Source organism: Delphinapterus leucas, chromosome 8, assembly GCF_059928025.1.
Source record: "Delphinapterus leucas isolate spDelLeu-1000000601 "Yukka" chromosome 8, BTC_Dleu_Yukka2, whole genome shotgun sequence".
Classification (NCBI taxonomy): domain Eukaryota; kingdom Metazoa; phylum Chordata; class Mammalia; order Artiodactyla; family Monodontidae; genus Delphinapterus; species Delphinapterus leucas.
The window spans coordinates 63,239,607-63,471,098 of NC_143136.1; the positions used below are offsets into that span (position 1 = coordinate 63,239,607).

Here is a 231,492-nt window from a genome sequence, read left to right on the forward strand (position 1 = left end):
TATTTATTTAGGCTGCATTGGGTCTTCGTTGCTGTGCACAGGCTTTCTCTAGTTGTGGTGAGCGGGGGCTACTCTTCGTTGCGGTGCGCGGGCTTTTCATTGCGGTAGCTTCTCTTGTTGTGGAGCACGGGCTCTAGGTGCAGGCTTCAGTAGTTGTGGCACGCAGGCTCAGTAATTGTGGCTCACAGGCTCTAGAGTGCACGCTCACTAGTTGTGGCGCATGGGCTTAGTTGCTCCGAGGCATGTGGGATCTTCCCAGACCAGGGCTCGAACCTGTGTCCCCTGCACTGGCAGACGGATTCTTAACCACTGTGCCACTAGGGAAGTCCCCCAGACAAAATTTCTTAAATTCTGACTTAGAGGGAAATACCATAACTTAGAATATGATACATTGTGAGTTTTGTTTCTGCTTGCCATGCATGTGCACACACACCCATATACACACATTCATTTATATTAAAAATAAAGGCATATACAACAGTCCAGAGGAAGAACAAGAACTAGTGACTGTCCTTAGAATATGCCCATAAGGGGACTTCCCTGGTGGCACAATGGTTAAGAATCCTTCTGCCAGTGCAGGGGACACGGGTTTGAGCCCTGGTCTGGGAAGATCCTACATGCCACAGAGCAACTAAGCCCGTGTGCCACAACTACTGAGCCTGAGCTCTAGAGTCCACGCACCACAACTACTGAAGCCCGCGCCTAGAGCCCGTGCTCGGCAACAAAGAGAAGCCACCGCGATGAGAAGCCTGCGCACCGCCATGAAGAGTAGCCCCCCTCGCTGCAACTAGAGAAAGTCCACATGCAGCAACAAACACCCAACGCAGCCAAAATAAATACATAAATTTAAAAAAAAGAAAGAAAGAATATGCCCATAAGGACCATGTGAGATCCTGAAATGAATTCCTGAGAATGCAAGCAACCACCCTTCCATACCCTATAAAGAAGTGAGGATGTGGCAAACCAGCTAGTGTGGGATGGGCTGTAGTCTAAAGGGAAGGATGCCTGACTGCATCCCGGGAGAGAGGAGGATGGACTCTGACACGAGGTCTGCTGAAACCCCTGGGCTAAATGGGAAGAGAGTCTCTAGTATTAGGACAGCTGCCTCTACTCCTCCGTCAGAGTTGCATGCAAGTTGAACTTGGCTGCAAGTCCTCTATTTTGCTGTATGTCAGTTTGAGGTTTGATGCTCATGATCAGGGGCCCCTATTTAATCACTCTTAATCATTGCTATTTAAAATTTTGACATTCTCAAACATGCGCCTGGACAAGTGTCAGCGAGAAGCCATGAATGAGTGAATGAGGTCTAGATAGCTCACAGCTTTACAGCACTGTTTCACAAGCTAAGTTCCCTGGTGTCGTAAGCCATTGCCTAGAGTTAGTAAGAGTGGCAATGAGGAGCCCTCAACAGCCATTTGCAACATAGCAATAAAAATAATGTGTCTGTCTTCCCTCTTTCTCCCCAAAGCTAAAAGTACTAGTTTACCAACATCCACCTGGATTGACAAGCTTATGTAGAGAACTGGATCTTGGTCACATGTGGCTATTGGATTGCTGGCCAAAGGCATGACGGACTGATTTGGTAAGACGGGTTCCTTGTTGCCAATGTATGTTGAGTTAAGAATAGATTGCCTTGCTTTAAGCTAGGGAGCAGTAGATAACCTCTCACACCCTATTTATAACCACATGGCATGGATTACTGTGAACTTGTGACTGATGATGAACAACCACCCACGTCTTACCGCCTCCTCTTCCACCCCAGCAAAAGAATGTTTCCAGGACTGATAGATCACTTTAAGAATGGAGGTGTCCCACGTGAAGCTGAGACAAGCAAAGCCAATCCATCCAAGGCCTCAGGCAGGCCTGCCCCTCTCCAGTGAGAAATGCATTCATTTGACAGTTCAAATGATGACTCAGCTACAAAGACACAACCACCTGTTAATGAATTTTATTCTGTATCAGGAGTCTCTTTGATTTTCTTCTTCTTTATTAATTTCACCTATTCCTCTCCCTTCTCCAATTATTGATGTTCCCTCATAATTTTTATAACTGTGTGTGCAATGATGTATAAAAATGTGTATAATTTTTATAACTGTGTGTGCAACTGTGTGTATATTTTTGTGCTGGTTTTCCTCATCAGAGAGGAAAACAAAAATAGAAATTCTGACCAAGTACTGAGTGCTGAAGAAGATAAGTAGCTGTGGAGTTCAAAATATTTCATTCAGATAATTGTAAGCTACAACTTGCTAAGAGTGTGATTAAACAGTCTTATTTGGTATTGTTAATTCTAAAGGGGGAGCATAAAGCATCTAAAAATATGTTGAGGCTACTCAACTCACTACTTTTTTTTTTTTTTTTTTTTTGCGGTACGCGGGCCTCTCACTGCTGTGGCCCCTCCTGTTGCGGAGCACAGGCTCCGGACGCGCAGGCCCAGCGGCCATGGCTCACGGGCCCAGCCGCTCCGCGGCATGTGGGATCTTCCCGGAGCGGGGCACGAACCCGTGTCCCCTGCACCGGCAGGCGGACTCTCAACCACTGCGCCACCTGGGAAGCCCTCAACTCACTACTTTTAACTTTGGTTCCCACGATCATCTTAAAGGAAGCATGATTTGAAGCCCATCATGAAGGGTTGTATGTGTCACGTCTTTTACTCTAAATGGTCAAACAGGTAGGGCCTGGAGGAGTTCCAGGAGCCAAGGCCATTCATGGCACGAGGTTGGGACAGACTGTCCACGGGGCCAAAGGGGATCGCAAGGGCTGTTCAGATTAGAACCAGCTTGTGGGAGAAGTGGGGTCAGGGGCAGAGGTCTGGAGGGAGTTGGGGCTACCTCCACGTTCGGGACCATTGGGCCATACCACTGATTAGGAGCTTCAAACACCACCACACTGGCTGGTCTACGTTAGGATAAACCAACATTGCAATGAAGACAAAGACCTAGAATCCACAGAAACCTTGCCTGTGATGTCCAGATGAAGGCCCTATCTTTTCTGCAGAGGGTAAAGTCTTTAGGGAAGCAAAGCAAAGACTGAACTGCAGCTAGTATTTGGAGAGTGCCCAGAGTCTCTAGATATATTAAAAAAAATCCTTATTAGTATAAATTTTATGAAGCATCCTTTTAGGCATTACCGTTTGTCATGAACTTTATTCTTTTTATGTAATAACCTGCATATTACAGAAAGAGATCGTTTTCTCTTATTGTATCCAATTTAGCAGACACAGAAAAGCACAAGGCAGAAAATAAAACTCACCCACCTTCACATTTTTATAACCTACAGATAATCACTTATATTTTCATGTATTTTCTTCTAGTCTTTTTTACACATCTATAAAACAAAATTAGGAATATACTAATTTAGATAGATAGAAGTTTCACCTCCCTTCCTGCCTGGGGGTGAGTCACCGGATAAAAGAAAGTAGAAGAGGAAAAATCCATGGATTACTGGTTCACAGTGTTATCCTACCACACTGATCTCCAATAATCCCCACACAGCCATAGATCTCATTGACTTCTTGGGAAGGGCTTCTACTTCACGACTATTGATACCTCATCATGGGCACCCTTGACTAGACAAAATGGGATCGAGAAACTTCATTAAAAATTTTTTTTAAACGTATATTTTTCATGGCAGAGCCAGCTGTAGGATGTGATTAAGGAGGATGTCTAATCGGTGGCTTGGGGGATGTTGGTGTGTACATCCACGTGCCATCCAGATAGACTAAAATCTTAGACTCTAAACAAAAATTTCCTAATCTTAGGGCATTGTCTCTAGGAGTCAGATCAACTTGGTGATACCCATGCTGGAGGAGAAACTACTCTGCCTCCAGATCCAAAACACTTTCTTTCCCACGTGCAGCATATTTGCTCAGGATCTATGGCACAGGGAAGTTCAGACAGGCTTCATCACCCTATACATCACTCCCATTTTACAGATGAAGAAACTAAGGCCAATGGAGATTAAATAACCTGCCCAAAGTCACTTGGCTAGTGTGTGAACTCAAATCATTGTGATTCCAAAGCCCATCTCTTGAGATTGGCTAGCTTTTAACCAAATCTCCTGTGCTCACAGCTAGACCTCATCTCCCAGTCTCTCTGACAGGTAGATGTGACCATGTGACAGAGTCCTGGCTAGTGGAATGCAGTGGAAGTGATGGATGTTATTTTCAGCTTTGGCTGTGAAACTGTCCACACATAATGTTCCATATTTTCTCTTCCCTTGTGTGATGGCTAGATGCCAATGTACAAGGAGACCTTGAAAGCCACATGTTGAGGATATCAGCACCTCTGTCAGCCTGGGCCCCTGAGTGACTTGTGGAGCAGAGCACCTTCCCCTGCCACCAATTTTCCTTCACTCAAGACCCATTGGACTTCATAGGAGTCCAAGTATCATTAACAAGTCTCATTACCTTAACTAAATCACATCGCAAGTAAGTGGCAGAACCAGAATACCAGCCCAGTTCTTGTGGCTCCATAAACCTGTGCTTTTTTCACAGTACCATTCTGCCTCCCTCTGTAATGAACTAAACTACAGAAATTTTACCCTTCCGGGGAATTACCTGGCGGTCCAGTGGTCAGGACTCCACACTTCCCCTGCATGGGGCACATGTTCGATGCCTGGTCGGGGAACCAAGGTCCTGCAAGCTGCATGGCACAGCCAAAAAAAAGAAAAAAGAAAAAACAGAAATTGTACACTTCCACACAGTTGGCTTTAAAAACACAGAGCTACCCAAGGGTGCCCTAATCTAGCCATTTTTCTCTCTATTAATCTCCATACCACAAAAATATAGCCAGTTATGTGTTAACTGATTCAAGTTGGCTTTTTGCAATTTATATTGATTTTCAAAGTGGTAATAACCAAACAAAAGAGCCCATCATTGTTGTACATGTGCAAGTTTCCCTGGACTGAAGTTCCAGTCTTAGACTGGCTGCAATGCATCCTGCTGGAATCAAAATCCTTCTTTGCCAGTCTTTCCCTATTTAAGCAAACTAGATGGCACTGTTGCCAAGAAACAAAACACCGTTTTCTAGTCTCTCCTCTCAGGAGACATCTGGTCCTTCTCAATGCTGCCTGCATGTGTTCTATAACCTTGCTCACGCTTTATTTCTGACCTGGTCCTTCTCCTACTTTGAGACATAACTCAAATTTCCCCTCTTCTGACACTCTTTCTCTGATGATTCCTGTCCCCACTGATGTGTCACATTTTAAATACTTGAGACGCTTTGAACATTTTGACATTTGATGTTGTTGCGTCTTTTTTTGTTTTCCTTAATTGCTTTTTATGTGGAGCCTTATCTTCCCTTTAAGATTTGAACATTCTCAGGGACACTAACTTAATGTTTACAAGTTGGAAATCAGCATAACACCTGACATGGTGTCTTGCAAATAGATGTTCAGTAATTTGTTCTTAAATGGTTCAAGGAATGAAAGTAATGGTAACTTCTTTTCTTTCTTCCACAGTGAGTGCCCACAATGATCCTCAATATAATTTTTTAAACTGTTGGTTGAATTCTGTCTTCATGGTTTGGGGCCTTCCCTGAGGCATTTTGGTGTATGATTTTGAAACATGGTCCAAATTGGTCTACAGTGACCTCCAAGGCTCTACAATAGAGGTTCTCAAGCTTCAGCATGCTGGGGGCTGTCCGCAGAGTTTCTGATTCGGTCGGTCTGGGTAGGACCCAGATTTTCCAGTTCCAAAAGGTGATGCTGCTGCCGCTAGTCTAGTGGCCACAGCCTGAGAACCACTGCCCTCCTTCCACCATACTGATACCACCTGCTACTGCTCTGCCCGCTTATTCTACTCTAGCTACACGGACTTCTTGTGGTTCCTTAAACTTACCAGGTGTGCCCCTGCTTCAGGGATTTTGCATTTGCTGTTTTCCCAGATACTCACGTACTTTCTTCCTTATCCCAGGTCATTCCTTACATGTCATCTTCTCCAACCACCTGATTTAAAATGGCAACACTCTCTGTCCCCTCCCCTGTCTGCCACACGCACACATACACACATTCACACATACTCATGCTCCCTATCACATCCCTTTCCTGCAATGTTTTCCTCCATAGCATTTATCACCATCTGACATATATGTTTTATTTTTTTACTGTCTAGCTCCTCCCCCCACCAGAATATAAGGTTCCTGAGGACAGGGATTCTCATCTGTTTTGCTCATTCCTGTAACTCAGAGGATAGAACAGTGTTTGGCAAATAGTAAGCACTCAAACAGTAGTTGATGTTTTAACTGGAGGACAGCAGGGAACACGACCTTACCTGCTTTCAGACTATAAACCATAAAGAAAACACACCTACTACTGGAACAAAATAGGAATGATTAACACGGTATTCACTCTGCCTGGGCCAACCCTGTCAAGGGGCCAGAGTTGAAGGAGCAAAGGAAGATGCCATTAGCCTCTGGAGGGGTCACTGTTCTGTCCTCACTTCTCATCTATAAGCTGAGGGGTGGATGAAGTATCTGCAATGTTGTTTCCTGCTCTAAAACTCCAGGCTCTATCTTCCTCCTGGTCTATATGCCCCACAAAGGCAGGTCTTAGGACAGTAGGACCAGTGAGAAGCTCTGCTCAGTTTTCTCCTGAGCATTTTCAGCCTTTGGCTATTGTCAACAATTTCACCACAACAAAGTTAGCAAAATCCTATTGAGAATCTTCCCCCAATCAAAGGTACAATCCCACAGCTGTGCTGCCTTTTTGGTTTTTGTGTCGAGTTTTTTCTCCTGGGTCCTAATTGGTGCCAAACCCAATATTATTATATTTGCATTGTCTCAGAAGTCAACCTACCCCAGGGATTCTCAAACCAGTTTAGATAGGGGAACATCAAGAAATCTTTCTTGCCTTTGCTGACCTTGATATATTGAGATTTTAACATCTAAATATAATAACACAAAATTTGGGGCTAAATCACAAACTATCGAAATCTTGTATATAGATTCCAGTAGAGACAAACAGTAGTGGAAGCTGAATTTCAAAGAGAAACTTATGGCCAAAAAATTTTAAGTTGAGAAAATGTGATCTTATCATTTAATTTGATCTTGCTTTCTGCAAACTGGGAAGCATTGGTCCGTCCACGGCATTTCAGAGCATGGGGTGGAAGAGGGTTAGCTTAGAGTGGTCAGGAGCACAGGTTCTCGACCTACTAGTTGTAAGACCTTGGGTGGATTATTTCACCTCTCTGAGCTTCAGTTTCCTCTACTATAAAATGGGAAGAACAATGACAGCACCTAACTCCTACGGTTACTGAGAAGTCCAAATAAGGTGGTACAAGTTAAACTCTTCAACTGAGTCAGGTACCCAATAAAGTGATGACCAATGTTGGGTATTTACTATTCATTGCTGAAGGCCATAGCGAGGAGTGTTTAGGAAAGGGTTCACTCAGGTAGGGAGAGAAAGAAGAAATAAGAGCATTTGAGAAGATGGAAGGACCAACAAGAAGAGAGAGGAATGGATGTGGGTGGCAGCACAAAGCTGTTGGAGAAGCTATATGTGTTGATTTGACTTGGTTTTCTGTTCATTTGGACCTTTTAAAAAAATCATTAATCTTTACTTACACAGGGCTTCATCTGGTGGGTAGAGCCTGAGGTTATTGACTGTTCAGACCAGGGTGCAAGGGTCATCTGAGCACTCAGAGTTTTGAGCAAAAGGCTGTTTCAGGTGTGCTTTGAGGTTATCTGTCTCCATGAAACTCTGGGGCTGGGGCAGGAATATCAGCGCCTGCAACCTAAAGATTTTCCAAGAGTGATCTTTTAAATTGAGGAGGAAAAGCTTTAAGGTATTTTTTTCTGCCTTGTTATGTTTTCAAGCAACTCTTCAAAAATAATGGCCTATAAACAGAAGAGTTAGTTGGACATGGCCAGAATCACAGTGTTCTTGCTGGGCACCCCCTGCTGGCGTCTCACCTCTCCTTCGAAGCTGAATCAACACTTTGCAAAGCCTGTTGACACCCTCAGAGGGATTCCCAAGTGCACTCTGTGTTTGGGGTTATTATTTTGAGGGTGTTCAACCTTTCCTCAGATGTCACTGAACTCTGCTTAGGCTGGCCTTCAGGGCATTGACCCTTAAGCAAATAGATAGTGTTCTCGAAAAAGCTTGAATTCTGTTCAGTGCTTTACAATGATGAAAACTGAAGTTGGAATGGGTTAGAAAACTTTTTGACTCTCCACAGTGGAGTCCATTGTTTCTTCTGGCTTCTTCAATTTCATGTTCACAGGTAAGTGACGTATACCGTCTAGAGCATGTGAAGACTATGTTCTGCAAATTCATTTCCTCTAAGTCTTACTTTGTGGCGTGTTGTGTTTCTGATTCATTAAAGGCTGGCCTCTTGTTATGCAATAAACAATGCTACAGGGCTTGGCTAGGAACTTGCAGAATACATTAATGATTTCATAATATTGTATATAATACAGATAAATCTTTGTTGCTATCTCATTTATAGTAATACTTTTTTTATGCATCAATTGTCTTGAGAATGTGTGTGCGTGTGTGTGGTATGTGGGTGTGTGTGGTGCAAATGGGCAAATAGATTGAATAATCAGCGCAAAGTAAAAATGTTACTGAACTTCTTAAACTTGGCTTTATGAAAGCACAATTCTGTATGCACTGACCACCACAAATCTTACCCCAGAAAGCTGGTGCTGGTTTCATACAGAACTATACCGACTCCATTCTCCTAGTTTTCAATAATTCAGATGCTAGAAAATATAAGCTCTGGATTCATGGCTAGAAGGGGAAAAATTGGATTCTAGAATCTTATTTCCATTTTTCGGTTTCCTTAGACAGTAGAAATCACATGTTGCTGATGATTTGCACACGTTGATCAAATATCATTCACATTTAAGCCTGGGAATAAAGTGCGTTTTTTCTAACGTTTTGAAGGGGAGAATAGCTTTCTAGACATTTTAGAGGCAAATTATAATGATTGTACTTAGAACTCAATATTGGGATCTAATAGTGGTTATTACTGAACTTTTAAGGTATTAACTTATTTACAGGCTAATTTTTAAAAATACATTTATTTATTTTTGGCTGCGTTGGGTCTTCGCTGCTGTGTGCAGGCTTTCTCTAGTTGCAGCAAGCGGGCGTTGCTCTTGGTTGCGGTGCGCGGGCTTCTCACTGCAGTGGCTTCTCTTGTTGCACAGCACGGGCTCTAGGCACGTGGGCTCAGGAGTTGTGGCTCATGGGCTCTAGAGTGCAGGCTCAGTAGTTGTGGTGCACGGGTTTAGTTGCTCTGCAGTATGTGGGATCTTCCCGGACCAGGGCTCGAACCCGTGTCCCCTGTATTGGCAGGTGGATTCTTTTTTTTTTTTTAACATCTTTATTGGAGTATAATTGCTTTAAAATGGTGTGTTAGTTTCTACTTTATAGCAAAGGGAATCAGTTATACGTATACATATATCCCCATATCTCTTCCCTCTTGTGTCTCCCTCCCTCCCACCCTGCCTATCCCACCCCTCTAGGTGGTCACAAAGCACCAAGCTGATCTCCCTGTGCTATGCGGCTGGCAGGCGGATTCTTAACCACTGTGCCACCAGGGAAGCCCCTACTGGCTATTTCTTAATAGAGGTTCTTTCTGTGTGCAGTCAACCCTCACCTTATGCCCCCTCCCCCAGACTTAGTTACCCTCCTACTCTGCCTGTACCACTCTTGTCATTATCTGTTTGAAACCTCCATCTCCCTGCCTAGCGGTTTACATGCCCTTCCCCCCACTAGATTGTTGAGCCCTTGAATAATTTGTGTGTCCTGCTACTAAGAGTAACGGTGACAAATATTTGCCGATGAATGCTGGAAGTGGATTTGGAAGTAATTTAGGAAAAAAACACTGCTCTCTCTGTGGTTTTAAAAGACACTGAAATTGCTAGAAAATGCCGAGTTCCTTAGCAGGAATCAAGTATTAGGTTTACTTTGCTTTATGAAGGTGAAAGAACTACACCTATAGAGACCAAGAAGAAGAGCAGGGAGGAACTTTGGTGTTAAATCCTGTTTTCTTCAAGAGCAATTCCTTAGTTCTCTGTCTCATTTGCGATCCTGTGAAGCAGGCCTACCAGTCTGCCCCTTGAGGATCACTGTGTATTTCTTTCCCTTCTCAGTCAGCTGTAGCCCCCATGGCTAAAGGGCCTCTGTTTCATCTTATCCCGGGACAGTGTCTCCACACTGTTGACACACACCTGCTTATCTGCAAGGCAGTATTTTTCTATTTTTCTTGCTTCTTGGTATAAATCAATATTTCTTTTCTCCTTTAATGATCCTTTGGAGAAAGAAATCATTTGCTGGGTTTGATCATAATCAGGGTGCCCTTCCTACATACCTAAATGTCAGCAGTGAAAGACTTGTTAAGGGCTTTTTTTAAAAAAATCGGAATTTGTGGCTTCAAAAGGGACTTCCAAATTCACCAGGAGCAGGTGCAGTTCTCTCTGAGCAGCTCAGGGAAGGGGAGAGTGTGGTGCTGGCGGCCTTGAATGGTTTTACAGAGGGGAAGACTTCATGAGAGAAAAGTTAAAGCCAATATTCACAGTGTGATGTGAGGTCCGGAGGCTGTTCCAGCCCCAAGACTGGCCTCCCGCCCCTCAGTGGCTGCTACACCATTTAGATCCTCCTTACCATCGAGGCCTAAACATGGAAAAATCTCAGCCTCTTCCTCTTGAATTCAGTCTAGGCAAGATCAACGTGTTTCAAAAATATCATTTGGAAGAAAATGAACCGGAATGCAGAACAGATCTCCACAGAGGAAATTCAAAGCCGAGAACACTGGTAGAGTTGAGAAGCTGTGTCCTAAAGTGACAAGAGCCTGGGCACCGTTGGCCTGGCTGTCTTGCATCATACAGCCTGTTTCCTTTGGTCACCTGAGGCCTGTCTGCCCAGGAGTGAAATGAACTGCATATGCCCCTGACCTTGGTAAACGAGGGGGCACCGCTGCTGGGCCTGGGAGATTTCTGTCCTTCCCAGCCCGATCTCCCTGTCACTCTGGGTGTGGGCTTATCAGAGTGCTGTGTTTTTTGAAAGTATAAATACGATCATATCTTTTTCTTGCCTAAAAGCCCTTACTAGTTCCCGTTGCCCTGGGGATAAGGACCTAAGTCCTCAGCATTAAGGATTATGAGGCCCTGAGGAATGAAGCAGCCACATCCTCCAGAGCTGCCCCATCCACGTTCCCTCAGACTCACTGGACACCCTTGGGTCCTTGAACCTATGTATTGTCTTTTGAGTCTGGGCCTTTGCGTGAGCCTGGAACGGCCTTCTCTCTCCTGTTCCCTTGGCTAACTTTCCCTATGTTCAAGGTCCCATGCTAACTGTGCTGGTTCCAGAGCCTTCCCTTACTCTCTAGACAAGGGCAGGGCCCTGCTTGAGGGTCTAGGGGATGCCTGTACTTCTCTTTTACTCACAGTCACAGTACTTACTTCTTACGTGTCATCTGTCTGCCCTGTCACAATGTAAGCTCCATGAGGACAGGCAGGTTGGAGGGCTGGTGTGCCGTAAGATTTTTAGGTTGGGTAAATCCACTCTCCAAAGATTTCTCCCCGGGCTTCAGGCTGTCCTGAACTGACTTCATAATGCAGGGGTCTGCAAACATATCTGTGAAGAACTAGACAGTGAAGGTTGAGGCATTGGCGGGAAGGTGGGAATGGTCTCTGTCACAGCAACTTAACTCTGCCATTGTAGCCCCAAAGCAGCCAAGGGCAAAATGAAAACAGATGGGCATGACTGTGTCCCAAGAAAACGCGATGTACAAAAACAGGCAGTGGGCTGAATGTCCTGATTATTCTCATATCCTTCAGCCTGGAAGGATTCCAGCTACTGGGAGAACTGTTTTTACCCCAACCTGTTCTTTCCTTCCTTCCTTCCTTCCTTCCTTCTTCCCTCCCTCCCTTCCTTTCTTTCCCAATTGTTCTGCAGTATCAAGACAGTTGCTAGCATTGACCCAGCTTTTGGTGAAGGTCAGCCCACTCATCCGTTGCTCCAGGCTGGTGTCTTGAGGTCACACTAGCAGCCTTGGTGTGATGGCCCATGATGGGCTCTGACATGTCGTGTTGTCCCCAGGATCTTTTTTTTTTTTTTTTTTTTTTGCGGTACACGGGCCTCTCACTGTTGTGGCCTCTCCCGTTGCGGAGCACAGGCTCCGGACGCGCAGGCTCAGCGGCCATGGCTCACGGGCCCAGCTGCTCCGCGGCATGTGGGATCTTCCCGGACCGGGGCACGAACCCGCGTCCCCTGCGTCGGCAGGCGGACTCTCAACCACTGCACCACCAGGGAAGCCCTCCTCAGGATCTTTGATTTGCTCCTGGCACGGCCTATAGAACGTGTATCTCCTCCAGCTTTGACAGCCTCAACCCCCTGTGCCGCTGCTCCCTTAGCCCCTTCTCTGAGGTCTCTCACTGTCCCAGGTTCTCTCGGGCGACCATCCAGGTGCTGCTCTCTGTCTCCTCTCTCTCCTCCCCAGCAGTTGTCTTCCAGAACGCTGTTGCTAATGTTCTAAGGTAGAAAAATCCTTGCTATTACTACCAATAAAGGTCAGGAGACTGTTCTCTAATGTAGATTTCTGTGTTGATAAGATTACACATTTTATCAAAGAAAAAGAAACTTTGACCCTGGAGAGTTTAACAGAAGTGCAGGTAGTACTCAGGGTATAGACCACGTACCATTTGGCAGAGGGGGAAACTGGTGTTGGCGATTCAGAATTCTTGGGGGATTCCATGATTAGGTGGCCAAAATCTGCTGGTCAGTGCTTAGAAAGCTTGATTTCCTACTTTTAACTCCTAGATTCTCTTAAGTTTATTGAAAGACAATTTTTCTGGGAGACCTTGAAAATTCTCAATCTGTTCCCAAAGAGAGTTTTTAGAGATTAAAATAATTTACTATATAAAAAGACAGAGTGAAAAGGAAATAGTTTGGTAAGTTATTTTCAAATCTGAGTTCTTTTGTGTGGGTTAAAGTACAATTTTGTTATTGTAAATTGTTAAGAAACCCTAATTAAAGCTTCTTGCAATGCATGATACCCAAGTACCTTTCACGTGCTTCAGGAAGCTCAAGAACAAATTGTTAGCTTAAATGCTATAGATAATAGCTGAGAGAGTAGAATTAGATGACATGACATCTGCTTGCACTCTTAAATCATAAATGTACCAAGTGAGGAAGAGACATGCTCTCACCACCCTGTACAACAAATGTGCTTGTCACTGAAATCTAGATTCCCACTGTTTCCAGGGTTTCAGAGACTAACAGAGATGTTCTCCAGCATCTGCTCTAAGAATTTCCCAGGATCTCATCTAATAAAAAGGGAATTAACCAGTGGGGAAAACATGGTCTAATGATACATCAGGGTACACTTATAATGGCATGAGGCCATTCATCTAACATCTAATTTTGGAAACATCGTTTTTTTCTGGAAAATACCACAAGCAAAGTCTTCGTTTATTCTTTCTAGTAATTTTAATATCTCACTGCACTTCTCCAAATGTAGTGTTATAAAATTGCTACTATCTTTGTGGGTGCACACAAGTAATTACCATTTTCAACACAATGGCCTTTAAAAGTCATCACGGAATTGACCAGAGATAAGGCAACTAGCTTCCATTTCTTTTTTTTCTCTTTTTGTTATTTATTTATCTATTTATCTATCTATCTATTTATTTATTTATTTTTGGCTGCGTTGGGTCTTCGTTGGAGCACGCTGGCTTTCTCTAGTTGCGGCCAGAGGGGGCTACTCTTCATTGCAGTGCCTGGGCTTCTCACTGCGGTGGCTTCTCTTGTTGTGGAGCATGGGCTCTAGGTGCACGGGCTTCAGTAGTTGTGGCATGTGGGCTTCGGTAGTTGTGGCTTGTGGGCTCTAAAGTGCAGGCTCAGTAGTTGTGGCGCACAGGCTTAGTTGCTCCGTGGCATGTGGGATCTTCCCGGACCAGGGCTAGAACCCGTGTCCCCTGCATTGGCAGGCTGATTCTTAACCACTACAGCACCAGGGAAGTCCCCTAGCTTCCGTTTCTGACTGAGCAACCGATGCATGTCCTGTAGCACTGGAGAGAGTGTGTCTTTTAAAACATAGCTCCTTGGAATGGACTACTGAAGTCCAGAGTGATGCTTTGAATGTTGAGAAAGAAAACAAACAAAAGAACAGTCCCAGATATTTGGTTGCTGGCCTGGCACTCACAGCTAAGCTGTGTTATTCTCCTATAAGAAATAAACAATCTCATAGAATACTAACTGAATTAGTCAGCGTTCTGCAAAGGAACAGAAAGAATAGGATTATATATAGATACATAGAAAGAGATTTATTATGAGTCATGTGATTATACAGGCTGAGAAGTCCTACAATCTGCCATCTGCAAACTGGAGACCCAGGGAAGCCAGTGGTGTAGTTCCAGTTGGAATCTGAAGGCCCAAGAACCAGAAGTGCAGATGTCTGAGGGCAGGAAAAGATGATGTCCCAGCTAAAGCAAAAGGGCAAATTCACCCTTCAAAAAAATTAATTAGTTAATTTTTTAATTGATACATAGTTGACATATAACATTGTGTCAGTTTAAGGTATACAACATGTTGATTTGATACATTTACTTATTGCAATATGATCACCACTGTAGCTTCAGCTAGTACCTTTATCACATCACATAATTATTATTTCTTTTTTGTGGTGAGGACATTTAAGATCTAGTCTCTTAGCAGTTTTGAAGTACACAATACAGTATTGTTGACTGTCATCACTGTGCTGTGTATTAGATCTCCAGAACTTACTAATCTTCTAGTTGCAAGTTCGTACCCTTTAACAACATCTCCCCGACTCCTCCCAACTCCCTGGGCCCTGGTAACCACCATCCTACTCTCTGTTTCTACAAGTTCAGCTTTTTTAGATTCCACATAAAAGTGAGATCATCAATATTTGTCTTTCTTTGTCTGGCTTATCTCACTAAGCATAATGTCCTCAAGTTCCATCCATGTTGTTGCAAACGGTAGGATTTCCTTCTTTCTCATGGCTGAGTAGTATTCCCTTGACTTAAAACATGGAGAAATCGGGGCCTGGAGAAAGGTTAAAAAACATATCCAACAACATAGAGTGAAGCCGTAGGCAGTACTGGGATCTGTGGAACTCCAAAGTTCACAGGCAAGACACTGCCAATGGCCTCTAAACACTGCCAACTATTTGCACACCAGTGGAAAGAAACCTTTTTAAATGAAGAACTAAGCCAGGAAAAAAAATAATTGGAGACTGGAATTTTTAAAAATGTCTCATTTTGGGCTTCCCTGGTGGCACAGTGGTTGAGAGTCCATCTGCCGATGCAGGGGACACGGGTTCATGCCCTGGTCCGGGAAGATCCCACATGCCGCGGAGTGGCTAGGCCCGCAAGCCATGGCCACTGAGCCTGCGCGTCCGGAGCCTATGCTCCGCAACAGCAGAGGCCACAACAGTGAGAGGCCCGCGTACCACACACACACAAAAAAAAGTCTCATTTTAAAATTAGGAAATGCAATATTACAACTATGGTTCATGTTGTTTTATTATTTTCTCATTTTCAAAGAGTTTCTTTCTTTGCTTTTTGAAAAAAAAATTTTGGTCAAAATTTCAAAAATGTTATAACCAGCAAACATTGCAGCCTGAATGTAATATTGCTATGTTAAAGAAATTTTGTTGTTGGATTAAAGAATTCTGAATTTGTTTTTTTTAGTATTTTTTTAACTGACCTGATAAGCTACATAGTTAATGTTTCACACTCTGCATTTTTTTTTTTTTTTGGCTGTGCTGGGTCTTCATTGCTGCGCATGGGCTCTCTCTAGTTGCGGCGAGCGGGGGCTACTCTTTGTTGTGGTGTGCAGACTTCTCATTGTGGTGGCTTCTCTTGTTGTGGAGCACTGACTCTAGGCCCATGGGCTTCAGTAGTTGCGGTGCATGAGCTCAGTAATTGTGGCACACGGGCTTAGGTGCCCCATGGCATGTGGCATCTTCCCAGACCAGGGATTGAACCTGTGTCCCCTGCATTGGCAGGTGGATTCTTAACCACTGGACCACCAGGGAGGTCCCTCTCACTCTGCTTCTTAATAATGAGTTTATTTTTTAAAACTTATTTTGTATAAATCATGTTGATAGATACCATTATCTTGATAGTACATTTGCTATGACGTAATGAGAAGGGTACTTTATCTCTGTGGTCTTCCTCCCCAAAACACACAACTCCTGTCTAATCATGAGAAAAACAGCAGATAAATCCCAATTTCAGGAACATTCTGTAAAATAACTGTTCAGTACTTCTCAAAACTGTCAAGATCATCAGAAAGAAGAAATTTATAAGAAATTGTCATGGCTAAGAGAAGCTTAAGGAGATTTGACAACTTAGTGTAATGTCTTTATATCGTCACAACACTTTGCACTATTGGATATTTAATCTTTGCCAGTATTTCAATGAATGGTTTTAGTATTTGTCACTGATCAGTACCCAAATTCATTCATTGGGTTGCAACGTAATGATTTTTCTAATTTTATGGGCTTTTAAACATCTGGAATGGATATTAATTTTTACTGAATACTTTTTCTCCATCTATCAGGATGATCCAATTTTTTTACATTAGACAATCATTGCATTTCTGGGATCAACGTTGCTCACTATGTTTTTTTCATAAACTGCTAGATTATATTGAACATATTTAGCATTCTAAACTCTACTTTCAAAAATAATTATAATTCTATTTTTTTTCTTATAACATTTTTATTTGTTTTGAAGTCAAGGTTATCCTTGTGTTATAAAATGAATTAGGTAGCAGTTCTCCTGGTCCATGCTGGACTTTCCATATTCTGGATCTAGGGGCTGCATTTACAAAGGAGCACTGAAACCTACCCACCAGTATTTGGTTGTTGTTGGTCAACTCTACCGACCCAAGAATGTCACCAGTTGGCTGTGCCCTTCTAGTGGTTTTTATTTTTACTCATTAAAAAAAAATCAATCAAACAAGCAAGCACAGATAAGCAGAAAGAACAAATAAATAAAAAGCAACTATCCATCCAGCAACCAGAGAAAGTCATAATCAATGGTTTGGGTTCATCTTTCCTAATAATTAGACTCTTTCACGGGGTTATTAACCAATTAAAAAAATCTACTTTTGTCTGAGATTGTTAATGAAGATAATTTCTTGAACCAAATTATTCTTTCACTTGGCTACTTTGGTTAAGGAGGAGAAAATAAATAATAATCACAATGATTCTTTTATTTTATTTTCTAGAGTTGTTGGCTGTGGACTGCAATTACCATGTCTGACTCAGTAATTCTTCGCAGCGTGAAGAAATCTGGAGAGGACAATCATGGTTTTGAGTCAGATAGATCATGTAAGTGGCTTTTTTCTCTTACTGTCTCTTGTACAAAGAGAGGTGAGAACAAAAGTGGAACAAGCTAGTGAAGGTTTAAGGAGAAGAGAAAAATCAATGGCAATAAGTAGAACTGTTACTGGATGGTCTTCTAACATACTCTAGGTGTTTCTCCCTAGAATCCATCTAGTGGAATGGCTGAGAGTGCTAGGTAAGAACGCACAAATCCTGGGTGAGTGAAAGCATCTCACCTATAAATATCTCTTCCCTGGGTAGAGTAGGGTTGTTCTAGCACTGGCTATTATTATTACCTTTATTCGTATATTGTTATAATTGATTATAGTAGTAAATGTTTAGTGAGCGTTGCTCCCTGAGAGGAACAGTACAAAGACTCTGCTGGCCAGAGTGAGGTAACGTGTGTAGCACTAGTACATGGTGTGTAGTGAGGGCAGATGATTCTAAGCTATTATTATTATTTTTTTTAATCCTATTATTTTACATTTCATAGAAGAGGAAACAGAGAGTTGGATACATTTTTGAAAACTTGGCAAAGATCGTGTGACTAATAATTAACGGAGCCGTAATCCTAATCTGGTTCTGATTCCCAAACCTAAGAGGTTAATCTCTATCTACACTGTAATGCGTCTTTACTTTTTTTTTTTTTTTTTTTTTTTTTGCGGTACGCGGGCCTCTCACTGTTGTAGCCTCTCCCGTTGCGGAGCACAGGCTCCAGACGTGCAGGCTCAGCGGCCATGGCTCACGGGTCCAGCCACTCCGCTGCTTGTGGGATCCTCCTGTACCGGGACACGAATCCGTGTCCCCTGCGTCAGCAGGCGGACTCTCAACCCCTGCGCCACCAGGGAAGCCCCGCATCTTTACTCTTGATGAAATGAAATGACATGAAATTTAAATGCCAGGGGAACCAGGATGTGCTGTCCTATGACAATGGTTGGCATTAGCACCTCGGGTTCCTTTCCTTGTGGTTTCCCTACACTCAGGACCCTGAGCGCCCACTTTCACCTCCTCCCCTCTGTCTGCTCTGACCTATGCTGGGGAAAATAGTATGTGGCTCAATCCTATGGCTTCTACTGGCATGGGGATGTCAATGATATCTTATTGTTTAGTTGATTTGTGGTCCGCATTTTAAGTAGACAAATTCTGATGTTTATAAAGAACCAAACAAGAAATAAATATTCATTTTATTTGGTAGTTCAAAAAATAGCTTCCTTTAGCTAATTTAGAAATGTTGGTCTTTAGTTGACATCCAGAAGGTAAAAAGATTTCATTTTCTGGAGAAAAGTCAAGAAACGTAGTCAAGGCAGCAGTCCTGAATGTGAAAAAAATGTCTTCTATAATATGGAAAGAGAGAGAGAGAAAGAGAGAGAGAGAGAGAGAGAGAGATGAAAAAGCAAATAATTATTTTGCATTATTCCATGAATAAAAGTAATTATAGAAATGGTTTTCCAGAGCAAAATTGTTAATGACTATGTTTCATTTTGTCATTATTATTAACTGCTTTATGTATTGTTTTTATCCTGACAGATGACAACGATAAGAAATCAAAGTAAGTGACTACTCAACAATGCATCACATCTTCAAAATAATTTCCTAATATTCCCATAAAAGGCACAAAGCAGAAGCAATATTTTTACACACATTGCACTGCCTACAAAATGGTATATATAATCTATGCTTTTTCTCTTTAAAACATTACTATAATTTAATTTCAAAAACCTTTGGGAATATTCCTTCTGGATTAGGCCCAAATCTCCCTTGTATGTCCAGGAACACCACAGAATTTCTGACCTAAATGAGCAGAGGAAATATTGGACAAGTATGATTTCATGGGCACAGAGAAGAAAGCCCAATGCTTCCCAAAAGCAAATAGTAGAAACCTAAAATGTAATTATTAGATGTTTCTCTTTAAGAGTTTAAATTCTCTTATAAAACAAATGCCACTTAATCATACTCGGTATGAGGGCAGGATTAAAGGAGTCTAATTTAGAAAACAAGGAGGTACCAGCTAAGTTTCTGAAATAGAGGTGGTGGAAAGGGAGAGGTTGAAGGTATTTAAGACATTTTAAGTAATTCATGGCAGAGGGAGGTGGTAGTTGTGGTAACATTAGCTTTGGACTTGGAAGGTAGGGTCAGCTGGGTGCAGAATAACCATTCTTTCTCACGGGGTGGGAAAGAGATGGAAGAGGGCATGGATGCTGATGAATGAGCTGCAATGAGGATGAGCAGGAAAGCTGAGTGAGTGCTTTGGTTTTTAGAGGATACGAACCTTTCTCCTGATAAGTGTGGTAACGTAGGATGAGAAGATGACAGTGAAAATTTGATAAAGCTGCTGAGGGGAATGGGAGCAATCTGTAGAGGGATGAAGTACAGTGCTGTGGGTTGAGCTGAGGTTGGAGACCATACTCATTCATTCATTCATTCATTCATTTCACAAATATTAATTGAGGACATACTGGGCTTAGGTGCTGAGGATATAGAAAAGAACAAAGTAGGCAAAAATCTCTGTCCTTGAGGAACTCACATGCCCTTGAAGAGCTCCCTCCCTTAATGAAGGATACATAATAAACACTATAAATAAATAAAATATATAGCATGGGAGCTAGTGATAATTTATCACTCCCTTTCTAAGAAGAAACAAGTAAACACGGAAATGGAGATTTGAAATGATGTAGGGGAGAGTTGAAACTTTAAAGACTTTGGCCATGGAAGGTTCCATTGAGAAGGTGACTTTGGAGAGAAGGTATGAAGGAGGTGAGGGAGTTGGCCATGCAGATATCTGAAGAAAGAGCATTTTGGTGAGAGGAAGTAGCAAGTGCAAACACCCAGAGGTGGGAACAAATTTGGCATGGACAAAAGTCAGCAAAGAGGCCAGGTGGCTCAGGTGGTGAAAATTGGAGTGAAGTAGGAGAAAACAAGGTCAGAGAGTCAACTGGCCAGACCACGGAGGGCTGTGGATGTGTCAGCAAGGAACTGTGATTCTACTCTGAGCTAGAAGGGAAGCTTAGGGCAGCCAAGTGCTAAGCACAGCATGTGCAGCACCTTTCAGATGGTGGAGAGGTTGTCTCCAGCAGGCCCAGCAGCCTGGCTTCAGGAGGAGAAGGGGGAACAGCTGGCTGAATGCAGAGATGGGGTTTCCAAGGATGGATTTGGGGAAAAGGATTGAGGATGATGGTGAAAGCGTGGTCCAAATGGCCAGCAGTGGCACTTAGGATGCCTGAGTAAGGAAGCAACATCTTGACGGGGTTTAGTGATTGTAAGTAAATGGAGAGTTTAAAGGACTGCGGGTCTCAACTGAGATGACAAATAGGTATAGAAGGAGGAAGGAAATGAGAAAACAAGATGCATGCTCAGTCCCAAAGAGCCGATAGAGTAGACTAGTTCCTGGTGAAAACAAGACCTGGGGTATATTCATGAATGGATGACTCAGGTGAAGTGGAGATCCCTGGAGTTGAAAAGTTCAAGGATGGGTTGAGTACAATTTTATGAGCAATAAAATGAATAAGAAATAATAAGTAAATATGAGTTTATGGGAAGTATGGGAGTTTTTTTGAATTTTTTGTCATATTTAATGTAGTTGTAAAATTTTTAAGTGCGAGAAGGAAGCTATAAATCAGATAATCCAACCACCTCAATTTATAGGGAAATGTAGGTAGAAAGAGGCCGAGGTTCAAAGCTGAGGTCCAATAGTTATTTGCTACTGTAACAGGGAGTACAGAGTACTTTTAATTTTCTCTTAGCACCTCTCAGAAAGACCTCAGTGAATCTCTACTGAACAAGAGATACAGCTATACTGAAATCTCCAGAAGAGGTAAATCTGAAAGTAATAGCCAGTTTAAAAATTTTTTTTTAAACAATGCTGTGCTAGTTTCACAACAAAGTGATTCAGCTATACTTATAAATGTATCTATTCCTTTTCAAATTCTTTTCCCATTTAGGCCATTACAGAATATTGAGCAGAATTCCCTGTGCTATACAGTAGGTCATTGTTGGTAGTTTTTGTTTTAGTTTTCTAAAAATAAACTTATTTAATTCATTTTTGGCGCGTTGGGTCTTCGTTGCAGTGCACGGGCTTCTCATTATGGTCGCTTCTCTTGTTGCGGAGCATAGGGTCTCAGCTCGCGGGCTTCAGTAGCTGTGGCTCGAAGGCTCTAGAGTGCAGGCTCAGTAGTTGTGGCACGTGGGCTCAGTAGTTGTGGCTCACAGGCTCTAGAGCGCAGGCTCAGTAGTTGTGGTGCATGGGCTTAGTTGCTCCGCGCCATGTGGAATCTTCCCGGACCAGAGCTCGAACCCATGTCTCCCACATTGGCAGGCGGATTCTTAACCACTGGGCCACCAGGGAAGCCCCCTGGTTAGTTTTTAAGATACCAGTTTTGGAAAGAATTTCACAGCTAGTGGGGGCTTTCTTTCTTACTAAAGAATGACTCATAAAATCACCATCTAGGAAGAATTTCTCATTGTTTTGCAAAGGATGGTCTTTAAACCCCTGTGTTTTCCTCCTCAGGTTAGAAGATAAGAAGAAGAAAGGTGGCAGCAGTCAAGTTGGCTTCTTTCAATTGGTAATAAAGCTGTGCTGATTTATGGCACAGGTTTTGCCACTGTGAGTTGTTCAAGTGGCGGAGGAAATGTTATAGTCACATTGGCAGGTTTTTTAACTACAATGATCACTTTTTCAGTCATAAACTGTCTACGTGATAACATGTTGAATAGCAATTAGAAATTTATTGCTGATTAAACACACAAATTCTATCTGGTATATCATAAAAGTGTTGTAGAAGATAATCTCTAAGCCCCTAATTATCATTTTAGTAAGGAAAATTATCATAGTAATCATGTCATGTATACTTATTCTTATGACGTCTTTAGAAATTCCATAGTGTAGGTATTTTTCTCAAATTTGCAGAGTGGAGGCATTTCTGGGCACAAATAGGCACTCTTCATTGTCAGTATCAGTTCTGGGAGCCAATTTATACAATTGCTGAATAACCCACACAGATTATCTACATGGCAATAGCATCTGTGCCAGTGATTGTTTCCCCCTTAAGCTGGGAATGAATATCTAAGAACTAAAGTCAGCTCCTGAGATAAAGAGAATGAATTAAGAGACTAGGAAAGAGATAACATGAACTAACAATGTAAGAGTCTAATGATTTAGATAATCGACGTACCGTTTATTTCAATATTAGTGAGAACTCTACCTTTCAATTAAGATGATTCCCTTAAGACTTGGTGTTGAATACTATTTATCAGAATCTAGTAACTAAAATTAAATAGTCCTCCTACCTCTCCTGCTTTTCACCCATAGATGATCTCTGAATCCTTTGTTTTTCAAGTTTCGATTTTCTTCAAAGACTGACATTTGGCTGATGTCTGTGGGAAGTTTATGTGCATTTCTCCATGGAGTAGCCTATCCAGGCGTGCTACTGATTTTTGGCACAATGACAGATGTTTCTATTGAGTATGACATGGAATTACAAGAACTCAAGATCCCTGGAAAAGCATGTGTGAATAACACGATAGTATGGACCAACAGCTCCCTCTACCAGAATGTGACAAATGGAACGCGCTGTGGGTAGGCTGCTATTTTTTACTTTTCACTGTTTTGGCTTGTATCTTAGATTGTAATTCAAAATGTGTGAAGAGAACCTGATGGACTGAGCTGGAGTGGTGTCTAACACAGAGCAAAAAGAAACATAAATTTACCCTTATTTCTATAAATTACTCTGCCCTGAAGTTCTTCCTGTCCTACCGGATTTTTAAAGCTTAATAACAACAGCAAAACCCAGAACTGGAAATTGCTCATTAAATACATCACCCAGATTTCACCACTTTGTAGACCACAGGCTTGAGGATGACACTACCAATACTTGATGCAGTTGGAGGATGACCCATGAATTTTACTTGAGTCCTTGTCATGTCTCATATCCAAGACTTCCTTTTTCCTCTTTCCTGTTTCCTCCTCCCTCCCTCCCTCCCTCCCTCTTTTCTTCCTTCCTTCCTTCCTTCCTTCCTTCCTTTCTTTCTTTCTTTCTTTCTTTCTTTCTTTCTTTCTTTCTTTCTTTCTTTCTTTCTCTCTTTCTCTCTTTCTTTCTGTCTTTCTTTCTTTCTTTCTTTCTTTCTTTCTTCCTCTCCTCCCTTCTGTTCCTCAGCTGCTGTGGCCACGCCAGATGACTCACTTGATCCCCAGCCTTCTCTCTACAATGGGAATTTCATCATTCCTGTGCTCTAGGACTTGGAATAGGGGCCGTTGGTCTCAGTTAGCAGTTGAGTTTCTGTGGAAGAGTGATGTGGTGCTATGAATAGAAGACAGCCATGCAGAATTAACCAGAGCTCACCATGCTTCTGTTCTGTCTGTGATAAGCCCGACAGGCTGCCTTGTAATCAGTGAGTCTGTAGTGTACACAGAGTTGATTCACTGTCATAGCATGGAATTTGCAGCCTGCCTCATGCTGCCTCAGGGCCAGAACAAGCTCATTTGCACGTATGAACCCACTCAGGTTCAAGAACCAAGGGCAGGGTACATCCTAGCTAGAAAGACACTTGGAATGGCGCCCCCAAGTGAATTTATATTCTTCTCCTTCATTTAAAAATTTTTCTACAGACTTGATTCCAGATTATGATAAATACTTCTAAATCACTGATGTTCTTCCATAATATTATTTGTTGTTAGCGTCTTTCATTCATTTACTAATTTAACCAAAATTTTTGGAACACCAATTATGTACCAGGAAAATGTGTAAGCATCATGGATACAGTGGTACCTTATGAATCATGGTCCTTGTATTTGTGGAGCTTGGGTCTAGTTGGTGAGACCAATGACCATGCAAATAAGTACGTAGTTATAAACTGGTTAGCACTTGACAGGAAAGTACAGGATAACATACAATGTGCAGAATTAGACTTAACAAATAATAAGCCTACTCATAAGAAATAAATTTCCAATGTCTAAATATGTATATTTCTCTTCTAAATTTGGAAGTAACACTCAGAACAATTTGCGTAAAAGAGAGACTGTCTTCAATGACAGTATTATTATTATTATTATTATTTTGGCTGTACCACGTGGCTTGCAGGATCTTAGTTCCCCAACCAGGGATCGAACCCGAGCCCTCAGCAGTGAAAGCACAGAGTTCTAACCACTGGACAGCCAGGGAATTCCCAATGACAGTCTTTTAAGTCTTTCATTTATGTTGGGGAACAGAATTGAACGATTTTTACAGAGTGGTATGACTACAAAATGTAAGCTAATCCATTTTCCCCCTTTGAAAAAAATCCATTCAGACTTATGTATGATGTAAATTGACCCCAATCATTAATAACGCATGAAGATAAATTCTTCAAGGGAAAATTCCTGAAAGTATATCCTGTTATGTCTTAAAAATTGGAAATAAATGTTAGAGGGACTAAAATTTGAGACATATTTTGTCTCAAATGCTCATAAATATTTATTAGATGAACTAAAGAATGAATCTGCCTTTAACGTCTGCATCACTGGCATCCATTAGAAAGGAATTCACCATGGCTACCCATTACTTTATTCATTTTTACTGGGTCCTATACTTGAGAGTGAGCAAATAATTCAGAGCAAATAGGGGTTTTCAGAAATTCCTTGGCTTTGGCTGAATTCACATGATACCAAACATGTAAATAGATATTTGATTGTGTAGACCACACCTTTCTCAGGCCTTTCCTTTACCAGGAACTCCATCGACGAGTTAAATATTTTAATCGTGAGCTATTATGGTCATTGACATGAATACTGTTTGTGCACTTCTGAATAAATGTTTAGATTTCGTGTGGTAAGATCACTGTGAAAATGGACTTGGGTGGGACAGAAGAGAGGGAGGGGACATTTTCTTACCTGTAAGTAGTAAACATGCCTCCAAAATTACCCAACTCTTTCACAACTTTCTTTCTTGGAAAAAGTATATCATTAAAAGTACAATGTCTCCACCTATTATAATTGGTGTGTTGGTCTTGAACTATACAAGGCAACTCAATGATTTTATCAACATAAGCATGCATGTATAATGTAGGAGCTGGATTTTCTCTTTCATTGTATTGGTTTCCACATATCAATTGTAATCCATTGGATGGAATTTTAGGCTGGAGCCTCCTTCCAAATGGCTCTTGGTGAATAAGGCTAAAAAGGATTACAGAACGTTAGGCCTCCTGATTAGCTTCTCAGAATTTATTTGCTCAGAATAGTCAAATAATAAGGTAACAGAATGAAAGAAGAAGAAAGAAGGAAATTCTTTCTTTCTTTCTTTCTGGCTGTGTTGGGTCTTTGTTGCTGTGCGCGGGCTTTCTCTGGTTGCAGCGAGCCAGGGGCCACTCTTCGTTGCGGTGTGTGGGTTTCTCATTGCAGTGGCTTCTCTTGTTGTGGAGCATGGGCCCTAGGCACATCGGCTTCCGTAGTCGTGGCACGTGGGCTCAGTAGTTGTGGCACACAAGCTCTAGAGCACAGGCTCAGTAGTTGTGGTTGCACGGGCTTAGTTGCTCCATGGCATGTGAGATCTTCCCACGCCAGGGCTCAAACCTGTGTCCCCTGCATTGGCAGGCAGATTCTTAACCACTGCGCCACCAGGGAAGCCCCATATTTTTCTTTTTTTTTATCCAGTTAAAGTGTAGACGCTCAAATGGAGGCTACAATGTCTTGTAACTTAATTGTGGAAGTGACATACTATCATTTCTGCCATTTTCTGTTGGTCACACAGACCAGCCCTGGTATAATTTTGGTGAGGATTACACAAGAGTGTGAATACCAGGAGACAAAAACAATCAAGGGCTCCTTGGAGGCTCACTACCACAGCCATTGGGAAGTTTGTGTCCTTACCTGCCCCACATATGGATGCATCGATGCAAAAATCCAAGTCTGTACTTTCTCTTGGATTTCAGTCTATTTTCTTAGCAATGTACATTTAGCTTATGCACTCAAGTACTATTTTGAAGTTAGACACTGTAAGACAATGTACTTTGAAAAACAGCTTTATTGAGATACAATTCACATACCATAAAATTCATCCACTTAAAGTATAAAACTCAATAGTTTTTAGTATATCCATAGAGCTGTGCATTCATCACCACAATCAATTTTAGAACATTTTTATTAGCACACAACCCCCCTACCCCATATCCCTTAAATTTCACTCCCCAATTCCCCATCCCCCCTCAGGCCTAGACAACCACTAATCTACTTTCTGTCTCTGTAGATTTGCCTATTTTGGACATTTCATGAAAATGGAATCATATAATATGTGGTCCTTTGTGACTAGCTTCTTTAACTTAGCCTAATGTTTCCAAGGTTCATCCACGTTGTAGCATGAATCATACTTCATTTCTTTTTATTGATGAATAATATTTCATTGTATGGATATAATACATTTATAGTGTGGATATAATGAGTGGATTTATCCATTCATCAGTTGATGGACATTTGAGTTGCTTCCTCTTTTTGGTTATTACAAATGATGCTGCTATGGACATTTATGTACAAGGTTTCCTTTGGACATATGTTTTCAATTCTCTTGAGTATATACCTAGGAGTGGAATTTCTGGGTCATATGATAAAAAAATGTTTAACCATTTGCAGAACTTCCAGACTGTTTTCAAAGTGGCTGTACCATTTTACATTCCCACTAACATGTGTGAGGCTTCCAATTTCTTCACATTCTTACCAACAATTAATAGTATCTATATTTTTAAAAATTAATTAATTAATTAATTTTTGATTGCATTGGGTCTTCGTTACTGCGTGCGGGCTTTCTCTAGTTGTGTTGAGCGGGGGGCTACTCTTCGTTGCGGTGCCCAGGTTTCTCATTGCGGTGGCTTCTCTTGTTGCGGAGCATGGGCTCTAGGCGCAGTGGGCTTCGGTAGCTGTGGCACGCAGGCTCTAGAGTGCAGGCTCAGTAGTTGTGGCGCATGGGCTTAGTTGCTCCGCGGCATGTGAGATCTTCCCGGACCAGGGCTCAAACCTGTGTACCCTGCACTGGCAGGCGGATTCTTAACCACTGTTCCACCAGGGAAGCCCCAGTATCTATATTTTGACTGTAGCTCCAGTAGGCTGAATAATGGCCCCCCAAAATATGTAGGATATCCCTGGAATCTGCAAATGTTAGTTACCTTGTATGGAAAAAAGAGTCTATGCAGGTGTGATTAACTTAAAGATCTTGGGTTGGGGGAGATTATACTGGATTACCCAGGTGGGCCCTAAATGCAATCACTAGTATTTTTTAAAGGGACAGTTACTAAAAAGAGGCAGAGGGAGATTTGACTATAGAGAGAAAAAAAGAGGCAAGGTGACTATCAAGGAGGAGTTTGAAGTGATGTCCCAAGCTCAGGAATGCCAGTAGCTACCAGAAGCTGGAAGAGGGAAGAAACAATTCTTCCCTAGAGCCTTTGGAGAAAGTACAACCCCGTCAGCACCTGAATTTCAACCCAGTGAAGCTGATTTCAGACTTCTGGCCTCCAGAAATGTGAGAAAGATGGAAGTATGTGTATATATCAAAGGGCAACAAGAGGAATCTTTGAATGATGAGAATATTCTGCTCTTCATTGTATCGGTGTCAACATCCTGGTTGTGATATTGTCCTATAGTTTTGCAAGATGTTACCATTGGGGGAAAACTAGATAAAGGGCATATATAATGTCTCTGTAATATTTCTCACAATTGCATTAGCCATTCTGGCAATATGCTATCCTAGTGTGTGGGTATTCTATAAAGCAACTTTACCCAATGATAAACCATTTGTCCATAGGTCAATGTCCCATGCATTAATGAACATGGACCTTTCAACATTTTGGAAGTAGGATATGGACACATTTCTGCCAGTTTGGGTTGACACTGATATGCACTCTAAGGTTTCAATGCTACTGGGTCTACAGGGCATCAGAACCATTGAAAGGAGTGCTCCTGGTGAGGCAATGCACCTTGTCATAAAGACCTCATATCGTTGTTAAATATCTTTTACCTTTTCCCTCTAATTGTCATTTCTCTCCCCTCTTCTCTCTTCAACAAATGCGTCAGGGGAATCTTAATTTATCCAACTAGGCATGTATCAATTTTGTTTTGTTTTTCTTTTTGTTGAAAAGAAAGACAGTCTATGGTCCACATCACCTGTAAACTTTACAGAATCCTTACTAGGATTTTATAGTCACAAGAGCTTTCCACCATACAGATGATGAAGTCTGATGTGCAGTCAAAGGAACCAAGTTGACGTCCCCTTTTCCTTCCTATCAGTTTTTCTGATAGGTTTGCTCTGTTGTCCCAGAAATAGTCCTAAGTAGTCTTTAAAACTCTAATGACTCTAATGACTTCTTCCCAGAATCAAATAGAAGTGAGTTAACCATTCATCTCTGGGGTGCCTCAGGAGTGAAAACAATCACAAACTACACATGTCCTATCCACACCCCCCGACAGTGATGTAATGCTCCTGAACTTTGCTCCAGTAAATCCCACAGCTGGGTCAGTGCTCAGAGCTCTTAGTCGAGTACATTCATTCATGACTGGAAGCTGCGTTTTTCACGACAGGCGCTCTCACCTCTGCTTACAGTGTCTGTAGAATAAACGCACCACAGGGAATCTAAGGAAAACTTTTTGACAAATGCTCATAGTTTTCTGTTTTTGGACGCCCAAATTTTATTTCACAAACAGAAACCAAGAGTATGCACTCATTTATTTATTTTAAAAAAATTTATTGGGCTATAGTTGCTTTATAATGTTGTGTCAGTTTCTACTGTACAGGAAAGTGAATCAGCTATACGTATACGTATATCCCCTCTTTTTAGGATTTCCTTCCCATTTAGGTCACCGCAAAGCACTGAGTGGAGTTCCCCGTGCTATACAGTAGGTTCTCGTCAGTTATCTATTTTATACATAGTATCAATAGCATATATATTATGCACCCATTTATACATTAGAAGTCTACTCATAAATACTGCATTATACACTCTATACAAAGATACTTAGCTTTTGTAAGGGCCTCTGATCATGGATACTTGTATACAAGTTTATGACTTTCTAGATCTTTTTCATTCTGCGGGTTCCCTTAAATCATCATGAAAGACTGGGAATGTGTTGAACACAGACATATTAACTGGTTTGGAGATTGTCAGAGGGGTTGACCAAGGCAGTTGTTTCCCTTACTCATTAGTATTTTGCAAGTGAAAGAAAAGTCAAGAAACATTCACTGAGTACCTACTTAATGTGTAAGGTATTGTACCAGGCTTCGGGAGTGAGAGCAAGCAGCTTACCTAGTCTTTGCTGTCCAGTAGCTTGCAATTTACTAGCAAGAGAAACATGAATATACTCAATATAAATATATTCAATAAAAATATTGAATAATAGTGCAAGATGGCAATAAAATCTGCCATGGAATAATAGTTCGTTCTGAATTAAATAAATTATACTTAAATACTTGGTCTGAGTTCAGTAGAGGGAGAGACAATTCAAGCTTGGGTCACAAAAGGAAGGCCTGATAGAAAGCAGAAAGCTGGTAGGCTGAGAGCATCTAGGCTAAAGATGCTACTTTCTGATTCTCTAAAGAAATGGACATCATCTAGCTTATCCCTGAGGATCGGGTATATCAACAACAAATATGTTAATTTTTTAATGATAAAATTTCTTATTTCCCGAAAGCGATTTCAGAATCATTTTTTCTCCCCTCCCTGCCCCTGCCAATTCCAAACCCTGTGTCGCAGTGTGATACTTGTAATGGGAAAATACTGTGTAGTTTTCTTGCTTTCCCACAAGTTCTTTGACTTCAGCCTTAGAAATTGTCCTGGGGAGCGAGGATTCCTGGGCTGTGGTCAGCACAAAGACTGGGTTAATAAAATGTTTTTCTCTCTCTATGGGAAGATGGCACACACATTTCTCCTAGTGTTACTCTGAGAGAGGAAGGAGTTGAAAAGCTGGCTTAAGATTGCTGGACAGGTAACAGTAAGCCTCCTGATTTACAGCACACATCTCTCTACCTGTGCCTTTCCAGGCACTTGTCTGGCTTTTTAGAACATTTCTCTAGCTGTGATTGCACTACCACTAATGATGAGCATGAGTGAAAGGGGCCTCAGTGGATAGAGCTCTGGGCTGCCATCTAGGGTCCCCTGTCTTCCAACAAATGCCCATGAATTATTTCACAACCCTCGCATCTCTACCTGTAAAAATGAAGGAGGTAGGCATCTTTGCTATGATGGATACCATGAGGTCTGTTTGGGGATTTGGATTGATTGCAATTCTACACAGGTAAAACGCCTTACCCATATTTAATAGAAACATACAATATGTATATTTTAAATTCCTCTGTACTCACAAATGCAATCTTTGTTAGCTAGATCCTACCTGTGAGTCTTACCATTTTTTTCCCCTCTTTTGAAGGTTTCTGGACATTGAAAGTGAAATGGTCAAGTTTGCCAGTTACTATGCTGGCATCGCTGTCGCGGTACTTGTCACAGGATATATTCAAGTTAGTGACGCCTCCATTTTATTTATAGATCAGCAGCTGGGTTCAAAGACGTGACAATGAAATGCAAAGTGTGTTCTTTAAAGCTATTCAGAAGCCCCAAGGACTACAGCTTTATTTCAGACAGACAATAGACGGTGGGGAAGGATTCTTCCTCTCAGTTGGGGAGGAACGCTTGTCCAGAGAAATGGAGAATAGACTTTTAGCTCCAGTGTCTTGTTCTCCCCTGCCCTCCCTGCTTCATCCTCTCGTCTAAACTCAGAAATAGACAGCTGTGGGTGTGTTCGTACACGGAGAGCAAGTACGAACCTTCTTCGTACCTGGAAAAAGCTGGGAGTGGGGAGTTGGAGGAAAGCAAGCTTGACTTTCTTTTTCTCTGTTTTTGCTAAAGTCACACCAAACTGCAGTCCAACCCAAGTTCTGTAAACTGAATCCATATTCTAGATTTCAGTTATGGGAGGGCTTGGAGTTAACTCTTATTAAGGAAGAAAAGTATTTCATCTTTTTCCTACTAACGTAGGAAAAATAATAAATCCCCCCTACTCTCCATTCACTTAAGAATTCCAGGAAGTTAGTGTTAGTTGTAAAGAGAAATGAGTCAATTTTCACCATTCTGGCACTGGAGTTTTAATGACAGTCTTATTTTGCTTGCATGGGGGAAACTGTCAGCAAGATTCCCTGCTTATGTCATAATGTTTGTCTTCCTTTCTCTGAAAGTCATTGTCCAACAGCTGGAAAACAATGTATGAATGCTTATTGGAAGGCTTCTCAGGGGAAAAATTCATCAGAAGTGGCATGCAAAAGTAGTGATTTAAGAGCAATAATTTATTTTTGGTGTGATAAGCCTTCTTTTACACATGAGGGAAGTGAAGCTTAATACGGTTAACCCTGCAAGTGGCCGAGCTGGATTCAAACCCAAGCCTCTGGCTTCCCTGTTTACAGTGGATCGGCTCAGCCCCACTTTCAGCAGATGTCAGACCTCACAACTTAATTCCCAACAAGAGGCATGTTGTGAATTACTTTTGTCCTTTTCTCAACTGTCATAGTGAAAATATTTTCTTCTGAAAAGAGAAGGAATTAATGACTATTTTTATCACAATGCTAAACATTTCTTGCTCCATTTACAGATATGCTTTTGGGTAATTGCTGCAGCTCGCCAGATACAGAAAATAAGAAAACTGTACTTTAGGAGAATAATGAGAATGGAAATAGGATGGTTCGACTGCAATTCAGTGGGAGAGCTGAATACAAGATTTTCTGAGTAAGTGGCTGGTAGGACATTTTAATGAATGTGTGATTTTTCGCTAATGAAACACTTGTTTCCAAATTAAATAACAATTGGAAACACATTTTCAGTTCTTTTGATGCATTTTGTCTCTTAAGTTGCGCTTTTATAGGGAGCATGGCTTTTTTCATAGGTTTCATGGCTTCAACAAAATGACTTTTTTTTTTTTTAACATCTTTATTGGAGTATAATCGCTTTACAATGGTGTGTTAGTTTCTGCTTTATAGCAAAGTGAATCAGCTATACATATACATATATCCCATATCTCCTCCCTCTTGCGTCTCCCTTCCACCCTCCCTATCCCACCCCTCTAGGTGGTCACAAAGCACCGAGCTGATCTCCCTGTGCTATGCGGCTGCTTCCCACTAGCTATCTACCTTACGTTTGGTAGTGTATATATGTCCATGCAACTCTCTCACTTTGTCCCAGCTTATACTTCCCCCTTCCTGTATTCTCAAGTCCATTCTCTAGTGGATCTGAGTCTTTATTTCATTCCTGAGCCTAGGTTCTTCATGACGATTATTTTTTTGTTGTTTTTTAGATTCCATATATATGTGTTAGCATACGGTATTTGTTTTTCTCTTTCTGACATACTTCACTCTGTATGACAGACTCTAGGTTCATCCACCTCAGTATGAAAAACTCAATTTCGTTTCTTTTTATGGCTGAGTAGTATTCCATTGTACGTATGTGCCACATCTTCTTTATCCATTCATCTGTCGATGGACACTTAGGTTGCTTCCATGTCCTGGCTATTGTAAATAGAGCTGCAATGAACATTTTGGTACATGACACTTTTTGAATTATGGCTTTCTCAGAGTATATGCCCAGTAGTGGGATAGCTGGGTCGTATGATAATTCTATATTAAGTTGTAAAGGACCCTCCATACTGTTCTCCATAGTGGCTCTATCAATTTACATTCCCACCAACAGTGCAAGAGGGTTCCCTTTTCTCCACACCCTCTCTAGCATTTATTGTTTGTAGATATTTTCATGATGGCCATTCTGGCTGGTGTGAGATGATATCTCATTGTAGTTTTGATTTGAATTTCTCTAATGATTAATGATGTTGAGCATTCTTTCATGTGTTTGTTGGCCATCTGTATATCTTCTTTGGAGAAATGTCTATTTAGATCTTCTGACCATTTTTGGATTGTGTTGTTTGTTTTTTGATATTGAGCTGCATGAGCTGCTTGGAGATGAATCCTTTGTCAGTTGCTTCCTTTGCAAATATTTTCTGCCATTCTGAGGGTTGTCTTTTCGTCTGGTTTATGGTTTTCTTTGCTCTGCAAAAGCTTTTAAGTTTCATTAGATCCCATTTGCTTATTTTTGTTTTTATTTCCATTAATCTAGGAGGTGGGTCAAAAAGGATCTTGCTGTGATTTATGTCATAGAGTGTTCTGCCTCTGTTTTCCTCTAAGAGTTTGATAGTGTCTGGCCTTACATTTAGGTCTTTAATCCATTTTGAGTTTATTTTTGTGTATGGTGTTAGGGAGTGCTAAATTTCATTCTTTTACATGTAGCTGTCCAGTTTTCCCAGCACCACTTTTTGAAGAGGCTGTCTTTTCTCCACTGTATATTCTTGCCTCCTTTGTCATAGATTAGTTGACCATAGGTGCGTGGGTTTATCTCTGGGCTTTCTATCCTGTTCCATTGATCTATATTTCTGTTTTTGTGCCAGTACCATACTGTCTTGATTACTGTAGCTTTGTAGTATAGTCTGAAGTCAGGGAGCCTGATTCCTCCAACTCTGTTTTTCTTTCTCAAGATTGCTTTGGCTATTCGGGGTCTTTTGTGTTTCCATACAAATTGTGAAATTTTTTATTCTAGTTCTGTGAAAAATACCAGTGGTAGTTTGATAGGGATCGCATTGAATCTGTAGATTGCTTTGGGTAGTATAGTCATTTTCACAATATTGATTCTTCCAATCCAAGAACATGGTATATCTCTCCATCTATTTGTATCATCTTTAATTTCTTTCATCAGTGTCTTATCATTTTCTGCATACAGGTCTTTTGTCTCCTTAGGTAGGTTTATTCCTAGATATTTTATTCTCTTTGTTGCAATGGTAAATGGGAGTGTTTTCTTAATTTCACTTTCAGATTTTTCATCATTAGTGTATAGGAATGCAAGAGATTTCTGTGCATTAATTTTGTATCCTGCTACTTTACCAAATTCATGGATTAGCTCTAGTAGTTTTCTGGTAGCATCTTTAGGATTCTCTATGTATAGTATCATGTCATCTGCAAACAGTGACAGCTTTACTTCTTCTTTTCTGATTTGGATTCCTTTTCTTTATTTTCTCTGATTGCTGTGGCTAAAACTTCCAAAACTATGTTGAATAGTAGTGGTGAGAATGGGCAACCTTGTCTTGTTCCTGATCTTAGTGGAAATGGTTTCAGGTTTTCACCATTGAGGATGATGTTGGCTGTGGGTTTGTCATGTATGGCCTTTATTATATTGAGGTAAGAAGTTCCCTCTATACCTACTTTCTGGAGAGTTTTTATCATAAATTGGTGTTGAATTTTGTCGAAAGCTTTCTCTGCATCTGTTGAGATGATCCTATGGTTTTTCTCCTTCAGCTTGTTAGTATGGTGTATCACATTGATTGATTTGCATACATTGAAGAATCCTTGTATTACTGGGATAAACCCCACTTGATCATGGTGTATGATCCTTTTAATGTGCTGTTGGATTCTGTTTGCTAGTATTTTGTTGAGGATTTTTACATCTATGTTCATCAGTGATATTGGCCTGTAGTTTCCTTTCTTTGTGACCTCTTTGTCTGGTTTTGGCATCAGAGTGATGGTGGCCTCGTAGAATGAGTTTGGGAGTGTTCCTCCCTTTGCTATATTTTGGAAGAGTTTGAGAAGGATAGGTGTTAGCTCTTCTCTAAATGTTTGATAGAATTCCCCTGTGGAGCCATCTGGTCCTGGGCTTTTGTTTGTTGGAAGATTTTTAATCACAGTTTCAATTACAGTGCTTGTCATTGGTCTGTTCATATTTTCTATTTCTTCCTGGTTCAGTCTCGGAAGGTTGTGCATTTCTAAGAATTTGTCCATTTCTTCCAGGTTGTCCATTTTATTGGCATAGAGTTGCTTGTAGTAATCTGTCATGATCCTTTGTATTTCTGCAGTGTCAGTTGTTGCTTCTCCTTTTTCATTTCTAATTCTATTCATTTGAGTCTTCTCCCTTTTTTCTTGATGAGTCTGGCTAATGGTTTATCAATTTTGTTTATCTTCTCAAAGAACCAACTTTTAGTTTTATTGATCTTTGCTATTGTTTCCTTCATTTCTTTTTCATTTATTTCTGATCTGATCTTCATGATCTCTTTCCTCCTGCTAACTTTGGGGTATTTTTGTTCTTCTTTCTCTAATTGCTTTAGGTGTAAGGTTAGGTTGTTTATTTGAGATGTTTCTTGTTTCCTAAGGTAGGACTGTATTGCTATAAACTTCCCTCATAGAACTGCTTTTGCTGCATCCCATAGGTTGTGGGTCGTCATGTTTTCATTGTCATTTGTTTCTAGGTATTTTTTGATTTCCTCTTTGATTTCTTCAGTGATCTGTTGGTTATTAAGTAGTGTATTGTTTAGCCTCCATTTGTATTTTTACAGATTTTTTCCTGTAATTGATATCTAGTCTCACAGCATTATGGTCGGAAAAGATACTTGATACGATTTCAATTTTCTTAAATTTACCAAGGCTTGATTTGTGACCCAAGATATGATCTATCCTGGAGAATGTTCCATGAGCACTTGAGCAGAATGTGTATTCTGTTGTTTTTGGATGTAATATCCTATAAATATCAATTAAGTCCATCTTGTTTAATGTATCATTTAAAGCTTGTGTTTCCTTATTTATTTCCATTTTGGATGATCTGTCCATTGATGAAAGTGGGGTGTTAAATTCCCCTACTATGATTGTGTTACTGTGGATTTCCCCTTTTATGGCTGTTAGTATTTGTCTTATATATTGAGGTGCTCCTATGTTGGGTGCATAAATATTTACAATTGTTATAACTTCTTCTTGGATTGATCCCTTGATGATTATGTAGTGTCCTTCTTTGTCTCTTGTAATAGTCTTTATTTAAAGTCTATTTTGTCTGCTATGAGAATTGCTACTCCAGCTTTCTTTTGATTTCCATTTGCATGGAATATCTTTCTCCATACCCTCACTTTCAGTCTGTATATGTCCCTAGGTTTGAACTGGGTCTCTTGTAGACAGCATATATATGGGTCTTGTTTTTGTATCCATTCAGCCAATCTAAGTCTTTTGGTTGGAGCATTTAATCCATTGACATTTAAGGTAATTATCGATATGTATGTTCCTATTCCCATTTTCTTAATTGTTCTGGGTTTGTTATTGTAGGTCTTTTCCTTCTCTTGTGTTTCCTGTCTAGAGAAGTTCCTTCAGCATTTGTTGTAAAGCTGGTTTGGTGGTGCTGAGTTCTCTTAGCTTTTGCTTGTCTGTAAAGGTTTTAATTTCTCCATCGAATCTGAATGAGATCCTTGCCGGGTAGAGTTATCTTGGTTGTAGGTTTTTTTCCTTCATCACTTTAAATATGTCCTGCCACACCCTTCTGGCTTGCAGGGTTTCTGCTGAAACATCAGCTGTTCACCTTATGGGGATTCCCTTGTGTGTTATTTGTTGTTTTTCCCTTGCTGCTTTTAATACTTTTTCTTTGTATTTAATTTTTGATAGTTTGATTAATATGTGTCTTGGCATGTTTCTCCTTTGATTTATCCTGTATGGGACTCTCTGTGCTTCCTGGACTTGATTAACTATTTCCTTTCCCATATTGGGGAAGTTTTCAACTATAATCTCTTCAAATATTTTCTCAGTTCCTTTCTTTTTCTCTTCCTCTTCTGGGACCCCTATAATTTGAATGTTGGTGCGTTTAATGTTGTCCCAGAGGTCTCTGAGACTGTCCTCAGCTCTTTTCATTCTTGTTTCTTTATTCTGCTCTGAGGTAGTTATTTCCACTATTTTCTCTTCCAGGTTACTTATCTGTTCTTCTGCCTCAGTTATTCTGCTATTGATCCCATTTAGAGTATTTTTAATTTCATTTATTGTGTTGTTCATCACTGTTTCTTTGCTCTTTATTTCTTCTAGTTCCTTGTTAAACGTTTCTTGTATTTTCTCCATTCTGTTTCCAAGATTTTGGATCATCTTTCCTATCATTGTTCTGAATTCTTTTTCAGGTAGACTGCCTATTTCCTCTTCATTTGTTAGGTCTGGTGTGTTTTTGCCTTACTCCTTCATCTGCTGTGTGTTTTTCTGTCTTCTCATTTTGCTTAACTTATTGTGTTTGGAATCTCCTTTTCACAGGCTGCAGGTTCGTAGTTCCCCTTATTTTTGGTGTCTGTCCCCAGTGGCTAAGGTTGGTTCAGTGGGTTGTGTAGGCTTCCTGGTGGAGGGGACTAGTGCCTGTGTTCTGGTGGATGAGGCTGGATCTTGTCTTTCTGGTGGGCAGGTCCACGTCTGGTGGTGTGTTTTGGGGTGTCTGTGGCCTTATTATGATATTAGGCAGCCTCTGTGCTAATGGATGGTGTTGTTTTCCTGTCTTGCTAGTTGTTTGGCATAGGGTGTCCAGCACTGTAGCTTGCTGGTCGTTGAGTGAAGCTGGGTCTTGGTGTTGAGATGGAGATCTCTGGGAGATTTTGGCCGTTTGATATTATGTGGAGTTGGAAGGTCTCTTGTGGACCAGCGTCCTGAACTTGGCTCTCCCACCTCAGAGGCACAGCCCTGACACCTGGCTAGAGCACCAAGAGCCTGTCATCCACACGAAAAAAGAGAAAAAGGGGGGGAAAAAAAGTATATATATATATATAGTTGCTGCCAAAGTCCACCTCCTCAATTTGGGATGATTCGTTGTCTATTCAGGTATTCCAGAGATGCAGGGTACATCAAGTTGATGTGGAGATTTAATCCGCTGCTCCTGGGGCTGCTGGAAGAGATTTCCCTTTCTCTTCTTTGTTCGCACAGCTCCTGGGTTTCAGCTTTGGATTTGGCCCCACCTCTGCGTGTAGGTCGCCTGAGGGCGTTTGTTCTTCCCTCAGACAGGACGGGGTTAAAGGAGCCGCTGATTCGCGGGCTCTAGGTCACTCAGGCTGGGGGGAGGGAGGGGCACGGATGCTGGGTGAGCCTGCGGCGGCAGAGGCCAGCGTGACGTTGCGCCGGCGTGATGTTGCGCCGGCGTGACATTGCACCAGCCTTAGACGTGCCGTGCGTTCTTCCGGGGAAGTTGTCCCTCGATCCTGGGACCCTGGCAGTGTCGGGCTGCACTGGCTCCCCGGAAGGGAGGTGTGGAGAGTGACCTGTGCTCGCACACAGGCTTCTTGGTGGCAGCAGCAGCAGCCTTAGCGTCTCATGCCCGTCTCTGGGGTCCGCACTTTTAGCCGCGGCTCGCGCCCGTCTCTGGAGCTCCTTTAAGCAGCGCTCTTAATCCCCTCTCCTCGCGCACTAGGAAACAAAGAGGCAAGAAAAAGTCTCTTGCCTCTTCGGCAGGTCCAGACTTTTTCCCGGACTCCCTCCCGGCTAGCCGTGGCGCACTGGCCCCTTCAGGCTGTGTTCACGCCGCCAGTCCTCTCCCTGCGCTCCGACCGAAGCCCGAGCCTCAGCTCCCAGCCCCGCCCGCCCCGGCGGTGAGCAGACAAGCCTCTCGGGCTGGTGAGTGCCGGTCAGCACTGATCCTCTGTGCGGGTATCTCTCCGCTTTGCCCTCCGCACCTGTTGCTGTGCTCTCCTCCTCCACTCCGAAGCTTCCCCCCTCCGCCACCCGCAGTCTCCACCCACGAAGCGGCTTCCTAGTGTGTGGAAACTTTTCCTCCTTCACGGTTCCCTCCCACTGGTGCAGGCCCCGTCCCTATCCTTTTGTCTCTGGTTTTTCTTTTGCCCTACCCAGGTACGTGAGGAGTTTCTTGCCTTTCGGGAGGTCTGAGGTCTTCTTCCAGCGTTCAGCGGGTGTTCTGTAGGAGTTGTTCCACATGTAGATGTATTTCTGATGTATTTGTGGGGAGGAAGGTGATCTCCGCATCTTACTCTTCCGCCATCTTGAAGCTCCTCCAAAATGACTTAAAAATTGAAAGTCGGGATACTATAATTTGGTTTGTAGGTCCTGGACTAAAGTACTAGAAATGAAGTATTATAGAAGAGAGTTTAAAGGATGTAGGGTTATTTGATCTCGAAAGAGGAAATTGAGGGATGTCACAATCTGTGTACCCATAAGGAAAACAATATGATTAGAAAGAATTATCTTGCTTTGCCTGTTGACATAATTTCCACATATAATGACAAAAAAAAATTCAAAATAGTTTGAGAAAGATTCAAACTGAAAAACTAGATTTAAATCCAGTTTACACCTAAATACTAGTTTGGGTCTTTAATAGTGCCCCCCCCCCGCCATAATTTTTGAATGAGCTCTGAGTACCGTTGAACCGTGTTGAATTTAAGTTTGAGGTCCAATGAAAGACAGTTAGTGTGTAGTGTAGTGAAGATAAAAGCAGACTGAATGTTGGGGCCCCTACCGTCCAGCACTCATTCTGCCCTTTACTTACTTTGACCTTGAACAGATACTTAAGCTTGCTAGAATACAATTATGTAATCTCTCTGTAATGTCTAAGGTCCTTTTTTGCTATCAAGTCCTGAGCCTTGTTTGCTCCATCTGGACCAGAGATTATGGGAATGTTTCCAGGAATATGAATTTAATGTAATGATAGTCAACCAATACTCTGGAGCACTTACCCTATGCAAGGCATAAAGATATACCACAGAGCTCCTGATCTCAAGGAACTTACAGCCTAGTAGGAGGGATAACGGGTTCAAGCAAATAATCAGAGCTAACATACATTGATTGTTTACTATATGCTAGGCACTGGTCTACATATTGGGTTGGCCAAAATGTTCGTTCGGATTTTCCATATGTTACAGAAAAACCCGAACGAACTTTTGGGCCAACCCAATACTTTACGTGTATTAACTAATCCTCACTGCTACCGACTGAGGTAGGTTCTGTTTTTATCCGCATTTTATAGATGAGGAAACTGAGACACAGAAAGGCCAAGTAACTTGCCCAAGAACAGCTTGTGTTTAAATTCAGAGTCTGGCTCCAGAGTCTGTGCTGTTAACCACAATTCTATGCTGCGTATAAGCAGAAAGCAATAATTACATACACATACATATACACATGTATACAGATTAATTACATTGCTATGGTAACACAGGAAAGAAGTTATTACTTCTCCCTGGGGGATTATATAAATTTTTATGAAATAGGTGGTATGTGAGTAGAACCTTGAGGCTGAAAAGATTTAGCAGGTATAAAGGAAAGAAGGGCTGTTTAGGACAAACCAAGGATATTAGCTTTAAGAAAGAAAGGGACAAATAAGAGGGTTTCCAAAAGTCTTTGCCTATGTTGAATGAACACCAGTCAGGAAAACTGGATTAAGGACACACTCCCTTGGCTATGAGGAGAGAGGCTTGCTGCCCTCCCAAGCTGCAGCAAAATTTCCAAGATGTGAGAAGCTATTAAGTTTCCCAAGGGCAATGGGGTACAGAAATAGGAGTGTTTAGAAAGGAAAGATTGTACTTTCTCAGCAAGATATTGAATTGACCAAATTCAGTTTTAGTGACCAAAGCCTCTCTTGTTTCTAGTGATATTAACAAAATCAATGATGCCATTGCCGACCAAATGGCCATTTTCATTCAGCGCATGACCACCAGCGTCTGTGGGTTCCTGCTGGGATTTTACCGGGGTTGGAAACTGACCTTGGTTATTATCTCTGTCAGCCCTCTCATTGGGATTGGAGCAGCCGTCATTGGTCTGGTAAGAATGTCTTCTCACTTCTCTCCATGGGAAGACTTTTGCACTGAGAAACAGCCAAAAATGTGAAGCTTGATTCCCTTCTCCTGAGTATGTTTAGTCAACATCATTATCACCATTTTGATTTATTTTGTTTGATTATTACTCAGTATCAAATAACATTCCATTATTAGATTAGGGATTAATAATGTTTTAATAACACAAATATTATTGTATTAATAACAATAACAACTACGTTAATTGAATATTTACTATTTTGCCAGGCAGTATTAGGAGCCTCAAGGACATGATCTCTAATTTTACAACAATCTTATAAAGTATTAATGCCATTTTAAATATAAGAAATGGAGGTTCAGAGAGGTAAAGGGACTTGTCTGGAACTGCACAGCCAGTGAATGACAGAATAGGATTCAAATTCAAGGAAGCCTGATTCTAAATCCCCACTCACTCTGCAGTGTGCCTGTGGCTTCCCGTGGTCTCCCAAGTTCAGATGCTTCCCTCAGAAAGGCCCAACAAATAAAAGAGATTTCTGCAATTACACTGTGTTCTCCATTCCATCTGATCAGTTTCAGAGAGAGGGTTATCTGACCCATTCAGAGAAGTATCCCAGTCACAGTTTCCATTCCCCAGATATGCAGGCCAAGAAAAAGTATAGGAGTAGGAATTTGGGGTCATCCCAGTTAAAAAACACTCCCAAGGATTGAGAAATTTTTCTATTTTACTTTTAGAGTAGCCACATTAGATAACAGGTCATGGGGTCAGGCACACTAATAATTTGCTGTAAATGAGAATAGAATTTAAGTGAAAAGCTGCACATACATTCACATCATTGAGCAACAGGTACGGATCTCCATGACTGTATTTTCTAGCAAAATACTCTCTACACTTCACTGGCTGTATTACTCAAATGTTTCCCAGGTAATACAGAGTGACAATAGCAAAGAGCTCATTCTACTTAACTAGGCCACCACCTGGCTCTACCACCTGGCTCAAGAAAGATATGTTCAACTCGTCAAAATGTCAGTTTCCTCATCTTTAAAATAAGGTTAGTACCTCCCGAAGTCATTGTGATGACTCAAGGCATTATCCTTGTTATGCACTTAGCATAGCATCTGGCACAGAATTAATTACTAAAGAGATATTAGCTTTTGTTTTTTTCCCAATCCACCAAATCATGCAAGTTTTACAACAGTCTTTCCTACCAAATGCTTTTCAGCTGCACTCCAGGGAAGCCTCAACTTCCACAGAGGGTCACTGGGGAGTCTGCAAACATTTGATTCAGCATTTTTTTCCCTCCAAAAAAATTTAATCTCTTTCTTCAAACCCACAAAAGATTAATATTCACACTCAAATGGATCATATGTCACGTTTTAACATGTTGGAGACCAACAACATAAACTGGTTAACTTGATTTCAAATAGGCTCAAAGCACAGTTTCTCTTGTCTCAGTGTCCATATTTCAACTTCTTGTAAATGTGTCACCGATTTGGAATGTTGTAGCTCTGCACTTGTTTCTTCTTGAATTCAGGTGTGTGCATGTTTGTGTAAAATGATACGAGCAATTTCACTAAGCTCAATTCAAAAGCAGGACAAAAAAAGGTGGAGGGGGCAATATATGACATATTAGAATGTGACATATTAGAACTGATCATAGGTTTTGTATGCCTTTGTATGACTTTTATATACCTACAGTGGGAAACATGAACAACTGTTAGATATTTCCCAATATACATCTTTTAAGTTCCTATATCAGTTTAATTGAAGTATCAAGAGATTCTTTAATGTACCATTACAATAAAAACTGATAACATTCGCAACTACTTAATTTTCTCATTACTATGCTCATTACATATTTCAGAAGTAAATTAGAAGAGGATTGTGGTAAAAACTGCCATACCATCCAAAGTCAAATTTTAATGTTGATTAAAATAGCCTTACTATCCTTTATTGTTGCCTTTCAATTCACAAGATTTATAAAATGTGGACTTGTGAAATAAATATATTGTAATAAAATACCACTTTTACTTATATGTTAAAATTCTGTCTAAGATTTTGTTTGATAAGGGTTTTGCTGCTAAAAGTTTGGAAAAACTTGGAAGATAAACTTCCTTAGTCTGGGTACTATATATATTTTTAGGTTTCTGAGCCAGTTAATCTTTCACAACATTTGCTTTTTCCCCTTCTTGTTTCTTAATCTGTGCCAGGGAAGTCTTTGGTGGTTGATTCTAACTAGGACTCAATCCAGGTCCAATTTTAGAAAAACTTAACTTGTTTAATATTAAGTGCAATGTCTTTTTCTTTCCTTTTGTAAAAAGCAAAACTAGTTAGTTGAGTCCCTACAGTTGAGTCAAGTGGTGTAATATTTATCTGAAGCTTTCTCCTATGGAATTACCTCTGCTGCATATGCCTTTGCATGCTCAGAACCTCTCCCTTATTCTATATTCTAATGATATGACAACACCTGCATGGGCCTCTGGTCTTTGCATGTGGTATTTGTCTGTAAACTGTGACATGGCCTTTGGACAATAGCAATGAACTCTGACATGGTTTGACTTGAAAACGTCATTAATATGTTGACTGAAACACTGTGGTCACATAGAATGCCCTATTTAGTACATACTCTGTGAGAAGTTTCGTTGAGGCTGACTTTTAATGGAGTCATTTTGATATGTCAACAACCAAACACCCATGGATGAGGCTTAACATGGCTCAAACTTGGACCAAATTCTTTCCTCGGTGAACGCTGTTCCAGTGGGAATCTAGTCTTGTATTAAACTGTGCTACATGTTTGCTCTGCTAGATGAATCAATGAATGGCGGAGTGACTTACCTAATTATCTGGTCTTTACATTTTATTTTTTTCGTTTGGACTTCAGAGTGTGTCCAAGTTTACAGACCGTGAATTGAGGGCCTATGCCAAAGCAGGGGCAGTGGCTGATGAAGTCATCTCATCTATTCCAACAGTGGCTGCTTATGGTGGTGAGAAAAAAGAGGTTGAAAGGTTAGTTAATTGAAATGTCTGCCACTTTCCTGAACTTTGTTGATCTGCATACTACCCTGAATCTTCCCCATTTTGTATAAAGTCTCAGATTCACCTTGCTATGGTACCCTGAGGGAGCTTTTGTTCAAGAGGTGGCTAAGCTAAGCAATTAGATTGGTCAAAGCACCTGCAAAAGACTCCCAAGACTTTAGCTCTGTGTTCTTGAAGATGGTGCAGTTGGTGGCTTTTAGAAAGCCATCTTAGGTTGGATATTTGTTTCAAACTCTGATGGTGTGTGTGTACATACACCATACTTCATGCCAGCCTAAAACACTGTCTTCTGACATTAAGGAAAAGCCTACCTGATCTAAAATGCAATTTTGCACTTTTTTATTGAGCACTTTTTTTTTTTTTTTTCCGCGGTATGCGGGCCTCTCAGTGCTGTGGCCCCTCCCGTTGCGGAGCACAGGCTCCGGACGCGCAGGCTCAGCAGCCATGGCTCACGGGCCCAGCCGCTCCGCGACATGTGGGATCTTCCCGGACCGGGGCACGAACCCGCGCCCCCTGCATCGGCAGGCGGACTCTCAACCACTGCGCCACCAGGGAAGCCCAATTGAGCACTTTTTTATTCAATGTGTTTTATTCAGCTACTGTACTATATGCTCTTTCTAAGTCTAAGATTTCCATTTAATCAAATAACATTTAGCATTGATATATTATAGACCATCATTCTAGGAGATTAACTGTTAATGGAAATCAAAACCTAAATGACCAAAACAACACAGTTGTCAAAACTTTGATTTTATTTATTCTTCCATTTATCTAGTATTTGTTGAGTGCTTATCAGGTGCCAGGTACTGATTTTATAAAACAGCCACCAACTTAACTAAACTTTTATTGCGTATGTTGTAGATCTAGTATGATCACATTCTCAGTTGCTACCAAATTCACCAAATGAAAAAGAGAATAGGATTTACAACCTCTGATTATCCTCTTTTCATTTTTTTTTCTTTTGCTTCTTTTGTTTGTGAAGTGATTACCTTACTTCTCATAAAACATTGCATTAGTATATTTCCTCCACTATGGAAGATATTATCTTTCATGTCATGTGACTTAATGAGAGAATTCAAACACAAATAATACTAGACCCCTCATGGTCAAACATTAGTGTTGAAAATTCTTTTCTGTTGGGGCAAAGCTTACCCCACTGTACTCATCCAAGAGGTAATCAACTATGAGGCTTTGTTAGGCATCATCCTTTCAACACATTGTCACTGCCAGGTTGAAGCAACTTTTAAGGAACTATACAGGCGTTATTGTATAGCTGCTATACAGGAACTATACAGGCGTTATTGTATAGCTGCTCTGTGTTTGGAATGATTTTATAAGCATTGATTAAAACCACTGCATTGTGGCCTGTTCTAAACATTTTAACTTGAACTGCTGCTGCTGCTGTTGCTGTTGCTGAAATAGACTCAAATGTTTTCTGTTCACAGGTATGAGAAAAATCTTGTGTTTGCCCAGCGTTGGGGAATTAGAAAAGGGATAGTGATGGGATTCTTTACTGGATTCATGTGGTGTCTCATCTTCTTGTGTTACGCTCTGGCCTTCTGGTACGGTTCCAGACTCGTCCTGGATGATGGAGAATATACAGCAGGAACCCTTGTCCAGGTACTTCCGTCTTGATGACCTAGACAGAACATTTCCTGCCGGTATCTCAGAAAAGTCCACAGTGAAGGCATTCTGTTTATCCCGTTAGTGTCTGAAGGAGGAAAGCCTCAACGATTTGATGGAGTCCATCTGTTGAAACAGCAATACTTGTGCCTTTTATAGTAAAGGGATGCTGAGCATTTGAGTTCATGAGCCTCGTGATTTCATGCTTTCCAATCAACAGAAGATATTATAGCTGTAAAACAATGATTTTTCTGATTGAGTCCAAAAGATGAAAATGGAAAGTCAGGGATCTCCTAGCTAAAAATTAACAGCTTATGTGGTTGAGCTTAATAATGGCATAAGATATGTGCTAATGGACATAGTTGTTAAATACACTCACTCATAGTTACTAAAATACAAAGCCAATAATATCCTCAACTGAACAGGTAATACAAGTATATTTTATTTCTCACTTGCACTGTAGCCATGCTATAGCTAACGCCTTGGCTACTTTAATTTCCAGTATCTTTTCAGTTGTCCTTTCAAGAATTAATTATTGAGCATCTACTATATGCCAGACTCACACAAAGTGTAGAGAATTCGGTAGTGAGCAAAAAAAATGTGATATTTGCCTTGATGGAATTTACAGTTTAGTGGGGAAGCTAAACAATAAATAATCACATAATGCGTAATGACGATGGTATTATATGCTGCAGAGGACAGGGACCTCGACAGTGAATAGCAGGTGTGGATGGGGTCAGGGAAAGCTCTTTCTTCCGCTCACCTTTCCCTTCTTAGCTTACAGCACCTCTCTTTACAGTTAGACTGTTGTCATTGTTCAAATTCCCAACTGGATGGCACTTCCCCAGTTAGGTCTTCCATGCTCATCCAATCTTTTATTCTCCTGCATGGTTTGCTGAACTTTTCCTTTAGAGTCCTTGAATGAATCTGAACACTTGCATTTATTTACATTTGTTCCTGTCCCTTCCCACCCTCACACAGTAAGCTCCATGAGGTCAGGGAGGTAAAACATGAAATATATGTTCCATTTGGTCTGTTAATTATTCAATAAATTATATTAATTTAAAAAGCATGGAAGTGGTTTCATATAAGAGTCTTAAAAAAATATATTTTGGCTCCAGATTCTAGGTAGGACAGGCATCAATTAAATAATGCAAAATACCAAAATTTTGTGCACCAGAAATTTGCTAGCCAGAAGCCTGCAATTTAAGACCTACTGCTTTCATATAAATACATATCTAGGGAAAGTTGAATAGAAATTCCACTTGCAAATAGAAATGATTATTAGAGGTCAGACCATAATCACTCTAAGGCACTGACTTTATTTCATTAAGAGCATGGTAATACACGAAGAATGACTTTTTAAAATTCAGTTTTTCTTTGAAAGATAAACAGCTGGCATCATTTGAAGTTTGTTTAAAAAAATTAAATATGACAAGTCATGTTAAAATGTCTTGTAAACCTTAAAGGGATAGCATAGATGGAAAGTGTTACTATTATCGTAATTTAACCACTTTCTTAATAACTTTAATATAGCTTTGCACATTTGAAAAGCCAGTGAAAGTACTGCAGGTCTAAAATCTGACTGTAAAGTCCTTTGTCTTTATTGACCTAATGATTCTTAAGAACTTTCAGCTTTACCAAACTAGAAATACCAGTAGTTGACTTTAGTCTCAGCAGCTTGTATCTGCTCGCTCTGCAGAAAGATATGCACTGAGAAAAGACATTCTTCTTTTGATTCCTTGCCTGCAAGGAGGGGACAGAAGTGTGTACAAATAACGGTTCAGAGGGCAAAATGAAAAAATGGTATTGAAAATACACAATTCCAGTTGGAATCACTGAATTACCACTGAGTTACCCTTGGTAACTCTCTTCAGCGAAGATCCAATTTTATGGTTCTGTTAAAAGATAAACTGAGGCATATTAAAATTTTTAGAAGTTTGTTTGAGAAAAAATAATTCCTGTTGGGCACACCAAACCAGAAGTGGTTAGAGGGGGTCTATTAATAAAAGCTAGGGGAAACACTTTTATAGAGAAGAGGAGGAAGCAAAGCAAAGGAATCATTTGATTAACTGTAGCTTAAGTAGTTGCCTTACTGGGGAAAGCCTAATTAGCTGATTGGTTGTCCTTAGGTTTTGATTTCTTAGCCTTGAGGCATGCAGGCTTAGGTTCTGGTCGCTTATGTAGGCTGCCACATTAGGTGGCATTAAAGCCACCTCGGTCTAACGGTGTCCTTGTTTAACTCATTTAACAAGTTCTTACCTTCAAGTTTCCTGCCCGTTGGATTATAGGCTACTCTATACCTTCTGTAAAGAATTCCTTCTCTCAACTGATATTTCTTGAGTACTTACTATGTGCAGACATGGCACACTATGTGTCTCTAACATTTTAATCATCAATAACTAACCTCACCTCCTTTTCCTAAACTTTTCCTTGCAAGCCTCCACTTACATCTTAAGAAACTTTTCTTTGGGAAGATGAGAGACATTCTTTAACAGTATAATCATTGGTAAGCATTCCCTTTGTGGTTCTCTCTCTCCCTCTCTTTCTCTCTTTCTCTTGAGCGTGCATGCACTTTTTTGGCCATGCTCTGAGCAACAAACTATAAAGGCTGAGTTTGCATAAGCTGAGTTGAGTGTTTTTAATGCATTAAACTAATTAACAATTAGGTTAATCTAACACATTTTGTGATGCACAAAATCATTATTGGCTGCACGGTAATTGGGCATAAATGGTAAGTATTTCACATAAATGACTGTAATTAGTATCACTTGTACATGGACAAAAAACAGACTCTATGATCTATTACGAAAAAAAGATGAAAGGGAACTGAATGGTGCTGATGGCTGCTCTTTCATGCCCCTCTTAAGTTTTAGGACTTGATAATGAAAAACTAACAGCAGTAATAGAAAGGAGCATTATTCAGTGTATACAAGGTGTCAAGCACTGAGTGAAGTATTTAATATAATTACCATGTGTAATACTCACAACTTCATTCTGTGATTGATGCCATTATGCTACCAGTTAAAAATGAAATGGAGCCATGAGGTTGAGAAATATATGCCAGATAGCACAGGGTGGGATTTGAGCTCAGATCCCTGTGACTCTGAGGCTTGACCCATTAACTACTGTTTTCCTGTTTCTGAATCTCTTCCAAGGGGCCACAGATCCCTTTTAATTTAATTTATTTATTTACTTATTTAATTGAACTCTAGTTGATTTACAATGTTGTGATAGTTTCAGATGTAGAGCAAAGTGATTCCGTTTTTTATATATGTATATGTATATATATATTTTTTCAGATTCTTTTCCATTATAGGTTATTACAAGATATTGAATATAATTCCCTGTGATATACAGTAGGACCTTGTTTATCTATTTTATATATAGTAATGTGTATCCATTAATCCCAAACTCCTAATTTATCCCTCCCCCACTCTCCCATTTGGTGACCATAAGTTTATTTTCTATGAACAGATCCCCTTTTCTCCAGCACAGCACACCCACAGATAAATTATTCCCCAGAGGTCTCTTTTGCCCTCCCTCTTCCCACACCACAGTCCACAGGGCTGAAGAGTGAGATATTTGGGGTGAGAAATGATGTGTGCTAGCTACTGCGATGGTATTAGGATGTGTACCTCTGTCTGTCTCACTCCCTCTTTCCCTGAGGACCCCGAGAGAGATGTTTGCTTGAGGTAGTGCTTGCAAAGCCAGGCTGAGCAAGGGTTTGACTCTAAACTTCAGTTCAGGCCACTAGTGAGTTGGTCTAGAATCAGCAAACCGTGGCCCACAAGTTAAATCCAGCCTGTGGCCCGTTTTTATAAATAAAGTTTTATTGGAACATAGCCACAGTCATTCATTTCCTACCATCTATGACTGCTTTTGTACTACATAGTCGAGGAATTGAGTTGAATAATAGCTTCAGCCCATATGGCCTAAAAAGTCTAAACTCTTTACTAACTGGCCCTTTATAGAAAGTGTTTACTGACCCCTGAACTAGGACATGTGGAAGGCTTCTTTTGCTCAGTTAGAAAGACCTCTGATGAGGGTGGTCTTAACACAAATTAGACCACAAGTACTGCTCTGTCTGTTCATCTTCTCACTTCCTAAGTGTGGAATCTCACTTCTTTCATCATCATCACCACTATTATTTATGTGGCTGACATTGGATTAATCACCTTTACACACATTATCATTTACTTCTCATAACAATCCCTTGAGGTATATGCGATCATTATCCCCTGTGTTACAGATAATGAACTACTGGGGCTTGAGAGAGTAAGTAATCTGCCAATGGGAGGAAGTACCTGCCATAATTAAGGAAAAGAACAGATGGACAGATGAAGGACAGTTGAAGAGAGAATGTTTGTCCCCATGCATAGAGTAGAGAATTCAGGGAGAAGGCAAGAAGGAGCTGGCCCACAGCATCTGGATATATGGAATAGAGAGGTTACTGAGAGGGAGGAGATGCCTGACTGGCTTTGAGAAGCCCCATGGTCCAGCCATAAGGGAGAAAGAGAATGGGGAGGGACTCAGGTATTTTGCCCTGATGTGCTATAACCCATGGGAAGAATCCAGCTCATGAAACCACTACAGACTAGGTTCATTTGATTACCCGAAAAAGACTACATTCATGCAGGTGCCAACCTTTATTTTAGCTCAGAAAATAACTCCAGTCCTCAATACATGGTGGCCAACGAAACAGCCTCCATGTGAGTCACATGACTAAAGCTCATTCTTTGGTTGAGAGGGTGAAGTCTTGTGCTTCTCCTAGAGGCCAACATGAGGAATTGCCTCTTTGCTTCTTTATAAACAGCACTGATTAAAAACAGAGTGCTGACCTACTAGAGAATGGACTTGAGGATATGGGGAGGGGGAAGGGTAAGCTGGGACAAAGTGAGAGAGTGGCGTGGACATATATACACTACCAAATGTAAAATAGATAGCTAGTGGGAAGCAGCCGCATAGCACAGGGAGATCAGCTCGGTGCTCTGTGACCAGATAGGGAGGGTGGGAGGGAGGGAGACGCAAGAGGGAGGAGATATGGGGATATATATATATATATAACTGATTCACTGTGTTATAAAGCAGAAACTAACACATCCTTGTAAAGCAATTATACTCCAATAAAGATGTTAAAAACAAAACAAAACGCAAAACAGAGTGCTGTTGGGTAGGAACATCTGATCATGATCAGGTAGCCTTCCCCTAACTTAATGAGATGGCCAGGTTGGTGAGTCAAAGAAGAGCTTCACCAGCTCTGCACAGGAACCTGGCCACTCCACTTGTGTGCAGCAGCAGTAGATGAGCCTGGGAGCTGGACAAAATGTCAATCAAGAGCCTGGATTCAAATAATGCTCTACCCCTTAATACACGTTGAGACACTGGGTAAGTTAGGCAGCCTCCATACACCTCTGTTTCCTCTTCTGTTGTAAGGATTAAATGAAGTAATACGAGTAGAGCACTTAAACACATACCTTACTATTATTGTTATTATTGCTAGTAGTAGTATAGCAGTAGTTATCCTAAAAACTAGTTCACTAGTAGCAGGAATATAGCAGTAGTAGTAGGCATATTTTGCATGTACCAGTCTCTAGGACAATCAAGCTAATCACAGTGTCTTTATCATTTCAACAACCCTTTAACCAGAAGTCTTTAACATTATAAGGCTGTTTATATAATGAATCAATTATCGTATCACTACTCTAACCCACTCAGTGTCTATGTGCTGCCTTGTTTAGACCTCTTACTGATCTAAAAACATGTTCTTCTTTGTAGAATAGTGATGTTCAGTCAAAAATAATGTAGTCTTTTAAATCAAAACAGCAGAAAAATTGGAGATACTTTGCAGAACAAAAACTGTTCCTAGTGTTTCCAAAGAGCTATTTAGCTTTCAAACTCCCACAGAAGAATATTTCTGAGAAATCTTTGAGTTCACTTGGGCAGCCCAAATGACAGTGAAGACTATTTACAAATTGATGGAAACTATGTTTGTCTCTTTTTATTACAGATTTTCCTCAGTGTCATAGTAGGAGCTTTAAATCTTGGCAACGCCTCTTCCTGTTTGGAAGCCTTTGCAGCTGGCCGTGCGGCAGCCACCAGCATTTTTGAGACAATGGACCGGGTATGTAAAAGCCAAAAGTAAAGGCCATTAGCAGGTTGGGGCTGGGGGGAGGAATGAACTCACGAGGAATTTATCCTCAATGTTAAAAACTATGAGAAACTATAACAATGCCCTTAATTCAGCAGTACTTAAATAAGTGCTGTCATGAGCCAGACCCCATTCTGAGCTGGCAGTGCAAGAGTGAAATAGAACAAATAAGGCCCCTGCTCTCATATCATATGGGAAATAGGCAATACCGAAGTAGGCACATTCAAAGATAAGATAATATTAGATGGTGATAAGTAAAAGCAAGGAAATAAAATAGGTCAGTGTGATAGTGGTTGGGATAGGGGATGGATTTAGTGACAATCCATCACTCAATAAATTGAGTGACAGTGACAGTGACACCGTTTCTGAGCTGAGAACCGAAGGAGGTGAGTCAGCCATGCAAAAGGGGACTCGTGGGAGGGGAGATGCCTGAGAGGTGAGAGCAGGGAGGTATCCATGGAAGAGATCTCCAGGTTGGAAAAGGGCTTGGTGAGTGCAAGGAACTAAAAGTCAGTGTGACTGAACAGAGTGAGCAAGAGACAGAGGCTGGAGGAATGGGAAGGGGCCAGATCATGCAGGACTTTAAGACCAAGTTCGTAAGATTAGATTAACTTCTAAATGTGACAGAAAGTCTACAGGCTTGTAAAGGACCCTGGCAGCCTGGCTAGGATTTCCCTGGCTAAGTTATTGAAGGACATCAGTGGTCAGGCTAGAGAGGTAAAAATTCAAGAACAGAAGAGGGGAGGTGGCAATATGTTGTTTTATATTTTGGGGTTTCATTTATTGGGGTATAAAAAGATTGTTGAAAACCACATAGAGCTATCCAAAGTCTACCTCATTCTTAGGGTTGTTGCATGCTCAAGTAAGATGACGAGTCTGAGAGGCCCCTGAAACGATTACAAAAAATTAAGGCATTTAAAAATTATTTTATTATTTTTACTAGAGACCAAAGAAGAAGAAATAGATGACACTGTAGCCCCAAATAGAGATATGATGATGAATTTCTCTCACTAGTGAGGGAGAGGGACCCTGGAATGTTCTGGTAGATGGAGATGACCCTCACTCTTGTCTGATGACCTAACAACATGGTTAAGTTCTGAATTAGGCTCACCACTAACAACAACAGAGGTGGAATTCAGCATGTCAGTTGGAAGTTGGTATATTTGAAGACACCACTTGAGAACGTTAGTTTTAATCATCATCTACAATAGATACTTAAATGTTGGGTACTACTGGACCCTGGCCTCTTGAGATGCCTCTGCTTCCTCAAGTGAACAAATGGGCGTATCACCTGTCTAGTTAGGTTACAGTGATGATTACATAAATGAAAACAGCATATTAAAACACCTTGTACATTGTCTTCTGTGGTATCTCAATGTACAATACTCCATAATAATATCAATATATTATATACTAATATATTAATTATACATCAATACTATATATTTCCATAACATCTATGGAAAAACCCAAACGAACTTTTTGGCCAACCTATTATATTATTTTATTGTCATTATGTAATAATATATCATAGTAGTATACAGTAAATACTAATTAATTAAATTAATGTGATAATATTTTATACCAATTATATGATCATTGACATTTTATATTAATTATAATTAATTGTATATTAATTATTTATGTAAGTTATTTATTAATTATTTATGTAAGTATATTAATTATTTATGTATGTAATAATTAAGTAAGTTAATTATTATGTAAGTTGTATATTAATTATTTATGTAAGTTATTTATATTAATTAGTTATGTAAGTTTATTTATGTAAGTTTAATTATTTATGTAAGTTATATATAAATATATGTAATATATTAATACTACTATATAGTAATAGTAATTACAATAGTAATAATCTCACATTAATTTCTCGGCGAATGGTAGTGAATATTATTACTATCATTAGTGCATATTTAATGTGGAAGCAACTTATCTTTGGCATATCACTGCAGTGTTTAACCTGGTTGTTGTTCTGTTTTATGAATCAGTTCAAAGTGAGATGGACAGTAAATGGATATAATACATGCTGTTGCTATATTCCTTTTATATTCTACTCCAGAAACCCCTCATTGACTGCATGTCAGAAGATGGTTACAAGTTGGATCGAATTAAGGGTGAAATTGAATTCCATAATGTGACCTTCCACTATCCTTCCAGACCAGAGGTGAAGGTAAGTGCCAATTTCTTCTTTGATGATTCATTTCCAGAGCCACAGAATAATTGTTTTCATGAAGCGTGACTTATTTTCCAGGAACAAGGCAGGGAGACACGTTTCTCTGGAAGTGACCTCAGGTGTCTTGTCATTCCTCAGGCCACAAACCATATTCCTTGTGATAATAATATATGCAAATCTCTCTGGTGGGAACACAGTCTGGTAGCACATTCAGGTTAAGTCAACTGAGTGATGCTCTGTTAAGATGAGTAGCAGATCCTGTCACTGTGAGTACAAGCTAAACAAACTGCAAAACGATCAGAACAATCCAGAAGGATGGCTTATCAACCACCTCCTTAAAGCCTGCAGGAGGCGGGACACTGAGTGGGTAGGGTATGAAGTGGCAAAGGAAAGCTGCTGTCTTTGACGTTTTTTATTTCCTATCCATAAGTTCACAAGGATCTCTAGATCCGTCCCTGAAGGAAAGGCAATCTTGTGATATTATGGTCACATGTCTTGTACTAGGTGATTGTCCAGGGCACATGGTGAAGAAAATTTACAGTTTTCCCGCACCTACTGAGCAAATATCTTTAAAGCCAATTTACCCCACAGGAAAACTAGGATCTACTCCCCAAATGAACTGGCTTCGGGAGGAGACTTATCCCTCATTTTTAAAGAGTATCTTTAGCCACCCTTTCTTTTTATTTTTTTATTTGAAATGTAGTTGATGTACAATATTGTGCTGGTTTCACGTATACTACATAGCAATTTGACATTTGCATACATTATGAAATGATCACCATGATAAGTCTAGTAACCATCTGTCCCCATACAAAGTTATTACAATATTATTGACCATATTCCTTATGCTGTATATTATATCCACGTGCCTTTGTTTTATAGCTGCAGGCTTGTACTTCTTTATCCCCTTCACTTATTTTCCCCTCTGGGAACCACTCCTTTGTTCTCTGTATCTCTGAGTCTATTTTCATTTTGTTTTGCTTGTTTGCTTATTTTGTTTTTTAGATTCCACATGTAAGATCATACAGTATTTGTCTTTCTCTGTCTGACTTATTTCACTTAGCATAGTACCTTCTAGATTTATCCATGTTGTCACAAATGGAGAGCTGAGTAATATTCCATTTTGTGTGTGTGTGTGTGTGTGTGTGTGTTTATATGTGTATACCACATTTTCTTCATTCATTTATCGATGGATACTTGGGTTGCTTCCATATCTTGGCTATTGTAAATAATACTGCAATGAACACTGGTATGCATGTATCTTTTCAAATTATTGTTTCTGTTTTCTTCCAGTAAATACACAGAAGTGAAATTGCTGGATCATATGGCAGTTCCATTTTTAATATTTTGAGGAAACTTTGTACTGTTTTCCATAGTTAGCTACCCTTTCTTAATACTATTTCTATTACCCCCACAGAACTCAATCCCATGCAACTTAATTCTAATACTACATACTTATATTGTAGGTGTATATATATATATATATATATATATATATACACACACACACACACACACACCTCATACATATCTGTATATAAAACATAGTTACATATATTCTGATAACATTTCTGAAGTATATTTTTGATTACTGTAATGTAGCACTATATATATATATATATAAACATTAAATGTCAACATATGTAAAAGTGCTTTGTGAAATATAGATCACAAGGTAGTACTTACTCAGTAAAGATTTTTGAACAGATGACTGAAAGCTTCATTTATAATATCTGTTCGGAGCTAGTTCATAATAGCTGTTCAGCAAATACCGGTTGAATTGAAATACATTTATGTCATTTCTGTTTTATCTTCTATCCCCAATGCCAGTAGTTTGTTTTAATAAAGTCTTCTACTGCTAAGTGGCTTTCTCCCCTAAGCTAATTGGGACAGTCTCCTTGAGGTATCCTGACGTGTCAGAAACATTTTAAATTAGATTCTAGAACATACTTTTCAAATTCGGCCTGGCTTATTTACTTCAACAGTGTTTTATTTGTTAGTTACAGCTATCAGTTTATTACTAAGTAATGTGCTAAATGCTAAAACCACATCCTAGGCATTATTTACTAATTTTTCTGGTTATTGAGGGAAATCAGTGGATATTGCTGTGAGGGCATAAGTAAACACATACACAGTGTCCTCACAAAGCATTCTAACTTGTAGCCTAATTGACAGCAATCTGAACATTGGTCTTTTCCTTTCTCTGCAGATTTTAAATAACTTAAGCATGGTCATTAAATCAGGGGAAATGACAGCTATGGTAGGATCCAGTGGAGCTGGGAAAAGCACGGCACTGCAGCTCATTCAGCGATTCTATGACCCCAGTGAAGGCATGGTGGGTATTTTCTAGAAACTTCTTAATCCACGGGGATAGGAAATTGCAAATGGTTATACATTGGTCAGACACAAAGGCCTAGCATACACAGAGACCGTCCTGACATCTGCATAGTTGACAATGATTTTTGACGGAACCAACTGGACTAATTCCCTCCATGGTGGTTGTGTTCGATAAATAACCGGCCCATATGCTCAGTGATGCAACTGAATGTGCAGATACATTCAAAATGGTATTGCTGCCTCTTCAGTGAGGGAACATTTCCATTTCTTTCTTCTTATTGTAACAAAATTATTATTGTTCCCTAAGGTTCTCCAAACGCTAAGTATAAGAAAGCTTACATGACCAGAATTAACAGAGAACAGCTCTTGATTATTGCTTTGAGAAGTTAGGTTAAAAAACTACTGTTTCTTTCTCCTTGTGTTTGTCTGACTATCAACATAGATTGAAACTAAAAAAAAATATTAATAGTTGCTATTTATCAATATTATATGTCAAGTGCTTTATGAAAATCATCACTTATTTTCACAGTGACCTCCAAAGATAAATATGCCCGTTTTGCAAATGAGGAAGGAGAGAGATTGAGATCTGAACCCAGATCTGTTGGATGCCAAAGGCTATGCTCTTTTCACTCTGCCTCAAAATCATTCTTGTCAACATCTCCTTGATGCCTTTAGATAGGATCATTTGACTGTATATTAAATGACTTCCATGCAATGAGCTCTATATAATGCATGTACTGTCAGAGTGACATGGCAAATGTGATAGGGTTCTCTTTCTTCACAGACACTTTGTTCTCTGATTGGGTATTCTTTGCTACATACCACCATAACTATGTTCTGAATATATAGAAATCATGTTTTCTTGATGTAAAATTTTTACTTTTTTCTAACAGTAATATTTATTTACTTATCACACTTACAGTTTCAATTGCTTTTGAACAGCCAAGTGTCGTTTGATGAGTCTGGCCAGAAAGTAAGATTTTGTTCTAAACATATATATACAAGATAGAGATCATTGCTTATTTTCATTGTGTCTTTTGAAGTTCATTTTGGCCTCAAGTCAAAAGATAAAAATATTCAAAGTATGGTGAATAACTGACTCTACTCTTTATTAAGGAATTAAAAACTTTTCTACTCCTGGGCCAATCATGTTAAGCTATATCAAGTGAGCTTTATACCAATTGTGTTTCTACAGTGAATTGTCCTACAGCTATACTTGATTTCAATTTATGTTGTCATCCTTATATTAACAGCCACATTGTAAGCGGAATTGTTTCTTTTACGATCTCGTTGGTCTCTTTTTTTTCTCCCCATAGGTCAAGTACAGCCTAGTAGTATGACTCAGAACTCTGAAGGATTCCAAGAGAAGTGACCTTGTATTCTTGTTCTCTAGGTGACCTTGGATGGCCATGACATTCGCTCTCTTAACATTCAGTGGCTTAGAGCTCAGATCGGGATAGTGGAGCAAGAGCCTGTTTTGTTTTCCACCACCATTGCAGAGAATATTCGCTATGGCAGAGAAGATGCAACGATGGAAGATATAGTCCGAGCTGCCAAGGAAGCCAATGCCTACAGCTTCATCATGGACCTGCCACAGGTATCCCTAGCCTCTCATTCCAGAGGGAAACCCAGAAGTCATAGAAGGCAAAAAAATTACACAGTAATGTGCATTTCTTTTCATTTGATTCCTAAATTATTAAAATCTTAATGTCATGTTTTAATTTTATGCCCAGAAATGTATCTTGAGTTTCTCCCCTTTGTCTGAAAATATATTGTTGTTAATATATTAAAAACCTACCAAACTGGGGTAGCTTTCTTTTAAAAGCTCCTTTGACCCAGATACAATTTCCTTATTCTGTCTGTTAAGCATTTGTCTAAGTGGATGATAAGTTTGTCATGTGGCAGTAACTTTCACAATGCCCTTTTGATGGCTATCATTGTCACTGCTCTTTAATTTTCTTGTGCTTGGGCAGCTAACACTGTGTCTTCCGTACTGTATCTCACATATTCAAAATCTCCTCATTTATCTTCATTTTATGCAACACGACAACAAAACCCAACTCCCTAGTAATATACTTGTACGGATTTCGCGGCCAATGGTCTGCTCAATGGAAGAGTTATTATTGCTAGTTTACACATGGTTAGTGCTTACTGCGTATCAGGCACTGTTCTAAGCACTTCACATCTGTTAATTCATTTAACTCTCACAATCATCCTGTCAGGCAGCTACTATTATTATCCGCATCTACCGATGGAGAATTGAGGCTCCAAGAGATCAAGCCACTTGCTCAAGGCAGGAGAGACAAGGATCTCAGCCAGGTGGTCTGGCTCCAGAGTCCGTGCTCTAGAATACTTCCTACTCAGCCTTCTAAAACGTTTGTAGGAATAGGATTTCAGCTGTGAGTATTATATAGTCTAGTGGTTAAAAAGTGTAAAGCTTTAGAATCAGTCTGCCTCCGTACAAATCCCAGCTTCTCTACTTGCAAGCCTTATGAACTTGGGCAAGTTACTTTGCCCCCTCAGGCCCCAGTATTTCCTTATGCATCAGTTGAGCAGAATAATAGTACCTACCTCATGTGGCATCTGTGAGGACTAAATATGATGATATGTGTAGAGGGCTCAGATTCATGCTTTCTACATGGTAGGTGCAACTCATGTTGGCTAATAATAAGCAAGATAAAAGTCTGACCACAATGCCCCATTGTGAGATTCCAGTGTAACGCTAGACACGCAAGATACTCAGTAACTGTTTGCTATTCATGATAATGATTTTAAAGCTACTTTGATCTTTCATTCATAACATATAGACAGTTTTAGCGTTGTGTTTTCCTGTGTTGTCTAGCTAGAGAAAAGAGACAATGCTTTGATACATGCTCTAATCCTCTAAGATGGATTTTCAGGACCCTGATCCACTTTTATTGTGGTGGAAACATTTTATTTGAAGTTGAGCTGAAGAGAAACATTTTTACATCCCAGAATGAAAGGATAAATCAATATCTTAATTTTATACACAAATATTGATTAGATAATATCCTGTTTCAGGAAAGAGTCTTTTTAAGTGAAAGGCGGACCTGTGAAAATTCATGCTTGAGGAGGAAGCTAGAAAGGACCTTTGTAAAGAATCGGTCAGGATCCTTCAAATTCTTCCTCTTCATTACTGATGTCACCTTCTTCCTAGCAATTTGACACTCTTGTTGGAGAAGGAGGAGGCCAGATGAGTGGCGGCCAGAAACAAAGACTAGCCATTGCTAGAGCCCTTGTCCGAAACCCGAAGATCCTACTTTTGGACATGGCCACCTCGGCACTGGACAATGAGAGTGAAGCCGTGGTGCAAGAGGCACTGAGTAAGGTTTGTTGAAAGTCTGAGTTCCTTTCATAAGTCTGTGTGGAAATTCTTGTGTTGCTGTAGGAAAGGCAGCTGTGGAGAGAGGAGAGACAGAAAGAGGGACAGAGAAGGAATACATGGGTCAGTGTATCCATCTGGAACATATTGGCTCCCCACTATGTTCCTTACAGTTGAATGGAAGACATTATGATGTGCTTCTAAAAGCTGCACGTGTAAAATTTTAAATCTTGTTAAGTCTAACATAAAATATGTGATTTAAGAAATTTCCATTTTGGTTTTCAGCTGTTGATTAAGAGCAGCAACCGGACCAGTTGCTGATTGGTGTGATGTGATGTGATGATGTTTATTAGCCACAAGAAAGCACGCTGGCATTTTCTAATGTCTGTACAGCCTATTTAAGGATCTTCCCAGGAACTGAGGCTCTGCCTTACTTGTGGATTCAGAGACTGCCCAAATGTCAATGTCAGCTCTGTCTTACAGTCTGGCTTAACTGTGCACTGTACACTCTTACAGGTTCAGCATGGGCTCACAATCATTTCTGTCGCTCATCGCCTATCCACGGTTAGAGCTGCAGACGTCATTATTGGTTTTGAACGTGGTACAGCAGTGGAAAGAGGCACCCATGAAGAACTGTTGGAAAGGAAAGGAGTTTACTTCACTCTAATGACTTTGCAAAGTCAAGGAGATCAAGCCTTTAATGAAAAAGACATAAAGGGCAAGTGCCTTTTCCATTATGCTTGTACATTATATTAAATAGTTAGCTATATATAATGTTTTTTGGATTTCTATGCATTTTAATATACAGTATCTTATTTGTTCTCCTCAAAGCCCTGGGAGACATTATATAGATGATAAAGGAAAGAACAATGCTCAGGAGGTTTATTTATTGATCAAGTCATAGAGCTAAAACACAGGTCTTTTGTGGAAGAACTTTCAATTCCATCCCTTTTTTCCCTCACAGTTTGCAAATAGGAGAGTCTTCCTAGAGTGTCCTGCACTCAGTAGGAGCTCTCCTCTAGTTGGCTGAGTGAATTAACCAATGGCTAAAAAGGTTTATGCTTATTTTCACTAATGTAGATAGATACTTCAGGCCCTAGTGTACCTTCTCTTTTTCAATCTGAATTTTCAGGTTTGGTGGTTTACCTCAACCTACGTTAACCAAACATTCCAAACTTTCTGTACCATATCACGTCTGGATTTGTGAACGCTATTGGGTAAAATGACTGTATACGTTTAACACATGTGATTTATTCTGAAAAGTTTTGGTTTTGTTTTTTAACTTGGTGCGTCTATCTTTTTTTTTTTTTTGCCACCTCTAGTAGGCTTCTCATAAGTTTTTTTGTGGCTCATATCGGCTATATCTATAGATTTTCTATTTCTGTGGTGATAACACATAGGCTATCATATAGTTCAAAAGATTCAATCTTGCTCAGTATTTTGATTTTTTTGTTGTTGTTTTTGTTAGAATGTGCTGGACAAGTGCTAACTTTCATTTATTGCAATAAAGTTAATAGACTGTTTTAGCATCAGACATAGTAATGATATGCTAGGGAAATATAGTAAATAATAATTTTATTTTGATATGGTTCTGTTTATTGTATACACTAAGGGATCACTTGTGTTGTGTTGAATAGGAAAAGATGAAACTGAAGATACCTTACTTGAGAGAAAACAGACCTTTAGCAGAGGGAGCTACCAAGCTAGCTTAAGGTAAGCTCAAGTCTCGGGGCAGATTTTAAAGTTTTCAGATGTTCTTAGGAGCCCACTGCAGCTAAGATCCTCTGGCAATACCTCAGGTACAACCTGGAGAGCCCTTACTTAAGCACAGCCCCAGGTCTTGTGTAATAATGAACATGCAGATGAATCCTTGCTTGCTATATTGACATTTCTGTCTCCAATTCATAGAGATTTTTTGTTTAAATTTGGCTTCTCATTTTATTGAGGGTAGGGGTCATGATAAAGATAATCTGTAGTTAAAACGTTGTTTATTAAGCTTAGAAAGGGGATTTTAAAAAAATCTCTTCAGACTTGTCTCCCAAAGCTAACTGTGGTATGAAGCACTGTCTTAAATGGAGTTCACATTGATGCCTTTAGCTTCATTCTTCAACCTGCTGAGCTGTAATTGAATTACAAATATTTCTGCTCCCAGAGTTACCTATCCAAAGTCAAATCATTCTTTAACTAGATGAAATAAGAGAGTCATTGTCTGACGTTTAAAGAGAATTTTCCTAAACATGAATTTTTTTTCCCCTAGATCAATACATGGGCATTGACTTCCAAAGCATATTTTTGGAGCATGCTATATAGCAAGACTATAAATTTAGCTTTTCATTCTGGTTTAAAAGTTTAAAAAAAATAGTTCCTTTAATGTTAAAAGTCTATGTATTAAGAATAATTCTGCCGAGGAGTATTTGTCTATATTTGTGAAAATGTTATTCAAGATCTTTTTTTCTTAAGGTAGGAAACTATTTGTAGGCAACAGACTGACAGCATATTTCTCCACCATGGAGTTTACCATTTCTAGGACATTTAATTCAAGGCTGTGCTCTGAACAAAGACTCAGTTTAGGACTTGCTCATTCAAGGCAGCTAATTGTTTATTGAAAAATGGTTAAAGAAGCTTAAAATATAATATTCAGGTAACAACTCCAAGTAGTTCAAACACAGATTTACTTATTTTTAATATTCACTGATTTTTATTTTTCCTTTTAAGAACAAGTCTATTCAGAAAAATTCTAAGAAATGCTAGTTTTGTTGAATTTTTTTGAATTTGGAAAGTAATAAAACAATAGCTTCATGTTTCTCTGTAAAATAAAAGATATAAAAATTGCCAAAAATGTTAGGCAATTTTTATAGACATCTGGTATTATGTTTAACCAGCTTTTTTTCTGATTGGAAGAAAAAATATTATAAAGGTCATTAGAATCACAATCTGAAGATACCAACTAACTTCTTAAACACAGAAAATGACTAGGCAACTCTTTTGATCACTAAATTAAAGGTTGCAAAGAGATGTATCTCATGGTCATGTCAACAAGAAAATTAATATTTTCTTAATTTTTCAGGTGAACAAAATTTTTCCCGTTCTACTTAGTTTACTTACAGTTTACTGTTAGGAACAGATAACCATTTTTAATATAAATATTTCCTATTTAGCTATTAGTTCTCACAAATTCTCCATCTGGGTGACTGGGAAGAGAAACACAGAAATACCACCTATACACAGAAAGTAGCTATTAACCTCCTGCAGAGAAAGATTTATAAGTTTGAGTAAGAAGGTCTGTTAAAAATATCTTATTGTGTATGCTGACAGATCGTTTTTTTTAGATGACTCATTGAAATGTTCATTTGTATCATATTTCCTTGGCTTCAGTCCTTCTGATGCCTAAGTCTCTCTTTAGTAACGTATTTTAGGTTCAAGAGCAATTTCATGGATGACAGTAATTTCTTAAATAGTAATGTTGACAGAGAGAACATATATTCCCAAATTAGCTGTTTTTATTGTGGTGGGAAGTGGCACTCAGCTTCTGAGGAAGGGAGGGGCAGATGTTGTAGGTTTCTGAAAAGGGGTGTGATAGAATTCTAATGCTGGTGTTTATGGCAGGCCAGAGGGGGCAGGTCAGGCCCCTGTCTCACACCCTTACTGCCCATGGTCTCACTGGGACAGCTTATGCTAGACAGGTGGAATGGTGGGCAACAGGGAATGAGAGAAAGAGAGATTTAAGAAGTATAAGATGAAATAGTAGAAATTTGAGGGGACGAGGATCAAGGTCTTCCATGCTCAGAACTGGGCTGTAGGCAGCTATATTTTGATGCCCTCTTCTTCTGCACATACTCCTACCTTGGCTTCTACTGCTCTGAGTTTCTATTTAGGCCCATAACCTTAAGTCTCAGCCCTGTCATGCACTCTGCTCTCTCTAGCTGACACATACCTATTTCTCACACTTTTGGGAGATGACCTCTCAACCTTAGTTAACCTAACTTAAAGAGATGACTCTATTGCTGCAGAGTTTCAGGCCAAGTGGGAGGGGATTGGGGTGTCCCGGAGGCCAGTGTGGCAGCAGGGAATCGGGGTGAGGTGTGGTTTCATGCCTGATCACAGTGAGACTTGGCAATAGTTTGAGCAAGAGCAAGGAAGATGGAGGACTTGACATAAATGCGCCTGTTGAACCTGGTGACTAAGGGGACGGCGATGCCATCAACAGAACATGGGAACAAATTAGAGTCATGCAGTTGATGCGTTGCTGCCTTCTCAAGAAGGCTAGATGAGCATCAATAATAGGCAGGCACCACCTTGGTATTTGTTTTAGTCTAACTTCACCTGCATACGGATGACAGAGAGAGACTTACGAATAGCTCCATCTAGATCACACTACCACAGCCGATGCAGGTCTCCTCATCTCTAAATCATTGTCTTTACGCCGTACTTCTTCAGATTAAGTGCTTTGATAGTGTAACTTCTATCCTCTCAAGTCTTCAGGATTGCCTCTATCACTTAAGACTCTATTTGCAAATGGCTGAAAACCTAAGCCAACCTGGTTTAACCTTTAAAGGGAAAGAATAAGTTAACATAACTCAATAAATAGTCCAAGGAGGCTTTGGCATCAAGTAAGGCTGGGGCTTCGATGATTTGTCCAAGATACATACGGTTTCTTTCTCTTTCCTTCTCTGCTCTACTTATTTTTCAGTATTCATTTTTCAGGAAGCTTCTTTCCTTGGCATAATTGCCAACAGCTTCCAGTGTCACATACTTTCAAGTTTAATCTAGAGGAGAGCAGGAGTCTCCTTCCCAGAAATCTCAGGGAAAAAACAAAACAATTTGAATCAATTACTTCCTGTATCTGCTCTATACTAAGTATACATAACTAGTAACTCTGTCTCCATGCTTCTCTTTATACTGTTCTGTCACTCAGCAATGCTCTTCCCTCCAGCCTACAGATACCCAGAACCTACTTTAACCACCTCCTCTGTGAAACCTTTTATGGTAACACCTGACATACATTCCTTTTTCCTTTAAATTTCCATACTGTTTATTTAAATCTGCCTTATAGCACTTACCACATTCTCCCTTACATCAGGGTTGGATGCATGCACTGCTCTTCTATAAAGCCCCTTAGGGAGAAGTCTGTAATTGACCAGTCTTTGTATCCCCCAAAGCACCTGGCACTGGTTTGCATGTTGTAGGTGCACGGTAAGCTTCTGTTGAGTGAATGAATGAACACACCAAGTTAAATTATATTTCAATAAGAGATTTGTTAACTGAATCCATCCCTATGGGCAGTATATAGCCTGGAGAAAACCTCACTAGTGGCCCTCTTTCCTCCTACTGGTCCATTTGTATCCAGGTCGCATTGTGCTAAAGCAAACATCAGGGTGAAAGAGAAAGAGAGAGAGGGAGAGAAGGAGAGATAACAAAACTACAACCTACAAACAGAAGGGAGGTAACAGTGATGGACCATTGCCATTATAGCAATTAGTAGAACCGTGTGGGTTTGGAATGGATTTGAGTCTTGGACCTTCTTTTGGTGGACTAGTGGAACAACTTTGCCCCCCTTCTCTTTCTCCCTCCTCGGTTATACTCTGAATCAGGATCTAGCCTGCTGTCCACAGCAACCAAACTGACTAGCTTTGCCTTAAGAATAGCTCTATCAAACTTGATCAGGAAGCTCCCTTATCTGGTTACCATGTAACCTAGCAAACATTTCTGTTCATTTGACATAAGTGATGTAAACTCAGAACCAGCTGAGTCCTGTTCCAACCTGCCCATAATTTATAGGCTAATTCATCTTTCTGTTTACTTACAGAGCTTCCATCCGGCAACGGTCCAAGTCTCAGCTTTCTTACCTGGGACCTGAACCACGATTAGCACTTGTAGATCATAAGTCTACTTATGAAGAGGACAGAAAGGTCAGGTACCAATCGCTCATGGGGGGATGGAAGAAGTCTCTCCTGGAGACTACTGTATGCCCTTTAAGCGAAGATGAGTTTTCAAGGCCTTTATCTAGTATTATTTCACTAAGTCAAACTAAATGGGAGACTCCATTAAGACCTGATGGAAACTCTAAATTTTACATAATGTTTTACATGATATTTTAAAAGAAACACAAATTAATTAGATACTTTTAAGAATACGTGGTAACTAAAACTGAGCTATTAAGGCTTAACTGATAGTTCTTAGATGAACCATTCTAATAAACACAGGCAAATTACAGGTACTTAGCAGATTATTTGATTATGTAGGTATCCTTTAAAAATTTTTAAGGGTATCTGAAAACTATTTTTGTAAAATTTTAAATCTCCTTCTTAAATTATAGTAACCTTGGCAAAAGTGTTTGACAACAGAAATGTTTGATATACAAGTTATCACAAATTTTAAATTAATGGGGACTGATTAGGTTTTATGGGCATTTGTTCAGTTCATACAATTTTATAATAATTGTTTAAGAGTGCATTTAAAATTAACACTATTAATTTTAACATCATTCAAAACAACATAAAAATGAAAGAGATAGGAGAAGAATCAGCACATATAACAATATTAAATTTTCTTCATCAGGATGTCTATTGCTGTGGTGGGTACAGTCTAACTTTCACATAAGGTGACCATCCCTCCTTCTCAAATCCTTGCTTAATCACTGAACTTCATTCTTCAGCCCTGATACTCCCATTTTCGATCCCCCATTACTCTTCATTTGAATCTTTTCATGGCAGTTTTCTTATTGAGGCTTATTTCAGGTCATGTTGTCTTATCCTGTTACTAAATTATAAGCTTCTTAAAGTTGGTGACTATATATTATTTATGATTGTATCAACTTGGGCACCTTGCCTTCCCCTGAGAATAGCTCTGTCAAACCTAACCGGAAGGTCCTTTATTTGGTAACCATGTGACCTAGCAAACATTTCTGTTTATTTGACACATGTAAACCTAGAATCTGTTGAGTCCCGTTCCAACCTGCCCATGATCTACAGACTCTTTGATCTTTCTGTTTAGTTACAGAGCTGCACGTAGTAGGACATCAAGGGATTTTAAAACTAGGATGAAAAATTAAATTTTTATAGTAAAATAAGGTCCAAACCACAAGATATATAAAGAAAATGAGTCAGAGAATATTTTAATTACAAGCACATCCATTGTACATGATGTAATTTTAAATTGTCTTTAAAGAATTTCAGTATGAGAATCCATTTTGGGAGTAATTATAAACACTGATTCACCATGCCAAATTTGGAATAAAGTACTACTTAACAATCTTATAACTATGATGGAAGGATTATTAAGGCTCTCTTTTGGCTTTAATATATTGATAATAAATAGATAGAGGTCTCAATATCTAATAGAGTTGGTTTAAATAAATTTCATAGAAGAACACCTTGTCTCAGGAGCAGAAGGATGAATCCAGTGAGAGAAAATGTTTAGCAAGCATGGTTGCTTACTGCATCTTGCAATTAAGGACTCAGCATCTCTTCTAGTTCTAGAAACAGGTTCTTCATTTATGACCGTGATGCTGCCACTCATAACTACAAGATGCATTATGTAAGGAGTTTAATAAGCTTCAAGGGAGAAGGAACTAAACACTACCCTGACGTTTCAAACATAGCATAACATTGAATCGTATTCAATTTTTTAAAATAAATTTATTTGTTTTATTTATTTATTTTTGGCTGCATGTGGTCTTTTTTTTTAAACATCTTTATTAGAGTATCATTGCTTTAAAATGGTGCATTAGTTTCTGCTTTATAACAAAGTGAATCAGTTATACATATACATATGTCCCCATATTTCTTCCCTCTTGCATCTCCCTCCCTCCCACCCTCCCTATCCCAACCCTCTAGGTGGTCACAAAGCACCAAGCTGATCTCCCTCTGCCATGCGGCTGCTTCCCACTAGCTATCTACTTTACATTCAGCAGTGTATATATGTCCATGCCACTCTCTCATTTTGTCCCAGCTTACCCTTCCCCCTCCCTGTATCCTCAAGTCCATTCTCTAGTAGGTCTGCATCTTAATTCCTGTCTTGCCCCTAGGTTCTTTTCATCTTTTTTTTTTTCTCGGTATGCGGGCCGCTCACTGCTGTGGCCTCTCCCGTCGTGGAGCACAGGCTCTGGACGCGCAGGCTCAGCGGCCATGGCTCACGGGCCCAGCCGCTCTGCGGCATGTGAATCTTCCCGGATCAGGGCACGAACCCGTGTCCCCTGCATCGGCAGGCGGACTCTCAACCACTGCGCCACCAGGGAAGCCCCTGACCATTTCTTTTCTTTTTTTAGATTCCATATATATGTGTTAGCATACGGTATTTATTTTTCTCTTTCTGACTTACTTCACTCTGTATTACAGTCTCTAGGTCCATCCACCTCACTACAAATAACTCAGTTTCATTCCTTTTTATGGCTGAGTAATATTCCATTGTATATATGTGCCACATCTTCTTTATCCATTCATCTGTCGATGGACACTTAGGTTGCTTCCATGTCCTGGCTATTGTAAATAGAGCTGCAATGAACATTTTGCTACATGACTCTTTTTGAATTCTGCTTTTCTCAGGGTATATGCCCAGTAGTGGGATAGCTGGGTCATATGGTAGTTCTATTTTTAGTTTTTTAAGGAACCTCCATACTGTTCTCCATAGTGGCTGTATCAATTTACATTGCCACCAACAGTGCAAGAGGGTTCCCTTTTCTCCACACCCTCTCCAGCATTTACTGTTTGTAGATATTTTGATGATGGCCATTCTGACCAGTTTGAGATGATATCTCATTGTAGTTTTGATTTGCATTTCTCTAATGATTAATGAAGTTGAGCATTCTTTCATGTGTTTGTTGGCAGTCTGTATATCTTCTTTGGAGAAATGTCTATTTAGGTCTTCTGCCCATTTTTGGACTGGATTGTTTGTTCTTTTGTTATTGAGCTGCATGAGCTGCTTATAAATTTTGGAGATGAATCCTTTGGCAGTTGCTTCATTTGCAAATATTTTCTCCCATTCTGAGGGTTGTCTTTTCATCTTGTTTATGGTTTCCTTTGCTGTGTAAAAGCTTTTAAGTTTCATTAGGTCCCATTTGTTTATTTTTGTTTTTATTTCCATTTCTCTAGGAGGTGGGTCAAAAAGGATCTTGCTGTGATTTATGTCATAGAGTGTTCTGCCTATGTTTTCCACTAAGAGTTTGATAGTGTCTGGCCTTACATTTAGGTCTTTAATCCATTTTGAGTTTATTTCTGTGTATGGTGTTAGGGAATGTTCTAATTTCATTCTTTTACATGTAGCTCTCTAGTTTTCCCAGCACCACTTATTGAAGAGGCTGTCTTTTCTCCACTGTATATTCTTGCCTCCTGTATCAAAGATAAGGTGACCATATGTGTGTAGGTTTATCTCTGGGCTTTCTATCCTGTTCCATTGATCTATATTTCTTTTTATGTGCCAGTACCATACTGTCTTGATTACTGTAGCTTTGCAGTATAGTCTGAAATCAGGGAGCATGATTCCTCCAACTCTGTTTTTCTTTCTCAAGATTGCTTTGGCTGTTTGGGGTGTTTTGTGTTTCCGTACAAATTGTGAAATTTTTTGTTCTAGTTCTGTGAAAAATGCCAGTGATAGTTTGATAGGTATTGCATTGAGTCTGTAGATTGCTTTGGGTAGTAGAGTCATTTTCACAGTGTTGATTCTTTCAATCCAAGAGCATGGTATATCTTTCCATCTATTTTTATCACCTTTAATTTCTTTCATCAGTGTCTTATCATTTTCTGCATACAGGTCTTTTGTCTCCTTAGGTAGGTTTATTCCTAGATATTTTATTCTCTTTGTTGCAATGGTAAATGAGAGTGTTTCCTTAATTTCTCTTTCAGATTTTTCATCATTAGTGTATAGGAATGCAAGAAATTTCTGTACATTAATTTTGTATCCTGCTACTTTACCAAATTCATTGATTAGCTCTAGTAGTTTTCTGGTAGCATCTTTAGGATTCTCTATGTATAGTATCATGTCATCTACAAACAGTGACAGCTTTACTTCTTTTCCGATTTGGATTCCTTTTATTTCTTTTTCTTCTCTAATTGCTTTGGCTAAAACTTCCAAAACTATGTTGAATAATAGTGGTGAGAGTGGGCAACCTTGCCTTGTTCCTGATCTTAGTGGAAATGCTTTCAGTTTTTCACCATTGAGGACGATGTTGGCTATGGGTTTGTCATATATGACCTTTATTATGTTGAGGAAAGTTCCCTCTATGCCTACTTTCTGCAGGGTTTTTATCATAAATCGGTGTTGAATTTTGTCAAAAGCTTTCTCTGCATCTATTGAGCAACATGTATTACATTGATTGATTTGCGTATATTGAAGAATCCTTGCATTCCTGGAATAAACCCCACTTGATCATGGTGTATGATCCTTTTAATGTGCTGTTGGATTCTGTTTGCTAGTATTTTGTTGAGGATTTTTGCATCTATGTTCATCAGTGATATTGGCCTGTAGTTTCCTTTCTTTGTGACCTCTTTGTCTGGTTTTGGCATCAGAGTGATGGTGGCCTCGTAGAATGAGTTTGGGAGCGTTCCTCCCTCTGCTATATATTGGAAGAGTTTGAGAAGGATAGGTGTTAGCTCTTCTCTAAATGTTTGATAGAATTCACTTGTGAAGCCACCTGGTCCTGGGCTTTTGTTTGTTGGAAGATTTTTAATCACAGTTTCAATTTCAGTGCTTGTGATTGGTCTGTTCATATTTTCTATTTCTTCCTGGTTCAGTCTCGGAAGGTTGTGCATTTCTAAGAATTTGTCCATTTCTTCCAGGTTGTCCATTTTATTGGCATAGAGTTGCTTGTAGTTATCTCTCATGATCCTTTGTATTTCTGCAGCGTCAGTTGTTACTTCTCCTTTTTCATGTCTAGTTCTATTGATTTGAATATTCTCCCTTTTTTCTTGATGAGTCTGGCTAATGGTTTATCAATTTTGTTTATCTTCTCAAAAACCAGCTTTTAGTTTTATTGATCTTTGCTATTGTTTCCTTAATTTCTTTTTCATTTTTTTCTGATCTAATCTTTATGATTTCTTTCCTTCTTCTAACTCTGGAGTTTTTTTGTTCTTCTTTCTCTGATTGCTTTAGGTGTAAGGTTAGGTTGTTTATTTGAGCTGTTTCTTGTTTCTTAAGGTAGGATTGTATTGCTATAAACTTCCCTCTTAGAACTGCTTTTGCTGCATCCCACAGGTTTTGGGTCATCGTGTTTTCATTATCATTTGTTTCTAGGTATTTTTTGATTTCTTCTTTGATTTCTTCAGTGATGTCTTGGTTATTAAGGTGTGTGTTATTTAGCCTCCATGTGTTTGTATTTCTTACAGATCTTTTCCTGTAATTGATATCTAGTCTCATAGTGTTGTGGTTGGAGAAGATACTTGATACGATTTCAATTTTCTTAAATTTACCAAGGCTTGATTTGTGACCCAAGATACAATCTGTCTTGGAGAATGTTCCATGAGCACTTGAGAAGAATGTGTATTCTGTTGTTTTGGGGTGGAATGTCCTATATATATATCAATTAAGTTCATCATTTTTAATGTATCATTTAAAGCTTGTGTTTCCTTATTTATTTTCATTTTGGATGATCTGTCCATTGGTGAAATTGGGGTGTTAAATTCCCCTACTATGATTGTGTTACTGTGGATTTCCCCTTTTATGGCTGTTAGTATTTGTCTTATGTATTGAGATGCTCCTATGTTGGGTGCATAAATATTTACAATTGTTATAACTTCTTCTTGGATTGATCCCTTGATGATTATGTAGTGTCCTTCTTTGTCTCTTGTAATAGTCTTTATTTAAAGTCTATTTTTTCTGCTGTGAGAATTGCTACTCCAGCTTTCTTTTGATTTCCACTTGCATGGAATATCTTTCTCCATACCCTCACTTTCAGTCTGTATGTGTCCCTAGGTCTGAAGTGGGTCACTTGCAGACAGCATATATACAGGTCTTGTTTTTGTGTCCATTCAGCCAGTCTATGTCTCCTCGTTGGAGCATTTAATCCATTTACATTTAAGGTAATTATCGATATGTATTTTCCTATTCCCATTTTCTTAATTGTTCTGGGTTTGTTATTGTAGGTCTTTTCCTTCTCTTGTGTTTCCTGCCTAGAGAAGTTCCTTTAGCATTTGTTGTAAAGCTGGTTTGGTGGTGCTGAGTTCTCTTAGCTTTTGCTTGTCTGTAAAGGTTTTAATTTCTCCGTCGAATCTGAATGAAATGCTTGCTGGGTAGAGTAATCTTGGTTTAGGTTTTTCTCCTTCATCACTTTAAATATGGCCTGCCACTCCCTTCTGGCTTGCAGGGTTTCTGCTGAAAGATCAGCTGTTCACCTTATGGGGATTCCCTTTTGTGTTATTTGTTGTTTTTCCCTTGCTGCTTTTAATATTTGTTATTCGTATTTAATTTTTGATAGTTTGATTAATATATGTCTTGGCATGTTTCTCCTTGCATTTATCCTGTATGGGACTCTCTGTGCTTCCTGGACTTGATTAACTATTTCCTTTCCCATATTAGGGAAGTTTTCAACTCTAATCTCTTCAAATATTTTCTCAGCCCCTTTCTTTTTCTCTTCTTCTTCTGGGACCCCTGTAATTCGAATGTTGGTGCGTTTAATGTTGTCCCAGAGGTCTCTGAGACTGTCCTCAGTTCTTTTCATTCTTTTTTCTTTATTCTGCTCTGCAGTAGTTATTTCCACTATTTTATCTTCCAGGTCACTTATCCATTCTTCTGCCTCAGTTATTCTGCTATTGATGCCATCTAGAGTATTTTTAATTTCATTTATTGTGTTGTTCATCATTGTTTGTTTCATCTTTAGTTCTTCTAGGTCCTTGTTAAATGTTTCTTGCATTTTGTCCATTCTATTTCCAAGATTTTGGATCATCTTTGCTATCATTATTCTGAATTCTTTTTCAGGTAGACTGCCTATTTCCTCTTCATTTCTTAGGTCTGGTGGCATTTTGCCTTGCTCCTTCATCTGCTGTGTGTTTCTCTGTCTTCTCATTTTGCTTAACTTACTGTGTTTGGGTTCACCTTTTCGCAGGCTGCATGTTTGTAGTTCCTGTTGTTTTTGGTGTCTGTCCCCAGTGGCTAAGGTTGGTTCAGTAGGTTGTGTAGGCTTCTTGGTGGAGGGGACTAGTGCCTATGTTCTGGTGGATGAAGCTGGATCTTGTCTTTCTGGTGGGCAGGTCCACGTCTGGTGGTGTGTTTTGGGGTGTCTGTGGCCTTACTATGGTTTTAGGCAGCCTCTGTGCTAATGGATGGGGTTGTGTTCCTGTCTTGCTAGTTGTTTGGCATAGGGTGTCCAGCACTGTAGCTTGCTGGTCATTGAGTGGAGCTGGGTCTTGGCGTTGAGATGGAGATCTCTTGGAGATTTTCGCCATTTGATATTACGTGGAACTGGGAGGTCTCTTGTGGACCAGTGTCCTGAACTTGGCTCTCCCACCTCAGAGGCACAGCCCTGATGCCTGGCTGGAGCACCAAGAGCCTTTCCTCCACATGGCTCAGAATAAAGGGAGAAGAAAAAGAAAGAAAGAAAGAAGAAGATAAAATAAAATAAAGTAAAATAAGATAGAGTTATTAAAATAAAAAATAATTATTAAGAAAAAAAATTTTTAAGTGATTCAAAAAACGGACAGACAGGACCCTAGGACAAATGGTAAAAGCAAAGCTATAAAGACAAAATCACACACAGAAGCATACACATACACACTCACAAAAAGAGAAAAAGGTAAAAAAAAATATATATATATATCGTTGCTTCCAAAGTCCACCTCCTCAATATGGGATGATTCGTTGTCTATTCATGTATTCCACAGATGGAGGGTACATCAAGTTGATTGTGTAAGGAGATTTAATCTGCTGCCCCTGAGGCTGCTGGGAGAAATTTCCCTTTCTCTTCTTTGTTTGCACAGCTCCCAGGATTCAGCTTTGGATTTGGCCCCGCCTCTGTGTGTAGGTCGCCTGAGGGCGTCTGTTCTTCGCTCAGACAGGACGAGGTTAAAGGAGCAGCTGATTCGGGGGCTCTAGGTCACTCAGGCCGGGAGGAGGGAGGGGCACGGAAGCGGGGCTAGCCTGCAGCAGCAGAGGCCGGCATGACGTTGCACCAGCCTGAGGTGTGCTGTGCGTTCTCCCGGGGAAGTTGTCCCTGGATCACGGGACCCTGGCAGTGGCGGGCTGCACAGGCTCCCGGGAGGGGAGGTGTGGATAGTGACCTGTGCTTGCACACAGGCTTCTTGGTGGTGGCAGCAGCAGCCTTAGTATCTCATGCCCGTCTCTGGGGTCCGCGCTGTTAGCCGCGGCTCACGCCAGTCTCTGGAGCTCCTTTAGGCGGCGCTCTTAATCCCCTCTCCTTGCGCACCAGGAAACAAAGAGGCAAGAAAAAGTCTCTTGCCTCTTAGGCAGGTCCAGACTTTTCCCCAGACTCCCTCCCGGCTAGCAGTGGCGCACTAGCCCCTTCAGACTGTGTTCACGCAGCCAACCCCAGTCCTCTCCCGGCGCTGCGACCAAAGCCCGAGCCTCAGCTCCCAGCCCCGCCCGCCCCGGCAGGTGAGCAGACAAGCCTCTCGTGCTGGTGAGTGCCGGTCAGCACTGATCCTCTGTGCGGGTATCTCTCCGCTTTGCCCTCCGCACCCCTGTTGCTGTGTTTTCCTCCGCGGCTCCGAAGCTTCTTCCCCCCTCCGCCACCCGCAGTCTCTGCCCGCGAAGGGGCTTCCTAGTGTGTGGAAACCTTTCCTCCTTCACAGCTCCCTCCCACTGGTGCAGATCCCGCCCCTATTCTTTTGTCCTACCCAGGTACCTGGGGAGTTTCTTGCCTTTTGGTAGGTCTGAGGTCTTCTACCAGCGTTCAGTAGGTGTTCTGTAGGAGTTGTTCCACATGTAGATGTATTTCTGATGTATTTGTGGAGAGGAGGGTGATTTCTGCGTCTTACTCTTCTGCCATCTTGAAGCTTCTTCATTTGGTCTTTGTTGCTGTGCACGGGCTTTCTCTAGCTGCGGGAAGCAGGGGCTACTCTTCGTTGTGGTGCTTGGGCTTCTCACTGCAGTGGCTTCTCTTGTTGCGGAGCACGGGCTCTAGGCACGCAGGCTTCAGTAGTTGTGGCACGTGGGCTCAGTAGTTGTGGCACGTGGGCTATAGAGCACAGGCTCACTAGTTGTGGCACACAGGCTTAGTTGCTCCGCAGCATGTGGGATCTTCCCGGACCAGAGCTCGAACCCGTGTCCCCTGCATTAGCAGGCAGATTCTTAACCACTGTGCCACCAGGGAAGTCCCAATCATATTCAATTTTTGCATTTTAATTTTTTCCCCCTAGTTTCTGGGTAAATATTCGACAATAAAAGCAAGAGCGTTAGGAACGAAGGAAAAGAAAATTCAATTTTGTTGTTTTTGTTGAAGCTGGTAGATGGCTCGGCATTGTTACAGAGAACAATCAGATTTCCTGGAGGTCTGAAGATCATGTTCCCAGAGTTCTCATGAGGCAGGGAAAACTCAGAAGGGAGATATTTAAATAAATGGAAACCTAAATCAAATATAGAGATTAGTTTTAGAGAAACAAAAATGCTCCATAACCCAGTGTAATTTTATTAAGTTGACACTCTGATTTCTCTCTCTAGTTAAGGAAGGAAAATGAAGAAAGGAAGAAAGTGACAGGGACACCAATGCGATTTTGCTAAAGCTTGAAGCGAATAAAGGTCTTATGCTTATATTAATACTGCTCATTTGTAGGATAATTATATTAGAATCTTTTTGATTTAAAAATTAAGTATCTTTTAAAAGTAAACAACAGAATCAGGGTTAATAAAATTTAATCCTGTTTGGTTAAAGTATGGACTTTCTCATCCAAGTACATTTTAAAGTTTTTTAATAGTTAACTAAATTCTGTAAGATTAAGCACTGGCAAATTTTTTTTTTTTTCCTTATTTTGATGAAGAAGCTCTAACCTGACCTTCTGTTAATTGGGAGATGTTCTACCTTCTGTGGCAGTGCAAAAGTTTTACTTATATAAAGGAGTTATCTCCACCTTGTGGTCTCTTAGAGTTTTGACTCCAAAAACTTCAGGAAATGGTTTTAAAAGTCTGTCCTTCCAAACTCTAAGTGGGGTGTCTTGACTCCAAAAACTTCAGGAAATGGTTTTAAAAGTCTGTCCTTCCAAACTCTAAGTGGGGTGTCTGACCTAACATCTCATAGTTAGCTGGTGACAGAGCCATGACTACAGCCTGTTTTCTCTTCCTCTCCAAGCTATACTCTTGGCTCTCATAAATGGAGTCAGATCTTAGTTACAATGCTGACAACATTAAGAGTAGGATTAGGGGAAACCTGCAGGCTAGAGGTTCCAGTCTCTGATATCTAGGCATCTCTTTTAGGGAAACTAAAAAGGTAGAATATATAGGAGATTGAGTCAAGGTCAAATATTAGAAATCCATAGCTTCATCACAGCTAATTTGGAGACAGGGTTTAGGCAATGGTTGAGAGATAGGGCAGAGGATCTATAAAAATGACTATCAGTTTTTGGTTATTTGGAGAGTCCCTGCTTCTTGGTCATAGTTACCATTTCCTATCATATCTTAAAGTCGTTATCGAGGCAGGAGACCCCTATGGATTGGCATGACAAAGTCAATGTAACAAATTATAGAAATCGGGACATAAGGTTTAAGTAGGAAGTTATATTTTCACCTGACCTACACAAGGAGATGGAAGGAAGGAAGCTGGAAAAAGCTCATTGTCTAGCATTGTACCATCTACATTGTAAGTGAGTGATCAGTGTTTTTTAAATAAATGTTTTGTTGCATGTATGCGCCACGGGCATAAAAGCTTCATTCATTCTTTCATCCAATAAACACTGATTGCACACCTATCACATGCCAGGTATTGTGTTAGGGATGCAAAGATGAACAAGAGCCACTGTCCTTCTCCCTGCACTGGAGCTGCTAGCAGGATCCTTCATGACATATGATAAATAAAGGAGCACTGTGCAACTTGACATTGACACAATAGAGGCAGGAACCCTGCAGTGAGGAGGCATATATAAACTTTTATAATTGTATTTTTCTGTGAGTTACTGGTTTGCTATATATATATATATATATATATATATAAAAATATATAAAATCTTTAGCTTTTTAGCTTTTTTTAGATGAGTAAATTCATCTTTAGCTTTGCAAAATCCCAGAGGTAAAAACCCTTCTGTACATAGTGACTTTAATTTTCTTTTATTCTTCTACTGTCTTTTAGCAATATTAAATAAAAGTCAATCAAAAGTCAATTACTCAGGGACAGATTTCCTAGTTTTTGCATCATTCAGTCTTAATAGCCTCATCTTTTTGGGGGTTGGGGCATAGTTTCCTTTAAAGTCAAATTTTTAATGAAAGGGGAAAAAAGAAAATTATTCAAATTAATTAAATTTTGCTTCCTGTTAGCCTATCTTGGAATGTTAACTACTGGACAAAAGGTACTTCATACTGCTTTTAGATGTCTTTGGTTTTGTTGTTAAGGTTTAGGGATACCTTCAGATATCAGAAGACCAGGGAGATTTGTATCATGTCAGACTGTGGGTGGACCATCCTGTGGGACAGTGGTTCCAGGAAATGTTGGAGTTTAATGTCCCTAGATGGTATAGCACAGCTGACACTTTCAAAATGTTCAAACATGGCACCCCAAACATTTAGTTCTGGAAGGAGTTTTGGAGATTGTGTACTGCTGAGGACCTCAAAAAATGGGCTTTGTCATCAGAGTTACCTGAGGATTATTTTTTAAAACACAAATTCACACTTAGGCTTCCTAAAATAGAAGTGCTGTTGGTGGGACCCAGGTGTCTGTAATTTTAATCTTCGACCCACATGAGTCTGGTAAGCATCCAGAACTGGACACCAACCACTGTTTAGAACTGTAAAGGGTCTGATATTTTGCTCTATTGCAAGCTATAGCCTGACCCAATTTCATGGATGCTGGCAGAATACACAAGAGCCCTGCGTCAGAGACAAACGACCTTTTACTCAGCACAAGCAGGAGCTAGAGTAGAGCATTTGCACTAGTTCCCCAGCCCAACCCCACTTCCCGTTAAGTTGATGCAAAGAGAGCCAGATGATACCAGCAAATGAACGGGGAGAGGAATCCTGGGCTTGAGGAACCTGATGTTTTTATAATGGGCAAATTTTTATAATGTCCTTTTCTTGGGATGGAGAACACTACCTCTGTCCTCCAAGGCTATTTGCTGTACAAATATCCTTGAAGAAATAACCTGAACAAAGGAAGTCAGTGCCTCTTTTCACAAGATGTGCAGAAACATGAGAGACCCATAGAGAATTGTCTTCCCCACACAACTTTCCTTTTGAGGAGGAGGTAACTGAGCCTCAGAGAGTTAAAGAACTCAGTGATATATTCCATTAGTTGCCATATGAGGCTCATCCAAGAACCCCATTCTTTCTACACCTGTTTCCCTCATGCTTTCCCAGCCACCTGTCTTCCTCTCTGCGTTGATTTCCTAGAGTTTAGTAAGATGTCAGAGGTGAAATCATTGAAGGATTTGCTGCATGAGTGAGTAGTAATGACAAGTGCAACTGTTGAGGGCAGGCCAAGAGAGAACTTGAGACGGAGGCGTTGACAAATCTATCACCAGCTGAGCTGCCTTCGTCCATCCCATTTGGCTTGCAACTAGAATGAGAGGGACACCAGCCTTTTATTTCAATTGACTTGGTAATGTAGACTTTGACTTTGGAAGCAAAAGGATAGTATTAAGTTCCTTGCTGTCTTCTTTTCCTGGCATTCAGCTCCCTAAGGGGTAAATGCGTATTAATGAAAGAGAGCACTAATAGTTTTGTAGTCAATTTGCTGTAGACATTTTTAGTATATTTTAATAGAAAAAGTAAAAAATAAACCAATACAGATCTATATACGTCACCTAAAAGCCTTTCTCAAACAAAGTGGGCAATAAATTTAACAGATTATTGAATAATGGGCCTAAAGACCAAGCACTGAACAATATCTATAACAAGGAAAAATGATGGTAAAAGCGATGATGTTCTGAATATATTTGCCTTTAAGAGGATAAAAATTTGCTAGCTCTGACACTTTAATGGCAACTAAAGAAATTGGAGGGGCTTCCCTGGTGGCACAGTGGTTGAGAGTCTGCCTGCCAATGCAGGGGACACGGGTTCGTGTCCTGGTCCGGGAAGGTCCCACATGCCGCGGAGCGGCTGGGCCCGTGAGCCATGGCCGCTGAGCCTGCGCGTCCAGAGCCTGTGCTCCGCAACAGGAGAGGCCACAACAGTGAGAGGCCCGTGTACCGAAAAAAAAAAAAAGAAATTGGAATAGGGAAATTTTGAAATAGTTTTTCCTCCTTGTGAAGAAAATGCAGAATTTAGAAATCCAAATTGATTACCATTTACTTCTGGGCATTAATTAAGGAAAACCTTAGAGAAAACATGCAATTGATAACCGTCGACACCACTTAATACATTTTTAAAATTATTTTGCCTTGTTTAGATACACTGGCCTGCCTTAGAGCTTTAGCCAGTTACAAGATTTTAGAGCTTTGACATTTATGAAGGACATATCTTGAAAATTTCACAAGTCCTCAAATATGTAAATACCACTATAGCACAAAAACTTTTTAAAACTGGGGGGTTATTTTTCTTACAGATCCAACGTATTTATTACTCCCCAAGAGTTAATACCTATGCAATTGTGAAATGAGAACTACGAGCTCACCTTCAGATGAGCAGACACTCTAAGATCGATCCCATCCAAGTCACAGCATGGTGGCAAGCAATTCAGAAAGATTTTTCACAAAATAACGAATCACTTCGTCTCATAGATCTTTAAGGCCACTCATAACCAATCAAACCATGACTCAAATCTGTGAATGCCAAAGGGTCTGCTGTATAACAAAAGAGTATATGCAGAAATTTAGATGATTAATGTAACTCCCTCTTCCCTCAAGGACAAGAACATTCCTGTGGAAGAAGAAATTGAACCTGCCCCAGTTAGGAGGATTCTGAAAGTTAACGCTCCAGAATGGCCCTACATGCTGGTAGGGGCTATGGGCGCAGCTGTCAATGGGACAGTCACACCCTTCTATGCCTTCTTCTTCAGCCAGATTCTTGGGGTAAGCAAACAGCTGGACCAGCTTTATTCTCCTCCTGCCTTTGGTTTGTCTATCAGTGGATATTGTCATTTTTGATAGGTTGGCTCTTTGTTGTAATGGACTTAGCTCTTTTTTATTTTTAAGCTTTTTTTTTTAGCTCTTTTTTCTCATCTCTAAAGGATTAAAAATGTCTCGAGTCTCCATCATACAGGAGGCAAGAAGGTGAAGCGGTATTTCATTTGGGCTGGCAGCACCCTCCAACAGGCATCGTGTCTGTAAAAAAAACAGCACTATGGCTGCAAATTTAGTGTCAAAAGAGGGCAGTTTACCTATATGCAAACCAAATCAGAATGCAAAGCAGGTTGGTTGAATAATACAAAAGGATTGGGGGGCCATTTTGATCTTGCTGAACAGCTGAGGTACAAAGTTTGACTTGTAATAGCAGGTGTTCATGCATGTTGTATAATGCTCTTCTCTTCTGCTGGTTGCACCATTGAAATGGGGAGGTGGGGAGAAAACAGGAAAAGGAAGAGAGAAGTAAAATAAGGCATGGATAAAGGATAAGCTTATTTCAGTTTCTCACCTCCTAGGAGTTTTGATATTCTCCATCTGACTTCATTGTTATAATACAATAATAATAATGACTACAAACAATAACCAGGTGCTATCTAAGAACTTGGTATACGATAGTTCACTAAACTTTTCTAATAACCACCTGTGGTAGGTATCCTCATTGTTCCCATTTGACAAAGGAGCAAACCAAGGCGTAAAGAACTTAGGGGGGCGACTGGTGGATCTGGGATTTAAATCCAGGCAGTGTGACTGCAGAGCCAAGTTCCAATAAAACCTTATCATTGCAAAATTAGTTCTCAATAATGCTATCACATTTTCTTAGTTGAAATTTACACACGCACAAATCCTGTGAGATCAACAAGGAGGCAAACCTAGAATCTAGAGAACTGTAACAACTTGTTCAAGGTGACACAGGGTCACATTGGGTGATGGGACCAGGACTAGCACCAGCTTTTTTGAAGGATTTGTGAGAGTCCTAAGTTTTAGTTTCCTCCTCTGCTGTTCTTTCTCTCTTGCGGTCTCTCTGGCAAAGTTCCTGACCAGAAGTTAAGTCCCCTCAGGCATGAGGTGTATAGAAAGACTTGTATAGTCCACAAGCAAGATCAAATCAATCCTATAGGGATTCCCTGGTGGCACAGTGGTTGAGAGTCCGCCTGCCGATGCGGGGGACGTGGGTTCGTGCCCCGGTCCGGGAAGATCCCACATGCCGCGAAGCGGCTGGGCCCGTGAGCCATGGCCGCTGAGCCTGCGCGTCCAGAGCCTGTGCTCTGCAACGGGAGAGGCCACAACAGTGAGAGGCCCGCGTACCGCAAAAAAAAAAAAAAATCAATTCTATAGGGATGGCCTCAGCCACCGCTTCAATGTTCACACTGCCCCCTTGTGTTAAGTGAGGAAATCATCAGAAAAGTAGGAAATTGGAAACACAGGGGCCAACTCTGGTAAACTGAATTTCTGGTTATGCTGAAAATATTTTAATAATTAATTTATATTCATTAATATCTAGTAAATACCATACCCTAAACATAATAGAAATGTTCTTTTATTCACTCAATAGGTGTTTGTTGGTTATCTCCCCTAGATTAGGGACTTGGGAACACAGTGTCAGTCAGGGTGCCTTCCCTAATGCAGTTTCCAGTCTATGAGGAAGACAGACATTAAACCAAAAAATCCACTCATCAGGGCTTCCCTGGTGGCACAGTGGTTGGGAGTCCGCCTGCCGATGCAGGGGATACGGGTTCGTGCCCCGGTCCGAGAAGATCCCACATGTCGCGGAGCGGCTGGGCCCGTAAGCCATGGCCGCTGAGCCTGCGCGTCCGGAGCCTGTGCTCTGCAACGGGAGAGGCCACAACAGTAAGAGGCCCGCGTACCGCAAAAAAAAAATCCACTCATCATTCATCAAATATTTACACATCACTTACTGTTTGCCAGACACTGTTGCTGGTATCAGGAGGAGCAAGAAAACCAGAGCCCTCCTGCTCTCATAAAGCTGACATTCTACCAGGGACAGGCTCTGGAAATGCATGCCACTGAGCAGTGATGCAGATGTAGAGCGTGTAGGGGTGGCACTGAATCTGTTAAGACCCAAGACTATGCCCTAGATGTTCACTTTTAAAATAATTCCAGGATGCCAACTTCTTTGCTGATCATCTCTTTCTCTCTTATAAATGCAGAGTATGGAATGCATTCACTCAACTTCACCCAAACCCTGTGTATGAACTGCTTTGGGAAGAGTCCTGGGTTCCCTGCCAGGAGACTATTTTTCTGCCCTGGGGTCACATCATGCCACTTCTCTGGGTCTCAGTTTCCTTAACTATAAAAGGAAGGATTGACAAAGATGATCTGTAAGATAACTTCCAGCTCTAGTGGTCTATGAAATGGCCAAGTCAAAAAAAATTTGATGATCCAGTTATAACCCCTGCCCTTGGTTATTGGTGGTGAGAATATTCTCTGTGATTCTTCTGGTCACAACCAGAAAATCCTAGCCTGAGCAATTCAGCTTTTCACTTAAGGACCGAAGGATCAGAGTAGCAGGATCTAGTTGGTTAAATCCAAAATCTGCTCATCGTTAAGGCTCTCACAGGGTTATATTCGCTAAGAGGATGAAGCTTTACTATTTTTCTTCTTTGATAAAGAAGGTTGTTTTTGTGTGCCTCTTAGCATAATTATCACATATTCATCAGTGGGTTCATGATGCTTTCTTTCATCTCGTAGGGTATAATCATGAGTCAGATAATAGTCTGGTTTTAATTGCACTGTTTTCATTCTGACATATCTAAAGGGCACAATATTCACAGTTGGTACTGAGACCACAGTTTGGAACGAGGACCCAGCAAATGATTGGGCGTTAGGGGCCTGGTTGCTAATCTAGCGAAGCCTCAATGTACACATAAAGCATAATTTCTCTGGTGCACTTTCCCTGGGTTTATTTGACTTGGAAAAGGTGCCAAGTGTTCCAAGCACTGCAGTTTGGACATAGCATGCTGGGGAAAAGCATGAACGCTGGAGTCAGCCAGCCCTGGGCTTGCCGCAGGTCTCTGCTCTGTGCTGTCTGCATGCATCTGGGCAAGTGGTTTCCCCTTGATGAGTCTTAGCTTCCTTATCTATAATATAGGGCGAGAAAATCTACCTCACTGGGTTGTTTTAAGAATCCTAATTTAAGGAAATCCTCATTTAAGTTAAAGTAGGTTAAGTAACACATTTGCATCTGGTAAATAGCAAGAGTCTAGAGAATGTTCATTTTCTCCTTAAACAAACTTACCTTTACAAAATGATGTAGATGTGTGCTTGAACTACAGCTAGTCTAAAAACAGAAGAACCGGGGGATGGGCAGCCCTTTGGGTTACAATTTCAGTAAGAATGTACAAAGAACTCATGCAGTAGAATTTGTCAGCGGGGGTGGGGGTGGGGGGGAGGTTACAGACAGCTGGTGCCCAATCTTGAATTTAATATTAGCCAAACATTCTTTTTTAACCCTGAGAAGACGGGTAATATCAAGAGCCAAGAGAGCGTGCCCAGAAGAAAACCACTGCACTGGAATCTGGAAACCAGGCATTTCCTTATCTAATAATAACCACCAGCTAAATGAACTTGGACAAAGGACTCGATCTTGTGGGCTTTAGTTTCCCATCTATAAAATAAGAGTTAAACTGGCTAATATGCAGTATGATAGTCCATGATTATAATAGGTGACCTTAGAGAGGAATGAGAATTGTGGCATCACCGTGTGGGGTTTGTGGGGATTTGTATAGTGATTTTTAAAACCAAACTGAAATATATCTTTAAGTCCTTGTGTTTGTAAACTGTAAAGTAAACTTACATGAGTTATTCCATGGTGGGGTGAATGACTGTGGCATCTTTTGAACCCACTTCATTCATTAAGAATGAGTGTATTCTTTATTGCTAAGAACCATAACAGGCCCAAAAGCTCTGTCCTAGAAAGAGTACATCTCATTAATTTAGAACCCCTCCCCCTACTTTGGAATTTGTGATAATTTCAACGGGTTACTTCTGCTTTACAAAAAAGGATTTGTTAATGGAGTAGTTTGCATTGTTTACAGGAGATTTATTTGGCATATAGCAGGCATTCGGTAAATATTTGTTGAATAAATGGTTTCCTTTGAGCAACTGCTTTCTGGCATTGTTCTAGTTACTCAAATTAATGCAGAGAAATAAGTAAGGATTTATTGTGCAGCTCTCTAATAAATAGCTTTTCTAAACTCTCACAGTTCCCTCACTTAGTCTGAATTAGGAGGGTTTTGATGCACCTAAGATCTATTTCACTGTAGGGCGACGTCATTACAATATGCAGCTATTCTTTCCATTTTCTTATTGCAACAGCGTGGGTCCCAGTCAGTTACTTGAGCATGTGCCTGTAAGTTCAGAATATACTTATGAGTATAGTTTACCACTTATTATAGACTGAAAAAAAAACCCCACTCATAATTTCCATAGTTTTTTGAGGGGAATGTTTTCAGCTTCTGGTGATTTAGAAGCAACAATTTCAGCCTCTGATGGATGGAAGCTTTTCTGTCCTAAGACAATTCCAGTCAGTGCCTTGATAGCTAGTTGCTTTTTTGTGTGTGTGTGCCAGCTGCTTTTATAATGATGCTATTATTTGTATATATATATATAAGTAATCTACAAAACTAATAATAGGCGAGGTACCTGAGTGTGAAAGCCATCTTTATTATTGGGGAAAGACATAGGTCATATTACTTTGAGTTTTGTCCCAGAATAATATTCTCAGATTCTCAAGTAACTTCCCCACTTCTTTCCTTCCTCCTTTCCTTCTTCTTTTCTTCCTTCCTTTCTTCTTTTCCTTGCCTTATTATGTAAAGAATTTGAGGCATTTCATCATATTTTTCATCTGTATCAAAGAAAAGCCAATAAAATTGCCTACATCAAGCAAAGAAACGAGACAAAAATTCTGTCAGTCATAACCACTGGGTTTTGCTCACCAGCCTTCCTTCCCCACAGAGAATTAAGTGCACATGTTCATAGTTAACTTTGGTTTAACACTAGTATGTTTAAAGTGAACTGGTTTTTAACCCAAAGCCTAAGAGAAATTTCTCTTAAACATATTTGAATTGATTTCTTTTGCTATTGTTTGTTAATACTAAAGTTACTTCCTTGCTTACTGTCTTGCAAAGATTTTTTCAATTCCTGATAAAGAAGAACAAAGGTCACAGATCCATGGTGTGTGCCTGCTTTTTGTAGCAATAGGCTGTGTATCTTTTTGCACTCAATTTCTGCAGGTAAGGAATTTTATTTTTCAGTAAGCGATTTAGTTATTTTCCCCCTTTTCCTGTTAAAATATCACTAAAGACTCCTTTATGTTTCAGGGATATGCTTTTGCTAAATCCGGGGAACTCCTCACAAAAAGGCTACGTAAATTGGGTTTCAGAGCAATGTTAGGGCAAGACATTGGCTGGTTTGATGACCTCAGAAATAGCCCTGGAGCACTGACAACAAGGCTTGCTACAGATGCTTCTCAAGTTCAAGGGGTAAGCGTGGTGGAAACCAGGCACGTAGTAACTGGAGTAGACTTTCTTTCCTTTATGTATTCCAATAATCACGTAATTCCAATAACCACGTACATATTTCCTATAAAACAGGAACTCGAGGGAGGATACCCCAGAGCTACACTTTTGCCCATTTCCAAAGTTGACAAACAGCAACTAAAACATACTGTCTCCTAGGTAATGCCCAGAATCAGTGTTATGGCATGAATCAAAATCTGTCAGTTTTGCATTTCCTCTGAGTCTAGCAATTGAGAAGAACTTTCCCTCCTTTCTCAGATCGGTTTTTTTTTTTTTTAGGCCCAGAGGCTCAGATTCCACAAGACTTAATGGCACCCGCAGAGGGTGTGTGTGGAAAAAAGCCTCCTTCCACAGGGGCCTGGCTTGTAAGTTAGTCTTAGGAAAAGAAGCTGTTCTAAGCAGCCCAGCCGGGAACCTGAGGGAAAGACAGGAGATGGTTGCTATCTAGAATCCTGACACATTCCAAGGGCTGTCTTTTCTGACTAAGGGAGACTAAGCTGTGGTTTCTAAACCCCAGAACCTGTAGCCTTGTTCAGGAGATTTAAACATGTGTACAAGATGAGGCTACACCTTTATAAAACCAGGCATTTGGGTTAAAGGGATGAAAGTTCAGTTTGCCTCTCAACGCCACTGCTCACTTTCCATGAAAATCAGAAAAAGAGGAAAAAGAAAAGTCATGGTTTGCCTGTGAGGCTCTTGGAAGAAAAAACTCACTGGATTGGTAGTGCTGTACTGTATATCTCGACTTCTACCAGTTCAACCAACAATATGAACCATGATATGGAGGATTTCAAAGGAACATGGCATCCTCTTTAGAGGAAAATCCCTGTAAAATTTTCATTTTGATCATTCTACGCTTTTTCTATTGTATAAATAGAAAATGTGTTTCCCACAGTCATTGGGTCACACCATACATATTATTTTGTAATCTTTCTTTTTTCTCCTGAAACAATGTGATGTGAGCATATTTTGGTCCTTATATATCCTTCTACAATGAATTTTTAATGAATGCTTAATTCATCATTTTAATATATCATCATTTCTTAAAGAATTCCCCGTTTAGGTCCTCCCTCCCCACATAAGCAATTTATATCATTTTGCATCAAGCTTGTGGCATACCCTTGATTACTTTTTTAGTTCTCAAAATATAATCACTGGATCAAAATGTGTAATCATTTTGAAAGGTTTTAATATACATTGTCTTACTGCTTAAAGTTTTTACTAATTTTACTCTCAACATTTGAGTATTCTAGTGTCTAGTTCACCTTATTCTTGACCTTAGATTAAATAAATAAGCCATAATCTCATCTCTTCTATTTTTGCAATCTTCAATCTGCAAGGAGCTTTTATAGGTTATTCATTATCACTAGAATTAATCTCACGCTGACTGGTCTAGCTCTGATACCCATGAAATGAGATTAGTCAATACATGAGCTCCCAAGAAGGTATGAATAAGATGTACTTTTATTAATCCAGCCTTCAAGTGCATTGTGGGGGGGCTCTTTAATTAAAAGACCCTCCCTTTTTAAAGCATAGAACTACCATATGATCAGTAATTCCACTCCTAGGTACATATCCAAAAGAGTTGAAAGCAGTGACCAAACAGATACTTATATACCCATATTCATAGCACCATTGTTCATTATGGCCAAAAGGTGAAAACAACCCAAGTTTTCATCAACAGATCAATGGATAAACAAAATATGGTATATACACACAATGGAATGTTATTCGGCTTTAAAGTACATGAAATCCTGATACCTGCGGTAACATGGATGGATCTTGAAAATATTATGCTTGATAAAATAAGCTAGACACAGAGGGATAAATATTGTATGATTCCACTTATATGTGGTACCTAGAATCGGCAAAGTCATAGAGATAGAAAATAGAATAGAGGTTAACAGGCGCTGGCTGGGGAGAGGGAGGAAGGGGATGTTAAATTGAATGGGTATAGTTTTTGTTAGGAATGATGAAAAACTTTTGGGAATAAATGTGGTGATAGTTCCCATTTTGAAGGTATTTGATGCCACTGTCTTGTACATGTAGGAATGGCTAAAATGGTAAACATTGTTATGTATATTTCATCAAAATAATTTTTTAAAACCTATCTGTTTGCTACAAATAGCTTTTTCATGATATTTAGTTAGAGACTGTGTGTCTGAAATTGGTTGATCACATTTGGTTTGCAGGCTGCCGGCTCTCAGATTGGGATGATGGTCAATTCCTTCACTAACATCACCGTGGCCATGATCATCGCCTTCTTCTTTAGCTGGAAGCTAAGCCTGGTCATAGTGTGCTTCTTCCCCTTCCTGGCTTTATCGGGAGCCATACAGACCAAAATGTTGATGGGATTTGCCACTCATGACAAGCAGGCTCTGGAGGTCGCAGGACAGGTAATCTCCCAGACCCACTTTTCAGACTGCTTATGGCTGAGTGGCTGTCAGACTGCTAAGAATGAGGGGTGCAAACAGACTTAAGGAAACTGTCAGCCTACAAACATTCATGGTTAGAAACTTCCCATTAGCCTTTTTCATATACGCCTCTGATGATATGAGATTGAGCAGGTGTGGAGAAATAGTGGGGAAAACACAGAGGGTTACATGTTCAGTTTCCTGTCAAACAGTTATTTTTTATACATCCCAGTTAGGTGTAGTATTCTCCTTTGCAAGAGAGGATAGTTCATTTTCCTCTTTATTTGGTTTTTTCAGCTTAATGGTTTCTCCAGGTCATGCCAACCACACAGAGAGGAGTTACTATCTTTTTAATGGCACATGCTTTTAACTTTCACACTTCAGTGTCTGCCTGACTTGTGGCAAATGTCTTTCCCAAAGAGAACCATGAGATATACACAGTTTAGGTCTTGAATACACTTAGGTTTTAGCTATGCACTTTTTTTTTTTTTTTTTTTTTGCGGTATGCGGGCCTCTCACTGTTGTGGCCTCTCCCGTTGAGGAGCACAGGCTCCAGACACGCAGGCTCAGTGGCCATGGCTCACGGGCCCAGCCGCTCCGCGGCATGTAGGATCTTCCCGGACCGGGGCACGAACCCGTGTCCCCTGCATCGGCAGGCGGACTCTCAACCACTGTGCCACCAGGGAAGCCCAGCTATGCACTTTTAAGAGTATGTTCTAATTAAATCTGGTTATCAGAGGTAAATGAAGATATGGTGGCATGGACAGATATCAGGGATAAAGAATCATGCACACACACATATACACACCCTCACCTTTTAACAAATTTACTCTAAACTAGGTTTTTTCTCTTTAAAGAGGGAATGTGAACATCGCCCAAGTAGGCAGAAGCCAAAAGAATTTCGTATGCCGATAGTAGGAAGTAGCCCACTTTTGTACCTTTTTTAGGATAGGACCGTAATTCAGAAACAGTGGTTATTTACCTTAGAGTAGGGATTGAAGCAAATACAAATTTGTAGTATAGACTAAAAGATAAACTTCATACTCAGTTTTAATCTATCTTATATAGTATTTGGTCATAATTTTTTAAGAAATAGAATCTAATATTTTAGGTTTCTATTATTAAACAATCTTTTTCTCTCAGACACATTTAAAGATACCATTTTGAACATTTCAAATGAATTCACAAAGATAGCCTTGTGTACCGTTTTTCCCCCTCTTCTCTCTTCCTCAACAAGTAGAGGCAACAAAGCCATGTTAGGATCAAGCAGAACTTGTGTTGAACTGATAGAATGTCTCAGGGTCCAGTCAAATTGATCTCCAGCAACTTCTCTATGTTCCCAGATGATGCCCCCATCTGTGCTGTATACTGCCTTCTGTCATTTGCACCAGGTCTAATCCATGTAACGGTTGAAAATGTCATGAAAGCAGTTATCTCTGCTCCTTTATTTCTAAAACTCTTTTTCATTCTTCAGATTACAAATGAAGCCCTCAGTAATATTCGCACTGTGGCTGGGATTGGAAAGGAGAGGCAGTTTATAGAAGTGTTTGAGACTGAACTGGAGAAGCCATACAAGACAGCCATCCGAAAAGCAAATGTTTACGGATTCTGCTTTGGTTTTTCCCAGTGCATTGTGTTCGTTGCTAATTCTGCTTCCTACAGATATGGAGGTTACTTAATTCCCAATGAGGGGCTCCATTTCAGCTATGTGTTCAGGTGAGGACTACCTGGCCAGAGTCATAAAAGATCAGCGCTCCAGGGAGGAATGGTCTGGTTCTATCCGTTAGCTTCTGCTGCTTAAACCGTCCCAAGCATGGCGTCTTAAACAGCTCAGATTAATATTTCTTAAAGATTCTGTGTGCTGTCAGGGTGGTTCTTCTGGACTGGGCTGACTCAGTCAGGCTTCTGAGTGCCCTTCTTTCTCCACATGGCCTCTTAGCAGCTGAGCTTGTTTTCTTCACATTGTGCTCTCGGAGTTCCAAGTGCAACAGAAGATTGCAAGACCCAACATGCAAGCACTTGCCAACTCTGCATGCATCACATTTTCTAATATCTTCTTTGGCCAAAGAAAGTCATATGACCAAGTCCAGATTCAGAGAAAAGAGGAACGGACCCCATCTTTTGATGAGAGGGTCCGATAAGTGTTTCTCCTTTACTCTCACATGGCTATCGCATGGCACTGACACCTGATGGCTGTCCTACAGTTCAATTTATCCTGACACTATTTACCTGGAGATAGCGTTGGGTCCTCCCACAGGTTAAGGGCTCAGTCCTACAAGACTGCCCCTCCCTCCCCCAACCCTCCACACCAAAGCAAGTCCAGGTCATCACCTGTGCTTCTGACCAACAAGCTGTAGACCCAAGGTTCCCATGACCTCATCCTCAGCTTTGATTAATATGCTAGAGCGGCTCACAGAACTCAGAGGAACATGTACTTACTAGATTACCAGTTTATTACAAAAGGATACAACTCAGGAACAGCCAGATGGAAGAGATGCATAGAGTGTGGTATGTGGGAAGGGCTTGGAGTTTTCATACCCTCCCCAAGAATGCCACTCTCCTCAAATCTCCACGTGTTCACCAGCCCAGAAGCTCTCTGCACCCTGTCTTTCGGGTTTTTATGGAGACTCCATCACGTAGACCTGACTAATTAAATCATTAACCATTGTCGATTGAACTCAATCTCCAGCCTCTCCCCTCCCCTGAGGTTGGGGAAGGGACTGAAGTTCCACCCCTCTAATCGCATGGTTGGCTCTCCAGGCAACCAGGCCCCATCCTTAGGTTATCTAGAGTTTTTACCAAAGTCACTTCATTAACAAAAGACACCTCGGTCCTCTGAAAACTTGGGAAATTCCAAGGGTTTAGGAGTCTGTGCCAGGAACTGACAAAAGACCAATATAGTTTTCTTATCATAAGTCACAATATCACAGAGGAATAAAAAATCATATTGCAAAAGGGTGTGTACAGAGTAATAGGACAAATTAAGCATTTTCACAATCTACCATACTGGTTAATGCTGAGAAAATCTAAAGTCCTTGAATAAGATGGTTCCTAGAACTACCTTATTTGAGCTCTACTTCTTGTAAAGAAGGCACATGTCTAGCTGACTCATCCTATGTAGAGACAGCAAAGACTAGTCAGGGGAATTTTGTTCTTTTGTTTATAGCTGGAGTCTGCTCTTCTAATAAGTTTAGCTTTGAGTCCAGTTTCTCACATTTCCAGACACCTAAGTGTGTCAAGGTACCAAGGGACTGGGTGCACATGCATATGGGTGTGGCGTGATGGGGCAGGGAACCTTGAAAAATGCGGGGGAGACGGTCTGAGAAAGCCTTGGAGGGCATTAGGAAAATCAGCCCTAAAAGAAATCTCTTCTCCAGCCACGAGTTCTGTCTGCTCGCACTCTATCTTCTTCTAGAAATATAGAGGAAATTCTTTTCTCCTGCCCCACTATGCCCACCTCAACCAGGAAAGTCTCCTTTCTAAATTTTTGCATATGTAGAGCTACTAACCCCAAATCAGAAATCACAAACTCTTGACTTGTTTAGTTTATGTAAGACTTTTGAATAGTTATTTGCCAACGTGTAAAAATTGGGACACTGCAGAAAGCTCCCAATTTCTGGCTTCTCTTTAAAAAATGAAAGATGACCTTCCATCATTTCCTATTTTATTCCGGGTGCTTGTCATAGCTTTAAGTTTTGGACTGGGCTCCTAGAGATGTCTGGCTTTGCCAGTCTGGCCTAAAACAATTTCTGCTTATGAACTGAGCAGTAAAACACACAGAGACACCCCACACCACCCCACCCGCACTGAGGCAGGCCCCATGGTGCATTGCAGTGCAGGTGGACAACTTCGGGGGGCGCCCCTCGCAGCATGGTCTATAGAGCAAAAGGGCTACCTCTTATCATGTTTATCATTCATTTATTTATTCACTTATTTGCTCGTTAATTATGCACACATTGAGGCTGGGACAAGTAGAAGGATACAGGCAATTGCATCATGTTGTCTGAAGCATGAATCACATGCTTGCTTGGTACAGAATTGATGCTTATATCGCCAATAATTGTCTTTTACACATTAATCATAGATTCATAGAATGTTAACATTGTAAAAATGCAACCCAATCCAGTGATCTTTCAACCTCCCTCTTTTTTTTTTTTTTTTTTCTAAGAAGCCTTTTTTCCTCAAACAAATTTTTTTAAAAATGCTGTTGTAGTTGAAGCAGGGTTTGGAGATCTGAGCCCCCTTTGTTCAATCCTCCCCTCACCCTTTCTTCTTAGAACACAATTTGAAAAAGGCTAATCTCTCCAATCTCCCATTCCCAGACAAGTCTAAAGAGACCTGCTCAAGGCTGCTCAGTCCTTTCCAGGGCTAGACCCCCAAACTCCTGCCTCTTAGGCCGTGACACCAACCACACCGCGCCCTTTCTACCTGGGTGTCTGTCCAACTACAGGGTGATCTCTTCAGTTGTACTGAGTGCGACAGCTCTTGGGAGAGCCTTCTCTTATACCCCAAGTTATGCCAAAGCTAAAATCTCAGCCGCACGCTTTTTCCAACTGCTGGACCGACAACCCACAATCAAGGTGTATAGTAGTGCGGGTGAAAGATGGGTAAGTATAGAGGGGTAAGAGGGTAGTGGGGGAGGCTTGTGCTTCTGTGTGTGTGCAGAGCAGCCATTGGGGCTGGTTATTCAAGACCACTTATCTTCTAAATTCTGCAGTGTTTGGGTGAACTCATATGCCCTCGGAATGGACAGACAGTAGATTTACAAATGTAAAGGAATGAAGTACCTTAGCATTAAAAGTTCTTCATAAAGCTGGAACTTGAATAAGGCAATGATATCCAGTGAATACTTGTTTTATAGTACACAGGTACTATAAAACACACTTAGTTCCGGAATGAATGAAGCTACGTGTCTTTTGAGACCTACCCAACCACCAGGATTTCTACTGATATCCTGGTACGGAATGTAGAAAAACCAGTTTCTCCTGTCCAATAATACTGATTTAATTCATGTTTATCTGTGTTCCACATGAGTTCATGTGGACTCCCAGAAAATTATTTTGATCTCAATGAAATATCACTTTTTCTAATTGATAGTCCCTACAGGTGTTTTTTAATCTTCCCTGCCTAATTTTTAATATCCCAGTATGTTCAAGAAAGCCAAAAACCCCTAAACCCCAGTAAAGTCAACTAAATTTAGAAATCTTTTAAAATTGGTCAAATGCCCTATTTCTCCTTCAGCTCAATAAAAGGTAAAGTGTGTGGTTTATTAAATGTCTATCCATTTCTAGAGTTTACACGTCAGAGAGTACAACTCAAGGTATTTCACCTTTGCAATTCAGGGCTCAAGTAACTTTCTGTGTAAGTCATTTCAAGTGTAATGCTATTATTTTAAATCTCTGGGGGAACAGAGCTGTAGGAATTTGCACAGTTACTGGCTTCTGTGATGTAATCATATCCTCTATTTTCTTCCATGCAGAATGTCAAAGAATGGGTGACAAGGAAATCCCCTTAGGTTAGAATGGGAATAAGAGATCAAATATCTTTAAATTCAATGCTCAAGCCTCCTTTTATTCTACATCTGCTGGAATAGAATGCCATTTCATTAAGTTGCTGTCTTTGTACTTTGCACTTCAGCAGCTTGGTGTTGAAGGTATCTTAAGCAAGGATTTAAAACTCAGGCTTATGTGCATTTTCAATAGTCTAGATTCTAGTAGAGCATATATAATTCTAATCTTCCCGTCCACAGGACAACTTCCAGGGGCAGATTGACTTTGTTGACTGTAAATTTACATATCCTTCCCGACCTGATATACAAGTTCTGAATGGTCTCTCAGTGTCTGTTGGTCCAGGGCAAACCCTGGCATTTGTTGGAAGCAGTGGATGTGGTAAAAGCACCAGTATTCAGCTGTTGGAACGTTTCTATGACCCTGACCAAGGGAAGGTGGTAAGCAATGCAAAATTCTCAATGCATTTGAGAATTTGGCTTTCTGCAGAGTATCTCCAACCCCTAAAAGTCATCTTCAAGGTTGTGTCTTGCCAGACTCATTCCAAAGCGCTTGCCTTGGACAGTATTTTCCAGTTCCAGTCATTTGCTGGTTGACCTGATTCCACCTCACAATTTCTAACATTATAGTCTTCCCAGTTCCAGATGGTCTGCTGCCCAGTTAGGCAAAGAAAACTGCAAAGCTGGAGATGAGTGTACTTAACAGAAGCATTCACTTACTGTAAATGGGGCAGAAAGTGCAGACTAATCAGGAAACTAATGACTGGGAATGGAAAAAGTGGGGGTGATAAGAAACACAATGATAAATGAGTAAGAAAGGGAATTTAGTATGAAAAATCCGAGACAATCCTGGTTCAAGAAGCTAAAGCCTAAATAATATAAGGACCTCACATTGGTAGTCATATGCCATAAATCTTTGGTTAGGATGTGTGAAAGATTGGTGGTTTGCTTTGTTGCTTATTTTCCACAGAATTTCTTCCTCTTTTCTCTTCTTTTCTTTTTCCTTTCTATTTTTTCCAAATAATATATGCAAAGGAGCACAAAGTAGAATAAGAAAGATTTGTTAAAAAAACCAAAACAAAACCAACCCCTTATTCCACCCTTTCCACCCCCCATTCTCCATTTTCCTGCTCAAAGGCAACTATCTTTAACCACTTTATGTTTTTAGATCTCCCAATGATTACCTCAAAGTCCCTAAATAATATGCTTATGCTGCTGTTTCACGATTTAACGAATTTAGACCCTCTGTTGATTTATTCTCAAGAGATGGAAATTTAGCTTACCCTCACTTCTCCCCCTCCCTTTACCCACCTCCTCCCAATATGGTTACATTACTTTTAAAAGTTCTTTTATTTGTAAATTTAATCAATACAATTCTGTTTCTTTTCCATCACCTATAGATAACATCTCTTGAATTCTCATTTTCTAAGATGAGAATATTAGCAATTCTACCTCTATTTTCACCTCTTCCTCCCTCTTTTTACCTCTCAAGTCCTAATAACTATACTTTTATATTATCTTTTTTTCTTTAATTGGAGTATAATTGCTTTACAATGTTGTGTTAGTTTCTGCTGTACAGTGAAGTGAATCAGCTATATGTATACATATATCCCCTCCCTCTCGGACCTCCCTCCCTCCCCCTCCCCCACCTCAACCCCTGATCTGGGTCGTCACAGAGCACCAAGCTGAGCTCCCTCTGCTATACAGCAGGTTCCCACTAGCTATCCGTTTTACACATGGTAGTGTATTTATGTCAAACCTAATCTCCCAATTTGTCCCACCCTCCCCTTCCCCCACTGTGTCCACATGTGTCTGTTCTCTACATCTATGTCTCTATTCCTGCCCTACAAATATGTTCACTATTTTTCTAGATTCTACATATATACGTTGATATACGATATTTGTTTCTCTCTTTCTGCCTTACTTTACTCTGTATGACAGACTCTAGGTCCATCCACATCTCTACAAATGACCCAGTTTCATTCCTTCTTATGGCTGAGTAATATTCCATTGTATATATGTACCACATTTAAAAAATATATATAAAATGCTTACCTTTTGTTTATAACATTTATTATCTTTCACACTTTTACTCTAGGTTGATTCTAAAAGTTGAAAATCTAACAACTTTTATTATGGCTAAGTAAATATTGTTCATCTCATAGTTAAGTAGTGAGGTACATTAGCATTACATTTTTCTTTCTTGATTGTTTTTCTGAAAGACTTTCTTTTTTCTTGCATTCTCTGCCTTTATAAAATCTTTAGTTTCTTCCAGTGTATCTCTCCTGGTACCTATTCAGAGGAACCTGCTTCTTTCCCTTATTTCTGCCACTGCCTGGACTAATTACATCCTACACCTGCTGAACAACTGTCAGCCTATGAGTTTCCTGCAGTATCTTTTGCATTAGAGCCATTATTTCCTAGTTCCCGTATCTTCCTCTTTCTTCAGTTTTCCGTCTCATTTTGTTGGAGTGCATCTGCAAGTAGTTTTCTAAGAAATGATTCAGAGGTGTGGGTCTGATTGATTACTTAATCCTTCTTTTTTGAAAAAGGACTTTCTGATATCCCTGAATAGTATAATGTTCATTGCAATGAGGATAGATAACATGATGAGAAATGCTGAAAGAAACTTGAAAGAGGCAACTAAAGTTTCCCTTGCATAAAGCAAAACAAGAAAGCAAGCAAACACATAGTGGTAAAATCCAGGAAGTTATGAAAATAAGGAGTAAGAGTTGATTATCTGTAGTTTATAATCACTTTTATTAATTTTAGGTATAGAGATTTTAATTTGTTTGAAAGTATTTGGTGATTGATGAATCTAGAAAGTACGTTGCACTGGGAGTCTGATCTCTACAAAGGAGAGGATCCAGTTTCCCCAAATGTCAGATCTTTCATGTCTATCACCCAGGTAGACTGTGAACTACATGACATGCAGGGACCTGAATCCTTCATGTTTGACTTCTTCAACACTAACATGTATATTAAGTATATTTCTCTGAATGTACTCAGTGAATGTTCTGGTCACAGGTAGAAAGCAATGCCCATGAAGAAATCAGTATGATTCCTTGCACTTCATAGACACAATATATTTTGTTACATCATCATAAAATGTTTCTACAAACATTTTTCAGTAGGAAAAATACCACCGTTAATGCAATTTTTAAAAATCCTCTTTGCTTTTAAGGAAGCTAACAAACGCAAACATTCAACGTTTTCAATGTTTAATTGGGTACCTGTGATGTGCCCAGCACTGCATTAGGCCCTGTGAGAAATTCTAAGGAGCATGAAGCATGTCTTATGTCTTCTAGGAGCTTACAATACTAGCATATAGACAACAATTAGCAAACAGCTCCAGTATTTAATTGTTAAATCGTGCTTTGCAGTCTATCAGTACTATGGAAAACGCATAGAGGAAGATGAGCGAGGGCTAATTGTTGAAGAATGCCTTATATTTTTTCTAGTAGTGTTTGTTTTTTACACTGTGAAAAAATTATCGAAAACATCATATATTTACACCATTTAATATAATCTTTTTCTGAAATCATGGGGCCAAATACTTTACAGTATTACAGTATGTGAGACATACTGTACCTTTACTATTCTAAGCCTGTTAAGTGAAAGAGCTCAAATGGTAGACATATGAGTTCCTGTAATTAACTGCCTAGATAGATCATGAATTCCTAAAAAACAGAGATTTTTTCTTTCTTTCTTTATTATTGTTTTAACATTTTTATTGGAGTATAATTGCTTTACAATGTTGCGTTAGTTTCTGCTTCATAACAAAGTCAATCAGCTATATGTATACATATATCCCCATATCTCCTCCCTCTTGCATCTCACTCCCACCCTCCCTATCCCACCCCTCTAGGTGGTCACAAAGCACCGAGCTGATCTCCCTGTGCTATGTGGCTGCTTCCCACTAGCTATCTGTTTCACATTTCGTAGTGTATATAAGTTCATGCCACTCTCTCACTTCATCCCAGCTTACCCTTCCCACTCCCCGTGTCCTCAAGTCCATTCCCTACATCTGGCATCTTTATTCCTGTCCTGCCCCTAAGTTCTTCAGAACCACTTTTTTTTTTTTTAGATTCCATATATATGTGTTAGCATATGGTATTAGTTTTTCTCTTTCTGACTTACTTCACTCTGTATGACAGACTCTAGGTCCATCCACCTCACTACAAATTATTTTTTCTTTATATAGCATACAAAAGACTGTCTAGCGTGGTGCCTTTGTGGCAGGTAATTCAATATATGTTTGTTGGTTGACTAAGTGAATAAATGTACTCCTTTCTTACTGGGGTCTGTTATCTCAATTATTCAGAGGTTAGTATCAGTGAAATCAAGGAAACAGGTTTGATTCTTACATTGTCCAACAGCTTTTCATAGGAAACCCCATTTCATAACCCATGGAGTCTCAAAATTGAGCAATTCTGTGTACTTGGAGAGGATGTGCTGCACCAAAGGATAAGGGGAAGTTGTTTTTTTTCTTAACTAGATACTGTCTGGAGTGCCTTTCCTGTTTGTATAATGCTACCCGTAGAACTAGAATTTGGGAAACAAACAACCATGTCTGATCACAACTTTGACACCACTTCTGGCAGACACCACCTCCAGAGGTCAAAGGCAACATGATTTATTTCCAAGAATCCTTAGATTGTTGTCTGTTAGGCAAAGCAAATATCTTGCATAACACTAACTCTAGGATACAAACTTTCCTCACTGCTGGAATTCTAAAACTCAGTGCGCTGGCTGTCACCTCTATTTGGCAGATGATAGATGGGCATGACAGCAAAAATGTAAACGTCCAGTTTCTCCGCTCGAAGATTGGAATCGTTTCCCAGGAACCAGTGTTGTTTGCCTGTAGCATAGTGGACAATATCAAGTATGGAGACAACACCAAAGAAATCCCCACGGAAAAAGTCATAGAAGCCGCAAAGCAGGCTCAGCTGCATGACTTTGTCATGTCCCTTCCAGAGGTGGGTACCAAGTCAGAGTCATTCCCTGTGGCAGACAGGGAGGAAGAGAGGTAGAATGACTAAAAAGTATTATGACTGTGGCTCACGGAGAAGGTCAAAGGCAACACAACTTATTTCCCAGTGCCCCGAGATCGTCTCAGTCTTTTACGCAAAATGAATGTCCTTCATCAACATAATCTTTAGTTTTGGAAAGTAGTATATTATCCAATGCAAAGGATGCTCTGTTACTTGTTGTAAGTGAAGCAGTACCACACTGAGCATCAGCTTAGCATAACGGAAAAACATCCTGAGATTTGGAACAGACATTGATTTGAATCCAAGCTTGGCCACTTTCTAGTGTAAAGTTACTTCTGTAACAATTACTTTTCTGAGACTCAGTCGTCTACAAAATGCAAAAAATAACAGAATGAGAGAGCACACATAATAGCCTCAGAAAGAAAGCTGCTGCTGTTACTATTATCACCATGATCATTTCATTACTTGGCAGCAACTCCTGTGCGTGGTGGGTAAGTTGCATTTGCCTTGGAGTTCCTCACTTTCCCAGAGCCAAGTTTGAATGTAGTGTGATATTGACTCTGCATTTTTCCATCCACCAAGGGTCTTTCTTGGTGGTTGATCACTAAGAAAATTAAGACATGGAAACTGAAAAATAGTGATCGGGAGGAAGTGATTTCTGTAAACATTAAATGATAAGCTGGCTAGAATAGCTAGTACAGCACCTGATGCATGGTAAAAACTCTGCGAATGTAACTGTTTTCTACGTAGGCGTCAGGTAGGGATTTTCCTTCATAATTTCATCTAAAACAACAAATATGTTAACTAGTTATGAAGCTCACAGAAATTTAAATAATTTGTTCATGATCACAGAGCTGGTATGCAGCAAGGGTGAAGATTGAAAGTTAGGCTTGTGTTCCAGAATGAGGCTACCTCAACAAGGGAATGGACCAGGAGATCTCTTGAAGGCCCTTGTATGCCTAGGATCATTCTGTCTTGGAAAGATCTTCCAGACAGGAGTTGGGAAATCAGGGAATCTTAAATCAGGGAGGATCTCATACGCAAGGAGACAGAGATCAAAAATACAAACCTAAAAGGAATGCAGAGAAAGGGATACAAAGTCCCCGTGTTTCCCAACACGAAAGGTCATAAAACGCCATATTTTTTTAATATGCCTAAATGGATTTGACATCCTTTATACAAATTATTCCCAATTTCAAAAAAAACAAATTGTTTAAATCCTCAGAGGGGTCATTGATGTGGGCTCCCTACAGCACAGGAACAATGGCTGTTTCTGGTTCTCAAACTTACCATATTTTTTTCCAGAAATATGAAACTAATGTTGGGTCCCAGGGGTCTCAACTCTCTCGAGGGGAGAAACAACGCATTGCTATTGCTCGGGCCATCATACGAGATCCTAAAATCTTGCTACTAGATGAAGCTACTTCTGCCTTGGACACAGAAAGTGAAAAGGTAGGTACTGACTTTCTAAAGTCTTAGATCATTATAAATGAGTTTTTTGCTGTAATATTTGTCCTTATAAAATGGCAGTATTGTTAACTTTCTGATTCATTAGGAGGAGAAATTACCACTCCTTTGTAGCTCCCAAAGACAATAGTCTAGAGAAAGTGATTTGAAATAGGATTGCTTCAAATAAAAAAATTATTTTCACTTTAAAATAAGAATTGTTTTTAAGATTGTTTAGGCTAGGTGACACTTTTTTCATGGGCAAATAATGAGCTTTCTTAAATAAAATAAAAGAATCCAGGCCATCTGATAGGCGTTTCATATTTTATAGTTCTAAAGTTCCATGGCAGAGCAGGTGGGAAGCATACAACGCAAAGTCAGAGGCGGTATCTGATGTGCAGTTTGCATGAAAGGAAATGTAATTGGGCGAAACACAATTATGAAATTTACCATTTAGAATTAACTCCTTAAAAGTCAGGATTCTGTTTTGGAGAGAGCTAAAATGTCCTCAATGAGGAACAGTATCAGGAGTGACCTTTTTTTTTTTTTCCTGCGGTACGCGGGCCTCTCACTGCTGTGGCCTCTCCCGTTGCGGAGCACAGGCTCCAGACGCGCAGGCTCAGCGGCCATGGCTCACGGTCCCAGCCGCTCCGCGGCATGTGGGATCTTCCAGGACCGGGGCACAAACCCGTGTCCCCTGCATCGGCAGGCGGACTCTCAACCACTGCGCCACCAGGGAAGCCCAGGAGTGACCATCTAACTGTTACCTTACATTGTTTCCTTGGTTTCATTTTAGCAATCTAGACCCTCAAGTATTGTAAAATTACTTTGTGATCTTGTAGTTTGGTTCATTCTGGCTTCACTGAAATTTTTCAGCTTGTAGACTGCAATTTAAGTCACTGATGCATTGCATTCAGCAAATATTTATTTAATCCTCTCTCTCCTGTCAAGCCTTTGGGTTTAACCCCCAAATATAGAGATGTTAATCAAGTGGTATGAAACAGAACTCTCGCGATGGTGGGCCAGGGAACAAGCATGCGTCTTTGCATCAACTTTCCATCTTCCCTTTGCAGACGGTGCAGGTCGCCTTGGACAAAGCCAGAGAAGGTCGGACCTGCATTGTCATTGCCCATCGTTTGTCCACCATCCGGAACTCGGATATCATTGCTGTCATGTCACAGGGGATAGTGATTGAAAAGGGGACCCATGAAGAACTGATGGCCCAGAAAGGAGCCTACTACAAACTAGTCACCACAGGAGCCCCCATCAGTTGACCTGACTTGAGAACTTCATGCACAGTTGGTGCACCAATTACAGAAGTGCTGTGGGTTTTTTTTTTGTTTTTCTTTAAGCAGAAATAATGATATTTTACTTTTACAGACGTGGTCATACATTGGCACCCGAGCTGATTTCTAATGACTTTCAATAGTAATTTAGTTTTAAATGTCTGTATATAGAAAATGAAAGAAACTAGGGTCAGTGGCAGTGAGAATCCAGTGTCAAGCAGCTACTCAGCCATCACCCAGTGCTTTCTCCATGCAGGAGCCAGTCCCAGTTACTACGTGGGTATTAGCAAGACTTGGAAGAAATGAGGCTCTGAATTTCTCAGGGACAGAGAACCATCCTTTGCATTTTTGAACCCTCAGTGTACACAAAGCCTGGTCGAGAATAGGCACTCGACAAATGTTTACTGAGCTGGGCCAAGATCATATGGAGAAGAACAGAAGGACTGAAGACCAACTGTATTTTTTGACTGAAGTTTTCTTGCATGTGAAAGCAGATTCATTTATGTCTAAGGATGAAGATGGGGAAAGGAGGACTTTGATACTCTGGATGCTCTCAGGCTGAAAGGGGCAGAAAAAGGCAAGTATTAGCAGGAGCTTACCAGTCAGGGATGTTGATTTATAGATTCAAGGTGTAGTATGTGGGTGGTGAAGTCCCCATTTACTGGACTAGATTCTGCCGGTGTGCCTGGAGCAGGGGGCTCTATCCCAAGCCTTGTCCCCCTCCACATTGGTTGCTGTCCTTTGTTTCTTCAAATCCCAGCGTGAAATGAAAATAGTGAATTTTACCTTGTATAAGTGTTTTCTTCCTATGGCCAACAAATGAAATTCTGCCTACAAATTAAGCCTGAGCTATTGTATATTGAGGTATATTATTTGTTTCTGGTCCAGTGTTTCCTGGTAAATAACCACACAGGTGGTTTAACAGGTTAACTAGTTAGGTCAGGAGCATTGATGGTTGCAAAGTCAGGGAGGGAGAGGGTGGAGGACAGCATTCTAGTTAAGTTATGACAAATGGCAGTGACAAGTAAGCTGCAGAATAAAAATGCCATGAGAAGGAATTAAGCTTTGCAGTAAGCATGTGCTCATCTTGTAATATTGAAGAAAGAAGACCAAAATCTGTTTAAGTTTGCATTTCAAAGAGGAGGAACATAAGCTCTGTGCTGGGAGGCTGCCAGTTTCCTGGAATAGAATGTGTGGGGTGAGAAAAACGGATGATTAAGAGTTATTTTTTAGGGGTTTCCCTGGTGGCGCAGTGGTTAAGAATCTGCCTGCCAATGCAGGGGACATGGGTTCAAGCCCTGGTCCGGGAAGATCCCACATGCCACGCAGCAGCTAAGCCCATGAGCCACAACTATTCAGCCTGTGCTCTAGAGCCCACGAGCCACAACTACTGAGCCCATGTGCCACAACTACTGAAGCCTACATGTGCCACAACTACTGAAGCCCGTGCACTGCAATGAAGAGTGGCCCCCACTCGCTGCAACTAGAGAAAGCCCACAGGCAGAAACGAAGACCCAACACAGTCAAAAATAAATAAATTAAATAAATAAAAATTTTAAAGAAAGAGTTATTTTTTAAATAAGGTCCTTGGAAGTTATTGATGAGAGGGAAAATGTTGACTGGAGAAGGCTTGAAATGATTTGGGAAAAACATTGAATTACAACTTCAAAAATATAGAAATGAAGTTGCAAGTTTATTTTGCAACACCAGGAGTTCCAATGTCTTCATTTTTGTTCCGTATCCTATATCACTCACAAAGATTTGGTTTCTACAGTTTTATATTATTGTTTCTCAGGTGATGGAGGGACTTGCTTAATCTGTTGTGTCTGACACTTATCTCGTCTTTCTGTAATTTCTAATGCTTTCAGGATGGGTTCTGCTGTGATCAAACTCTCCCTGTTACCCCAGTTAATAAAAGTTTACAGAAGAAAAAAATAGAAGGATTGGAAGATGAAGTTGGGGAAATTTCCCTGAGGGTAGGACAGAAAGAGATGAAGAGTTAGAAAATAAAATTTAGAGCAACAATTCAGGAGATGCAATAATTAGCTAACAGCAGTTCCAGAAAGACAGTGTAGAGAAAACTGAGGGGAAAAATGATTAAATAGTCCAAGAATATGTCCTATAATTGAAGGTTGTGAATTTCCAACTTGAAAGAGTTCACCAAGCGTCAAATAAAATAAATAAAAAAAGATCCTACCTGGGCACACGATTATGCAATTTTGGAAAACTGGGGGAAAGGAGAAGATACTAAAATTTTCTAAGAGACATATAATAAAGAAACATAATGACATAGGATCTCTTGACAATGACACTAAAAGTCAGAAGACATAAAGATTCGCCTTCAGAGTTCTGAGGGAAAAATTATCTCCATCCTGGAATTGTATACCTAGCAAACTATTCTCAAGAATGAGAGAGGCCTAAAGAAATTCTGTCATGTAAGTGTCTCAAAACTGCATGAAAGCAGATACCCATAAACCAGAAATGCTACTATTTGAGAAAAAAATAGAAGAGTTGGCCTCCAGATCCTTTTGTATAGAAACACCTTTTCATACAGTTACTCTAAGTCTATTCTACATGTGCTGTTAGGAAATCGTTTCAATAAAAAGACTTTGAATTTAGTAGTGCAGTCATGCATGCAATTTTTTGGCAATCATACACTCACTTAAAAAGGTCGATCCTTTAATTTTTTGATGCTATGTCCTGAAAGAGGAAAATACATAGGATCATAATTAGGTATAGTTCGCCACATATTTATTCATGAATTAAATGTAAGTTTCCTATCCTAAGATAATATCAGAATATTCTATTCAGGTTGTTTTAGGATCCTGCCTCATGTTTCCAACTAAGAGTTGGATCTATTAATATCTCTTATGCATGCAGAATCTCTCTGCAGTCAGAGCACATAAGGATATTAGTGGAGATAAAAAATTGCAAATTTGGTTGCTGTTTCCAAACACATTTTGAGATAAATTTACATATGCGTGTGTGCCATTATAAAATAAGCATTATGTCCATTTGTATTTGCTGAAAATTTCCAGATCAAGTGAATAATCTCACCTGCCTATAAGAGACGTCAGGTGAAATTAACTTAAACGAAATTTGAAACACAATTCCAATTTCTTTCACACTGTATTCAATTAAATGTCAAATTAATTTAAATGGATAGACTGTAAATAAAGCAATGCACATGATTATCATCTAATTAGCACTGGCCAACATTATAATGTGCTCATTAGTGAGTTGTATGGTATCCTAAGGCTCATAATGAGTAACCAGGGTACGCGTGATTGGCATGTAGCTGTCTGGATGCAACTACTCAACCCAATAAATCAGCGCTAAGACAAACTGTGCAGTAGAAAAAGGAAGAAGAATATATAGCCAGTCAGTGAGTTGGCAGTTCCTTCCTTCCTGTAATTCAGGTACAGCTCCTACTCTCAGATACAAAGAGATAGATGTGAGAAGAACAGAATAGCTGGAGATAGAAAGGGAGCTGTTCACTGAAGGTGACCCAGAGCTAGTGTCTACAGTTAAGAATGACTACAGAAAAGAAAGAAAATTGTGCTATCTTACTGGTTGAGAGTATATATTCCTGGTATATCAAGTATGGAATCAAAGTAAGAGACGAGCAATGTTTTCATAAAATACCTTAGAGGGCTTTCCTGGTGGCACAGTGGTTGAGAGTCCGCCTGCCGATGCAGGGAACACGGGTTCGTGCCCGGGTCCGGGAGGATCCCACATGCCGTGGAGCGGCTGGGCCCGTGAGCCATGGCCACTGAGCCTGCGCATCCGGAGCCTGTGCTCCGCAACGGGAGAGGCCACAACAGTGAGAGGCCCGCGTACCACAAAAACAAAACAAAACAAAACAAAACAACCTTAGAGTTTGAAAATTCAATTAATCATTTAAATATACCCCATAGTAACATTCACAAAGCATTTCATAATTTAGAAAGCATCTTGCCTTCATAATTTTTGTGTGTTATTGTGAAACCATTTAGTAGGTTGCAGAGGAGGAAGGCAGCTGTAAGTTGCATTCATTGTTATATACGTAAGAAGTTGTAGGTTGACACCCAATCCTACACCCCTTCCCTTGCTTACCCCTTGAGATAGAGGGGCCTCTATCTCAGAGGTTGGAAAGTAAAATATTTACCTTCCCAGACTCCTTTGCAGCTAGGGTAAGCTATGTGACTGTTCTGGTCAATGAAATATAGACACAAGTCTCTATGGAGGCTTTCCCTTCTGGAACAAAGCCTGGGTTAAGAAAGCCCATTTGCATTCCCCTCTCTTCTTTCCTGGATGCACAGCAGCCATGCTGTGGCCATTTGGATAGAAGCCACACACTATGGATGGCAGAGCAGGAAGAGAGACAGAGCCTGATTCCTGGACATCCTTAGGCAGCTGTTGCAGCCTGGACTGCCCACATCCAGCCAACCTGTTACACAAGAAAAAAACACCTCTCACTTGTATAAGCTACTGAAGTAGTTTGCCATAGTTGTAGTTTTTGTTGTTGATTATGGATTAACACACTCAGTAGATACACTTAGATTTTTATTAATAAAAAATGTTGAAACATAAGTATAAAGACAATAGAGCAATGTTGAAGTATTGATGTGTGCACAAATGACCTCAAAATATGACTTTTATATCCAGAAGTATTCCAAAAACATTGAGTGAAAGAAGAAATTACTCAGTCTTTTTGCAAAAGTCACAGCTATGAGAAGGAGATGTCACTGGATGGATGTCCTTTGCAGCTCATTCTAGTGGTTTTTCAGGAACATACCATATACCCTGCTTTATTACACTTTAAGTGAATGAGGCCTTTACTTAGAAACTTAGTGTTTTGTGATTACGCTTTCTCATCTTCTCCCATTATAAAATTGGTCTCAGACTGGGAACAATCTGGATTCCATTGGCAAGATATAGCCAGAGTCGAAAAGAAAGTGATTCAAGAAGAGGATGAATTTGAAAGGGGGGCAGGCAGGGGTTTAGAAGAGATGGGGAATAATGTTACCAGCTAATTTGTAGCTGGAGACAGTGTCAATCCAAACCTTCCAAGCCCACAGGCCAGAGATATCCCTGGAGTCTACCCAGAGCCTGCAGCCTGTGGGGATCTACCCCAGGGAAAGGCCTATATTGAACTTATCCTTGATTCTCTAGCACCTAAAGGCATTTAATAAGTGTTTGTCAGGTGGGTGGACAGAGGGGGTTAGAGAGAAAAAAGAGCAAAGACTGAAGGGGCCCTATTTGAGTCTGAGAAGATTTTAGAAGCTACGTGGAACTGAATCTCTAATTTAATTTAGCATGGTCATCCTCAAAAACCTTGGCATCATAAAATTTGGTGTTAGAATTTTTGTTGTATTCAAGAAGTACATTTCAACAGCCATATAGAATTAAAAAATAAATATTATCTTTATTTCTTTGAGAGATCCACAATTAGTCCACAACAAACTTACTAAGATGCTATTTCAAAGTTCTAGCACTTTCCTCACATAGCAAGTTGGTTAAACCCTTCCTCCCACAGAGTGAATTTTCTTGTTTCCCTTCTCACTCAGCCTGTTACTGTACATATCCCATTAGTATCTCTTCCAGCAAGAAGAATTTCTTCTTTACGATGTTAAGGAAGGGGAAGTGGAGCTGGTGATTTAGTTACAGGATTTCTTTTGTTAAGATACTCGAGCAGGAAGTCTGTGAATACTTTCATATGAATAATTTTGCCCTCTAAGATCAGTTACATTATTTCATGTCTCCATGCATCTCCTTTCATAGCGATACAATTCAGATACTAATAGGAATAGGATGTTTTAAAGACTTAAATGTATTACATAAATCTAAAATTGTTTATTAAAGTAGCAAATTACAAAATGGAGTACACTTTAGAATTTACAGCCTTGTTCATTTGCATGTAAGTAAAATTTAATGTACTCTAGCTCTTCTTCCAGTTTTGTTGAATGAAATCCTCAGAGTTGCAGAATGTCAGAGCTGGAAGGAACCTTTCATTCTAAGCCCATTTTAAGCCCCTCATCTTAGAAACTGGTCAACTGAATCCACTAACATTAAATGGACTCCCAGTATCCCAGTGGTTAGACGCAGAGACAGGTTAGAACCCAGTCTAAGGACTCCATCCCGGGTGCTTGCTGCCAAACTCCAAGAAGTCTTTTGTACATCTATCTGTCTGTGAATTCTCTAGCACCTGCCCCCTTGAGTTCTGACACCTTTTGGGATCCATATAGGGATGTGCGGCACCATCTCTTGATTGGCCAGCATGAGCAGGGCACCGATACTCCAATGCTAAAAGGATAAGATGCACACAAAAATCTCACAAACTTGGACAGGAACGTTGACTTCCCCCTTGTTAAGTCAATGCAATCTTCAAATAGAAAGGCAGCAGGGCCTCTACAATTTCTTTCACTCAAAAAAGTTATAAAAAGGTGGAGTTTGGAATGATTCTGTAGAAAAAGAGATCTCGAGGATCAGATGGTTTCAATGAAGAATTACTGAGTTTGAGGGCAAGAGCGGCATCTAAGAAAGGCAGTGATGGGTGAACTCAATGCCCACCTTTAGAAAACCCCTTCCATTAATGGCAGTGCGTGTGAGCAGGGATGACAGTCTGGCCAGTCCTGTTCCAAGAAGTCAAGTCTTTGAACAGAAGTTGGGGCGTGATTGGCCCAACTGCTATGGAAGGCAGCGGGGAGCTAGAGGAGAAGGAAGCTCTTCATCTTAATCAGCTCTGGGTTACTTTCCCAGGCACATATGCGGACTGCATCTCCTGCGGAGTGCCCAGATTGTCCCAGGGCAGTGGTTTCTACTCTCGCTTGGGCCAGCACTGGAAATGGGCCAAGGTGGGTGAGAGCAATCGCTCCTGTTGGCAGCCCCCGGTCTGTGCCACAAATCCCGCTCGGCAGGACCACAGCTGCCACTCTTCTCGTTACCTTCCCCGGGTCCCAGCAGCTTCTTCAGGACATAGTGTTTTGAGGGGAAAATATCACAGTTTTTGAGCAGAAGATAGATTCAGAAATCACCTGGCAAAATGTTCGAAGAAAAGATTCTAAGAAATTAAAAACCAAATAATTAGTTAGCTTTGTGTTAACCTTTATAACCTCAACCTTTGAATTTCTTCCCTCCTTGAGTGCAATCACATCTGTGCTACCAAAAGAAACGAGATGCGATTTCTTCCAAGTCATTACTGTGATCTCCATCAAAGAACAGCAAAGACAGTAATTAGTACTCCACACCAAATCAGCCTCACATTTGACATAAATTGCATTTGTCCTCTGCAGAGCTAAAAGGAAGCGTTTCTAATTCTTAGAATTTTCTTATGAGTTGCTGTCATTTGGCAGAAGTTGCTGGAGTGTTGCTTCTTACAGACCTTTCTTGTTAACTTTTTTTTTTTTTAAGAAAAACAAAATGAAGACTTCAAAAAATAAACAAGTAGCACCACTTTACCTTTAGTGTGGAATCACCATCAGAAAGCCTTAAAGGTAAGGGGAAGGAAAAATTAGGAACACCACCTTAGTTTCTTGGCAGCGTTGAGGTCCATTCTTCCAGAATGCTATTTGCAATTTCCAGAGAGGCTAGGACAGTCAGTCAACAAGGGCCAAATCCTCAGGTGCAACTAGATACCAGCGATCCTTTTTGAATAGATTTTGAATATCTTCAGAAGTACTGATATCCAGCATATGGGTATGAGAGACACAGACAAGCAGGAAAACTTGGTCAGAAAGTCATCCAGCCGTGTGAATATTGGATAAAGCCCCACTCAGTTTTGTGACCCTTCAAGTGTTTCTGGGGCACAGTGCAGGGAGGGGGAACTCAGACTCCCTGATTTGAGGTGACAGAGCTAAGAGTCCTGGGACACCAAGGCAGTTAGAGCTCACAGGACAGAGTAAGACAAGAGAGCTGCACAGAGAGAGACTCCTAGATCTGCAGAGGATTTCTCTCGAAAATGTAGCAGAGTTTACTATTAAGTTTTTATGGTCACTTTAATCCTTCGAGCCCCAGAAATGTTTCGTGTCAGTTACCACACATGTTAAAATTTCTTTTAAAATGTGTGAAGATCACAATGGGAATTACTTATCACCATGCATGTTTTGAACCTGTTGACAGTAACTATTATTTTTTTCATCTGGAAAGTAACATCCATGGGCTAATCAAAAGATCTCCTGGTTGGAATAAACATACCTTGTCCATGTTCCGCCAACAAACCACTGACAACTCAGTTTCTCCATATAGAATAAAGCAGTTAATATTGATTCATGCTGTCTCACAGGAATGTGGTACAGGTGACAACATAAAAAAATTTTTTTTTTCAGGGAAAGCACTTTGGGACTTGATCTGTGTTATCCAATTCAGTAGCCACAGACACATATGACTATTTAACTTTAAATTAATTAAAAGTAAATAAAATTTTTAAATGCAATTGCTCAGTTGTGTTAGCTGTGTTTCAAGAGTTTAATAGCTGTGGCTACCATACAGATACAGAACATTTCCATCATTGCAGAAAGTTCAATTGACGTGCTGGAATATAGAGTCTTCATATCCTTAAGAAATGACTCACATTTTAAATACCAAGTCTTTTGACTTTCTCTTATACCAAGTTTTTTTTGTATGTATATGTACCAGTTTGATCTTGAATTTATTTACAGGGTGTGAATAAATATAAAGCATTTAGAGATATAACTTTGAGTTTAAAGGGCACCTTATAGTAATTTTTTAAATCACCCTTCTGTTGTACTGAAATAGGCATAGAGAAGGCATCAACTTAACCCGCTAAGGCAGATATCCATTCAAAATGTTGTCAAAGGGAAGGGATTCCACACTCTTCTTGTTAATTTGCATATCTTTTCAAATGTATGTTTCTCAAGTCACTTGTCTAGATTTTCTCGTCTTGAAAGCTCATGATACTGACATTTTTCTTCTGAATATGTAGATATGTGGACATTATGAAAATATGGTTATAGTTACAGTTAAGTCAAATAAGCTCAATTCCACTTAGTTTTGGCAAATAAATTGGAAGCAGAAGAGTCTTTTCCATCATTATTAAAGGGAGGCATTTTCGCCAAGGCTGTGAGAAGCTCTTCTTCTTGCTGCCTAAGCGGTTTCTTTCTTTTTTTAAATTTATTTTATTATTTATTTATTTATTTATTTTTGGCTGCATTGGGTCCTCGTTGCTGCGTGTGGACTTTCTCTAGTCATGGCGAGCGGGGGCCACTCTTCATTGCCGTGCGCGTGCTTCTTGTTGCAGTGGCTTCTCTTGTCACTCAGCACGGGCTCTAGGCACGCGGGCTTCAGTAGTTGTGGCACAGGGGCTCAGTTGTTGTGGCTCGCAGGTTCTAGAGCACAGGCTCAGTAGTTGTGGCGCACGGGCTTTGTTGCTCTGTGGCACGTGGGATCTTCCCGGACCAGGGGTCGAACCCGTGACCCCTGCATTGGCAGGTGGATTCTTAACCAGTGCGCTGCAAGGGAATTCCCTAGTTATCAACTTAAAGTCCAGAATTACTAGGTCCAATGAGGGGAAAAAAACTTTACTGAAAAATTTTTAGTATATTAATATTCCATCAATAATAATTTTCTGAAATAAAGCTGTGGCTTTTCATCACAGTTCAGTACACACAGAACCCAGCTAATAGATATAAGCATTTCATAGTTTTCCTGGGTTAGAGCATGGCCTTAAGAAAGGCACTTGATTTCCCTGGTTTTGAAAGATTAGCTCCTAAAAATAAAGTATAAGGATGTCATAGTGAAGAGATAAACCTTTGGGGGATAAATAATGTTCTAAGCCGAACATCTTCAGCAGAATTTATTAAAATATTGGAAAGCACTACCATAAAACAGAGACCAGGAGTTAAGCAGAGATTCAAGTCCAGACAGTAACCTGGCCTGTTTCCTTTCCTGTGGATATGTAACCATAACTAGAGCTACTGCTGGCCCCATCAAGACCCTGCTTGCATGGTCTAAGTCAAACAGCATATGGTATTTTAATGTCATTTCTGAAAAAATAGCTGATTTACATGGCAAACATCATAGAACCTATGTAAAAGCATTCATTCTTACAGATTTTTACCTCTTGAAGAAACAAAACATGGTGTCATGGAAATACGTGTCAGAAGATTGGGTTCTAATTCCCCTTCTGACGGTGGTGTGATAACGGTGAGTTCTTTCACCTGAATAAACCTCTATTTCCTTATCTGAACACTGAGGGGATCAGGTTTGATTGCTGTTAAAATGCCCACAGGAGCCAGAAGCAGCCTGACTTTAAGATATACTGGGGGGCCTGTAGGGTACTGAAAACTGTGATAGCCTGCAAAGAGCATGTCTCCTACTGGGGGCAGTCAGCAACAGTGGATTGTCTCCAGGTGGGAATGCAGGCCCTGTGTTACCATATTGTCAGATTTTTTGGGAAAATACAGAAATTCAGGTGTTTGTGTCAAATATCCTGGTTTTAAATGTTGGCAACTAATCTAAAATAGGAAAAAAAAAAAAAAAAAGACCACCCCGAAGGCCAAACTAATCATACATGTGAATGGATTGGGTCCTATGGCCGCCATTTTGTGACCTCCGAATGGAAGCTTCCAGTCTCTCCCTGCCCTGTGGTCTCACTGGAGGAGGAGGGTCACCCTGGGGCCACACGGCACTAACCCTCCGCACAACTCTAATTAATCTTTTTTTCACTTGGTTTCATTAACATATGAATACAGTAGGGAATCAGGGCAACCACAGTCAGTGGGATGGACGCACTTTTACAGAAAGACAGCATGTAAAATAAATACTCGGTGTGAGTCGGGATCTTGACGAAATGGTAGAGCTGCAGTGTGGTCAACGAGGCCAGGGTGCAGAGCAGCCGGAAGCTCAGCCTATAGCCGTTTTCCCCTCTGCAGCTCCTAAGGAACATCTCCGAGTTGATTGCAAAGCCCAAGCCAAAGAGGACCCCAAGGTTTCTCACGAGTCCAGCAAAAGGCGTGGTGTCAATGTGGATCCAGTCGGGGTTGGCACACCACTTCTTGGCTACGGGCACAGACCACAGCAGGTCAATGTCAAGCAGTCTGAGAAGCAGGTAAAAGCCAAGTGCAAACAGGAAGAGGAAGAGGTTGGTCTTCAAGTATGTGCTCAGGCTGGCCGTTTGGATCCTTGGAGTGTGTTCAAAGGCCTCTGCCACAAGCATGCCTGGGGATTGGAAAGAGACACTGAAGATAACTGTCTGCCTTTGAACCTCTCAGGAATTATTCCTCTCTGCATTAAAGAATTTAGCCATAGTTTTCAATGATAAAGGGCTGTAGAAACCTAGGTTCTATCCATTTTCCAAAGCCTTTTTTTAAGGCAGTAACTAAAACCACACTTGCCCCATGTCTTTTCACCATCCACCTTAGTGCAGGGGCATGGGTCAGGAGTCCAGGGCACTGAGTGACAACAACTTCACAGGCAGAGCACTGATCTAGGTGCTTGCAATTCATTTTTCAATTGCCACAGCCAATTAACGTAGAGAGCCTTCAAAAGGTACATGGGGCTGAACAGTGTAAACTCAGTCACGGTGAACGCTGCCTTGGAAATACAAAGCAGCTGCCGAATGAAGTCCACAGTCAGGTGATAATCACTGCAGGGGTTTCAGAGAGAATGGCATGGTGTGCAGGTTGGAAGGCCTAATTAAGTCCCCCAAACCGAGACACAAGCACGCCGTCCTAAGTAGTGGTTTAAGACTTGGACTCAGCTCTAGCCACACTTCAGAGAAGCCCATCTCACGAAGAGGTAATGGGTTTATCCTACTGAGTGAGGATGTGCCACTGTGTCCATGGAGAATTTGAGAGGTGTGTGGAACCCCTTAAGCTCCCAGGGTAGCATTAAGTATCAGTGGCTTGATAGGATTACCTGAGACTGGGGAACATTAGCAGAGAGAGTCAACATAAAACAAAGGACACTAAAGCATTCAATGACACAACTAAAGGTAAGTGATCATATTTACCACCAATTACTCCAAGAATAACTTGATGAGGAAAATGTGTTGCTATGAATACTCTGGAGATGCAGACACTGATTTGAATCAACCAAAAAAGACTCCAAAGAAATGACCAGGTGAGTCTACGATGGAAGAATAGATACAAGCATAAAAGGCAAAGAAATTGTATCATTCATAAAAATGCGGGGGGCGGGGGAAGTGACACCAGATGATCTTTCTCAGAGGAATCTTCTAGCTGTGATATAATATCATGATTCTAGAGTTTTTTCTTCCAAAAATTTTTTTCTATGTACTCCATAGGATTTGAAAAGATTTAACAGATGTTTCTACATTCATCAATGCATTAAACTTAACCAGTGCTATATCCTGAGATTTTTAATAAATGCTATAAAAGGAAGCCAACTTGGCATCCTGATAATTATTTTAATGAAGTAGGGGAAATTCAAGTTTGGGGGAATTATTAATGTCCACAACGATCAAGAATGAATTATATATATTTTTTGCTCCTTGTCATATGTGCTTCCTCTTTCCTCTCTCAGCCTCTCTTTGCTTGAAGAAAACTCACTGGAGAGGCAGCTGCCACGCTGATGAAAACACATGAGCATTCCATCAAGGGCAAGTTTTCACTGGGTTTAATTTCACGGACTCTCAAGAGTCCTGGCTCCTTGTTTTTTGACACACAGAAAATAAGGAACAGAAAAGTGACCTATGGGTTATATGTCTTGGATTAGAAGCAGCAGTGTGCAGAAAACTTATAAAAATATTTAAATCCAAGCAATGCTCATCATTTTAATAAAAAAAGAATTAGCAATAATGAGTTCTAGGAATCCTTGAGTGTTCTGAATGATTTGTTCCTGATAATTGGACCAAACTTTGATTACTGAAAAATTAAGGAATAGAGAGAAACAAGACTTTCAAAGAGAAAGTAAGCAGGAGTTATCCATATGGAAGAAGAATCAATAAGGGTGTGGTAATGTTTAGGTAAGGTGTAGGCACTCAGTACATTTTGATGGCTGAAGGAAATGTTGCAGTTATAAGAATCAAAGAGGAGCCAAGAGAATTTCTTTTTAGAAGAAACAAATGATTTTCCAGGTTTGGGAATTGGAGGAGCAAATGAACTAACAGAGAAAAGGTGAGGCTTAGCTAGATTCCTACTTTGAAAAACTGTCTACGGATAGAAAATGCTAATTTCTTTAAATTACAACAACTCTCTACTGTTGTTGTTTGAGATAATGAATACCTTAAGGCATACAGGTCACAGTCTCATCAGGATAAACTTTAAAGATACCCAAATTCCTTTGGTTACTTGTTTTGTATATTACCCAATATTGCTCTAAAAAGTAGAATATGAGATGGATCTTGGAAATTTTTTATTATAAATAACTTATATAATGGTGTACGTTTCAGTATTTTTTATGCAATTAACTGACAAATCTTATCTCAGGTAGCCTAATAATTTATGATTAAAGTGGTGCTCAGAATTGTTTTAATGATAAAGTATATCAGGAAAGAAAAGAAGGAAAAAGTCTAATTTCTACAAAAATTTTGAATAATCTTAAGGGTCTAGGCCTTTCGGAATGTTATTAATCTACTAACGTTAAATCTACTAACATTCAAATTTAAGTTTGTCTCTAGAATGTTTTTAATTTAAAAGGTTGCATAGTCTTTAAAGCTAGAATATATTTTATTGACTTCAAAATCATTGGCTGTTCAAAGAAGAAAGCATAATTATACGAAAGTAACGGATACATTCAAGGGGAATGATGCTTCTCAAAATGTCTAGTTAATCTTAAAGCAAGGGAATGTGCATGCAAAAATACATCATTATATAATTTTAGATGACCTATTTGTGAGCTACCAAAGTGATTATTGTATTATGGATTACATTGTATTATTGTATTATGGATTATTGTATTAATGTACCCAAAGGCACATTTAGAAAGTCATTAACCAATTAAACATATCCAACCCTATAATGTAATTGCTGTGAACTAATTAAGGTATTATCTTAAAGCAGAATCTTAATTTTCTATTCATTTTGCTATTTTGGATATGATAGAATTGAATAAGCACATTTCAATAACTAAAAATACACTAAGCTGAATTTTTCAAAAGACTTTCTGTGTTTGAAACTGTCATGTTCCAGGGCTACAGAGACTGGAGCAAAGCTGACCTGTGCAGAGTGGTGAATGACTTATCCATCCGACTGATGGTGTGGCCCAGGGCAGCTGTCACCATGACATACCAGACACATGATGAGCCCATTGCGTGGCCAGATGGACTTCCTGCAACAAGAAAGTGGCAATCCATTTGAAAGGTGGTTAATAGGGTATCGCTATCAGAAATGGACAATAGAATAGCACATTAGCCATGAAAATTACAAATAACTCAGAAAAAAAAGCCACAGGGCACAGGCTCTATGTAATGTTTAGAAATAGGTAGAAATAAAGAAAACCGAGTCAAATTGAGCCTCAAAATACTATTTCAAAAATTTTCCCCAGGTTATTCAAGTTCATCAAAGTCCAGAAATCAAAATGTTCAAGGGTAAGTAAGAACTCAGGCTGTTGCATCAGAAAATTTGCCACATCCTTAGTCATTCTTCATATCTAATTGTTTTTAATTGATGAGAAAACTGAAGTACTTGGATTGGATCTTGAATCAGCTTATTTTCCTTGGGTTGAAAAGTCAAACATCTAAAGGCTATCATTGCTATGTCTGATTTACCAACTGACTGCTGGGTACCAACAGCTACCCCCATGCCTATCTTTTGGCTGGCCGCTGCAGGACTCTTTGTCATTAAAAGGATGAGGGAAGCTATAAAGGGGTATTAATCCTGGCAGAAGAAATCAGCAGCCAGGTAGCCTTTCTATTCCCAGAATGCCTTTCCCATGTTGCTTGATATTTTTTAAAAAATCACTTTACTTTGATGTCCTCCCTGAGTTTTTACCAAGGGGAGTTTCATTCAGGTTAAACATCAGTCTCTCTCTTTTTTTTTTTTTTTTTCCGCGGTATGCGGGCCTCTCACTGCTATGGCCCCTCCCGTTGCGGAGCACAGGCTCCGGACGCGCAGGCTCAGCGGCCATGGCTCACGGGCCCAGCCGCTCCGCGGCATGTGGGATCCTCCCGGACCGGGGCACGAACCCGCGTCCCCTGCATCGGCAGGCGGACCCTCAACCACTGCGCCACCAGGAAAGCCCAACACCAGTCTCTTTGAAAAACACTAAGTTAAATAAAGACTAATCTATTTCTTATAGATCTGTTTCTTTCAAGTCTATTTCTTAAACAGGAATTTTCAGAGCCTTTTATATGCTTCATGACTTGTAAATCTTCAAGGAGTGAATGTAAAATGTATTATTTCTTTTCTTTTTTTCAGAAAATGTCTCATAAGACAGAACACATGCTGGGAAGTTCTGGGGTAAACCAAAGTACCATTTCAATTGTCTGAAAGGCTATCCATCCATCCATCCATCCATCCATCCATCCATTCATCCATTCATCCATCCATCCCACATTGCTTTCACAAAGATAAAATACACACCACCCTGACATGATGGAATGCACAGTCTATTGGAGGAGCCAGATATTAAAGAATTAACTATAATATAGTTTGGTAAGTACTATAACAGATGGATGTCTACTCTTATGAGAGCAAAAAATAAAGATATTCAGAAAACTTATTAGGAACTTACACATTGACTGTATTCAGGGTTAGTCTCAGGATGTCAAATGCCAAGAATTTTAGTCTATGTAACAAATTGTGGTGAGGTACAATATAACACAGTCTTAGAAATTAAAACAACGTGTAGTTTACCTTTATATATATATATATATTTAAAAACCTTTTTAAAAATCTTAAACTCAACTCCCATAGTAAAGATTTTACACTCATACAGAATCTTATAATAAAAAAGAAAATGGATCAAGAAGTCTACTTATATACTGTATACACAAGAGAAAAAAGAAATTTAAAAGAAATAATTATAAGCTTAGAGAGAATTTCTATAGGCAATAGTAATACCAGGAAGTCCTTATCTTTCTTACGGAAACTGTGTCTATTGTCTCCTCATTCATGTGATTCTCAGAAGATCTATAATAACTTTGAAAATTGCACAGCAGCAGATAAAGCTACATTTCTAGAATTTTAATATAGTTGTGGGGTAATTTGTTCTAGCTAATTGTTTTTTGTTTGTTTCAGTATCAAACCATGACATTTTTCTAAAAAACACCAACTATAAAATCATTTGGGGCTTCCCTGGTGGCGCAGTGGTTGAGAGTCCGCCTGCCGATGCAGGGGACACGGGTTCATGCCCCGGTCCGGGAGGATCCCACATGCCGTGGAGCGGCTGGGCCCGTGAGCCATGGCCACTGAGCCTGCGCGTCTGGAGCCTGTGCTCCACAACGGGAGAGGCCACAACAGTGAGAGGCCCACGTACAGCAAAAAAAAAAAAAAAAAAAATCATTTGGGGAATATTCTCTTAATTAACCCTTTTACAAATAAAAAAAATGAAATTTTCTTACTCATAAAACTTTTGTCCTTTTCATTAGCAATTTTTGTTTATGAACTTTTAGCATCCTCATGCATGACATTTTCTTTAGTACGCTTTATGGAATCGTATAGTTATTAGCTGATAATCATGCACAATGGCTCTCTATTGGAATATCTTTAGTTAACCTGCGGTTGCTATAATTGCTTACCTGGACCTGTTTCACACGTAGTGGGGAACTGTTCAAGGCATGGACTTGAGTGATTTGGGTAAATCTGAGTTTCTTGGACCCACCAGTAAGGCCGATGACCAAATAATATCCTGTATTTAAAGAAATATAAATATGCATATATATTTAAATATACAACTATTACTTAATTGGAGACCAACGATTCTCTCCTATAAAAATGAGTCAAGCAGAACATTGATGGGGAAAACTCGTGATTAAAAGACTTTGAAAGAACTTGCTTTCTGGCCTGTGTCTCAATACAGAGGATGACAGTCATTTGGAGTTTGGGCATCCTAGGTTCCAATAAAAACGGACATTTTTCCTTGCAGGGGAAGTCCTTGGGTGCTTAGGATACTTAGACTGGAAATATCAGAGTGGTTCCTGGAATTATCAATCTGTTCATTATGATGCTGCTCGTTTAACTCACTTCTTGGTTAATCACATCATATATGTAACAGGCTTTTGGAATTTTCTTCTAAGTCAGATCAAGTATACGTTTCTATGCCTTTATGTAAGTTCTATTTAGGAATAGGTGTTTCAAGTTAACTGGTATGTTTGAAAGATTTTCCAAGTAAAACTATACACATCTGAAATGTGATCATTAAGACCAAGCTACAAATTTAAGAATAAGCTTTAGGAAAAATGAAACAAAACAGAAGGCTTACCATTTAAAAATAAGATTGAACCAATCCCCAACGACTGCTACCCATATCATCTTGGTTCCAACTGCCTGATTAAGTTGAAACCAAAGTGGAAAATAAATAGAAAAGATATTCCGGGGATCTCCAACATTAGACATAAAATTTAGAAAACTGTAGTAAGCTCGGTAGTCCTTCTGCAAATGCTGAATAATGAGCACTCCATTCCTATGAAGGAAATCCATCTTGAAAGAGAGGCAATTCTACACATAGAGCAAGTGGAGCCGAAGTTCTCTGAATCCCACTGTTTTTATATGGTACCTTCATGGCGTGTCCAGCCATTACTGCAACATGTGATACTGACCATCTGTGGAGAGGGCATGTCTGCCCTCCTCTACTGAGAAGCTCATCTGTTTATGATTTTAACTGGTGCCAAAGGGGTGAAGTACATGCTGATCTGTGACAAGTAGAGGAGAAATTTGGGTAGAGACACAATGCATTTCTTATGCAATCTCTCTTTTGTGTGAACAGTTGGATCATGTTTGCTTGAAATTTTTTGCACAGCTCATTTCCTTCAAGGGCAGAGACATTAGCAATTTCTATGCTTGGCTAGAAGACTATGCAAATAATTACTGCATGTCAAATAGCCCTTAAAGCCATGCATTTTAATTTAAAATAGACTGTGGCTCTTTGACTATTTTATTGGGTCTTTCAGGAAAATGGATGAGTAAATATCTGGGCATGAAAAATTTATATGATACGACAGATTGTTTTCTGATTGCAGACTTTTAAATAAAAAATATTTTGAGATTTCTTTAGCAAAGAGGATAATATGATGGATATGGAACAGAGAAGGAAATACATGGAATATATGAAATCTGGAAGTAAATGTGTTGCTTTTTGACCATGAAGCCAGAAAGCAGAGCTAGAGATCACTGGGTAGTAGATCTCCTGGGTAATGGAACCGTTAGGAATGAGACATATTTTTATTGACTAGAAAATACACTTGAGAGCACGGGAGAGTTGCTCACGTGACAGATTTCAAAAGGCTTTTGACCAATCAGGAAAATGGTTTGCTGAAAACAGAGCGTGCATTACGAGTACCTGGGAAGCACCAAAACAAACACATAGATTGGGAATAAACAGAAGGGCAGCTCAAAAGGAACTATGAATCCAAGTCAGAAATGACATGCTGGATTTCAGAGAGCAAAGTTATCTCTGCGAGGATGCCTGTGAAAGCTATCAAGCCCCACCAGGTGGCGGAAGGTGGAGGTAGGTAACCTGACTTATTTTACCATTCATAGTGTTGTCTTTGCTACTCCCAGCCACTTAGGCATCTTCTTCACAGGCTGTAAGTATCACTTTGAGCTTCTCTTGGAGCCCTGCCCCATCATTTAACGGCATCTTGCTACGGGGATCCGGTGTCTACAGGTACCTCCCCAGGCTCTGTGGCTTCTCCTAGAGGAAATGTCTTGATTGACCATTAATCAAGGGGTCAATTTGGGGTGCTTCTCACGTCTTTGTCCTACCCCAGATAAATTAAATTTCTGGTGATGGGACCTAGGCATTGACATTTTAAAAATACTTTCCAAATGATTGCAATGTGCAGTCAGGGTTAAGAATCACTGGGATAAAACATTCATATATAACCTGTTCTCCTTTTGATCTTAAGCCCCTCTCTATGCCAAAAGTCAACCTGAAAGAAACTTCAGTGACATTTAATATGTCAGCTATTGGGTGTAACTGGATTTCCTGTCAAATTCGATTTTTGCACTAAGTGATTTATCTTGTTATCAAGGCTTCAGAGAATCTATCTCTAGAATTAAAGAATAAACCACCCTAATTTCCAGAAGAGGTGAAGCAATGGTGGCAGTTGAAATGCACTCCTCATAAAACAGGACGTAATGATGGCAACTTTTGCTCACTGAGTTTCCTGGGCTGCTCACCTGGAAGGAGCTTAAAATACAGCCTGGTTTCTGTGGATGAGAACTCGGGTCTGATAGTCACTAAGTGGGATGGCAAATGGCACCAGGTCATTTTTCAGAAAGTGACTTTACAAGGCTTCCAGGAAATGAATATTAATCTCTGTCCACAGTGAGAGCCTTACCAGTCTCCTTTATTATTCTTATTGCAGTGGGAGGAGAACCAGGGAGTAGTCAGCCACCCCTGGCTCTCCCCACATTTTGCTCTTCCCTCAGGCAGCCCATGAATTACACTCACCCTCCTTCTGCCAGTAGTGTGCTAATCTGAATCCGAGTGATATAAACGCTGGGATAAAATCAATTGTGCTGAAAACTCATTTGTGCTTTAGAATGTCTTGCATTTATGCTCTGCCAATTATTTACCTTTAAAAATACTCCATCTTATTATCCAATTTTAACTTCACAGAGGTCTAGTAATCCTCATTTTGGGGATGAGGAAATGAACAAGTAACCTGCCCCAGGTCATTTCTTTAGTGCAGGAGCCCTGTTTGGAGATGAAATTTTGTTTCCAGAGCAATGTTTCTTCTTAGTCTAAGCCTTGGCTGGGTTGCTCAAGGCCAACATTGGTGAGATTTTTAAACAGCTGCAAAGTGAATAAAAGCTGATGCTATAACCAGCTTGTTTCAAATGTTTTCAACCACCCAGAACTCCAGTTTACCTGGATCATGACTGGTTGACACTGAAGCACATCTGGCCAGCTGCTTGATCACTAAGAACTTCACAGATACATTCCCCACTTTGAATTGTTGGCTGGCTTATCCCATCATTTGACAGCAGGGACACAGTGGGGATTCAGTGGCTATTCTTACCTTCCCAGTCACTGACATCTTCCCTGAAGGAAATATCGAGCGGCATGAAGGTGGGCACCTCAGGGCTTGAAGGGGGCTCTGATTCCCATCCTCTACTGATGGCCCTGGGACCCAGCACACATTTTCTTCTCTGGGAACAGTCATGTATAGAAATAAATTAAAGCCACCCAAATGAGAGCAAACAGAGGTTATTTACTATTCTGCTCACTATAGCAAGAGTCAGCCACCATCTCATGCATCTGACACAAACTCAAAAATGGGCAGAGGAGTGGAAACACTTTATAGTGAAAAGAAGGAAGGCCTCAGGTATGTTCTGATAGGAGGTTGTTGGCATGGGCAAGCTAGAGAGGAGTTTACAAGAAACAGAGCATCTTAGGTGATTGGTTTGGGAAACATATTTTGTTTTCTCTGGTTGGTCCTGAGTTGAAGCCAGGGGCAAAAAATAGGGAAGCTAACAGTCACTGACCAAGTCCTGACCATTCTTGGCATTTTGCTTCAGAGGCTGTGGTCAAAGTTCTGTTGTGATATTTGGTCCAGCCATTGTCCGTTTGTATGTTCAGTCTTTCACAAGACAAATTGAATAAGCATATGTCAGAAGTAGTTTATGTGGCATCCCACCAAGAAATAAGGGACTCCCATGTCTATCCTGTGATTCTATAATTCTTATTATTCACTGAGTTAAAATGAAGACATACACTCCCTTGCCAAGGACAAATCAATTTATTCAAGTATATCACTACTCTGTGAGGCATTAGCCTTGACTAATCAGAGTCTGTGCTCCTGGCTTGTTTGTTTTTGCATATTCAGGTTCTATAATTTCCATAATCTCTTTAATGAACCATAAGGAAGGACATTGTTTTATTCTTTTTCTAAGAAGTGTTTGAGCTACATATTTCATCATATGCATTTTCTTCAGAAACATCCTTAAATCAAGGTGTGAATGATATCAATACATTGTGTCTTATAATTAAAAATTCAACTTCCTGCTCTTTCAGTCCTTCAGAGTCTGTGGACTGTACGGAAGTTGGCTGCACATTAGCTTTTCATCTTAGGTGGATAATTTTAGAAGACTGTCGTCTGGGGACCATCTGGTTCTGTAGACTGTGGGATAATTAACCAAAGCAAAGCACCTTGATTTCTTTTGCCTTTTAACAGGATCTGCAAAATCGGTTTCTTCCCCATAGTTCATCATTTTTCGTCTTTTCACATCTTAGCTTATATGAACTTTCTCAGAGTTGCCTTCTCTGATCAGCTTCCTCACCGTTCCTGTAATAGTGCTTTCTCTCCAACACTCTTTTCTTTTAGGGATTGTATTAGTCTTCCAGGGCTAATATATGCAGTACCAGACTGGGTGTTTTGTTTTCGTTTTTAATTAATTAATTTATTTTTGGCTGTGTTGGGTCTTCGTTGCTGCACGCAGGCTTTCTCTAGTTGTGGTGAGCGAGGGCTACTCTTCGTTGCGGTGCACAGGCTTCTCATTGCGGTGACTTCTCTTGTTTCGGAGCACGGGCTCTAGGCATGTGGGCTTCAGTAGTTGTGGCACACGGGCTCAGTAGTTGTGGCTCGCGGGCTTAGTTGCTCTGCGGCATGCAGGATCTTCCCGGACAAGGGGTCGAACCCGTGTCCCTTGTATTGGCAGGCAGATTCTTAACCACTGCGCCACCAGGGAAGTCCAGACTGGGTGGTTTAGATAACAGAAATTAGAGCCTACAAGTCTGAGATCAAGGTGTTGGCAGGGTTGATTTCTTCAGAGGCCTCCGTCCTTGGCTAGCAGGTGGCATCTTCTCCCTGTGTCCTCACATGGTCTTCCTTCTGTACAAATGTGTCCTAATCTCTTTTTATAAGGACAACAGTCGTACTGCATTAAGGCCCACCCTAATGACTTCGTTTTAACTTAATTACTTCTTTATATACCCTAACTCCAAATAGTCACATTCGGTAGTACTGTGGGTTAAGACTTCGACATATGAATTTGGGGGGATGCAATTCAGCGCATAACAGGAATTTAATTACAATTTGTAATTGTATATTTGCCTTGAGCTTATGTGTTTAATCTCTCGCTCCTGCACCACAGTACAAGCTCCACAAAATAAGGGATCATGTTTGCTGTGTATACGAACCACCAGTACAGTCCCTAGCACAAGCCCATGCAGGGGCTGATTTCCCATGATGCTGGAGAATCTTGCGTGGGCCCCTGGCAGGGCAGGTTATTGCTGAGAGCTTCTGCAAGTTGTAATACTAATTTTATAGTCTTTTTCTTAAAGAGAGCACCCAATATTAGAGAAGCTTTAGATCCCACAAGATCTGGAACTAACCCTAGGCCTGTTATAGTTATTTAGTAAATGTTTCTTGAATGAATGGATTTATTAAGTCACAAAACTTGATATGACTGCTAACTTATACAGAGGCAGTTAATCTAAACTCGAATGCATTTTTCCACAGAGACGATGTTATAAGGTGTCCAGATCAGGAAAGCTCCTTTAAGGTAGAGAAAATTATGTAAAATGTTTATCTAAGAAAAGAGTAATATTTGTAAGCATCTGCTTATGTTTAAAGATAATAGAAGAATAAACAATTTTAAATGTTTTAAGGTTATCTATAAAGGAGAGAAGGGAATAGAGTATAGGGAATGGGAAAAACTAAATTTCTTCCAATACACTTATTTTTTAGATTTGAATTAGAAGCCATGTAAATAGTTTACATAATTATAAAATTAAATTCAATTTTAAAAGCAATTCCTAAAAAATTTTAAAATGGAACACATGATGAAAAGGAGAACAGTGCTTACTTGACCCATTGTACCTGTAAACTATTCACTTCCAGCTCTACAGTACTTATACGTGTTTATGATTTTGTTCCTGTGGGAACCCTGTTTTAAAGCATTTCCTTGGTCCTCCTCAGTTTGCCATCTGCCACCCGTTGCTTGGGGTGGAGATGCTCCCCAGAACTTTTCCTATGTGGGTCACAGCAGGAGGGAGATTCAGGAGGTTGGTTCTTCTTGGTACTAATAATCTTTGAGTGGATTTTTCCCACCAATAACGGAGCCTGCCTGATAAGCTGGGTCATTTCGAAGTAAAGGGTTGGTAGAGTTCAAGGTTTCTCCCAGATCGATTCACCAAGTGATGGAGCAAAGCCATTTCTAAGCTCTGTAGATCAAGATCCAAAAATGGATAGTTTCCTCTTCCTCCTTTTCAGGCTGTCTTTCTCAAAGTGTGGTCTATGGACCACCTGCAGGCAGATTACCAGGCGCAGTCCAGATCAGCTAATCAGACTCTTTGGGAACATGGTCCAGATATGTGCATTTTGGTAAGCTTCCTATGTGGTTCTTATGCGCATTAAATTTTAGAAGCTCCATCTTAATTCACCTCTCCCTTGATACAAGGCACCATACTCTTCCTGTGCATCCTATGTGTAGTTTACCCTCCTTTATAGAACTTTCTCACTTCTACCCTAAGGCATTTTCTCTCAATTACCTTATTTGGGGCCTATACTATCCCACTCTTTCCCGTGGATGTAGGCTTAGTGTGTTCTGGCATTCATCCTTTTATAATCTCATTTTCTTTCTTTTTTTATCTAAGGCCCATGGTAGACACCCCAAAAATCTTACCTATAATTAACATTAGTTTTTCTTATTTTGCAAAATAATGTGTATAAATGGAGTTGACTTCCAATTGTGAGATTCTTGATCAGAGTAGAAGTAGGGCAAAGTGATAAAATTTCAGTCTTCCACTCAATTCTTCTGTTGCTTCTCCTTTGCACTGTGACACCTCTGCCTCTTCCTCCCTCTCTCCCTTTTCTCTCTCCTTCTTCCTCTCTCTCTCTCCTTGCCTCTGTCCCACCCTCACACTAAATACTTATTGAGCTCACTCTTTGAATCAGTCACAAACGTCAACCTTCTCCTATAGCCTGAGAGCAAAGACAACTCGAAGGGAGCAGACCCAAATCCGTACTGTTCACCGTTGTATCTCGGAATCAAGCCAGGTGTGCTCCACATAATGAGGGGCTTCAGAAAATTGTACAGCCAACCACCATCCCCTTTAGGATCAATACCTTTTCTTCCTGCTGTGGTAGAACTCTGCATTTAACATGTTCTGTTCATGTTTTGTACGATGACTAGAACTCTGCTAGTCAACTGACATGTGCCAGTAACAGCATGTCTGAACAAAAGAAATCTTTAGGAGTGTGTGCTTTGGGGTCTAATATTAGCCAAATCTGGTCAGTAGGCTAGGAGTCCCTTACCTGAATTTGATTTATTTAGAGGTCGTTGAACTTCTTGAAATCATATGCAAAATATTAGTGCATGTGCACATTTCTTTGAAGAAGGCCATAGCTTTCACAAGATTCTCAACGGCATCCCTGACTCAGACAAGTTAAGTAGAACGTAAGGTTCACTGGGATCCCATCCACTCACTGTCCGTGGTGCTTATGCCCAGGATCCCCTCATTTCCTCAGTCTCTTCAGAAATATCTTCAATCCTCCAGTCTCCTCAGCACAATTTGTTTGTCTTAATGCCTTTTTTCCTCTTAACAACTAGATTAAAAAAAATCTTTTGTTTGGGGGGCAGAGATAAATTAGGATCTTGGGATTAACATATACACACTACTATATATAAAATAGGTAAACAACAAGGACCTGCTGTATAGCACAGGGAACTATACTCAATAGCTTATAATAACCTATAATGGAAAAGAATCTGAAAAAGAACATAGCACTGTGCTGTACACTTGAAACTAACACAACATTTTAAATTAACTATATTTCAATTAAAAAAAATCTTTTAACCTGATAGCCAGTCTCAAAACCCTGTACTTGTTGCCTTATTTTTAGTTAATTCCAGTAGTTGAATGATTCCAGGTCTTCCCAGAACATTCTTATTCTGATTCATTTAGATTTTCCTGAGGTTTTGATTTTCAGTTGCCTGTTTTACTTAGATTGGAACCTGTAGGACAGAGGCTAGAATTTCTTCAATAAGCTTTGCCATGCCAAATATTATATAACCACAAGATGCATTCTTATAACATGAACCATTCATCTATGAGTTATAGCACTCACTGCAATTCAACATCATTCAGAGATATTTGATTTTAGCTTGTGTCACTGGTGCAGTGGCAATAAACAAAAATTTCTTTTGGAGGCATTGACCTTTAATGTCTCTGTGCATGGTCGTTATCCTTTTACCACAAGCTTATCTGCCTTCTGCAAAATAAATTGTATTTAAGATCTCTCCAGTGTCACCTTGCAATGTAAAATGGATTTATTTCAGACCGAGTTTATACCCTAGTGACTTTCAGAAAATAATTACCTCCACTCTGGCTAGCATCCCAGGAATACTGGCATTCCATAATGACACTATTATAAGTGACCCAGCTACAGCTGTTCCAGGTACCCCCTCCATGAGTCTCATTATGCATTCTTCCCTAGAAATGATCATGAACTATACATTTATAAACTTTTTCCTGGATCATCAAAGGACCCAGTGGAGTTACCCTTGGACAATACTATTCATTTTCTTCACAGTAGAGTTAAGATACTTTATAGCTGGGTTCATATTTTGTAGATGGTCTAAAGAATTCCTACTGTGGGCTTCCCTGGTGGCGCAGTGGTTGAGAGTCTGCCTGCCGATGCAGGGGACACGGGTTCGTGCCCCAGTCTGGGAAGATCTCACATGCCGCGGAGCGGCTGGGCCCGTGAGCCATGGCCGCTGAGCCTGTGCGTCCAGAGCCTGTGCTCTGCAATGGGAGAGGCTGCAGCAGTGAGAGGCCCGCGTACCACAAAAAAAAAAAAAAAAAAATAGAATTCCTACTATGTGTATTCTCAAACTTCAGTGTGCATTAGAATTACCTGGATGACTTGCTAAATCACTAGTTACTGGGACCCACACCCAGGGTTTTCAATTCAGTGGGGATGGAGATCAGTCTGAGAAGTTGCATTTCCAACAAATTCCTAGATGAGGGTGATATTGTTGGGTGCATGCGGAACATCACTTTTGAGCAGCACTAGTGGTGCAAGACATAATTCTTACCTGTACTGGTCAGGACAGGGCTAACTCATACCTCAAGGAGCTTGTGGTCTCGCAGGGAAGATATTTATGTAAATGACATACTGCTGTCTCCTTAGGGGCTAACAGATAGAGTAAGTGGACAAGAGGAAAAGCAGATTTAACTTTCAGCTTATGAGATCAAGGCAGCCTTTGTGGAGGAGGTGGCAAGTGACTGAGCCTTGACTGATGGGTAGAATTTAGAAATGCAAGACAGCAGGATGAAATGGAGAAATGCATTCCATTTGAAATATATTGCATTAAAAACTGTAAAAAAATCCCCTTTTTCTGATATTTACGAGACAATTCAAAATTTGAAATTGTTAAAATTTTCAATTGTCTCATAAATGTCAAAATTGTGTTTTTAAAACAGATTTTTAATGCAATATGCTAATCAATTAATGTTAATGTTTTTAGTGTTCTAATGGTGTTGCGGTTATGTCAAAACGAGTCCCTAACTTTTAGAAAGTCATACTGAGATATTTGTGGGTGATAAGACGTGCTGTCTGGGAAAGTGGATGGGGTCTGGATAGAGCAGTGTTGGCCAGTGGTTGATGATAGCTGGGGCCTTGTGACGAGTACATGAGAGATTCATTATACTATTTTATTCACTTTTGTGTATGTTAGAAATTCTTCATAATAAAATTTTTCAAAAACAGAAACTATATGAGCAAAATTAACCTAAAGAAGTGCAGGGCTCATTGTTTATTTCTATCAGAATATAAAGTAAACAATTGAACAATAAGGGTAAAATGGTAACTTGAGACCAAGTCAATCAATGATTTGACTTGAATGCCGCTAAGGAATATGGATTTTTTAAGATATTTTTTTAAATATCTTATATTTTTAAGATAATGAAGGAACACTGAAAGCGTTTTGAACAGGGAAATAATATGAAAAAAGTGCACTTTGAGAATATTATTGTGGCAATGGTAGGCAAAACTGACTGGGAGGGCAAGAGTCTGAAGGTAAGGACCAGGTAGTAAGGGCCTGAATAGAGATCTAGAGAATAGAAAAAAGGGAAGGTGGGGGTGGTGTAACATAGGTGAATCTGTAGGTGTTGGCAACCAGTTAACTATAAAGAAGTCATGGAAGATACCAAGATTCTGAACTGGAGGACTGGGAGAACTCCAATGCCATTAAAAGAAAGGGAATATTGTGGGCTTCCCTGGTGGGGCAGTGGTTAAGAATCCACCGGCCAATGCAGGGGACACGGGTTCGGCCCCTGGTCCAGGAAGATCCCACATGCCGCAGAGCAACTAAGCCCGTGAGCCACAACTACTGAAGCCCGAGTGTCTAGAGCCCATGCTCCGCAACAAGAGAAGCCACTGCAATGAGAAGCCCATGCACCACAACCAAGAGTAGCCCCCGCTCGCCGCAACTAGAGAAAGCCCGCGCACAGCAATGAAGAACCAACGCAGCCAAAGATAAAATAAATAAATTTTTTAAAAAGGGCATATTTACCAAGAAAATGATAAAGTTTGTTTTTGAAATGTTACTAGTGAGGAATCTTTGTGATATGACCAGAAGATAGCTAGAAATCTGTGACTGGAATGCAGAAAAGTGGGCAAAACAAGCTGAATCTGAGAGACAACTATATGAGATGGGATGAGATTGCCCTGGGAAATAAGTTGGTGGGAAATGAGGGTCAAGGACTTTGGGAAGCATCTAAATTTAGGGATTAGGGAAGAGAAGAGGAACCAGAGAAGGGACTAGTAGAGAGGTAGAAGGTATAAAACTTCACATTCGTGTAGGTACTTTAGCTTAGTGGCATCAACTATTCTGCCCATAACAATTAGACCAAAATTAAATTACGAGAAATAAAAACTGAATATTCTTTGCACACGCATGTTCATAGCAGCATTATTCTAAATAACCAAAAGGTGGAAACAACCCAAATGTCCATCAATGGATGAACGGAGAAACAAAATGTATATGCATATGTATTAGTCAGGGTGCTACAGAGAAACAGAACCAAGAGGATGTGTATACATGTGTAATAAGGAATTTGCTTCTGTGAGGATCTTTTGGATGTTTCTGCCCACTCATACTAGAAGTCAACCTAACAAAAATAGTCCACTAAAGAGGGCAAAAAAATGTCAGGTACAAGATGTTCACCTTAGTCTAAGAGACGTAGTTGCAGCCTGTGTCAGTCTTGATTATCTCAAAGCCTTGCTAATGAGCAGTTTTTCCATTTTGCTCACGGATCAGTCATGCGCATCCAGATTCCATCAAAAATACATTAGAGAGATGATGCAAGCATTATTCTAATCTGAAGAAATAATTTATTATCTTGAAGTAGTAAATGGCCTAAAGAAATTGCTGAAAATGTTTTTTGATTATTGTTAAAAATTTAGTATTCATTATGCTGAAACTAAAATTGTATTTGTGAGACACTGGCAAATTATTAAATGGATAATGCTAAATAACCACACCTAACTGATTAATTAATTCAACTTGGATTGGGGTGGAATGGTTGAATTCTGTATTTGTCCAGACATAGCAGAATGCATGTTTCCTTAAAAGAAGAATTGTACAAGTAGTGTGATTGTCTTGTTTTGGGAGCTACATGCATCGCCTTAGCTAAAGTTAGTAATGAATTGCAACAATTTCTCTATTTCTTTGCTAACTTAGATTTTGTTCTATTTAAAGTCTTATTTATATGTGTTTTAATATGACAACCTATTGTATAAGAAGTAGGTAGTGTATAAATCATAAAAACAAGAAGGCATTTTGAGTACTTACCTTATAAGGACCTAGTCCAAGGTATTTGCATTTACTTTCTCTTTTAGTCTTCACATTGGGTATAGGAGGAAGATACTACTCTTACTGTTATTATTATTATTACCCTCACTTTACAGATAAGGAAACTGAGGTTCAAGAGACCAAGTAACTTACCTGTCACACTTATCAAATGATGGAGCCTGGATGTCAAACCCAGGCAGTCTTACTACAGAGTTGAAGCTGTTACCCACTGTGTAATTAATTGAAGAAGTAAATTGACTACAGGACATTAGCACTTGGTTAATATGTACAACAATATCCTCTGAAACTGAACAGATTAAAATTATAACTCATGATGCTTCTGCCTCTCCACAACACCCCTCCCCCAACACACCAAATCTACTGTGAAGGCAATTTCAATTCTGCCAGCAGTATCACCATTGTCTCAAACCTTAAATTACCTCTGACTTATGTCTCTCCTTGCACTTTTATATACAATACAGCCAATCAGAGACAGCAGGTAGCAAGAATCTTAGTTATTCGAATTTTTTTAATCTATTATTTTTTATTTATTTTTTTATAGTATTGAACAATACTATATTAGTTTCAGGTATACAACGTAATGATTCAATATTTTTATAGAGTATATTCCATTTAAAGGTATTTATAGGGCTTCCCTGGTGGCTCAGTGGTTAAGAATCCACCTGCCAATACAGAGGACATGGGTTCTAGCTCTGGTCCGGGAAGATACCACATGCCGCGGAGCAACTAAGCCCATGCGCCACAACTACTGAAGTCCACTCTGCAACAAGAGAAGCCACCTCAATGAGAAGCCCGCGCACCGCAACGAAGAGTAGCCCCCGCTCACTGTAACTGGAGAAAGCCCGCGTGCAGCAACGAGCACCCAACGCAGCCAAAAATAAATAAATAAAACAAATGTATTTTAAAAAGGTATTATAAAATATTGGCTATATTCCCTGTGCTGTACAACACATCCTTGTTGCTTATTTATTTTATACATAGTAGTGTGTACCTCTTAATCCCCTACCCCTATCTTGCCCCTCTCCTGGCTATTAAAAGTTTTGTGTCATTGAATTTCTACTGGGTTAGGGACTACCAGTACTAGGTACTGCCTTTTAATGTCTTTGCTTTAATTTACAGGATCAAAAACAGAGAATGAAGAAATTTTGGAATTTGTTATTATTAGAAGCCAGTAAACAGTAATATTTCAGCCACTTCCCAATGGAGAGTTATTAAACCATGAGACAGATTAGGCAATGGTAGTTTTAGTAGTTTTATTAGTTTTATTTAAGCTACGGGTAGTATCAAAGAAGAGGCTATATACTTGGCAACAGAATACAATTAAAGTCCAATATTTATATTTGTTACATAAACTTTTATTTGAAATGGATGAATGGTCCGTCAGGCCAGTCCTCCAGGAACTATTGATACTTTTCCCAAGGAGAGCGGAGAGTCCAGCCGCTCTCAGAAAGAACTACCTATCCCAGAATGCCCTTTTCTCCATCTTTCCCGCGAGAATCCCGGAGGGCTAGCTCAACCAATCCCTTCGTGAAGAGCCTATAATATCAGCCAATCAGAAAGCGAAAGGGTGCCCAAAGGCGGGAGGCGGAAGGCGCCATAGGTTTGAAATAGGAAAGTTGGCGCCGCTGCGGGATCCGGTTCTGGAGACCCGCTGTTGGCTGGTATCGGTTCGTGTCTTTGTGGGGCAGGTGGTCGGGCTCAGGCCTGCCGGAGAAGGTGGTAATTGAGCTGGGCTCCGAAACCCGCCTGTCGCGATTGGGGAAAGTGGGTTTGGAGGCGGAATGCGTGTTTTCGGGGGCGGAGTCTGAAATGCACGTCTTGTTGCTGTTTGGGCGTCTGGGCCTTGCAGGGTGGGCAGCGACGAGGCAGAGGGGTTTGGGGTTTCGCCAAGACATGTCTGTGACCTTCCTGGAAAGATTTGACGTCACTGGGAAGGTTTTAGCGTTATAGAGAACTGGTGGGTCCTGGAGTCTTACAGGACATCCTTTTACAGAGGAGGACACGGAGGCCCAGAGAGTCGAGGTCAAGTACTAGTCCTGGACTAAGCCCACTAAACTCCCCTCCAGTCTCCGTTTTACTGGTATTTTTCCCGGTCTGGGGGTGGGGGAGGGAGAGGGAGTGTAGATGTGTGGGATCTTATTCTATGATAGGGGCCCTGTCATTTGGGACCTGACAATCCAGGGTGGAATCAGAAAGGTCAGAGTTGGAAGCGGCCTTAGAAGTCACCAATTTTACTTGTGAAAAAAGGAGGCAGAGTCATTTCCCCAAGGTCAGAGAGTGTGTAAGTGTTATGTGCGGTCACACTACTAACGAATTCCTGGGAGGTAGAGTGTCCTGATTTCCTGCTGCACCTTGACCGTAGTTAAGTCTAGGAGGCTTGATCTGCCCTGGAATATCTAGAGTTAAAAGTAAGTTGTTATGAGAGTAGGGGATTAACAGATGCACATTATCCTATATAAAATAAACAACAAAGGTTTACTGTATAGCACAGGGAATTATATTCAATATGTTGTAATAAACTATAATGGAATAGAATTGAAAAAATATAGATATATACATATATATATAACTGAATCTCTTTGCTGTACACCTGAAACTAATACAATACTGTAAATCAACTGTACTTCAATAGGAAAAAAAAAAAAAGTAAGTTGCTAACCATTTTCTAGCAAAGATCAAACTGCCAAAATATACTTGATTGGAATATGTGGCTGATATGGTTTCAATAACTTAAAAAATATAATGTGTCCTATTTGTTTTCTAGCATTGTCTTACAAAATGGTAGAGGACGAACTGGCACTATTCGATAAAAGCATAAATGAATTTTGGAATAAATTCAGAAGCACTGTCAGTGACACCTCCTGTCAGATGGTGGGCCTAAGAGATACCTACAAGGATTCCATTAAAGCATTTGCAGGTACCTAAGTTTAACTTGTAACATGCTGTTTTTGTTTGTTTTTTAGTGTAATTTCAGCTGAATTGAAACTTCACCTCCCAATTTCTCTTTCAGAAAAGCTGTCTGTGAAATTAAAGGAAGAAGAACGAATGGTTGAGATGTTTCTGGAATATCAAAATCGTATGTGACAATCTGTAGAAATGGATCACAGAGGGTTTTTTTCTAAATTAAACATCTTCATGAAATCCCTCATACAAGTAAAACAATGTATTTATAGATATACAGTGTATACACATATGAAAATAATGAACATATGTGTACCCATAATGCAGCTTAATAAATGGAACATCCCATGTTATACCTTCCTCTTCTCTCACCTTCTAGAACTAATCTGTCAATATTTTAATTTAGTATTGAGTTTTTGAATGTTATATAAATGGCATCATTTTGTATGTATTCTGTCCCTTTGTTCACTCAGCATTATGCTTGTGAGATTCTTTTATACTGATGTGTAAATGCCTGAAGTTTTTTAAAATGAGTTTCACAGACTAGGGTTTGAAAATCTGGAGTTCCCTCAGCTCTTTGGGTGTAGGGTTAATACTCTGACAGTTTTTCTTTCCATATTTTTACTGCTGTTCTTGCCTTCTCTTTACTACGCCTCTGCAGATTGTCCAGAGTGGATCGGCAGCTTTTACTGAGTTCTCACACACAGACCACAGACATGTAGCCACAGTCCAAAATCCACTGGAGATACTAAATTTAGCTGCACCATGTTTTGAACACTATTAAATCAGAGTGCCTTTATGTGGGACACATGTGGTTAATATGCCACAGTCCCTGATTGTTTCTTCTGCTTTGCTTTGAGCACTTAGTTTACTCATTATCTGGACCCTGAAGGCATTTGATCTTGGAAACCTGGTAGGCTGTTACGGTAGACTTCTACCCATGTTTATTTTCTAAGCTGCCCTGAAGCTTCCATGTCCTTTTACTGCTTCTCATTCCCTCTGTAACCAGTAGCAGGAAGGAAAACCGTGTGTGTGTGTGTTTGTAAGAGTGATATTGAGTTTAGGTCCTTTAAACACTCTTGGTTTGTAGAATCCCTAGGGATTAGAAAATTAAGTTTGAAACTATAAATTTTCAAAAACTACAATTCATCTCAAAGTGTGCTCTGAATGATTATCTGTAGTGTGAAGATGTGTTCTAAATAGTTTAAAATCTAAAAGAATTATCAATTATTTTTCTTTTAAAAAATCAGTTTATACTTGAACAGAAATATAATTTACATAAGTTTGATTAATTCGTTGAACATTTAACTGCTATTTGCCAAGCACCAAGGAGGCCACAATTCGTAAGATGTAATCTATACACTGCTCACAGTTTAGTGGAAGACATAGGTAGGAAAACTACAATTAAAATACATTGTAATAGTTGCTATAATGATGGGATGGGAATTTAGTGACATAGAATCTGGAGAGCTTGAATTTTCCAGTGAGGATTACAAAATACTTAACAGCTAACCCTTACGTTATACACCACATGCCAGGCCCTATACTGAGCTCTTTACATATAGTGATTCACTGAATCCTCACAACAACCCTCGGAGGTATATTTATTGTTTTTAATCCTACCTTATGGATGAGGAAATAGGCACAGAGAGGTTAAGTAAGTTGCTCAAGGTCAGACAGCTAGTAATCAACAGAAACATGATTTGAATGTGCACAGTCTGTCACACTGCCCTGGAGAAGGTCACATAGAAGAGGGATGGGGAAGTCCATCAGAGTCAGTGCCCGTATTCTAGAGGAGGGAAGAGCATATGGAATGTGGTGGAAACATGAGAGCTTGTTGAGTTGTGGGATGGCTAGAGTACAGTGTGAATGGGGAGTGGCAGAGAAGTGGCTGGTCAGATGATGAAGTACATTATGTGTTGGGCAGAGGAGATTTATTTTGCAGATGAAGAAATTAAAGGCTCACTGAGGTTAGGAAACTTGCCTAAGATCATATATTTTGTAGATAGAGGGTCTAGGATTGCAGCTGAAACGTCTGTGCTCTTTCCAGTGTACCATCTCACCTTTCCACATAGAAGGGAAGGTGTAAGGGCGGGTTCCCATGGTGAGTAGTGAAAGTTTGAAATATTGGCCCTGGCGAATAAAAGAGCTGACTATAAACATATAAAATAATAGTCATGCAATACTGAGGGCCCTTACATTTGTGTTGGCACAAATCCACACAATTGTTCAAATGTTAGAATGAAAACACTCACATATATGGTATTTATGTACCACTTAATAGTTTAAAACTTTTCAATTATCATTGGATACCCTAACCCTGTAGCGAAAGTAAATGGGCAGCCATTATTATTCTCGTTTTACAAATGAGGAAAAGAGACCCCGAAGTTGTGATTTGATCAAGGTCCTTGGGTAACAACTGAGAAGCCAGATGGGAACTGAGAACTTTTGACTTTAAAACTGTATCTCTTTTGCAGTACCGTTCTACTTAATTATCCTTAAAAAGTAGCATTTTTCTTTCTGGTAATTCTGATAAGATGTTTATTTTTAAATTACACCTGATATAATGTGATCATGTCCAAATTCTTGGAAAATATAGAAAAATAAAAAAATATCTGTAATGTTGAGAACCACACTTAACAGAAGACTTTATAGTTTTTATTTTTCATATGCTATCTAGGTTTTTTTAAGATAATTGTGTTCATGGTATCTATATAACTTTGTATCATTTTTTTTTCTTTTATCTACTAGGGCAGGATTTTCCCACATTACTGAATTCTTTGAAAATATATTACACATTATTGATGTACTGTGTTTAATAATTTACTTATTAGTCATATACAATGTTTTCAGTTTTTCAACATTATAAATAACACTGAAAATAATTTTTTGTATATGAATACTTGCACACATCTTGTTTTCTTAGAGGAACTTTGTAAAAATGAAATTACTGGATCAAAGGACATGAATATCCTTAAGACTTTTATTTTGCAATGTCAAAAATATTATCCAAAAAAAAAAATTTTCCATATGGACTCTAGTATTTTTCATTCTCAACACTAGCTATTATTTTTGTAAACATTGTTATAATAAATGAAAATTAGTGTTATTGCTTTATTTGCATTTCTATGATTACTGAGGTTAAATCATCTTTTGTATTTGATAACCATCTGCATTCTGTGTTTCCTCTGTTCATTCCTTTGCTGGTCTTTTTCTTAGGAATTTATATTTGTGTCTTCTTTAGATTAAGAATAATTACCTTTGTTGGGAGAGGATAGTTTAGTGGTCAAAATCATGACCTTTGAAGTTAAGACCTGAGTTTGAATCCAGGTCTTACTGTTGATTGCATTCTAGCAAGTAAAGCTGTGAGCAAGTTATTGAACTACTGAGTCTTTTCCTTCTTCTTTTTTTTTTTAATCGAAGTTATAGTTGGTTTACAATGCATTAGTTTTGGGTGTACAGCAAAGCGATTCAGTTATGTATATGTATGTATCTATTCTTTTTCGGATTCTTTTCCCTCATAGGTTATTACAAAATATTGAGTAGAGTTCCCTGTGCTATACAGTAGGTCCTTGTTGGTTATCTATTTTATATATAGTATTTTCTTTTTCTTTTAAAAAAGAGTAAGATGTACATGGTAATTGTATTACTGTGAAAGTTAAGTAAATTTATATAAATATAAGAACACAGTATCTAGCATATAGTAGAGTTTTTATGCTTATTTGAATCAAATATGAGTTTGTCTGCTTGCCTGCCTTTCTCTTTGATTTCTTTTTGCCTTTGAGTAAAACAGTCTTTCCCCATATAGTTAATTTTATATTCACAGATACTGCCTTTTAGGTTTCATAAGATTTCTTTTTACATTTAAATATTTAATAAATTTGGGGAACAATCTACTTCTTGACTTACGATATTTATCATATTAATTTGCTAAGTGTACCAACATTTGTTTTCGAATTTTTTTTTTGCTTTAACTGAGCTGTAGGTCTGTTCTTCCTCCCTACCTCCCTCTCTTCCTCTCTCGTTTCTTCTTTTTGGTATATTCCAGAATTATTTATATAACATTAAAGTTAGCTATTTCTTCAAAGCATCTACAAAGCCATCTTCTAGAGTTTGGTTGCCTTTGGTGGTAGGTTTTATTCATGTATTTATTTGGAGGGGAGAGCTGCAAAGGTCATGATCTTCTGATTTTGTATTTTGTGGTTTAATTTAGTATTCTCATTTTAATAAGCATTTTTGTCTCTTCATTTTTACTTTCAAAGACAAACAGGAAAGACTAGATATGGATTTTTGTTGTTCCTTTACAATCATCGGGAAATGCTTATCAATTAAAACATTCTTTATTTTATGAAAGTCAGTACTTTGCTCTTATCTTAGATACATGTTGACAGGCAAAGCATATAGATTCTAGCTAATACTTTATGCTTCTTACAGAGATCTGCAGGCAGAATAAGCTCATTCAAGAAAAGAAAGAGAATTTGTTGAAGTTGATTGCTGAAGTAAAAGACAAAAAGCAGGAATTGGACGCACTGACCGCAAATATCCAGGATCTTAAGGAAGAATATGCTAGGAAGAGGGAAAGTAAGTTTCCAGTTGTACATGTATTTAAAACAACCTAAATTTCAAAGTGGTGATGGTTCACAGTGTGGACATCTTGCCTTCTCCCCAGCTCACCGCCACAGGTGGCTAACATACGTCACGGTCACAGCCAGCCACTCACCTCTCTGCAAGGTGTCTGTGAAGTTTGCTAAGTGCGTTTCATTTTCCTTCTTTTGCTTAAACATCCTTTTGATTTCTGATAGAACCAGAGAATAATGAAATTGATATGGGAGTTTAATTAAGCAAAGTGGGAGACAGTTTCACTAAATAAGATTTGCCTGGGAGAAACCATAGTGTAATTTATGCAACAAATTTATTGATCATACATTCTCTGTCAGGAACTATTAAGCATGCTTTTCACACTGCAAAGCCTCTTTGTCTAAGACATTCACATTTTTTTTTTTTTTTGCGGTACGCGGGCCTCTCACTGTTGTGGCCTCTCCCGTTGTGGAGCACAGGCTCCGGACACGCAGGCTCAGCGGCCATGGCTCACGGGCCCAGCTGCTCCGCGGCATGTGGGATCTTCCCGGACTGGGGCATGAACCCACGTCCCCTGCATCGGCAGGCGGGCTCCCAACCACTGTGCCACCAGGGAAGCCCCGTTCACATTTTTTAAAAAGGGTGCTTCTTTTGGATAGGAGCTTATTTGCCCACAAATGAAATAATCAATTCTAAAATCTCTTGAAAATAGCAAAGTTTGTTTTGTGACTGCTTTTCCTTATAGAGTTTGTGTACCAGTCAACATTATTTTTCTCATCTGCTAAGCATTACTTAGGGAATACTGCACTAAATTAAAAAAAAAATTCTAAACTAGCGTGAAATAAGGCTGACTTCTTGTGAGTAGTAGTTATGTTTAAAGAATAGAATATTTTTCCAGTGAAGCAACTGATATATCTTTGGCTAACCAGGAAAAGCAAAATAGTGTACAAGAAGTCTTTCTATTTCTGTGCTAGTCATGCAAGCCCTTGGCCTATTTATTCATGCTACTTCATAATAAAATAGAACAAAACTTATTCCTCATACTACCTGTATGTATTTTCTCATGCATTTTTTCCTTCCAGCTTGAATGAACAGAAGCCCCTTTTTGCAAATTGGTAGAGATAGAAACTGTAACAAATGTAAATGTAAGCTGATTCATTTGCCTGGCATCATTTTTATAGTTGTTTTTAAGTTTGTTTTAACTAATTAACATTAATTGAATGTTATTTAAAATATTCGATACTCTGTGTCTGTGTTTTTAATCATAGCTATTTCCACTGCTAACAAAGCTAATGAAGAGAGGTTGAAAAGGCTACAGAAATCTGCAGACCTGTATACAGATCGACTTGGACTAGAAATTCGAAAAATTTATGGTAAGTATATTAAATGTAACTAAAACAGGATATTAGAAAAGTCTGTCTTAAGTAGAAAAGAATTTAAAAAATATTTTCAAGTAAAATAATGGCCACATTATTAACTTTTTAGATAGTAGGAAAAAATTACAAAATTTTTATCACCCTAATGTAATTACTGATCCTTGGTTGTTTATCATCCAGTATTTTAATAAATGTATTTTAGGCATGGTTGGCAACATGCAAATCAGTTTTGTTCCTTGTTCTTACTAGCATTGTATGATTAGTATCTCTCTAATTGCTATAGCCTTCATAATGGTCATTTTTAAATGGTGGTGTAATAATTTGTTCCGTAAGTGTAGCATAACTTACTCAATCATATCTATTGTTTAACCCATATTACTCTAAGTTAACATTTGGATTTTACATTTTCCAGTTTCAGAAGTACTATAGTGAACATAGGTAGACTTCTCCATTTTTTTGACACAATTTCCATGGAATTCCCAGAGATGAATTACTGAGTTAAAGCATATGAATATTTTTGTGGCCATTATGTAAATATGTGCCAATTTACAGAAATATTTATTGTGTTGGGAGTTCCCAAGATTACATTCAGTTTTGGCGATTCACTGGAAAGTTTACAGGACTCAGCAGGGCTCAGATTTCTTGTGGTGAAAGGATACAAAACAAAGTCAGCCCAAAATAAAAAGGCACATGGGGCAAAATCTAGAGAAAACGAGCTTTTCAGACAGAAGTTTTTAAGAGTCCTAACCCAGTGGAGTCACACAGGACGTACTTAATCCCTTCAGCATCAAATTGTGACAGTACATGTGAAGTGTTTTCTACTGGGGAAGCTCATTAGAGACTCTGGAAGCTTGTGCCTGGTTTTCCGTGGACTTCACCCCAGGTATCTTTTCCTGTTGCTGATTTTGCTGTATCGTTTCACTGTAATCATAGCACTGAGTATAACCATACGATGAGTCCTATGAGTCCTCCTAGTGAATTTTCAAACCTGTGGTGGTCTTTGGGATCTCTGACACATCAGGCAAGGACCAGCCTTGCAAGCAGGCCTTTTCTGGGGATATCAGTCTCAGGCCTGCTATGTTAACTCTTCTGTGCAATCTGTCTACAATGTAAAGAGTACCCATTGCATTGTATTTGTGCCAGAATTGTAGTTTTTTTAAAGTTTTTGGTTTTATTTTGGTTTTTAGCAGTTGACTAGATATAATAGAAACTATTTTTTTAAATGCATTTCTTTAATTATTAATGAAAATGTGACCATTTTTTCCCATTGTTTACTAATTACACTTCTTTCTGAGATTGATTGGGCCCTTTATTCATATATCTGTTTGCCTTGGTTTTTGTTTTTCTTCCTGTCAGAATGAGTTTTTAATACAAAATATTAACCTTTGCTTAGAGGAGAACATAAGGTCCAGCTCTGAACTTTTGATCCATTGGTCTCTAAGTTTATATTCACTGTTATCCTGAGGTGCTTTTTTGTGTTTTGTTTCAAAACCAGTTTTAAAGCTTTAAAATTATTTTTATATTTAAAGTAGAAGTTTCTCATAGTCCTCAAAATCAGGAAATAATGTTTTAAAGAAGAGACAACACAAATTAAACTCTTCATTTTGACTAACTGAATATCTTATGAAATCTTTTCTTTGGCATGCATACCTCCCATTACTGTTAACAGTTAAAAAAATCTGGTATACTGACATAGTTACTTCACTTTGAATTTAAATGCAAGACAAATTTTTTTCAGTGTTTCTGAAGATTTCTTTTTATAATTAAAAGCATTTTTTATGCTGTAGAGTAAAACTGAAATGCATGTGAATTTCTACTTTGTGGCTGCCATTTTGAAATTTACTGAGTATTTACTCCTTAGTAAGCATTTGGAGGTCTTTTGAAAAATAGGCTTTAAGTCCAGATAACTGTGTAGAAAAAGTCAAATTAAATTTGTCAAATTATTAAATGACAATAAAAACTTTTTATTGCGGTTAAATATATATAACAGAATTTGCCATTTTAACTCTATTTTATTGTAAAATTCAGTGGCATTAATTACATTCACAGTGTTATGCAATCATTACCACCATCTGTTTCCAGAATTTTTCATCATCACAAACAGAAACTCTGTACCCATTAAATAATTCCCATTCCTCTCTCCCCTCAGCCCCTAATAACGTCTAATTTACTTTCTGTCTACAAATTTGCCTATTCTCGGTATTTCATATAAGTGGAATCATATATTTGTCCTTCTGTGTCTGGCTTATTTCACTAAGCATAATGTTTTCAAGGTTCATCTATGTTGTAGCAAGTACCAAAACATCATTCCTTTTTATGGGTGAATGATATCATGTATATATACGCCATGTTTTGCTTATGTGTTCATCTGTTGGTGGATGCCAGATTACTCTCATCTTTTGGCTGCTGTGAGTAATGCTGCTGTGAACACTACATGCAGTTATCTGTTTGAGTCTCTATTCTCAGTTCTTTTGAGTATATACCGCAGAATGGAATTGCTGGGTCATGTAATTCTTTGTTTAAATTTTTTGAGGAACTGCCAAAGTCTTTTCTACAGCACCTGCACCTGCACCATTTTACACTCCCACCAGCAACGTACAAGGGCTCCAATTTCTCCACATCTTTGCCCACACTGTTATTTATTTATTTTATTATAGTCATCCTAGTAGATGTGAAATGGTATCTCATTGTAGTTTTGGTTTATGTTTTCTCAGTGATTAGTGGTAAGGAGTATCTTTTCATGTGCTTATTGGCCATTTGTATATATTCTATGGAGAAATACCTATTCAAGTCCCTTTGTCCATTTTTGAATTGGGTTTTTCTTTTTGTTGTTCAGTTGTAGGAGTTTTTTTCATATATCTTGTATATTAAACCCATATCAGATCTATGATTTGCAGATACTTTCTCCCATTCCGTGGGTTGTATTTTCACTCTCTTGATAGTGTCCTTTTAAGGGCAAAGTTTTAAATTTTTTAATTTTGATAAAGTCCAATTTATCTATTTTTGTTGTTGTTGCTTGTGCTTTTGGTCATATTTAAACTACAGTGCATTTCAAAGCTAATTTGTAACTTGTATGTTTGGAGACATTGGTTAAGTGAATATATGTACTTAGCTATGTAGATATCGATCAGAGATGGAGGTAAGGAAGCTCATCTCCATTGAGAGCTTTGGCACAATAAAATAATTCTCATACTAAATAATTTAATCCCTTTTTTCAGGTGATAAGTTGCAGTTTATATTCACTAATATTGACCCTAAGCATCCTGAGAGCCCATTTATGTTTTCCCTGAGCCTAAATGAAGCGAGGGACTATGAAGGTATGTACTCCTGTCTCTTAACTGGTACTTAAGATTGGCATCCCAGAATGTTATTTGACTTAGAATATAAAGTAATGTGAAGGCAAGTAATATTCCCACAAGCTGTTGCTTTTTTTCCAGTCTTGCTTCTTGGGATATTGCCTTCTAAAGGCAATGAGTATAGTTTTTTTATAGATATTATCCAGGAGCCTTAATAAGTAACTTTTCTTCAGGTTGACACAGTGCCACAGTGGCTAAAAGACTTAAAAGACCAAAGATCACTGCATTTCATATGCAAGTATGAATTGTCCTCTTAGAGAATTTAAAACAAAGCTAAAGCTATAAAGGTTATGACTGCCTAAATGTGGATATTGTAAGTTATCTAAGTAGGTGGTTTTAAAATTGAATGTAAAGTCAGAATGTGATCATTTAACACCCCTGCTCCCCCCAAGTTATCCTATCCTGAAAATCCCGAACGTTGATAATTTAGCTTAGTTACTGATTCTGCAGCAAGCCAGAAGGGCTTTGATGCATGGGAAATATATATGTTTGGCAGTAGTGTGAACAAGAAGAGAATGGAAATATATTTCTCTCTTTTTATTACTCTAAGGCCCCCTTTAAAGTAGTCCTTAACTTATTGGAATTCAGAAGAACGGTTCTCAGCTCTTTCTTTATACCTGTGTTCTCATCCTAAAGCGTTTATGGCAGACAGACGCTCAGGTAAACTGCTGAGTTGGCTCCCTGATGTGCTCTAGTGACTCAGTTCCTATTCTAATGAAATTTATATTTTAGGAATCTAGTTCAGGTACAAGTGTTTGATTTTTTTACTCTATAGGTAAATATCTTCTAATCTGATAATGGGTGCTAAATTTTAAAAAGCAAAACAAACCCCCGAACCTCCTACCTAGCTTCTCAGTTTTCACCAACTTGGATAGCCTCTATTGCTAGGTAGTGTCACAGTATTTGATAATGTATTAAAATAGAATCTACAGTATCAATTTTGAACCAGGCACTCTTTGCTATTCTTTCTCTGCTTTGGTCATGGGCATTGTTTCCTAAGCAGTCTCTACCAAAGAGCTGGAAATCTGATATGGTTGAATTTCTTCTCCTTGGACAAAGGTCAAGATTGACGGTAGAGAAAGTTGGATCATTCCTTTCCTTTGACCACTTTTACTGGAGACTTGCTCCCAGTGTGTACCAGCTGGTGCAACTGCATTCGAGGGTCATATTGTTCTTTGTCTTTTGAGTCTCATTTGATTACTAGGCCATGTAAATTACCACTTTGGGAATAGCAACCACATTTTCTAATGACCCCCATTTCACTTGTAAAACTTCAGGTATTTCTTTCCACAGCTGTAAGTTATTAAGGGTTGCCACTGAAAGTTGTTCTTTTTTTGATCCAGTGACCAGAAATTAGAATTGAGGCCAAATTTTGCAGAGAAAACTGACAACAGTTCAAAAAAAAATTGTTAAAATATTTTAAATAATTAAAACAAAATGTATGGGAAATGGCATGCTGTTCTGTATCTCTAAGCTCTTCAATCCCTTGATTACCTTCTGTTTAAATTTAAAGCAAGATTATAGTACTTAACATTTGAATATTTAGAGATTAAACAAAGGAAAGGTCTAAAAGACAGGATACGAAAATCAGGTAAGTGTATCTATCATTCTATGCTGAAAGCATTTCAATAAAATGGAATTGAAATGGCTTGAATCAGATGAGAGCATCTAAGTTAGAAATATTTCTCTTCCATTAAAAAAATCATTCAAATTTCCTTTTTTTTCCCCCCTTCTAGTGTCAGATAGTGCTCCTCATCTTGAGTGCCTAGCAGAATTTCAAGAAAATGTAAGGAAGTCCAACAATTTCTCGGCTTTTCTTGCCAATGTTCGGAAAGCTTTTACTGCTATTGTTTATAATTAATGTATAAATAGTATATAAAAACCGTTATCCTATTGTGTTTCTCTTTTTAAAAAAGGTCTCATTATTTGTTGTTTGTCTATAATCCGTTTGTATTTTTGTAACATTTCTGTGTGCTATTTCTGTAAATTATTTAAATTAAAATCTTAGGAAAGAAGATTTATAAAGTCAAGCTTTTGGAGGTCATGGACCAGTAATAATAAAAAATGAGGGGGTGTGGGCCCAACCTAAGGTTTGCAATTTTTAAAATGTACTTAACAAAATAAATATTATTATCCTAATATCATAAAGGAAACAATATTTTTATCTTAAACCAAGTGGGATCTACAGTTAAAATAAAGGACAAATCTTTACATCAGAAGAAGATTGGCAGTATTCTAAAATGTCTTTTAGAAAAGAATCTAATTTTGAAAATCCAAATATAGAAAATTTATAACCAATTTTCATCTTATAATATTTATACTGGTTAGTTGTGGTCTGGATACAAATTTGCCATCTTTGGAGTCTATTCAATATGAACTAGAACTCGATCAATTTCTAAGATTTCATTTTTGTCACCATTCTTTCTTTATAAATTTGGTTGTATTTAGGTCTGCTGGCTTTAGTGGAAGGCATGTACTACACCTCTCAGGATATCTTGGGCATACCTAAAAGCCATGGAGCAGTGGCCTTCGTGCTTCCAGCTACTGCTGTCTTCTTGCAGTCTGGGGAAAGTTTAGACCAGTTGTCTAGTTAGGGTTGGAGGGAGTTTCAGAGCACTCTCCCTCAGTGGCCTCTCATGCCTAGGAAACCCAGGTCTGGAGGTAGATTAACCTCGAAAACTGAGCTAAGAGTAGGGATGTTGTAGTTCTCTAAATGGAAATAGACACTACATGTTTAACAGAAAAAAATAGCAGATGACTACTATAGTGAGTACATATTTACTGCTTGAAATATATTCTCAAGGAACAAACAGAACTTAAGAAAAGGTTTTCATTCATTGAAACTAGAGGAAAGCCATGTCTCATACCAAAAATTCTTGATACAATGTTTTGAACCATACAGCGAGAAGGCACGAGGCATTGATTCTGAAAGATCCTCTTCACCTGCAAGTTAGAGAAATGAAGACGGGGGATGAGAGACTAAATGGGTAGCTCCGCACTTAGGTCCATTTCTCCTCAAGGACCACCATTCTTCACTTCTTCTAACTGGGGTGTGGAGGTAGGACAAGACCTCTGAATGAGGCCACGTAGCAGGAAAGTCACAAAAGGATAGCATAGGAACCAGCTTTGCAGCTGGGATCCAAGGTCAGACGTATGAATAAAGTTCACTCTCATACCAAACAAAGGGCCTTAAGCCATAGAAATTTATATCAATTTTTTTTCTCACCTGGAAAGTTGATTCATTCTAAAATTGGAATTGGGAATTGGTTAGGGCTGGCCACCTTAGAATAATAGTTAGTACTTTCTTAACTCTTCTTATGTGCCCAGCACTGTTCTAAGCCCTTTACAGATGTCACCTCATTTATATTCCCTCAACAACCTGTGAGGTAGGTACTATCCATAACCTAGTTCTACAGATAAGGAATCCAAAGCACAGAGAGTGTAAGTAACTTCAAGTCAGATAGCTGGGAAGTGAAGTGTTAGAGTTGGGATTCAAACCCAGGCAGCAGTCTGGCACCTAACCCATGAACTTCACCTAGACTCTACCTTATGCCTTTCTATGCTATATTGCAGAGGAAGTATGTGAAGACAGAGTTCTTAACAAAGATTCTATACAATTTGAATTTTTTTTTGTTTTTTGTTCTTTTTACAAATTTGAATTTTTATAATATAATTTTGCTTTTTTGTTTCTATAGAAGTGTAATGATTAAGAAAAAAAAAAAGGGGGAATATGTTTTGTCTGGATCCTTAGTACCTGGCCTTCAGAACCCAAGTGATTCACTGAGAACCATCTCTAGGTATTCAGACTGCACTTACTAACCCAGGTCTTTATGGAAATGGTGGATGGAGGACTGTTGACTTATGTGTAAGTCTTTATCTGTTCAATCAAGTATAAATGCCCTAATTTTTGAGGTTTGCTCTGTGCCAACCTAGGAATATTCTGGAGTCAACATTATTAGTATATTAGCTTAAATTTTAAAGTTTGATACATTATGAAAATTGCGCTTTGAATACATGTGAAAGGTAAACCAAGCTATTCCATTAAATTTGCTCTATCCATTTTATTTAGGGTGCTATGTTGTAAATAAGAAATAATACTTTTAAGCATTTACAGTCTTCCTGGTACGGAAATAAAGCACAAGATACATAGATAAGAGATTTTCTTAAATGGGAAACAAATGCACACAAGTAGTAAAACTGAACTGGAATCCAAATCGGGTGGACTAACGTATTCCACATTTTGTAATAAAATGGAACAACAAGCCCTCTAAAATTAAACTCAATCACTAATTAAGTTAAAAAAACAGAATCAGCACAAAATCTGCTAAAATGTACTGCTAGTGGATTTAAAGTTTTGATTTCCCAGCTAATGAGGATTAGAATGTGTTGCTTCTCTTCCACTTCAGAGGATTCTTGTACAGAGACAATTAGTTATATTTTAATTTGTGTACCATGACAGTGAAGTGCCTAGTATCACCCTAGCATAGTATCTAACACATAGTAGAAGCTTAGTAAGTATTTGTTAATGTCGAACACATTTCTAGACTCAATATAGGATTATTTAATGGGAAATTAAAATTACATCTTTGAAAAGGAGCTGACTTGTTCAGTAATACCTACAGGCATGTTGCTGAGATGTCCAGAAATTCTTAGAAGGTAAAGATATTTCTGCAGGCAATTCTTGACTAAATGACAAATCTAATTGAGAATAAGACTCTTTCTGAATAAAGACAAGGGTTTCATCTAAGTAGAAAGAGAGTCTGTCAGTTAAGTAAGTAAACTGGAGAGTATATGAGCTGTTTAAATCAGCTCCTTTCTTGGTATTGTTAAACATACTGTAGTGTGAAGTGTGAACAATGTATGGTGAAATATGTGAAGAATGTTTGGAGTTTAGACACATGTTATCATTTTCCCTTAGCAACCAAGCAAGCTGGAAGTAGCTCCTGAAGCTAAGGTCCAACAAAGGGAAAAACTTCAAGGATGAAGTTATTTTACTCAGTTGGATAGATTTTTACAAAAATTCAGAAAGTGGCAATATTTGAGATCAAATAAATGTGATCTGTATAATGGTAAATCTTGAATACTCTTTTTTTTTTTGTGAAAAATTCTGCTTTCCGGCCCAACATTGGTAATGTAGAAAGATTTGAGGATTAAGATGTGGTCCAGTCTTTGCTCTACTATTAAAATTGATACATGATGTTAGGCAAGTCATTTAATCTTCTGAGCATCAATTTTCTATCAGGCCAGACTGCACTATGTGTAGTTTCCCAAACTTGCTGTTTTCTTTTTTGTTGACCAGGCCAAGAAAGTTTTCTTCTATTTTCAGTTAACTAAAAGTAATTATCATGAATGTTTGTTGGATTTTATCATGTTTTTCTGTATCTTTATAGATTTTCATCTTGTATCAGCTAATGAGGAGATTTATATTAATAGGCTTAAAAAAGAAGTTGAATTAAACTTGCCTTCCTAGAATAAATCCAACTTAGTCATGGTGTGCAATCCTTTTTGTTTTGTTTTTAATAACGTTGGATTCAGTTTGTGAAACTTCTGTTTTAAATTTTTACATCTATAGCCATGAATTAGATTGGCTTTTAATTTTCCTTTGTATAAACTTCATGGGATGTTGGAGTCACAGTTATCCTAGGTCCTAGACCCTTGAAAATAGTTGAGATGTGTTCCTTTTTATCTGTTTCCTCAAAAAGTTTGAATAAGACTTCCTGTTTTTGAACTCACATATAAAACTATGTGGGCCTGTGTTTTCTTTGTAGGAAGATGTTTTTAGAATGCTCGTTAAATTTTTTTAATAGTTACTGAATTATTCAGTTATTCTATTTCTTCCTGAGTTTTGATAAGGCATACGTTTTTGAGAAGTTTATCTCTTTTGCTGACATTTTTTGCAAATTAATTGGTATAAAGTTGATAATATATAATTTTAGTTTTTGATATCTACTGCATCTGTAGTATGTCTACTTTTTTCTTAGAAGTAATGTTTATTTATTCTTAATTTTGCTAGGGGTTTGCTCAGTTGATTAATCCTTTCAAAGAACCAATGGATAGCTTTGTTCAACCCCTTATTTTGTTTTATATTTCATTAATTTCTGATCTTTTTCATTTCTTTTATTTGCTTTATGTTGTTTCTGATGTTTTCATAAATTCATAATTAGGATGCTTAATTCATTAATTTTAGCCTTTCTCCTTTTTCTTATAGTACTTTTTTTAAGCTGCTTTCCTGAAACTACAGGTTTTAATACGTAGTAACTTTCTTATTTTTTATTTCTAACATTTAAAATTTTCCATTAAGATTTATTCTTTGTCCATGTGTTATTTAGAAGTGTGTGTGTGTGTGTGTGTGCGCGCATGTGCATTTGTATGTGTGCAGGGACACATATATATGTGTTCTCCAAACACACAGGGTTTTTTCACTTAACCTTTTCTTAATGATTTCTAACTTACCTTGTGGTCACACAGTTTCTAGAGTCTTACTTTGTGGCCTCGTATGTAATCAATTTTTTACGTGTGTATTTTCCAGGGGTTACATGCAGTACTTTCTTATCTGCCCACAGCATCCACCTCACCCTCCCCACTTGCCTGACTCCTGCTCAGTTTGGACTTTCCCTGACTTCCTTGATCCTAATTAATGCCCCTCCTAAATGTTCTCATGACCTTCTTGATATACTCCTATTATAGCATTTATCACAGTGTATTGTGTTTACTGGTCTGTTTCCCTTTCAGAAGAGAGACTAAGGGCTCTCTGAGGAAAAGGGCTCATTGTCTTTTTAGTATTGAAGTGACAGAGTGATAGTGCCCCAGCCACTCTGTATGGTAACTTCTGTTCGCCCTTCAAAATCCCACCTTCTCGTGATCCCCTGCCCCCAGGCCCATCTTCCCTGAGTTAGACATTTTTCCTACTAACAAACATTGCCACAGGCAATGGGATGTGTTGTTATTTTGATTCTCCAAATTAGGCTGATTACCCCCAAGGCCATCAAGACTTTGGGGGAGGGGAGACTTTTTCTTGGAAGCTGGAACAAAGGTACATTATGCTCCAATTACTAATCAGTTAAAGATACTGTACGATAAAATTTAACCCAAACTAAATATTGTATTACTTTTTGATGGATCCAAATGGATCATAATATTCATTGTGAATATTAATTATTATGAGTAATTGAAAATGCAAAAAAAAAATTAATCTTTCTGGTTGACAGGATAATGGATAGTAAGCTTTTACTCTACCTGAAAGAAGACAAGAGTAATGCTTTTGATATTTTTAGTGAAAATCTGGCTCAGACCTCCCTCTGCTGCCTATATTTCAGGTTGTTAATGTTGCTAAAAACTTCCTGACATATGAAAACTGCCTAGTAGAGTATAATTAAGAAAGCCCAATTAAAAGTTTAAAAGTATTCATATTAAAAATTATTTTAGTCTCTGTGGAAGACTTGGGCACATCATTATTCTTACCAATATGTACTTTTTACCTAAATCTAAGGAGTACCATCCGTACCTGTCCTGCCAGAAAGTTCTTCCCCTTCTAAAAAGATATCCAAGTCTGTTATCCCCCAACAATATTTGTATTTTTATTTGGTTTAAGACTATAGTATTTCTTTGAAGTTTAAAAATTACGTATCACAGATGCAAAAAGGATTTGCAGCAACATTTTAAACCAGGAAAACCATTTATGTCTTTACAAAGTAAAACTGCCTTATGAAGAAAGAGAGCCCCCCCCCCCCCTTTGAAAATTACTTCCAAAGAGTTTCAGGGCCCAACCACCATTATCATCACTTTCTCTATACAAATGATCGAGTGTAGGCCACAGTCAATTGCTATACAATTTTTTATCCATCAAGGCTTAATGGAAAGAAGTCAGATGAAGAGGAAATGTAAATTCAAAATCTCAGTTCATGGTCTAATGGCCTATTATTCAGCCTACTTTCTACGTGTGGAAAGTCTTCATTAATACACCATTAAGGATGACGTTAAAACTTCTGATCTGTTCTAGGCTGTAAGTTATGTCTCACATAACAAATTTTACTTGTGCTCCTTCGGGTCTGATATCTGTATCTATAAATATCTCTATGTGTTAGTTATATCCTGCTATAGGAGTGTAATGGTGCAGAGTATAAAAAAATATATGTACCTTGGTTTGAAAATTTCCATTGTGAAAATATAAAATTTGACAGGATAAAAAAAATAAACAGAGGTAGGGGGCAGGAGAGTAATAGAATGGGTTTTAATTACTCCTTTAATGCCAGACTGTCTATTTGGCACAAAAGTAAATCTGCCCAGATGTATTATCATCAGTACCTTGACCTTCCATTCAATGGAGAGTGTGGTCTCCAGACTGACTTAGGTCATTTTCTGAAAGATGCTGCTGTACCACTTCTCTTCATTCTAAAATGTTCCCCTCGGGAAGAGTTTGGGGTCTGCTCTTATTCTCAACCTTTTCCTGTTATAGGGCATTTGAGGAAGCAGCATAAATCTCTCTAAATTTTCCATTTTGACAAGTAAATGCTAGTTACTAGAACTTTCCATCCAAACTAGAGACTCATTAGCACTTAAAGTGTCTTTCACTAGGAAGTTGCTTAGGGTATTCCTTTCATCGTGACCTGGAAGGGAAGTGCAGAATTCCTGGTTTCTGAATTGGCGTATGAAGTTTCCAACTGGGCAAGGAGGCATGAAATTTCTGGCACTGTCTCCTTCCTAACCTTTTCCTATCTGCCTTGCTCTTATCCTCTGATCCCCAGCTGTCTCTGGCTCACACTTGACCTCACTCTAAGAGCAGTTCTGGTTGTGGGTAGAGGGTACCTCAGAAGGTCATTGGCTCAGGATGGTACTCCATTCTACCCTGAACTCCTCTGCCTGGTACATGGTCCTCGTCTACCACCCTCTCTTCCGACCACGCTGCCTCTTTGCCTTGGCTCCTGGTCCTTTATTCTAACGTCCTTAACCTGGGTCTGTCTCACTGGTGCCTTGCCTGCCTGTCTCTGCTAAGCTCCTCTTCTTGGACTTGATCTGTGCTCTCCCCCATCTCCCTGACACTGCTTGACCTCTTGTGGGCCTGCTGTGGCTATTTGCACCCAAGACCTCAGGAAAAAAGACATCTGTGTCCTAATCTCTGTTGTGCTACCAGAAGACTGACTTCAGGCTGAACTGCCCTGGACTCAGTTTTCTCTCTCTCTGTGAGCAGAGGCTGTATTAGGGTATCTCTAGGGTCTCTTAGAATTAGAAAACTCTAGGAGCCATCAGGCCTCTTTCCCACCTCCCTTTACTCTCAGTCTTCTGACTCTGTTTCAAAGAACTAAGTGCAAAGCACTGTGACATGCAGGTCACATCACCATCCCCCAGTTAGAAAGACAGAAGATCACAGCATTTGTCTTTATTTGCACCACACTGTATAATTTACAGGGTGTAAGGCGATGCCTTCAGAATCTTGCTTACGCTTGTGAAGATGTGTCCCCGGCATTTGAAGGGAGTTCCTCCACATAAGCAGCAGGAAAATGGCCTTTCTTTCCCTTTAAAGAACCAAACCACCATCCTTCATCTTTCTTCTTGTGTATAGTCACAATGTCACCTGTAAAAATGCACATACATATAGTTAAACAAGTGGGTTTCTGCACTTAAGCATGTGCCCGAGTCTGATCAGTAAGACAGTTTTTAAGGAGATCCTGCTTTCAAGGAGTTACTTGGTAGCATCATTTTTCTGCATGTGATTCAGATGAAGCAAAATTTATTGACCACCTCTGCACGAAGCAGGCAGAATGCAGAGAATATTAGAAAGAGTAAGGTAATGGACAACAAGTTGTGCCATAAAATAGTTTGATTGATTAAAAACAAAATCACTTTGGATCCTATGTCCTCGTGCTGCCTGGCTCACTTTGGATAGAGGTGATGGGTCATCCCCAAACTCTTTCTTGGTGTCTGTGCTTTAAGGGTTCCTCATGTTGGTGGCCAAAATAGTTTGGTGTGTTGACTACTAAGAGTATGTCTCAAGCTTCCAGACTTTTCTTTAGATCGAGGCAGTTTCTCTCCATTATATGAGCCAGCTTCAGAGTCCAAAGTTCCAACTCACAGCTTTGCATGACGATATAACTCCCTATTCAACAATGTAGATACTTTGAATAAAATATCAATTTGAGGAAAATACTCCTTTAAAGCAATGATTCAAATAAACAGAATTCCTAGGAAACCCATGGCTCTTCTCTAATTCTCTATTAAAAAGAAAAAAAAAACACATTATTCCCTGTCTTGTAAGAGAGAGTCCTTTCTCTCTGGCTGCTTCCTGTACATCAAAGTGGAAATACCCACTTCCTTAAGGATCCAAGAGCTACTTGATCTTTAAGCATCATCATGAGGTCATTTTCAGTCTGTCTTTCTTTCTTTCATTCTTCTCCCCAGTAATTTTCTTTCTAAGGCAAAGGAGACCACTGATCCCCCTTCTATCTCTCCTTAGTCACATCACTATTTATTCTTGCAGGAGATCATTCTCAGGCTAAGGTCTCCATCTAATGAGTTCTCTCAGGTCAGTAGACTGACACAGCCTACTATCGGAATTCAAACGAATAACTTAAAATTTTATCACCAGCTTCCCCAAGCCTCCAACGAACTCGTTCCATTTAAAGAACCCACAGGATATAATGTATAAGTAGGCTTTGCAACCAACAGAACTGAAGACAAGATGATCAGTTTGTGTTAACTGTGTAACTCAGACTCAGGACCCTGGGTTCTAGGTGGCATCTGGGAAGTGTGTTTTAATTCATATGGAAAGTGGGACTACTGCATTTCATTTACTCACTGGTGTAGGTAGCCTTAGGATGACATGATGAGTAATGAACTGACTTCTATAACACTGAAAACTTTTAAATTAAAGGCAACATTGATTTAAGATGCATGCAGGAGAGAGTCTACTTTCCTTTTTTCTTGTCTTTACTTATGTCTGAGCTACAAGGAAAAGTAACTGCCTGGAGAACTCTGACTGGCAAACTGAAAAGGAAGCACCTATGAACCAATAGCAAATACATGGTATCCCTGTTGTTTGGCTGCAAAATCCATCTCAACTTTCTGTTGGTTCTGGGCACCATGTCCTGGTCATGGATTATAAATTTTCTCCTATGACACAGTTCTTTCTCACTAACCATTTCATTTCCAGATCCCTGCCTTAGCTTACCATCCAAATGTGGTTGATAATTGGACACACAGAGAAAGTTGAGGCTGGTGACTTTCTCTTGTTTAATAATCTTGGGGTGTACACCATCCATTATATAATAACCTTTCCACGTTAAACAAAAATCTGTGACACAAAGAAGGGGGTCTGATTCCTTTAATTGGTCATAAAACCCTTTTTTGAGAGAGAAGTGTGAGAAATATTAAGCTGGGAGTCCTTTGACCGGGTTTAGAACTGGCACTTAGACTAAGCCATGAGAGGAAGTCACTTCACATTCTTGTATGAGTAACTTTTTGAAAAGGAAAAAGGTGGGGCTACCTCTCTGATAACTTTCCATTACTGACGTTCTACCCCAATGGAGCACTGTGATTAAGAGCGTGACTCTGAGTTTCTGAGTCCAAATCCTGTGCCACTACTGCTGGTGACTTTAGCCAAGGTACTTAACCCTTCTGTGCCTCAGTCGCCTCAGTCATAAAATGGGCATAAATAATACCAACCTCAAACGTTTTTTAGGAATATTAAATTGGACAATGTGTTTGGAGCAATGTCTGGCACCTAGTAAACACCAAATGTGTGTTAGCTATTTTTATCATGTGAGCTTTCTTTTTGATGTGCTTTATCTTTATCTTCTAAGAAGAGTGATTATAAACCTGAACTGCTTTGACCTGGTAATAACTTTTTTTTTTCCATAGAAAACAATTTTATGGTTACCGAAAGGGAAGGGGGGGGTGGGATAAATTAGGAATTTGGGATTAACATATACACACTACTATATATAAAAGAGATAAACAACAAGGACCTACTGTATAGCACCTGGAATTATATTCAATATCTTGTAATAGCCTATAATGGAAAAGAATCTGAAAAAGAACACGTATGTGTGTGTATATATACAGATGTATACTTATATATGTGTGTATATATATCTATACATGTATACACACATAAATATATACATGTATATGTAACTGAACCACCATGCCATACACCTGAAAATAACACAACCTTGCAAATCAATTATACTTTGATAAAAAATTAATATATAAGAGATATTCATTTGGTTAAGAGTAATACATATCCTTGTTTTTAAGACAAACTGCAATTATTTATTTATTTATCTTTGTTCTTCAGCAAACATCTAAGAGGGAAGAAGAAACCAAAGAATAAGTAGTCATTCAAATAATAGATTTGAACTTAGTCTGATAACAGCCAGGCTATGAATGCATGACCTGGTAATAACTTTTAAGGCTAAGACAAGAGTTTTATTCAAGTTAAAAATTTCACCATGGGAAGGCAATTCAACTATTTGAGAATGATTCTTACCTTTTTCCAAATTCAATTCATCATCTTGCCTGGCTTGGAAAGAATATAAGGCCTTGCAGAGACCGTTGCCGAGCTGGGTCACACCGGAGGCTGAAAGTTGGATCAAGTTATAATGACTAATGCTGGGTCAGTAGGCAAGATGAACATGGTGGGAAGTGGTCTAGTTTTTCAGCCGTGTAGTGCAGAGCTTAAATATACTGAAATCTTCCCAAAAGGAAAGTTTATAATTGTATATAACATTCACTCTTTGATTCAGTAACCATTTCTGATGTACATACTATGTGGATGAACTGTGTATATTACATAATCAAAAGCTCTAACATAGAAAGTAAGTCTGGACAAAAAGTTACTGTAGTAGTAATAATAATGACAATTTTAAATTGTTTCCCATGTGAACTTAATCAACATCAGTTAGCTAAGCTGTGTGGTAACTGTATTCATGTTTTGGAAAACCAGCACCAGTTTTGCCAATCAGGAATAGATAGGAGAAACTTGGAGCAGGTGCTTCCTCCATCATCCCAAGGTACTTAGGGAACTGTTTCTCAAACAATGCAACCACGAGTCTTTAACATACCATGTGGACTACAATGGCCTGTGTTTGATTGAAACTTTTTTGCCAAGTTCTAATCAAGAATCTAGAGAGTCAATGTTATGGTAACTATAGTTGAACAATGACAGATGATGGGTGCTTGCATGTATATGTGTGTGTGTGTGTGTGTTGAAAGGTAAAAGGCAGTGGGGGTGTGGATGGAAAATGACTAAGTCAGGTGGCTGAACACAGCGGGTGGGTAGGCCTTGGGATCACCCTGTTTCCTGAACAGAGGTTGGGATTTGCATGACCCTTTGGAGGAGTCTGTGGAGACAAAACTGTAGAGTCCTCCCAATGTTTCCAGGCTGAATGTGTGGGCAGCAAATTGCAGGCTGTCTGAATAACATGGATGCCAGTGACTGGAGGTACCTTCTCATATTAGAGAATTCTTTTCCCAACCCTCCAATCTTCTTGAGTCCTTCCCACCTTTTGGATGACATTTGCACAGAAAGCTACACATTTTAACAAATTAATCAGTCCTAATTGAAATGTAAATTTCTTTGAGCCGATTTATGTCAATGTGGCTCTGAAAATAAAATATAATTTTGGCAATGTGCTTTACTGATAGGATCCAGCCCCAAATTATTCTGGGCATGAGATTACCTGTAGATGAAGAACTTGGAATTCTCTGCCCACCAGAAGATGACCTGCTCACAACATTCTCTAATCTCTTTGTCAGAAAAGGCCGAGATATTTTTACAGAACTATGTGTCTGCTGCTGTTTGAATAGTTAAAAAAAAAAAAAAAAGTCATTTTTTACAACATTGTCATCAAAAGTATTTGTGAAAAGTAACTATTCTGCAGCTGTTTTCCTCAGGAATTTGTTTTTCAATTGTTGGGAGGAGGGTATAAAGAAAAAATTCAATACATTCCTAAACCCTACTCTAGCACATTCTTGTTTCTGAGACCTTAATATTTTCAGAATTAGACAATTACCATATTTTATAGCCTGTATTTGCAATTCTGACCTGTATCCCTAGGCCAAATAGTAACATTTCCAGCATTACTTCTACAAATTCAACTTGGTTTTAAAGCAAGTGAAATGATCATGACTCTGTGTCAATGACTGAGACCCTTTTAGAACTTGAGTCTTTTGGAAAGAAAACTGTCCCTTCATCACAAGGTGGTTACAGCTCCCTCTTCTTGTAGGAAATGGAAAACAGCTACCTGTGTATATTCACACGCTCATCAATTCCTAGAGTGTAACACTGGGAAAATTCATGTGTGTGAATTTTTTAAGTTGTGCACACGCATTCTCTACATTATGTGCTATGTTAAATGGATGAGACTACTGCATATCACAAAATCTTACAGTTTAGGTCTGTATGAATACTAAGATTTTGATTTAATAGAAAATTTTACTATAACAGCACGTTCAAAGGATAAAGTGAGAAGTATGAGAAGGAAGAAGGAACCCAAAGTGTTTTTAACTCATTACTTTATATATGAATACAAAGCATGTATTCATTTGTGTTTAGCTCTTGTTACTGTGCTCAAAAAATAAATAAATGTATCTTAAAATTGTGCAACTGGGGATCTGAGCATATGGCATATATAATTCGTAACAGTTTTTTTGGCCTGTTGCTGCCTTAAGCCATTCCACCCAGCAAGCCCAGTCCAGAAATTATAGCCAACCTCTTAAATGCTTACCTTTTCTTTCCACTTGAAGATGGAGTTACTACAGACATGGCTGGGTTGAGGTCTTTGCTCAAGTTCTGCTAAGACGGATGACAGTTTATAGGCGTTTGCTTGCAAAAGCTTTAGTTTCAAGTTATTCTGTGGATACATCATTTGACCATATGAGTAAACTTCTAGAAAATTTTGAGGCACAACTGCGTGGGTAAAGGGATATCAGGATAACTTCCAAAATGACAAAGAGGTCCAGAAAAATACACATTCAACTCATTTGCAACTCATGCAGAAAATGCTGAAGAGAGAAAAACAATGGACACTTTAAGTAGTCTAGAGGAAAGCCTTAGTTGTTGAGTGTGTCGTATTCTAGACCCTTGTAAATAAGATAAACCAGAAACCTTGATAGGTATATTACTCAGCATTTTGTGGCAATGAATCGCTTTACTCGAATTTCTGCTGAGGAATGAGGTAGAGAATAATAAGTGTTGATTGCAGAAGGTAGGCTTTCGGAAGGCTTTGAAGAAAGGCAATGGTGCCATGGGCACTTAACATAAAGAACAGAAGTGAACTCTTATCAATAGAATCAAACTAAAATGATGTGAGTCAGGGTTTTGTTGTTTATGTTATTGTTTCTTGAAGAGGTGAGGTCTTATATTACCCAGAAAGTCTGCAGTAACACTTCTGGAAACTAGAAACCATATTCTGGGGTGTTTGAATATAAAAATAAAGACTGAAACTAAAGCTATTCTCCTAGTCTCTCCTGTTCTGATTTGACCTTGAGCTAGAAACTTTATAATGACTTCTCTGTCAAGTTGTAAATCAAATCATAGAATCCAAATATTGGAAGGGGTCTGCTTATCCAATCTTCTCCTCACCATTGTCTCTCCCTTTTCCACACCTCCCGCCTGGGGGTTCCTAATCCTAACATCCCGGCCAGGGGGTCATAGCCATGGACCAAACACCTCCAATCGATGGGGAAGGGCTCTAATCCTTGGAACAATCCACTGCATGGTGGGCAGGCTCAGCTAGGATGAAATCAGAAGCTCCCCCATAGCTTCTAGCCTTAGATCTAGTCTGCACTTGAGAGCATCACAGATGAAGTCTCTCTGCTCTGTGGTGCTCCTGCCGGTATCCAAAGACAATATCTGCTCTAAATACCTCCAGTTTCCACAACAATTTCTCAGAGAATATGGCTTGCCAACATTTTTGCTTCAAATATAGCACTTCAAGGACCAAGAGTCAATGAATTAGGAAGAATTTCTGTGAAACAGAGCTTCTCCCTGCAAGAAACCTTCTCTGCGTAACACAAAGTCAGTCTACCACTATCACGAGTTTCCTTCCATTAGAGGCAGACGTGCGTGACCGAATTACACGGATATTTGGCACCTACTATTTGAAGGCTCCATCACTAGATCATAAACAGCATAAATTCAGGGGTCAGATCATCTCCCATCTTGCATCCTCCACTGTGTGAATCAGGCCAGTTGTGTACCAAGATGATCCTAATAACGTGTTCTATGTCAATGACAAAATTTTATGCAAGAACCCAAAGAAATAAACTTAATGCCATCATAAAATGCTCCATATGACTTTCTTTTGGTAAATATCATTTACATCGAATTAATTAACTAAACATTTTATGCTGTCACAGAAAATGTCTAACAGCCTGTTTTATAATTTTACAAAAATTGTAGCCATATGTCACTGCAAGGATATTAGACCTCTGTTCCCAAGTGAACAGAATTCAGGCCTGTCTTTTCACAGAAAGTGTCAGGTTTATTTCTGCAACACCACCTCCATTAAAGGAAGCTGCTAAAAAACAGATAAACTGTACCTGGCTGCATCTGTCTACTTTTACCAAAGAACTATTGAAATTGCTCATTTGGACAGAATTATTAGGTACCTACTTTTACAAGAGAGTTGTTTAGACTACGTGCAAGGTAAGGAAAGCTGGTTCAGCTTCCTGGATCCTTCAAAACATTGATAAAATTTTGATCTCTTCCTGAATTCTTCTCAGATTAACCGCAGTCAACTTCCTCTCCAATCACAGCAGAAACCCTGTATCTTGTACACATAGGTCATAGTATCTGTTCATTTTTATTCCTGTTTAAAATTCATGGGCCTTTACTAACTGCCCTTATAATGTGGGTTCTTCTGAAGAGGCTGCATTGCCCACAAATCCCAACAAATGTCTCGGGGCTGCCGCAGTCCAGCCTTTCAGCAAAAAGGCCCGGAGGTGCCTCTCCCTGCCCTCTGCTGACAGTATGTCCCCCTTCCTTCAAAACAACCTTGGCCTCTGAAGTTTTTTTCCTTGTTTCCCTGGAAGCTCTTGCCTCACACCCCAGTCGGCCATCTTCCTTCTGTGCGGCCACATCTCTCCTTTCCCCTGTTATACTCGGAAGACCCTGATGTTAGCTCAAGGATGAATGGAAAACAGCATCTCAATGATAATTACCAGGATTTCAATTCTCCTCTGTGCCCTGTGCTAGCATTTTCTAAATAATGCATCATCCTCACAAAACCCCTTAGGTAGCAACATCCCTCTTTAAAGATGAGAAAACTAAACTTGTCCCAGGTCCCTGTAAAAGGCAGAGCTAGATGCAGGCCTCTCTGAATGCAGACGCTGTGTTTTTGGTCACATCTGTTAACTGGAGTAAAGTACACATGGTCTTCAGACCTTAATTGAATGATTCTATTTGGGGGAATTCTATTTTAGGCACTTTTTTTTCCCCCCTGGGAGGACACTAAATCAAACATTTCTAAGTAGCTGGATTTTTCCAGATTCCTCAAACCACTTGTCAAGGAGCTGAGTGTACAAGCTCTCCGACTAGACTGTTGTATGTCATGAGAAAGGAAAGGCAAACAGAGGTCAAATGGTCCAGAAAACAAGCATTCCCAAAATAGCTCCTTCATCATTAAATCTAGGAAATGGCATTCTGCAAATGTTTACCTCGTCCATTAAGGCTGCTGTGCTTTTTTGGCTCTCTGTGTCTGAGAAGCAGGGGTGGCTGGAGTATGCTTTCAGCATTCGTTCCAGGCCTGAAAGTGAAATAAGGCTGTCAGTCTCTGTTCCTCTGGTCCTAGTGGGACACAACTGGCAGGTGGTTATACTCGGAGAGAGCCTGAGCCCAGAAGTGATGCCGGGAGCATTTCCCAAATGGCTGGGGCTGTTTCTGTGTGTAGTTGTTACTAAATTTTACTGAATGGGTGACCTGTACCTTCATTTAATGGGATTTGAGAAATGCTGGTGCTTAAGGAGTCTTGATTGTTATTTTTCAAGATGAGATTTTGCATCTTCCTTGTTGACCCATTCCATGGTGGATTCCTAACATTTACCGCCATGTTAAGCTCTCCTCCACTGATATTTACATTTCTAAACATTTTGCTCTCTTGGATTTCCTATCACGTATTACATTGCAACAGGGTTCTCTGGTCCACATAAAATAAGCTCTACATATCAGAATCATAAAAGTGGAGTTGTTTTTATTACCTGTAACACTTTAGAGGTGCTTCACGTTCTCACATACCTAACGTCTAAGTATAGGATTTAATTTGAATGACTTTCACATCATTCAGGAAGTTAGTTTAAAAAGAAACAAACAAGTGGTGATCATTCTGTAATGTATAGAAATACTGAATCATTATGTTGTACACCTAGAACTAATGTAGTGTTGTACGTCAATTATATTTCAATTAAAAAAATTTATATAAATTAAAAAAATTTAAAAACAACCAATTAGCACCCCCCAATAGAATAAAATAAAATAATATGGGGGAAATAAATAAATAAACACAAGAAAATGAAAAGCCTTGTACACAGGAGGTTTACTGTCTTTTAAACTAAACGAATTGTCCCTCATATCAGCCAATTTCAGGAACACTGTAAAATGCTACACTTCTGGAAATGGTGGTATAGTACTTGTATAGATCTCACAGACCAGAAAGTCATTTTCAATTTTTTTTGCTCTCTCCTTGCTTTTTCATTTTTCTTTATTCACACAAATTAGGTTTTATATTTGGTCTTTTAAATGAGATGATCTCTGCACCAGTCAGCAAAAGCAGAATCACCCTAACTCTGGATGAAACCTCCGAGTAGAATACTTTCCCTTACCAGGCCAGTCAAAGAGGTAATTACACACCTTCCTGGTCTCGTGAGGCTTTTTCAATATCTTTTTGCAGTCTCAACAGTTTTGACTTTATTGAAGATGCCTGTCGCTCTTTACTCATTGCATTTTTAGGATCTTCTTCCTTTAGGAAAAAAAAAAGGAAGTTTAACAATTTAAAGGGAAAAAAGTAAGAGTTGCTACTCCTAGTTGCACTGAGACTTTCCCTGACTGTATTCAATTTTAACTTGATGGAAGAAAAAAGTAAAAAAAAATAAAAGCAGGGTAACCTCTGGTTTTCTACAGATTGGTCTACCTTTTCTAGACCTACTGAATAAGAAGACAGCTCCTCGTTTACAACTTGTAAGTGTATAGCTGAGCACTTTCTTTAATAGATAAAAATTATTCTTGGAGGGTGAACGTTACTATGGCTATTTCATAGGAGCATGTGGTTCACCAAGGGAAGGGGCATGAAAGCTTCAAGGAGACTAGCTGACTTAACCAGCACATTTCAGTTGAGGGGTAGGAGGGCAAAGGGTACTCCTTGCAGGAGAAATGGCACAAGCAAAGGACAGAGGGAGAGTTGTGTGAAATGTATGGGGAACAATAAACAGACCAGTTGCTTGAGCAAATGTAGTGGAAGAAAAAATTGTCTAAGTAGTTTAGGTCAGATTTTCAGGCTGAAGTAGGGATTTTATCATGTAGGTTATGAGAACCATTAACAATAGCAGAGCTTTCATATACATTATTTCCAGAGTTGAAAGAAAAAAAAGGATCTTAGGACACAGTTTAAATGCCTAGTAACAAGTCAAAGCAAATATCCTACAGTGATATGCAACTTAAAATGATTAAAACCTTTATGTGAAAAAAAAAAAGGATGTTAGGGTCAGGTTGGGAGGTGGCTGAACATAAGTGCAGTAGATGGACAGAAACCTTGGAGAGAGAGGGAAAACTGATGACTGAAGATGGAAGTGCAGGAGTCAGGACTTATCTGGTAGGAAGGAGAAAAGCGAGGACCCTGAAAATTGGTGGAGAGATTAGCTTTAGATAGACTGTCCTGAAGAAAGAGAAGAGAAGATTTAGAGCAAAGAGAATAATAGCCTTTACAAAAATATAATGTAGAGACTAAAATATTTAATATACATACTGTGTATTATATATTATAAAAATTTTCTCTATATCCTTTATTACATGTGACTCTTTGTGATTCTTATAACAACTCGACGAGATTGGTTTTATTTTCCCCATTTTACCTGTGACACTCAGAAATAAATGAAGGCCCAAGACGAAACAGCTAGTAAGTAATTACTGATGAAACCCAACTCCTGTGACTCCCAATTCTCCACCAGAGTCCACTCCTTCACATGTCTGCCTGAGGCTGAGGCCCAAGCTGACGTTACCTCCGCAGGTGAGCTCCGAGTGAACTGCAAGGATGCTTCAGTCCAACCCTCAGTCCTTCCTTGCTGGAGGAATGCACCTCATAATCTGACTCTCATGCCAGTCCAAGACTTCATTTGGTTTCTTTGGGGATGCCTATATTGTTCACAAATGTATTTCCACGGATAGATCACTACTGGATCAACTTGAGATAGATTAAACTGCCGTCGTTAACTTTCTTAAATTTGTCTTTCTCTTCCAAAAATTTGTCAGAAAGAAGATCAAAACCAGAGGAGGCATTTAAACTGCAGATACAATCTTTTGAACATGGCCTTTACAGTCACCTTACAAATATTTTTCACACTAATCACCAGCCCTCCAATATTCACATTCAGATAGTTCTCCTGTCTTACCCTCGTCCATGTAAATTTCATAGCACTCTATAAAAGCCAGTCTACACTTATTGCCAATGACTATAAAGTCAGATTTGGGAGGTGTTTTGCTTTAAGAATATTAGGACAATCCTATTCACCCATTTGGAGATACAGTCCATTCTCTTAGACAACAGATACATAGTCGTTAGTTCTGGTGCACTGAAATTTCATAGAAACCAAAAATTCCCATGGGCACATCAAATAAGATAAACCATTGTGGCTACTTCTTTACATTTCAATAGGAGCTTAGTCACATTTTCAAGGAGAATGACCCTTATTTTATTGACAGGTTAGCTGATAGAGGCATTTTTACAAGAAAGTAATAGATATATTTTATTGTACATTTTCCCATCTCAGGGATCACCTACACGGTTTGGAAGAAAAAAAAAAAAAGGTACTTTCCCCATGTAATCAAATCTTCCTTTCCACTTCCATCTCCACCTTTGTTTCTGCTTTAACAGACATTGCTATTGCTAATTTGCTTTGCCTTTGCCAGGGTCGGAAAAAAAGATTCAATTAAAGAAACAGCCGGCCACTTCTTGCTGTTTAGATGGTGGGAAGGAGAAAGCCGGTCAGAATTCATTATTGTGCCAGATCTAACTGCCTTCCCCTCTCCCCTCATCTCTTGTTCCCTGAGTGGGGGTCCTGGGATGTTGGTTTTGGCTATACTTTTACTCTTATAGGAGGACATGACCAGTGGTCCAGTTTTACACAGAGAGAGGGGTGACCTTGGAAGTCTGAGTGAAATACAGCAGAGGGCCCAAGAAGGAGCAACCAGGAGTTTTTTTCCTGCAGATTTTGGTAATTAATGATCAGCATCTAGAACACTACAATTAAAACTAACAAGAAGGGAGTGAAGGACAAAATCTGTGAGGCATGACCTGACCCAACAAGATAAAGAATTTAGCCCAAGAGAGCAAACAGGCAAGATGTCTGGGCTCTGACCAGGGACACTGATCAGTTTTTAGCAAGGAAGGTCATGTGATAGTAGAATCACCTAAATGTCCTCAAAATAAGCCTCTGGAATGGCAATTAATTTATGACAAAGGAGGAAGAATATACAATGAGAAAAAGCCTCTTCAAAAAATGGTGTTCGGGGCTTCCCTGGTGGCGCAGTGGTTGGGGGTCCGCCTGCCGATGCAGGGGACGCGAGTTCATGCCCCGGTCCAGGAGGATCCCACATGCCGCGGAGCGGCTGGGCCCGTGAGCCATGGCCGCTGCGCCTGCGCGTCCGGAGCCTGTGCTCCGCAACGGGAGAGGCCACAACAGGGACAGGCCCGCGTACCGCAAAAAAAAAAAAAAAAAAAAAAATGGTGCTGGGAAAACTGGACAGCTACATGCAAAAGAATCAAACTGGATTACTTTCTCTCACCATATATAAAAATAAACTCAAAATGGCTTAAAGACTTAAACATAAGACATAACACCATAAAACTCCTAGAAGAGAACACAGGCAAAACATTCTCCGACATAAATTGTACCAATGTTTTCTTAGGTCAGTCTCCCAAGGCAATAGAAATAAAAACAAAAATAAACAAATGAGAACTAGTCAAACTTACAAGCTTTTTCACAGCAAAGGAAAGCATAAACAAAACGAAGAAACAACCTACAGAATGGGAGAAAATATTTGCAAAAGATGCGAACGACAAGGGCTTAATTTCCAAAATATACAAGCAGCTCATACAACTCAACAACAAGAAAACAAAAAACCCAATCCAAAAATGGGCAGAAGACCTAAAGAGACATTTCTCCAAAGAAGACATATAGATGGCCAACAGGCACAAGAAAGGATGTTCAACATCACTAATTATCAGAGAAACACAAATCAAAACTAAAATGAGGTATCACCTCACACCAGTCAGAATGGCCATCATTAAAAAGTCTACAAATAACAAATGCTGGAGAGGGTGTGGAGAAAAGGGAACTCTCGTACACTGTTGGTGGGAATGTAAGTTGGTGCAGCCACTGTGGAAAACAGTATAGAGTTTCCTCAGAAAACTAAAAATAGAATTACCATATAATCCAGCAATCCGACTCCTGGGCATATATCCAGACAAAACTGTAATTCAAAAAGATACATGTGCCCCTATGTTCACAGCAGCACTATTCACAATAGCCAAGACATGGAAACAACCTAAATGTCCACTGACAGACAAATGGATAAAGAATACGTGGTACATATATACAATGTAATACTACTCACCATAAAAAGAACAGAAAAATGCCATTTGCAGCAACATGGATGCAACTAGAGACTATCATAATAAGTGAAGTAAGTCAGAAAGAGAAAGACAAATACCATATGATATCACTTATATGTGGAATCTAAAATATGACACAAATAAACCTATCTACAAAACAGAAACGTAAAATAGATAGCTAGTGGGAAGCAGCCGCATAGCACAGGGAGATCAGCTCGGTGCTTTGTGACCACCTAGAGGGGTGGGATAGGGAGAGTGGGAGGGAGGGAGACGCAAGAGGGAAGAGATATGGGGACATATGTATATGTATAACTGATTCACTTTGTTATAAAGCAGAAACTAACACACCATTGTAAAGCAATTATACTCCAATAAAGATGTAAAAAAAATATTGAAAAAACTGGAAGAAAATAAAAACACTGACAACAACAACAACAAAACCAGAATTATGGACATAGAAAACAGACTGGTGGTTGCCAAGGGGAAGGGGGATGGGGAAGGGATGGAGTGGGAGTTTGGGTTAGCAGATGTCAGCTTTTATATATAGACTAGATAAACAACAAGGTCCTACTGTATAGCACAGAGGACTATATTCAATATCCTATGATAAACCATAATGGAAAAGAACATAAAGAAAGAATATATATATATATATATGTGTGTGTATAACTGAATCACTTTGCTGTATAGTAGTAATTAACACATTATAAATCAACTATACTTCAATAAAAAATTAATAAAATAAACTCAAAATGGATTAAAAACTTAAATGTAAGACTTGAAACCATAAAACTTCTAGAAGAAAACACAGGCAGAACATTCTTTGACACTGGTCTTAACAATATTTTTTTGAATATGTCTCAGGCAAGGGGAACAAAAGCAAAAATAAACAAATGAGACTACATCAAACTAAAAACTTTTGCACAGTGGAAGAAACGTCAACAAAACACAAATGAAACTTCCAACAAAACGAAAAGGCTACCTACTGAATGGGAGAAGAAATTTGCAAATGATTTATCTGACAAGGGGTTAATATCCAAAATATACAAGGAACTCATACAATTCAACATCAAAACAACCCAATTAAAAACTGGGCAGAGGACCTGAATAGACATTTTTCCAGAGAAGACGTACAGATGGCCAACAGGCACATGAAAAGATGCTCAACATTACTAATTATCAGGGAAATGCAAGTCAGAACCACAGTGAGCTATCACCTCACACCTGTCAGAACGGCCATCATTAAAAAGACAACAAATAAGTGTTGGTGAGGATATGGGGAAAAGGGAACTGTGGTACACTGTTGGTGGAAACTACCATACAATCCAGCAGTTCTACTCCTGGGTATATACCTGACGAAAGCAAAAACATTAATTTGAAAAGATATATGCACCCCAGTGTTCATTGCAGCATTATTTACAACAGCCAAGATACTGAAGCAACCTAAGTTCCCATCAATAGATGAATGGATAAAGAAGATTTGTTATATATATAATGGAATATTACTCAGCCACAAAAAAGAATGAAATCTTGCCATTTGTGACAACATGGATGGACCTAGAAGGTATTATTCTAAATGAAATAAGCCAGACAAAGAAAAACAAATACTGCATGATTTCACTTACAGTGGAATCTAAAAAAACAAAGGAACAAACACAACTAAACAAAAACAGAATCATAGGTATAGAGAACAAACAGGTGGTTGACAGGGGAGAGGGTAGAGGAGGAAAGAAATAGGTGAGAGAGATTTAAGAGGTACAAACTTTCAGTTACACAATAAATGAATCATAGGTATGAAATGTACAGTGTGGGGAATATTAGTCAATAATAATGTGATAACTTTGTAGGGTTACAGATAACTACTAACTTTATCATGGTGATCATTTTGTAATGTATAGAAATATCGAATCACTGTGTTGTGGTCCAGGAACCAACATCATGTTGTAGGTCAATTATACTTCAAAAACAAACAAGCTCATAGAAAAAGATCAGATTTGTGGTTACCCGAGGTGAGCGCTGGGGAGAGGAGGAATTGGATGAAGGTGGTCAAAAGGTACAAACTTCCAGTTACAAGAAAAGTAAGTACTGGGCATGTAACGCACAGCATGATAATAGAATGAACACTGCTGTGTGTTATATATGAAAGCTGTTAGGATAGTAAACCCTAAGAGCTCTCATCACAAGGAAAAAGTTTTTTTTTCTATTTTTTTAAGGTTCTATCTATATGAGATAACGGATGTTCACTAAACTCGTGTAATCATTTCATGATGTATGTAAGTCAAATCATTATGGTGTACACCTGAAACTTATACAGTGCTGTATGTTCATTATATCTCAATAAAACCAGAAGAAAAAAGAAAAGATATAATCCTCTAATTAGGTTAAAGTTTTTCAAAGGCAAGGACCAGAAAGGATGCTGACAATAATTTGCACCTCCTAAGATTCATGCCTCTGTGTGATCCCTTCCCCTTGAGTGTGGGCTGTTTATTGACTTGCTTCTAACAAATAGAATCTGATGAGATGTCACTTCTGAAATTAGCTTATAAAAGACTATGCTTCCATCTTGGACACTCTGGCTCTGTCTCTCGTGCGTTGCTAGTTCCAGGGGAAGCAGGCTGATATGCTGTGAGCTCTCCATAGATGGAGAGACCCACACGGCAAGGAACTGATATCTCCAGCTAAAACCGTTCCCGAGGACCAGAGGCTTGCCATCAGCCACGTGAGTGAGCTTAGAAGCGGATCATCTCCCAGTAGAGCACTGAGATGTCTGCGTTCCCAGCTGACACCTTGATTACAGCCCTGTGTGGGACTCGGGCACCCAGCTAACCCACACCTGGATTTCTGACCCACAGAAACTCTGAGATAATAAATGTTTGCTTCAAGCTGTTGAGTTTGGGGGTAAGTTGTTATGCAGCAATAGACAAACCAATGTGATACACAGTAAGTAATTATTTATAGAGTGTGAAGATTCAGTCTTGGGGGAAGGGACAGATCAGGAGTTTGGGATTGACATGTACACACTGCTATATTTAAAATAGATAACGAACAAGGACCTACTGTATAGCACAGGGAACTCCGCTCAGTACTCTGTAATAACCTAAATGGGAAAAGAATTTATAAAGGAATAGATACATATATATGTATAACTGAATCACTTTGCTGTACACCTGAAACTAACACAACATTGTTAATCAACTATGTTCCAATATAAAATAAAAAATTTTTTTTAAATTAAAAAAGTAAATAAAATATTTCCTTCAAAAAAAAAAAAAGATTCAGGCTAAAACCCTGTTTGGAGTTCTTCCCTTGCAGAGAATACCAAAGACAGGTTTGCATTGCCCAGTCTGTAAACCACACAGTTTTTAAATTTATACGGACTGTGAAAAAGTCAATATTTTTGTTTCCTAAACAATACGTTTCCTTTACAATTGCTCTCAATTCTTTTCAAAATGAATCCCTCAGTATATGACTAAGGTTTCCCATGAATGAAACTTCCTTCCATCCCATACTTACAAAGTAATCAGTTAATAGGAACTCAGATTTATTTTCTGTAGATGAAACTGCGGTTTCTTCCATGAGAGCCTGGATATCATTTTCGACATCTATCTTGCTGATGGCACAGTGGATCTGCGTGTGGCACTGCAATGCCGAGGAAAGGAGAACAAGGTTGCAGAGGACATGTTTCCTGCCAGTTCTTACCATGCATACCAGAGATGGCGAATTCTTTACTACTCACTGTGGTCAGGGTTTGGCCAAAAACAGAAATATGTTGTGAGTACTGGTTTAAGTTATTGCATAAGAGTTGAATTCTTTCCTTCTCCAGCTCCAGGATGCTCTGAGAAGGATGAAAAATGAGATTAGATCAGCCCACTGTTATACAAAACTGAAGTCACCCACTAAGCACAAACACAACGAAGAAAGTCTGAGTGAGCCGTCCTGTCTGTGCCTCTTGATTACATTATATCCACATTGTGGAGGGGGGTAGTTTCCCAGGACAGGAATGTCATTTGATGTCTGTCTTATTTTATCCTCCATTAGGATCAATTTAACTCACACACTTTCTCCAGGCTTTTGTGGGCCAAAAAGCACATAGGTGGATGCCACAGGTTACCCGATGTTCACAAAGAAGGGGGAGAAAGGAATCATTTGAAAAGAATCTGTGGGTTCCAAAAAAAGAATGAAGCCCAGTAAAACCCACGTCTGTATCTTGGAAATGCAGTCAGACACTAAGTATTTCTAGAATTGTTTGCAGCACATACAAGGCATTCTGCCAGTTCCGGCAGGGACAACGATGATGAGATGCAAATTCTCTGCTTAAGGAAATTATGTGATGAGAGCAGAAGCTTAAAGTCTGATCAATTCATCATCCTGACCTAAAATTAGGCCTGGGGGTCAGAGACCACTCTTGGAAGGTGGCAACACAGCCTCCCTGTTTTATGCGGGATGACAAAAATTCCACTTTTAGAGTTTTATGGCTTTTAGCTAGGAAGAGTAAATAAAGTAAGGGAGGTCACATTTGCCTTGTCAGCCATTAACATTTTAGAAAAAGTTAGTTATTTGACTCTCACCCCTCACTGCTAGCTGAGCTACAGACTGTTTGTTTTGAGGAAATACAGGGACGCTCAGCGACTAGGCATTGTCCAAGAAGGCTGGGTCAAGTGGAAATGCAGGGGGCATTCCTAAGCCTTGCGAGGGCCATAGGAGGCTGCTGGGTATGTGCCCCGAAGCCCGTGGGCTTCGACAGAGGTGGCAAGTGTCCAAGACAACATGCCTCATCCCGTTTCTGTAAGGACAAGGCCTGGGCTTTCCCCCTTTATCCAGAGGCTAGGTTGGTTCCTTTCATACCCGCCATCCCACCCTGCTTCTTCCCACACAGTAAAGAGTACTCATCAATAGTCCTTCCTGAGGAAGAAAGCCTTCTTGGGCAAATGGGTGGGTGGCATTATCGTGGAAATAAGAAGGGCGGACTGCGTCTCAAGGCCTTTGGTAGGGTGGAGGTGGGGAGACATCACAAAGGCCACTGGCTTCTCCCATCCTGTCTTTCAGCACACCTGCAGGGGCCACTAGCCTGTCCAGCCTGGTGTTCCTTTATACCCTTGTGTGTAGACTGCATTCACATCCTGCTGTTATTTAATCTATGGTATATAATCATTAAATTTTCAAAAAATTTTTTTGTGTAATAGTTACATAAAGTTTACCTGTTAACCATTTTTAAGTGTACAGTTCAGTGGCATTAAGTCCATTCACATCGTTGTGCAACCATCACCACTACCCATATCCAGAACTTTTTTCATCTTGCAAACCTGAAACTCTGTACCCATTTACAATAATTCCCCATTCTCTCTCCCCTCATCTCCCCTGGCAGCCACCATTCTACTTGTTGTCTTCCATGAATTTGACTACCCTAGGTATCTCTTATAAGAGGAATCATACAATATTTGTCTTTTTGTGTCTGGTTTATTTCACTTAGCATAAAGTCTTCAATATTCATGCACATTGTAGCCTGTGTCAGAATTTCCTTCTTTTTTAAGGCTGAATAATGTTCCATTGTCTGTACTTACCACAGTTTGTTTACTAGTATATAGTCATTTTAATGCTGCTATTAAATGCAAGTGGTAAAAAGCTGGCAGTAACTGTGAACATCTATGTCAACCACATGCAGATTTCAATTCTGTACCAAGTGTCCTGACATTTGAATCGGGAAGCCTAGAGCTCTGTTCCCCCATGGCTACCTTTTTTGTCTAGTCAGAAGCTGCACAATTTTTGTAAGTCAATGGGAATGAAATACCTTTGTTTCTGCTCTTGGTTTCCTGAGTCTTTCTCCAAGATCTCAAGTACCAGCCATTTAAATGTGCCCTCTGTCCCCCAGGTACAGGTTTAAAGACACAGAAGAGAAGCCTAGTAAATGTAATGCTTCATCAAAGGGCACAAATCATATGCCTCCTCTAACAAATATGTAAAATAAATTCTGCTCAGTGTCTTAGACCTCAAGTGGGACAGTCTTCAAAAAGAAAGAGTCTTTATATTATGGGAAAAGATCTAGAAAGCAGCTGTTCTAGTTTAGCACCGTGAGCAAAGGACAGGACAGAAAACAAAAGCCAGGTTTGGGGAACACACTGCATCCCTGCTGGGCAGCTGTTTCTTTACTGTGACAAGTGCTGAGCCACTAGCATCAATCTGAGACTAGAATAACCAGTGTCCCTTGGTGGCGATGGCAATATTTAAAAGATTTTAATTTCATTGCAGGGAAATCATTAAGGTGATCTATGTCTGCTCGTGAAGAGAGGCTGAGACAAATTCCACTGTGGGAAGTGGAAATCCATATCTCATTTAATGAATTATTGCTTTCTATTATTTTGTTCTTTTTGTATAAAATAGGTCATAGAGAAGCAAGATACTCTGGAGGACCTCAAATTATCCTCCTGTGCTTTCATAATAGCACATGAGAGGAAAGTGGGATCAAAGAGTTATCAAGGAAGAGTAAATGGAGAGGCTGTCTGGGGCCCAGGCTTCATGATGATTCACACTCTTCATTCATTCTTTTCACTTCCTGCTGTCCTGACCTTCCGGTTTGTACTACCCGGGGAGATTGGAGTGACTTCATTTTCATCTAAATTGTTTTCATAAAACTGATCAAAGAAGTACCTTGTTTTTTCTATAGCACGAACTCTCAAACTTTAGTACGTCTAGAGATCACCTAGACCCCTTCCTAAAATCATTCAGAAGTTCTGACTTACCCCGTCTAGGAAGGCACTCAGGAATCTGAATTTTAACAAGCACCCTTAACATTGTCTTGGGGTCATAAAGGGCTACAAGAAAATAAATTTTAAAATAATTCTTCCACCTAGAGATGACCACTGTTAACATTTTGATGTATTTTAGTCTGTCGAGGTATGTGTATGTATGATTTTATCTTCCTAGTTATCAACCAAATTATTCAAATTGGTATCCTGTTTTTTCACTTAACATTATACATAAGCAGTTTCCAATGCCACTAGTCTCCAAAACACCATTTTAATTAATAGTGCCTTGTGTAGAGTGTATTGATTTATTTAGTCATCCCCTTAATTTTGGCCATTTGTATTGCTTCTTCCCTTTTACTTTTAATGTATTTTTAACAGAAATCTGTATTTTGTTTTTCATCTACTTCCTCAAGATGGATTTATGGAAAGGAAATGAGGTTTTCAACCGAGGTTCTAGGAGAGAATTAAACCCTAATGTCCTAAGGCATCTGTTATCTGCAATGAGTTACCATTTCTTCTCTGCATCTAGAGGGTATTAGTCACTACCATCCTTGGGACACTGAGAAAACAGTCACTCACATTATTTTCTGTGTTCCGTGGTTCAGATGAGGAACACTAGTTGATAATGTGAACATTTTTAAGGCTGTTTGCATTTATTGCAAAAGGCTTTCTAAAATAATTCCTCTAGTAAATACTAACAGTACCAAACATTTGATTTGTGGTCACTTTTGATAGAGTGGCTATTATTATCATTATCATTATTATTATTTGGCCACACTGAGCAGCTTGCAGGATCTTAGTTCCCCAACCAGGGACTGAACCTGGGCTCATGGCAGTGACAGCATGGAGTCCTAATCACTGGGCCACCGGGGAATTCTCGAGTGGTTATTATTTTTCAAAATATATTATAGGTTATTTCTAACAACTGAATTGTTTTTTCTTGGAAGGTAGGAAACGTGGCTTGAACATAGAATGATTATGAAGTATTAAGACTAATTTTGACGTGTGGTTTGTGCAATTGGTTTCATTACTTAATAATTGCACTTGAGACTTTACAGTATCTAGTAAACTACCTTAAGCATAGTTCAATGAATGTTCTCTGAAAGAATTTGTGAATGCAATCTGCAGAGTAAGAAGGGGTAAGAGGGCACTTCATAAGACGTTAAAATACATTCTTATATTCCATTTTTACAGAAGAATGGTGGGAGAATGGAGAAAAAAATGAAATGGAACAACCCTGGTTGACCCATCTCCACTTTCCACACTTCTAATAAAATTCCATTTTAATTGAGTTCAGCCCACTTTTGTTATGTGTCTTCATGAATATCACATTTTACTCCTGTTGTTTGCAAACAACAGAGAATGAGGAATACATAGTGTAATATGTGAGTCAATGACTTGTTGGTATAGACTGAGTATGTACAAGCCAACAAAATACTAAGTAAGGGAATCCTTATTGGTTACAGTTAGGCAAGGATGACTCGACAGGAGTATCTCAAGTGGGTCTAGTAGGGCTTGGTTTGGCACTCAGGGGGCAGAGGTTAGCTCTAAGCAAGAGGATAAGCTTAGAACTTAAACTTACAACTCTTATGGGAGTAAGAAGAACTGTGTGAACTCAAAGGAAGAGGGGGGAGAAATACCAGTGGCCTCCAGCATGGTGGTAGCAATAAACCAGGAAACAAAGAGGATGAAAGGAACCTTTCTTTTTTTATGGAGATTCTGACTTGTAGTAGATTCTCTACCTGATTTGGATTCTAATTAAAAAACCGAGTCTTAAATATTTTTAAAGCTCAGTTGAAAGAAGCTCTTTTGAAAGGTAAATGATATACATCTTGTCACCATCACGAAGACTTTATAAGCAAAGAAGATAATTTCCATAGCTTCAACATAAAAGTTGGGACTGCTGAAAGCAGGCTGGGGTGGAAGGAGAAGGTGGAGGAGGACGCTAACAGGAGAAAAGGACACTGAGAAAAAGGAAGGAGAGACCTAGTAAGAGCCTCTGATAAGGGTCCTTAGTAACAGCAATACCTAACACATCTTGAAGGCCAGCTAGACGTCCGCTACACCAGGAATCCTGGCAGCCATACCAGTAAGAATCATAATTATCTCCCGTTGTTGTGATATAGATAGAAAAATGAGACGGATGGAGACATCTAGGTTAAGTGTTTTTCTCATAGCCCTTGAAGGGTGCCTAGAAGATAGAATGCGAGCAGTGATTTCTCTCCCACACAAAGCTCTTTGGAAAAAGAAAGAAAGAAAGAAAAAAACTTGAATGCATAACTTACCTGGAAGCAATTTTCCAGTGTGTTCTCCCATTTCAGTCTGGTAGAACAGCTGGCCATGTTTTTTTGGTAGTAATTTTCATCTTCTTTTGACAACTTCTCAGTTGATTTTTTCAGTTTATTGAGGAGCTAAGGTAAAACATCAGTGTCACGTATTCATGAACGCATTTATGAAAGCCCTTTGTAATTCTGGAGAAAGAGTTATATGCATCCCAATGATGAGTTTCTTATCTCCCAGCTAAAGTCATAAACAGTGACAACAGATGACAAAATCAAAGACCTTTCTCAGAAAACAGGGATGTCAGAACTGAAAGGAAACCTAAGAGCCTTTCAATAGGATTCCTACAATTTTTCACGAGGAAATTGAGGTCCTTAAATACCATGTGATATGCCCACTTTCAACAGATGAAGGAAGAGGCCAAATGACAGGTGCAGAGAAGCAAGTACAGATCAGGAACCTCCAACTCAAGACTGTAATCTACCAATGATTCCCGTTCTCTTATTTCGTAAATCCTTCAGGCCTCCGCATTTCTTACCGGGGCAGGTAGAGATCTGCACAATCAGATAATTTATAAAACTAGCATTAGGCCTGGAGACCATCCTCTCACTCCACTTTCACTATTTAAACTCTGCATTATAACTCTGGAATCAGACTTCAGGATTAGAGTCCTGGTTCTGACTACAAGTGAGTTACTTAAACTTCAAAAGCCACAGTTTTCTCATCTCTGTGATGGGGACAGCGATGCTCCCACTTCACTGTGTTGCTCTGAGGAATCAAGCAGGTGATACAGGTAAGGAACAGGGCACACTGCTTGACAGTTAGTATAGCACTCAAAGACTAGTGAGTGTTACTATTACTAGTGAAGAAAGAGCCTGAGATACATGCCACTGTTCACTGCAAGTTATGGACAGCTTGACAAATGCTTTCCTGTCATCCTGACCCGCAATGATACGCTCCTTCACAGAGAGCCCCTTCTGGCCAGTCGCCAAAATTGGCCATCCTGATTGTGAAAATCAAAGTAATACAAAACTCTCTGGACCAGGGTAGTTTGAATCGAATTCTCAAAATGCTCAGACACATAATTTCACATCTTTGAGAAAGGAAGAAGTTGTATTACATGAATGATTCTCAGACTTTAATATGCCTAGGAATGACCAGAGATTTTGGAAAACTGCAGATTTTCAGGGTTCCACCAATAGCAATACTGATTCAGTAGCTCGGTAGTGGGATCAGGAAATCTGAATTTTCACTGCCTCCTCAGATGATTCTGATGCAAATGGTCCTCAAGCCACAGTTCAAGGAGTACCAAGGAGCCCTGTGATTTAAGCAGTTTAGGATTTTCAAGGACAGAGATAAAGGTTTTTAAGAATGCTCCTCTTTAAGGACATCTTGACTAACGTTTCAGTAGTGAAGAACATTCGTCCAAAATGCTGAATATTAACACCACTCACTTTATTATTCCAGTTGATATGCTAGCCATTCAACTGTCCCTCAGCTCTGATGATGTATGACCTACCCAGGACACGGATGGTTTTGTATATCAAGTGTAATGAGCCATTTACCTATAGAGATATGAGCTTGTGAATTTTAGCCTGATAATGATACAGAGAAAGGGTTGAATATGTACCATGGCTATACTTGGCTAAGTCATTGTTCTTTGACTCTTACTGAGTGTGCCCAGCAATGAGAACAGAGTCAATCTGGAGACTGATTGCACAAATCTCTACCTGTCCTGGTAAGAAATGCCAAGGCCTGAAGGATTTACAGAATAAGAGTACAGGAATCATTGGTAGATTACAGTCTTGAGTTGGAGGTTCCTGATCTGTACTTGCTTCTTCTCACCACTCACGTTCATCAGCCTACACTCTATAGCTATTGACTAGAAGTTTCTGCTCAGCAAATTTACAGCAAATAACCCCAAACATATACAGAAGAAGAATGGAGACTCTTATATTCTTATTTAAGGAACTTCTCAGAAACTTTTCCTAAAATTTGTCAAAGATAAATACTTTTTCTTTCCTCTTTTCTTTCTCTTGGAACAAACATCGATTCATTAATTCATTAATTCATTCATCAAACATTTCTTGACTGCCACACCGTGTCATGTACTAGACACTGGGAATAGATAAAGGAACTAGATAGGCTCCCTCTCTAGTCAAAGACCCACACAGGCCATTGTTATCCTGTTTGATAGATCCCAAGATGATAGAAGTATTCAGGTGTCACAGAGTGGGTGCTCACAGAAATGATCCCTGTGTGAATAAACCTAAAATGAAAGTAGGAATTGGTGAGGCAAAATAGCATGACATGATACCAAAAAATATTTTGGTGAGGTTGGAGCACACAGTTTCAGAGAAATAACAGCAAGTGAAAATGCTGAAAAGTTAAGCAAGGGCCAAATCAGGGAGGGTCTTGAGGGCCACATAAAAGAGTTTGTGCTTTATCCTGAGGTCACCTGGAAACCTTTGAAGGCTTTTTAAAGGAGAATAACATGCTCAGATTCGAGTTCCAGAAAAGTCAGCTTGGCTTGTGTATGGGGGATAAGGAGAGGAAACACTGAAAGCCAAGACACCAATTTGTCAGTTGGAGTAACCCAAGCAGTGATGATGGTGGCCTGGGAGAGAGTAGTGGCAGTGGGGATAAATATAAGTAGATAAATTCAGGGAGTATTTGGTTTAGGACTTAGAATTGGGAGGATATGGTAGATGGTGATATTCAAATATATAAAAAACAGAGGAATAAAAAATCTTTTTGGTAGAGGGAAGTGATGGTTCTCATTTTGGATATTGAGTTTGAGATGCCAGAGAGCAGTTCAGAGACTGGTTTGGGCTAGAGACATAAGTTTGGGTATTGTCAGCAGAGACATGGTAGCCAAAGCCTTGAGGGTATATTTGTTGAGCACGTGCTGTGTATTGAGCACTTGATACTGAGAGTACTGTGTGGGACGCTGGAGATATGATGCCGAATAAAACAGAATGAGGCCCAGGAGAGAAATCATCAGGCACAACAATATAGAAAGTTCAGGCAGAACGAGGGAAGTCCATAAAGGAGCTTAAGAAAAAACTGACAGAAAGGAAAACCAAAAGAGTAAGATGGTGTTGTAGTTAAAAGAAGAGAATGTTTCTAGAAGGGGAAAGTCAATGATGCTTAATGCTTCTAAGAAATTAAAGTCAGAACTGGAAAGCACCCATTAGCTTTAGCAACAAGGACAAGAATGGCAAGAACATTTCTCGCGAATTGGTGGGGAAAGCTTGGTCGGTGGTTTGAGGAGTGGTTTGAGGAGTGAACGGGAGATGAAGTGGAGACAGAGCACAGATAACCCTTCCAATAAATCTTATTGTAAAAAGAAAGAGATGATGATATCTGGAGAGGAGCAGGAATAGGAATATCAGGGAGACAAAGGGTGTCTCCCTGATTCTTCCTACTCTCCCAAGATAGAGGGAAGTTGAAAAGGCTGATGGGAAGCAACCCTTAGAGATACAGGAGAGAAGGGAATAATCCAGGGAAGGGCCTCTGAGAGGAGGCTGGGATGGGAATCAGAGCACAGGATGAAGAACTGGCCTGTCGCATTGCACACAGGACTTCAGTAGGGAGGTGGCTGTACTGACTTCTATTTACTCTGTAACGCTGGAGGCAAGATGGTCTGCTGAGAGTGGGTGGTGAGGATGGAGGAGTGAGAAGAATGGAGATGTAGATCAGCTTCTGGTGAGAACAAGGATTGCTGAGCAGGAAAACAGGAAGGATTGCTGAGCAGCACCGAACCAGCCCGGCTCAAGTGGGAGATCATGGGCACGTCTGTGTGAGATGCAAAAATGAACGCCGCCTTAGACGTTGAGCTTTAGGACTAAAATAGAGAAAGCTACCAGATAAAGTGATGACGATGGTAGGGGTCTGCGTTGTAATGACAGCCAAGGGCTATGGTTGACAGGACCAGGTGGAGGAGGGCAGGGGAGGATCATGAACTTCCGCCTCCCAGGGAGGCTGCTAATGAGGGAAGGAAGCAAAAATTTACCACTTAGCTGCCCATGCTTTTGCCTTTGTCATTCCTCGACAAAGGCTCCAAATGCCTACAACGAGGTCCTGGAGCTTAGGTTTTTAACTTACTTTGGTTTTGCCTCCTCTTCGGAAGCTGTCTCATTATTCAGTACCTGTTATGATCATTTCAAACTGTGAAGGTTGACACAAGAACCTGGTAATATCTTGCTAACAATGAATCTAAGTTATTCAACTGATAGTTTCCTCAGATGAAATAATAGAGTTACTTGGCAATGACAATTCTCTTTTTCTTTTAAGAATGTTTTGGGTTGCAGTGGTGCTGCCTGCACTTCCTTAGGGGGACTCCATCTCTGGGGGAAGATATTGACTATTTCAAAGGTTTCCAATCTGGGGCACATACCATAAGGGGTGTCCAAGATAATCTAATACTCCAATATTAGTTGTGTTCATTTTTGCCTAAAAAGAGTGTTCAAGCTTACTCTTATTCAATATATGAATTGATATTGGTGCCCATGTGTGGACAGTTGAGGATTCTGAAGTGTTCTGGAGGGAGAGTGGGCGTTTTATAACATGAGAAGCTGATGTGGGTCCCACAAATGCTTTCACTCTCAACATCCTAGGGCACGCGCCCATCGCAGAAGTCTGGATCATACGGATTTACAGATTTATTATCCACTTTAATTAGGTTAACACACACAAAATGAACACATGCCTTAAAAAGATGTCTGCTACGAAGCTGTAGATTGATGTTAATACAAACAATGCAAGCACAGGAAAGCCACAGGAAAACGCCAGAGCTGACGCTTTCTCCCACTCCCGGTTACAGGTGCATCATCACCCACATGAAAAGGCAAAAACTGGCATGATCTAGTGAGAGCTGATGAGAAGTTGACCAAAAAACCGACATTATCAAGAAGACATACTAGAAATGCAAATTTATATTTACTATGGGTAAGGGTGAGCCTTGCCCCACATGTATATTTTGTCCGTATATGTCACTTAATCACTATATGAAGACATCATGATTTGCTAATCACTGAAAATATTATTTCATTTTTACCACATCCTTGAAATATTTCTACTTTTTTATGTTGTATAATGTTCATAACATTAGTTTAATATAAAAAGTATTCTATATAATATACAAGATAGGTAAAGTACATTATATAATACATTATGCTATGTGTATATATTTTTTACTTATTTGGGGTGTGAGCTGAGAGGTGTTTAATCGGGCTCCTTATCAAAAATATTGGAGGGGCTTCCCTGGTGGCGCAGTGGTTGAGAATCTGCCTGCTAATGCAGGGGACACGGGTTCGCGCCCTGGTCTGGGAAGATCCCACATGCCGCGGAGCAACTAGGCCCGTGAGCCACAACTACTGAGCCTGCGCGTCTGGAGCCTGTGCTCTGCAACAAGAGAGGCCGCAATAGTGAGGCCCGCGCATCGCGATGAAGAGTGGCCCCCGCTTGCCACAACTAGAGAAAGCCCTCACACAGAAACAAAGACCCAACACAGCCCAAAATAAATAAATTAATTAATAAAAAAGAAAAAAAAAGAACTTAGCACAGTGCCCAGCACACAGTAGATAATTTAAAAATATATATATATTGGACACCACTGGTTTAATTTGTCATCTGTCAATAATACCTTTTAAAAATATATGGGGACTGGGACTTCCCTGGTGGCCCAGTGGGTAAAACTCTGAGCTCCCAATGCAGCGGGCCCAGGTTCGATCCCTGGTCAGGGAACTAGATCCCACATGCATGCTGCAACTAAGAGTCTGCATGCTGCAACTAAGAAGCCCACATGCCGCAACTATGAGCCCGCATGCCACCAGGAAGATCCTGCGTGCCACAACTAAGACCCAGAGCAGCCAAAATAAATAAATATTTTTTTGGAAAAATCTTTAAAATATATATATATGGGGACCAGGAATAACTTAGGATCCTTCTCATATTCTGCCACACTACAGCCCTGCAGAGACCCCGCACAGAGGGGGAATCAGCCACTTCTCCTGTGTTCATAGCTAAGGGCAGGAAGCCCATCCATCTCTAAGCCATATGCACTCAGCCGGCCATGAGAGGTTACCTTCTGCTTCTCCTTCTCGGTCGTAATTTGCTTGGAGCTTTCTACAAGATGGAAAAGCGCTTCATGCTTCTTGGTACTAACCATCAATTTCTTCTTGGCCTAGAGTCAAAAACATACAAAAAAAGCAAAAAAGGATCAGAAACTGATATCAAGAGAAAAACTCTTCTGTTCTGGAACAAGTCATGTTCACGTGCTAGCTTGAACGATTGTGTATGTTTAGTTCTTCATTTCTGCCCTCACCTCAAACTCTGCCTAAAATATCACAGTGGCTAACATTTTGCCCTGAGAACCACTGTGTATTTTTTTCATTACACTGAGTTCATTCAAGAGGGTTATACATTTTGTTAAATCACCAAAGGCTTGCAAGTTTCCAAAACATTGTTCTAGCTAGCATAATGGAAGGCAATGGCTTTACCACCCCCCGTACCCCTGCCAAAAAAATCACAACAAACATGGAAGACTGCTGGCATCATTCTTTTAAATCTCCTTGGCCACCATTGAGGTCATTTTAAGATGCTCTCTTAAAACTTAGAGCAAAAGAAAAATTTTGCTCCCTGATGCCTGGGCTTGAGAGCTGGGCATCTGCCTGGCATCTTGTGAACTACCCTGCATTTGTGGTGGGCAGGCGGAGGGAGGGGTCAGGAAGGAAGCAGCATTCAAAGTCCCTTACTCTGTTAATGCCTCCAGCCTTGGCCTGCGTTATGATGTGGGTGATCCGTCATTCCCTAGACAGTCCCAGCTTGGCAGAACAGGATGCTCCAGAGATAAAACCAACAGAATTTGGTTTGAGTTGGATTTAGCCTATTCAGGAACTGGGTTGATTGAAAGATGGTATGGTTTTTCACCTCAAGTTGCAATGACTGTAAAACCAGAGAATGAAGGGAAAAGTCCAGGTCTTTCTTTCCCTAGGAAGTCAGAGGCAAAGACTTCTGAAGGTCTCTAAACATACGAAACCTCTACAAAATGGAATTCAAGGAACAAGAAGCTCAGAGACCCTCCCCTCCACCTTCTGTCAGTCACATGCCTGCTGATAAATGAGAGTAGGAGCCAGGAGCATTTGGTTCTTTAAGGTTCTTCATTCGAGTCTCCAAAACAGACTACACCGCATTACTGACATGCTGAATCCCTTGAACTGTAACTGGAGAGAAAGCTATTATAGTGCAAGCATTTTATGTTCTCTAATTTCTCTGTCAATCTTCATAAAAAATAAAATCGTTCTATTTAGAAAAATTACTTGATGGAAACTGGGAAATAAAAAAAAGATTTTTTTTTTTTGTTCCTGAAAGCAGTGGCAGTTACTGGGCATAGTTTCTCTTTTGGTCCATTGTATTGCATTTCCTGTGAAAGCTGAATATTTACAGAATGTATTTTTAAAAACAAATTCTGTTTAAGAAACCTCATAAAATCAAGAGCAAAACTGAAAACAAATGACTGGACTCTTGTTTATGGAACCTTTAAATATTCACTATAAAAGTGATTCTTGTGAGCAGTCCTTTACCAGGACTGTTATTGTGGGCATAGAAATTCATTTATCTCAAACATTTCTGATTAATGTCCTTGTCTTATGGGGTCCTTGGTTCCAGCAGGAGCTTCAGAGGCAACACTGAGGGCTGAGATGCGGCTGCCTGTTTCTGAGGGTGTCTCCGCTTTTTTTGCACTCATGGCCATCTACTTGGGAAAGAAAGTTCTCTTTGGGCACCAACCCTTTGGAGATGAAAGAGAGAATTTCAACTTTGGTAGCACAAGTCCCCTCAAAGGGAATCATTGGGTTTTCCGAGCAGATTCCCTCTCCACTGGCTTCTAGTCCTTCCTACTCGAAATGAATTCCTCCTAAACTGGATTGTTCTAGAATAATCATATATATATATATATATATATATATATATATATATACACACACACATATATACAGGCACCACCTGTGATTATCTCTGCTTAAGACCCTGTAATGATATGCTCTAAATTTTCACACCAGATCATAATTCCTTTCCTTAGAAGTCATTCACTCTTTCCTGCACACATGTTATCTAGCCAACTAAATTTTAAATTACATGGAAACAAGAACCATGTCTTAGTACAGTGTGGTGCACAAGGAGTGGGCCATACATACTTGTGAAACCAATACAGGAATCCCCCTTTACACATCTTTACCCACCCATCACTGTGCTGCTCTCACTGGTGAGACAGAGATCACAAATGCCCTTATAAAAGATAAAACCAAAACTCAGTATTCATATCTTGCCCTAAGTTTCAAATTATACAAAGAGTCAGTCAGTGTATGTAATGCTTAAGGGCAGTGACCTTGGAGCCCAGTGACTTGGAATAATTCTTGGTTCAACCATTAACCAGCTTTGTAACATTAAGCAATTATTAACCTCTGTGTCTCTGCTTCCCCACTCATCTATAAAATGGGACAACACAAGGTCATATACCACATTGGTTGGTTTTTGTGATGATTCAACACATAAATATATAGCACTTGACATACAATAAACACCACATGTTAGCTATAAATAGAAGTCATATTTAGAGTTCTGCTCCTCTATTGATTTAGTTGAAAGATATATCTATATAATAACTCAGACGAGGAAACACTTTGCTTTTCAGTTAGCACTTAGAAATACTGACACTAAAACACACGATCACATTTGTACAAAAGCCAAAAGCTTCAATCCTGAAAATTGGGTTTACACAAATGATATTTGTGTATACTTGCCTTAATTTGATGATTCCAGTTGCTAATGACAAGATTTGCTGTCTTTTCAACTTCATTATCAAGCTATCGAAGAGAAGAAAAGAAAAAAAAATTTTTTTTGCTGTCTTCTTGTTGAGTCACAGTGCTGGCTTATTAATTCTGGTACACTTAGTAGCACAATTAAGTGGAATTTTAAAATCCTATAGAGGACATATTTCCTGAGAAAAGTAGTCAAGTCTCTTTTCCTCAGGTCAAGAACCTCTTCACAAGATTTACCCTGAATGCATTTGGTAAGATAATTATTTTTAATATATAACTCTGTAGAAACAATATAAATGGGTACAATCTGTGTAGAGGAGTATCTTGCATAGTCTGGTATCACTTCCAGTCCCATTACTTCCTCTTCAGCATTATTCCATGTGACCCAAATTTTAATACTGTGAGATTCAGTAGAAGTCCTAGCAGTGCTAATTTCACTGTCTTATTGCCTCTAAAGTGAATATTGCTTTAATTTCAAAAAGATTGAATTATTAATCATAATTAACTTTTTCTCCTACTTTAAAATAGCCAATGGGGCAGTAAATGATGAAAATGGAACTAGGCAACCTCCTGAGGAGATCAGACTTAAGTTAGTGCAGAACCTTTTCTCCTGAACCATAGACCTTTCTTCAAAACCCACAGATCAGCCATTACTCAACCACTCTGAGATCTAGCAACACTGTACTTTTTTCTTTTTCAGTTCATTAAATTTGGAATATGTGGTTTAGCACAACAAACACAATTAAAATAATTTTATGCACTATGTCACTTTTGACTCTATGTTGCTGAAATATGGAACAAGTTCACTTTAAAAAATTCGACTTTTTTGTGAGAAAATGTGGCAGGGTGATAGGGGTGCAACAGAGAGGGGCAAATGCTGAAAAGAAGATTATAAACTGGACCAGCATTCTGAGGCGACCATGACATTAATTATCTAAAGCACTGTGATCATAGCACTGTGCCTAATTTAGTAAGTACTAAGGAAATTCTAGTGACTATCATATTATTATGTGGTATGAAAATATTTTGTTATTAATGGAGTATAGACTAGTGTTTGGCTTTTATTAAGTTGGTTTGCAAAGGCAGAAGATTATATTACTTTCTAGTAATTCCTGTAAACTTCCCCCATCACCCTAGCCCTAAGGAGAACATCCATTCTGGTAAAAATACATGGATGCCCCCTAAACATCTATTCCATTTCCTGACTCAGTTTCATACGTTTGAATAAATTTTTTTTGGTATCATTTCTCTCCCATCAGGGCTTTCACAAATCCCCTCATCCTATGGACTTACCACCTTTAAGACCTGCTTTATCTGGCTGTGATCACTTGAAACTTCCCTTAGCCACTGCCCCTGCCCTTCTCAAATACCTCCTATTACTGCTCTGAACTTCTCACCTGTACCTGTCATTGACACAGATAATGACCATGACCCCATCCCTATCAGAGCTAAGCAGTGTTTATTAAATACCTCTTCATGTTGCCTGAAAATATATTTTAAAGTGCTTACTGACTGTATTACACGCAAATAAAAACGGAACACAAATGAAATTGTTCTGGAAGGAAAAGTACACAGACAGACCAGAGAATACGCCATACAAGAGGACCAGGTGCCCTGAAAGAATTGTTTAGTTATTTTTCTTCAATTTTAAGGCTATTTGATGATTATACCTAGTATTTCTTTTACCTAATTCCAAGGTTATAAGTATAGAGAAGCATTTCCTTTTAAAAATTGCATTTATAATTCTATTTACAAACGGTGTATCTATTCAGTGTAAAACAATGTAAATACAAAAAAGTACAAACAAATGAAATAAAAATAACCTCTAATTCCACTATCTAGAGATAATTCTTATCAACATTCTGGGGAGGTGCTTCCAGGTTTTTTTCTATGCATATATTCACACATTTATTTTACAAAACTGCAGTTATATTGTTAGATTTTCTCAGCTTGGTTTTTAATTTAGCACTACATCCCCATGTCATTAAATTCTGCTGCAATAAGATTTTTAATGGTTGCATAGTATTCCGTTGCTTGAATTCATTGTAATTTATTTTTGGATGATGAAGAAGTTTCCATTTATTTACTACTATAAACAATGCTTTAACAAACATCCTAGTACATAAATCTTTGGGTTTGTGTTTATTTTTATGATAAATTCCTGAAACGTAGGAGCACCTTTAGATCACCTTTTATTTCTTGAGCCAAAGACAGAAATCTTGCTTTAACAGGGAAAAAAGAAAGATTTTGACTCACTGATTTTCTCTTCTTTTCATGTGCACTCAGGACTTGATGAGTTGGTTTTACTGCTTCCAACTCAATTGCTTTGCCAAGTTTTCTGGAAATAGAACATGAAAGACACACAAGCCTAGTATTAGGATTTATATCTATTTTCCGAATTATTTTCTGGGGAAGTAAAATGATGTGTTAGGCATTATCTACTCAGTGCAAGTTTGCAGTGGAGTATTTGTAGCATACCCACTTTAAATATTTATGACTCCCTTTAGGGCTGGAGCAAGGCCAGCGTGTGGGTACTCACTGATGCAGGTCCGCTGCCGACTTCATGCCCTCTGAGACCCAGGCCCAGGCACTGACAACACAGCTGGAGGCAAAAACAAGGGAGCACAAGTGTGGGTGTCATTTTCCCAGGAGTCTGAGAAATAAAGCATCATGTCTGAGCCATTGCATTCGGCAATTGCACTCATATCACTAATCCTATTTCAATTTCTCCACGGGATTAAATTCTGCCAACATATTTATTTGCACTATTGTCATTACATAAACTGCGTTTTTTTCCCAATCATTTTTCATCCTGATTTCCACTTTTCATTTCATGTCTGTAGAAAATCAGGGAAATAAAGTAGCCAAGGGTGAGAAGCCACTTAGAACAGGCAGGAGACAGCATGCTACCCTTAAAGACAATCTTTTCAGGCTCTTCATTTCACAGATGAATAAACGGAGGCTCAGAAAAGTTAAGTTATGGAGGACTCCAGAGCCCTGGTCATGTCCTGCGTGCTGCTCTTGGGGTTGAGGTCTAGGTCCTGTTCCCTGCTGGCCTTTAGGACAAACGCTCAGATGTTCTACTGTCTTGTGAGTATATCTCAATTTAACAAAAGGGTAACTCTGCCCCGACCCTAGCAGCACAAAGGGAGAATTAGGAAATATGACGCTATTTTCCTCCTACATATAGTTGGCCTTCAAACAGGAAGCCCATTGTATCAATAAACCTCAGGGACAGAGCCAGTGTAGACTTTGACGGAAGGGAAGGGACAGATCGGTGCCCATACTGAGAGCAAGACGGTGCAGAGGTTTGCCTCCATGTGACTTAGGCTGCACCTGGCAGCCAGAGAATGGGAGAACTAGATCAAAGGCTGTCAGATTTTCTGTGTATCCAAAGCCCGGCACAAAACCAGGCACAAGAGAGTACCCACTGTATGCTTCCAATTATAGGAAAGTCCAGAAAAGACAAGAAAATCTAGATTGAAAAAAAGCAGATCAGTGTTTCCTTGGGACTGTGTTGGGGGAAGGATTGTAGACAGGTATGAGGAGTCTTTTGGTGATGAAAATACGTATATTTTGATTTTGGTGGTGGATATATGGTGTATACATATGTCAAAATCAATCAAACCATATACTCAAAACGGGTGCGTCTTATTGCATGTAAACTAAATCTCAATAGAGTTGGTTTTTTTTAAAAAAAAAAGAAGCCCAAGCACACTTTCGGGAAGAGAATCTGACATTTGCCCCTGGGAGGAGCTGGGCGGCAGAGCAGGAAGGAGAAGGCGTTGGCCTCAGAGGTTCTGTGTCTGAATCCACAAGCTCCCCTTTGTTTCCTGCATGACCTTGGAAGAATCACTTGATTTCACTGATCCTCACTTAACTGGTCTTTTAGAAGAGAAATAATTTGAGTTATTATACAAGTACCTAACAGATTTTGGTACAGATAAAAGTTCAGTTAATGCTTATTATTAAATATTGTTGTACTAACCCTGGTTAACCAAGCATTCTGTTCATGCCAACTCCTTGGGAGCACGATGCTGGATTCTAGGGTTGCCACACAATAAGACACACACCCCTACACCTACACCTCTCATCCTTTAGGAGGTAATCAAAACTAAAATCATAATGAACACTTAGGGAGCTTTGGCTCCAGCCAGGTATTAAAATCATTTCTTGTGTTATTTCATTTACTACTCACAGGAGTTATATGAGATGTGTTTTATTTCCATTTTAAATACACAATGAGAGGTAAAATAAATTGTCCTAATTTACCTACTTGGTAAAAGGTAGAGCCAGAATTTAAACATGGGTAGTCTAAATAAAGTCTATTTATACTCAACCACTGTGCTCTACTGGTTCCTTTGCAGGCTTCTAAAATACCATCCTAAAAATCAAGCTCAAAGTCAGAGCAATTTCAAAGCCATTATTTGCTGTTATGGATAATGCCTAGGGAGTAGGAATGTGGGCTCCAGAAGCCTTCCTTTTTTCTTTCCCTCTTTCTTTTACCATCAGAAGGGGTCTTTGCAATGGCACTGCCATTGGGTGGCATCTGCAAGCATTAGTCAAAAATCTTTGTAAGAAAATATCACTAATGGACCATTTTTAGAATACTAATACCTTTTTTCTCTCCCCGAAGAGAAGTAATTGACTTCATTCTCAACTGAATTGAAAAAAATGTGAACCAACATTTTTTCAGCATCTGATGTGCCAATATCTTTACATATATTACCTCGTTTAATATGCACCCCCTGATACACACACACACACACACACACACACACACACAATGGAGCACATCTTGTTACTCCACATAACAGAGGAGGAAATCAAGGGAGGCCAGGTTGCTTGCTGAAGGTCATAAATTTGAGATAAAGCAGGATTCACACTTCCTGATTTCAAGAGCTTCCGACTTAACAACACTGCTTCCCAAGTTAATATCCTCACCAAGGCCTTTTACGAATATGAGTTTAGGAGTCACAAAGACACAGGATGAACCCAGCTCTGAAATTCATTATCTGTGTGACCAGGCAAGGTTCTTAAGCTCTCCAAGCCTCAAGTCCTTGTTTGTAAATAGGGATCATAAAAAGACTTCTCAGAGATTGTTGTGAGGATTAAATGTAGAGTATCTATGAAAGCATTTAACACAGTGTCTGGCACACAGTAAGAGCCCAAGAACTGGAAGCCATGCTTGACTCTCTGGACTTACCACATTTATATGAGGAAGCTGGAATTGAACATATGTCGCTTTTTATTACTTTTAGGAGTGATTTTGCCTTATCTCTTCCATATACTTACTTTTTCTTTGTGCTCTGTAATGTTTTGCTGAGTTTGGTTGCCAGTTTCTGAAGTCCTTTGGCGTAACTGATCTCCAAATTTGCCCTGTTAGCAAAGGGATAGTTGTTAGATAGGATACAACGGCTGGAAATCAAGCAAAACCACACACACACACACACACACACACACACACACACACACAGAGACACACAAATGTATGAAGGAGGACTCAGGCTGATAATGCAATGAATAAAGAGATGATTTGTCTACTATAAGGATTCTCCTGTCCTAGGTGTAATCTTTAAGGATATCCAAGAGAATCCTACAAAAGGAGTGAAGTTTTTATTTAACCTTCTTGTACACTAGTGTTATGGGTTGAACTATATTCCCCCACAAAGGTGCTTAAGTCCTAACCCTGCTGTCTGTGAATGTGGCCTTATTTGGAAATAGGGTCTTTGCAAATAATCAAGTTCAGATGCAGTCACTAGGACTGGCTAGAACTCAGTATGGATGTGTCCTTATGAAAGGGAGAAATTTGGGCACAGTCACACACACACACACACACACACACACACACACACACACAGAATGCTGTGTGAAGATGAAGGGGCAGAGATTGGGATAATGTATTATAAGTTAAGGGATGCCGAAGGTTAATCGTCAGCAGACCACCAGAAACTAGGAGAGAGACACGGAATAGATTCTCCCTCACAGCTCTCGGAAGGAACCAACCTGACCAAACACATTGATCTCAGACTTCCAGCCTCCAGGAATGTGAGAAAATACGTTTTTGTAGTTTAAGCTACAGTAAGAGACTGTGTAAGTTAAGTAACCCAGTCTGTAGTACCTTGTTATGGCAGTCCTAGCAAACTAAATCCAGCTACTTTCCTACTTATCCTGAGACACAAGCACCATCAGACTAGCTCTAGATTATAATAGCTGGCAATACAATAATACATTATGATGGAATTAAGCAAACAGTAACTTTCTAATGGGCCAGCACGAGATTTAGAAAATGAATTCCCATTACCTTCCATGCAGGACAAGACTCAGTAGGGAATCTGGGCATATCCTCCCAAAGAAAACTTGGTTCTTTGGATGGATTGAGTCACTCTTAGCTTAAGCTGATTTTTCCATGTCCTAATTTAAGCCCATCTATAGCTAAAATGAAGACACATTTTTATTCATTTCACTTTTCAATGAAAATAATAAAAATGTAGGATATTAAGTTCAATTTATGCTACTTTTTTCATCTTTATATGGACCAGAGAGTCTTTGTTGCATATTTTTCAGTCTTTTAATTCTACTTTTATTATAAAACATCATTAGAATTATTTGTGACTCCATTTCATTTGGGGAACAATCCCAGGACTCTCCAGTAATTAACTTAATCCTTGGATGTTTTTACACAGATTAGGCTCAGTGTTATAGACCAAAAAAGGAAAGACCTCTTTTATGAATGGAACCCAGAGATCATGGGCTATGGACCTATCGCTAAGATTCTCTTCATTTTTCCTCTTTAGTACAGCTGTGCTCAACGTTATTTTTAGCACCTTTTAAAAGAAAGAAAACCATTGTAGGATGCGTGTTAAGGCCTAGGTGCAGAAAATACTCATTTGGCATCAGGCCTTGGCCAAGTATAAGAAAAAGTTAGGGCAAATATTTTTAAATAATGAAGATGGTAAAGAAATATCTCATAGTGTTTTAAAAAAGATTTTTCTGCTCTAGGAATATGTGGTGATTGATGGAGAGAGAAAGTCCTGGTCAGCAGCAAGCTGGGAGAGACCGCCCCCCTCAATGAACTTGGATGCTCTAGAATCCCAAGAGAACGCTACGGCTCAGTAGGGTGGCTTTGGGCAACCTTAAAATGAATTAATCAGACTTACCTCAATGGGGTTTATGATAACTAAAAATTAAATTTAAAAAAATTTTAATTAAAAAATTAAAAATTTTAATTAAATTAATAATTAAATTTAATTTTTTAAAAATTAAATTTTTTTAATTTAAAAAAATTAAAATTAATTTTTAAAATGTGGTGATCACCCAAACCCAACAGGGGCTCAAAGACTGAAATGATTTTTATTGATTTGCACAACCCGAGCCCTGGCTCCCTCTCTGATTTCCCCTCCTACTAGTCATCCCCTTGTTCATTGCTTAGTGGCCAAATGTCACCCTGCTTTAGGGCCTTTGCACTTGCTGTGGCCTCTGCCGTGTATTCCTTCTGCTACATAACCCCATGGCATTCTTCTTCATGTCAATCCCAACAAGTCTTGTTCAAACATCACCACCTCAGAGGCTACCCTATCGAAAAGAGCATTCTTGTCACTATCTCCCTACAGCTTTATTTATGCCCTAGCATTTATCACTATCTTACATCACATAATTTTTTACTGTGCTTCTGTGAATACCCCTAGAGTGTAAGCTCCATAAGGGTAAAGATTTTGTGTTGCTCATTGCTATATCCCGAGGCCTAGAACAGTGCCTGCCATGTTATTGGTGCTCAGCATGTATTTCTTGAATGAATGAATGAATGAATGAATGGACTTTCCATCAGGTCTTGGTTAGAATTTTTAACCAGTCTCCACTATAAGTCTGTTCTCATTTCACCACTTTTGAAAACTTTAAACTGCTGAAGTATTTAAATTCAGTCCCACAAGTTTGAGGTGTGCTCAGCTCTGATGTCGGCGTACGTGGCTTTCTAGCACTTGAAATAGCTAGACTCATTAAACCCTCTCCTAATCCGTCTTTAACCAGAGGGTTCCTTAGGACTTTCCTTTCCAGCATTCCATTCTTGCTTGGAAGCAGCACATAGAACATTAAATATGATGATGCATTTGTCGTGCTCAGCTGGTGCTGGGCACCAAAAATTTCTTAATAAATAATTTTTCTAATGTTATTATGGTATGTATCCAAAAGGATCTCTAAACATTCAGAAATACACAGAGATGAGGAGAAGTGGGGGAAAGAATGCACATTTTTCTCATCCATCAGCTCTAGAACAATCCTGAATGGCTTCCCACGGGAAAGGGAATGCTGTCAGGCACAGCCTCTTCCTCAGAATTCAGTTTCACTTTTACCCTGTTCTTGCAGGTCCTACAAAATGGCTCAGAGGCTAAGTAGAAATAAAAAGGACAATGATGAGAGGGAAGTGTGGCATTCCCTTACATCGTTAACTTAATCTGATTCTAGAAAAAAGTTGGGCTTTGGTGTCAAGAAAGGGAGAGGGTCCTGCTCTCTTTGAACTGATGGGCTCTTGTTTTGAACCTGGCTTTATTCTTGAACCCCTGTATTTCTGCTGGCTTTCTCTTAAGTACAGTAGAAAACCAGCCTAAAGAGAGGCAATTACGAGAGGAGGGGGAGATGGTGAAAGAGTAGGACGCGGAGATCACCTTCCTCCCCACAGATACACCAGAAATACATCTACACGTGGAACAACTCCTACAGAACACCTACTGAGCGCTGGCAGACCTCAGACCTCCCAAAAGGCAAGAAACTCCCCACGTACCTGGGTAGGGCAAAAGAAAAAAGAATAAACAGAGACAAAAGGATAGGGACGGGTCCTGCACCAGTGGGAGGGAGCTGTGAAGGAGGAAAAGTTTCCACACACTAGAAGCCCCTTCGCGGGTGGAGACTGCGGGTGGCGGAGGGGGGAAGCTTCGGAGCCGCGGAGGAGAGCACAGCAACAGGGGTGCGGAGGGCAAAGCGGAGAGATTCCCGCACAGAGGATCGGCGCCGACGGGCACTCACCAGCCTGAGAGGCTTGTCTGCTCACCTGCCGGGGCGGGCGGGGCTGGGAGCTGAGGCTCGGGCTTCAGAGGTCGGATTGCAGGGAGAGGACTGGGGTTGGCAGCGTGAACACAGCCTGCAGGGGGTTAGTGCGCCACGGCTAGCCGGGAGGGAGTCCGGGGAAAGTCCGGATCTACCGAAGAGGCAAGAGACTTTTTCTTCCCTCTTTGCTTCCAGGTGCACGAGGAGAGGGGATTAAGAGCGCTGCTTAAAGGAGCTCCAGAGACGGGCGCGAGCCGCGGCTAAAAGTGCGGACCCTAGAGACGGGCATGAGACGCTAAGGCTGCTGCTGCCGCCACCAAGAAGCCTGTGTGCGAGCACAGGTCACCATCCACACCCTCCTTCCGGGGAGCCTGTCCAGCCCGCCACTGCCAGGGTCCCGGGATCCAAGGACAACTTCCCCGGGAGAACGCACGGCGCGCCTCAGGCTGGTGCAACGTCACGCCGGCGCGCCTCAGGCTGGTGCAACGTCACGCCGGCGCGACGTCACGCCGGCGCGACGTCATGCCGGCCTCTGCCGCCGCAGGCTCGCGCCACACTCCGTGCCCCTCCCTCCCCCCCCCCCCCCCCCCCGGCCTGAGTGAGCCAGAGTCCCCGAAGCAGCTGCTCCTTTAACCCCATCCTGTCTGAGCGAAGAACAGACGCCCTCCAGCGACCTACACACAGAGGCGGGGCCAAATCCAAAGCTGAGCCCCTGTGAGCTGTGAGAACAAAGAAGAGAAAGGGAAATCTCTCCCCGCAGCCTTAGAAACAGCTGACAATCAACTTGATGTACCCTGCATCTGTGGAATACATGAATAGACAACGAGTCATCCCAAATTGAGGAGGTGGACTTTAAGAGCAAGATTTATGATTTTTTCCCCTTTTCCTCTTTTTGAGAGTGTGTATGAGTATGCTTCTGTGTGAGATTTTGTCTGTATAGCTTTGCTTCCACCATTTGTCCTAGGGTTCTATGCGTCCGTTTTTTTAAAAAAATTTTTTTCTTAATAATTTTTTTTATGTCAATAACTTTATTTTACTTTATCTTCTTTCTTTCTTTCTTTCTTTCCTTCCTTCCCTCCTTTAGATGACGAATCATCCCAAATTGAGGAGGTGGACTTTGAAAGCAAGATTTATGATTTTTTCCCCTTTTCCTCTTTTTGAGAGTGTGTATGTGTATGCTTCTGTGTGAGATTTTGTCTGTATAGCTTTGCTTCCACCATTTGTCCTAGGGTTCTATGCGTCCTTTTTTTTAAAATTTTTTTTCTTAATAATTATTTTTTATTTCAATAACTTTATTTTATTTTACTTTATCTTCTTTCTTTCTTTCTTTCCTTCCTTCCCTCCTTTAGACAACGAATCATCCCAAATTGAGGAGGTGGACTTTGAAAGCAAGATTTATGATTTTTTCCCCTTTTCCTCTTTTTGAGAGAGTGTATGTGTATGCTTCTGTGTGAGATTTTGTCTGTATAGCTTTGCTTCCACCATTTCTCCTAGGGTTCTATCTGTCCGTTTTTAAAAATTTTTTTTCTTAATAATTATTTTTTATTTTAATAACTTTATTATATTTAACTTACTTTATTTTATTTTACTTTATCTTCTTCTTTCTTTCTTTTTTCCTTCCTTCCTCGCTCCCTCCCTCCCTCCTTTCTTTCTTCCTTTCTTTCTTTCTTTCTTTCTACTTCTACTAATTCTTTCTTTCTACTTTTTCTCCCTTTTATTCTGAGCCGTGTGGACGAAAGGCTCTTGGTGCTACAGCCAGGAGTCAGTGCTGTGCCTCTGACGTGGGAGAGCCAACTTCAGGACACTGGTCCACAAGACACCTCCCAGCTCCACATAATATCAAACGGCGAAAATCTCCCAGAGATCTCCATCTCAACACCAGCACCCAGCTTCACTCAACGACCAGCAAGCTACAGTGCTGGACACCCTATGCCAAACAACTAGCAAGACAGGAAAACAACACCATCCATTAGCACAGAGGCTGCCTAATATCATAATAAGGCCACAGACACCCCAAAACACACCACCAGACGTGAACCTGCCCACCAGAAAGACAAGATCAAGCCTGATCCACCAGAACACAGGCACTAGTCCCCTCCACCAGGAAGCCTACACAACCCACTGAACCAACCTTAGCCACTGGGGACAGACACCAAAAACAACGGGAACTACGAACCTGCAGCCTGCAAAAAAGAGACCCCAAACACAGTAAGATAAGCAAAATGAGAAGACAGAAAAACACACAGCAGATGAAGGAGCAAGATAAAAACCCACTAGACCTAACAAATGAAGAGGAAATAGGCAGTCTACCTGAAAAAGAATTCAGAATAATGATAGTAAAGATGATCTAAAATCTTGGAAATAGAATAGACAAAATGCAAGAAACATTTAACAAGGACCTAGAAGAACTAAAGATGAAACAAACAACGATGAACAACACAATAAATGAAATTAAAAATACTCTAGATGGTATCAATAGCAGAATAACTGAGGCAGAAGAACGGATAAGTGACCTGGAATATAAAATAGTGGAAATAAATACTGAAGAGCAGAATAAAGGAAAAAGAATGAAAAGAACTGAGGACAGTCTCAGAGACCTCTGGGACAACATTAAATGCACCAACATTCAAATTATAGGGGTTCCAGAAGAAGAAGAGAAAAAGAAAGGGACTGAGAAAATATTTGAAGAGATTATAGTTGAAAACTTCCCTAATATGGGAAAGGTAATAGTTAATCACGTTCAGGAAGAACAGAGAGTCTCATACAGGATAAATCCAAGGAGAAATACGCCAAGACACATATTAATTAAACTGTCAAAAATTAAATACAAAGAAAACATATTAAAAGCAGCAAGGGAAAAACAACAAATAACACACAAGGGAATCCCCATAAGGTGAACAGCAGATCTTTCAGCAGAAACTCTGCAAGCCAGAAGGGACTGGGAGGACATATTTAAAGTGATGGAGGAGAAAAACCTGCCACCAAGATTACTCTACCCAGCAAGCATCTCATTCAGATTTGATGGAGAAATTAAAACCTTTACAGACAAGCAAAAGCTGAGAGAGTTCAGCACCACCAAACCAGCTTTAAAACAAATGCTAAAGGAACTTTTCTAGGCAGGAAACACAAGAGAAGGAAAAGACCTACAATAACGAACCCAAAACAATTAAGAAAATGGGAATAGGAACATACATATCGATAATTACCTTACATGTAAATGGACTAAATGCTCCCACCAAAAGACACAGATTGGCTGAATGGGTACAAAAACAAGACTCATATATATGCTGTCTACAAGAGACCCACTTCAGACCTAGAGACACATACAGACTGAAAGTAAGGGGATGGAAAAAGATATTCCATGCAAATGGAAACGAAAAGAAAGCTGGAGTAGCAATTCTCATATCAGACAAAATAGACTTTAAAATAAAGACTATTACAAGAGACAGAGAAGGACACTACATAATGATCAAGGGATCGATCCAAGAAGAATATATAACAATTGTAAATATTTATGCACCCAACATAGGAGCACCTCAATACATAAGACAAATACTAACAGCCATAAAAAGGGAAATCGACAGTAACACATTCATAGTAGGGGACTTTAACACCCCACTTTCACCAATGGACAGATCATCCAAAATGAAAATAAATAAGGAAACACAAGCTTTAAATGATACATTAAACAAGATGGACTTAATTGATATTTATAGGACATTGCATCCAAAAACAACAGAAAACACATTTCTCTCAAGTGCTCATGGAACATTCTCCAGGATAGATCATATCTTGGGTCACAAATCAAGCCTTGGTAAATTTAAGAAAATTGAAATTGTATCAAGTATCTTTTCCGACCACAATGCTGTGAGACTAGATATCAATTACAGGAAAAGATCTGTAAAAAATACAAACACATGGAGGCTAAACGATAACTACTTAATAACGAAGTGATCAGTGAAGAAATCAAAGAGGAAATTTAAAAATACCTAGAAACAAATGACAATGGAGACACGACGACCCAAAACCTATGGGATTCAGCAAAAGCAGTTCTAAGAGGGAAGTTTATAGCAATACAATCCTACCTTAAGAAACAGGAAACATCTCGAATAAACAACCTAACCTTTCACCTAAAGCAATTAGAGAAAGAAGAACAAAAAACCCCCAAAGTTAGCAGAAGGAAAGAAACCATAAAAATCAGATCAGAAGTAAATGAAAAAGAAATGAAGGAAATGATAGCAAAGATCAATAAAAAGTAAAAGCTGGTTCTTTGAGAAGATAAACAAAATTGATAAACCATTAGCCAGACTCATCAAGAAAGAAAGGGAGAAGACTCAAATCAATAGAATTAGAAATGAAAAAGGAGAAGTAACAAGTGACACTGAAGAAATACAAAAGATCATGAGAGATTACTACAAGCAACTCTATGCCAATAAAATGGACAACCTGGAAGAAATGGACAAATTCTTAGAAATGCACAACCTGCCAAGACTGAATCAGGAAGAAATAGAAAATGTGAACAGACCAATCACAAGCACTGACATTGAAACTGTGATTAAAAATCTTCCAACAGGGCTTCCCCGGTGGCACAGTGGTTGAGAGTCCACCTGCAGATGCAGGGGACGCAGGTTCGTGCCCCGGTCCGGGAGGATCCCACATGCCACGGAGCGGCTGGGCCCGTGAGCCATGGCCACTGAGCCTGCGCGTCTGGAGCCTGTTGCTCCGCAACAGGAGCGGCCACAACAGGGAGAGGCCCACGTACCGCAAAAAAAAATCTTCCAACAAACAAAAGCCCAGGACCACATGGCTTCACAGGCGATTTCTATCAAACATTTAGAAAAGAGCTCACACCTATCCTTCTCAAACTCTTCCAAAATGTAGCAGAGGGAGGAACACTCCCAAACTCATCCTATGAGGCCACCATCACCTTGATACCAAAACCAGGCAAGGATGTCACAAAGAAAGAAAACTACAGGCCAATATCACTGATGAACATAGATGCAAAAATCCTCAACAAAATACTAGCAAACAGAATCCAACAGCACATTAAAAGCATCATACACCATGATCAAGTGGGGTTTATTCCAGGAATGCAAGGATTCTTCAATATACGCAAATCAATAAACGTGATATGCCATATTAACAAATTGAAGGAGAAAAACCATATGATCATCTCAATAGATGCAGAGAAAGCTTTTGACAAAATTCAACACCGATTTATGATAAAAACCCTCCAGAAAGTAGGCATAGAGGGAACTTTCCTCAACATAATAAAGGCCATATATGACAAACCCACAGCCAACATCGTCCTCAATGGTGAAAAACTGGAAGCATTTCCACTAAGATCAGGAACAAGACAAGGTTGCCCACTCTCACCACTCTTATTCAACATAGTTTTGGAAGTTTTAGCCACAGCAATCAGAGAAGAAAAGGAAATAAAAGGAATCCAAATCAGAAAAGAAGTAAAACTGTCACTGTTTGCAGATGACATGATACTATACATAGAGAATCCTAAAGATGCTACCAGAAAACTACTAGAGCTAATCAATGAATTTGGTAAAGTAGCAGGATACAAAATTAATGCACAGAAATCTCTGGCATTCCTATACACCAATGATGAAAAATCTGAAAGTGAAATCAAGAAAACACTCCCATTTACCATTGCAACAAAAAAATAAAATATCTAGGAATAAACCTACCTAAGGAGACAAAAGACCTGTATGCAGAAAATTATAAGACACTGATGAAACAAATTAAAGATGATACAAATACATGGAAAGGTATACCATGTTCTTGAATTGGAAGAATCAACATTGTGAAAATGACTCTACTACCCAAAGCAATCTACAGATTCAATGCAATCCCTATCAAACTACCACTGGCATTTTTCACAGAACTAGAACAAAAAAGTTCACAATTTGTATGGAAACACAAAAGACCCCGAATAGCCAAAGCAATCTTGAGAAAGAAAAACAGAGCTGGAGGAATCAGGCTCCCTGACTTCAGACTAAACTACAAAGCTACAGTAATCAAGACAGTATGATACTGGCACAAAAACAGTAAGATAGATCAATGGAACAGGATAGAAAGCCCAGAGGTAAACCCACGCACATATGGTCACCTTATCTTTGATAAAGGAGGCAAAAATGTACAGTGGAGAAAGGACAGCCTCTTCAATAAGTGGTGCTGGGAAAACTGGACAGGTACATTTAAAAGTATGAGATTAGATCACTCCCTAACACCATACACAAAAATAAGCTCAAAATAAAGACCTAAATGTAAGGCCAGAAACTACCAAACTCTTAGAGGAAAACATAGGCAGGACACTTTATGACATGAATCACATCAAGATCCTTTTTGACCCACCTCCTAGAGAAATGGAAATAAAAACAAAAATAAACAAATGGGACCTAATGAAACTTAAAAGCTTTTGCACAGCAAAGGAAACCATAAACAAGACCAAAAGACAACCCTCAGAATGGGAGAAAATATTTGCAAATGAAGCAACTGACAAAGGATTAATCTCCAAAATTTATAAGCAGCTCATGCAGCTCAATATCAAAAAAAAAACAAACAACCCAATCCAAAAATGGGCAGAAGACCTAAATAGACATTTCCCCAAAGAAGATATACAGACTGCCAACAAACACGTGAAAGAATGCTCAACATCATTAATCATTAGAGAAATGCAAATCAAAACTACAATGAGATATCATCTCACACCAGTCAGAATGGCCATCATAAAAATATCTAGTAACAATAAATGCTGGAGAGGGTGTGGAGAAAAGGGAACACTCTTGCACTGCTGGTGGGAATGTGAATTGGTACAGCCACTATGGAGAACAGTATGGAGGTTCCTTAAAAAACTAAAAATAGAACTACCATATGACCCAGCAATCCCACTACTGGGCATATACCCTGAGAAAACCATAATTCAAAAAGAGTCATGTACCAAAATATTCATTGCCGCTCTATTTACAATAGCCAGGACATGGAAACAACCTAAGTGCCCATCATCAGATGAATGGATAAAGAAGATGTGGCACATATATACAATGGAATATTACTCAGCCATAAAAAGAAACGAAATTGAGCTATTTGTAATGAGGTGGATAGACCTAGAGTCTGTCATACAGAGTGAAGTAAATCAGAAAGAGAAAGACAAATACCGTATGCTAACACATATATATGGAATTTAAGAAAAAAAATGTCATGAAGAACCTAGGGGTAAGACAGGAATAAAGACACAGACCTACTAGAGAACGGACTTGAGGATATGGGGAGGGGGAAGGGTGAGCTGTGACAAAGCAAGAGAGAGGCATTGACATATATACACTACCAAACGTAAGGTAGATAGCTAGTGGGAAGCAGCCGCATAGCACAGGGAGATCAGCTCGGTGCTTTGTGACCGTCTGGATGGGTGGGATAGGGAGGGTGGGAGGGACGGAGACGCAAGAGGGAAGAGATATGGGAACATATGTATATGTATAACTGATTCACTTTGTTATAAAGCAGAAACTAACACACTATCGTAAAGCAATTATACTCCAATAAAGATGTAAAAAAAGAAGAAAAAAAAAAAGAGAGAGAGAGGCAATTACCACACAGCATTTCTTGCTTCAGAGCAGTAAGAGGATGTGTAGTTTTACAGGTTGGTATACAGCTTAAAAATTCTTGTAATCCTGCCCATGAAGTTCGTGTCCAAACTGTGCTCTCTCTCCCAACAAATGTGCTCCCATCACCTTTGTGACATGTTGCTGATGCTTGACCTTGTGTGTTCTGTCTACACACAAACTAGTGACATCCAACATTTATTGTATACAATGTGCCAGGCACCATTCTGAGTGTTTTAAGTACATTTCGTCATTTAACCTGCAATACCTCCCAACAGGAAGGCACACTTACTCTACCCATTTCATGGAGGGGAACACCAAGGCACAGAGTTTAGTCAGTAACTTGCCCGAGGTCATTCATGGAGAAGTGACCTCTGGGATTCAAACCCTTGTCTGGCTCAAGAACCTGCCTGTCCAGCACTCCACTCTCCTGCCTCTGAAACTGTGGGGAAGCAGCTGGAGAAGGAGAATTGCGGGGGAGTCAAAGGCAAATGCTTTTTAAAATTGACACCGCCTCTCCCTTTGCCTTTAATTGCGGTGTTCTGAATCACCACAACTCTGGCGGCTTAGCAGCTAGAAACGGGATCCACAGCAGCCTCTGTGTAGACAGAACGAGCTTCCCGGGGCCTCTTCCAAGAGCATCTTTGCAGTTCCTGGACGTGTTGAGGGTCTAAAAAAGTGGGGAAGAGGGGGCTCTGACATCAAACGTCACCAAGGTAGCCCTCTGAGACCAGACACGGCCTCTCTGAGCAGCATGATTGTACCCTTCAACTCCGCCTTCAATACTATATCGGTGACCCTAATATACAAATATTATATATTATATATTTCATATTTAAAACCAGCTTTAGAATCAACCAAGCAAAACAGGCTGCAATCATTTTCTCTTGCATTTTCAACCCTAATAACCATTTCAGAATCCTCAGCAGATTACCCCACACATCAGAAAGAAATGAAATGATGAAGTCGGGAGGATGAGTTTGGATACATGAGGAGTGGAACCCGTCACTAGGCTTCTTTTCTGGTGAGTTTGCCTACAACTGAAAAACTCTCTGGCCTCTAACCCTGAATGGCCTTTATCTTAGCACAGGTTAATGGGTAAATTCCTCCCCAGAGGAAATCGCTCTAAGAAGCCATGTTCCAACTGGCAAGCGTGGAGAGAGCTGTCACTTTTGTAAGTTGGAACAAACACTGCCATGTGGCTCATCCGTGCTTAGGGTCTAATGAAGCAGAATATATAGCCTTTCAGAATTCCTGCTAAACAGAAGTGAAAGGACAGAGTTCAAAAGGGACACCTTTTCCCAAGGCAGAGGTGGCAATTTGCACCTCCAAGCACACTGGTTTCTTCTAAGGGAGCTGTTTTATCATGGTTTCTGGCCTAAAAAGCCCCACATGCAAAAGAAGTGAAGAAAGGCAGAGCTAATCTCAAACTGAGACATGGAATTTTTTTCCCCTCATTAAAATAATCAGAAAAGAGTTTATAAGAACATTGAGCTTAATGTTCTAGCCCTACAGCTACTACATCTAATAGGAGTTGAGATTCTCCAAGCAATTGTCTTGGCACATGTGAAATTGATTATATATATTTCTTTGGATGGGTAACTCAATCTCAGAATATTCCGGTGAGTCTTAAAGATCCCTAACCAGGGAAATGGCATGCACTGACTTTTAATCCATTTATATTCTAATTTCCTCCCAGCATGTGGAGGCAGGTCAATAAATTTTCATTAGTAATAATGAAGACCGACCAATAAGTCAAAGACTAACATTTGTCTTAGGTTTGAAAATAAATAATTATATTTATATTTTTGAAAGAAAGGAGAGATAGAAAATATCAGATTCAATATTTTAGACAGACCACAAATTAAACTGTAAGACTATAAGTGACCAGGTAATAAATTTTAGAGTACCGTGCTCTAAGAAAATTAAAATGATAAAAAGTGATAGAAAACGAACACTGTAGCTGGCCCCTGTGTCTATGAGGAATTAATTAAAATTGAACTAAGGCTCTCTTAAGCTTAAAAACAGCAGGTGACTGAGTCCTCCCTTTACTACGAATTAAGAAGAAATTTTAGTAATCTGAAAATCTTTGCAGTTTCACACCCCTGTCTCTGACCTTCTACTTTCTATCAGCAACAGCTTCTTGGGGCCTGGTATGCTGACATTTTCCACCCAAGCTTTATCAGTTTGCCTTTTGAAAGAGTCACAAGCTCATACAAATAGGCTTGTGTTTAAAAGTTAGTTATTAACAATCTGAAAGACATTTTTACACAGCAGCTCTGTTTCTTGAGTGGTTAGGTTCTCTGGCTAGCCCACAACGCCCACTTCGTCATTACTCATTGCCTTAATTCTGGCTCCTGACGGCAGTATAAAAAAGGAGAAATGGGAGGATGAGACCTGGAGGTCGCCCTGTCTTGGGCCAGTCTGGGAGTTCCACTGAGTCACTGCTCACTTCCGGCCCAGGGAAGGCACAGCTAAGGTAGGTGTAGCATTTCAGATCCTCCTTGTCTGTTAATTCCTGAACTGAGTGAGTTTATGTGGGGTGGGAAGGAGTGTTGTCATGGGGGAAGGCAGGTAAAATGGACAAGAAGAGCGGGTTTTTAAACTTTTTAGCTGGAAAACAAAATTTTATACAGCATCCCACCATATCATATAGATATTATGTTCTGAATAAGTGGGAACAGGAGTGACAAGGGCTCTGAGCCCTGCCCATTTAATTTCCTCCTACCCCCTGAAGTGGCCCTTGAGAGCTCCCCACAGACCCCTGTGCTACCAGGTTTGAAAGCCACTGAGCTTGATGACCGCTGGTATCCCTTCCCATAGAAAACCCTCTGTGAAGGGAGATGGGCCAGGACCCCGAGTGTGCTGGGACTCCCATAGCAGTGCCCCAAAGTGCCTGCCCACTCGAAAGATTCCCTTACAACAAGCCTGGGTAGAGCTGGGTAGAAGTCAAAATGTATCACCTTCTCCATACCCCATCTGTAAATCAGGGGTGGATGAGAGTATTCGCATACTGCATTGGGTTCTGAGAATTTAAGTAAAAGAGACCAAGGATCAGACACATCTAACGCAGTGCTTGATCTATAGATGGTGCTGGATAAATGGCCTCTTCTGTGATTTTATTATTCTTTTCTAGCTTTTGTTCAAAATAACATTCTATACACGATGTAAGTAAATTTCTTTGACACACTCATTTATTGCTCCTTGTAAAGAGCCTAACTTAAACTTCTTAAAAGTTATGAGTGCCTGAGGCACAGAGTCACTCATACACGAATGCATTCATTCCCTCAGTGAACATCTATTGAATGCCTGCTCTGTGCTAGTCATGTGGGATACAAAGACCCTCAAGGAGTGGAGGAGACAGACAAGTCAACAGAAAGTAACAGTGTAGGCAGTAGAGCGATAGCAGAGGTAAGCACTGGTTCTGTACATCTCTGAGGAGCACTCTTTTGACACTGGGGACTGGAATCTTGACTTGAAGGCCCACCAGGGTGGGATGACTGAATCTTGAAGAATGCATTGAGTGGAGGCTGGCAATGCAGGTGAAGAAGTGTCTACCGGGCAGTGGATACAGCAGGTACAAATGCCGGGACCCATGGAGGCGGGTGGGAGGGATGGCAGGGAGCCATGGGGGGTGATTGCAAGTGGTTCTGTAAGCAGTGACTGTAGGTAAGATGGAGAGATGTGGGGTCATGCAGAGATGGAGAGAGACAAGCTGGATAGGAAGGCAGGGCCCAGATCTCAAAGTTCCTTTTATGAAATACTACAAAGGCTGAATTTTATACTAAAGGTCATGGGAGTCTTTGAAGGGTCTTAAACAGGGTCCTGGCCACAGAGTAGAAGATGTATTAGGTGCTCCCTAGTTGAGGCAACTTGCTTGGACTAGAAAAAGGAGATCCTCTGAAGGGACACAGCTCTGAGCCCATGTACCAGACTCGAGGGTTGAGAGTGGATTAGATGTCTGCCTTCACTCTGCCCATCAGCCAGGTGATTTTGTGCAGTGTACAAACTGCACAGCTGCAAGGTACTACCCCAGGCAGGAGGACGGGTTGAGAGTTCTGTCAGAACAATGGCAGAGGCCATGAAATGAAAAGAAAGCTATAGGAATAAGAGGTGTTTGGAAGAGAGAAATATACAGACTTGGTCATGAGTTGAGACAGAAGGGGTCATGGGTGGCTCTGAGGTACTGGGCTTGATTGGGTGGGCAGAGGTACCAGTAATCATGGTTAAAAATCCAGAAGGAGTACCAGCTTTCGGGAAAAGCCGATCAACTCTGTTTTGGATAGGCTGTCTTTGTGGTTTCATGGAACGTCCAGCTGGAAATGTCCAATAGACTGTTGGATATATGGTTTGAAGTATGGATAAAACATACTGCCTAGTAATGTATATATGGGAGTCATCAATATGCAAAAAAAGAGCTGAAGTTATGGGAATTAAGATCACTCAGGCTATGGGTAGACTAGAAAAGGTAAGAATTTATCAAAGATTTCATTTTAATCATTTATCTTTCGTTGACAGCATCTGCAATGAATTGTAGATGGAATAATGACCAACTACATTTCCTTCTTTGTTTTTTTCTTTTCTTTTCTTCTATTTTTTAATTAAAAAAAAATTTATGTCCGGAGTTGTGGTACTTGCCATTTGAAAACCTGACCTTAAGTTTCCTTAGAGAGAAAAAATTGACTTTCCCCATCAAAGTCTGTTTAAACCTTAGCTGTGAGGGTGCAGGGAACCAAACACTTAAATCGTTTCTGGAAATGTGCCTTTGTCTTTTTGAATCTGATCTGTGATTGTGTTGAAATGAACTTGATGACTTTGGCATTAGGCATCTTAGGAGCTGCTGTGTGTTTCTGGCTAAATCTGAGTTACTACTATAAAAAAAGAAACTGGAGAAACTAATTGGATAAAAGAAGCTAAGCAATACCATGAATTACAGAAATTCCAGGCAAAATGGTGTTTCAATACCAACACTTTTCTATCAACACCAATTAGAACAAATGCAAGAAGGCAGCTGAGATTGGAAATAAACCATTATCTGGCCTCGAAGCTTAATTGGGATGCAGTCCCTTGTAGCCACAAGCTAATACAGAAGTGTTAGAAGAACCACATTCCAATGGATTCTTAAGCAAGGTGTCTGGAATTGTTAATATACAACAATAGTAAAGACCCTGTTCTAATAATGTAGATGTAATAATAAGAAAATAAACCCTTAACTATCTTTCATTTATTTATTCATTCAATCTACAAGGATTTACTGAATGCATTTTTTTTTCGGTACGCGGGCCACAATTGGCCACAGCAGTGGAAGGCCCGTGTACCGCGAAAAAAAAATCACATTTGGGGACTTCCCTGGTGGTCTAGCAGTTAAGACTCCACGCTCCCAATGCAGGGGGCCCGGGTTCGATCCCTGGTCAGGAAACTAGATCTCACATGCCACAACTAAAGATCCTGCACGTCGCAACGAAGATCCCACACCGGGAAATGAAGATCCCGCATGCCTGAAACTAAGCCCCGGCACAGATAAATAAATAAATAAATATTAAAACAAAAGGTAATCCAAATTCTTTACAAGCATTCGTTAAATAAATATAATTTTTTTTTAAAAAAAAGCACATTTGAACTCTCCTGTATCTTTCCTTGGCCTCATTCATCAGTCCTGATAAAGCTAATGTTCTCCCTTGCTCTTGACCTACTAATACAGGATGCAATCAACTCAGGCATCTTTGTTCTTATGGTACACACACAATATTTTAAATTTGAAATGGGTTCCCTTGAAAGAATAAACAATCTTTTTTGAAGGTCTCTTTGGAGTTGTTTATTACAGAGCTGTCTGGACATAGGGAAATGGCCTAAGCACCCTTGATGGCCCCATTCAGTCCTCGTGGACTCTAATTTTAAGCAGGAATTTTTGTAACTTTCTTAACTGAGTTCAGTGTGTTCATTTCACCACAGTGAACAGCTTTACACGTGATCGTATCTAGTATTAGGAGAAGATGATAGTGTTGGGGATATATGTATATCTATAGCTGATTCGCTTTGTTATAAGGCAGAAACTAACACACCATTGTAAAGCAATTATACTCCAATAATGATGTTTAAAAAAAAGCAAATAACAAAAAAAGAGAGAGAAGATGATACTGAAAAAGGTGACTTTTCATTCATCCACGCATTCATTCAACAGACACTCACCGAAGAAGTCAAAAGGCCAGACTCTAAGAGCTCAGCGTACAAAGATGAGTAAGACACAGCCACTACCCTCGCTAGGGAGACAGAAATGTAAACGAATAATTGCCATCTGTGTGAGGAGCGCACTAATGGTAGTACACATCGGTACAATGGTGGGCCTCAGGAGAGGGCAGTGATCAGAAGGGACCTGGCTGAGCCTTCCCAAGCAGAATTACGTCCTGTTGTTTCCTGACTTTTATGGTGCCCCAGTGATAAATGTGCAATAACAGAGAATCACTCTTCAAAGCAATTTCTCAAGTACCAAAATATAACGCTGTGTTCTGGAAAGTAGGGCAGCTGTAATCACTCCTCCACTTATATCGCTTGCTGCAACTAAAGAGGAAGAACTGCTTCGTGCAAACATGCATTTTGTACCTTTGCTGAAGAATGGATGTGATCTGCTTGCAGAAATCTTCTCCATTTTGAGAAAACTCCTTTAGGTTCTTGTATACTTTATTATACTGAAAAAGATGCACAGAAGGTTTATGAGCATTTCCAAAGACTGAACTCCTATAAATTCAGAACGGTGCTGTAATGATGACTGTCATTGTAAATGATCACGCAGCTACAGAATGCACACCTTTTTGGTGAGTTCTTAAAATAAAGATGACGTCTCCTCTGCGTGGATGTGAAAGATCCTGGAGAACTTTTCAAAAATAAAGCTGGTCTACCTGTCTCTTCCTAGGCCAAATGCAAACAGTTCAACAGTGGGGTGCATTTGGATTCCTGTCACCCCTATTATTCCCAGGAAGGCTAAAAGTACATTCTGAAATACACTGCATATTCCCCGCAAATTCCAAAACACTATCCCTGGACCTCATGACAAACCCTGAACCATTAAAGTGAGTACTTCTTGGCTGAGATGGAAAATGTAAGTGAATAATTTGGTAATAAAATTTCTCCTAGGCCCCTCTATGTCTCATTTAACTCTAGTAATAAGAATGTTATAATAATGAGTTGAACATTTTGGTTGAACCAAACCTTATAAATGTATCTATATATGAATTTAGCCTGTAGACACAAAAATCAGTCAAAAGATTTTGTCATGTGACTTCGAACTCCACAATGTTATTCTGAAAATTGTATTGGTAAGGCTAGACATTGATGACAATAGATTTTAAGTGCCCAGGTGGAGAGGGCAAGTGAAAATTGATTCTGCTGCTTCCCTGACACAGAGTGGATAGAGTGAGGTGATCAAGTCTCAAACACACTGTCTCAACCTTTCCATCTGGGAGATGCGATAGCCCATCACATTTTTCAAAATAAGATTGTACACAAGAGGACACAACTTCTGTGCAGACTGAGTGCCGTGTGGTGGCTCTTTGTTCATACAATGAGCCAGCCTCTTCCAGCCCTCAAAGGTCTCGGGCATGCTGCTGGTCACTTGTTGAGAAGGGGAAAGGGAAGGAAACTCACACTTCCTGAGCACCTACTATGGGGCAGGCATGTTCCCATTATATGAATCCTCAGAGCTGAGGCAACCTTTCAGCTATAGCACCTGGAGTAAGCAGCTAGCAGAGTAGTAAAGAGGACGTAGGGCACAGAGGTAGAAAGACCTAAAGAAATGACCTAAGCCAGGTCCCTACCTTCAGGGGTGGAACCAACCAATACCCTAGGATGTAGAAACATAATCCTATAGATACCAAATCTTTTTCTCTTTATACAGTAGTTTAACTTTCCCCTGAATTTAACACAGAAAGCCATGACAGGATTTGGTAGACACACAATAGGAGCAAACAGCTTCATTGAAACTGCCTGGGACACAAAAACAACTGTGAGAGGGCAAAGCTCTTTAGAAGGACATTGTTAACCCCTAAAGCAAGGTTTGCAAAAATTCGGTGCCTATAGGCACCTGGATGAGGGAGGCGCAGGGTGGGGACAGTGAACTGGAGAGACAGCTGCCACAACAACTCTGGATCATAGACCAGCTTTTTTTGTGCAAAAAAGCTGAAATGAGGATTGGTATCTGAAACATAACTTTTAAAATCTTGCAGCAAACAGTTCACAAAATTTTCAACTCTTTGCCAAGCAAGCAAAACACACCTGTAGTGCAATCCAAGTGTAGCCTCCGTCATGAAGAAATGATTCTCCTCTAAGCCATGAGAGTAAAATCACTATTGGGCAACCAAGCTTTCTCATTTTTATTTCCACAAACATAAGTTGTCATCTATGAATGATGTGATACTTTCAGGCCTCCTTCCTCCCCTTACAAGTACAATGGAAGAGTTTGGTAAGCATTTTTAAATTGTTTAGCTTTTTTGTTTATTCCTTTGTTACCTAAACACTTTCAATAAATTGTCCCTTAAGGCTTTCATTTTCTTCCCATAACACCAAATAACATCCAATAAAACATACGTAGGTATCATGAGAAGAAAACAGAGACATGTTGAGCAGGCACATGCCCTTGGAATAAAGTCATTTCTCAGCCCCTCTCACCCTTAGCTGTAATAGCCATGTGACTAAATGCTTCCCAAAGAGGTATGGGTGAAAGTTTTGTGTTGGGTTTTAGTGAAAATTCCTTCCTCCTTTTTCCTGAAACCTGGACTTAAAATGACAGCTGATGCCATAAGGTGATTTTGAGGATGGATGCCACATGCTAAGATCTTAGATCAGAAAGCGAGAAAGAGCCTGGGTCCCTGATGCCCTGGGGGCCACCACAGAAGCCCCCAACTCTCTACTTTTGGACTTATTTTATGTATGAGAGAAACATAACAGTAGGCTTTTTTAAAAGCCACTTTTATTTTGGGTTTTCTAAATATGCAGGTAAACATAGTTCTAACTCATACACAGTCTTTTAACTTTTTATTTTATATTATGAAACATTTTTATGTTTTATAAATAAGAATGATACAAACAATAATTATGATACACATTATATTCTCACTAAGTTACAGATATATTGACACTTTTCTTCTGCTTTTTTTAAATAACAATTTTTCCTTTTAATAATTTCTTTGACTATTTTTGCACATTTGTTCTTCCGTATCAACATTTATCTAATTACAATTTTAAAAATCCCTGTTGAGATCCTAAGTGGAATCGCATTACATCTATATATCTCAATTTGAGGAAATTAACTTTTTTATGGTATTTAGACTTCCCACTCACGGGCATAGTAAGTCTTTTCATTTGTTCAAATCTTATTTCATGTTCAATAAAATTTTATGGTTTTCTTTATAGGTCCTGTAGCATTCTTATTTACTTAGAAATATCTCACAGTATTACACACTATTAAGCTATCTTTTAAAATAGTGTCTTACCTGTTTCTTTCTCCAGCTTACACCAAAACAGAAACAAAGACCCAATAAAAACATCAGGGGGCCATGTGCAGGAGAGAAAGATTTGGATGCATGCTTGCAAAGTGAATTTTTCTGTTCTCAAACACTGTAAGGCTGGGGCTGGGAGAAGACAAAGCAGAGAGTTGGATGGAAGGATGCCTTCCGAGCAGCAGAGAGAAGAAACTCCCATCAGGAAAACTAGGAGGGGAGGGAAGGGACTCTGAGATGAGCTGTCTTAGGACACGGACCCCCATCAGCCCACCATCACCAGAAGAGGCGATTTGCATCCAATAGTCCTGGGGAAAGAATAGGGTGCCTCAGATACCATGTATGAGGATGAGGAAGGTAGGGGAAAACTTGCTCCTAAACAAAGTGGAAATGAGCAGAACCAGTTGAGAATTTTTCCCTGTCCTGGGGCTGCAGGGGCTACTGCATTTCCCGAACTTAACAAGCCATCAAAACTCTCCAAGACACATTTTTAAAATACTATCTCCACAGGACTAGTTCTAGGAAGCCAGAAAGCCTGGAAAGTTTATAAACCAATGATTCAAAACTCGGTTGCTTTTAGAGGAGAGTGGCTGAGCTGTGGCAGTATGGAGACCGCCTGTCTTTCCCTAAGGCGTTCAGATTCAACTTTTTTAAGCAAGAATCTTTTTTAAGCAAGAAGCACATCTTATGGCATCAGTTGCCCCTGGGGCTCCCAGTTTTGGATTTTGGAAGGATTTTCCTGTCATTTAATAGGCTAGTACTTCCTAACTTCCTAATTTTTTCACATCATGATATACATAGAAAATGATATTTGTACTGAAACAATGTGGTAAATGGACAAAGTTGTTCAAGGTAGAGGCAACTGGCCCATGAGCTCAGCCCCCCAGCTACACGCCCCCTGTAACTCATCCCCCAGACCCCTGGGCACTTGTGTGCCCAGGTACACACAAGTCAGGAAGTTCTTCGATACATTATGTTGTTGTTAACTCAATGATCAGATAAGAGTGGGATGTTCTGCTTATTACAGCAATGGGGAGAATCTTTATCGTTGACTCTACATATAATGTACTGGACACTCCATGACAAACCCTGATCCAGACTGAGGTAAAGGTGATATCAATAAATAAAAGAGTGACTAAGAATAGTTCCATTATTTCAGCATAACCCCTTTTTTGATGCAATGATTCTGTACCTTTCATCTTGTGCCATCTACTCAGACTTGAAGACAAAATCTGTCTTGCAAAAGCAGACTTGCATAAACATCAAAGCAGACCCCAGAGACCATCTCATCCAGTGCGTGCGTGTGTGTGTGTGTGTGTGTGTGTGTGTGTGTGTGTGTGTGTAATCAGAAAATCTTAGAACTTATCTGCTTTGAGGGGATGAAGTCTCTTGACCTTGGCTTTGGCTCTCCTTCTCCTCTCCCATCTTTCTTCCCCACCCCACTCTCACCCAGCACAGGGGCTCTGAAGGGATTCCATGGAGCAGTTTGGAAACCACTAAAGTCCAATCCTCTTATTTTATAGTTAAGGCCGTAACAGCAAAAGATAACCTCATTAGTTAGAGACAGAACTGTGATTAGAAATGTTAAGTGAGCAAATCAACTAGAGAATCTATTAGAAATAAGTATATAGTATTATGAGCAGGGCAGATGGCTCGCCAATGTCATCAACCAGCACAGAAGGCTTTGCTCTACTCAGAGTCGTGGAAGATGAATTTTTCCTGTTTTTTTCCCCACCTATTGAGCTTTTGAATACCCCACCCCCTACCAAATATTCATTCCAGGAAAGAACCTACTGTTGATCTTACATCTCCATTTGAATTTATATTAACATGCTGCTTTTCCATAACGTCATTAAGTACTAGGAAAAACCGACATGTTTTTTTGTTCCCTGATAAAGGGATTGCAGGCTGGTGGAGAAATATGTGGGATCTTTCTGAGAATCTAAATCCCTTCAGGTAGATAACTAATGTACACAGAGATGTCCCATTCTGCCATTAAGAAAATGCTTCTGCCCAGCACTTATAAGCAAATTCTGTCAGATAAATATTATCGTTACGAAAAAACTTAGTAACCTAGGCAATTGGCACATGAAATGATTAGACAGAGGTCTTGTGAACAACAAAAAATTCACTTTATCAACCTTGGCCTAGCTGCTCTTTCTGACTTTCCATGATCTGAATGATTAAGAAGGTTAAATTCAATTACTCTAGAAAAATCCATTTTCATTCTAGGTGCAAGTATGAAAAGTTTGCTTTTTTTTTTTTTGGTGGGCAGGGAGTAATGATGACCCTCATAGTGTTAAACAAACCATGATATTCTACTTAAAGTTAATCAAATAAGCTTTTGTTGGATGCCTTTCACATGTCAGGCACTGTGCTACTGATTTCATGTGGTGTACTATTTCTAAGTACTGCTTTTGTAAACTAAGAAATTGTATTTATTAGGCACCTAGGTAATACTTAGAATCTCCATGGCAGGCTGTAATAGATTGTGAGATACATTAAAGAACATAGTCTACTTCATCCTCTCCCCCTCTTACTTTACAGATGAGGAAACAGAGGCCCACAAAATGTGAAATGGCACATCACACATCTCACAGATGCACACTGGGGATGCTGTGGGCCGACATCCAAGCCAGACCCAAGCTGCCTCCTTATCTCTGCAGTGTCCCAGAACCCCTCAGGAGCCATGGACCATTGCCCCAGCATCTTTTATATTAGTGCCAGTTAATATCTTCTGACCCAGGCTGAGCCACTGAAATGGGATGCTCGGGTTGGCGTCTGAACCAGGCTGAAGAAGCAGCCCCACAGTACTGTTTCAACAGCTGATGAAGTTAAGAGAAGAGGCTGACTATGTGGACCCAGGGAAGCCTGCTTTGACAGCTCCCTACCTGGATACTGAAGGAGTGAGTAAAAAGAAAACCTTGCTTATAGTTAATTATTTGCCCTTGATTTCTATGGCGTTGTTTCTTAGGAAGGTGCTATTTTTTTTTTTTAATGATTAGATTATTTCATTTGGAGATGATCTGATCCTGTTTCCTTGCACATGGATTTGTAAATGATTTCCTTTGGCGTATTTTGAGGATTAGAAGCTAAGCTCACCGGCATTAAGGCATCAAGGCCCAGAGCCAATTCTTCTCTTTTTCAAAAAGAGAACTTTAAAAAAATCTCCTTCAAATAAGTTCTGACTTTCTCGAGATTAGTTAAAAGTCCTACACAGCATTCAAGCAATCTGTATGCTACCCTGGTGACTGATAATTTGTGCATAGACACTAACCCAGCTCTTTGAGGTAGAATGGCCCAGCTATCAGCGTATCTTACTCATTGGAGCATGACATAAAAGAAGAGGTTTTTAAATTTTTTCGGGAGTCTGGTGAGACCTATTTTATTCAGAAAAATATTTTCAAATGCATAAAACAAAATAACAGGATTATAAAGGAAACTAATTACATTGATATGTGTTTTATAAAATATAATTTTAAATCATATTTTATATGCTTTTTAATTAACATACTAAATAATGAGTCTTAAGATTTACCCAAATTTCTAAGTCACACTGAGTGTGAGTAAATAGTATTTCTAGATATCTGTAAACAAATGTAATGTTATATAAAAATATAAGTGATTTTTATTAGTTACAAAGTCACAGACACTGCAGTTGTACTAGGGCTTGCTGCTTATATTCAAAATTGGAGGAAATTCTAAATTGCAGTTAGAAACTAACACAAATAAATAGGTCATGCTTTTCCCATTGAAGGTCACACAAACCACTGTTTCCATATGTGGATCCACTGGGGTAGACCAAGTTAAGAACTGTAGCTAAGCTAAGGCTTTATGAATTAGTTGTGTTCCGTGTAACCCTAGGGACTCATGAAATGGAATATTTTGCAGAAAGTTAAAGCTTTGCATTCTTTTTGGTTTCTTCCTGAAACTACCTGTTTCATGAAGCATTCTTTTGCAGTCCACTTCCTTGTTTTATTCTGTTGCCAAATTGCAGCCTCATCTTCACACAGCCTTTTTGCCCAAGCGCAAACTAGGACTGCACCAGGAAATCAACTTGAACACTTGCTGAAGATGAAACAATTGCAAATAAATAAAGATTCTGTGACTTCAGAGGATTCAGAAACCCTGGCTGAAGGAATATCCTCCCCCTCTCGACTACGTTTGGTGGCAGTGCACCCAGAAAGATGACTTTCAAGTTTGGAGACAAGGACAGGAGTTCTTGGGGCAATAGTTCAGCACAGGGAAAAGGACTCCACATGTCAGGGAGGGAGCATTAAGCTGACATAGAGATATGGTGATGGGTTGTCTTGGGAGCTGCTCAAAGGAAATATTTCTCCTAGGTCCAGGTCTGAAGTCAGCCTTAGAAAGGGATATTAGGCTTTTGGTTTTTAGTTTCTGTTTTTGTTTTAACTTATCCTGGCTTCAGTTTTCCTCTCCACTATCTCGCTCTTCCCTTGGTCTTGATTTCTTCTTTGGTGACCGTTGGTGCCAAGGTTTTGCTTCCACTTATCCCATCCCTGTGCCACTCACCCACCCTATACAAAAACATTATCGCTAACCTATCAGGAGAAAGGAGAGGAGTCAACATTTTGGTAAGGAAGCAAATGCAAGGAGTGAAAAATAAACAAACAACAAATACATAAACGAGAAAAGACTTTTTGAAAAGTTATCTGTTAGCTTACCAATAGAGACAAGATTGGGGTGGAGGAAATCAAATGGAGGAGGTTTCGCCCTTAAAATCTGTGTACAACCATATTGTTGGAATTTCTTTTTACCGTAGACACATGTGACTATTGTGTGTGGTTTTTTTTTATGATTTTTAAAAATATTTATTTATTTAGGTTGCACCAGGTCTTAGTTGTGGCAGGCAGAATTTTTTTTTTTTTTTTACAAGACAAGACATAAATAAACTGACACCAAGCATTGTAAATGGATGACCACAACAAAAGCAACAATGATTGCAATTACCAAACACGAAACACACTCAGACTATGTCATAATATTGACATTCAGTCCAGGAATCCCCCACTGTAACAGCTCCTTTACTTTGCAGTGAAAATTGATTTGTATATTTTTTGCCTCTGAGACTATTGTGTTTTTAAAAAGTAAAAGTAGGCAGAGCCTGCTACTACGCTGTCATTATTAATATCACTAGCCACCATGACTTTATCTCATTTAGCTCATTTGATTCCTGAACTCATTCTGTGGGATGGTGGATACAGTTTCATCTTTGCTAAGCCTGTGCTTTCCACATCCACTGAATAAACACAAACGAAACCAATAATTCTCTGTTGATCTTTTTCTTTATGGTTTTACGGCAGCCCCTGTTTTTCTGCTTCTCCATGTTTTTTTTTTGTTTGTCTGTTTTTAATAAAATACTTGAAGGATGAATGCAACCCCTTGCTTCTGATGTCACCAGTTTTAGTTTTTTGGCACCATTTCTTGGGATAACACACTGACAATCTTTGATTACTTTATTTCCTCCCCCCTCCATTTTAATTGCTCCTCATTTCCTAAATTACATCTCTGCTCTTGCGGCTAACGACCTCACAACTTGACCAACCTTCTATTTTGGTACCGCTCCCAGGATTGAAACAAACACGCTGGTAAACGTGTCCGAGGACCACTGCAGGGCGGACAGAGTGCGGAGCCTGTACTTCCTCCCTCGGCCCTTGCAGTTCTGGGCTCTAAATGATATGGGAAAATACGCAAAACCCTTGCATCCTGACTTCATTCCCAGAGCCCCAAACTAGCTGCAGATATTCTGTGCATTTGTGTGTCTACAGTACACACGGTATTGGCACCACTGGCATATATTTGAAGAATGTTTCCCAAACAGCCACCATCTGCATGCAAATATAATGCTACATACACTCAAAGTTTTTTCAACAATGTGAGAATAAAAGATGACAATTACCTGCCCTGTCATTTGCTAGAAAGAGCTCTGTTTTAAATTGAACCAAAGAAAAACCACAGACTTTTGTACCAGTGCCAATATCTAAACATGTTTGGCTTCTGAGTGTCCCAAATTTCTTAAGTTCAAATCCATTAATACATAAATCTACTCCTTAGCTGCCCTCTCACACACAGGCAAACCACACTGAGCTACTCACCGAACAATCTGTCAGTGGGTCCCTCATGGTGAGATGTTTGCTTCAGTCCTTTTAGCTATGCTCCGGCATACAGGATGCTGCACCAAAGGTTGGGTGTGTCCTGGACTTCCGGGATTCAAAGGGCCTAGAGTACGTCAGTCCTTGTCAAATACCCCAAGGAGGAAGTCCCAGCCCTGGACTTTAATCCCGTTTGTTTTCTGAGAAAGCAAAGAATGGCTCCGGGTCAAGAGAGCTGGAGTGAGATGGTGAGAATGACTCCTGTAAATACTTAGGGGGTCAGAATACTGTGTCCTGAACTGTGTGGCCTTGAAAGAAATCCCAGAGGTTATAAAGCGTTCCTGGTAACTCAGTCACTCAGGGCTGAGAGTAGAGGGATTCTCTCAGCTTGCCATATTCACCTTGTTTTTATTTTCTGTATTTTCAGTGGCTGTGACACACTGGGGTCTTTTGGGTTGGGGAGGAGGGACTGCTCCTTCCAGGGTTAGCTAATTCCTAGAAATAGTAGACAACTAGCTTATAAGCATGGCTTTGATATGCGATCCAACCCTCCAGAGCTCAGACCCCCAATCACTTCCCTTATCTACCTCTCACACACCAAGCCAATAGTCCCCCTGCCCCAAATCACCCCAGGGCCAGGGTACCAAACAACTAAGACCACCCCTATATAACCATGACTATAGTGGAAAATGTCCAGAAAAGGCTATCAGGGAGCAGGCATACATTAACTACCTCAAGGGGCCTAACACAACAGAACCCTCACTACCGTCCCAAGAGGACCAAGAAGCTAAGCTATCAAGTCAAGGAGGATTTTTCTATGTTCAACCTCGTGTTTAAAAATCACTCAGAAGGATAAACAGAACCGGAAATCAGCCATCAGCAACTTATTTTTTATTGCTTTCTCTGCATCTGTGGCCCAGGGGTCAATCCTGAGATTTCCAGCCAATGGCCTGTTGCCTTGTGAGAGCTGGTCTGTGGGCAGCTTTGCTCTGACCGGCAGACAGGTCCCCAGCCCAGAAGGAGCTCCATCCACACAGCCCAGGGGAACACTCCAGAGCTGCCCAGGGGTACACTCCAGAGCTGCCCAGGGGTCTCAGACTCCACCCATTTGCCCTTGACGTGCAAGTTCCATTCACAGTCCCTGGAAATAACACAGGAAGAGGGAGAGACAATGAGGGAGGAGGACTTGCCCTGTAATCTGAGGGAGGGGTCCTTAGTCAGGGATCACCATTCACACACTTAACAAGGTTCTCCCCTGAGCTTCTGCAAAGGAACGTTATCACTGTAGGTTACCACGTGGAGCCATAGCTATCGACAGATTGTAAAGTGAGGTCAGTAATATGTCACTCCAGATATGTCCCACTGGAGGGCTCCCTTGCCTTCAGAGATGGTAGATAGACTTGGCTGGTGCCTTGGATCCAGGGCCTGGGGCAGCTCCGTGTCTTCCCCCAATTCCTGCTGCGCTTGGTCTCAGATCAGGCCCAACTCAGTTCAGAATGGGGAGACTGGCCTCCCTTGCCAACCCCACAAGAAATGCCATGACACCAAGCTTACCGTGGTCTCTGTGGCACTCTGGGAGGTTGGTAGGACATGCTCACACCCATACTCCTCATGTGTGTCTCTCCCAGAAGGCTAACTAGCTTTCCCTTAGTCCTCGTGGAGAAATTAAAGTATCTCCATCTTACTACAGTATTCCTCCCACAGACCGTTGTACAGGCAGCAGGGGGTCCTGGCTGAATTCATACTGAGAATCAGAGTTTGGCTATTTGTTGAGCTTCTCAGAAGGGTGTTGGAATCTGCAACAAAACCTTGATTTTGGAGGTTAGAAAGAGGGCTGTATCAGTCACCTCTTGTCACAGTAATGCTGTGTAATAAACAGAAAACCCAGTGGCTTCACATGACTTTATTTAGTTTGCAAGTGTGTGGTTTAGTTGGGTGATTCTTTGGGTCTCCCTGGCCCTGCTCTTGCGAAAGCAGGTCATCTACAAATGTCTCTTGATCTTGGCAGGGCAGCTCTTCTGGGGTCTGCTGTTCGGGTGGCTGGCTGTGAGCTGAGGCGAGCCTTCCTCAGCCTGAAATCTAAGCCAGGCTGTTCTAGGGCGTGTTGAGGAACCAAGAGAGTGAATGGAAGTGCTCAGGCCTCTCGAGGTGCAGGCGTGGAACCGACACACCATCACCTCGGCCTCATTCAGCTGACCAAAGCCAGTCACAGGCCAGCCCAAATTCAAGGGGCTGTGGGAGATTCCAGTCCTTAATGGGAGGAGCTGAGTGTCTCACTGCAAAGGGCACACACACAGAAAGGGGCAGAGAATTGGGATTTCTTTTACATTCAACCCACTGCAACGGTCAGTTCATATTTGTTCTTCAGTGACTCGAGAGATAGAGCAGATGGGACACCGGAGGGGGATGGCTGAAGTATGTCAGCCTTTCCCTTTCTTCAATTCAGCCTCAGGCGACTTGTCTGGAACTTCAGCAGAGACTGAGGTCAGGGAGAGAAATGAGGGGGAGTTAAGTTCAGGACAGACTCTAGACACAGATTTGGAGATAGGGTCATTCTCCCCTCTGACCCCACATCCCATCTTACACATACTCTGCCACGCACACCTCCCACGCTGTGGAGGGTAGGGGTGGGGACGAAGTAGCAGAGCAGGTTCTCCAAGGTGGCTGCAGCACCTGAGGCTGTGGCTGGTGAGGCACCTTGGCAAGGAGGTTTGTCCTTGAGCATATGAGAATCCCCAGTCTCTGACTCCCAGAAATGGCCCAGGGAGACTGGGAGGAGGAAACTGAGTTCCTGCGTGAGCAAAAGGGGGAAGAGCTTATAGTTCTGGAATTGATATTAACATCACCTCGTTTGTATCTACAGGTTGATGAGAACTATATATAGTGAAGCATCTCAAAGAACGTATACTATACTTCTTTCAAAACGTTGGTGCCCAAGGCATCCTTTTGAGTCCTCTCACTTCAGGTTTGTCTCTGGCCATATGTTCCCGGCTTGCACTCATTCTCTGGCTTCTTTCCAGTCCAGGCCTCCAGCTTGACCTACCGTCCGATCATTCGGATCCTCGTCCTCCCGCTTTCTTTCCCTGTGTGTGCTCAGCATTTGCCTGCTGGCATGGCCTCTCTGCAGAAAGAAAACCTGCAGCGGACTGATCTGGAAGACGCTCTGCTGCATCCCACCCACCCCTATCCCACCCACCCCTTTGTGTGCTTCCGCCAAAGAGGACGTTCCGCCAAACAGGACACATCTGCCGAGTGTCTGTAAGCGGATGTTGGCGCCAGTAAGTTAGTAAGAAGGACCCCAAATGTAACAGAGGTTAAGGGCAGTTCAAAACTTGCCTTGAAGTTTCTTTAGTAGCCAAAGCATGCAAAGAATTGGAAATGGCGCAAACGTCCATCAGTAGGGACCTGCTTAAATAACTTATGGTAATATGGGCTCATATTTAGAGGACTTACCATGTGCCAATATGTAATATTTGTAAGGATATTCTAAGTGCTTTGCAAATATTAACTTTTAAAATCATCATAGCAATCATTTGAGACAGATCTGTACAGATCCTTATAATACACATAGGAAAACTGAGGCACAAGATGGTTAAGTGACTTACCTAAGGTCACATAGTTATAGGAGTGAGAGAGCTGGGGTTCATCTAATTCCAGTGCTTCCGTGTTTCGTAACTATGCTGCACTGCCACTCAACCTGGATGTTGGGAAAAAACAGATCCAAACAATGAGGACAGAATATAAAATATTTAGTTGTATATACTCAGAAACAGGCTGCAAAAGAATGAGTATGAATGTAGTTTGGTACCTATATAAGAAAAAATATCCAGGCAGATGACAATAGTATATCTCTGAAGGATGGGACTGTGGAGGACTCTTCCTTTCTAGGTCATCCATTTCTATATAATTTTAACGTTTGAAACAAACATGCATTGCTTTAGAAAACAAACAAGACAAATAACACTTTTTTAAAAGGAGGACAATTATGCTAACTTTAATCTTTTAAAAAAGTTAGAACTAATAAGTGAAATGGTGACAGCAGGCCTTGTTAGTTCATATCTTCAGGACTTTGCGTAATGCTGGTTCCTTCTACCTAGAATTCCTTCTACCTTTACGTGGCCTTCGTGGGCTTTCGTTTATCTCCAAAGTCCAGCTTGTGTCATTTCCCCCGGACACAGTACACTCTTGCCTTTGTACTATTGTTATCCATGGCTTGCCCTTCTTTTGATTCATTTACCCCATTGTGCCGCGATTATTCGTTTCATGGTCTGCCTCCCACTCTACTCAGTGAACTCTTTATATAAAGTATGTGGAGCAAAGTAAATGTCCAATAAATAATTGTTTTCACTTAATTGAATTCAACTCTGAGAAAGTGGCCCCGGTAGCTAGTTCCTCTCCATCCACAAGACGGAGAATGTTGCTTATGGGTAGGCCTATATCCTCAGCTCTTGGGAAGCAGAGTTCAAAACACTGAGAGCAAAGATAAGTATGACCGGGCAGGAACTCTAAAATGGGAAATGGGCCAAATGCCCTTGGGAGACTCCACGGCTCTGATTAAAAATGGCCTTGACAAGCAGGAAACTGAGAAGGAATCAGAAGAATCCCAAGGGGCCACTTAGAGAACTTTCTTGGAGAATTGTTGGTTAAACATATATACATAGGAGATAAGAAAAGTCTTGGGACCAAGGATAAAATCAAAGGGTGGCCTAATGCTAAGAATAAATTTAAGAAAGCTGGAGTCTAAAATAAGCCAAGTTCTGCAAAGTGTGCCAAGAACATCTGAGATAATTTTTACCATATCTACAGCAAGAAGAATGTAAAGGGACAGCATCTGGGCTTGGGGCTGCTGGCCTCTGTTTCTGACGACAGAGTAAGCAGGAGCGCTTGGTCAGGTTGCTGGGCTCCAGGGGTTAGAGGGTCAGGCAGAGAGGCTGGCCACCAGCGTGCCACATCCTCACTGTGCCTTCACACATCCTGCTTCCTGAATCCTGGACGAAGCCCCCGCTCCCTGGACTGTTTGAGCTGACAGAGGACCAGTACCATCTCTGCAGCCATTCTAAGCACGTGAGAGCCACGGACAGTGTTTACAAGACATGACATCACTTCCACCAATCACCCTCAGAGGGAACTATAGAAGCAATCTCATTCTGACTAAACAACGTTTTATTTTTAGTCTCTGGTTGCTGCAGTGATTAGTTTCCTTAATTTCCATATCTCTCCAAACCTGGAAGAAACATTTCTAAAGCCTTGCCTTAATGCATACATTAAAAAAAAAAAAGTACCTAAGCCCAAAGCCTGAGGATGAGAAAAAAAAAAATCTGTCTAATTTAGAAGCACTAATGAGTGTTTTAAACTATAGCAGGAGTGGAGGAAGGGTATGGGGGCGGGCACCCGGATATCGTTATTGTTAATAACCAGCCTAATTTGTAGCATCTAAAGTAACTGTTTACGCTCAGTTTGTACTAATTGTCTTGTGGTTTTTAAAATTGCACAAGATAGGTTTGTTTTTTTTTACCACTTTCTACTTCATAAAAATTACCTAATTTTTAAATTAAAGTCCAAATGATCACAATTAACTTACTTTATAAATACAAACCTGTATTCAGTGTGCTAGGGCTGAATTTTCATTGTTGTGCGTGTCCAAGTTTCATATATATTAATTTAAAATCTCCAGTTGTTAATGGAGAATAAAGGAGAAATCAAATAGATGAATTTGCATGAAACAAATTAGTGTAAATTTACTTTTCCCCAATAAGCCGTAGGAAATGAAAACTTAATTATCAAGTCATCCTACAGCCATGATCTATGGCTTGACTTCCCCCCAAAAAAGCCTAAGAAAAATATTTTACAAATGTAGATTAGTCTGAATTACATTATATCTTCATTGGATCACCTGTGTTAATATTCATGTGCTATTACTTACATTTTCCTAAGCTCATCTAGGACCAAACTTACAGATTCCAATTAAAATGCACTCTGGAATGTCAAGCAGAGGGTTGCTTGTCTCCAGGGCACAGTATAAGTTTGGCATTTTTGCTTATGTAAATAAAGTGCCACCCAGGATTTATTTGCCTTTTTCAGCATGGTTATACTTCTACGTTATAAATCATCGATTTATAGTTACTTCCTATAAATCATTGCCAGGTTATGGAGATAGAATCTTAGAAAACAAAAGCACTCCAAATGGTTATTTACCTTGATTCCTTCTGCAACTGGAATTTAGGAGCTGGGGGATGGGTGTGGAGAGGAGGAAGAGCTTTACTATTTCCCTTTTCACATTTAGAATTTTATATGATGTGCTTGCATTAACTAGTCAGAAGTATAAACTAATTTTTTAAAGCCGTTGCTCATCCCTGAGACTGAGGGCACGCAGTATATAAACCGGTTTACTCAGAACTTAGGTTCAGTCAACCAGCCCTCTGTGTACTTGTTTAAAATCTTCCCGTTGTCCTCTTACTCAAATTATTTAACCCCTTATTCAGCTTCTCCCGCAATGCTTCTGAAATGGTTCTCCTGAAAATCACGTTTCTTTCATTTTTGCCTCTCGGAAGCATCTTGTACGATTGATAATTCATTGATGCCTATTCGTTCTTTCAGTCATTCAGTGAGGTCTGATGTAGCCCCCTCTTTGATCCAGGCGCTCTGAGGGACACAAAGACAAATAAATTCCAATCCCTTCTTTCAAGGAGCTCAGTGTGATGAAGGACGGTTATATTACATTGTGATAGGTTATATGAAAGAGGTCTTTACAGAAATGTGATGGGAACTCTAAAGACATACCCTGCTCAGCTTGGTTGGGGAAGGGGAGAATGCCAGAAAATGATGGCAAGAGACGGTCACTCTTGCTAATGCTTCAAGGGCACAGACTAATTATCTGTGCATAAGAGAGTGTGTTGGTGTATTCAGAAGAGTTCCTTGAGTACACAGTTTGCGTGGGACTTTATATTACAGTTGAGGCTGAAGAGATACTCAGAGACGAGACATGGGAAGCCTTAGGTGCCAAGTTTTAATTTTAACCCAAAGGTAATTGGAGCCACACAGGGGTCTTCTTCCACATAGGATTTTAAGCATATTTGTGATATTCAGATGCGCATTTCAGACCAATCACTCTGACAGCAGTATGGAGACTCTAGAAAAGGAAGACATAAGGATCAGAAAGACTGGGAGCCTGTTGCCAGGAACCAGGAGAAAAATGGCGAGTCCTTAACTTACATGGAGAGGAAAGGATAGAGTTTTAAAATGGAACCAGGACGACTCAGTGATGAATTGGATTGGGAGTAAACAATGAAGGAATGGTTGGATCTGGAATGAAGCCTAGGCTTCTGATATCTTCCCTAAGATTCCCTTCTCTATGGCCTCCATGGGAGGCACTAGAGGGCAGGAATTAATAGTACAGGCTTTGGAACGTGAAAAATATGGTTTTAAAAGTTGGCTGTACTATACATTAATATGCTAATTTTGGGGGAAATTTCTTAACCACTTTAAGCTTCAATTTCCTGATAGGTAAAATGGAAGTGATATACCACATAACTCATAGCAAAGTATACATAATAAATGTTCAATAAACAGTAGCTGTTTACTATTACTGTTATCATTATCGTTCTAATTTATTTTTGCCAAATAAAGTAAGGCATTATTAAAGATGATTGTATTATACACATAAAACATTGAAAACTGCAACTATTATAATTCAAAAATTGCAAAAAACTAACATGACTATTCTACTTAAACAATTTAGAATTCTCAAGAAGTTTTAGCTAATGTATTTTCTTCTTTCTCTAAACTTCTCTTTAAGTGGCTGAGACAGTTTGTATTGCTTTATTGCTCTTGGAACTCAAAGATGGCATTCTCATTTTTAAAAAGTGATCTTGCTGCATCTAAATATCTAAAAATTTCACTTGAGACATTGTTAGGGTTTTGAAAACAAATATATTGATTTTAAAAATTATCTCAAATTTACAGACAAATTGCAAGTTCAGTACACAGAATTTTTTCTTTTTTCCATACTTTAATATCTTAGTGTGTATTTCCTACAAACAAGGACATTCTTCAACAAAACCACAATACAACCATGGAAAGCAGGAAATTAACATCGGTTCATTACTACCATCTACTCCTCGGTTCCACCCATTGTCCTCATTATGTTCTCCATAGCAACAGGATGCAGTTCAGGATCATGCATTGCATCCAGTTGTCAAGTCTCTTTGGTCTCCTTCACTCTGAAAGAGTTCTTCAGTCTTTGCTTGACTTTCATGCCATTGAGCTGAAGATTACCAGTTAATTATTTTGTAGAACGCCTCTCCATTTGCATTTATCTGATATTTGCTCATGATGAGATTCAGGTTATGCATCTAATCATATATATGATTCCTCTTGGCAGGAATATCAACAGAAGTGATGTTGCTTTCTTATTGCATCCAATCAAGTGACTCAAGATTCCATTTGTACCATTACTGATGGCATTTACTTAATTAAGATGGTGTCTGCCAGGCTTCTTTGCTGTAAAATTACAACTTTTGCCTTTGAGGTTAATAAACATTTTGCAGGGATGTACCTTGAAACTATGCAAACACCTCACTCCTCATCAAACTTTCAGTTTATTCATTTACTAATGTATGTGAACTCACAGTTTCCCATTTTATTCAATGCATCATAATCAGTTACTATTATTAATTTTGATGCACAAAATGTCCTAACTTTGGCCAGTGAGAGTCCCATCAACTTGGTTCTTTGCCTTATACCATTTTCCCATCATTCTTTGAGCATTTCCTTGCTTTCTGGCTCGACACAATGTTCCATTCCAGTCTGTGCTTTCCTGCCCAGACCTGGATTTAGCCACTTCTTCATGGAGCCCTGGTTCCTGTCAGTGGAGAATGGATTTAGGATGGATTTAGAGACCAAGACCTGGGGCACTAGTTGTGTTCACTGGGGAGTCACTGGTTCCAGACCCTGAGGTGGACACCTAGGGAATGTAGAATATAAATACACTCACATATACACAGATATATACTTACATTTATTTTCTTATCTATTTATATTTATTTTGATATCTATTTGATATATTCATTATATATTTAATTTATCTTGATATCTATCTATATATTGTAAACCATGAGTTTACATGGGTACTTATAATTTCTTTCTTTTTTTTTTTTTTTGAGGTTGGAACAACACAAGCTTTATTCAATGGCCAACGAATGGAGAAGTGGGCACCTAGTTCACAAATCAACTTCTCCATGTATTTATAATTTTTTTTTTTTTTTTTTTTTTTTGCGGTACGCGAACCTCTCACTGCCGCGGCCCCTCCCGTTGCGGAGCACAGGCTCCGGACGCGCAGGCCCAGCAGCCACGGCTCACGGGCCCAGCAGCTCCACGATCCTCCCGGACCGGGGCACGAACCCGCGTCCCCTGCATCAGCAGGCGGACTCCCAACCACTGCGCCACCAGAGAAGCCCTATATTTATAATTTTAATCCAATACTACTAAGTTCATTCAGTTTTCTCCCCCTCCATATTTGTAATTCCCTTTTCTGACAGTGGCTCCCATTATCCTTAATATATTGTATATTTGATCAATTGCCCTGCATGTAACCAGTCTCCCACTGCAGCCACTCCGACTTTCTATGCCAGGCTGTGTCTCTGCGGGGATGCCCTCATCCTGCTGCTCAGGCTCAATGACTTATGTTGGGCCCCACCTTGTATGGGCACCCTCTTCACCCATCCACTTCCAGTTCTCCATGCAGTGCTATCCTCCCTCTGCAGAAATGTCCATAAGCCCATTTGGCCTCCAGCACCCAACTCTGGGCCATCATGACTCCCTTACCTGGCACAGACATCACCCTGCTCTGTCCCATCTTAGGCGTTAGGACCGAACAGGTCAGGAAGAGAAAGAAAGGAAGGGAGAGAGGGGCAGAAGGGAAGGTCATCATTATCATTAACATCATTGTATTTCTTTCTATCTTGGTGAGTTCTTTCCTGGCTTATCTTCTTCCTTGTATCCATCTACTCTGGGCATTTCCCAAAGTTCTGCTTCAGTGGGCAACAGGGGAACAACTCAGAGCTTGGACTAAGTTATCTGCATCACTGCTTTCTGGCTCTGAGACCTTGGCAAGGTTCTTATCCTCTTTGTGCATCTGTCTCTCTATCTGAAAAAGTGGAAATAATAATGCTACCTAGTTATAGACCCATCTTTCCAATTTTGGGCACACATTTCCAGATGAATGGGCTCACATCAGCTCAAATTCAAAATGTAAAAATCAGCTCATTTTTCCCTTACAAAGCATCTTCATCTTCCTGAATTTCCTATTTCTGTAAATATATACATTCATTCTACAAGCATTTATTGAGTGCTTACTATGCAGCAAGCGTGGTGGCTAAGGATCCAGATGTAAAAAGCAAAGTCTTTGCCCCCAAGATGCTTACAATCAAGTGAGGAAGGTAGTGTGATAAGCACCCTGATGGAGTTAAATGGTTGCACCTTTTCTCCTCTAGGAAGAGTACCACGTTCCACCTTTCTAACAGGAGGACCATACAAGAGTTAGCTGGATGGAGAAGAGGGAAATGGCCTTCTAGGCAGAGTGAGTAGTATGGCCAAAATGCCAGAGATATAACACAACAGAGCACATTCTGAGGCTATGGACTTGAGAACTAGGTCGAGAGAGGCTATGGGGAGGGATGAGGATGGAGTGAGAGGTGACAGCGTTCAGGGGGCACTGCTAAGGGCTTACTCACTGGCTCTCCTACACCCTTTGTCTCAAATGCCCTTCCTCTTCCCACTTGATTCATCCAAATCCGATCCCTTCTTGTTGGCTTTCTCCTTGAGACCTTTTCTTATCCGATCTTTAAGCAACTTCCCTTTCCTCTGAACTTTTCTGGCAATGACTATACTACACTGTATTTTATATGATGATGATAATAATGTCTCATATATGTAGAGTAATTACAGTTTTCAAAAACGTTTTACCTTTCTCCTAAAGTTTGATCTGCATACTAGAACAAGTGTTATTGCTTTTACAGCTACCTGACCCATTAAAATAACCACTGCTTGTGCCCTGCCCCTCTAAGTAGATTGAGAACTCCTTCAATTCAGCAGTTTTGCCGTTGTCTTATTTATATCTCTCACGATGCCTACCAGAAAGCCTCATGGAGAACTGGTGCTCAAGACATGTATTGTCTTAATATTGATGTGAATTTTATTGAATTCATTAGCATTGTAGTGTTTTTAGCTAGCATGGCATAAATTGTCTTATATATGCTCAGAAATGACTTGTAAGTGGTATAACTAAGAAATGGCAGCACTGGAAGTATACTATGTCAGGGCTCTGTTCTATGAACCATCTAGTGCCCTCAACTGAGAGAAAAAAACACTCATTACTTTTAAAAACTTTAGGGACCCTTTTGAACTCATCTTTGGTGATATGGCTCCAAATGGCCTGGCATCTTACACTTTGCTTGCTGGCTGGCTTACTGGGTAGTTACTAGTAGCCTGGGTCAATAAAACTAATAGGAAACAGGAGTTTAATCTTGATAATCTAATTAATTGCTGCAACTCAAAAAAGGAAGGCTGGTAATCGCCCTTTATTTCCTATAACCTCCTCTCTCTCTAGCTCCATCTCCACTCACCCTTAGGAGTACTTCCCTATGAGATTTTCAGCCGAGTCTTAAAACCTAGATGTCTGAATAACTAGTTCCACTACCTAGATATCTTCTATCCTTCTAACCTGCAATGTGTTGAATTATTGAACTGTTTGAATTGGTTCCTTTTAAACCTGTGTTCTGTGTTATATGTTTGTGTTATGTGTTCTGTGTTATATGTTTGCCCTTACAAGCTCCCAGGGTTAGGTTGGGGAAAGATGTATGTGCCTTGTGAACTGGAAAGATGCAGTGAACTTGGAAAATTGAGTTCAATCACTGATGTATTAGGTTTATTGAGAATCTCCCCTAAGAAGGTCCCCTGATGTAGCTGAGAGCACTAAATAATATAACATTGAAAAGAGGGAAAACAGGGATGAAAACCACAGGGGTAAAATTTTGAAATCTGTAAGAAAAATTAAAGGTGGTAATAAGAAAAAGCCAATGGACAATTCAAATGTGGTAGAAAGCTGGGCATCCCAAGTCTTCAAACAAAGGCAAATATTGGAAGAAGTGTAATGTACTAGGAAGACATAGGTATAAGTTTTGAAATCACTCAGGTCTAGGGTCAAATCTCACCTCTACTGCTCGATAGCTGGGTGACAGAGATCCATGACTTCTCTGAGTCCTAGTTTCTGCATCTATAAATTGTGGGTGACTGTGGCGTGCTGGTAAATATTTAACAACTGGATCACACAAACAAACAAACAAACATCTCAATTTCCAGGTTTTGCCCATGGCCATAGAGCAAATACTTCCACCACAGCTGATTTCAAGCTGCCTATTTAATGTCACTGAACATAGGGTCAGGAAGAAATGCATAATAGCACATCATCATATAGTATTCCCATCTTAATTCAAGAGCATAGGCCATATTAAAATGTAAGCAAATAATTAGAAAGGGGTGTTTTTGAGTATTACCTATACTTTAAAATATAATTTTAAATTGTAAGTTTATATAATTTTTAATAATGGCTGTTTAATAACATTTGCAAACTTCCAGAATATTTCACAATTAGCTCGTACAAGCTTGGTTCGGGCATATGTTTTGGTGCTTTTAGCTGTGAGTTCAGTGTTGATGAATTTACAATATGTATTACATAAAAGTGTCTTTAAACAAAAGCGAGTGTAAAACAAAGTTATGTATTGATCAGCTGATGAAACTGTTGTGAACAGAGGCTCGCAGGAACCCAGCCCTGTGTTTCTCATAGGAGCGGTGATTCACACTGAGTTTATAGAACATCACTCCAGTGAGTAACAAGAAGCAAGTGTATCTACCTTTTCAGGGATGGTTTGATTGAGATAGTTCTGCACTTAGCATGATGCCTGCACACAGTAGGAAAGCCCTAAGAGGTCCCTTCTCTTCCGCAGCTCGCCTTCCCTGTCTGGGGAGTGCTGTGCTAAACCAGGCAGGCTAGCTCAGACGCTACCATCAGTTATGAAATGTACAAACAGCAAGTATCGTTATTGTTGGATGCTCGGCTCCTTCAGGGAGGTGTTTTGGAAATTGTGATCATCCGTCAATTTGCAGTCCATGAGATGCCTTTGAACTACACAAAGAAATGTGTTAACATTGACAACACAAAAGAACTACATTCAGTCAGGAAGTTTGCCCTCCCCGCCAGCGTTCTCCCTGGCTGATGATTGCCAATGTCATATTTTTTCAAGCTGCTTTCCTTAAAGGAAACTGGGGGCTTTTCCTGTCCCACAGCTCAGCATCAGTAAAATCTTACAGTAAAATCTTCCACCTCTCATTCTCTGTCCAGACTTACTTTGTCGCCTATGGGTTGAATCCTCAGCAATGCTTAGTCCTTTATTTCTTCTAATGGCCATGTGCCCATCACCCTGCCTTGTCACGTGATGCCCACTACACCCCTGCACACACTGCTGACTCGCTCGAAGTTGGAGCAGTTTTTCCAGTAATGGTTAGGATGGGCATTACTTAGTCCATGTTCTTCTCATGAAAAATGACAACATGGGGCTTCCCTGGTGGCGCAGTGGTTGAGAGTCCGCCTGCCGATGCAGGGGACACGGGTTTGTGCCCCAGTCCAGGAGGATCCCACATGCCACGGAGCGGCTGGGCCCGTGAGCCATGGCCACTGGGCCTGCGCGTCCGGAGCCTGTGCTCCGCGACGGGAGAGGCCACAGCAGCGAGAGGCCCGCGTACCGCAAAAAAAAAAAAAAAAAAAAAAGACAACATGTCATATTATGCTACTTCTTGCTTAAGTCCTTGAAAGGTTCCCCATTACTCTTATCCTAAAACTTGCCCTCCTTACCCTGGAACACAGACCCTGTATGACCCGTCCCTCCCTAACTTTCGAATGTCGTCACCTGCTCTCTCCTCGTCTATCTTGCTTCATCACATTGGCCTTCTCGGTGCTCCTTGAACTTCCAAGCCTGTTCCGTCAGCGGCTTGGTGTTTCGGGCTCCTGCTGCCTGGTCTGCAGCTGTCCAAGTTCTTCCCTCAGCCACTCCTGTCAGTTACATCTTAGCCCAAATCCCCTGTCTGGAAGTTGTCTGTGACCACCCAGTCTGAAGAGCCCTGGCAGACATGCAATCACTTTGTTTCTTCTTTACTTTTGTCCTGTGTCACTATGTGAAATTATCATGCTTTATGGGCTAAGTTGTGTCCCCCCAAATTCATGTTGAAATCCTAACCCCTAATACTTCAGGAGATGACTGTATTTTGAGGTGAGGCCTTTAAAGAGGCCTTAAGATACCTTTCACATTTATGCATTCTATGTACATATCCCTAAAAGCCCCAGAAATAGATTACATGTATGAATCAGTGTTCATTGCAGAAGATGGAGGATGTTAACTTTTTGCCAAATTGTGATACCCTTGAAACTTTTTTTCCCTTTTGTTGGAAAAAGGAGATTAACATGATAAAAATTTCATCGATGGTTAGAAAAAGAGGTGATTAAGGTAAAACGAGGCCCTTACGGTGGGCCCTAACTCAGTATGACTGCTGTCCTTAAAAGAAGAGATTAGGACACGGACAGATACACAGAGAAATGACCATGTGAAGATACAGTGAGAAGGCAAGCCAAAGAAACAATCAACCTACTGACACCTTGATCTCCGACTTCTATCCTCTGTAGAGAAAGGGGTTGCAGGCGGGATAAATTTCTGTTAAGTCACCCAGTCTGTGATATTTTGTTATGGCAGCCCTAGCAAACTAATGCTCCTCGTTTCTTTATTTTCTTTTTTCCTTTTCTTACTAGATTGGAAGTTCCATGAAAGCAGGAACCATATCTGTGTTATTCTATTCTTAGTGCCTGCAACAATTCCTGGCACCTAATGGGCTCTCTATAAATATTTTAAAATGATTGAATGATGCAGCCAGGAACCTGAGACTTTGGTGTTCAAGTTATCTCTGGCTAGGCCAATAGATTCATTACTCATTAATTAAAAAACAAACAAAACTCTTGCCTGAAGAATTGCTTCAAGACTCAAGTCATGAGTCCCAGTGCTTAGACCTTCTCACCCCATATTTTTCACAATTCCATTTGATTAGTTCTCCAGCTCTTCAACACCCTCTCTACTCAGTTCTTCTGTTTGTTTCTAGACACTTCTCTAGCCTGCATCTTTCTCCGCTGATGCCCTGCATGCCTGGGTCTGGGAAGCTGGTACCACAGGTGGCTTCCCTTACCTGAGTCCTGCCACAAAACCCCTCAGCTTTCGTGTCCCCAGCACCAGTGAGAGGAGGTGGCCCCCACACAGGGAAATGCCGAGTTCAGAAAGACTTGGAGACAAAGTGTGATCTCGTGCTCACCTTGTTTCCCAAGAGATGGAATGTTATTGTTGATAGCTCAAATTTCACCAGCAGTCTCCTAAGCGGGTTCTTTCATTCTGCTAACATTCTCTGTGCCCTATTACCTGCCAGGCCCTAGGTGAGGCTCCAGGAACACCACCAGCTTTATGCTGGTTACTCTGTTTGCCCTCCAGCACCCCCTCCCACCAGATCTCTGCTCTACACGTGGCAGGTGGACCTCTGCTACCCACATCTCCCTGGGTGCCCACTGGCAGCTTTCTGGCTGAGTTCAGCCAATGGTGGCACGAGAAAGCAGGAAGAGAGAGATGTCAGAGATGTTGACTCCCCATCCAAGTTTCCAGCTCCCACAAGGCAGCTTCTCCATCCACTCCCTCCCACTGGCCTCTGGTTACAGCCCAGGGGGCTAACAGTTTCCCATGCTTGCTGGCCTCTGGGTGCCTTACCATCCAGTTTGACCTTATAGTCCTGCCCAGGCCTCTGAAAATAGTCCTTCGGTTGAAGTTTCTTCCACTCAAACATCTACTAGTGACTTGTTTCCTGCCTGGACTCTGAAACACACTTTACATAATTCTTAAACTACAGTGTTTAGGAATGATGTAACTTTTCTCTCCTCATGCTACAGCGGCTTTGGGGATAATCCAGGATGTGGTCCTCAGGCTCGTCGCTGAGGTGATTAGTTCTGAGGGACCGCCCTGCACCCTAGTAGATCCTGGTGCGTGACCCTGCTGTTGGGTTGTCCTGCCATCGTTCACCATTGTGGACACTGCTGCCACTGCTCCAGGTGAAGCAAGTACAGGGTTGGTAGAAACAGAATTAGGGGGCAGAAATCACATGTGCCTTAGATGGATGTGGCCCAGCAATAAGGAAGGGGGCCCAAGAGAAGCTGAGTTGCATCGTGGCTATTTGGTAGAGATGCTTGCAGAGTTAGACTCTGCTGTGTTAACAGAACTGGAAGAGTTCTTGGTTTCCCCAAATGGTGCATTTGCTTATAGTCTATCTTTCTGTACCTCAGAGAAATTCTGGTGGTTTGATTTATTACAATAACTCATGCTTGGAATCAGAATGTTGCTGGGGGTGGTTCTAATATTTGTAAGATTTTTAATAGGTTGTCTGCTTTATTTTTTATAATGCTGGTGGTGGTGGGCATGTCTGGTTGAATGTCAGTGCTATTTTTATGGCTCTTGAGATATGAGATGAC

At 39.9% G+C, this 231,492-nt stretch overlaps 4 protein-coding genes across 6 annotated transcripts; 2 read left to right on the top strand and 2 right to left on the bottom strand.

Moving 5' to 3' along the window:
* Window positions 1-17,229: 17,229 nt before the first annotated feature.
* ABCB11 (ATP binding cassette subfamily B member 11) lies at window positions 17,230-101,319 on the top strand. The gene is made up of 27 exons (XM_022569967.3): window positions 17,230-17,305; window positions 18,827-18,848; window positions 21,804-21,858; window positions 22,633-22,871; window positions 30,672-30,759; window positions 31,884-32,017; window positions 40,692-40,863; window positions 43,736-43,860; window positions 45,336-45,510; window positions 51,524-51,637; window positions 53,742-53,852; window positions 56,065-56,190; window positions 57,586-57,789; window positions 59,371-59,541; window positions 60,052-60,253; window positions 61,173-61,248; window positions 65,342-65,444; window positions 79,464-79,628; window positions 84,830-84,934; window positions 85,022-85,183; window positions 87,412-87,615; window positions 89,108-89,349; window positions 92,084-92,240; window positions 93,383-93,580; window positions 97,912-98,118; window positions 99,439-99,585; window positions 100,653-101,319. Exons 1-27 carry the CDS (start codon window positions 17,230-17,232, stop codon window positions 100,851-100,853), a joined length of 3,981 nt encoding a protein of 1,326 aa, XP_022425675.3. The 3' UTR covers window positions 100,854-101,319.
* Window positions 101,320-110,006: 8,687 nt separating this feature from the next.
* G6PC2 (glucose-6-phosphatase catalytic subunit 2) lies at window positions 110,007-118,506 on the bottom strand. Its single transcript, XM_022570182.3, has 5 exons — window positions 118,188-118,506; window positions 117,505-117,614; window positions 114,983-115,094; window positions 112,816-112,931; window positions 110,007-112,022 (listed from the first exon to the last, which is right to left on the bottom strand). Exons 1-5 carry the CDS (start codon window positions 118,403-118,405, stop codon window positions 111,511-111,513), a joined length of 1,068 nt encoding a protein of 355 aa, XP_022425890.2. The 5' UTR covers window positions 118,406-118,506; the 3' UTR covers window positions 110,007-111,510.
* A 4,533-nt stretch (window positions 118,507-123,039) lies between these two features.
* On the bottom strand, window positions 123,040-218,566 carry NOSTRIN (nitric oxide synthase trafficking). The gene is made up of 18 exons (XM_022569959.3): window positions 217,803-218,566; window positions 217,480-217,680; window positions 214,893-217,368; window positions 205,886-205,971; window positions 187,926-188,009; window positions 185,170-185,232; window positions 184,887-184,968; window positions 182,613-182,675; window positions 179,897-179,995; window positions 173,814-173,939; window positions 168,522-168,620; window positions 168,299-168,424; window positions 160,810-160,918; window positions 159,621-159,709; window positions 156,689-156,814; window positions 155,642-155,756; window positions 154,450-154,539; window positions 123,040-151,536 (listed from the first exon to the last, which is right to left on the bottom strand). The coding sequence occupies exons 3-18, from the start codon at window positions 214,917-214,919 to the stop codon at window positions 151,400-151,402; spliced, it is 1,521 nt and encodes a 506-aa protein (XP_022425667.1). The 5' UTR covers window positions 214,920-217,368; window positions 217,480-217,680; window positions 217,803-218,566; the 3' UTR covers window positions 123,040-151,399.
* Window positions 131,333-160,207, top strand: SPC25 (SPC25 component of NDC80 kinetochore complex). 3 transcript variants are annotated; one of them, XM_022569964.2, is made up of 7 exons: window positions 131,333-131,421; window positions 132,519-132,671; window positions 132,765-132,830; window positions 137,090-137,236; window positions 138,502-138,606; window positions 141,828-141,926; window positions 143,702-160,207. In XM_022569964.2, the coding sequence occupies exons 2-7, from the start codon at window positions 132,533-132,535 to the stop codon at window positions 143,824-143,826; spliced, it is 681 nt and encodes a 226-aa protein (XP_022425672.1). In that variant the 5' UTR covers window positions 131,333-131,421; window positions 132,519-132,532; the 3' UTR covers window positions 143,827-160,207. The 3 variants fall into 3 exon arrangements, with proteins under 3 accessions (XP_022425672.1, XP_089772852.1, XP_022425671.1); XM_089916726.1 differs by having other exon boundaries at window positions 131,337-131,473; XM_022569963.2 differs by having other exon boundaries at window positions 131,389-131,470.
* Window positions 218,567-231,492: the final 12,926 nt, after the last annotated feature.

Bases quoted from the DNA above. Each gene is read 5' to 3' on its own strand.
- ABCB11 (XM_022569967.3), top strand. From the start codon at position 17,230: ATGTCTGACTCAGTAATTCTTCGCAGCGTGAAGAAATCTGGAGAGGAC. The intron at 85,184-87,411 runs GTAAGCGTGGTG...TTTGGTTTGCAG, and splicing joins ATGCTTCTCAAGTTCAAGGG to GCTGCCGGCTCTCAGATTGG. The intron at 93,581-97,911 runs GTAAGCAATGCA...TCTATTTGGCAG, and splicing joins ACCCTGACCAAGGGAAGGTG to ATGATAGATGGGCATGACAG.
- G6PC2 (XM_022570182.3), bottom strand. From the start codon at position 118,405: ATGGATTTCCTTCATAGGAATGGAGTGCTCATTATTCAGCATTTGCAG. The intron at 115,095-117,504 runs GTAAGCAATTAT...TTCTTGTTGCAG, and splicing joins TACGTGTGAAACAGGTCCAG to GAAGTCCATCTGGCCACGCA. The intron at 112,023-112,815 runs GTAAATATGATC...TCCAATCCCCAG, and splicing joins TATTCTTGGAGTAATTGGTG to GCATGCTTGTGGCAGAGGCC.
- SPC25 (XM_022569964.2), top strand. From the start codon at position 132,533: ATGGTAGAGGACGAACTGGCACTATTCGATAAAAGCATAAATGAATTT. The intron at 132,831-137,089 runs GTATGTGACAAT...TGCTTCTTACAG, and splicing joins GTTTCTGGAATATCAAAATC to AGATCTGCAGGCAGAATAAG. The intron at 141,927-143,701 runs GTATGTACTCCT...CCCCCCTTCTAG, and splicing joins TGAAGCGAGGGACTATGAAG to TGTCAGATAGTGCTCCTCAT.
- NOSTRIN (XM_022569959.3), bottom strand. From the start codon at position 214,919: ATGAGGGACCCACTGACAGATTGTTCG. The intron at 168,425-168,521 runs GTGAGTAGTAAA...TCGGCATTGCAG, and splicing joins TTGGCCAAACCCTGACCACA to TGCCACACGCAGATCCACTG. The intron at 154,540-155,641 runs GTAATCTCATGC...TCCAACTTTCAG, and splicing joins TCCAAGTTCTTCATCTACAG to CCTCCGGTGTGACCCAGCTC.